At 36.5% G+C, this 288,358-nt stretch overlaps 8 protein-coding genes across 10 annotated transcripts; 2 read left to right on the top strand and 6 right to left on the bottom strand.

Annotated features, from left to right (window-relative positions):
• Positions 1–51,655: 51,655 nt before the first annotated feature.
• Positions 51,656–108,892, bottom strand: LOC140160546 (carbohydrate sulfotransferase 14-like). 2 transcript variants are annotated; one of them, XM_072183788.1, is made up of 2 exons: positions 107,992–108,892; positions 51,656–52,671 (listed from the first exon to the last, which is right to left on the bottom strand). In XM_072183788.1, the coding sequence occupies exons 1-2, from the start codon at positions 108,160–108,162 to the stop codon at positions 51,826–51,828; spliced, it is 1,017 nt and encodes a 338-aa protein (XP_072039889.1). In that variant the 5' UTR covers positions 108,163–108,892; the 3' UTR covers positions 51,656–51,825. The 2 variants fall into 2 exon arrangements, with proteins under 2 accessions (XP_072039889.1, XP_072039888.1); XM_072183787.1 differs by lacking the exon at positions 107,992–108,892 and adding an exon at positions 94,436–95,007.
• Positions 108,893–114,446: 5,554 nt separating this feature from the next.
• Positions 114,447–119,091, bottom strand: LOC140160264 (monocarboxylate transporter 12-like). The gene is made up of 3 exons (XM_072183539.1): positions 118,958–119,091; positions 117,269–118,147; positions 114,447–114,894 (listed from the first exon to the last, which is right to left on the bottom strand). Exons 1-3 carry the CDS (start codon positions 119,046–119,048, stop codon positions 114,746–114,748), a joined length of 1,119 nt encoding a protein of 372 aa, XP_072039640.1. The 5' UTR covers positions 119,049–119,091; the 3' UTR covers positions 114,447–114,745.
• Positions 119,092–127,106: 8,015 nt separating this feature from the next.
• LOC140160472 (uncharacterized) lies at positions 127,107–127,760 on the bottom strand. Its single transcript, XM_072183707.1, has one exon. The coding sequence runs from the start codon at positions 127,758–127,760 to the stop codon at positions 127,107–127,109; it is 654 nt and encodes a 217-aa protein (XP_072039808.1).
• A 178-nt stretch (positions 127,761–127,938) lies between these two features.
• On the bottom strand, positions 127,939–172,929 carry LOC140160545 (nicotinamidase-like). Of its 2 annotated transcripts, none has more exons than XM_072183786.1 (9): positions 172,524–172,929; positions 168,641–168,767; positions 164,568–164,621; positions 137,770–137,894; positions 136,134–136,248; positions 135,277–135,411; positions 134,670–134,802; positions 132,623–132,804; positions 127,939–129,745 (listed from the first exon to the last, which is right to left on the bottom strand). In XM_072183786.1, the coding sequence occupies exons 1-9, from the start codon at positions 172,652–172,654 to the stop codon at positions 129,671–129,673; spliced, it is 1,077 nt and encodes a 358-aa protein (XP_072039887.1). In that variant the 5' UTR covers positions 172,655–172,929; the 3' UTR covers positions 127,939–129,670. The 2 variants fall into 2 exon arrangements, with proteins under 2 accessions (XP_072039887.1, XP_072039885.1); XM_072183784.1 differs by lacking the exons at positions 127,939–129,745; positions 132,623–132,804; positions 134,670–134,802; ... (1 more) ...; positions 136,134–136,248; positions 137,770–137,894 and adding exons at positions 154,474–154,757; positions 156,056–156,246; positions 159,457–159,589; ... (1 more) ...; positions 161,236–161,350; positions 162,577–162,701 and having other exon boundaries at positions 172,524–172,919.
• Positions 172,930–176,533: 3,604 nt separating this feature from the next.
• On the bottom strand, positions 176,534–193,152 carry LOC140160544 (nicotinamidase-like). The gene is made up of 9 exons (XM_072183783.1): positions 192,910–193,152; positions 187,673–187,799; positions 182,286–182,339; positions 181,567–181,691; positions 180,494–180,608; positions 179,659–179,793; positions 179,430–179,571; positions 178,693–178,883; positions 176,534–176,868 (listed from the first exon to the last, which is right to left on the bottom strand). The coding sequence occupies exons 1-9, from the start codon at positions 193,032–193,034 to the stop codon at positions 176,797–176,799; spliced, it is 1,086 nt and encodes a 361-aa protein (XP_072039884.1). The 5' UTR covers positions 193,035–193,152; the 3' UTR covers positions 176,534–176,796.
• Positions 193,153–200,088: 6,936 nt separating this feature from the next.
• LOC140160543 (F-box/LRR-repeat protein 3-like) lies at positions 200,089–214,428 on the top strand. The gene is made up of 6 exons (XM_072183782.1): positions 200,089–200,236; positions 207,642–207,746; positions 209,300–209,696; positions 210,392–210,556; positions 211,902–212,241; positions 213,640–214,428. Exons 3-6 carry the CDS (start codon positions 209,481–209,483, stop codon positions 214,296–214,298), a joined length of 1,380 nt encoding a protein of 459 aa, XP_072039883.1. The 5' UTR covers positions 200,089–200,236; positions 207,642–207,746; positions 209,300–209,480; the 3' UTR covers positions 214,299–214,428.
• Positions 214,429–225,486: 11,058 nt separating this feature from the next.
• LOC140160541 (nuclear pore complex protein Nup98-Nup96-like) lies at positions 225,487–280,866 on the bottom strand. The gene is given in 37 exon segments (XM_072183781.1): positions 225,487–228,603; positions 229,065–229,247; positions 230,623–230,741; positions 231,611–231,734; positions 232,177–232,306; positions 233,075–233,230; positions 233,686–234,015; positions 234,768–234,904; positions 235,653–235,832; positions 236,841–236,956; positions 237,388–237,631; positions 238,575–238,717; positions 239,219–239,494; positions 240,030–240,179; positions 240,531–240,700; positions 241,625–241,778; positions 243,898–244,114; positions 249,678–249,785; positions 250,259–250,512; positions 251,921–252,258; positions 253,218–253,331; positions 253,899–254,023; positions 256,494–256,601; positions 256,809–256,868; positions 257,995–258,075; positions 258,731–258,839; positions 259,635–259,785; positions 259,788–259,886; positions 261,536–261,683; positions 262,441–262,551; positions 263,396–263,571; positions 264,826–265,018; positions 265,502–265,782; positions 267,551–267,670; positions 268,908–269,078; positions 269,929–270,077; positions 280,752–280,866. Coding segments are annotated over 36 exon segments (5,778 nt in total). The 5' UTR covers positions 269,975–270,077; positions 280,752–280,866; the 3' UTR covers positions 225,487–228,447.
• A 2,637-nt stretch (positions 280,867–283,503) lies between these two features.
• LOC140160471 (uncharacterized) lies at positions 283,504–284,784 on the top strand. Its single transcript, XM_072183706.1, has one exon. It carries the CDS (start codon positions 283,504–283,506, stop codon positions 284,782–284,784), a length of 1,281 nt encoding a protein of 426 aa, XP_072039807.1.
• Positions 284,785–288,358: the final 3,574 nt, after the last annotated feature.

Here is a 288,358-nt window from a genome sequence, read left to right as displayed (position 1 = left end):
CAACATGTAAATGTTTTCTCATCGTAAAACTTGCGTTTGCTGAGTATAGGCTTATCTGAACGAATCAGAAAGATTATGATGTAACAATTTGAAACAACTCATTTCTGAATATTATTTAATAAAATACGCTTTTGCAGTGAGAAAAAAAAAAGAAGAAGAAAAAAGAAAGCAACAATTGAATACACTTAAAAGAAACAAAATCGACCGCCACGGGACTCGAACCATTCGCATCAATCAATAGTCCAAAGATTACCAGTCGAAGGACTAAGCCGTTGCTCCACGCTGCCATTTCGCAATCGAAGTAACCAGTTTTGGTCTTTTATAGTAGTCAGGTATCGGGAAAAGTGTAAAGCTGTATATTGCAAATGGCAAAGTGCATCAGTTTACCATAATGACAAAATGGTCCAAAATCGACCTTTTATGGTTTTTAGGCCGCATCTCATGAAGCGTGACGTTCGTTTACATTGGCTATACCAATTGAGAATGTTTGAATACAAAAGGAATGACATTGATCGCATTTATGAAATTTGTTAGCAGTTTACCATTTTGAATTGAAATAGATATCTATACGTATATATTAATATATCAATGCATGGGCAAACTGCTCGAGTATGCGTTGTTCAATGTAGCAGTTTACCATACAGATTACCATTATGGGTTTCCACTTTACACCCTTGACTATTCGTGTTTTTAATTGCGTGAATCATTGCTAAATTATGAATTCTATTATTTTCTATGCTTCTTTTTTCTTTCTTTGTATTAAAAAGAAAGAAAAAAAGAAAGAAAGAAAGAAAGAAAGAAAGAAAGAAAGAAAGAAAGAAAGAAAAGAAAGATCAATTAATGAATCAATGAAAAAATGAGCGAAAGACATTTTAAATAAAATACTTAGTTTCAATCAATGAAAGAATGAACGAAAGACATTTTTTAAATAAATAAAAAACATGAACGTGGAAAAAGTTGAAGACCGCTTATAGGTTCAAATTGCAAGCACCTTAATCATGAAGCTCCACGTGGCCGAGTGGTTAAGGCAGAGGAGTCTTGTAAACCTGAGGGTCTGGTTCGATTCCCAGGCGGTGTCACTTTTTCTGTCTCATGTATTATTTGCGACGGTGAACCGGTGAAAATTTTTGTTTATTATAAATACATGAAGTATACATTTTTGCTTTTTTTACTATCTTTCTCTGTTTGATTACTTTATTTAATCATTTCTTTTATTTCTTTCCCAAAAGCTCCCAAATGAAAATACTTTCCGATTTAAAATGTGATCTCATAATAGTCCTACAAAACCCCCTCCGCTCTACCCCACATACATCCCACGCCCTACACCATGCACGCACACACACCCACACATTATACGTACATACACAAAATTGTGAAGCACAAATCTGCTGAAAATGGTTGTTACATCATGTCAAAAACAAGTTAATGCTATCTACTGAAGATAGTCGTAGTTTATTATTTACTTCATTACAAATCGTAACGTACATGCGGTTTTAGTATTAAATTAAAACTCAATTTTCTTTTTTCTAACGCTCATTCACCTATCTGACAAGTGCTATGAAGATGAACTTTAATATTAATTTTAAAAATAAATTAGGAACTCGAATCATGCAGCTTAGAGCCGTAATTACGAGATATGTGTTTGAAACGTTTTTTCGTTTTTGAGAGATATAGCATAAAAAGTTCCTTAAATGCGTGTAAGTTGGGGTATGGGGGTGTTTCAGTACCCACCTCTGAACCAACCAATTTCTTTTCAACAATTGTATTATGATTCCTAAGTATATGGTCTACTTCAAATCCTGTGAAATATGAAGCTCCATACAACATTCTGTTTTGAGTTATGGGACAAAAACGACATTTAGAGCAGTTTAGAGCTATAATTGCAGAAATGTGTGTATTTTAGCATGAGGGGGTGATTGCAGTGACCACTTCCTAAAAAGAAACCAATTTCTTTATCAACAATTTTGTTATGATTCCAAAGCATATGATCCACTCTCAAATCGTATGCAATGAGGAAGCTCATACGACATTCCGTTTTGAGTTAGTAGACAAAAAACGAAATTTAGATGAAATATTTTGCATTCGGCAGAGACAAAATACGAAAAAAGTCCTTGGAACGCTTGGTACGCTCTGTCGAAATTCCGTGCAGAATTTCATATGATCATGGAAATGATGTATATTTTGCCTGGGAACAAGCTATGACATCTACAACAATGATTTACCTTCCCCTCTCCCATCAATCAATGTTGGAACACATTGGGAACCCGCTGAACTTTGGTAATTCTCAACATTGCGGGAGAGGTGACAGTTCCGTTATTTACACACAAGCGTTCCAAGACTTTTTCGTTGATTGTCTCTACCGAATGCAGTGTTTTTTGTGTCATAACTCAAAAACGGAATGTTCTATGGAACTTCATATTGCACACGATTTGAAATTGGGTTGTATAAGCTTTGGAATCATAACAAAATTGTTGATAAAGCAAATTGGTTTATTTAGGAGTGGTCACTGAAACCATCCCCTATGCTAAACAACCCACGTTTCGTAATTATGGTTCTAAACTGCTCTAAAATGTCATTTTGTCCCATAACTTAAAAACAAAATGTTCTATGAGCTTCATATTGCACACGATTTGGGAGTATATAATATCCCTTTGAATCATAATAAAATTGTTGATAAAGATGTTGGATTATTTAGGGAATGGTCACTGAAAACACCCCCTATGCTAAATTACACACATTTCGTAATTATGACTAAAATCTCGTTTTTTGTCTCATAATTCAAAACACTACAAATATAGTTTTTAAAAACATATTACAATGTTTTGCAGCATGTTTTTCAAAATGTTTTTGAATTTTATTAAAACGTTCTGTACCGTTTATAGTATAACCCAACATGTAAATGTTTTCTGTAAAACTTGCGTTTGCTGAGTATAGGCTTATCCGAACGAATCAGAAAGATTATGATGAAACAATTTGAAACAACTCATTTCTGAATATTATTTATAATAAAATACGCTTTTGCAGTGAGAAAAAAAGAAGAAAGAAAAAAAAAAAGCAACAATTGAATACACTTAAAGAAACAAAATCGACCGCCACGGGACTCGAACCATTCGCATCAATCAATAGTCCAAAGATTACCAGTCGAAGAAGGACTAAGCCGTTGCTCCACGCTGCCATTTTGCAATCGAAGTAATCAGTTTTGGTCTTTTATAGTAGTCAGGTATCGGGAAAGTGTAAAGCTGTATAGTGCAAATGGCAAAGTGCATCAGTTTACCATAATGACAAAATGGTCCAAAATCGACCTTTTATGGTTTTTAGGCCGCATCTCATGAAGCGTGACGTTCGTTTACTTTGGCTTTACCAAGTGAGAATGTTTGAATACAAAGGAATGACACATTGATCGCATTTATGAAATTTGTTAGCAGTTTACCATTTTGAATTGAAATAGATATCTATACGTATATATTAATATCAATGCATGGGCAAACTGCTACTCAGTATGCACGTTGTTCAATGTAGCAGTTTACCATACAGATTACCATTATGGGTTTCCACTTTACACCCTTGACTATTCGTGTTTTAATTGCGTGAATCATTGCTAAATTATGAATTCATTATTTTCTATGCTTCTTTTTTCTTTCTTTGTATTAAAAGAAAGAAAGAAAGAAAAAAGAAAGAAAAGAAAAAAGAAAGAAAAAGAAAGAAAGAAAAGAAAGAAAAGAAAGATCAATTAATGAATCAATGAAAAAATGAGCGAAAGACATTTTAAATAAAATACTTAGTTTCAATCAATGAAAGAATGAACGAAAGACATTTTAAATAAATAAAAACATGAACGTGGAAAAAAAAAGTTGAAGTGACCGCTTATAGGTTCAAATTGCAAGCACCTTAATCATGAAGCTCACGTGGCCGAGTGGTTATAAGGCAGAGGTCTTGTAAACCTGAGGGTCTGGGTTCGATTCCCAGGCGGTGTCACTTTTCTGTCTCATGTATTATTTGCGACGGTGAACCCGGTGAAAATTTTTGTTTTATTATAAATACATGAAGTATACATTTTTTTTTTTTTTACTATCTTTCTCTGTTTGATTACTTTTATTTAATCATTTCTTTATTTCTTTTTTTTCCCAAAAGCTCCCAAATGAAATACTTTCCGATTTAAATGTGATCTCATAATAGTCCTACAAACCCCTCCGCTCTACCCCCACATACATCCCGCCCACACCATGCACACACACACCACACATTATACGTACATACACAAAATTGTGAAGCACAAATCTGCTGAAGATAGTTGTTACATCATGTCAAAAACAAGTTAATGCTATCTACTGAAGATAGTCGTAGTTTATTATTTACTTCATTACAAATCGTAACGTACATGCGGTTTTAGTATTAAATTAAAACTCAATTTTTTTTCTTTTTTCTAACGCTCATTCACCTATCTGACAAGTGCTATGAAGATGAACTTTTAATATTAATTTTAAAATAAATTAGGAACTCGGAATCATGCAGCTTAGAGCCGTAATTACGAGATATGTGTTTGAAACGATTTCTCGGTTTTGAGATATATAGCATAAAAATTTCATTAAATGCGTGTAAGTTGGGGTATGGGGGTGTTTCAGTGCCTCCCTAGAACCAACCAATTTCTTTTCAACAATTGTATTATGATTCCTAAGTATATGGTCTACTTCCAAATCCCTGTGAAATATGAGAGCTCATACAACATTCTGTTTTTGAGTTATGGGACAAAAACGACATTTTAGAGCAGTTTAGAGCTATAATTGCGAAATGTGTGTATTTTAGCATAGGGGGTGATTACAGTGAACACTCCCTAAATAAACCAATTTCTTATTCAACAATTTTATTATGATTCCAAAACGCATATGATCTCTCAAATCGTATGCAATGAAGAAAGCTCATACGACATTCCGTTTTTTGAGTTATGAGACAAAAAAACGAAATTTAGATGAAATATTTTGCATTCGGCAGAGACAATCTACGAAAAAGTCCTTGGAACGCTTGGTACACTCTGTCGAAAATTCCGTGCAGAATTTCATATGATCATGGAAATGATGTATATTTTGCCTGGGAACAAGCATGACGACATCTACAACAATGATTTACCCTTCCCCTCTCCCCATCAATCAATGTTGGAACACATTGGGAACCCGCTGAAGACTTTGGTAATTCTCAACATTGCGCGGGGGAGAGGGGGTGACAGTTTCCGTTATTTACACGCAAGCGTTCCAAGATATTTTTCGTTGATTGTCTCTACCGAATGCAAAATATTTCATCTAAATTTCGTTTTTGTGTCATAACTCAAAAACGGAATGTTGTATGAGCTTCTATATTGCACGATTTGAGAGTATATTTGGGTTATATGCTTTTTTGGAATCATAACAAAATTGTTGATAAAGAAATTGGTTTATTTAGGGAGTGGTCACTGAAAACACCCCCTATGCTAATCAACACACGTTTCGTAATTATGGCTCTAAACTGCTCTAAAATGTCATTTTGTCCCATAACAAAAACAAAAATGTTCTATGAGCTTCATATTGCACACTGATTTGGGAGTATATAATATCCTTTGAATCATAATCCAATTGTTGATAAAGATGTTGATTATTTAGGGAATGGTCACTGAAAACACCCCTATGCTAAATTACACACATTTCGTAATTATGAAACTAAAATCTGCTTTGTCTCATAATTCAAAAAACACTACAAATATAGTTTTAAAATAATATTACAATGTTTTGCAGCATGTTTTCCAAAATGTTTTTGAATTTTATTAAAACGTTCTGTACCGTTTATAGTATAACCCAACATGTAAATGTTTTCTGTAAAACTTGCGTTTGCTGAGTATAGGCTTATCCGAACGAATCAGAAAGATTATGATGTAACAATTTGAAACAACTCATTTCTGAATATTATTTATAATAAAATACGCTTTTGCAGTGAGAAAAAAAAAAGAAGAAAAAGAAAGCAACAATTGAATACACTTAAAGAAACAAAAATCGACCGCCACGGGGACTCGAACCATTCGCATCAATCAATAGTCCAAAGATTACCAGTCGAAGGACTAAGCCGTTGCTCCACGCTGCCATTTCGCAATCAAGTAACCAGTTTTGGTCTTTTTATAGTAGTCAGGTATCGGGGAAAGTGTAAAGCTGTATAGTGCAAATGGCAAAGTGCATCAGTTTACCATAATGACAAAATGGTCCAAAATCGACCTTTTATGGTTTTTAGGCCGCATCTCATGAAGCGTGACGTTCGTTTACATTAGCTATACCAATTGAGAATGTTTGAATACAAAAGGAATGACACATTGATCGCATTTTATGAAATTTGTTAGCAGTTTACCATTTTGAATTGAAATAGATATCTATACGTATATATTAATATCAATGCATGGGCAAACTGCTCAGTATGCACGTTGTTCAATGTAGCAGTTTACCATACAGATTACCATTATGGGTTTCCCCTTTACACCCTTGACTATTCGTGTTTTAATTGCGTGAATCATTGCTAAATTATGAATTCATTATTTTCTATGCTTCTTTTTTTTCTTTCTTTGTATTAAAAAGAAAGAAAGAAAGAAAGAAAGAAAGAAAGAAAGAAAGAAAGAAAGAAAGAAAGAAAGAAAGAAAGAAAGAAAAGAAAGATCAATTAATGAATCAATGAAAAAATGAGCGAAAGACATTTTAAATAAAATACTTAGTTTCAATCAATGAAAGAATGAACGAAAGACATTTTAAATAAATAAAAACATGAACGTGGAAAAAAAGTTGAAGTGACCGCTTATAGGTTCAAATTGCAAGCACCTTAATCATGAAGCTCACGTGGCCGAGTGGTTAAGGCAGAGGTCTTGTAAACCTGAGGGTCTGGGTTCGATTCCCAGGCGGTGTCACTTTTTCTGTCTCATGTATTATTTGCGACAGTGAACCCGGTGAAAATTTTTGTTTATTATAAATACATGAAGTATACATTTTGCTTTTTTTTACTATCTTTCTCTGTTTGATTACTTTATTTAATCATTTCTTTATTTCTTTCCCAAAAGCTCCCAAATGAAATACTTTCCGATTTAAATGTGATCTCATAATAGTCCTACAAACCCCTCCGCTCTACCCCACATACATCCCACGCCCTACACCATGCACGCACACACACCCACACATTATACGTACATACACAAAATTGTGAAGCACAAATCTGCTGAAGATAGTTGTTAAAAAAAAAAAAAAACAAGTTAATGCTATCTACTGAAGATAGTCGTAGTTTATTATTTACTTCATTACAAATCGTAACGTACATGCGGTTTTAGTATTAAATTAAAACTCAATTTTCTTTTTCTAACGCTCATTCACCTATCTGACAAGTGCTATGAAGATGAACTTTAATATTAATTTTAAAAATAAATTAGGGAACTCGGAATCATGCAGCTTAGAGCCGTAATTACGAGATATGTGTTTGAAACGATTTCTCGGTTTTGAGATATATAGCATAAAATTTCATTAAATGCGTGTAAGTTGGGGTATGGTGGTGTTTCAGTGCCCACTCCTTGAACCAACCAATTTCTTTTCAACAATTGTATTATGATTCCTAAGTATATGGTCTACTTCCAAATCCTGTGAAATATGAAGCTCATACAACATTCTGTTTTTTGAGTTATGGGACAAAAACGACATTTTAGAGCAGTTTAGAGCTATAATTGCGAAATGTGTGTATTTTTAGCATAGGGGTGATTGCAGTGACCACTTCCTAAAGAAACCAATTTCTTTATCAACAATTTTGTTATGATTCCAAAGCATATATGATCCACTCTCAAATCGTATGCAATGAGAAGCTCATACGACATTCCGTTTTTGAGTTATGAGACAAAAAGCAGAAATTTAGATGAAATATTTTGCATTCGGCAGAGACAATCTACGAAAAAAGTCCTTGGAACGCTTGGTACACTCTGTCGAAATTCCGTGCAGAATTTCATATGATCATGGAAATGATGTATATTTTGCCTGGGAACAAGCATGACATCTACAACAATGATTTACCCTTCCCCTCTCCCCATCAATCAATGTTGGAACACATTGGGAACCCGCTGAAGACTTTGGTAATTCTCAACATTGCGCGGGGAGAGGGGGTGACAGTTTCCCGTTATTTACACGCAAGCGTTCCAAGACTTTTTTCGTTGATTGTCTCTACCGAATGCAAAATATTTCATCTAAATTTCGTTTTGTGTCATAACTCAAAAACGGAATGTTGTATGAGCTTCATATTGCACACGATTTGAGAGTGGGTTATATGCTTTGGAATCATAACAAAATTGTTGATAAAGAAATTGGTTTATTTAGGGAGTGGTCACTGAAACCATCCCCTATGCTAAACAACACACGTTTCGTAATTATGGCTCTAAACTGCTCTAAAATGTCATTTTTGTCCCATAACTTAAAAAAAACAAAATGTTCTATGAGCTTCATATTGCACACGATTTGGGAGTATATAATATCCTTTGAATCATAATAAAATTGTTGATAAAGATGTTGGATTATTTAGGAATGGTCACTGAAAACACCCCTATGCTAAATTACACACATTTCGTAATTATGACTAAAATCTCGTTTTTGTCTCATAATTCAAAAAACACTACAAATATAGTTTTTTAAAAATATTACAATGTTTTGCAGCATGTTTTCTAAAATGTTTTTGAATTTTATTAAAACGTTCTGTACCGTTTATAGTATAACCCAACATGTAAATGTTTTCTGTAAAACTTGCGTTTGCTGAGTATAGACTTATCCAAACGAATCAGAAAGATTGTGATATCACAATTTAAAACAACTCATTTCTGAATATTATTTATAATAAAATACGCTTTTGCAGTGAGAAAAAAAGAAGAAGAAAAAGAAAGCAACAATTGAATACACTTAAAGAAACAAAATCGACCGCCACGGGGACTCGAACCATTCGCATCAATCAATAGTCCAAAGATTACCAGTCGAAGGACTAAGCCGTTGCTCCACGCTGCCATTTCGCAATCAAAGTAACCAGTTTTAGTCTTTTATAGTAGTCAGGTATCGGGGAAAGTGTAAAGCTGTATAGTGCAAATGGCAAAGTGCATCAGTTTACCATAATGACAAAATGGTCCAAAATCGACCTTTTATGGTTTTAGGCCGCATCTCATGAAGCGTGACGTTCGTTTACATTGGCTATACCAATTGAGAATGTTTGAATACAAAAGGAATGACACATTGATCGCATTTATGAAATTTGTTAGCAGTTTACCATTTTGAATTGAAATAGATATCTATACGTATATATTAATATCAATGCATGGGCAAACTGCTCAGTATGCACGTTGTTCAATGTAGCAGTTTACCATACAGATTACCATTATGGGTTTCCACTTTACACCCTTGACTATTCGTGTTTTAATTGCGTGAATCATTGCTAAATTATGAATTCATTATTTTCTATGCTTCTTTTTTCTTTTCTTTGTATTAAAAAGAAAAAGAAAGAAAGAAAGAAAGAAAGAAAGAAAGAAAGAAAGAAAGAAAGAAGAAAGAAAGAAAAGAAAGATCAATTAATGAATCAATGAAAAAATGAGCGAAAGACATTTTAAATAAAATACTTAGTTTCAATCAATGAAAGAATGAACGAAAGACATTTTAAATAAATAAAAACATGAACGTGGAAAAAAAGTTGAAGTGACCGCTTATAGGTTCAAATTGCAAGCACCTTAATCATGAAGCTCACGTGGCCGAGTGGTTAAGGCAGAGGTCTTAATAAACCTGAGGGTCTGGGTTCGATTCCCAGGCGGTGTCACTTTTTCTGTCTCATGTATTATTTGCGACAGTGAACCCGGTGAAAATTTTTGTTTATTATAAATACATGAAGTATACTTTTTTGCTTTTTTTTTACTATCTTTCTCTGTTTGATTACTTTATTTAATCATTTCTTTATTTCTTTCCCAAAAGCTCCCAAATGAAATACTTTCCGATTTAAATGTGATCTCATAATAGTCCTACAAACCCCTCCGCTCTACCCACATACATCCCACGCCCTACACCATGCACGCACACACCCCACACACATTATACGTACATACACAAAATTGTGAAGCACAAATCTGCTGAAGATAGTTGTTACATCATGTCAAAAACAAGTTAATGCTATCTACTGAAGATAGTCGTAGTTTATTATTTACTTCATTACAAATCGTAACGTACATGCGGTTTTAGTATTAAATTAAAACTCAATTTTCTTTTTTCTAACGCTCATTCACCTATCTGACAAGTGCTATGAAGATGAACTTTAATATTAATTTTAAAAATAAATTAGGGAACTCGGAATCATGCAGCTTAGAGCCGTAATTACGAGATATGTGTTTGAAACGATTTCTCGGTTTTGAGATATATAGCATAAAAATTTCATTAAATGCGTGTAAGTTGGGGTATGGGGGTGTTTCAGTGCCCACTCCCTGAACCAACCAATTTCTTTATCAACAATTGTATTATGATTCCTAAGTATATGGTCTACTTCCAAATCCTGTGAAATATGAAGCTCATACAACATTCTGTTTTTTGAGTTATGGGACAAAAACGACATTTTAGAGCAGTTTAGAGCTATAATTGCGAAATGTGTGTATTTTAGCATGGGGGTGATTGCAGTGACCACTCTCCTAAAATGAAACATTGGGAATTTCTTTATCAACAATTTTGTTATGATTCCAAAGCATATGATCCACTCTCAAATCGTATGCAATGAAAGCTCATACGACATTCCGTTTTTGAGTTATGAGACAAAAACATCTAAATTTAGATTTTTTGTCAAAGACAATCAAAAAAGTCGGAATGTTGTATGAGCTGTCGATTCGCACACGATTTGAGAGTGGGATTATATGCTTTGGAATCATAAACAAATTGTTGATAAAGTTGAAATTGGGAACCCGTTTGATTTAGGAGTGGTTCAATGAAACCATCCCTTTTTTTCTATGCTAAACAACACACGTTTCGTAATTATGGCTCTAAACTGCTCTAAAATGTCATTTTTGTCCCATAACTTAAAAACAAAATGTTCTATGAAATATTCATATATAATACACGATTTGGGAGTATATAATATCCCTTTGAATCATAATAAAATTGTTGATAAAGATGTTGGATTATTTAGGAATGGTCACTGAAAACACCCCTATGCTAAATTACACACATTTCGTAATTATGACTAAAATCTCGTTTTGTCTCATAATTCAAAAACACTACAAATATAGTTTTAAAAAATATTACAATGTTTTGCAGCATGTTTTTCAAAATGTTTTTGAATTTTATTAAAACGTTCTGTACCGTTTATAGTATAACCCAACATGTAAATGTTTTCTGTAAAAATTGCGTTTGCTGAGTATAGGCTTATCCGAACGAATCAGAAAGATTATGATGTAACAATTTGAAACAACTCATTTCTGAATATTATTTATAATAAAATACGCTTTTGCAGTGAGAAAAAAAAAAAGAAGAAAAAAAAAGCAACAATTGAATACACTTAAAGAAACAAAATCGACCGCCACGGGACTCGAACCATTCGCATCAATCAATAGTCCAAAGATTACCAGTCGAAGGACTAAGCCGTTGCTCCACGCTGCCATTTCGCAATCGAAGTAACCAGTTTTGGTCTTTTATAGTAGTCAGGTATCGGGGAAAGTGTAAAAACGCTGTATAGTGCAAATGGCAAAGTGCATCAGTTTACCATAATGACAAAATGGTCCAAAATCGACCTTTTATGGTTTTTAGGCCGCATCTCATGAAGCGTGACGTTCGTTTACATTAGCTATACCAATTGAGAATGTTTTAATACAAAATTAATGACACATTGATCGCATTTATGAAATTTGTTAGCAGTTTACCATTTTGAATTGAAATAGATATCTATACGTATATATTAATATCAATGCATGGGCAAACTGCTCAGTATGCACGTTGTTCAATGTAGCAGTTTACCATACAGATTACCATTATGGGTTTCCACTTTACACCCTTGACTATTCGTGTTTTAATTGCGTGAATCATTGCTAAATTATGAATTCATTATTTTCTATGCTTTTTTTCTTTCTTTGTATTAAAAAGAAAAAGAAAGAAAGAAAGAAAGAAAGAAAGAAAGAAAGAAAGAAAGAAAGAAAGAAAAGAAAGAAAGAAAGAAAAGAAAGATCAATTAATGAATCAATGAAAAAATGAGCGAAAGACATTTTAAATAAAATACTTAGTTTCAATCAATGAAAGAATGAACGAAAGACATTTTAAATAAATAAAAACATGAACGTGGAAAAAAAGTTGAAGTGACCGCTTATAGGTTCAAATTGCAAGCACCTTAATCATGAAGCTCACGTGGCCGAGTGGTTAAGGCAGAGGTCTTATAAACCTGAGGGTCTGGGTTCGATTCCCAGGCGGTGTCACTTTTTCTGTCTCATGTATTATTTGCGACAGTGAACCCGGTGAAAATTTTTGTTTATTATAAATACATGAAGTATACATTTTTGCTTTTTTTTTACTATCTTTCTCTGTTTGATTACTTTATTTAATCATTTCTTTATTTCTTTCCCAAAAGCTCCCAAATGAAATACTTTCCGATTTAAATGTGATCTCATAATAGTCCTACAAACCCCCTCCGCTCTACCCCACATACATCCCACGCCCTACACCATGCACGCACACACACCAACACATTATACGTACATACACAAAATTGTGAAGCACAAATCTGCTGAAGATAGTTGTTACATCATGTCAAAAACAAGTTAATGCTATCTACTGAAGATAGTCGTAGTTTATTATTTACTTCATTACAAATCGTAACGTACATGCGGTTTTAGTATTAAATTAAAACTCAATTTTCTTTTTTCTAACGCTCATTCACCTATCTGACAAGTGCTATGAAGATGAACTTTAATATTAATTTTAAAAATAAATTAGACAACTCGGAATCATGCAGCTTAGAGCCGTAATTACGAGATATGTGTTTGAAACGATTTCTCGGTTTTGAGCTATAGCATAAAAATTTCATTAAATGCGTGTAAGTTGGGGTATGGGGGTGTTTCAGTGTACTATGATTCCTGAACCAACCAATTTCTTTTTCAACAATTGTATTATGATTCCTAAGTATATGAAAAAGTCTACTTCCAAATCCTGTGAAATATGAAGCTCATACAATCATTCTGTTTTTTGAGTTATGGGACAAAAATGACATTTTCCCTCTCCCCAGAGCAATGTTTAGAGCTATAATTGCGAACTGAGTGTATTTTAGCATAGCGGGTGATTGCAGTGACCACTTCCTATTTAAGAAACCAATTTCTTTATCAACAATTTTGTTATGATTCCAAAACATATAATCCACTCTCAAGTCGTGTGCAAAAAAAAGAACATACGACATTCCGTTTTTGAGTTATGAGACAAAAACGAAATTTAGATGAAATATTTTGCATTCGGCAGAACAATCTACGAAAAAAAGTCCTTGGAACGCTTGGTACACTCTGTCGAAAATTCCGTTGCAAATTTCATATGATCATGAAATGATGTATATTTTGCCTGGGAACAAGCATGATGATTTACCCTTCCCTCTCCCCATCAATCAATGTTGGAACACATTTGAACCCGCTAATTTGGTATAACATTGCGCGGGGGAGAGGGTGACAATTCCGTTATTTGCAATCATAACAAATTGTTGATCCCCTATGCTAAACAAAACGTTTCGTAATTATGGCTCTAAACTGCTCTAATTTGTCATTTTTGTCCCATAACTTAAAAACAAAATGTTCTATGAGCTTCATATTGCACACGATTTGGGAGTATATAATATCCCTTTGAATCATAATAAAATTGTTGATAAACATGTTGGATTATTTAGGGAATGGTCACTGAAAACACCCCCTATGCTAAATTACACACATTCCGTAATTATGACTAAAATCACGTTTTTGTCTCATAAATCAAAAACACTACAAATATAGTTTCTAAAAAATATTACAATGTTTTGCAGCATGTTTTTCAAAATGTTTTTGAATTTTATTAAAACGTTCTGTACCGTTTATAGTATAACCCAACATGTAAATGTTTTCTGTAAAACTTGCGTTTGCTGAGTATAGGCTTATCCGAACGAATCAGAAAGATTATGATGTAACAATTTGAAACAACTCATTTCTGAATATTATTTATAATAAAATACGCTTTTGCAGTGAGAAAAAAAAAGGAAAAAAAAAGAAAACAACAATTTAATACACTTAAAGAAACAAAATCGACCGCCACGGGGACTCGAACCATTCGCATCAATCAATAGTCCAAAGATTACCAGTCGAAGGACTAAGCCGTTGCTCCACGCTGCCATTTCGCAATCGAAGTAACCAGTTTTGGTCTTTTATAGTAGTCAGGTATCGGGGAAAGTGTAAAGCTGTATAGTGCAAATGGCAAAGTGCATCAGTTTACCATAATGACAAAATGGTCCAAAATCGACCTTTTATGGTTTTTAGGCCGCATCTCATGAAGCGTGACGTTCGTTTACATTGGCTATACCAATTGAGAATGTTTGAATACAAAAGGAATGACACATTGATCGCATTTATGAAATTTGTTAGCAGTTTACCATTTTGAATTGAAATAGATATCTATACGTATATATTAATATCAATGCATGGGCAAACTGCTCAGTATGCACGTTGTTCAATGTAGCAGTTTACCATACAGATTACCATTATGGGTTTCCACTTTACACCCTTGACTATTCGTGTTTTAATTGCGTGAATCATTGCTAAATTATGAATTCATTATTTTCTATGCTTCTTTTTTCTTTCTTTGTATTAAAAAGAAAGAAAGAAAGAAAGAAAGAAAGAAAGAAAGAAAGAAAGAAAGAAAGAAAGAAAGAAAGAAAGAAAAGAAAGATCAATTAATGAATCAATGAAAAAATGAGCGAAAGACATTTTAAATAAAATACTTAGTTTCAATCAATGAAAGAATGAACGAAAGACATTTTAAATAAATAAAAACATGAACGTGGAAAAAAGTTGAAGTGACCGCTTATAGGTTCAAATTGCAAGCACCTTAATCATGAAGCTCACGTGGCCGAGTGGTTAAGGCAGAGGTCTTGTAAACCTGAGGGTCTGGGTTCGATTCCCAGGCGGTGTCACTTTTTCTGTCTCATGTATTATTTGCGACAGTGAACCCGGTGAAAATTTTTGTTTATTATAAATACATGAAGTATACATTTTGCTTTTTTTTACTATCTTTCTCTGTTTGATTACTTTATTTAATCATTTCTTTATTTCTTTCCCAAAAGCTCCCAAATGAAATACTTTCCGATTTAAATGTGATCTCATAATAGTCCTTCAAACCCCCTCCGCTCTACCCCACATACATCCCACGCCCTACACCATGCACGCACACACACCCACACATTATACGTACATACACAAAATTGTGAAGCACAAATCTGCTGAAGATAGTTGTTACATCATGTCAAAAACAAGTTAATGCTATCTACTGAAGATAGTCGTAGTTTATTATTTACTTCATTACAAATCGTAACGTACATGCGGTTTTAGTATTAAATTAAAACTCAATTTTCTTTTTTCTAACGCTCATTCACCTATCTGACAAGTGCTATGAAGATGAACTTTAATATTAATTTTAAAAATAAATTAGGGAACTCGGAATCATGCAGCTTAGAGCCGTAATTACGAGATATGTGTTTGAAACGATTTCTCGGTTTTGAGATATATAGCATAAAAATTTCATTAAATGCGTGTAAGTTGGGGTATGGGGGTGTTTCAGTGCCCACTCCCTGAACCAACCAATTTCTTTTTCAACAATTGTATTATGATTCCTAAGTATATGGTCTACTTCCAAATCCTGTGAAATATGAAGCTCATACAACATTCTGTTTTTGAGTTATGGGACAAAAACGACATTTTAGAGCAGTTTAGAGCTATAATTGCGAAATGTGTGTATTTTAGCATAGGGGTGATTGCAGTGACCACTTCCTAAAGAAACCAATTTCTTTATCAACAATTTTGTTATGATTCCAAAGCATATGATCCACTCTCAAATCGTATGCAATGAGAAGCTCATACGACATTCCGTTTTTGAGTTATGAGACAAAAACGAAATTTAGATGAAATATTTTGCATTCGGCAGAGACAATCTACGAAAAAAAGTCCTTGGAACGCTTGGTACACTCTGTCGAAATTCCGTGCAGAATTTCATATGATCATGGAAATGATGTATATTTTGCCTGGGAACAAGCATGACATCTACAACAATGATTTACCCTCCCCTCTCCCCATCAATCAATGTTGGAACACATTGGGAACCCGCTGAAGACTTTGGTAATTCTCAACATTGCGCGGGGGAGAGGGGGTGACAGTTTCCCGTTATTTACACGCAAGCGTTCCAAGACTTTTTTCGTTGATTGTCTCTACCGAATGCAAAATATTTCATCTAAATTTCGTTTTTGTGTCATAACTCAAAAACGGAATGTTGTATGAGCTTCATATTGCACACGATTTGAGAGTGGGTTATATGCTTTGGAATCATAACAAAATTGTTGATAAAGAAATTGGTTTATTTAGGAGTGGTCACTGAAACCATCCCTATGCTAAACAACACACGTTTCGTAATTATGGCTCTAAACTGCTCTAAAATGTCATTTTTGTCCCATAACTTAAAAACAAAAAAATGTTCTATGAGCTTCATATTGCACACGATTTGGGAGTATATAATATCCCTTTGAATCATAATAAAATTGTTGATAAAGATGTTGGATTATTTAGGAATGGTCACTGAAAACACCCCTATGCTAAATTACACACATTTCGTAATTATGACTAAAATCTCGTTTTTGTCTCATAATTCAAAAACACTACAAATATAGTTTTTAAAAAATATTACAATGTTTTGCAGCATGTTTTTCAAAATGTTTTTGAATTTTATTAAAACGTTCTGTACCGTTTATAGTATAACCCAACATGTAAATGTTTTCTGTAAAACTTGCGTTTGCTGAGTATAGGCTTATCCGAACGAATCAGAAAGATTATGATGTAACAATTTGAAACAACTCATTTCTGAATATTATTTATAATAAAATACGCTTTTGCAGTGAGAAAAAAAAAAGAAGAAAAAAAAGCAACAATTGAATACACTTAAAGAAACAAAATCGACCGCCACGGGGACTCGAACCATTCGCATCAATCAATAGTCCAAAGATTACCAGTCGAAGGACTAAGCCGTTGCTCCACGCTGCCATTTCGCAATCGAAGTAACCAGTTTTGGTCTTTTATAGTAGTCAGGTATCGGGGAAAGTGTAAAGCTGTATAGTGCAAATGGCAAAGTGCATCAGTTTACCATAATGACAAAATGGTCCAAAATCGACCTTTTATGGTTTTTAGGCCGCATCTCATGAAGCGTGACGTTCGTTTACATTGGCTATACCAATTGAGAATGTTTGAATACAAAAGGAATGACACATTGATCGCATTTATGAAATTTGTTAGCAGTTTACCATTTTGAATTGAAATAGATATCTATACGTATATATTAATATCAATGCATGGGCAAACTGCTCAGTATGCACGTTGTTCAATGTAGCAGTTTACCATACAGATTACCATTATGGGTTTCCACTTTACACCCTTGACTATTCGTGTTTTAATTGCGTGAATCATTGCTAAATTATGAATTCATTATTTTCTATAAAGCTTCTTTTTTCTTTCTTTGTATTAAAAAAAGAAAGAAAGAAAGAAAAAGAAAGAAAGAAAGAAAAGAAAGAAAGAAAGAAAGAAAGAAAGAAAAGAAAGAAAGATCAATTAATGAATCAATGAAAAAATGAGCGAAAGACATTTTAAATAAAATACTTAGTTTCAATCAATGAAAGAATGAACGAAAGACATTTTAAATAAATAAAAACATGAACGTGGAAAAAAAGTTGAAGTGACCGCTTATAGGTTCAAATTGCAAGCACCTTAATCATGAAGCTCACGTGGCCGAGTGGTTAAGGCAGAGGTCTTGTAAACCTGAGGGTCTGGGTTCGATTCCCAGGCGGTGTCACTTTTTCTGTCTCATGTATTATTTGCGACGGTGAACCCGGTGAAAATTTTTGTTTATTATAAATACATGAAGTATACATTTTGCTTTTTTTACTATCTTTCTCTGTTTGATTACTTTATTTAATCATTTCTTTATTTCTTTCCCAAAAGCTCCCAAATGAAATACTTTCCGATTTAAATGTGATCTCATAATAGTCCTACAAACCCCTCCGCTCTACCCCACATACATCCCACGCCCTACACCATGCACGCACACACACCCACACATTATACGTACATACACAAAATTGTGAAGCACAAATCTGCTGAAGATAGTTGTTACATCATGTCAAAAACAAGTTAATGCTATCTACTGAAGATAGTCGTAGTTTATTATTTACTTCATTACAAATCGTAACGTACATGCGGTTTTAGTATTAAATTAAAACTCAATTTTCTTTTTTCTAACGCTCATTCACCTATCTGACAAGTGCTATGAAGATGAACTTTAATATTAATTTTAAAAATAAATTAGGGAACTCGGAATCATGCAGCTTAGAGCCGTAATTACGAGATATGTGTTTGAAACGATTTCTCGGTTTTGAGATATATAGCATAAAAATTTCATTAAATGCGTGTAAGTTGGGGTATGGGGGTGTTTCAGTGCCCACTCCCTGAACCAACCAATTTCTTTTTCAACAATTGTATTATGATTCCTAAGTATATGGTCTACTTCCAAATCCTGTGAAATATGAAGCTCATACAACATTCTGTTTTTGAGTTATGGGACAAAAACGACATTTAGAGCAGTTTAGAGCTATAATTGCGAAATGTGTGTATTTTAGCATAGGGGTGATTGCAGTGACCACTTCCTAAAGAAACCAATTTCTTTATCAACAATTTTGTTATGATTCCAAAGCATATGATCCACTCTCAAATCGTATGCAATGAGAAGCTCATACGACATTCCGTTTTTGAGTTATGAGACAAAAACGAAATTTAGATGAAATATTTTGCATTCGGCAGAGACAATCCTTGGAACGCTTGGTACACTCTGTCGAAATTCCGTGCAGAATTTCATATGATCATGGAAATGATGTATATTTTGCCTGGGAACAAGCATGACATCTACAACAATGATTTACCCTTCCCCTCTCCCCATCAATCAATGTTGGAACACATTGGGAACCCGCTGAAGACTTTGGTAATTCTCAACATTGCGCGGGGGAGAGGGGGTGACAGTTTCCCGTTATTTACACGCAAGCGTTCCAAGACTTTTTTCGTTGATTGTCTCTACCGAATGCAAAATATTTCATCTAAATTTCGTTTTGTGTCATAACTCAAAAACGGAATGTTGTATGAGCTTCATATTGCACACGATTTGAGAGTGGGTTATATGCTTTGGAATCATAACAAAATTGTTGATAAAGAAATTGGTTTATTTAGGGAGTGGTCACTGAAACCATCCCCTATGCTAAACAACACACGTTTCGTAATTATGGCTCTAAACTGCTCTAAAATGTCATTTTTGTCCCATAACTTAAAAACAAAATGTTCTATGAGCTTCATATTGCACACGATTTGGGAGTATATAATATCCCTTTGAATCATAATAAAATTGTTGATAAAGATGTTGGATTATTTAGGAATGGTCACTGAAAACACCCCTATGCTAAATTACACACATTTCGTAATTATGACTAAAATCTCGTTTTTGTCTCATAATTCAAAAACACTACAAATATAGTTTTTAAAAATATTACAATGTTTTGCAGCATGTTTTTCAAAATGTTTTTGAATTTTATTAAAACGTTCTGTACCGTTTATAGTATAACCCAACATGTAAATGTTTTCTGTAAAACTTGCGTTTGCTGAGTATAGGCTTATCCGAACGAATCAGAAAGATTATGATGTAACAATTTGAAACAACTCATTTCTGAATATTATTTATAATAAAATACGCTTTTGCAGTGAGAAAAAAAAAAGAAGAAAAAAAAAGCAACAATTGAATACACTTAAAGAAACAAAATCGACCGCCACGGGGACTCGAACCATTCGCATCAATCAATAGTCCAAAGATTACCAGTCGAAGGACTAAGCCGTTGCTCCACGCTGCCATTTCGCAATCGAAGTAACCAGTTTTGGTCTTTTATAGTAGTCAGGTATCGGGGAAAGTGTAAAGCTGTATAGTGCAAATGGCAAAGTGCATCAGTTTACCATAATGACAAAATGGTCCAAAATCGACCTTTTATGGTTTTAGGCCGCATCTCATGAAGCGTGACGTTCGTTTACATTGGCTATACCAATTGAGAATGTTTGAATACAAAAGGAATGACACATTGATCGCATTTATGAAATTTGTTAGCAGTTTACCATTTTGAATTGAAATAGATATCTATACGTATATATTAATATCAATGCATGGGCAAACTGCTCAGTATGCACGTTGTTCAATGTAGCAGTTTACCATACAGATTACCATTATGGGTTTCCACTTTACACCCTTGACTATTCGTGTTTTAATTGCGTGAATCATTGCTAAATTATGAATTCATTATTTTCTATGCTTCTTTTTCTTTCTTTGTATTAAAAAGAAAGAAAGAAAGAAAGAAAGAAAGAAAGAAAGAAAGAAAGAAAGAAAGAAAGAAAGAAAGAAAAGAAAGATCAATTAATGAATCAATGAAAAAATGAGCGAAAGACATTTTAAATAAAATACTTAGTTTCAATCAATGAAAGAATGAACGAAAGACATTTTAAATAAATAAAAACATGAACGTGGAAAAAAAGTTGAAGTGACCGCTTATAGGTTCAAATTGCAAGCACCTTAATCATGAAGCTCACGTGGCCGAGTGGTTAAGGCAGAGGTCTTAATAAACCTGAGGGTCTGGGTTCGATTCCCAGGCGGTGTAACTTTTTATGTTTCATTTATTATTTGCGACGGTGAACCCGGTGAAAATTTTTGTTTATTATAAATACATGAAGTATACATTTTTGCTTTTTTTTTTCTATCTTTCTCTGTTTGATTACTTTATTTAATCATTTCTTTATTTCTTTCCCAAAAGCTCCCAAATGAAATACTTTCCGATTTAAATGTGATCTTATAATAGTCCTAGAAACCCCCTCCGCCCTACCCCACATACATCCCACGCCCAACACCTCGCACGCACACACACCCACATTATACACACACATACACAAAAATGTGAAGCACAAATCTGCTGAAGATAGTTGTTACATCATGTCAAAAACAAGTTAATGCTATCTACTGAAGATAGTCGTAGTTTATTATTTACTTCATTACAAATCGTAACGTACATGCGGTTTTAGTATTAAATTAAAACTCAATTTTCTTTTTTCTAACGCTCATTCACCTATCTGACAAGTGCTATGAAGATGAACTTTAATATTAATTTTAAAAATAAATTAGGGAACTCGGAATCATGCAGCTTAGAGCCGTAATTACGAGATATGTGTTTGAAACGATTTCTCGGTTTTGAGATATATAGCATAAAAATTTCATTAAATGCGTGTAAGTTGGGGTATGGGGGTGTTTCAGTGCCCACTCCCTGAACCAACCAATTTCTTTTTCAACAATTGTATTATGATTCCTAAGTATATGGTCTACTTCCAAATCCTGTGAAATATGAAGCTCATACAACATTCTGTTTTTGAGTTATGGGACAAAAACGACATTTTAGAGCAGTTTAGAGCTATAATTGCGAAATGTGTGTATTTTAGCATAGGGGGTGATTGCAGTGACCACTTCCTAAAGAAACCAATTTCTTTATCAACAATTTTGTTATGATTCCAAAGCATATGATCCACTCTCAAATCGTATGCAATGAGAAGCTCATACGACATTCCGTTTTTGAGTTATGAGACAAAAACGAAATTTAGATGAAATATTTTGCATTCGGCAGAGACAATCTACGAAAAAAGTCCTTGGAACGCTTGGTACACTCTGTCGAAATTCCGTGCAGAATTTCATATGATCATGGAAATGATGTATATTTTGCCTGGGAACAAGCATGACATCTACAACAATGATTTACCCTTCCCCTCTCCCCATCAATCAATGTTGGAACACATTGGGAACCCGCTGAAGACTTTGGTAATTCTCAACATTGCGCGGGGGAGAGGGGGTGACAGTTTCCCGTTATTTACACGCAAGCGTTCCAAGACTTTTTTTGTTGATTGTCTCGACCGAAGGCAAAATATTTCATCTAAATTTCGTTTTTGTGTCATAACTCAAAAACGGAATGTTGTATGAGCTTCATATTGCACACGATTTGAGAGTGGGTTATATGCTTTGGAATCATAACAAAATTGTTGATAAAGAAATTGGTTTATTTAGGGAGTGGTCACTGAAACCATCCCCTATGCTAAACAACACACGTTTCGTAATTATGGCTCTAAACTGCTCTAAAATGTCATTTTTGTCCCATAACTTAAAAACAAAATGTTCTATGAGCTTCATATTGCACACGATTTGGGAGTATATAATATCCCTTTGAATCATAATAAAATTGTTGATAAAGATGTTGGATTATTTAGGGAATGGTCACTGAAAACACCCCCTATGCTAAATTACACACATTTCGTAATTATGACTAAAATCTCGTTTTTGTCTCATAATTCAAAAACACTACAAATATAGTTTTTAAAAAATATTACAATGTTTTGCAGCATGTTTTTCAAAATGTTTTTGAATTTTATTAAAACGTTCTGTACCGTTTATAGTATAACCCAACATGTAAATGTTTTCTGTAAAACTTGCGTTTGCTGAGTATAGGCTTATCCGAACGAATCAGAAAGATTATGATGTAACAATTTGAAACAACTCATTTCTGAATATTATTTATAATAAAATACGCTTTTGCAGTGAGAAAAAAAAAGAAGAAGAAAAAAGAAAGCAACAATTGAATACACTTAAAGAAACAAAATCGACCGCCACGGGGACTCGAACCATTCGCATCAATCAATAGTCCAAAGATTACCAGTCGAAGGACTAAGCCGTTGCTCCACGCTGCCATTTCGCAATCGAAGTAACCAGTTTTGGTCTTTTATAGTAGTCAGGTATCGGGGAAAGTGTAAAGCTGTATAGTGCAAATGGCAAAGTGCATCAGTTTACCATAATGACAAAATGGTCCAAAATCGACCTTTTATGGTTTTTAGGCCGCATCTCATGAAGCGTGACGTTCGTTTACATTGGCTATACCAATTGAGAATGTTTGAATACAAAAGGAATGACACATTGATCGCATTTATGAAATTTGTTAGCAGTTTACCATTTTGAATTGAAATAGATATCTATACGTATATATTAATATCAATGCATGGGCAAACTGCTCAGTATGCACGTTGTTCAATGTAGCAGTTTACCATACAGATTACCATTATGGGTTTCCACTTTACACCCTTGACTATTCGTGTTTTAATTGCGTGAATCATTGCTAAATTATGAATTCATTATTTTCTATGCTTCTTTTTTCTTTCTTTGTATTAAAAAGAAAGAAAGAAAGAAAGAAAGAAAGAAAGAAAGAAAGAAAGAAAGAAAGAAAGAAAAGAAAGATCAATTAATGAATCAATGAAAAAATGAGCGAAAGACATTTTAAATAAAATACTTAGTTTCAATCAATGAAAGAATGAACGAAAGACATTTTAAATAAATAAAAACATGAACGTGGAAAAAAAGTTGAAGTGACCGCTTATAGGTTCAAATTGCAAGCACCTTAATCATGAAGCTCACGTGGCCGAGTGGTTAAGGCAGAGGTCTTGTAAACCTGAGGGTCTGGGTTCGATTCCCAGGCGGTGTCACTTTTTCTGTCTCATGTATTATTTGCGACGGTGAACCCGGTGAAAATTTTTGTTTATTATAAATACATGAAGTATACATTTTTGCTTTTTTTTTACTATCTTTCTCTGTTTGATTACTTTATTTAATCATTTCTTTATTTCTTTCCCAAAAGCTCCCAAATGAAATACTTTCCGATTTAAATGTGATCTCATAATAGTCCTACAAACCCCTCCGCTCTACCCCACATACATCCCACGCCCTACACCATGCACGCACACACACCCACACATTATACGTACATACACAAAATTGTGAAGCACAAATCTGCTGAAGATAGTTGTTACATCATGTCAAAAACAAGTTAATGCTATCTACTGAAGATAGTCGTAGTTTATTATTTACTTCATTACAAATCGTAACGTACATGCGGTTTTAGTATTAAATTAAAACTCAATTTTCTTTTTTCTAACGCTCATTCACCTATCTGACAAGTGCTATGAAGATGAACTTTAATATTAATTTTAAAAATAAATTAGGGAACTCGGAATCATGCAGCTTAGAGCCGTAATTACGAGATATGTGTTTGAAACGATTTCTCGGTTTTGAGATATATAGCATAAAAATTTCATTAAATGCGTGTAAGTTGGGGTATGGGGGTGTTTCAGTGCCCACTCCCTGAACCAACCAATTTCTTTTTCAACAATTGTATTATGATTCCTAAGTATATGGTCTACTTCCAAATCCTGTGAAATATGAAGCTCATACAACATTCTGTTTTTTGAGTTATGGGACAAAAACGACATTTTAGAGCAGTTTAGAGCTATAATTGCGAAATGTGTGTATTTTAGCATAGGGGGTGATTGCAGTGACCACTTCCTAAAGAAACCAATTTCTTTATCAACAATTTTGTTATGATTCCAAAGCATATGATCCACTCTCAAATCGTATGCAATGAGAAGCTCATACGACATTCCGTTTTTGAGTTATGAGACAAAAACGAAATTTAGATGAAATATTTTGCATTCGGCAGAGACAATCTACGAAAAAGTCCTTGGAACGCTTGGTACACTCTGTCGAAATTCCGTGCAGAATTTCATATGATCATGGAAATGATGTATATTTTGCCTGGGAACAAGCATGACATCTACAACAATGATTTACCCTTCCCCTCTCCCCATCAATCAATGTTGGAACACATTGGGAACCCGCTGAAGACTTTGGTAATTCTCAACATTGCGCGGGGGAGAGGGGGTGACAGTTTCCCGTTATTTACACGCAAGCGTTCCAAGACTTTTTTCGTTGATTGTCTCTACCGAATGCAAAATATTTCATCTAAATTTCGTTTTTGTGTCATAACTCAAAAACGGAATGTTGTATGAGCTTCATATTGCACACGATTTGAGAGTGGGTTATATGCTTTGGAATCATAACAAAATTGTTGATAAAGAAATTGGTTTACTTAGGGCGTGGTCACTGAAACCATCCCCTATGCTAAACAACACACGTTTCGTAATTATGGCTCTAAACTGCTCTAAAATGTCATTTTTGTCCCATAACTTAAAAACAAAATGTTCTATGAGCTTCATATTGCACACGATTTGGGAGTATATAATATCCCTTTGAATCATAATAAAATTGTTGATAAAGATGTTGGATTATTTAGGAATGGTCACTGAAAACACCCCTATGCTAAATTACACACATTTCGTAATTATGACTAAAATCTCGTTTTTGTCTCATAATTCAAAAACACTACAAATATAGTTTTTAAAAAATATTACAATGTTTTGCAGCATGTTTTTCAAAATGTTTTTGAATTTTATTAAAACGTTCTGTACCGTTTATAGTATAACCCAACATGTAAATGTTTTCTGTAAAACTTGCGTTTGCTGAGTATAGGCTTATCCGAACGAATCAGAAAGATTATGATGTAACAATTTGAAACAACTCATTTCTGAATATTATTTATAATAAAATACGCTTTTGCAGTGAGAAAAAAAAAGAAGAAGAAAAAAGAAAGCAACAATTGAATACACTTAAAGAAACAAAATCGACCGCCACGGGGACTCGAACCATTCGCATCAATCAATAGTCCAAAGATTACCAGTCGAAGGACTAAGCCGTTGCTCCACGCTGCCATTTCGCAATCGAAGTAACCAGTTTTGGTCTTTTATAGTAGTCAGGTATCGGGGAAAGTGTAAAGCTGTATAGTGCAAATGGCAAAGTGCATCAGTTTACCATAATGACAAAATGGTCCAAAATCGACCTTTTATGGTTTTTAGGCCGCATCTCATGAAGCGTGACGTTCGTTTACATTGGCTATACCAATTGAGAATGTTTGAATACAAAAGGAATGACACATTGATCGCATTTATGAAATTTGTTAGCAGTTTACCATTTTGAATTGAAATAGATATCTATACGTATATATTAATATCAATGCATGGGCAAACTGCTCAGTATGCACGTTGTTCAATGTAGCAGTTTACCATACAGATTACCATTATGGGTTTCCACTTTACACCCTTGACTATTCGTGTTTTAATTGCGTGAATCATTGCTAAATTATGAATTCATTATTTTCTATGCTTTTTTTCTTTCTTTGTATTAAAAAAAGAAAGAAAGAAAGAAAGAAAGAAAGAAAGAAAGAAAGAAAGAAAGAAAGAAAGAAAGAAAGAAAAGAAAGATCAATTAATGAATCAATGAAAAATGAGCGAAAGACATTTTAAATAAAATACTTAGTTTCAATCAATGAAAGAATGAACGAAAGACATTTTAAATAAATAAAAACATGAACGTGGAAAAAAAGTTGAAGTGACCGCTTATAGGTTCAAATTGCAAGCACCTTAATCATGAAGCTCACGTGGCCGAGTGGTTAAGGCAGAGGTCTTGTAAACCTGAGGGTCTGGGTTCGATTCCCAGGCGGTGTCACTTTTTCTGTCTCATGTATTATTTGCGACGGTGAACCCGGTGAAAATTTTTGTTTATTATAAATACATGAAGTATACATTTTTGCTTTTTTTTTTCTATCTTTCTCTGTTTGATTACTTTATTTAATCATTTCTTTATTTCTTTCCCTAAAGCTCCCAAATGAAATACTTTCCGATTTAAATGTGATCTCATAATAGTCCTACATACCCCTCCGCTCTACCCCACATACATCCCACGCCCTACACCATGCACGCACACACACCCACACATTATACGTACATACACAAAATTGTGAAGCACAAATCTGCTGAAGATAGTTGTTACATCATGTCAAAAACAAGTTAATGCTATCTACTGAAGATAGTCGTAGTTTATTATTTACTTCATTACAAATCGTAACGTACATGCGGTTTTAGTATTAAATTAAAACTCAATTTTCTTTTTTCTAACGCTCATTCACCTATCTGACAAGTGCTATGAAGATGAACTTTAATATTAATTTTAAAAATAAATTAGGGAACTCGGAATCATGCAGCTTAGAGCCGTAATTACGAGATATGTGTTTGAAACGATTTCTCGGTTTTGAGATATATAGCATAAAAATTTCATTAAATGCGTGTAAGTGGGGGTATGGGGTGTTGCAGTGCGCACGCCCTGAACCAACCAATTTCTTTTTCAACAATTGTATTATGATTCCTAAGTATATGGTCTACTTCCAAATCCTGTGAAATATGAAGCTCATACAACATTCTGTTTTTGAGTTATGGGACAAAAACGACATTTTAGAGCAGTTTAGAGCTATAATTGCGAAATGTGTGTATTTTAGCATAGGGGGTGATTGCAGTGACCACTTCCTAAAGAAACCAATTTCTTTATCAACAATTTTGTTATGATTCCAAAGCATATGATCCACTCTCAAATCGTATGCAATGAGAAGCTCATACGACATTCCGTTTTTGAGTTATGAGACAAAAACGAAATTTAGATGAAATATTTTGCATTCGGCAGAGACAATCTACTTGGAACGCTTGGTACACTCTGTCGAAATTCCGTGCAGAATTTCATATGATCATGGAAATGATGTATATTTTCCCTGGGAACAAGCATGACATCTACAACAATGATTTACCCTTCCCTCTCCCCATCAATCAATGTTGGAACACATTGGGAACCCGCTGAAGACTTTGGTAATTCTCAACATTGCGCGGGGGAGAGGGGGTGACAGTTTCCCGTTATTTACACGCAAGCGTTCCAAGACTTTTTTTCGTTGATTGTCTCTACCGAATGCAAAATATTTCATCTAAATTTCGTTTTTGTGTCATAACTCAAAAACGGAATGTTGTATGAGCTTCATATTGCACACGATTTGAGAGTGGGTTATATGCTTTGGAATCATAACAAAATTGTTGATAAAGAAATTGGTTTATTTAGGGAGTGGTCACTGAAACCATCCCCTATGCTAAACAACACACGTTTCGTAATTATGGCTCTAAACTGCTCTAAAATGTCATTTTTGTCCCATAACTTAAAAACAAAATGTTCTATGAGCTTCATATTGCACACGATTTGGGAGTATATAATATCCCTTTGAATCATAATAAAATTGTTGATAAAGATGTTGGATTATTTAGGAATGGTCACTGAAAACACCCCTATGCTAAATTACACACATTTCGTAATTATGACTAAAATCTCGTTTTTGTCTCATAATTCAAAAACACTACAAATATAGTTTTTAAAAAATATTACAATGTTTTGCAGCATGTTTTTCAAAATGTTTTTGAATTTTATTAAAACGTTCTGTACCGTTTATAGTATAACCCAACATGTAAATGTTTTCTGTAAAACTTGCGTTTGCTGAGTATAGGCTTATCCGAACGAATCAGAAAGATTATGATGTAACAATTTGAAACAACTCATTTCTGAATATTATTTATAATAAAATACGCTTTTGCAGTGAGAAAAAAAAGAAGAAGAAAAAAAAAAGAAGGCAACAATTGAATACACTTAAAGAAACAAAATCGACCGCCACGGGGACTCGAACCATTCGCATCAATCAATAGTCCAAAGATTACCAGTCGAAGGACTAAGCCGTTGCTCCACGCTGCCATTTCGCAATCGAAGTAACCAGTTTTGGTCTTTTATAGTAGTCAGGTATCGGGGAAAGTGTAAAGCTGTATAGTGCAAATGGCAAAGTGCATCAGTTTACCATAATGACAAAATGGTCCAAAATCGACCTTTTATGGTTTTTAGGCCGCATCTCATGAAGCGTGACGTTCGTTTACATTGGCTATACCAATTGAGAATGTTTGAATACAAAAGGAATGACACATTGATCGCATTTATGAAATTTGTTAGCAGTTTACCATTTTGAATTGAAATAGATATCTATACGTATATATTAATATCAATGCATGGGCAAACTGCTCAGTATGCACGTTGTTCAATGTAGCAGTTTACCATACAGATTACCATTATGGGTTTCCACTTTACACCCTTGACTATTCGTGTTTTAATTGCGTGAATCATTGCTAAATTATGAATTCATTATTTTCTATGCTTCTTTTTTCTTTCTTTGTATTAAAAATAACAAAGAGAAAGAATTAAAAAAAGAAAGAAAGAAAGAAAGAAAGAAAGAAAGAAAGAAAGAAAGAAGAAAGAAAGAAAGAAAAGAAAGATCAAATAAAGAAACAAAAAAAAAATGAGCGAAAGACATTTTAAATAAAATACTTAGTTTCAATCAATGAAAGAATGAACGAAAGACATTTTAAATAAATAAAAACATGAACGTGGAAAAAAAGTTGAAGTGACCGCTTATAGGTTCAAATTGCAAGCACCTTAATCATGAAGCTCACGTGGCCGAGTGGTTAAGGCAGAGGTCTTGTAAACCTGAGGGTCTGGGTTCGATTCCCAGGCGGTGTCACTTTTTCTGTCTCATGTATTATTTGCGACGGTGAACCCGGTGAAAATTTTTGTTTATTATAAATACATGAAGTATACATTTTTGCTTTTTTTTTTCTTTCTTTCTCTGTTTGATTACTTTATTTAATCATTTCTTTATTTCTTTCCCAAAAGCTCCCAAATGAAATACTTTCCGATTTAAATGTGATCTCATAATAGTCCTACAAACCCCTCCGCTCTACCCCACATACATCCCACGCCCTACACCATGCACGCACACACACCCACACATTATACGTACATACACAAAATTGTGAAGCACAAATCTGCTGAAGATAGTTGTTACATCATGTCAAAAACAAGTTAATGCTATCTACTGAAGATAGTCGTAGTTTATTATTTACTTCATTACAAATCGTAACGTACATGCGGTTTTAGTATTAAATTAAAACTCAATTTTCTTTTTTCTAACGCTCATTCACCTATCTGACAAGTGCTATGAAGATGAACTTTAATATTAATTTTAAAAATAAATTAGGGAACTCGGAATCATGCAGCTTAGAGCCGTAATTACGAGATATGTGTTTGAAACGATTTCTCGGTTTTGAGATATATAGCATAAAATTTCATTAAATGCGTGTAAGTTGGGGTATGGGGTGTTTCAGTGCCCACTCCCTGAACCAACCAATTTCTTTTTCAACAATTGTATTATGATTCCTAAGTATATGGTCTACTTCCAAATCCTGTGAAATATGAAGCTCATACAACATTCTGTTTTTGAGTTATGGGACAAAAACGACATTTTAGAGCAGTTTAGAGCTATAATTGCGAAATGTGTGTATTTTAGCATAGGGGGTGATTGCAGTGACCACTTCCTAAAGAAACCAATTTCTTTATCAACAATTTTGTTATGATTCCAAAGCATATGATCCACTCTCAAATCGTATGCAATGAGAAGCTCATACGACATTCCGTTTTTGAGTTATGAGACAAAAACGAAATTTAGATGAAATATTTTGCATTCGGCAGAGACAATCTACGAAAAAGTTGGAACGCTTGGTACACTCTGTCGAAATTCCGTGCAGAATTTCATATGATCATGGAAATGATGTATATTTTGCCTGGGAACAAGCATGACATCTACAACAATGATTTACCCTTCCCCTCTCCCCATCAATCAATGTTGGAACACATTGGGAACCCGCTGAAGACTTTGGTAATTCTCAACATTGCGCGGGGGAGAGGGGGTGACAGTTTCCCGTTATTTACACGCAAGCGTTCCAAGACTTTTTTCGTTGATTGTCTCTACCGAATGCAAAATATTTCATCTAAATTTCGTTTTGTGTCATAACTCAAAAACGGAATGTTGTATGAGCTTCATATTGCACACGATTTGAGAGTGGGTTATATGCTTTGGAATCATAACAAAATTGTTGATAAAGAAATTGGTTTATTTAGGAGTGGTCACTGAAACCATCCCCTATGCTAAACAACACACGTTTCGTAATTATGGCTCTAAACTGCTCTAAAATGTCATTTTTGTCCCATAACTTAAAAACAAAATGTTCTATGAGCTTCATATTGCACACGATTTGGGAGTATATAATATCCCTTGAATCATAATAAAATTGTTGATAAAGATGTTGGATTATTTAGGAATGGTCACTGAAAACACCCCTATGCTAAATTACACACATTTCGTAATTATGACTAAAATCTCGTTTTTGTCTCATAATTCAAAAACACTACAAATATAGTTTTTAAAAAATATTACAATGTTTTGCAGCATGTTTTTCAAAATGTTTTTGAATTTTATTAAAACGTTCTGTACCGTTTATAGTATAACCCAACATGTAAATGTTTTCTGTAAAACTTGCGTTTGCTGAGTATAGGCTTATCCGAACGAATCAGAAAGATTATGATGTAACAATTTGAAACAACTCATTTCTGAATATTATTTACAATAAAATACGCTTTTGCAGTGAGAAAAAAAAGAAGAAGAAAAAAAAGCAACAATTGAATACACTTAAAGAAACAAAATCGACCGCCACGGGGACTCGAACCATTCGCATCAATCAATAGTCCAAAGATTACCAGTCGAAGGACTAAGCCGTTGCTCCACGCTGCCATTTCGCAATCGAAGTAACCAGTTTTGGTCTTTTATAGTAGTCAGGTATCGGGGAAAGTGTAAAGCTGTATAGTGCAAATGGCAAAGTGCATCAGTTTACCATAATGACAAAATGGTCCAAAATCGACCTTTTATGGTTTTTAGGCCGCATCTCATGAAGCGTGACGTTCGTTTACATTGGCTATACCAATTGAGAATGTTTGAATACAAAAAGGAATGACACATTGATCGCATTTATGAAATTTGTTAGCAGTTTACCATTTTGAATTGAAATAGATATCTATACGTATATATTAATATCAATGCATGGGCAAACTGCTCAGTATGCACGTTGTTCAATGTAGCAGTTTACCATACAGATTACCATTATGGGTTTCCACTTTACACCCTTGACTATTCGTGTTTTAATTGCGTGAATCATTGCTAAATTATGAATTCATTATTTTCTATGCTTCTTTTTTCTTTCTTTGTATTAAAAAGAAAGAAAGAAAGAAAGAAAGAAAGAAAGAAAGAAAGAAAGAAAGAAAGAAAGAAAGAAAGAAAAGAAAGATCAATTAATGAATCAATGAAAAAATGAGCGAAAGACATTTTAAATAAAATACTTAGTTTCAATCAATGAAAGAATGAACGAAAGACATTTTAAATAAATAAAAACATGAACGTGGAAAAAAGTTGAAGTGACCGCTTATAGGTTCAAATTGCAAGCACCTTAATCATGAAGCTCACGTGGCCGAGTGGTTAAGGCAGAGGTCTTGTAAACCTGAGGGTCTGGGTTCGATTCCCAGGCGGTGTCACTTTTTCTGTCTCATGTATTATTTGCGACGGTGAACCCGGTGAAAATTTTTGTTTATTATAAATACATGAAGTATACATTTTTGCTTTTTTTACTATCTTTCTCTGTTTGATTACTTTATTTAATCATTTCTTTATTTCTTTCCCAAAAGCTCCCAAATGAAATACTTTCCGATTTAAATGTGATCTCATAATAGTCCTACTAACCCCTCCGCTCTACCCCACATACATCCCACGCCCTACACCATGCACGCACACACACCCACACATTATACGTACATACACAAAATTGTGAAGCACAAATCTGCTGAAGATAGTTGTTACATCATGTCAAAAACAAGTTAATGCTATCTACTGAAGATAGTCGTAGTTTATTATTTACTTCATTACAAATCGTAACGTACATGCGGTTTTAGTATTAAATTAAAACTCAATTTTCTTTTTTCTAACGCTCATTCACCTATCTGACAAGTGCTATGAAGATGAACTTTAATATTAATTTTAAAAATAAATTAGGGAACTCGGAATCATGCAGCTTAGAGCCGTAATTACGAGATATGTGTTTGAAACGATTTCTCGGTTTTGAGATATATAGCATAAAAATTTCATTAAATGCGTGTAAGTTGGGGTATGGGGTGTTTCAGTGCCCACTCCCTGAACCAACCAATTTCTTTTTCAACAATTGTATTATGATTCCTAAGTATATGGTCTACTTCCAAATCCTGTGAAATATGAAGCTCATACAACATTCTGTTTTTGAGTTATGGGACAAAAACGACATTTTAGAGCAGTTTAGAGCTATAATTGCGAAATGTGTGTATTTTAGCATAGGGGGTGATTGCAGTGACCACTTCCTAAAGAAACCAATTTCTTTATCAACAATTTTGTTATGATTCCAAAGCATATGATCCACTCTCAAATCGTATGCAATGAGAAGCTCATACGACATTCCGTTTTTGAGTTATGAGACAAAAACGAAATTTAGATGAAATATTTTGCATTCGGCAGAGACAATCTACGGAAAAAAGTCCTTGGAACGCTTGGTACACTCTGTCGAAATTCCGTGCAGAATTTCATATGATCATGGAAATGATGTATATTTTGCCTGGGAACAAGCATGACATCTACAACAATGATTTACCCTTCCCCTCTCCCCATCAATCAATGTTGGAACACATTGGGAACCCGCTGAAGACTTTGGTAATTCTCAACATTGCGCGGGGAGAGGGGGTGACAGTTTCCCGTTATTTACACGCAAGCGTTCCAAGACTTTTTTCGTTGATTGTCTCTACCGAATGCAAAATATTTCATCTAAATTTCGTTTTTGTGTCATAACTCAAAAACGGAATGTTGTATGAGCTTCATATTGCACACGATTTGAGAGTGGGTTATATGCTTTGGAATCATAACAAAATTGTTGATAAAGAAATTGGTTTATTTAGGGAGTGGTCACTGAAACCATCCCCTATGCTAAACAACACACGTTTCGTAATTATGGCTCTAAACTGCTCTAAAATGTCATTTTTGTCCCATAACTTAAAAACAAAATGTTCTATGAGCTTCATATTGCACACGATTTGGGAGTATATAATATCCCTTTGAATCATAATAAAATTGTTGATAAAGATGTTGGATTATTTAGGAATGGTCACTGAAAACACCCCTATGCTAAATTACACACATTTCGTAATTATGACTAAAATCTCGTTTTTGTCTCATAATTCAAAAACACTACAAATATAGTTTTTAAAAAATATTACAATGTTTTGCAGCATGTTTTTCAAAATGTTTTTGAATTTTATTAAAACGTTCTGTACCGTTTATAGTATAACCCAACATGTAAATGTTTTCTGTAAAACTTGCGTTTGCTGAGTATAGGCTTATCCGAACGAATCAGAAAGATTATGATGTAACAATTTGAAACAACTCATTTCTGAATATTATTTATAATAAAATACGCTTTTGCAGTGAGAAAAAAAAAGAAGAAAAAAAAGAAAGCAACAATTGAATACACTTAAAGAAACAAAATCGACCGCCACGGGGACTCGAACCATTCGCATCAATCAATAGTCCAAAGATTACCAGTCGAAGGACTAAGCCGTTGCTCCACGCTGCCATTTCGCAATCGAAGTAACCAGTTTTGGTCTTTTATAGTAGTCAGGTATCGGGGAAAGTGTAAAGCTGTATAGTGCAAATGGCAAAGTGCATCAGTTTACCATAATGACAAAATGGTCCAAAATCGACCTTTTATGGTTTTTAGGCCGCATCTCATGAAGCGTGACGTTCGTTTACATTGGCTATACCAATTGAGAATGTTTGAATACAAAAGGAATGACACATTGATCGCATTTATGAAATTTGTTAGCAGTTTACCATTTTGAATTGAAATAGATATCTATACGTATATATTAATATCAATGCATGGGCAAACTGCTCAGTATGCACGTTGTTCAATGTAGCAGTTTACCATACAGATTACCATTATGGGTTTCCACTTTACACCCTTGACTATTCGTGTTTTAATTGCGTGAATCATTGCTAAATTATGAATTCATTATTTTCTATGCTTCTTTTTTCTTTCTTTGTATTAAAAAGAAAGAAAGAAAGAAAGAAAGAAAGAAAGAAAGAAAGAAAGAAAGAAAGAAAGAAAGAAAGAAAGAAAAGAAAGATCAATTAATGAATCAATGAAAAAATGAGCGAAAGACATTTTAAATAAAATACTTAGTTTCAATCAATGAAAGAATGAACGAAAGACATTTTAAATAAATAAAAACATGAACGTGGAAAAAAGTTGAAGTGACCGCTTATAGGTTCAAATTGCAAGCACCTTAATCATGAAGCTCACGTGGCCGAGTGGTTAAGGCAGAGGTCTTGTAAACCTGAGGGTCTGGGTTCGATTCCCAGGCGGTGTCACTTTTTCTGTCTCATGTATTATTTGCGACGGTGAACCCGGTGAAAATTTTTGTTTATTATAAATACATGAAGTATACATTTTGCTTTTTTTTACTATCTTTCTCTGTTTGATTACTTTATTTAATCATTTCTTTATTTCTTTCCCAAAAGCTCCCAAATGAAATACTTTCCGATTTAAATGTGATCTCATAATAGTCCTACAAACCCCCTCCGCTCTACCCCACATACATCCCACGCCCTACACCATGCACGCACACACACCCACACATTATACGTACATACACAAAATTGTGAAGCACAAATCTGCTGAAGATAGTTGTTACATCATGTCAAAAACAAGTTAATGCTATCTACTGAAGATAGTCGTAGTTTATTATTTACTTCATTACAAATCGTAACGTACATGCGGTTTTAGTATTAAATTAAAACTCAATTTTCTTTTTTCTAACGCTCATTCACCTATCTGACAAGTGCTATGAAGATGAACTTTAATATTAATTTTAAAAATAAATTAGGGAACTCGGAATCATGCAGCTTAGAGCCGTAATTACGAGATATGTGTTTGAAACGATTTCTCGGTTTTGAGATATATAGCATAAAAATTTCATTAAATGCGTGTAAGTTGGGGTATGGGGTGTTTCAGTGCCCACTCCCTGAACCAACCAATTTCTTTTTCAACAATTGTATTATGATTCCTAAGTATATGGTCTACTTCCAAATCCTGTGAAATATGAAGCTCATACAACATTCTGTTTTTGAGTTATGGGACAAAAACGACATTTTAGAGCAGTTTAGAGCTATAATTGCGAAATGTGTGTATTTTAGCATAGGGGGTGATTGCAGTGACCACTTCCTAAAGAAACCAATTTCTTTATCAACAATTTTGTTATGATTCCAAAGCATATGATCCACTCTCAAATCGTATGCAATGAGAAGCTCATACGACATTCCGTTTTTGAGTTATGAGACAAAAACGAAATTTAGATGAAATATTTTGCATTCGGCAGAGACAATCTACGAAAAAAGTCCTTGGAACGCTTGGTACACTCTGTCGAAATTCCGTGCAGAATTTCATATGATCATGGAAATGATGTATATTTTGCCTGGGAACAAGCATGACATCTACAACAATGATTTACCCTTCCCCTCTCCCCATCAATCAATGTTGGAACACATTGGGAACCCGCTGAAGACTTTGGTAATTCTCAACATTGCGCGGGGGAGAGGGGGTGACAGTTTCCCGTTATTTACACGCAAGCGTTCCAAGACTTTTTTCGTTGATTGTCTCTACCGAATGCAAAATATTTCATCTAAATTTCGTTTTTGTGTCATAACTCAAAAACGGAATGTTGTATGAGCTTCATATTGCACACGATTTGAGAGTGGGTTATATGCTTTGGAATCATAACAAAATTGTTGATAAAGAAATTGGTTTATTTAGGAGTGGTCACTGAAACCATCCCCTATGCTAAACAACACACGTTTCGTAATTATGGCTCTAAACTGCTCTAAAATGTCATTTTTGTCCCATAACTTAAAAACAAAATGTTCTATGAGCTTCATATTGCACACGATTTGGGAGTATATAATATCCCTTTGAATCATAATAAAATTGTTGATAAAGATGTTGGATTATTTAGGAATGGTCACTGAAAACACCCCTATGCTAAATTACACACATTTCGTAATTATGACTAAAATCTCGTTTTTGTCTCATAATTCAAAAACACTACAAATATAGTTTTTAAAAAATATTACAATGTTTTGCAGCATGTTTTTCAAAATGTTTTTGAATTTTATTAAAACGTTCTGTACCGTTTATAGTATAACCCAACATGTAAATGTTTTCTGTAAAACTTGCGTTTGCTGAGTATAGGCTTATCCGAACGAATCAGAAAGATTATGATGTAACAATTTGAAACAACTCATTTCTGAATATTATTTATAATAAAATACGCTTTTGCAGTGAGAAAAAAAGAAGAAGAAAAAAAAAAGCAACAATTGAATACACTTAAAGAAACAAAATCGACCGCCACGGGGACTCGAACCATTCGCATCAATCAATAGTCCAAAGATTACCAGTCGAAGGACTAAGCCGTTGCTCCACGCTGCCATTTCGCAATCGAAGTAACCAGTTTTGGTCTTTTATAGTAGTCAGGTATCGGGGAAAGTGTAAAGCTGTATAGTGCAAATGGCAAAGTGCATCAGTTTACCATAATGACAAAATGGTCCAAAATCGACCTTTTATGGTTTTTAGGCCGCATCTCATGAAGCGTGACGTTCGTTTACATTGGCTATACCAATTGAGAATGTTTGAATACAAAAGGAATGACACATTGATCGCATTTATGAAATTTGTTAGCAGTTTACCATTTTGAATTGAAATAGATATCTATACGTATATATTAATATCAATGCATGGGCAAACTGCTCAGTATGCACGTTGTTCAATGTAGCAGTTTACCATACAGATTACCATTATGGGTTTCCACTTTACACCCTTGACTATTCGTGTTTTAATTGCGTGAATCATTGCTAAATTATGAATTCATTATTTTCTATGCTTCTTTTTTCTTTCTTTGTATTAAAAAGAAAGAAAGAAAGAAAGAAAGAAAGAAAGAAAGAAAGAAAGAAAGAAAGAAAGAAAGAAAAGAAAGATCAATTAATGAATCAATGAAAAAATGAGCGAAAGACATTTTAAATAAAATACTTAGTTTCAATCAATGAAAGAATGAACGAAAGACATTTTAAATAAATAAAAACATGAACGTGGAAAAAAAGTTGAAGTGACCGCTTATAGGTTCAAATTGCAAGCACCTTAATCATGAAGCTCACGTGGCCGAGTGGTTAAGGCAGAGGTCTTGTAAACCTGAGGGTCTGGGTTCGATTCCCAGGCGGTGTCACTTTTTCTGTCTCATGTATTATTTGCGACGGTGAACCCGGTGAAAATTTTTGTTTATTATAAATACATGAAGTATACATTTTGCTTTTTTTTACTATCTTTCTCTGTTTGATTACTTTATTTAATCATTTCTTTATTTCTTTCCCAAAAGCTCCCAAATGAAATACTTTCCGATTTAAATGTGATCTCATAATAGTCCTACAACCCCCCTCCGCTCTACCCCACATACATCCCACGCCCTACACCATGCACGCACACACACCCACACATTATACGTACATACACAAAATTGTGAAGCACAAATCTGCTGAAGATAGTTGTTACATCATGTCAAAAACAAGTTAATGCTATCTACTGAAGATAGTCGTAGTTTATTATTTACTTCATTACAAATCGTAACGTACATGCGGTTTTAGTATTAAATTAAAACTCAATTTTCTTTTTTCTAACGCTCATTCACCTATCTGACAAGTGCTATGAAGATGAACTTTAATATTAATTTTAAAAATAAATTAGGGAACTCGGAATCATGCAGCTTAGAGCCGTAATTACGAGATATGTGTTTGAAACGATTTCTCGGTTTTGAGATATATAGCATAAAAATTTCATTAAATGCGTGTAAGTTGGGGTATGGGGTGTTTCAGTGCCCACTCCCTGAACCAACCAATTTCTTTTTCAACAATTGTATTATGATTCCTAAGTATATGGTCTACTTCCAAATCCTGTGAAATATGAAGCTCATACAACATTCTGTTTTTGAGTTATGGGACAAAAACGACATTTTAGAGCAGTTTAGAGCTATAATTGCGAAATGTGTGTATTTTAGCATAGGGGGTGATTGCAGTGACCACTTCCTAAAGAAACCAATTTCTTTATCAACAATTTTGTTATGATTCCAAAGCATATGATCCACTCTCAAATCGTATGCAATGAGAAGCTCATACGACATTCCGTTTTTGAGTTATGAGACAAAAACGAAATTTAGATGAAATATTTTGCATTCGGCAGAGACAATCTACGAAAAAAGTCCTTGGAACGCTTGGTACACTCTGTCGAAATTCCGTGCAGAATTTCATATGATCATGGAAATGATGTATATTTTGCCTGGGAACAAGCATGACATCTACAACAATGATTTACCCTTCCCCTCTCCCCATCAATCAATGTTGGAACACATTGGGAACCCGCTGAAGACTTTGGTAATTCTCAACATTGCGCGGGGGAGAGGGGGTGACAGTTTCCCGTTATTTACACGCAAGCGTTCCAAGACTTTTTTCGTTGATTGTAGCCCAATTCACTGAACTTGATGACCTTACAGGCAAAACTTGCTGTACGCCTTAGTGTGTCAAGTTATTTTGAAGTGAAGACAGCAATACATTGAAAATACTCCAGTTAAAAAAAACCCATAAAGCTCTCCAGTAGTTCTCATGACCTAGACCCATTGCTAGATAGGTACCAAGTGAAATAATTTTGGTGTTTATTAATTTTAATGTATTATTTACAAAATGCAATACTAACTGAAGATCTAATATCTTGTACAAAATAATGATATCATATTTATAACATAACTTGCATAAGGACAATGTGATAGTTGCAATTAAAATGTGAACATTTAGCACATGATTAGATAGATGCCTTTCTATCACTATGGCTGTAGTGCACTCATAGAGCATTTGTTGGGAAATTGTTGGGCTATTGTTGACATAGATAGCATACATTTAAATACATTTGCAAACCTGAAAGGTGAGAATCTGTTCACCTGTCTTTTGTATATTTGATAGGAGAGCAAGTTGAAAACTGGGCTCAATTGGGAGTGCAAACTGCGTGTTATACCATGTGTGCATAGTTTTACATGAGCAAATGTAAGAAGAAACCAACAATTTTTAAACTACTTAGAAAACTGAGCCAATCACTGGTTCCAATAGTTTCATTTCTCGGAATAATAAACAGTGACTCTCCACAACTAATGCTGCACACACATAGCAGCAAATGAAACAAAATATTTCATGTGATTTTAAAAATACTCATCATCATTAGTTGGCTGCGGAGCAGGCGACTACAAGCTTTCTCCAATTATTGCGATCTATAATTTAGAAATACTACTACCTGTATATATAATATATAGTTAGTTAGCGCCCTCCACTGATGCTTTGCATCAAAGTGTTCTTGTATAGTACTGGATGGACCGGAGTAATGTATATGATTACAAAATGATTGAAATTCACTGCCATGAGTCAAGAAAGAGAAGATTTATTTCTTTTCAATACCAGTAGGCCATTAGCGGAACGTTGTCCTTTTTAAGGACTCTTCTTGTTATGATCAAACTTTGAGTTTACGTGAATGGACTAACCTGTTATTATCGGCAAAAACACCGATGTATCTTTCATATATAAAATCCATATTGCCGTTTCAGCTTCAATTTCTTCCTGTATATGGCTGGCAGTGGAATTCGTTTCGTTCAACCAACATGATGAATTGCCTGACCCTACATTGGGTATTGTATAATTGCGTTGCGCTGCAAGTCTGTATTCTATATATTCCGTTCGCAAATTTATTAGAATTCCCTGGATTGCTTCGACACTAAACACTACAGGCTCAACTGTTATGAGTCTGCGTGAGAGCGGCTGTGACTGCATTTTTAATGTTCGCCTTTAAAGACAAGAAAGCTCAATTGAAAAGGTATAAATGAACAAAACTACTACATTGTACCATGAGTACAGGCAATTGACTATGGCAATATCACGGTCATGTGATTGCAGCTCATTCACCAAATAGAGGTCAAGGCAGCGTTGATCTGGAAACAAAGTGAGAGGAAATCACAAGACAAGATGAACTTGAACTTGATTTAAATAAAAATCCCTTTAAAATGAACGCCCTGGGACAGGCAAGCTTCTTTTATAATAGCCATGTAAACTTTAAATTGTGTGGGATATTATCCCGGGGGAGAGGCACTTTAAAACACAAATGTTCCCCTGGAAAGACCCCCCTTCCTTTTGGGATTTCGCAGCTCCGAAAGACCCCCTATATTTGACCAAAATAGAGCTCCGAAAGACCCTTGATTTTGGTAATTTCAGCTCTAAAAAACCTCAAAATTGCTCATTCCTCATATTTCTGTTTTTTCAGGCGATTTTCAACCAGAAAGCCAAGAAAGACCCTTGGTTTTGACTGTTTGCAGCTCCAAAAGTCCCCATTTAACTGGTACGCCGTCAGCTCCCAAAGACCCCAAAATTCCGGGGAAACATATCCAGTATCATTAAATTGATCCCCAATGCGTAACTCTATTTCTTTCTTTAGTATATAATATTGTTGTATAATCAGCAGAGGGAACTAATTGGAACATTCTTCATTTATTTATTATCGTTTATATATAATATAAAATAATAGTGGTCCTAGAATTTATCCTTGGGGTACACCACATCTTGTATTATAAAATTAAAGCTTTAAAATTAATACAATTTAATATTATCATTTACAATTTGTCCAATTCGTGTAATATCATTGTAAGGACAATTTCTTGTTTCTATGAATATTTTTCACGATTGGTCACACGATTAAGATATTTCAAATAATAAATGTGTTATCCAAACGAAATTTTTTTCTCTTTTGCAATCTTTGATTTAGAATAATGCATTATATTAGCTACATTTCTTTTCAGATGTTTTTTAATATTATTATTATTATTTGCAGCATTTCTAACAACCCAAATACAATTCCACACATTTTACGTCCCGCTCTTGAAATCCGTGTGAAAATTCAAACGTGCCTGCGCTCATCATGTCCGTGGGGCAAAAGCACTCTGATGATAGTGATGTGACGAAGCAGCTAATAGGCTTGCGTGTGAAAAAATCAATTTTGACCATATGACTTAAAAATTGTGCCACAATTTCTTTTTCATTGATATTTTTCATCAACTACTCTTAGAAAGATAGTCCTTCAGCATATGAAACAAAATTTTGAAACAGAATTTTCAATTTTGAGAAATTAACCTTTGAAATTGGGTAAAGTTGTTTTTGGACCACCCTGTACACTTTAATTGACTCGTCATTATTTTACTTGGCTACAGCTTGGTGAAAGTACACACCTGGCTCACTAATGTCAAGTTACCATTTTTTGTTTAAAAAATGTTAATCAGAATGCAACAACGCATACTAGTATAAAGTCTGAAAAGTTGCATGGAATGCACACAGGTGTCTACACTTTCATACATGTAAAATTGCAATCTCTGTAAAATTTTAATCAGAAAAGAACTTGCTTAGAGTTATTTAGAAGGGTAGGTTTTCATTTAAAATGTAAATCCCTTAAATTGACTTGTCATTATTTTTACTTAGCTACAGCTTGGTGAAAGTACACACCTGGCTCACTAATGTCAAGTTAACATTTTTGTTTAAAAATGTTAATCAAATGCAGCAACGCATTATAAAGTCTGCAAAGTTGCACACAGTGTCTACAATTTCATGAAATGACAAGCTCTGTGAAACTTTCATCAGATGAGAAAATGTTTGTAGAGTTATTTAGAAGAAATCCCTTTAATTGACTTTTTACATGAAAGTACATACTTGGGCCTACATAACCTCGTGAATACGTATTTTAAAATGGTAATTGCTTACCGTATTTGATAAGTTCCGTGTAACCTCTGTTTCGTTTATATGCATATAATAAGCGGGCTATCTTTTATTTGCATATGCGAGCTCGTTTTCGGCTACATTTTGTACAGAAAGCACTAAATATCTTGTTTGTCACCCTCCAGTGTCCAGCACAAATATTGGTCCCGGTCCGGCCTGTGCTCCTTAGTGACGAAGGAGTACATGCCAGTCCTGTTTGGATTCCAGACTAGCGTTATGTACGCACGTAAGAACGCACGAACCGCGCATGACGAACATCGCAATCTCACTAGCGTTTAAAAAATTGACAGCACTTAACCTATGGGCAGATGTGAAAGTTGGAGCTCTATTTTGCAAAGTTAATCATTACTGTATACTTTTTTTTCTTTAAGTTGAAAGAGCAAACAAATAGTGTTTGAAATGTGCTTCAGGATATGAATTGAGCTAAACAAAATCTTCCAATTGTAAAATATTGGACACACTAGGAGCCAAAACTGGGCAACCATGGGGTAAAAAAGCCTGGGTGCCTGCTTAATATATGCCTTGGAAGGAATGCGTCGACGTAGAAGCGGAGGAAGGAGCAGAAAAGCAGGAGCATTTTGTCCAAGACGTCGGTCAATTCAACCAATCTTGACAAGCAGGCGAAGAGCAAATCTTTAAATTCGAAAATTATGATAACATCGTGCCTCAAAACAAGCCTATTTTCACCAACTTCACTTGTCCAACAAAGGAAAAACTGATCACTGATCACAACAGACATGAACTCTGATCAAACTCAAAGGACATGAAGGAGGGTGGATGAAGTTTATACACTTTGTGCCACTAATTTTGTTGAGCAGGACATGTGTGGACAAACCAAGACATTTTATGGCCAGATTTATTGCCCTAAATCAGTGTTGATTGGATATTGTATGAACATTATTTTATGAACAAATTAAGGAAACTGTTATTGTTATCCTTTTTTCTTCGTTGGACAAGTGAAGTTGGTGGAAAATGGTCTTGTTTTGTGGCATGATGTTAATCACAATTTGCGAATTTGCCGATATGCTCGTCGCCTGCTTGTCAAGAAATGTCTAACCTCTGACTAAGCCATTTTTCACTACTGGTGTGGCAGTTACGTCATTTAGTATTTCATTAAGCGCAGCTTCAAATCGCTAGCGTTTTCACAAAGCGTTGGGATTACACATGCAAGAAGCGCTCAAAGATGCCACATAAAATGCTCGCGCAAAACAGCTGCCTCAACGCGTTGACGTTATAATTGAAGACCGAATTAAAAAGACTAGTTTGCGTCTGACGTCAGGGCAATGGCGCGGTGCGATTGGTTCCTGACCTGCGCAGTACGGCATTTTTGGTCTGGTTGACAGGACGTCATACGCAAACTAGTCTTTTTAATGCTGTCTTCAATTATAGTGCCATATCAGAGTGCAAAATGTTTCATAATGGCCCTCAGAAATCGATGTTTCGTGCAAGAAGCCCCCATCTGCAATAGCTGTCATATGTTTTGGTTGTATATAAAATGGAATGTAGAAATTGTCAAATTGCTATGGGGCAGCTATTGCAGATAGCGGTTTCTTGCATGCATTAACTCCTCGACATTCATGAGGCAAACCAAAGTATTAAGATTATACATCTCTGAGATCAAATCTCTGACAAAAATTCAATTCCACCCCATGATCATGATGATAACTCGTATTAAAACACATGCAAATCAACACATTCCAACATCGAATCATTCAAAGTAAAGTATCATTTTATTCAAATAAATTTCAACTACTGAATATTATATGATTTGGTATGAAAAATATCACATCAAAAAATGTATTTCACGACAAAAATAATGATACATATTTTTGTCTATAGTATTAACGATAATATTATTTATCTAAGACAAACTGCTCAGATGGAATCTAACTCTTAATAAGCATACCATGTGATGTTGGCGTTAAGACACATTTATAGTGAACCGTACGTTTGTAAAGGGGTCTCCCCGTCAGTCCGAAACACCGTCAGTCCGAACCACCGCTAGTCCGAATTGTTAGGGTTAGGTTTAGGGTTAGGTTTAGGGCTAGGTTTAGGGTTAGGTTTTGGGTTAGGTTTAGAGTTAGGGTTAGCGTTATGAAAGCTTAAAATTCGGACTAGCGGTGGTTCGGACCAGAGAAGATGTCATCTTCTCTGTTCGGGCTGACGGGGTTCGGGACTGACGTGGTGTACCCTTTGTAAATGGGGGAGATCCATTAACATTACAATAATTGTATAATTTATTATCCGTATTTTCCCTCATGGAAATGCCTTTGAGTTATATTTTGACTATAGAGGGCGACGTTGCCGAACGGTTAATTTAACCAGGTGGTATAGGACCCGCAATACAAGGCATAAGAGGCTGACGAAATTACAAGGCTGACAGCCCATTCAAAATAGACGGTTTATTACAAATTGAAAATCAACATACTTACAATGGGGTACTTTTGTCGAACCCCAAGGTTTTAGAATAACTTAATACCTACACATTTAGATTATTGTTTGTGAAGATTTAATGATTACGTGTTAATCCAATGGCGATATCGCTTCCGGCCCCAATGATAACCAGTGCAAAGTGTTTTTTGCCTTGGTCGTTACTTGACGTACTTTAATCACATAATGCACCGTACCGGTTAGACAGACGGTTTATGGTTATTCGTTATTATGCCGAATTGCGACGATTAGCAAGCTATACCTCTTTACTCAAGACAAGCGGTTCAGTATATATGATAGGAAATGAGGTAGCCTACATTCTAGCGGTAGCTCTTTCCTTTATCATAAATAATGAACCGCTTGTCTTGGCTCACTGAAATTTCAGTGTAGTAATTGGATTCCTTGCCCCAATAATATACATAACTTTTGTTACCAGTGTGTTTTTAGTTTTTGAGAAAAATACAAAATTAGTCACAAATTTACCACAGGGGTGTAGCACCCCCTTAAAGGTCCGGAGATTCGGCCTAACTGGAAAAAAAATGCCCGGTAACGGAGATGAGCTCCTAGACCACCGTATTCAGCTGCTAGACCATCGAAGGACAGTTGGCATGGTTGGAGCAGCAACACCTTTTCATCGTAAGTACCAGTAAGGTCCAGTGTCACCTAATTCCAAACACACCAATCCCAGATATACTAGGCTTCGACGGTCCATAGACTTTGCAGTCTAGAACACCGTGATCAGACAATGTCAGCCATAAAAGATCCTAGCTTGTACCAGCTACAGTCTGCACGTAGAATGCTCTCCCTTCGCATGTTACTAGACCTCAGGTCAGCTATAGCAAGGAGGTTAATAGCTAGCTGGGCGCAAACCTGTCAGCAATTTCCATGCACAAGATGCTAGTTTTAAGCAGTTAATGCCTATACCTTTTACATATACAAACAATTTACTAATTCCTATAACATCCTATAGGAAACGTACTTCACTTATCGCTGTGTCTCGTTTATCCAATCTCCCAATAAAACTCGCAATAACTCACCTTTATTACTACATTCTAAACCCAATTTTTGAGCTACAAGAATTGCACAAATTGCACATAACATTTTGTTCTATCCTGTTGTCATTCAGTTATAATTATTTCAATGGCACATCACGGTTAAAAGAACAACTATTGGCTATTAAAATGCTTTTAGAAACTTGAATTGAATCCTCATTTATTAAATTCGTGAAAATACGCCCGATTTGTTAAAATCATGTTCGTGGATCATAATTGTAGTAGAGACAAGGGATCAGACGACACCGTTAACTAAACCTGTATGCCGCCCTCTGTAGCTCACTAACCACGTTGGATAAATACATCTCACTCTTTTATAAATAACTCTAGGGTTGGAAATATAAATAACTCTAGGGTTGAGAACCAGATAGCCTTAACTCACTATAACATCTCACAAAATGAGCATAAATAAATCTAGGGTTGAGACACAAAAAGCCTTTACTCACTATATGACCAGCTCTCACAAAATGAGCATAAAGTTGACAAAATATTTTCTGAGATATTCTAGATTTGACATCCTTATTTTGTACCCTTTAAAATCATACCACACATGTTAGGATGGCTCCATGCTTTGGTCAGAGTGTCTTTTGTATTAGGACTATTTAACCCTAACAACCCCGAGTACATGTACTACATTACACTACAAACAACTTCACTGTGCGTGCGTACATCTCACGGGGTGTGATGACGCAATCGCCCATTGCCATTGATATATTCGCTGGCCCGGCCAACGTAAGACCCGTGGCTAAGTGTCGGCGACCTAGTGCTTGGAGTGCGAGGGGTCTCGGGTTCGAATCCCACCCAGAGCAAACAACTTCTTTGTTTGTTTTCTTTCTTTATTCCTCCCTTTTTTACCTTCAAGTCGCCAAAAAGACATTCGGGCGTTAGGGTTAACTTTGTCATCATTAAATGGATTGTATCTTCTGTAGTGCGCTGGCGACTTAGTGCTCACTTTGTGAGAGCATGTGATTGTGAGTTGAGGCTTTCTGGCTCTACAAGAAAATTGTAGACCTATTCTGTGCTGAGGCTCACGGTTTTAATTTGTAGTTATGTGCGTTATTTTTTGTAAATAGTTCAAATGTTTTTATCTATATACTTTGAGTGTAAAATAACAATAGTTTCACAATTAATTGGCTATTAATACCGACACCGACACAAGTGTCAACATTTAAACACAGAAACATATGGTAATGTTGGTCTTCAAAAAACTTTTCTTTTGAACAATAATAATACTTTCTATATTAAACATGTATTCGATTACCTCATCAGCCTCCTGAAATAATTGTCCAAACTCATTTTAAGGGTCATAAGAAAACATAATTTTAAGCGTGGTTAAAGCACTGGTCTTATAACTGGTCACATTAACATAATTAATTCAATATTCCTTTTGATATTGCCGTGTTATTGTTTATCATTGTGACGCATGTACAGTCCAGATTACTATTAACCATGTTAACCACCCCCTTTGTATTGCGCCAACTGGTGAGTGTGACTTTATTACATCTTTTATTGTGTCAAAATATATATTAAAAAAACACGATTCGTATAATGTTATGATTCACCATTTCGGTATATCCCGAAAGTCTTTGCGACAAATCCTAACTACTTCCCACCGCCGATGTGCACATCAGTAACCAATGGTACCGAACATCGTCATTGCGCACGGAATTTCGCAGTAATAACTTAGAGTAACGATGTACGCATAGGCCGGTTGTGATGGGATTTATCGAAAAGATGAAGTAAGAGATATGACTGGGCAATACCATGCGACAATGGCAATAGACCTTTCCCCTTCTTCCAATCCCATCACGTACTATTCCAGGGTACGGGTGTGTGTAGACTTGCTTGCCAGTCCTATATACGCCGTACCTATGTATATTAAGGACTGGCTTACGCCATTTTGGATGTCAATGGGAAATACACACTTAACGATTTGCGCCGGTTAGAAACTTGAAAAAAAATCTTAAAAATTGTATCAATGTATATAAAAGTGGTACCAACGTACTTGCTAATTTAAGACTCGGTTGAAACAAAATTAAGGATCGATGCATTTTAGTGTCCAAAAAGGCAAAATTATCGTCAAAGTTCTGCCGAAATCGGCACCCTTGCGAAGGGTTCAGAATTCGAATCGGGAACGAAAATATCCAATCTTTGCGATCAAAAACACAAAATTACAACTTTAAACATACTATTGGCAAAAGACATTATTACCAAACAATATAGAATAGAAAATTTGACATCATTTTCTCAAAATATTGAAGAAATTTGCTCACTAGACATCGAACAAGTACGCAATCCAATTCCCGTTCAAACGCGTGAGAAACTGAAAGTGCATAATCCCGACTAGGTGTGTGCAGTTAGGCAGTATAGTGCACAGTACATCAACCTCGTAGCTCGTGTGCAACTGATGACGTAACATGTGGGAAGATTGGAAAAAAGGGGGAAGGACAAAATCCCTCAAATACATGGAATGTGAACGTATGAGGCAGACGGCAGAAAATCAACCTCTAAATTGATACCTATGTGCGCAAAATGTCTTATAAGTACTTGCATTAAAATATGGTAATAAACATGTAGTACAAAATATTGTTCTATACCCCTGCCGATTCATATTCTATTCAAGATTCATGTTCGATTCAGGGTCTATTTATCTGTTCCAAATCCAGTGACACGACATGCATATTTTCCTGGGTAGGATTACATATGTTGATGGAGGAGCATGAAAACTGGCATAACAGCCCTGGTATACTGATTTTTCAAATTAAAATGCTAATACCTCCAAAGGTTCCGTGAAATTACTGAGGTGTCACTAGAGCTGGAATAGATAAAAACTTGCTATTTATTGTACATCACTGAACACAGATCGCGTTGGATGGATAGCAGTAGCTACGGTTGTATACCGTTGTACGCACAATTGCTCCGATGTTCCAAATTATTCTGCTGAAAAATATTTTACTTCACATTTTACTCTCTCCATTTAGATACAGGGCACCATTTGTACACACACTGACATTACTGAGATAAACGCATCAAAAAGATAAAGTCTCCACTATTCTTTGATTCACCTCCAGTTCGGTAGTGACACCAATGCCTTTTGCCGATTGCGCTCCAAGCGTGCCGACAAACCGCCCTTGTACACGTGCGGTTACTTGACGCAGTGATTAGATACTGCGCTTACATCACTATACCGAACTTGAGGCGAACCAGTCTAGTTTGATTGGTCATAAATTAAATGAAATTTGGTGCAATTCCAAAAGTTGCATGCAGCGTCATGCAATTTTACACCGCGTAATCTGTTGGCAACTTTTGCACCAAATTATTAAAAAATTTTCATTACTTTCTCGATTATTCCAATTCGTTTGTACACATTGTAGTATCATACTGCAACTAACAAAATTACCCATACGTTCATATCAATCTAATTGCTATTATTTGCTATGATCACTCAAACGAATACCGAGTGGAGACTTTTTTTCGATGCAACAGGTATTCGTTATTTGATGTGTTTGATTTCATTTTTACTTTCTAACGACTGTTTGCAGGGGCGTAGCAAGAGCATCGGGGCCCATGGACAAGGAGCAGTACGGGCCCTTTTAACCAGGGCGGGATTTACCTTATGGGACCCTGGGCCAGGTCAAAATTTGGAGACCCGAACTCACGTGCCGAGGAAGGCATGCGCACTCAAGTTAAATTTTGGTTTACATATAGGGGGCTAACATATTTTGTTCCGATGCTACTAGGACATTTGCGCGCAAAGCACGCGAAAAATTCAATTTTAGCCCCAGATCAACATGAATTTTGTTATTTGAATATGCGCGAAGCGCACAAAATTTTACAAATTTGCCCTATTGTGGCCATAAAACATGCTGTTATTGGGATTAAACGAAAGATGCATAGGGCAATTTTTTTTGGGGGGGCCTGGACCCGGGCCCATCTGGCCCAATGGTAAATCCGGCCCTGCTCTCTATTATCAGCCCTTATTTAATGTTCGCTTTTGTGCTCGGCGCCCCTGAACCCTCGGGGCCCATGGACTTCGTCCACCCTGTCCCCCCGCTTGCTACGCCCCTGACTGTTTGTTGTCGAAAATCAATTATTGACTTCGCTTATCTGGGAGATAACCCGATTTTAGGTCAACAAGCCATCGTTAAAAGTGACTGGAAACAGAACGGAACTATATTATAACGAATAGTAGGCCTATCTAAGCGTTGCGTCCAATATTCGACGTAAAATTAAAAAACAAAACTTGTATGAACCGGCGGTGTCTTATTAGACGGTGAAAATAGAAGTACATAATTCATACACGCTTTGTAAAGTACCATAATATGAAGACAACAATTCAAGATATACAAATAAAATCACATAGAGCATTATTCACAGTTTCGGATAAAAGCGAATATTTCACAAAAATAGCGCCCTCTAGTACAAATTCCAAAACTTGAAAAATGCCCTCTTTAGATACTCTATAAAATTATGTCTTTTTGGACAACTGGTGATACACGCTATGCGAGATTGATGAGGATTCCACAATCGTGTCTTTTATAATGGCGGCAGAATGTCAAGGTGCTTGACCAAATTGACATCCTCGTTCCCCTTCACAAGTCGAGTACATGGTGTACTATAGTAGGCCTATTCCATGTGGCACTAGGACTCACATTTTGAGAATTCAAATCGCTGGAGCAATTATGTGGCCCTATGAATGAACCTGTTATCCTAAACAGACACTATTTAAACGTGACAAAAATCAATTTGAAATTTTTACTATGTGAGAAAAATAATACTGCCCTCTATAGATAAAAAGTTTTGGTTATCCAGGCTATTGGGTATTTTAGCAAAGCTGGATGTGCTTTTTTAGCAAAGCTAGTATGTGACCAGGCCCGTACGCAGGGGGGGTGCGGGGGGTGCGACCGCACCTCCCCAAATTTGCAAAAGTATACAAAAAGTCCCAAAATTTTAGAATTTGCGAGCGTAACGTGCAAAAAATCAGGTTTTTACGTTTTTGGTCAAAAAGGTCCAAATTTGGAGGAAAAGTCCACTTTTCACAAAATCGCCCCCCCCTTTGGAAAAAAAAAGTCCACTTTTTCAAAATCAGCACTCCCCCCAAAAAAATCCTGCGTACGGGCCTGAGTATGTCCATACTCAAAAATTGTGAAATTGTGGGATATCAGGTTCATGCATGGGGCCACAGAATTTATTTCACACTATAAAGGATACAAGTGTTCATGAGATGGGCCTCAAATGATGCGAGTTAAAATTTTGTTACGATCGGAGCGCAATCTGGTCGCGTATCCTCTTGCTAATGTTATGGTGATGAGGGGCTATAGAACACATTTCCTTGATATTTATGTTTCTTTGGTGGTGCGTACCCAAATGTAATAAAATCCAAAATATATTTATCTATAAGTTGTTGTAGATACTCAGGTTTGATCCTGCCTAGTTCTGTTTCAATTTTGTCTCGAGTTGTTGGATCATAATACATTTGTCTCTTTGGAAAATAAGCATCGCTATCACCACGAATTTGTTCTAGAACATATTGGGCATCATATTGTAGATGTTCGAAAGATCCTATAAAATCATAGTGAACAGCACAGGGTTGACATAACTCATGCATTGGTCTCCAATGTGGATCCATTCTGTTAACATCATCCGTGTCAACTACTAATCGAATAAATTCTTCAAAAGTTATATCATCATAATTGCCGGAATTGTTTTTCCCTTGGCGGTATCTCTTCGCTATAGTTGGACCATATCGTTTTCTATAATTTCCAATGTCCTCACCAAATTTATTGCGAAAAGCAGACAACAAACGTTCCATAGGATTTCTAACGAACATAAATTTGTAATAATTTGACAAACGGTACTGTATTTCATGGTAAGATAATTCCTTGAGAAAAACCAAATCGGCTTTGTGGTCCATTTTAATTTGCTTCTCGATATTATCCAAACTTCCTTGCATGTATTTGATGACCCGTTTCCAATTTGAGCACGCCACCTTGGGCACAAAGCAGTATAAGAATTTCCGCTCATCGTCGACAATAATTTGCGAAAAAAGTTTTTCACGCTGCTCATACGTCAGGTCACGTGGACTTTGAATGTCGTCTGCTGCGCACACAGTTCTGTAGGTTTCGTTTCGAATGGATCTTGTTATCTGTAATTTGAAGAAAAAAAAGGAGAAAAGTAGAGAAAATTAGAAACAAAATGAAAAAATCTGTACTTAGCATGCAATTTAGTGGGTTGACACCTGAAAAAAAGATAATCATAATTAATCAAGATCATGTTTTGCAAAAATTCGGCAAACTTGTTAAAATGTCATTGTCCATTGCGCAATTGACATCTAGTTATTCAACAACTGTGACATTCATATTAATTTACTTCATACCACGGTGCTTCATACCAGTATAGGCCTACCTGCTGAAAGCAAACTGATCAGTTTACCTATAAGTATAGCCTTTCAAATGCGATGTTGGAATGGATCCACTTTGGAATACCCGAATGACCTTTTCCCCCACAAGATTTCGACACTAACGTCTTCCCACAAAAGGTTGTTACTATTATCATCTCACTTTCCGAAATTTAAGATTAAATCGCACACAATGTAATATTTGTCTCTCCGTTTCTATCGAAGCCAAGAAAATTATGCACCATCAATTCAGAGACCAACCATAGACCAACCTAGGCCTTTACCATGCATCCTTATTATGATCTATGCCTATAGCATGCGCATGGTATATTTACAAGAATTATTTTGAGTTATCTCTGCACGACATCAATCAGTACGAATTTCCAGTCTTATTTAGATAGTGCATGCTGGTGGTCATCACATCCGAATACGATCCAAATAAAACAAGAACTTTGTATAACATGTTCCCTGTTGAATACTAAGTACTATAATTAGGTATATCACCCCAAAAATAAGCGCAGCAGAAACATGTTATTTGACGCTTTTAATTGAATCATCGTTATGAATGCTTCAAAAAACAAAAACAGAATTGAAATCGGATAATGCAAAGTGATGTAACGTCAACTTGAAGATACCCGGAAATCGGGTGAAAATCTGCCACAAATTGCTATAAATGGCAAAATGGTAATTTTTGGGATTTGTAATGCTTATTCGGACACTTACTTGAAAAGGTAGCATTGATTTAAGTATCACAGATTAATTGCATATCTTTCCGGACTTCGTTAAAGAAAACAAGATTAAAAAATCTCTCCTCGAATAAATGTAATAAATCCACCAAATATACAATTTTAGCCATTTTGACCAATCTGCAGACAAATAAAAGCTTAAAAAATGACTAAGTCCAGCTAATTAATATGTAAAAATAATGCCAACAGAGAACCGTACATGATATGAGGATGCGGTTTTTTTTGCACACATAAGTACCCAAAGTTCTTTCATTTGGTAACAAAAAATACACAAAAAGTCATTAATTATGCAAATTAGCTAATTAAATCTAATTATATATTTATGCCATTCTTATGTTAATTAGGCATATGTAATTTTTACTTTTTTCAATGTTTTATTTATGTTTTATTCATACAGCATGATTTTGTCAAATATGAACCTGCTGTGATGTTGAATAAAGAAACTGCAGTTAATTGCCTAAGTGCACCGAGTTTTCAATTGGTATAGGGAAGTGTTTCACTCATTGTCCAAGGAAAAAAAATACATGATAACAAACACTGGTATTTCAGACCGGTGGTACTAGGTCCTCTATTTCGAGAGACCTATATTTATTGATTTATGAACGATCTAAAAAAATTCATAAAACAGGTCTTAACTCTTAAACTAGGCAGTGTTTAATTTCGGCGGAGTTGATAGTGATTTAGGAAATGTTTCACCTACCATATATTAAAAAGACAAATTATTGTGATCAATGAAACATAACGAGGAAATCGTTTTTTGACATGTATGTTTTCAAAAATTGGCCAACTTTGATCCGCGCGCTTTTTGATTCACTGTTATGTATGCGTGCACAGTATGACATAATTATTGTGCAGCCACTGTGACATACCTACTATAATGAAGTTCACTAAAACTGTGTATAATTTTATTTTCCTAGTGAATAAGATTTTAAATTGCTCACAGAGCGGTGTGGAACGCGAATCTCAAAACTTCAAAAGTCAAATCATATTCGAAATACTGTTTCAAAGGTCAAATCGAGATTTCAATTAACGGTAGTTGTTTGTTATTATTTTAAATATTTCTAAAAATGCTTGATATTTTGTTGCTGAAAATGGAAACTTGGGGCTACCCTTGCCAAAACCTTGACTCAATTATAATATTTCGTCTTATTTGAGAATACAAATTGCCCGGACACAAAAACCTGTATGCTGCCCTCACAAATGACGTTTGGTATACAATTTTGCAAACACTGGCCACTCGGCACTCGTACTGTATAGTCAATCCGTCTAAAAAGGTGAGGGGAACATTCTATTCGGTCTGAATTGTCTAAAAGTGACTAAAAAGAACAAACAAATTTGCCAAAAGGTGAGGGGACATGCCACCTCCTTTGTTTCCCCCAGGATAGACACCCATGTCCAGTACCGAAATACACATTATAGATATTAAGTAAACAGGTCTTAGAAACATTTCCCCAATTCAACAGTAAATTTCAAAAATAGGCCTAGTGCACCATGCGAATTAAAACATGCTGAAGAAGCGCATGATCTAGTCACTTTTATATATAAAACCGAAACTGAACTTGCAACCTGGTGTCAGATTTTGGATGATCTAATCAAAGAAATAACAAGAACAAATTACACCCATAGTACACTAACTTATTAAGTGACATGATATATCTCATCGAATTTCAACAAAGAAAGAACAGTGGCATATACTCATAGTTTTTGACCTTTTTCGGTAATTCATCTGCCTTGTTAGATTTCAGCCTTAAGTTCACCCGTTGCTGTGAGAGTTACTGAGTGATAGCGATGCTATTTGACCCCTAATGACCCCTTTTTGACATGTTCCCGTCATTCTTTTTACTACTTTTAAGCCCAATTGGGCATACTGACCCCATTTGACCTTCGCCCTCGAGTGACCTCGGTTTGATTTTGTTCATGCTCCCGTGATATTAAAATGTAGCCCCTGGAACATTCTATTCGGTCTGAATTGTCTAAAAGTGACTATAAAAAAGAACAAACAAATTTGCCAAAAGGTGAGGGGACATGCCACCTCCTTTGTTTCCCCCAGGATAGACACCCATGTCCAGTACCGAAATACACATTATAGATATTAAGTAAACAGGTCTTAGAAACATTTCCCCAATTCAACAGTAAATTTCAAAAATAGGCCTAGTGCACCATGCGAATTAAAACATGCTGAAGAAGCGCATGATCTAGTCACTTTTATATATAAAACCGAAACTGAACTTGCAACCTGGTGTCAGATTTTGGATGTCTCCGAAGAGATTATGATTTCAGAAGGTCCAAGTGTAAATTACATAAACTGTAATAATTAAATCATGGTAATACGGATATAGAAGCTGTCATATATATATCCGCAGCTTTTGACAGACAAGCTAACACCATCGGAAAGCATGCCCTCTCGTAATGAACTCACCAAAAGCATCATAATTATATAAATACCCAGAAAAGTTGAGCAAACACAACGAGTTTATAAAGAAAAGGTTTAAATGTACTCGAGATGAAGATAAATAAATTTCCGATATAGGAAAGGGCGGGTCAGATGGTTACCAAAATGCACACACAAATTTTCATTGCCTATTATACCATGGAGTGAATGGATTTTTTTCGGGGGTTAGGGGATCAAACAATTTTGTGGGACCTTTAGCATGTTGAGGGGGAATCTGAAAATTAGGAAAGGGTGGAACACACACTTTGTTGTCGATTTGTTTCATTTCTCTAACCCACCCGCATAATTATTGAGCAGTCCCTAATAAATATAATGAAAGTTTACGCGATATTTTAACCTCCATGAAATGTTACTAGTTTAGCCCTCGATAACAAGACTGAGTGTTTTCAAAACAGTAACGAGTTTCGGATATTGAGCTTCCAGTACGTTTCATCAAAAGACAAATAAACTTGTCCTGATCTGAATACAATCATATCAATTGTTATCAAGACTATCATGTGATAGAAATTAACTCTCTTTTTCATATCTTTCCAATAAATTTACGTTGAAAAGCTAATCTGAAATATTGCATTTATTCGGATAAATTGAATCTTTTGCAATTATTGCTTTCCTTTAATAATAATAATAATAATAATAATATAATAATAATAATAATAACACTAATAATAATAATAATAATAATAATAATAATAATAATAATAATAATAACACTAATAATAACAATAATAATAATAATAAGTAATAATAATAATAATAAAAATAATAATAATAATAATAATAATAATAATAATAATAATAATAATAATAATAATAATAAAATAATAATAATTATACTATAACACTAACACTAATAATAATAATAATAATAATAATAATAAGCTGTATTTATCAAAGCGAATAATGTGAATCTGTTATACCGAACTTCTAAAAAGTCAGTCCATTTTCGTCCGAGTAAAAGGTTGAAAAAACGAACTTTATTAAAAATAAGACGACAAATAATTAAAATCAATAATAAAAATACCCATCCGTGATCTATACACATTTTGAGAATAGTAGTCTTTTAATTTACCATGATAATCGGAGCTGGAAAATTGGTAACGGGTATCAAAATAAATAGATTCAATTGCACTGACTTTTTAGCGCTAATACGTGAAGACGACAATAAAAGTTAACTAAGCAAAAAGTTAAAAAGAACCCCTCAAGAAATTTGTAACTTGGCGGAGATTCTTGACGACAGCTCCATCAAACAAATTGATTTCTTTCTTTGCTAATTGTTGTTTGTTTTGAGTTTTTGTAACACTTTTTCTGTTCTTTAAAATCGCTTAATTGACATTTTCTTGCTGTTTACATTTACTCAGTCACTTGATTTTTATTGTTCACACTCTGTCTCAACATGCTCAAATTGCAAATAGACCCTACTTGCAATGTTATAGTGTCGGGCAAACATTTTATTTTACACAGACGATTACCCCCAAACGCAAGTTCCTCGCAAAAGACGATGGTAAAACGACTGGTTTTTTTAAATATCAGACTCGGGCTCAGGCAGTACGAATTGCTAAACATGCAGGAAACACATTTTACGAATTTTATACCAAAAATATTAAAATTCAATAATTCCATATTATGGAAAAAAATAATTGCGACCCTAGATTTTTTCCTTTTTGGGTCGGTCGGAAATTAAAGGGCAATACATTTTTTTGCCTATTCTCAATTCAAGTAGATCATGAAAACATGTGAAAAAACATGGTAGATTTTGATCTGTTCACGCGTTGCATGCGAAATCAATCTGCCCCATGTTCGTCGCTCCAAGCATTCCAAAGTGTCCGATCTAATCAAAGAAATAACAAGAACAAATTACACCCATAGTACACTAACTTATTAAGTGACATGATATATCTCATCGAATTTCAACAAAGAAAGAACAGTGGCATATACTCATAGTTTTTGACCTTTTTCGGTAATTCATCTGCCTTGTTAGATTTCAGCCTTAAGTTCACCCGTTGCTGTGAGAGTTACTGAGTGATAGCGATGCTATTTGACCCCTAATGACCCCTTTTTGACATGTTCCCGTCATTCTTTTTACTACTTTTAAGCCCAATTGGGCATACTGACCCCATTTGACCTTCGCCCTCGAGTGACCTCGGTTTGATTTTGTTCATGCTCCCGTGATATTAAAATGTAGCCCCTGGATGACCTTTGACCTCGGATGACCTCGATTATATTTTTTACATGTTCCCCTCATATCGAAGATTCCACCTACTAAGTTTGAGCCCGATCGGACAAAAATTGAAATTTGACCCCTCCGTAATGACCTTTGACCTCGGTTGACCTCAATCTTATTTTAGGCATATATTCCTCTTGTATCAAGGATTCCACCCACCAAGTTTGAGCCCGAACGGACAAAGTTTGAAATTTGACCCCTCCGTAATGACCTTTGACCTTGGCTGATCTCGATTTTATTTCGGGCATATATTCCCCTCGTATCTAGGATCCAACCCACCAAGTTTGAGTTCGATCGGACAAAGTTTGAAATTTGACCCCCTCCGTAATGACCTTTGACCTCGGCTGACCTCGATTTTATTTCGGGCCTACATTCCCCTCCTATCAAGGATCCCACCCACCAAGTTTGAGCCCGATCGGACAAAGTTTGAAATTTTGACCTTTGACCTTGACCTCCGATGACCTCGAAAACCACACGGTCAACATGCTTTTTTGGATACCTATCCATATCCGAAATATCGGATCGATGCGTCGCAGCGCGGCGAAACGCATAGCCGGACCGGACAGACAGACAGACTTCGCTGGTTATTTTAGTATAGTAGACTAGTGCACCTGTAGCTTTGCAGCAATGCATTCTGGGTAGACATTACAGTGCATTTCAAATTGGGCAGACAGCCAAAAGCTGAATGAAACTTGTCCATAGTTGCCCATTACACATCTTTGTATCCACTTGCTGCTGCTTTTGCTATCCAGTTGGGGTATTTTGCCCCCTAGATGACCTTTGACCTCGAGGGGGCCCTTCGAAAACCACCCAGTCAACATGCTTTTCCCGTCACCTACCCATATCCGAAATTTCGGCTCGATGCGTCAAAGCGCGGCGGAACGCATAGCCGGACAGACAGATAGACAGACAGATAGACAGATACAGCCCGCTTATTATTTTATTAGTAAAGACTAGTGCACCTGCGGCTGTGAGAGCCCAGATGCTGTGAGAGCACTGGCATGATAGCGATACTGTTTGACCCCAGATGACCTTTGAACTCGGATGACCTTGGTGCAATTTTTTTCATGCTCCCCTCAGTCATACAAAGAATTCCACCTATCAAGTTTAAGCCCAATAGGGCAAAGTTTAAATTTAGCCCCTACATGACCTTTGACCTCGGTTGACCTCAATTTTGTTTTGCGCATATATTCCCCTCGTATCAAGGATTGCACCCACCAAGTATGAGCCCGATAGGACAAAGTTTGAAATTCATGACCTTTGACCTTTGACCTCGGATGACCTCCATATAATGTTTTCATGCTCCGCTCATACGAAGGTTTCGACCCACCAAGTTTGAGCCCGATCGAACAAAGTTTGAAGTTTGACCCCTCCGTAATGACCTTTGACCTTGGTTGACCTCGATTTTATTTCGCGCATTATATTCCCCTCCTGTCAAGGATCCCACCCACCAAGTTTGGGCCCGATCGGACAAAGTTTGAAATTTTGACCTTTGACCTTGACCTCCGATGACCTTCAAAACCACATGGCCAACATGCTTTTTCCAATACCTATCTATATCCGAAATTTCAGCGCGATGCGTCGAACCGCTGCGAAACGCATAGCCGGACAGACAGATAGAGAGAGACCGCTTATTATGTTGCAGCAATGCATTCTGGGTAGACATTACAGTGCATTTCAAATTGGGCAGATAGCCAAAGGCTGGATGGGCTGGATGAAACATGTCCAGAGCTGCCCAGTACACATATTTGTATCCACTTGCTGCTGCTTTTGCTATCCAGTTGGGGTATTTCCCCCCCTAGATGACCTTTGACCTCGAGGGGCCCTTCGAAAACCACCCGGTCAACATGCTTTTCCCGTTACCTATCCATATCCGAAATGTCGGCTCGATGCGTCGAAGCACGGCGAAACGCATAGCCGGACAGACAGATAGACAGACAGACAGACAGAGAGAGACCGCTTATTATCTTATTAGTATAGACTAGTGCACCTGCAGCTGTGAGAGCCCTGATGCTGTGAGAGCACTGGCTGATCTCAATTTTGTTTGCGCATATATATTCCCCTCGTATCGAGGATGCCACCCACCAAGTTTGAGCCCGATAGGACAAAGTTTGAAATCCATGACCTTTGACCTCGGATGACCTCCATATAATGTTTTTCATGCTCCCCTCATATAAAGGATTCCACCTACCAAGTTTGAGCCCGATCGGACAAAGTTTGAAATTTGACCCCTCCGTAATGACCTTTGCCCTCGGTTGACCTCGATTTTATTTCGCCCCTATATTCCCCTTGTATCGATGGTCCCACCCACCAAATTTGGGCCCGATCGGACAAAGTTTGAAAATTTGACCTTTGACCTTGACCTCCGATGACCTTCAAAACCACACGGTCAACATGCTTTTCCCAGCACCTACCCATGTCCCAAATATCGGATCGATGCGTCGCAGCACGGCGGAACGCATAGCCGGACAGACAGACAGATAGACAGACAGAGACCGCTTATTATTTTAGTATAGTAGATATAACTTTATTTTTTTCAAAACCGTTTTTTTGGCATATTTGTAATAGGCCTACTATACACAATGTGTATTACACATGTTCCAACTTACATCTATGAGCAAACTGTCAAATTCGCCCTATTTGTAGAAAAAAAAACGGGATGATTTTCTGTTGGTCCGACATATTATCATAATTTGTCATATTATGATATTTGTCGGAACGATCGCAAATCTTAGTCTCCTACGAAGCCAGAGCGTAACCAAACTGGATACGAAGGAAACTAAACTCTGAGGCCGCACTCGGCGTCCTAATCCAAAAAGTGCGAGATATATCGAGTGATAGAGGTGAAGTTTATGATGTTGTTTCTTTGCAAATTTCCAATGTTTTTCGCGTCCAAATGCATTGAGAACTTTCATAATGATTGCATATTAACTATTTTATCATTTTGGAAGAAAAAAATTAAAATTTTAAAATTTTAAAAGATCGTACATTTATAGTCTGGTTCTTCCTATACATCGTCTGCAATTTCGTTTTCATGTAGGCCCAAGTATGTCCAATATCAGTATCCGATCCATATTCTTATTCTGCCTATATGGGCCTATGATATTCGACATAACATACCAAAACATCTTCTACATATTGTTGAGGTCGATAGACATGAACAAGGAAAAAAAAGAAGGAAAAATTGCTCATTTTCATTGGCAGGTTTGTTATTTAACCATTAAGATTTTTTTGTTTTGTCATATCTTTTACATCATTGTGAAGTGACGAGGCCAAGTTTGAATTTGAAATCTGGACCTTTTGCAGACCAACCTAAATATTTTATTCTATCAGCTGAGGCTTGTGGGAAAAAGTTGGGAGCCATCTGCCATACTCTTAATTGACTTCCTGAAAAAGAAAGAAAAACTCTCGAAAAAAAGAAATATTTACATCCCGCATTGACCCGACAGGTGTGATAAATGAGCCAAATTTTACTCATAATATTATTATCTCATAAAATCAAGATTAAAATGATTATTATTCTAAAACGTTACTGATGCATGCTGGCATAATATAATGCTACACAATCTTCATCAAAAAGGTCATTATATAAATTGATCGAGGAAATAAGGAGAACTGTATTGATTTCAGCATGATTGCAGCCTTTTTGAGCCCGCGCTTTACGACTTCGACCATGCATGGTTCGACCATTTGAGGTGAATGTTTTCCACAGGTACACGACACATTCCGACCGAAGATCTCATTCCTCGTTGCTTGCGAATAGAACATGAAATTGAACTTAATCAACTAGGCCCATAATCGTTGACCTATTTTTTAATGTCATCTCCTACATTTCACATAAATGTCTTTTTAAAGTTTGCAATTATGATAAGGTAATAGTCGATTTCATTTCATGTAATTTTCGAGTTGAAATCCGACACACCTGGAATGTTTCAGGTCGAATAATTTGGTAGGGTTGAATGGTCACATACCGTACAGAACCAAAGCAATCAAGTGTCAATTACGGTGATTTCTTTGGTAATTTTGTGCACACACATTCTGTACCTCAGGCAGATATGTGTAAAAGGACTTTGCAAGTTACACAAATACTACTGAATACACTTGTTCTTAAAAGTTTATTCAGGGTTTAAACGTCGTTACAGGGCAAATTTGCACATAATAGAACTGACCCTGTTTTTGTACGTCAACCTGAACCGGTACGCTTGGGACAATTTCACAGTCACTATTCACTTGGACATCTCGATTTGAACTTCAAATTGCTGCATCGTATATGCCTATACATGATCATGATGATCGAGCCTGATTGGGGAGGGGGAGGCACAAGCAATTTTTGGCAATTTTCCCAATGAGATTTTCTACCACTACGTCATGCCTGCTTTTTCAGCACTATAGGCCTACATGTCCAAAAATTATAATTCAGCCTGCACGTTGCTTAAACCCGGGGTTCAGTATGAGAACATTTTCTTATTTATCTTGCATACAGGAAGAACTCTTATCTGACACATGAATGGCAGACAAACTACTACTTTAAAAAAAATAAGGCGATGATCGATGAGGATATTGTAATGTTTGTGCAACTTTCGTTTTTATCTCCCTGGGACTATAGAACTGGTTCCAGTTCCTCTAGGGGGTGACCGCCAAGCGGCCGGCCGCGATGCCTCGAAGCGGCCATCGGGACGAGCAGCGGCGAAGAACTGGGGGAAATTTATATAACGGTATCATCAGAGAGGGCCTGTCACGGTCCCTCGGCACTGAGCAAGTGCTACCTGAAATACTACTATTACTACATCAAACTCTTTTGCGTCTCGTTTGCATAACAATTAGACCACGATATTAATACTACAAGAGCATTACAAAATTTGAATTTAAATTAGGATATAATTGCGCTGACAGTTAGGATTATGGGGGATCTTATGTTAAAATAAGGGTAATGTGAGGTCAGTAGATAAAAGCAATGTTGGTATTGGTACACAATTAAAGGGACACCTTTACATGTGAGGCATATGGTTTAAAACTGTTCAAATATATGCATGCAGAAAGGGCAAAATCATGCCATACCATTTAAGGCTTATATATAGGTAAAGATGATTTTGATTAAATATAACTACAATTGCCCAAGAAAATTGGGCCCAAACATTTTAGGCTCCCAATAGAATCATTCATACAGCTCCAGTGACTAAATGGTCTATGAGTGAATGTACATTTCTAATATGACCAAAATTGAATTTAATATTAATTAATTTGAAATAATGAACAATAGAGTTTAAGTTTGGCGACAATGCAGGCGGTTGAGGGAAGTTGATACGTGTAAGTCAAATCATCTAGACAGTGCAGTTTACACTCTAAAATATCTTTACTTAATTTTGGCAAACGTTTGTGGCCCACATTATTTCTGCACAAATGAAACCTTTTGTCTCATAATAACCTATACGCCTCGGGTTCCAACATAATTTTATCGCACACCAAATCTGGTGCCTTTGACCTACAATTATTTCTAAATTGCTTTCAGCATTTCAATTTTGTGGCCACAAAGTTAATCTTTTATCTTAAAACATAATATCACCAGTAACACCTCCTCTTTCTATAATATTACAGCAAACATCTTTTGTTTCATGATGTTAGATTTGCGTCGAGCTTTCAAATATTACCGCAATGATATTCTTTAGCAGTTTTACTGCCGCAGGGTTTCCACACACTTAAAATGTATTTTTTGTTTCATAAAATTTTTGGCCTCGCGCCTTAGATTTCCCTGTTGACACCAATAATTAAGATCAGATCTTCTAACGTTCATATCTTGAGGAAGCCGCCGTATCTCTTCAGTTTACAGAGTGACCTGTATATCAAACTATGTCTTCCAGGGTCTGATGATCAAACGTACATGCTGATCCGTCATGACATATCATGTAGTTCTTTGAAGCTTTTGACCTGTACATTTATGACATTTTATTTGAGTGCATTGGGTACAAAATACTCTGCAACTTTGTTAATGAACTTACTTTTTGCAACTTTTCGACGATGCGTCTGGAACCACCAAACATCTTGTCTCAGCTTCACCAGACTTCATCAAGTAACTGACCCGTCGGACTTGTCATGTGACCAGTCCAACCGGTCAGTTGTCTGATGAAGTCTGGTGGTTCCAGACGCAAAGTTGCAAGATTGCAAAAGGCACAGATCCTGTGTAAAAAGTAAGTTCCAGATTTATTTCTAAAATTCTCTCTGTTACTCAGGTACAAACTACATTGTATGCTATTAAAACGAGACCAGGAGCTCCGTTTGGCTGATAGCGAGTGAAAGTACTTAAGTGAAACCAGGTCACTAGTGAGTAGTGTTTGGCCTCAAAACAGGATAACGATGGGGAAGGAAAGATACTCTTGACATCAATCATAACTTTAGTAGTTTAGTTAATAACAATAAATATGTCCACCACCACAATCTGCTGATATGCAAAATACACAATCAACTTAAATTTATTAGAGTAAATGTTTTGATAATTCTGGAAAATTGTAGGCATGATATTTATGTTCATACAATTTTACCGAACTTAATTTTATCTGTTAAATGTTATGTGTTGACACCATTTTAAATCTTCAACTGATTGGAACAAACGGAGGACCTTAATTGAATTGAGACATAATAGCCTCCCTAGAACGGGTATTAAGCTCCATTAGCCATAAACACAATAAAATTGCGCTGCACGAAGTCTTTTTGAAATTGACGCGTTTTACCCCGATTGAATACTAGCTGCCCTCCCGTTTGTGTCCGCCACACATCGAAAAGGCTATTAATGCAGAGGATGATTTAAGGAAGCCCCATCATGCACTGCAAACGTGTTATCACTAGAGTTTCAACTGCCACTTTACTTTTCAAATCCCATTGAATTCTGTGCAAAAGATGTTGTTTAAGAATTGTGCGTGTGTCATTATTACTTGGTCGATTTCAGAACAAAAGTGATGTATGCATACAGGATAATTCACACCTTCTGTAGGTAACATAAAATGTGAAATCGACTAGCATTTTGAATGCGTTTTTATTGTAAATATATCAGTCCAAATTCAAATTTAACCATGCCCGTCAATGCAATGTGCGAGCAGTGGTGTCATGTTCACTCACACAGCTGTGCTAACCGCAAGTCAATGGGAGCACAGATATTGGAACACATCTGTGATGGGAGTGATCTCGAAGAACTGTGAAGAACTGCTATGCATGGAACTTTAATGAGGAGCGAAAATGTAACTTGACAGCTTGATATGTGCACTATACACAAGCTTCAAAATAACCAGGCACCCAGGAGCCATTTACCCAATGGTCATAACATTTTGGCTCCTGGTCCACACCAAAATCATATGAACCAGGTTCTACATTTTTTAATAGGACCTGGTAGTTTACGCAGGTTTTGTATTGAATGTGTACTATTGAAATTTAAATGACTCTTAGCTCTTTAAAAATGGCTCCTGGTTCACTAGATAATCTCAGGACCATGAGCTGCTTTTTCCAAATGTGCAGCTCCTGGTCCAGATGATCTGCTTATTTTGAGGCTTGACTATACATCTCACACACGCTCGTGTGTGTCCGAGCACAGTCCTTCCACTACCGCAGAATTTTATCTTCAAGTACAAGCAAATAGACTATGAGACATGGGCATTTATCTTTCACTTCCGTATAGTCCACTCTTGGGCAGAACATAAAAACATCACAAATCAAGAGTAAATATATGTCTGAACAGGTCTGAATTAATATCCAAAAAGTTTCCACGTTCCCACAAGGAGCAACTATATTAGCCTACTGATGCACGCGGCTGTACAAACATGTATTATTGTAAAACCAATCTAGTAATGTTTTTTGTGGAGTTCGTCTACCTTTAGTCTCACTCGTCAAAACACACTCATGTAGAGGCATGCTTGAAGACGAATATCTACGGTATTTGACGACCCTCATATACTTCAAATACATTCCAAATGGCGGTTATTGAACTACGACATAAATAGATGTTGGCAAAATAATAATGATACATCCGACGGCGATTACTGTAGAGAGCACACAAGACCCCTTACATTGGATAAGCCATTACAAGTATTTTACGACTCTCAAATTTGATTTTAGATTAAAAACGCCGATTTCGACTGAGGTAATGAAGTCCTTAAAAACCCTAAATAGCGAACAATTATCTTGTATTTAAAAGGCAGTATACTGTTTATAAACGAACAAAAAATGTCAAATTCTTAAACCCACAACTTAATTTGCAATCCAATTATTCAATTACGAAAATACGCGAATTCCTTGGCAGGGGAACAAACACACGAATTCCTTGGCCAACAATGAACAAACTGTTTTTCCCTAGGATAAAAAAGAAGTAATCCGAAAAAGTTTAAGGTGAGTCCGAGGGAACATACTTTGATCAGCTCGTATTCGGCGATCCTTATAACATCGCGGATTAATATCAACATTTTGAGGATTGTTTTGGGACATTTCGCCAGAATCATCACGAATAATTCATTCAAGTCCTATACTCAAATTTTGAGACAAATAAAGCTGACACACAAGAGTAATGTTATGAGTTCTATAAAGTAGAATCCATTGATATAAGGAGTATCATTTCATCATGTGCACGATTTTTCTCGGAAGAGGAAACGACCAAAACTTTCGTTTTGATAACTGGCCTTGACCATGTTGACTCGGGAACCTCAAGACCTAAAGGAACTATGAATGCGATTATTGGCTTCCTCGAGTCATAGGTCTATGTACCCAGTAAACACAAAAACGTTTTAAAACGTTTTAAATAAGTTATATTTTGGCTTTTGGTTTAGGTAAAAACGTTTTAATAACATTAAAATGTCGGGTTATATAAAGGTCATGATAACGTTTTAAAACGTTTTGTATGAAAACACACTACAACAATATTTTCAAATGTTTAAAAAAAATGTTATTGTAAACTATTTTTGCAAACATTTTTGCCAAATATTGTGTCAATACTTAAATAACATTATGTTAAAATATTTGAACCCAGCAAACACAGAAATGTTCTTAAAATGTTTTGTTCAAAACCTTTTAATAACATTTAAATGTCGGGTTATATAAAGGTCATGAAAACGTTTTTAAAACGTTATTGAAAATATTTTGGGCAAACATTTTTCGCAAAATATTTTTCAACTCCCAAAATAACATTCTGTTTAGAATGTTTTGTATCAAGTTTTCAAGAATGTTTTTGGAATGTTATTAAAACGTTATTATACCCTTTATATAACCCGACATTTAAACGTTTTCTGTAAAACATTTTTGTTTGCTGAGCAGTAAATTATCAAAAATTTTTTAAGGTTATGAAAACGTTTTATACTCTTAATATACCCTTTATATAACCCGACATTTAAACGTTTTCTGACAACCTTTTATAACCTTTTGCGAATGATGTCGAAAACGTTTTGTGTTTGCTGGGTAGTTGGGTGTGGATTTTTTCCGATCGTGGCAAAGTCTCTTATATAGAGTGATCCTGATAGTAGGGAAAGGTGTTTTTTTTCCTCAGTGTGGGATTTTCTTTTTCAAAAACTTGCAGCTCCCCTCGCAATAACTTGGAAGTCAAAATGGTGCGTCCATATTATTATGAAAGGGAATAGCTAGCTGGAGTGAACAGTTAAATCTAAAGGGGATTGCAGAGCAGTCTACCGAGGAGCTCCGTCGACAATTCAATGGTTGCAAAATAGTATTCAGAATTGCTTGAGAAAAAAAGATCACGAACTTGAACTGTATACTGGGATTTGGTGTGGGGTCAAATGAATGAATGAATGTAATGGATCAGGTTCAGTACTGTGAGATCGCAAGTATTTTTCTCATGTAATATCAGCATTGTTAGTAGTTTTCGGTTTTTTCCAACAGACTCGAGGAAAGGAGGAGACCCTTTTTCTTTTCTTTTTTCAAATGTCAGATTCTGAGGGATAAACACCCTAGAATACCACAAAAAAGACTCGGAAAATGATCCTTGTTCTAAATTTATTTAATTTTATTATTTTGAAAAATCTATTTTAAAAAAAAATCGCCCTTCCGGTCAACATGTCAAAATAATAAATTGTCTTGATTTATACAGCGGTCATATTGACAAAACACTGACCTACATAGTGTGTAAATAACTAAATATTAACGTTAATTGTGTCAGTGTCAAATAGTATAGTAATCACATAATTTAAACGATCTTATCAAAATCAAAATACTTCCCTGCACGTTTGTTTAAATAATTCAATAGAACTAAATCCAGGAGAGTCAGGTCACAATTTAAGTGGCTCTGACCATATACCCTGGAAACTGATTTAAATAAAATAGCATTAAACACATAGGCAAAATAATTTTCCCCTGATCCTTAATCCTTTGCAAAAACTCAAAATGCATAAACTCAAGGCGTAGTTTGTAGTACCCTAGGAAAATTAATATTATCGCGTGCTAAGATTCTCGCAATCGCGTTTGTTTTTGTTTTTTTTTCCCAAAAGTTTTTCAACCTGTCAACGTCTGCAGTGTCTGTCAATTGTAAATGCGAATCGACCAAACATATTTCCACGTGCATTAAATCTATAGATTTCATATAGGGTATCCACAGGTCTCTAGACCAACCATGATATGTCATTTGTAATAAAGGTTGATACAATAAAACATAAAGTACACCAAATCAGACATTTCCATGTCTACGCAGTGTAGGGCCTACTAGAGAAAAGGTTACCTTCCAAATATCCTAGTTGTACAGGTGGTATCAAAATGATTTGGTACTTATTAGTTATGGCATGGTATACCGTAAAGATTCGCCTAATGGCGCTATACATATGGGCTCCCTTGACATAACTAAAATTTTAGGCACAAACCAGGACCGCGACACTCCGGCACTTGTTGGAAGACATCTAGTACAGCAGACAGTACATGTATAATGTGATTTTCTCATTTATAATTAGGATTACGTCATTGCCAGAGCTTGTTTATTTGTTCATTAGAATGATTGACAGCGGTGGGCAGACTTATACTCTTTGTTTTGTGAGTGGTACAAAAATGTGATTCCTTGATAAATTATAGGTCAAGGTAGGTCAATTCGGACCGTCTCTTCCTCAGATCTCTATGTAGGACTCTATGTTATCTTCTCATTATACGATCGTAGTAAGACTTGGCCGGCGACGACGCTTGCGAATTGCCTGTCTTCAACTGCTGTATAGCATGGTATAGGCAGTTTGTAGAGAGTGTCTTATCTCATTATATAAAATCTCTGCACAAACTAAAATGCGCACTAAGGGCACGGATCGTTAATTTTATTGGGAGTTTCAGAGGGAGCTCTCTATTTGTACATGAAATTTACCCCCAAGGTAAAGGAGATCCTGTGCGCCATTAGGCGAATCTTTACGGTATATTAAAAGCCTGTACGAAACTTCCAAATACATGATTGAATCCGCTTGAAATTGCCGGAATATAGGCTTATAATATAGATTGGGATATTCAGATATTGCCTTTTCATGTGTCAGTCTTGTATAAAATCACAGTGGAAACGGTTGGGTACCAATCATTTTGATACAGCTTGTATTAATCGCATCAACATGTTGTAATCCTGGCTGTACGTCTCAATGTTATACTTCGTAATGATTCAGCGGTTTTTATTTTAGTAACACTATAAAATCATCAACAAAAATTTGTCATCCAATTACAAAACCTCTTTTCTCACCTCCACAAATAAGAGTGCCATGAACCTTCCCGGGCAAAGTAAAATACAATCATGTGCAAAGAGAAATCTAAAAATATATCCAAATATATAGAAACCGATGCATTCTTCTGCAAACGACTTAAATTAAATTATGCAGGAAAATAATTAATGTAGGCCCTACATGTATAATCTCTTCTTACAAACTGCCGTAGGCAATGCTAGGCCTACCACTATTCCGCCAAGTACGGCATTACATGCATCATATAAACCCTTCAACAACTAGCATCTCAAACAAGCTCATCTATATGGCTCAGTTCCTTCACCCCAATACATTAGTGTGTGCATATAATGACCTTGGTATTTTTCGGTTTGCTGGAATCAAAGATGCATTGTCATTCACATTTGGAGAAAATGGCGTCGAGTATGATGAGGCTTTTTTTTATTGCCTTATATAACAACAACAGTGACAACAAACTTGAGAAAATTGGGCTTCATTATCTGCTAATTGGTATGATAAATCATTTTAGTACTTAACAGTGACCTACAGAGATCGAAATTGGACGAATGAACTAAACAAATAATATGCCTAGACAACATCTAAAATAAAAATATTCACCTGTGTTCTTGCCCCAGCGGCATCAATCAGTTTTCCAAAATGCCAAAGGTTAGTAAGTTTTCGTTCACCTACTGTGCTAAGGACTAAAAGTGATGAGATTTTGACCTAAACATTCCAAGGTCGCGTCGTTACATACACAATGTATTGTCAATTAAGGGCAAAATATTTAATTTGCCTAATGCCTATTTTTAATTAAAATTATTAATATTATATCAAGCCCAATGACTTAAGAAAAGTTTTCTTCTTTAGAAAATTGTTTGCAAATTTTATAAATCTAAGTTGAAGAAATTTGTAATCAAAATCTACATCTTGCTAAGTGTTATGAACTATCGCACGTTCTAAATCTTTTCATAAATCCTCTTTACTACTTGCATACTAATTTATCAAATTATTGCAAGCTAGGCCTATGTGTCAAACAAATTAACTTGGGGTAGCAAAACGATAGTACTCTACGTAATTATGCTTGTACTTTCAATGTATGCCAATGAAATGTCATCCCTTGGAATCAGCCTGCAGGCTGTCAAAACCTCAAAACATAATTTGTCAACAGAACACAGCAGAGTACTGCAGCAGCATGGGTCGTCGTGTCTTCGTTGTCTCTTGTCAAAACAAACATAATAATATGGCCTTTAGTCATAGACTGACAAGCACCAAATTCACATCGTCATTTTCGGGTATCTTAAGCATAAACTATCTGTACTTGAACTTACCCTACAAAGTTTATATTGGTCAAGTTGTTAAAACAATCTAGAAAGCTTACATAAGGTTTGGTTATTATTTTGTATGGCATAAAAACGTCTATATTTATCATATCTGCTCTAGACCTATATACATCAAACCTCCCATGATCACACGGAAGAGGAATTCCCGAGCAGATGGGTATTTCCAAAGCGTAATAAATAACATATATGGCGTGAATATGCAAAATAAAATTGAATCTACTCATAGCGAACAGTATCTTGACTATACAATAACAACATCATAAATTTAAACAGCCGTAGCTCCAGCGCCTTCTCATAATAGCCATGAATTTGAATATAGAGCAAAGCGGTGAATTATTCCAAACTAGGCGGTTACCCGTATTTCGCGGTTCTTGACGGTCGTGGTTATCATGGTTATATAAGTTAACCAGATCTGAACTGTATGCATTAACTGTATCTCGTCATTTCAACCGTTCACAATGGCACTTTAAACGGACAAAAAGTACTGCTTGAAACCGTTATGGGCGCACACCACTAAATAAACTCCCATTGAAATACGTGTAAATATACATGAAAGTAAGTTTGTTTTTCTACCCCATGTAAAACCATTTTTCATATTTTGGTAGCACCAATGTCTTAAATAAAGATTAAAATTTAATTTAAAATGGGTTTTTGACACAAGTTGAGACTAACTTTTAAGCTACGGGGACCTGAACAGCGCCACCCTTATTTTCAGCTTGCACGAATGCCTCCTTACCATGTCCGTACGCGGATTAGTTTTGGGAGCCAAACTTTTGACCAGATCAAGATGCACCATTTTGTGATATTCTGAACATTTACCAATTGCATATCTTTTAATTTAATTATAATAAACAATCATGGCTACTCATCTTGCTCCCAAGGGACACCCACTTGTTTGCACTACCGACCTATGTTTACCGGGACTATCAAGGGTTACACCAAATGCGGAAGGATTTAGTGGTGTGCTGCCTTATAGTATCTATCTGAACATGGACGCCGAGCTCTCCGTGATCTGGACATGTGGAAAGAGCATTACATCTCGCGACAAAATATACTTCTGATTCAATGAGATCAATCAGCAATTTTATTACAATTGTCAAGATACATTACGATATATTATCATATCTTTAATAGACAGACCACAGTGGACACACATAGAAAGCAGACCTTTTGCTACCCATGTCAGTGCGTAATTTGACCTACAGTAGCCACACGCTGCAACTGATGACAACTTCCTTTTGTTCCATATCAGATATCCTGGAAATCAATTGGCCATCTGGATGGCCATGTTGGCAGAAGTCATAGCTTCAACGTCAATGGCTATAACCAGGGTCTGCGCTATACTATCTCAAGTAGCAAATGCAAGCAATACCGTGATAGATTTATTATGAACGTGATGAAACTCGAGGCTTCTCTGCAAGTATCGACGACCTTGAAAATCTGGATATTTGTAACATGAAAGGTAAACCATGGAGAGTACCCAGCTCGTCATATGACTGAATCTGGGTCAAATTCAGGGATACGTTACTGAACACTTGGATTTAACCGTCAAATACTACAAAAAAGGAGTCAAGCGAATTAAATTTTGAGAAGCCTCTATACATGCTAATTATACATTGGGTATTGAAACATTTTACAACACAACTGTCATCACATGGACCTACTGCCATTATGTAAAGTTGTGACAGATGGCCATTAAACAATCTTGTGCCATCAGCATTATCATAAATCATATTATGATTACGTTACAAGATAAAATCAGGGTGATGAATAAGCAGGTTCGGGTCAACTCAAGGGTATCGCAAGTTTAATGCTGACCGGTGAACATCTATCATTCTACTATCTATCAACTATCATCCGCGAATGATGATCGACCAAAATCTAACCATGGACTGTGATCTAACCAACGCGGTGGGCGTTTCTTGTCACTTTGGAAAGATCAATCCATCTTTGGCCAAATCAAATTCTTGTCGTTAGCAATTGGATACGACCTATAAGGTTTTAAAATGCATGTTTCATATTATTCATTATTGTTAAAATTGTGGCCTGTGTGATATTCGGTAGTCGTGTGCTATACATACACGCGCGATCAAAGGCGGCAAATACCGCATTATGGATACAATAGGTCCACCCACTCCACCTGGGCGACATTCCATCAGCTCATAGCCAGGTGCTTGTATTGTATAATGTATTCAAACGATTTCGCGCTTACACGGTGCAACTGGTTCCTCCACCTGAACGACATTCCATGCATATCTACTCATAGCCAGGTGCATCATAATGTATGCAACTTGATTTAGAGATTAGACCAGGGAGATGCACAGACGGCAAGTCGTGTTCACATTGTTGGACGTACGCCCGGCGGAACTTGGTCGGCGCAAGTTGCTAGGAGTAGCGGTAGGCGCTGCCAGGAGTAGGTGCAGTGTGAACGATGGTCAGCGTAAGTTCCGCCAGGCGTACGTCCGACGATTTACTCCTGACAAAAGTCAGGAGTAGCGAGCTGGGTGTAACCTCCCGCCAGGTGTAAGTTGCAATGTAAACGCAGATTACGCCTGGCACCCGGAGTAAGTTTGACCTTCTGTTGGTCAGAACTAAGAAATTACATATCGCGTGGTTGATAAAGGTCACAGAAACACCGGAAGTGGTAGCCAATGTTTACGCCGACCAGAAGTGAATGATTGGTGGAACTAGTCGGCGTACTGCTAGGAGTAGGTTAGGTGTGGACACGCGGTAGGAGTAGGGAAAATATTTATGGAATTTTTATCAATGTTAGAGTAAGTTTACGCCGGGTGTAACTCAAAATGTGAACACGACTTTATGTGGAGTGCATGCCAGATTCCACTATTGTGGTTGTAGCACTGAAACGCGACGTTTGACATACGTCATGACGTCTGTGAAGGTCACCATGGTCACAGTCCAACCATGCGGTTTTATCGTAGCAGGAGCTTTCATTTCAAAACATTCATTTTGACACGTGTATTGACCACAAGGTCCATGTCATTTTGATGTTAACTCCAGGGTACCTTGTTGACTTAAAGAAGGCAACAATGATAAGCATCAGATCAGAAGACAAGATAACTTCTAACACTACAGCAAAGCCATCAGATCAAATACAAGCCCCCAAGGATATGTATCTATGAAACCGAACAACACAGGAAATTTCACTTTTGCAAATCACTTAAATTGGTTCAAATGCAAGTTGACAGCTAGCTCTTGTCTTTGAATCTGTTTGAGGACCATGTCCGGTGTGAACCCACAATCAACGAAAAAAGTCCTTGGAACGCTTGGCACACTCTGTCGAAATTCCGTGCAGAATTTCTTATGTTCATGGAATTGACCTATATTGTGTTTGGGAAGAAACATGACATCTACAACAATTATTTACCCTTCCCCTATCCCCATCAAGAAATGTTGGAACACATTGGGGAACCGCTGAAGACATTGGCATTTCTCAACATTGTACGGGGGAGAGGGGGTGACAGTTTTCCGTTATTTACACGCAAGCGTTCCAAGACTTTTTTCGTTGATTGTCTCTACCGAATGCAAAATATTTCATCTAAATTTCGTTTTTGTTTCATAACTCAAAAACGGAATGTCGCATGAGCTTCAAATTGCACATGATTTGAGAGTGGATTATATGCTTTGTAATCATAATAAAATTGTTGCTAAAGAATTTGGTGTATTTAGGGAGTGGTCATTTTAAACACCCCCTATGCTAAATTACTCACGTTTCTTAATCATGGCTCTAAAATGCTCTAAAATGTCGTTTTTGTCCATAACTCAAAAACAGAATGTTGTATGAGTTTCATATTGCACCAGATTTGAGAGTAGATAATATCCTTTTGAATCGTAATAAAATTTTTGATGAAAATGTTGGGTTATTTAGGGAGTGGTCACTGAAAATACCTCCTATGCTAAATTACACAAGTTTCGTAATTATGCCCTCTACTGTAAAAAAACTCAAAAACACTACAAATACATTTTTTTACAATATCACCATGTTTTGCAGCATGTTTCCAAAATATTTTCAATGTTATTAAAACTTAAAACATTTTGTACCCTTTATGATATAACCCAACATGTAAATGTTTTCTCTAAAACTTGTGTTCGCTGAGTATAGGCATATATAAATGTCTTCTGGAAAACTTGTGTATGCTGAGTATAGGCATATCCGAGCGAATCAGAACGATTATGATGTAACAATTTGAAACAACTCATTTCTGAATATTATTTATATTAAAACACGCTTTTGCCATGAGAAAAAACAAGAAAAGAAAAAAAAAACACAATTGAATATACTTTTTTTTTAAAGACCACCACTGGGACTCGAACCATTCACATCGGTCAATAGTCAAAAGGTTATCAGTCTGAGGACTAATCCGCTACGCCACGCTGCCATTTCGCAATCGAAGTAACAAGTTTTGTTCTTTTATAACTTTTATAGTAGTCAGATATCGGGGAAATTGTAAACTTGTATAGAATGCTTGCACGAAAGGTCATGAGTTCAAATCATCCTCCAGACACGGTCCATAAGATATGCTAATGCATGGAGTACAAAGAATTACTTTGATCAAAACCAGTTAAACAGGTGATTGGTATTGTACTCCGTGCATTTGTATGTCCTCTGGAGCGTGTCTTTAGGATGGTTTGAACTTTATGATCTTCCATGCAAGCACCCTATAGTAGAAACGGCAATATGTATCAGTTTACCATAATGACAAAATGGTCCAAAATCGACATTTTATGTTTTTAGGCCGCATCTCACGAAGCGTCACGTTCGTTTACATTTGCTATACCAATTGAAAATGTTTTATTGCAAAAGGAATGAAACATTCGTTTCATATATGAAATTTGTTAACAGTTAAGTTTATTACCAATTTAAATTGAAATAAATACGCATAAACAACTCATTTCTGAATATTATTTATATTAAAATACGCTTTTGCGATGAGAAAAAAACCAAGAAAAGAAAACAAGAAAACAACAATTGAATATACTTTTTAAAAAAAAAGACCACCAATGGGACTCGAACCACATCGGTCAATAGTCAAAAGGTTATCAGTCTGAGGACTAATCCGCTACGCCACGCTGCCATTTCGCAATTGAAGTATCAAGTTTTGTTCTTTTATAGTAGTCAGGTATCAAAAAGTGTAAACTTAATTGTATAGTGGAAATGGCAAAGTGTATAAGTATACCATAATGACAAAATGGTCTAAAATCGACATTTTATGTTTTGAGATGCCGCATCTCATGAAACGTCAAATTCGTTTACATTTGCTATACCAATTGAGAAAGTTTTAATGCAAAACTGATGAAACATTGCCATTTCATATATAAATTTGTTAACACTTTACCATTTTGATTGAAAAGAAATACGCTGACTATATAAAAGAACAAAACTTGTTACTTCGTTTGTGCAATGGCAGCGTGGCGTAGCGGCTTAGTCCTCAGACTGATAACCTTTTGACTATTGACCGATGTGGTTCGAGTCCCAATGGTGGTCTATATTTTTCTTTAAGTGTATTAAATTGTTGTTTCTTTATTTTATTTTTTCTTATCGCAAAAGCGTATTTTGTTATAAATAATATTCAGAAATGAGTTGTTTCAAATTGTTACATCATAATCTTTCTGATTCGCTCGGATGTGCCTATACGCAGCAAACACAAGTTTTGGAGAAAACATAAATTTTATGTTAGGTTATATCATAAAGGGTACAAAACGTTTAAATAACATTCAAAAAAACATTTTGGAAAACATGCTGCAAAACATTGTGATATTGTACGAAAAATGCATTTGTAGTGTTTTTGAGTTATGAGACAAAAACGAAAAATGACTCGGTATCATACAGAAGAGGGCCATAATTACAAAACTTGTGTCATTTAGCATAGGAGGTGTTGTCAGTGACACTCCCTAAATAACTCAACATTTTTATCAACAATTTTATTAGGATTCAAAAGGATATTATCTACTCTCTAAGCGTGTGCAATATGAAGCTCATACAACATTCTGTTTTTGAGTTATGGACAAAAACGACATTTTAGAGCAGTTTAGAGCCATAATTATGAAACGTGTGTAATTTAGCATATGGGGTGTTTTCAGTGACCACTCCTTAACTAAACCCAATTCATTATCAACAATTTTATTATGATTGCAAAGCATATAATCCCCTCTCAAGTCGTGTGCAATATGACGCTCATACAACATTCTGTTTTTGAGTTATGGACAAAAACGACATTTTAGAGCAGTTTCGAGCCATAATTATGAAACGTGTGAAATTTAGCATATGGGGTGTTTCCAATGACCACTCCCTAAATAAACCAAATTCTTTATCAACAATTTTAATATGATTGCAAAGTATATGATCCACTCTCAAATCGTGTGAAATTTGAAGCTCATACGACATTCCGTTTTTGAGTTATGAGGCAAAAACGAAATTTATATGAAATATTTTGCATTCGGTAGAGACAATCAACGAAAAAAGTCCTTGGAACGCTTGGCACACTCTGTCGAAATTCCGTGCAGAATTTCTTATGTTCATGGAATTGACCTATATTGTGTTTGGGAAGAAACATGACATCTACAACAATGATTTACCTTCCCTCTCCCCATCAAGCAATGTTGGAACACATTGGGGAACCGCTGAAGACATTGGCATTTCTCAACATTGTACGGGGGAGAGGGGGTGACAGTTTTCCGTTATTTACACGCAAGCGTTCCAAGACTTTTTTCGTTGATTGCAGCTAATGACAAAGGTCTATGTACTTTTAAAACTTAGGTACCTTGATTGAAACATGTCATTTTAAGGCCATGAATACGAAGAAAGAATATACTTACGAAAATGTCTTTTAGACGTTGTGAGTATATTTTTATAGTAGAACTTTATTTCATCAATTTTTAATGATTTGCCATAAAATGTGTATTACATAGCGAATTTCAAAAAATCAAAATTATTTGATATCAGAAGGCCATTCTTCGTATTCAGAATGCAATTCGATATGTCTGATGTGCTCTAATGTCCCACAATAAATACTGTCCAAACGTTCATACCCTTTCCCTTAATGTATGTTCAAGTCTAAAATTGGGATATGTTCGTTTGTTTTCTCCCCGCACAATTTGCAGATTTCTTCGGCACATATTGTTTGGCCCTGTCTATGACATTCTATGGTTCAACAAGTCAAGAACTGAAACATGATAATATTCACCACCTGACAACTTGTAACCAATTAGGCCTATACTTTAATGGACAACGACGTTGATCAACAAAATAGACAAGAGATTTATGACATGTATCTTATCATATAACAGCGTGGAATACAATCTGTTTTAAAATTGGTGTAACATAATATGATATATCATGTGACTCTCAAAATGACATAAGCTTAATTGACTTTGCAATATGCGCTGTTCAGCCTGATATGAAATTATTATTATTATTCGTTTTCCTTCCCATTCTGGGTAACAGGGCAGAAAAGTCAAAATTCATGCCATAATGTGTGATTTCGATCAAATTTTAATTTTGTTATTCTTTGCCAAAAAAAAAATTCTGAAGCTTTAGAAACAGTATCAAATGTATTCGGTTTTCATTTAACGTCCTGCTCATTTTTATACCAAACTAATTTCTGGTTACACAATCAGTTTTCTCGTACCAACTTTCTGTTTCTGCATACAAAATCGTTTGTTTCTCAGTAGTTAAGAACAGGTTGAAATGCGATGAGAAAACAACTTTGCGAACACCAATATGGAAACACTTCCTAACGGTTGAACTACATACTTGTAGCACACTGTCAAATACAGTATACAGTGACCATCATGATGAATACCAATCATAACATAAGAAAGCAAGCAGGAAAGAAACAAGCAGGAAAGAACACAAGCAGAAAAGAAAACAAGCAGGAAAGAAATCAAGTAGGAAAAAGCAAGTAATAAATAAATAAATAAATAAATAAATAAATAAATAAATAAATAAATAAATAAATAAATAAATAAAGAAAGAAAGAAAGAAAGAAAGAAAGAAAGAAAGAAAGAAAGAAAGAAAGAAAAAGAAAGAAAGAAAGAAAGAAAGAAAGAAAGAAAGAAAGAAAGAAAGAAATAAAGAAAGAAAGAAAGAAAGAAAGAAATACATAAATAAAGAAATACATAAATAAAGAAATACATAAATAAAGAAATACATAAATAAAGAAATACATAAATAAAGAAATACATAAATAAAGAAATACATAAATAAAGAAATACATAAATAAAGAAATAAAGAAAGAAATAAAGAAATAAATAAATAAAGAAAGAAAGAAAGAAAGAAAGAAAGAAAGAAAGAAAGAAAGAAAGAAAGAGAAAGAAAGAAAAGAAAGAAAGAAAGAAAGAAAGAAAGAAAGAAAGAAAGAAAGAAAGAAAGAAAGAAAGGCGGTTTAGTTGAAAACGCCAAACATTAATTTTGCCATAAAGGTCTTAGTTAGGTGGGCTCTGAATTTTATTTTGAATATTCACGCCATTTATGTTATTTATTACGCTTTTATGCCATACAAATAATAACCAAACGTTATGTAAGCTTCCTAGATTGTTTTAACAACTTGAACAATGTAAACTTTGGTAGGGTAAGTACAAGTACAGCTACACTTAACTTAAATACTAGTAGTTTTATGCCAAAGATTCCCGAAAATGACGATGTGAAGTTGGTGCTTGTCAGTCTATGACTAAAGGCCATATGATTATGTTTGTTTTGACAAGAGACAACGACGACACGACGACCCATGCTGTTGCAGTACTCTGCTGTGTTCTGTTGACAAATTATGTGTTTGAGGTTTTGACAGCCTGCAGGCTGATTCCAAGGGATGACATTTCATTGGCATACATTGAAAGTACAAGCATAGTACTAAGGGACGCACCAGGAAGTTTTCAACAAAAAAAAACTTCACCCACTACATGAGCAAAAAAAAACTTTCCCCACCAACACTAAAAAAACACTAAAAAAACCTTCCCCACATAACTGTGTATAATGCATGAAATTAAAAAAAAAAAACTTTCCGCCTTCGGCGGTGAAAAAAAAAACTTCGCCGCCTGCGGCGAAAAAAATTTTCTTCCCCTGACCCCAACTTCCTACCCCCCTGAGTATCAAATGGTGCGTCCCTAATATAGTTTCGTTTTGCTTTAATCATTGTACGTATGCCCCGAGTCAATTTGTTTGACATATAGGCATATCTTTCAATAATTTCATGAATTTATAGTATATACAAAAAGTAAATAAATAAATAAATAAATAAATAAATAAATAAATAAATAAATAAATAAATAAATAAATAAATAATTTTAATGACACTCAAGGTCTCTCACCAAGTTCGTCGTTTCTTTGTATCTATTTTCTTTTCTTTTTAAAGTAGCCATATAGGCCTACAAAATATATTGACAAGACCAACCAAAACAAAATTGTGGTTTTTGTATTTTCATTTACTTTGTTCCGTATCATTAGGACCACGAACCCTGTAAATTATATCAAAATTATGTAACTCTCTTTCCCTGCAGCTAATTATATGTACATGTACAAGGGTCACACATGGCCTGTGCACAGGGCAAACAGTTTGAAAGTTCGAGGGCTGTACGTTGCGATAGGTAAGTGCTAATTATAGGAATGGTCTACAGCTTTGTATATACCGTAAAACCTCTTCTACAAGCATATAGAGTGCTTTCGATGAAAGCTAAATTAATCCAGACGCCATCCATCGACAAAATTATAATATTATGGAGTTTGCAAGTATATACTATTGTAAGACCAATCTATTGTGTTGGCATATTTACGGCTGTCTCGTATAAATTTAGCTTTAACGAAAAACACTCTATATGCTTGTAGACGAGGTTTTACAGTATCGCAAGTCGCAGACTGTCCATTGGTTGCATCACACAAATCATTTGGGAAATCCTGATATCATCATGACCATAATAATGAGCTGTGTTGAGTGTTTATCGCTCATCACCTCATCACAATTATCCATTTATTACTACATAATTGTAAATCAGGTGTCTTACATCACATTATAAATCGGATTTGGCAGTCGTGTCGTAATAAAGAACTTTTATACCACCTATAGGCAAGCCACATTCATCTATTATAATGCACTTGGCTTTGAGATTGCAGGAAATAATAACCATATGGTTATGATATGGAACACGTGTTGTTTCTCATCATTTTATGTCGTTACGCATTTTGTTATTACCAAAACTCTTATATTTCCTTATTATTGCTTCATAGAAATTCGCAGTGATCTCATTTGAAAGACGGCAAGGCCTGTTATATAATATGCTACTATAAATGATATTTCTGGTAATGTATTGCAATTTATCAATATTGTATACTTCTATGTGATTTTACCCATTGCTGGGTGTGTTTAATAATAATTCCAGTATATAGAGACCTGTGGCCTAAAGTTCCAGTACAACGTTGAAGTTCAATTGCTAATGCTATCACCGTAGGCCTATTTGCTTGTAAGTTTTTATAATGTGCTGTGCCAGATACGGAAAATACATTATCTCATGTTCACGGTCATGGTCAAATAAAAAAAAATATATTTTAAGTGACACTAATAGTATTGGGGCACCCTGAAGGCCCTATACATTAATGATTTTGCATTGATATCGAACAAAAATATCAGTCTCGTAGCAAAGGGTCTAATCACAAGCCGAGGAAATAAATAAGAAATAGTACAATTTTTGCTGATGATCAGAACAACCAGGAAAAGAAAAACAAACTTTTTATATTACAATAAATGATTTTCCATGCTTGTGACATTTTGATTAAACATTCTTCTGTACACCTGTTGTATATGACCTGTACATGCCGTGCTGGTGACCTGTACACAGCATCAAACACAGAACTATGCCAACTCATGTCATATTTGCTCGAATTCTTCCCAAATTCTCACCAGTAGGCGTCCAAAAAATAATCCGTCTATTATTTCTGTACTTTTTCCAGGTTAAAAACTAGATCATAAAATCTCATCTCGTCTCTTTATTACCGTAATACATAGGAAAGTTCAAGCGACACATTAATTTTGCCCATTGACTCTGAAGACATAAGTTTTGCCATAAACGTCTTATTGCAAAGGCACTAAATGGCCAGAGAGAGGCTGGAAACGTCTTTAACTAATCTATGGACAACCATATAAGGTTTGTGAGCATCGCAATTTTGGGCATAATCCATGCGTAACATACCTCGCATTGCCATGTTCTATTTTTCTCACAGGCCGTAGATCAAAACAAAAACACTTTTAGCCTCTCTCTCTGGCAACCAGGAGCCCGACATTGCAAAAAGTTTATGGCAAAATTCATGCGGCGTTTTCAAATAGGCTCTATATAAACTTTCAAAAATAAAATAACTAGAATGAATGAATAAATGAATAAATAAATAAATAAATAAATAAATAAATAAATAAATAAATAAATAAATAAATAAATAAATAAATAAATAAATAAATAAATAAATAAATAAATAAATAAATAAATAAATAAGCCTATGCAAGAAGTCGACTAGACTATGCCATAGTCGAATTTTATTAAAAATATGTTATTATTAGTCATGATGAACCTATTTGAACTCAAAATTATACTGATGTTTATTAAAATTAAAGTATTCAATAGTAAAATGGTCATAAAGAATTAAAAATATCAGATAATTAGTGACAATAAAAGTAACTGAATGCAACATTATCTTGCATAATTATAATGGCTCACTTTAATACTGAACAATTCTGATATTGGAATCTACCAGTTTATTGATAGCGAATCCAAAAAATCCGACTATGGACTTTGAATTTTAAGCAGAACTTTACCCCGGGACTTTGCTCTCTAAAAACACACAGTCAAGCATACTTGTTTATCAGTCCATTAACCACAAGTACTAAGCATGGTATAGTACAAGACGCGCTAGATGTTTGGTGGGAGATTTTAATCTAAGTTAAAACTTTCGCGTCAACACAAAAGCGCCGCAAATACCACAGATAGTTGTGTACGGTGTAGTTAATGGTAATGGCGCGGGCCCAGAGATTTAAACAATAGCGAGATATGGGCGACCAATCACAAGGCAGATCCATTTAAAGATGCATTACATCATTGGCTAAATTGGCCTAACTCTCCATAGAGTCCCGTGTTAAAAATCTTAACCGCAAGGCAGAGGGAGTGCGGTGACTGAAAAGATCAGATACAGATGTGAAAATCTATCAGTTGCACACAAATCAATTTAAATCCGAGTTTTATGCTTAAATGTAATGGCCAGAGTATGCAAAATGGGCAAGTGGACTACGGAGAAGTCTTGACGTCGACTGACTTTTTGTTCCGTTGTGTCTATGGTCATTCAAAAGTGTAAACCACTTATTTTAGCCGCAAGCCGTTTGTGGTTTGTAACAAACACTTTGAAATGTGCAACAAAAGATCTGAACTGTGGAGCACAGCTGGTCAGCTGAAATATTTGCCCTATATTTTACGATTATTATAAGAAGTTACCGTACTTCCCGATTACTGCTGTGCTCAGGGCACCTTCACGGCATGTTATTGTCATGCAACCTAAAAGTGCAGCATTATTATAATATTCAAGTATTATCCACATATATAAAAACATGAAAAAGGATGAGGAAAAGAGAGATCAAACTGCAAAAGTGAGGATGGATGAGGAGGAAGCCGATAGCGAACGAATTGGAACATGAAAGAAGAATTAATATTAGATACGTTTTTGTCCAATACACGTCTGGGTGCAATTAGGCCTACAATTCAATGCAATTTCTTTCAAAGTGGCTGAAAGTGCTTCTCACACGCAGTTACTGCGAATAAATCCTCATGACCATTTGAAGTACTGTACACATGCACTTGCACTTGTAGGTTTCTTGTTTCTATTTGTTGATGTTTTTTAAATGCTGTACAGGCAATGACTGTAATGTGATTATTATGTGAATGTTTATCCAAGGCCTCTTTACAGTTTCAATACCAGGGATCATCGGTGTAATCGTTAAGGATCTGTGGTGTAATTTTATTACTGTAGCATTTGAATAAGCTCGCGAGTTTACAGCCCGGGGGGTACTCAAGTTTGGTTTTGGTAGGGACGTGCCGCTGAGATTTTGGAAGTAGACCCATAAATATACCAATTTTTCAAGAAATTTGGACCCATTGATATACCAAAAGTCAAAATTTTCGGCCGAATTTACCCAAAATTGTCTTAGTTTTTACAAAAAATTTTTACCTAAAATTTTGGGAAAATTTTGAAAATTTGGCTAGATTAAGGAAAAATTGGGCTGTTTTCCGAAAAAATTGAGAAAATTTTGAAAAAGGACCCATTCATATACCAAAATAGGCTTTGAAAAAGGGGTCATTGATATACCAAAAGGCTGAAAATGCTACCCATGTTTGCGGCACGTCCCCGTATGGTCATTTGTACTGAGTACCCCCCAGTAGCCTCTTCTATTTTCTATGTATGGAAAGCGGCATCAGACTATAACTGCGTCAAAACTGAAGTAGACAGCTACTAAGTGTCATCATATTCCCTTATGACAGGAAGGGTCATATCACGGCCAACCTAGCTCTGTTGTCGATATGGTTGATTACAAAGGTCTCTCCCCAGGTGGCACACTGAGCTTCTCATTCCACTAGACATGACAGAGTGAACATAGTGAACAGGCGAATGGATATCACGCCAAAGTGGTAGTGACTTTGTACACAAAGAATAGATCATGATCATTCATTTGGTAATATATACCCCGAACCAATACTTTGTTTAGACTACAGAGCAGGGATAACTTGTCGCGAATTCTCACATTGTCCCACGATCTGTATGATGCCCTTTACAGCCGAAGTGTTAAACCATGGTTGCGCTTGCACAATGTCCATGACCATGATGCCAGGTAGTGCGGAATTCAGTCACTCTTTCCGCTTCACACAATAATTAATTTCACAAAAATATGTCATGTCATTGGACATGCCGAAGTACAAACATGAGTACGTCTAATGACCAACATACACGATGCAATTTCTTAGGAGACCAAGATCGCGCCGTGTATTTTGGATTTCATAACCTTGGTGAAATTGATACCCCGAGCAACATGCAAAAAGATACAGGCTTTACTTTCAAAGATGTTGCATGCAATCCGTAAAAGTGAATGAAGAGTGCGAGAGTGTTGTTTAATGGCCAAAATACACGATGCAATTTCAATTGCAAGGTCCATTAATTTGTGGACGAGTTATGATGCCTACTGACATGCACTCTTTATTCAACTTCATTACTTTTTAAAGCCAAAATACACGATGTAATTTCTCAAATAATTGCCTGTTGCAGGCCACCTTGCAGAGCAACTTAATGCAACAGGATTGCACAATGTATTTTGGATTTGCATTGCAAGGTGAAATTGATGCGTACCCTGAGTAACATGCAATCTTATGTTTTAACAATGTAATGTGAATGAAGAGTACATGTGAAAGCATTGTTAATGTATGTCAGTAGGCATCATAACTCGCCAACAAATTAATTGACCGTGCAATTGAAATTGCATCGTGTATTTTGGCCATTAAATAACACTCTCGCACTCTAAAGCACATGACAGAATCTTGTACATGTATATGTTAGAAGTAAAGTTGAAATCTGGGGACTGGGGTCTAATATTATAATTACACCAAAGGTGCGTTCACCCTACCCCATATAGTAAAAAAATGTTACTTTTAAAACAAACTGTTATTAATTCCAGTCCATTTTGACGTTGGAAAAGCATTGGAAGATTCAATCACGAGCGATAAAACAAGAGGTAAAACAGCGTCTTCGTAGCCTAAACATTGGCATACCGAATACACAAATCAATGCTGTCATAACTTGACACAAACATGTCACTCTGTGTTCTAAATTAGGATTATTCCAAGTGATATGATACGTGTGTGTCAGGTTAAAGAGCGGTTACTTTCGGTGTTCGATAGTAGGTAATTTTTCATTTTTGTATTAACAGTACTGTTACATGAAACGCAATCACAAAGAAAGTGCACTTGTAAAATAAATAATACCAGTGGATAGTGCTCTGCACATGTAAAACAGCTTGCACATGGGGAAGAACATTGCTGTTTTCATTCCCTAAGTTGTTTGCCCCTCCCTTGTGGCGTGCCAAAGGCTCAAAATGATAGGTACTATCCACAGCAGCTGAAGGGAGTATCCCATCATGCATTGCAGTCTATCTGCTTGCTCCATAGCAAATACATACAAAACATAAACAAGAGCCGCTTAGATATATAGAGTTATGGATAGTTTCACAATACTTTAGAGATCATATTTTTTCAAATAAAAGTCTAAACTCCCTGGATATAAGCGAGTAATTGAAAGTTGAAGTGAGGGATTTTGTAATTGTGTACACTTTCTATGGCACGAACAGTTTTATTATGGTACTACAGAGCATGATGGGATACACCTATCAGCTGCTGTGGGTACTATCTATGGTAATTATATTAAGCACGGATTGTTGCACTGTGTTAAAACAGGACCAGTTAATCGTGATGAGGTTACCAGCTTCTTGACGACACTCCCTTAGCATGTAATACTCCTTTCTACTTCATTAAGATTAAAGAAAGCCTGAAATATGTTGATGTGGTTTCTCACCATTCAAGAATTAATATGCTCATATGACCATAAATGGTTGCACAAAATGAGCTAGCTAATGCGAGTTATATAAGTCAAGAAAACTCCTTTGTTTGACGCTTTCCCTTCTTCGTGTTAATATATACTTGATTGAAATAATCCTGGGATAAATTTGCTGACTAATATAGCATAAATTACAAAAGACATGTAAGGTCAATTTCTTCTGTCATATCAAATACCTATGGTCAGATGCCTTTGTCGATGTTCAAATTAATTCGTTACGGCACCTGAATTATTACCAAGATTAATAATCTTACTTCAAGCAGCTGCCATAGAAATGCTTTTTATTTTTTCAAATTCAAAATAATTTCAAATTCTCACAACATTTGTCTAGAAATTTTATCACAGTATAATATAAAATATTATTCAAAAACATCATTTCAAATGCACACATCTGCCAAAACCTCCACACCACACTTTCAATTCAGAGATTGGGTATATATTATAGCCTATTGTTTGGCCATTTTCTGGTTGAACAACAACAAATTATCACATTAGTCACACCACAGATTTAAGTAGCGTTAAACTGTACACAATGAAATCATTTAATTCTTTCCTCTTTTCTAACATCTCTTAAATCTCAGAACACCAACATGCATTTTGCAAGCTGATTTATTTAATGTGGATATTAAAGAAAATGCAAAAAATGTTGCTCAGAAACATTCTAAATCACTGCATGCATGTACACGTGGGAAGGTTGTTAACTGCAATTTTGACGCATATTATTTAGACAGGCACCTTTGACTTGAATAAAGCCCAAATTGTGGTATTGTGTTCATAACTAACAATATGCAATGGGTGGTAAATACAAGGAACGAAAACCAAACACTCAGTTGTGAACTGAAGGACAATAATTGTCAAATGAAAGTTCACGTTTGGGGCATTTATATTATTTAAGTGAATTGTCCTGATTACGCTACCTTTGGCAAGAGAATGCATTGCGATGTGCCAATTATTGAATTGAACCGACAATGTATCAAAAACGATAATAAACTTACCTGCTTGCTTATAGGGTGGGTATCGGGGTGGGGTGGGTGACGGTGAGGGAATTAGATGTGGTGTACGTCCAGAGTACGTCCGTGTAGGTGATCAATCCTGGGGTATTCTGAAAATGATGCGCGTTATTGTACTCGTTTTACAATCGATCAACCGTGCGCAATATGAAACTTCAAAATCAGATAAACTTCCACTACATGTAGGCTGCTATTGTTAATTTTGTTAATTTTATGCTTACAATATTTTCGAAACCTACTAATGTGTGACACGTGGTCATACCACAAACAATAATTTAGTATAGCTCATTTACACACCACTGATCTTTTATTGCAACATAAGATTAATATCTAAATTGAAATCTGGGTAGATATTGTCCTGTCTCTGGCCCTGTATCTAATCGTGTATTAAGTTCTAATCATATTTCTAGTAAACTTTATTTTTTGCCAAAACAATACCAGGCCCTATACATGTATCGAATACATAAAAATATCTCACTGGAATCTGACACACACATACATTGTATCATATCACTTGGACTTGGTGCTAATGTAGAACACATACTGACATGTGTGTGTCAATTAATGACGGGATTGATTTGTGTATTTGGGACAGTATCAATGTTTAGGCTACGAATATGATTCCATGACTTGTTCATGCAGTGCAACATCGTTCATGATTGAATTATCCAACTCTTTCGGGCCTAATCAAGCTTAAGTCGGCAATAATGAAACTGAGATAGGCCTTAGTCTATAGGCAAACATGAGGAGAAAAAAAACAATAAAAAAACATAAGAAAAGGGATATATCAACGGTTCGTAACTTTGTAACCAAGCATTTAATTAAGAGACCTGGGGATTCAACATCAGTATTGCGTAGGTACTACTGAGCAAGTTACTAATGGTAGTAACTCGATTTTCAAAATGTCCAACTTTGGCCCGAGTGAATCATATCGGGTCACATACTCATTGAGTTTAATTAAAAGTATCATTTGCCAAATGAGAAGACCTACAAAACTTTTACTAATCATGTTTTTTTAAGTGTGCATGCACTTTTTCGCCAAATAGGTCTATATTGGCTACACGTGGACTCCAGCTTGTGATTGCCAGCAGTATAAGAAAGGTTCAAGTTCAAGTCTTAGTTAAATCCCCATGATCAAGCTAATGAACAGCGTGAAATAGGATATCCCTACGTGTCAAATTCCATTCCATTAATTACTCTAAATTTTACCCACGGGCAATTGGTTGTAATCTGTGTAAATGATCAGAACCTCATTCGATATGCTATACTCTATGAGCCTATAATAAACTGGCTGTGTGGCAACCCCCGTGTATCAAGTACCGGTATGTTCTCCGAATTTTCTAAAAAGCGTCAAAATATTTGAAAGTGAAAGACAAATCTGGTCATGTGTCATAAGTTGGGACCCGTTTCGGTAACACATGGGAAATTTTGAAAATTAATCTTGCAGCTAAGTGACATCTAACACATCTTACTTCATAAGGCTTGTTTTCCTGACTATTTTGACACATTTTTAATGAAAATAGGACAAGAAATGAGCTGGTGCTGGCCAAAATACCATTTTCAGCAAAGGGGGTCTCAAAAATATCCAATTATATTAATTTCTTATTTTAAAGCTTTTTATTTCATTTCGGTGTCTATTTATATACATGTATATCCTAGCCATCTGCTCCCTAGCCACCACCGCAATCACCAATTTATTAATTAATTAATTCTAATTAAATTGAAACAATATGAACCAATTTTATTTATTGCTATGGAAAGAGTATAAGGCCTAGATTACTCTTTCAAATGACACCAAATTCATTTAATATTGTATAACAAGTATTATGGAAAATATGACATCATATTAAACATCGCTTAATTTAATTAATTAAGTGTTACTCCACCGCCAAATTAGGTATCCCAACTCATAGCGCAGGGTCATCTATAACATTCTTATCATGTATTGTATTTATCAAATGAAAAACTACCAAAAGGGGAAACATATCATGTACATTTATACCAATAGTGCTGCAAAATGAAGCTTCATTCAATTGCTCTATCCAAAATAGACATACTTGGCAAACTGCACCCTTATTGTGCTATAACTTTGGATTGCATCACTTGCAGAATCTGAATAATGCTAGCACCACTAAATCCTATTTTCTTTGGGTTTTCTGATCATTGGCGAATCCCTGCGAGTGCCTTGAAGATTTGAACTACTACTACTTATCAATTATGTTCATCATGAATGACTCGAACTTATTTTTCGGCAAACCACGCAGAACAAATACGTGGCAAACGTCAAAATTCCAATTTGTACAATGACGTTTCCTTTGTTTTCAACTTGTAAATCAGACATTTCTATTTGATACGTTGTTTCCCTATACCCTGGGGTTGAAGGAAACAATGAGCAGTGTTGAGGAAATTATATGAAAGTATGCGTTGAAAGGAAATGTATAAATATATGCCTACTTCTCCATGTTCTTTGCAGCACTATAGAACAAGGGTAGGCAACTTTAAATAATAGATTGTCATCACACTAAACAGGTGACTACTAGTACTAAGGCCAAGTAAAAATAAAAATATGTTTCTTGTCCAGGTTTTTACAAATTAGGAGAATGAGGGGCTTTTTATTCTCTATTTTTTATTGGAAAACGACACTAAATACCTGTATTCATGGTATTTGGCACCATATTTTGGGTATTCGACATACAGATTGATATCTGAGAAAAAGGAGGAGGCCCTTTTTATTTCATTGTTTTGAGAGGTTGGCCCCTCTAGTGATCACAAAACTCTTCTTAAATGATGTATTATGCATTAACAAAGCCGCAAAATAAGTTTCAACTCCTGAAACATCTTTTTCAACAAGTTATAACTGAAAGTTTACAAAAATAAAAAGAAATTTGAAAAATCTTCAAATAAGGAGGAGGGCGCGGACGAGAAACATGTATTTTTTTTACTCGGCCTAATCATGACTATTAATTTTAAAGAGCGAGTTTTTCTATTAAAATTCACTTCTTTGCTATGTCTTCTGCTTGTACAACATGGTGTACAAAGGGTATGTGGAATTATCTATAGAGGGCGAGAAGATGTAGGTTAGTAGACATAGACCTCTTTCGAATTGTACCATCTTCACTCACTATGCCAAAATGTCAATCTTTTGGATCACCTAATATCATTTCATGCTCCCAAATTTAGCTCAGTGCGTGTTGTATGAATTCAAGAGTCCCCCCACCCTTTTACTAAAATCTTGATTTTGTAATCGCAAAAAACATAAACATTGACAACTAGATAGGCCTACAGGCTCTACATTCATGCAGTCGCCGGAAGTTTTTTAGCGGGGAAACAAAAATACAGATTTGACTTGGCAGAGACTGACCTAAACGAACTTTGGAAATAACTCAAAGCAACGGATATAAATACTCCAGACAAAGAGAAATAAACCGTTTTAGCCAAACTTGAGATTAATTTAGAAATACACAGGTCATTAATCACAAAGTATAGTGTTTACTGTAGTAATAGTTTTCGTGAATTCATGAATTTCCATTTGCATTTGCAGTTTATATATACGGTGGTATAGAAGTCAACTGAGAATTATAAATCATTGATAACCCTTCACCTATCCCGTAGAAAGTTGAAAACATATATTATTTCCACAGACCCTTTAACATTTAGGATTTCGTACCATTGTGCAGTGCATGGAAAATGAAGGTAAATTATCTCTGAAAATCAGAGTCCACAAAGCTGAAATTCAAAGTACTTTAGAATGGTTTATTGTATGTAAGCTGCATGCTAAAGCTGCTAAATAAAGGATATAATGTGGATTTCCTCGACAACTTTCAAGTTACCGAATAATATTTTTATGCTAATATCCTACTTGTTGCCAGTCGTTGCATTGCAGGCTAAAATGGCAAGAGAAAATTGCTATAGTAGTTGTCTATATGACCGCTTGTTGTAACCATTGACATTATGGGTTTTGTTTTCATCCTGCACTTTGTAGAACCGAATGTAAAAACTGCAGAACTTTTAATGTAATGTTTAATGATAGAGAAATAGCTTTTATGTTGACTACATTTGAGACAGTATTATCCCGAATTATGGTGTTTAAACAAAGTATTGAGACTACCTGAGTCATCAAGTTGATAATATCATACCATGAAATCATTTTGGTTGGTAGGTAACAGAACGAGACTTGTTATATTTGAACAAGATGATTGAAAGGCAGATCTTATTACCTACGCACACTCACTCCATTCTATCAATTTGTTTAATTTCTTTTCTTTTTTTTTCCTGCTAAATATTATTTAAATTAAACGCACTGTTGGTTATACCAAATGCCACTGATATTAAAGAGGACGCCGTACCAGAGCAGTTCTCCTGGTGTTAACCAAGCCTGTCTGGTTATCAAATTAATCAGTTCAATGTTATTCCATCAATTAGCACAGGCCTGTCAAATTCTGAGGTAACCTTGTCACTGATTAATTTGATAACCAGGCAGGTTTGGTTCACCCCAAAAGAACTGCTCTGGCGGGGCTTCCTCTTTTAAAGCGTACGTTCTGCAAATAAATGAATAAATAAATTTAAAAAAATACTGGTTGCACTACATACATCATTTGAAGAGAAAGAGAACAAGAAAATTATTCCACTTCGTGACTGTCGACTGACTGGTGGTATAAACTTTTCTCACACAAAACTTCAGAAACTCAACACCGCGTCAAAAGCAATACAGAGAATTTTGAATTGGAAACAGGAATAAAACATTTGTACAAATCTCAAGGCCGCGGGCTAGTTCTTAAGTGACATCAAATCCTTGCAGCTTCTTGTTTATCCATAGACAGTAGACATCAGTAGGTCACCTTAGATCGACGAGGACAGAATTCTTGACTTCAGTAGACAGCTCGCTTTCTAGTGTTTATTGAAAAGAACCCTGATACTATAGAACTTTGTTATAAACAATAATTTAGCAACGAAATTTGCTCCTTTAAAAAGGTCAACTTAAAACCACCACCCGATACTAGGTTAAACCACAGATCCCTGGTTAAACCATAGGTTAAATTATCCGTGGATTCCAATTCACTTTCGCTGACCACTTGGATTTAATATTCGACAGTGAAGTAAATCCAAAGGGTGCGAACATAATCGGGTCACAAACTGGGGCCATGGGGTAACAAATGACAGAAAAAAAAGTTGCTGAATTAGGTGAACTCGTCCAATTGTGCTGTTGAAGTTAATGGATTAATGCTTTTTCCCCGGCTTTTTCTTATTTAATGGCTTAGTTTATTTAGCGGCTGCTGAAAAATTTGTTTATTCAGCTACAGAGATCCATCATCAATCATTTCAAGTAAACATGTCACATGTGTAATGCTATATAGTTTAGGAGCTGTGCAATAATTTAATATAAAATATTTTCAAACTTTACCCTCCCTATATCATGGCTCATTACTAGTATATTGTACAGCTCCAATAACGAACAACAAACATCCAAAACATTCACATTGTGGGTCGAATCATCCAGGGTCTATGGTCGAATGCTAAAAATGACCTACACCGTAAACAGTTACCATGGTTACAGTTGTAAGAACATCTGGAGCTGTATTTTCTTTTCGTACATTTAAAATTCATTGAAGCATTCCTGTTTGTTCCAAGTAACCTTTGAGCTTTAGTAGGGGTTTCAACATTAAAAAGTATAAGCTCCAATTTATAGAAATAACTGTATATTTATCGAATCAACTCCCTGGTAGTGGCTGATGTATCCAATTTCTCATGCACACACAAAATTATTAACTGCTTTCATGGCTCAAACTTTATGGCTTCAAACCAAAGATACTCAGTATCTTTTCTTTGCTCAAACTTGTATGTTTACGTAAATACATGAGCACGCTTCCATTTTCAAATAATTATGATATTTAGGCAATGCTTGTTGACTTGACATGATACTGCAAATGGTAAACTAAACTAAAACTAAAGGTCAACAATTCATATCAAAGTCCTGGTCGTGACGCCATTTATGGGTCGTTTAGTCACTGTTTTAATAGATCATCTGTGTTTAGACTTTAGACACGATAAATAAGACCCACTTGCATCATGAACTGGGATTGTTTTACATCTATTGTCTATAAATATTTGCATATCTATAAACAGAATACACGAATTGAAACCCAATATTGTATAGAGGTCTACTGCTGTGTACAATGGTATAAAATATCGATGACAAAATCCGCAACCTTGAGACATAAGTGGACGAAAATCTTCAAGCACTGACTGTTTTTACATCGTTTGTATATTGTAGTATATAATCAACTTAGTGTTGTTTATAAAATTCCATACTGTACCAGCTATACATTTATACTTGCATTTCAAAACAAGGATGCAGCGTCTCAAGGCAGGGATATTGGTGGAAGGGCTCTTGAAAAAAGTGGGCACCGACAAATTGAAAAGTTCGCCCACAGTTATTTACCTACCTCCAAATCTTTTTGGTCTGGCTCTGGTGTTGTTCCAAATGCTTGTTGTATTCCAGATATTATTTCCTGAGTATATTCCGAATGTCGATTTCTAAAACGAGATCGGCGTCGGGAATCAGTACTATTCTGAGTACAATTCCGTTTCATACAAGCTTCTTGTTCCCGATAAGTTCTGACTCTGATGCCGCTGCTAATATCAGGTTGGTAAATAAGACCAGAACCTCCAAGAAGAAATATTACGGCGCTTACGCAGCATAAAAAACAAGAGAGTATGCAACGATGTATAGCAACCATACCGGTGTTATAAAAGTCCGTACCGGCGAAGAGGACGAGGAATCTACAGTGTTCCACATTGGAATAAATAGCTAGAAATATTCACTGTCTGGGTTCAAAAAACAAATTCTAGTGGAGCGATCAAGAATAGTGATGATGCTCTCTGAGCTGTGTCCAATTTGTGTGCATCCAGCCAAAAGTGCAAACACTATGGAATAAAGTTAAGGTCACTCGTCTCACCATGGACGAAGACCTTATGAGGGCACCAGCATAGTTTACCGTGGATTACACGCCAAGTGCGCTAAGGGAGCAAGTGCGATACAGCTGTTTATGCTGTCAAAAGTCGCTCCTCACCCAAACAACATTACGGATTTTAGTAGACTAGTGTGATTCTAGAACAAAGTGCCTTTAAGCTCTCGTCACACGGTCAATCTTTGCCAACATACTTCCATAGGGAATGGCAATGATGAATTGTCTGCACCTGGTTCATAGCAGTTTGAAGACAAAATTTGACCGTGTGACTGCCACTGTTTGGTCAATCTTTACACAATTTGGGGTTACAGGAATGTCAAAATAGTTTGCAAGAAAATACAACATGTTCTATTTTTCCTTCAAATTTTACATTACCTAGGGAATCATGAGCCAATTATAGAACAAGAATGTGGGTAGATTGAGGGATTTTCACAGAAAATTTTGACATAGTCAATATAATATCAATATCACTTTATCAGTATCTTAAGAAAGAGTACAGAATTTTGTTTTGCTGCATGTTGCTCGATGTTTGTGCATAGAAACTAGCATCATCATATCTAGAGGTAAAACATTAAACACTACCTGTAACCTACTTGAGAGAAGGAGGTTCTTTGGAACATCAAAGTGAGGATTATATTAAGATAAAGATAGGCCTGCTTTCTATATAGCCAATCATTAGATGAGGCTTGCCTACCAGAACAATAAAATAAAAAGGCCTCCGCCTTAAACTCAGGCTATATGTCTATATGTTCAATTCATAGGCCTATATCACCTATAGGCCTATGGGTATTTACACTTATCTTTTGATAAAAAATAAAAAGATTCTCCTCAGGATCCACACATTTTTATTTTTAAAGTGTAGGCCTAATTTAATGATATAGCATTGTGCTAAGGGCTATGCGTAAACATCTGTATGAAAAACAATGTAAAGCCTAATACTAATACATTGTATAGGCCCTTCTACTTTAATAGTTAGATTTTTTTAACAGAAAGGAAACTGTGTATTTTAATAGCATACAGTTTCAAAGCTCGTTAAATGTTTTATTTTAACATGTTTATTTTTTTAATCTAATAGGCCTATAATATTAATTTAATTGTACAGAACAAGACATAAAGGCAAAATCAACTGTATGAGTATATAAAGATATAATACAACATGTGGACTATTAAGATTGTCCCTTTCTCTTAATACAGCAGCCCTGCTAATACCACAATATTTCAAAAACATTTGATGCAAATATTTGATAGTGTGACTGGGTTTGGTTAGGATCATCAAATATCTGTCAAAACGAAATTTGAAGCCAAGTTTGATGTAAAGATTGACCGTGTGACGAGAGCTTTACAATCCATTTTTTTTTGCTCCGTCGCCTAAATGTTTCTAGTTATCTTTCAGTTTTTCAATATGAAAAAAAAATGATATGTGCAATAGGTAAGTCAAATATTATTGTTTTGCAAATTGTTTCAAAGATTGTCTCACTCTTTCCATGAAAATTGATTTTTTACGGTATCAATGTAGATCCATCTAATATTATGTCACACAATTCAAAACCTGTAGTAGGCCTACCCTACACATTATAAATTTTCAAACTTTCTGGGAGTTTTTTGAAAAAAAAACTTTCGCCCACAAGTGAGACGAGAAAAAAAATCGCCCTCATGCACTGATGAGTAAAAACAAAAATGAATAAAATCAAAATTGCCGCCAAAGGCAGCGAAAAAAAGCTGACCCCCCCCCCCAAGAATCAAATGGTGCGTCCCTAACCACTCAATATCTAATCATATCTTTATGTTACTGAAAACAAGGGAGACAGAAAACAGGCTAAAATGGTAGACATTGCTGGGTCCATCCAGCCTTGGCGGGAATTTTTTCCATCACCCGTGTTACACGTAGACAAAAGAATGATGAAAGTTTACAACACGATACAATATAAGATCTATTTTATCCACCCAACTGGTCAGTCACAACACCACCAGTTTGGTGCGGATGGGACCCCGCGGGATGCGGACCCAGTAGGCCTAAATGGCCGAATGAATTCTGACCATCACGTGGCTTGTTTGATTTGTCTATACCATGACATTTTTGTGACATTTCTTTTCCCTTCTCATTCAAAGAGATTATGAAACACATGGCTTATGATACCTGGTTTTGACTATTATTTGTGTCCCTGGCCCTTGTGTAACCCAATCAGCTGTTTCACTACGTCCTTTCAGCATGAGGTAAGGAGGGGAATAATGAACAACAATTCAGGTGATAATATGAAATTTATAATTTTTTGCCTAAGTGTTTTACTTCCCAGCGATTTCTCATCTTTCTTGAAACAAGTTGCACTTTTGAGCACTGATCCAAAAAGAAATTCATTCAAATTTTCCGGCTTTTTTTATAATGCAAACTGCAAAACGCTTTTCCAAATCATTACGTTTTTGAGGAAAATTGGCTGTTACCATGGTTACCTCCAAATGAAATGATTAATTTCAATATCATGATTGTATTCGCATGTAGTAATATTTTTGTCACTGTCCTAAGTAGGCCTGGCCTACAGATACTATTTTCTATGATCGCCTGCCTATAATATAGTTTGATTGATATTATCAGTCACATTTTTAAAAATAATCGCGGGAAATGGGGCGTTTTTTTGTTTTGTTTTTGGGTTGTTGTTTTTGGTTTTTGTTGTTTTGTTTTGTTTTGTTTTGTTTTTTGTTTTTTTTCCTTTTGTTTTTGTGGGGTTCGGCGGCAAAATAGTTGTATTTCCCATTTTTAAGTAAATATTCGTATAGGCTTATTATACCTTTTATACAGAGTTGAGTGGGGTCGAGAGGACATTTTGTTTTTACTTATATTTTTTTTCATCTCACTATAGTGTGTCTTTTTTTTTCCAGAAAACTTCCATCTCCCTACATCAGTGTGTGCCTTAAACACACCTGCATTTCGTTTTCTGCTTCTCATTTTTTTCCTTTCAGAGCCACGCAAATAAAACATCATACTTAGGCCTACTATGCCTATATAAGGCCCTGTAGACGCGGATCGTAATTAAAGTGGCTCCCAAAACAAATGAGTGTAAATAACAAAGATAACTAAATAAATAAATACAAATATGCATTGAAGTCATTGATATTCATGTGCAAATAGCATGAGACAAACTATACTATACAAGAGGTGATCATAATACTCTATCACCCTACCAAGTTCATTGGGAAAATCGTGTAGGCATCGGAGTGGGATAATTGTATTTTAGGCAAAATATGCAAATAAGGTCATTAATATTCAGATATATGCAAAACACCCGACACAACAGAACATGAGGCTACCATACCCTGTCACCATAACAAGTTTGATATAAAATAGGATGGATTGATTATAGGTGAAGATATCGTGCGAGACGAAATCGAGCGCGATATTCGAAAGATACATTAATGTATCGATATCATGATGAGAAAAATACATCAAATTTTAACATTAGACCTATTGTGTTTTCAGAATAATAAAAAAAATACGGCTAGTCTATGTCCGAGTGGTGAATTAATCTATAGGCTGTGTGCAAAGATATATATAGGATGCAAGATTAAAAAACATAGACCTAATGAAGTTAAGCTAATAATATGAAAGTAAACTCATTAAGGTTACACGAAGAAACGTATAAAAAACGTATAAAAGACGTATAAAGTTGTTCTCTAAAACAGCGTTTTCTCAGCAATCAAATATCGCAGTGAGTCAAATGTTGGTGCATGGACGTATCTTAACATTATTTTTGTGTCTTTATACAAATTTTTAGAATCCGTTTGAAAATCCTTCGTTTAAATCATTTTTACGCACCGTGTTCACAAGATCAAAAACACGTTCCATGCAGTTTTTTCAAATATTCGCTCCGTATAAAACTACGCCGAGTGATTGTTTTCTCCTTTTTGTATTGAACTACAAATCGACCAAAGAAATAATGTTGCCATGGGGAAGAACCAAAAACAGTACCGATTAAATTTTATTAGCCCGTTTTTGGGAACAATTTTCGAGAATCTTGTACCACAAAACACTGTTATGTTACATTATCGATATCTGGATTGTGGAACATTAATTTTGACTTCTAACTGCCTACATTATTTCTCAAAAGTATGTCGATTCCTTTCCCATTTGAATTTCACTCCAAATTTAAGCTACTTTTGCAAAAATCGAGGTTTTTCGCCATCGATACCTCCGACATTTACAGCGGTGATAAGATTGTTTATCATAAGAGCCTGGTATGCACTATTCCATAATAGTCAGTTTGAGATCAATCGATTTCACAGATCACTCAGTAGCTCAATCGGTTAGCGCGCCCAGTGGGCTCACGTTCGACTATGTAATACTATAGTTTTGAGCTGGAAAACTTTGGTACGTGTTCGAGTCCCTATGTGGTCCATTCCATCTATTTTATTTTATTTTTCTCTCACTTTTTTCTTTTTTCTTGTTCGTTTCTTTCTTTCTGACTGCAGCGATTGATTGTTTTTGCCCGTTTTTTTTCATAGGGCCTATATAATTCAGGAATTTTTAGGCTATACTAGTCTAGGCGCGGCCTATGAATACCCGGTATATTTTTACAAGTTAGATTAACAAAATATTGGTTGTTGGTTTTGTTACTGTTGTTGTAGTTATTGTTGTAGGCCTATATATTGCATAATCAGGGTATAAATAGGCATACTAGGGCTATTATAGCCTATACACCAATCCGAGAAGCGTTTACTGTATTTGGCCCTCTATTGACGGCAACACAGATGTACCAGAGCAGGAGATTTAATTCGTAATTCAATACTCATGATTGTGTATTGAATATCACTGTTGTGTACAATTCCCGGGTACAATCTGTGTTGCACGTAAATAATGGATGGAACCCCCGACCTCGGGACAAGTTTTGCATCGGGGACACCGCAGTAATGGCGAAGTCGGATAGGTGTATAGAAGCATTGATTTATTTCACGACAGATATCATCCAGGATAATTTTAAAAATTGAAAATTTAGAAAATCCAAAGGAAAATTGCCGAAAACGGCTGCCCACAATCACCCCCCCATCAGCCCATATGGTCCTATCATGGTCGCCCCTTCCCTATCCCTGCAACATATAGGATGACTCACGAGCCGCGGTTTGTCCGTGTTCTGTTCAAATTGATACACTATTGTACGCGTGAGTTCATTCTTTTCTGCATGGCTGTTTCCATTATTAACTTCCGCCCCTCTGGAATCAAGCCTTGAAAATCAATTGCATTTAACCTTAAGGGTACTACACCCCTGCCCAATTTAGTGCCTATTTTTGCATTTTTCTCAAAAATTATAGCGCATTGGGGACAAGTAAGATATGTATATTATAGGGGCAAGGACTACAACCACTGCACTGGAAATTTTATTTCAGCACAGACAATAGTTGTGGAGTTACAGTCAAAAATGAGGGAAAACCAATATTTGATCAATAAATCAATAACTACTTGCTTTGTGTTGCTGAATTTTTAGTACAGTAGTTGCAGTCCTTGCCCCTATAATATACATATCTTACTTGTCACCAATGTGCTATAATTTTTGAGAAACATGCAAAAATAGGCAAAAAATTGTCCAGGGGTGTAGTACCCCCTTCATATTCAATGACACAAAACTATAGGCCTATTATACAGCACATCAAGCCACCAGGCCATATCCTATCAGTAGTTGACAAGTGAAGTTGTCAAACGCCTAGAATTAACATGATCATTTGGGGGAGAGGGCGTATTCGAAAATGATTTTGACGCCGCTGGGGCGGTGGTCGACATGACGTTTGATCTGAACGTTGAAATTCGCGTTAATTTTATTTTTCACTCTACTCGAAGTTAAACACTTCAAAGAATGTTCGTCAGTTCTGTTGGGGGCTGTAATACAGTAAGTTTAGGCCTATATCATACAACTTAATTACACTAGGGCTATGCTATATGTATAGAAGACTGGGGTAATTGTGCCCCCCCCCCTTTTTGCATTTTTACCATGTAATTCTTTAAGTGTGAACTGAAGAAGTAAAATTTCTGCATGAGTGGATAGAGAGGCAACGGGTACCTATAATATGTGACAAATATAATTTGAAAATATATAATATAATATATTTCCATAATAATTAACATAATGTAAATTAGTTTTAGGGGCCACAACTTACCCCGGGCGTTGGGGTAATCGTGGCCCCGAACAAAATAATATTGTGAATCCAATTCTTCCTGATAACAATTAATAACATGTTTTATTGTCATTGCAATAATTTCAGGCCATTTTAACTGGTTAATTATCCAGAAATAGACATTTTAAGGCATTTTGTAAAATACTTGTTAAAATTGCCGCAAAGTGAAAATGGACTTTATTTTGAAGTTGCAAAGGCATAAAATTACAATGTACACCTAATTATGATGTTCTTTTATGTTTAAAACAGTTTGGAATAATTTTTTTATTCACTCAAAAGGGAACTAATACTTTTGACCCATATTTTAATTTATACATAAGGCGCATGTATTATGCAAAAAACATTGATTTTGAATTTGTGCTCATGTTTAAATGTCGTAAACGTCCTGTGGTCATTTGACAATTTCAAGTCTATTTGTTTTTCTTATGATAGTTGCCTACTACTAAGTATTCATTTTTATTTTTGTACTGTTTTTATACATTTAATTATCCACAAATTACATTTTTGGTGAGAGTGAGTTAACATTATATGCTAATTTGTACATGCCGAAACTGCGTCCGAATCCGATTAGTAATTACACTTCTTTGTTTTGACTTAAAAACACACTCAATATGTCTTTTTTGTTTCAATAATGACACCAAGTGGCTAATTTGATCACAATATAACAGATTAAATGACCAAAATAGCTTTTTAGGGGGGGGTCAGATGCAAGTAATTTGCATATGACATGAACAGGGGCCACATTTACCCCAAGCCGGGTATTACATAATATGCAAATTTAGCTCATTAAAGCCATATTATAACATTTGCTGAGGAAGACGCCCTCACTGAATTTTTAAAATTCCTTTTTTACACGATTAAATTGTACTTTATTAAACCAATATACCCTGCAAAAATCAAGACTCTAGGTGCTGTAGTTTTGTCAAAATCCGAGATTTTGAATAAAACGCTGGAACCGGCGCTTTATTATTACGATGGAATTATTAGTCGAACGCATACACGATGTTACACACAGTACGTACACGGCGTGCAGGACGGTGATATACACAACAAAGGGTCGTACCACAACATGACCGAAGGAGTGGTACGTATTGGCGACAGGTGCGCTGGTAGTAAATCATACTGCAGTTACTGTCCGTTTTGCCTATACACAATACACAGTGCTCTCACCATTGACGCGCGACCTTTACAAATAGTGTATGTTAGAAGTATATTGCATTTGCCTAGTTAACATCACTGTGTGAAAAATAACCGGCCAATATTTAAACTATTCTCCAAACTTCTAGCAAATATATTTCTCTAACATGACCTAAAATTACAGCTAGGTTAGATGTTCAGAAATAGTCGCACTTTCGTAGAATATGAATGAGGGCAAAGCATAGCTAGCTCATAGTTAGCCAACTCCCCGTGTTAATTGAATGGAGATTTGACCGAAAATATTGAGCTATATTGGTAACGGACCGCTCCGTTCTGAAGGATGCCACAAAAAACGGTACAAGCTACATTTAAACTATTCTATGAAATTCTAGAAAATATAGTTTTGTAACATGTCCTAAATTTTTAGCTAATTTAGGTGTTTGGAAATAGTCGCACTTTTGTGTTTTAGGAAGGATATGTAAACGACAGATAACACCAAAAATTAGCTTTGCTCCAAAGCCAACCTATTTTCCATCCAATTGAAAGAAAAAATGAAAAAACCATGCCATATGCCCTCTGACACTATAGTAAAGACCGGCTGCCGGCGCAAAGCTAAGGCCTACTCTGCCTCGCCTTCAGTTTTCCGTTCCGCTAAATTGGAGTTAGCCGAGCCGGAAACGCCATCAACGGCGAAAAGGTGCCAATTATAAGAATCGTCTATGTTAAGAAATGAGTTAAATTGTAGCGGTACCTCTTTTCAGGCCTGCCTCTTTTCTTTTCATAAATAACGTACCGCGTGTCTTGAGTCACTAAAATTCCAGTGCAGTAACTGGATTCCTTGCCCCTATAATATACCAGTGTGTTTTGTTACCAGTGTGTTATTATTTTTTTTAGAAAAATGCAAAAATAGTCACAAATTTATCAAGGGGTGTAGTACCACCTTAATATATGAATTTTAAGACCGCTGTAAAATACTTTACAGGAAACAAGAGGCAAACATTATGAATCTTTGTTGCTGGTTTATTATATGACTAGGAATGATGTTAACATACTCTCATTGATGTGATGATGAGAGTGTCATCCTCATCCATCTAAAGCAGGGGTAGGCCACCTTTTTAACACACCGGGCTAGAAATAAACAATGAAAAACTGCATAGGCTGCACATTTTTATTTTCAATCAAAGTACACTATTAAAATCATTAACAATAATATTAATTTTGTAAACTATGTAAATTAATTCATATGTTTCCATGTTTAATCCCTGTCTAAAATGTATGGTTATGATATTTGAAACTTTAATGACTGCAAAAAAATTGAAGAGGAAGTCATTCCATATCTTTATCATCGTAACTAAATTTAATAGTCCTAGTTAAGTCTACCTCTAACATGTGTAATGAACTTTATTCTTAGCTTTGCAGAATTCACGGGTCATTTGATCATTATAAAAATTATTTATGTGTATTCTCATGAATCAAGTAGTCATGGAAACCTTTGAAAAAAATAATGTATGCATAAATCCCAGTTATATGAATCATTCCATGTCAACGATTTACAGATTCTATAGAAAATATTTTACATTGAAATAAGAAAAACAAAATACCGTACAGGGCTCCTTTTACCATGGACCTATGCATTTTAATAATAGTAGTGTTAATATACGATTTCAGTCAAATTTTAATTTGATTATTATTTGCCAAAAATTATGCAATATTATAAGAAAAGTTTTCTGGTCATTTTAATCCAAACTAATGAGGCAACGAATGTGACAGACTGGCATGTGTAAACATTACAATTATGGCCACAAAAAAAATCAGTTTTTAAATAGCTTTTAACTACTTTTTACTAACGTAATCGGCCTTTTTGACCCACTCCTCCTAACAAAAGGACTTTCGTTTATTACTTCATCAAACTTTTGGGTTATTCCCTTAAAGTTTATATTTTAAATTTCTACGCACCAAGATTACTATACAGTATACTTAATTCCTTGTGTTGAGATTCATCATAATATATCCGTATTAACTACGTCACATTTGTCTTTATTAATATTACACAGTCATGACAATAACAAAAATGTCAAACTTGTATACATTAGGCCCCTCAACATGTTCAACCCACATTTTCATAGATTCTGTCGAGATTGTTTATATAGTACCATGCCTGATGATCGCAATTTATTAAATCGCTTTTTCTTTAATTATTTTGAACATGGCAACACAATTTTCATGATTTTCCGACATACCGGTACTAGGGGCCCCTTGCTATTACCGTAATATTGTAAATAGGCCTACCACAAAGATCGAAATGATAAATTTGAAGATAATCACTTTGGCGTATAATTTTATTAAACTGCCTTATGGCGAATCTTACAGGGCCCATCAAGATATGGTACATACAATAGGACAAACCACTCTATCGCTTTAGTTTTGACAAAACACTGCACTTACATATAATAAAGTGAGAGTATGGTAAGTGTTACAATTTCAGCCATGAAGGCTCTCTACTTCAGCCATCTGAACCTCAAGTTGAACCCCTTATTTCATTTTCGCTTTTGCTCGGGGCCCCTGAACCCCCGGGGCCCATGGACTCCGTCCACCGCTTGCTACGCCCCTGTAGGTGAGGTCTGCTTGTTCTCTACAACTTTTTACTTTAGCAGATAGGCGAGGTCTGCTTGTTTTCTGTTGACAAGGGGCTGTCTTCAATGAACGGCTCTTTTCAGATCCACCAAACGTTATACTAAAAGGCAGGTCTCTTTTTTTCTCTGTTGTCAGGGGCAGTCTTCAGAGAATGGCTCTTTTCAAAGCCACCAAACCTTTTACTTTAGCAAACAGGCGGGGTATGCTTGTTCTCTGTTGACAAGGGGCAGTCTTCTGTGAACAGCTCTTTTCAGAGCCATCAGTAGGCAAGGGGCGCATAATTATGTCAATTTAAGGTATTTTGTCCTGAAGAGGTCAGAGCTACTCCTGACTTGTGCGACGTCGAACTCGCTATCAGACTTACTAATTGAGATGATATGTTTCTTCCGCAAGAAATTCGTATCTGCGCAGATACGACTTTCTTGTATTCAATTAACTTATAAAGAATATAGTGCAAGAAAGTTGTATCATCGCAGATACGAATTTTTGTTTGCATTTATTTATTATTATTAGTAGGCCTAGGCATTTTAAACGGTTTTGCAATGTTTGTTTTTGATACAAAAACCATTTTGATGAAGAAAAACTTACAAAATATGTAAATATACACATTCGTCAGACCGATGTTTTTTTACAAACGTAATCGAGTATTTTTACCCCCTCCCCCTAAACGAAACTAGTTTCGTTTATAGGACGTCATCGATCTTTTGGTTTGTTCCCTTAGATATTAAAGTACGGTAACGACTTTTCTTAACACAGTTTTGCCTTCATGGATAATACTTAAAGACCCATTCAGTGATCTGATCGCAAGTGTAAAAAAAATAAAAAATTGTTTATAATTTTGCTTTAAAATGAAGGACAAGTCATTCAAATTGTCATTTGTTATTTTTGAAATGAACAATTTGGCAAAAAACAAAAAAACAGCAGTATTGACTAATACATGTAGCTAATTAAAATACTGTCAGTATATAAATTATACCGGTACTGTCAGTATATAAATTACAGATTCGTGTAAAATGTCTTATTTTGTCTTAAATGCAGCTTTCGGTTAAATGCAGCTTTCGGCTGAACCACTAGCAGGCTATATAGCACATCTATGACAATGACAAAGGTACCAAAATCTGAATTTTGATTAATTTTACCATACTTGTTCAGTGCCTGTATGGGACCATGACAATCCCTTTCTGACATTACAAAATCAACCAGTTGTCTTCAAAATCTCCCTCTTGAAAGTTGCCTTGCCTGCAACCTCCCTCCCCACCCCCCCACTTTTTTTTTGTTGTTGAAAAAAGTATTGGCGACATCGGCGCTGGTAGTAAATTCTGGTTGCTTTGCCTTTTAGTTGTTCGGCTCAAAAATAAAAGGGGCTAGGGGATATATTTGACAGTAAAAGCTAACATTTTTAATATGGCAAAGAAATCTAATTGTATGGAAATGTTACAATATGGCTTTAATACCCATCATATGACAAGTTTTATCTATGATACTAGAAAATTCAGGCTATAAATATGACATTGGAACCTATACATGATCTGTTCGGAAGTCTGTTTTGTAGTGCTGTTGGCAAAATGTTTATAGAAAATGTAGGCCTACATCGTAGGCCTATTAGGCCTATTGGGTTGAATCGAAGTAAAAATTTGTAATAGGTCTACATAATCCGGGTAGGCTACATTTATAGCATATTTTAGTCATATTTGCCGGCCACCAACCGACCGACCGCGACCCATGATAAATTCAATGGAGTCCAAAACAATATGTGACCGTACACCACGAATGAGTTACAGTGTAAAATGGGCATGAAGGTCGTATTCATACTATCATAGGTACCTCAATTTGGTGCTACGTGTACCTCATTTAATGAGATACACGTAGCACCAAATTGAAATACCTATGAATATGACCTTCATGCCCATTTTACACTGTAACTCAGAATACAATTGAGGACATTTACGGCTCATTCGTGGTGTACGGTCACATATGTATGACCACATGACCCTTCATAGCTTCATGCACAGATAGGGTCAATCTCGACAAATGTGACAAAAGACGAAAACCAACCAAACTTTAGATCAAAACACAGCTGTTATGAGTTCTCTTGCGTAGACAGATATTCGGAGAAGTACGATAGTAGCTGACCTCTGACACTGGCAGCATACTACGTGGCCAATTTGTCCATGGAAAATATACAGGCCTAAATACATGTAGAGAATCAGAATCATGTACAATGCAAAACTGTGTTTAGCCATTCTTGCATTCACGTTTTCACTCACGTTAAAGTGAAGGCAAGAACTTGTGTTCAGAAAAATGTTGAAATCTCAGAAAAAAAAAAAAAAATTGAAACTGTTTATAAATTGCTTAAAAGTGAAGGATAAGTCATAATTCAAATTGTCATTTGATTTTTTGAAATGAAAAATTTGGCAAAAAAAAAAAAGAAAACAGCAGTAGCCTATATTGACGAAATTGAAGCCCCCATTCAAATACATGAAGCCCCATTCAAATACATGAAGCTAATTTATATAGGCCTACTGTCACTCAGTACCGTATATAAATTACAGATTGTAAAATGCCTTATTTTTGTACACAGCTTTCGGCTGAACCACTAGCAGGCAATGTTAGCAAGTACATCTAGTATGACAATGATAGAGGTACCAAAATCTGAATTTTGATGATTTTTTCGATCATTCGGATGAGCAAATCATTGAATGGGCCTTTAAATGCTATAAAACCAAACACTGTTTCTGCAGTGCAGTGTATAATAGCATGTCACGCATATGCCCGCATGATGTAGGCCTACATTTGCAATACAATGTACATGTAGACCCTATACAGCAAATAAGCCGATTTACAATAAATACCATGACAGGCTTTGAGAGAATAAGCTTATTTGAAAAGTCAAAGGTAGTATGCTTCACCGAGCTGCGAGCCACAAAACAAGAACATGTATCGGCAAGATGATGATTCTCTGAATATCATAAAAGCTCCTTTCTTGTGACCCGGCGCGGCCCCGGACTTGACACGTGCATGTTTTGAAAAGGTCAGCAATTTTCAAAACATGGTGTTCATCGCCATGCAATGACAACAATTAATAAAATCCTTGTGTCACCTACCTTTCCACGTATATCCTCCATTTCATACCCGTTCTCCAATTCTGGAATGTTGAAGTTAAACATTGACACATGACGATGGAACATCCCCATCATTATAAAAGTTAGAAAGGACACACATCCAAAAGCCAACAAACTTGAACTTCGAAATCGGGCCATGTGGATACCGTCCATATTATTCTATTCGTGATATTTATTTTAATACTGCATGTACTATGTCGTATAAGTACTGAAACTATATTAACTACTGCGGATGTACCAAAACACGGTTTGTCCTTCATCTCTTTTCATAAGGCATTCTAATTCCATCAATACTCTGACTGTACCTTTTGGTACCATTTTCGTGGTAGTACATGCATGACATGATTGTTTCCCTACGCTGTTTCCAAGTACACATGTTTCGCTCCATCATCGTATCCAACTGTCAAATCACTGAAGTGCTGCCTGGTACAACTTTATTGAAAACAAACGTCCCATGCAAATGCAATCGCAGCAGTTTGCGATTAGTTCATAAAACATCACACTGAACCTGTTGAATAGTCCATTCGGCATGCTATCGACGCCACGCGCGTTAAACTCGCAGGGAACTCATGATACAACATTCACCGTGATACTTTACAGAAAGTGAAATATACCAGCATCATAAAGCATGGTGTGTCTTGACCTTGATGTTAACCAAACTGCCAAAATCCAAGTAGCACTGTAACCATAGTAGTACATGAGTGTGTGATAAAGGATATGTGCTTAATTAACAGTTATTACTGTTTATAGCTCATTAATGCCTAATTAGCGCACACCGTCATCCAGTTGTAGATATCTTTCCCTAAACAAACCATGCTGAATGATGCCATGTCATTAGTGATAAGAGGAAGTGTCACTCCGTGGTTGTTTCCTAGTACTAGTAGTAGATCCTTATGACCTAGTCCCAGATGTCTCTACAGCTCCAGACAACATGCAATAATGGGTTAGCATTTATAAATAATTGCTTTAAAATTCCACCAGTAAAAAGATGATCAAGGATCAATCATATTAAATAGTACCCGAACAATAATCATCGGGATGTGGTCCAATGGACTTTGATCCAAAAATTCCGTGCTTTATTACAACTGAAGCTGAAGTACTTATGTCCGTATCCCTGCATTAAAGTTCCATGATCCAACCCAGTTTATCGGGGGGGGGGGCACTCCCATAATTGACATACGTCATGTGCCCATGAAAAGACCCCCTTATTTTTGGCAAATCCTACACCCAATGACCCCGTTTTTTTCAGTAGCCTATTGACTGAATGACCCCCTTTCTTGAACAATTAGTCCTCAAAATTGACATTTCGGCGCGCTTCGCATTGATTGTCAATGATGTGAAATTTTCTACACCGATAGACCCCTAGTTTCGTACGCTGGTGGGCACAGGTACGTCACTTTCATATTCGAGTGCCCGGGGGGGCCTTTACGGCCAACCATATTTTGTCCCTTTTGTCATTTCGGAGGTTTCATAATTAGGCTAGTGGGTCCAAATCATATATTTTCGGCAAACAGAAAAATTGTCCTAGCTACATTGTACTGATTTTCGTCTTTTTTGGACAATATGTTTTCGTCTGAGACAACGAATTGTCTGAAAATCAACATTGTAATATTTGTTGAGTAGGTTACCCTGTTTAAATATGGTTAATAAATAAAATATAAATAAATAAACGAAATGAAAAGTTAAAACAAACATGTTTTAAAAGCGTAATTTGTTTTACCTTTTATTGTAGTTTGGCCAGAATCTTGCATCATAAGCCTAAAATTAATGCTAGAATCACTTTTCTTTGTTTTATTTTGCAAATCAACACAAAAGTTAGACATTTTACACAGTTTTCACTATTTTGTGGCATTTTCAAATTTCCACGAGCAAACCCCGAATTCCGTGAATTTTTCCGTATCACGGAGAAATCGTGGCTTTACCCATACCTTTTCCTATCGTAACTTATATTTTAAGGGGCTATGCAATAATAATGGCCCTGGGGAGAGTAAAATTCTAAACTTATATTTTAAGGGGCTATGCAATAATTATGAGCCCTGGGGAGGGTAAAATTCGATCCGAAAGGGGGGGAGCAATTTTTGGCGAGCCTACTGATGGGGGAAACCATTTTTGACACCTGACACGGCTTTTGTATTAGCAACGCAAACCTATGACGAATTTTGTTGGCGTGCTCTTAACAAAGTGAGGCACGGTATCGATCGGTTATGAATAATTCGCATTAACTCTTCCTCGGCCCATGTGATTGAAGTAACCACATAAAAATGTCGTAAGTTTAGGGAATCGAACTTGCTGACACGTGTAAATGAGCAATTGTCACATCCTGATTTTTTTCAAGTTGGGTTGTATGCCGGTTGGAATTTGTGTTTATTTGTTGTCATGTTTAATTGTAACACTTTTTGTTGGTAAACTGTTCATTCTTTCTCATTAAATATAGGCCTATTCAGTTTCCTCTTGTAGCGAGCAATCGTTCCCCATTGTGTTTATTTGTTCTTGTGCAGGATGCGTATCCCCATTACCTACTTTGCTTACATTATACTGGGGAAACGATTAAGCATCAGTAATGATCTCCTTCACTTGTGTACTTGCGTAATATTTGTTTGTGTGTATTGTATACCTCGACTGCTTACATTAGACCCAGTTTTAATCACCGTTTACATGGTTTTATGAATAATTCGCATTAACTCTTCCTCGGCCCATGTGATTGAAGTAACCACATAAAAATGTCGTAAGTTTAGGGAATCGAACTTGCTGACACATGTAAATGAGCAATTGTCACATCCTGATTTTTTTCAAGTTGGGTTGTATGCCGGTTGGAATTTGTGTTTATTTGTTGTCATGTTTAATTGTAACACTTTTTGTTGGTAAACTGTTCATTCTTTCTCATTAAATATAGGCCTATTCAGTTTCCTCTTGTAGCGAGCAATCGTTCCCCATTGTGTTTATTTGTTCTTGTGCAGGATGCGTATCCCCATTACCTACTTTGCTTACATTATACTGGGGAAACGATTAAGCATCAGTAATGATCTCCTTCACTTGTGTACTTGCGTAATATTTGTTTGTGTGTATTGTATACCTCGACTGCTTACATTAGACCCAGTTTTAATCACCGTTTACATGGTTCAGTGGGAGCTGGTAACCTAATGGATAAGGCGTCCGTCTAGAGATCGGAAGGTCGTGGGTTCGATTCCGATGCCGGCACATTCCCTTGCTTTTTTTTTCAAGTTGGGTTGTATGCCGGTCGAGATTTGTGTTTATTTGATGTCATGTTTAATTGTAACACTTTGGGTTGGTAAACTGTTCATTCTTTCTAAGTTCCTTCATCTGTTAGAACGAGCGACGGGAAGATCAGTGACCACAACGGATAGAGAGTATAAGGCAGGTACGGTTTACGTTCATTTCATTTTATTTAACACGTCGGTGTATGTACACCGCAAAATAAACACATTTTATGCAGAAGACCAGTGACCAGTATAATAAATAGCAAGACAATTAGCGCAAAAGCTGTCATTCGACACATACCTTACTAAAATAACCAGTCAAATAATTGATATCATCTGTCTTTCAACTCAAAATATCCTTCTTATCGCCACTCCTTAAAGGCTCAGTAACCTTTTGGCGAGAGTTTTAATTAAAAAAGCAAATGTAATTGGAGGGCAAAACAAGCTGTGGTCCAAGGTCTGATCCTTGTGGAACACTAAACTGTAGCGGAGCAGACAAATCTTAATCTATGTGAACTATTATGCCCGTATCATAAAGTAGTCGCGTTTTTTCGAAAATAACATTTCGTTCCTTGCGACTGCTTTAGTGATGGGCATATAATGTTCTTCCGGCATCAGATGTGATTTTCGTCGCTCCTCAGCATATTCAATGGCCCACCATACATACCAAACAGTATGCTGTTGAAAGCAAGTCGATCACATCGACTACAGCACTTCCTTAATTAGACATTCACATGATGCTGTTGCGAAGCGTAAGCATGTTAAAGAGGATTATTGTCGTATACATACACTGCTTCTTTGCGAGAATCCCAAACATTGTTCAAATACATGTATTCAGTCAACCGCTGGTGTTTCAGGTCATATCGGGGTTCCAATCCTAGATTTTAAGTAATTGAAAATGACTGCAGACCTATGACAGAGATTAAAAAAGACTAGTTTGCGTCTGACGTCACTGTCAATCAAATTCCCTACGATCATTGATTGGTTAATAACGCGTAAAAAGGAAGGAACTTTTCTAGGCATTGTTGACATAGTGCCTTCGCGAAAGAAAGTTTCCTACTATATATAAAGACCTAACTTTTGAGATGGTTTGTATGTTTGAAGGGGCAAAGGTGCAAAATTAACAATAAGGGGCCCGGTTTTACCGCCGCGTTCAGCAACTCATATCACAGACGCACACCGACATCGCCCGGTTAATAATTACATCATACAACCAGAGACACTGAAATGAATACACGGGATCGATACACGTAAATATGTGCTATGCACGATTGATATTCAGACGATAAATCTTTGGATACCGGGGTGGAAAAGGATGAATATCTCCCGTAAATGATTTCGTATAAAGAAACCAGATGTGGTTCCTTGCACTCGAATATGATAGTCGTTAGTTTGCGGCTTGAGACAGTAGCTTGCGTCTTGAGCTGAAAAAGTGACCAAATTCAAGCTTTTAAATAGCGCAGCGTAGACCCTCGTGGAGGTAGTCTCGGGCCAGACTGTATGTGGCTAGCACGAACATACAGGATCGACGAGTGTCAGACCGACTGACACAAACTGGCTGTGTAGGAGACTATGGTAGAGGCAGTCTATAAGCAGATGACAATGGCGAATGTATGCTCGCTGACCGTACAGAGGTCAGTCACAGGCTAATGATGTCATTAGCCTTAGTCGGATGTCCTTCAGCCCACTATGCATTTAAAAACTATTAAACAGGTGGGAATACAATGGCCATGCGTGGCTGTGGATTCAACCTACCATGGCATTTTCTGCCATGAAGATATCGGGGCGATGTCTTCCATTATAGCTGAGTCTTGGAGAGTGCAAGAACAGATATGTAGATGTGTATGTAGATAGGGGATCGAGCGTTCAATAACTACACATGTACACTGGCCAAAAGTATTGCAATATCGCTGAAAAAAGAATTGGGCAAACTGTAAGTTGAATATTTCAATATCATGTCGAATTCATATTAGACAATAGCAATGTTCTTTGCATGAACAGTGATGAAGTAAGATCAGTTTAATCAGTGGGACAGAAGGTGTCTCGTGTGGTGACTTCATACGTATATTCCAGTGATTACAATGGATCATATACATGCGGAATATTGGAAATACGTTTGGAGGCAGAGAAGAACAAACTTGGTTGCCAAATGGTTAAATTGGTTTCTGCAAGATATCAGAAAAATGGTTACGGGAGAAGGCTGCATGGAAGTTCAAAGACGGCCAACGTCTTGCAAATGTTGGAGTACTTACGTTTAAACACGTAATAAACACACATGCTGTGTTTGGTGTGATTCAAGGCCATCCAGTGGCTTGTAGTGTGTCCACGTGACCTTTATTTCTTGAAGGACCTTTGTCTTTGTCTCATTCCTTCCACCCGACACATCCATCATCCATGAATCATTCTCCCGCTACCTTTTTCCTGGTACCTTGCAGAAACCAATTCAACCATTTGGCGGCCATTGTAAAGGCATCTGGACATTTTGTGGACTAAAGTTTTTTCGTCTATAACCATACAAACGGATTTTCGCTATTGTAAGCAATAATCAGTCAGAATTAATAGGTAAATTTTCACGGGAAAATTTTCTGGACACGTGACACCCATGGGCGCAGACATATTAGCATTATCGAATGTGACCCCGAGCACAGCGGGTGTTCTTCCAATGTATTTGAATAGGAAGAATTCCTCCTTTGTTGCAAAATAAGTTACTTGTCGCAAGTTAATAATGTTATGGTAAGAGTTTCCGTAGATAAATAATTTTTTACGTAGATAGATATTTTTGAAATTACGTTGTTATGATATTGTGAAAAAATTAAGATAACATAATATTCAATAAATTTGCAATGCACAAAATTCTATCAAAATTGCGGTCAAAAATACTATTCCAATTCAAAATTACTAAGACTTGAATAGCGAGGTCACCGCCGCGGGTCAGAGATCAGGCTCGAAGTTACACTCACATTGATACACATTGGTCACGTGTCCAGAAAATTTTCCCGTGAAAATTTACCTATTAATGTTGACTGATAATACGCGCATGATGTCAACAACTTAGCCATCTTCCAACCAATATTGTTTAGCTTGATCTTAGTTATTAGCTGCAAAGGACATTGCCATCTAGTACGTAATGTAAATTCAACAGGATATTGGGATTAACGTTTAACTTACCATGCTTACACTACAGTTTGTAGAATTCTTCTTTTTTCAATACTTTTGGCCAGTGTGTGTATTTGATTTAGGTGAGGTGGAAAGGGATCAAGATATAAAATGTACTTGGTGTCTTTGCATTACTATTCCGGTAATAAAGACCCATGAAGACAAAAAGTCTATTGACCGATTTGTCTTCATCGGCGACTAATTAGCCAAATTTAACCAACACGGGTCAAGCGGACTATCATACCACAACCAATTTAATTGTAACGTAATATCCGAATCACTTGAATACGTTATTGTTTTCAAAACTGTATTGCACTGCGCATTCACTTAAACTATCATGCAATTGTTAGGCAATGGGCATTCTACACGCTATCTGGCGGTGGTACAGACGATCGTTGACATAAACGTTCTCGAAGAGTCATTGAACATAAAATTACAGTCACGAGAATCTCTAAGGCACCCATTGTAACGAAGGCAACCATGTAGCTACCACTGATATCAAAAAGCCAACCTGTACAAACGGGAAAAAAACAAAGGAAACAAACATTCATTATAGTCCGGCTGCCAGTGGGTATGACGCTGTTTTAGCGTCCATAGTTTTCTTTTTGATGGATATTGCTTCTCAAGACCACCAACTTCAAAAATAAGTTTACTGGAACTCTGCATGTCAGCATTGAGCATTTTGAGATATGGCGGGTAAACTTCACACAGAGGTCAAATTTCAAAATTGCTTAAATTCAAACTTGCTCAAATGCTGTTGCTCAAATGCTGGATCACCATGACAAGATGAATAATTTGGGGAACTTTTCAACCCGCCATATCTAGAAATGCTCAATGCTGACAGAGTTCCAGCATGGAAGAAAGAGATGAGAAGGAACCACAACGACTTCGATCGGCCAAATTTTAATCCGCATATCTATTGACGCATGAAAAGAAAAGCTATCAATGGTACTTACTTTCATGTATGATCCATTTACCGCGATCGATGCTTGGCGAAATAATTACTGAAAAAAAACTATAACAAACCCATCCAAGAACAAACAAACGCTACCCAGAAGTAAGATTATGGAATTTCACTGATGCTCTGAACTTGAATAGTAGCTTTGTTTTGGGATCTACAGTCAAACTGTTTTCTTGATCGTGTTATGTAGAAAATGTCTTTTAAAACATCGAAAAGGTCATCAAAATCGGCCGTTTTTTTGCTGAGTTTCATCTTTAGCAAATAAGGTAAGATTTTGGTGACTTTTTTTTTGTTTTTTAGATGCAAAATATTCTTAAATAATGTACAATGTTCCGGTTGAGTCCGGTACATGAAACCTGTTTAATTTAATAGTTTATATGTGTATAATCGTAACTAGCTAACTCGTTTCAGTGCCAAAGACTGCCAACTCTGAGAAAAAAGTCATCAAAGTTCGGGAAAATTGGGCGAAATGGAAGAAAAAGATGTAGGCCATCAATGACCGATGATCACGTCACCAGAGAAAATCCTATAGAGTGCTTGCACGGAAGGTCATTAGTTCAAATCATCCTTCAGACACGCTCCAGAAGACATGCAAATACATGGAGTACAATACCAATCACCTATTTAACGCGGGGTATTGATCAAAGTAAATCCTCATGAATAACAATGTCAATTAAATGTCGGTAAAGGGAGTGTACAAAGTGAATGCGTTCGTTGTGGTTCCTTCTTATCTCTTTCTTCCATGGTTCCAGTAAACTTATTTTTAAAGTTGGTGGTCTTGAGAATCAATATCTATCAAAAACAAAACTATGGACGCTAAAACAAGCTTCTGTTGCAAAATTGAGTTTGTTAAAGTGAGCATTTAAAATTGAGTTTATTAAAGTGAGCCATTATAATTATGCAAGATAATGTTGCATTACTTTTATTGTCACTAATCATCTGATATTCTTAATTCTTTATGACCATTTTACTATTGAATACTTTAATTTTAATAAACATCAGTATAATTTTGAGTTCAACGAAATGGTTTAATCATGACTAATAATAACATATTTTTAATAAAATTCGACTATGGCATAGTCTAGGTCTTACTTGGTTCGTCGAGCAAGAATACAGCCAGCGCAAAAACAGCTTCGCACTGAAAATAATCAGTAGCATCGCCTATAGATGCTGGTGCGGACTGTTTATATTCTAGTCATTTTGTTATTGGTCAGTTTGTGGTGTTCATAACAAGTCATGATGACACTTCAGCTGAACTTATACTCCATCGCTGAGCGACGAGCAATTGGCATTTGATCAATGAGGTAGCGCGCTTTTCGCAACTCAACCAAAAGGGCACTACCTCATTGGCTACAAACCAATCGCTCGTCGCTACGTCATTCATCGAAAATTTACAATGCACTGAGCTGACAAATTCGAATAAAGTTCGATCTGTAAAACATCTAAAAACTCTCTATAATCGCCTGTCATGGTAATTCAGTATTATCCTGGGCTTCCTGGCTACACATCTGAATAATGTAGATGGAAATTGAATTCCGGCCAGTTTTTATGATCATTGCTCGACAGTGACCACGCAATGCCTTGTCGATGTCTTCCACTATTTTATTGTACTCTTTAATCAATCTTCTATTGAAATAAGGGTTGCGCGAACTTTATTGCCGAAATAATACTGATGCTGCTTAAACGCATTTTATTTCTTTAATCAAGCATGATGATTAAAGCATTTACTTCGACTTGTTTAAACAATATCCAGAGCCCCTGATTAGCCCTAAGAAAATACGAGATATGCTGTTTAAAGCAGAAAATCGTAATCAGGGCAAAAATGTGAAACAATTTTCTCCTAAACAGCGTTTTCTTAATATCGGCGATAAGAGTCCAGCTATACAAGTCGTTCAAATGGAATTCAGTCTGGATTGTTCCTTACCTGTTAACGGTCCTCCGATAGTTTTTCCAACACCAAGGAAAAAATGTGTCCATCCGATTGCAGATACCAACAATTCAGATTTCACTAATTCAGGTAGTTTTGTTACCATGGTGACTGATAGTGGATATCGAGATCCAATACAAAGACCAACAATAAATGCTGAAATCATTTGCATATGGTAAGAGTTAAAGAGTGGATCTAAAAGAAAACACCATGCACATATAAATGAAAGCAAGGCAAAGAGTCCATTGCCTGTAATGTAGCCACGGTCAATAAGAGGTCCGTGAAATAATCGACCAAATATTGCACCACACCCTCCTAAAGTTGATAAGAATGCTGCGTTGACGGGTTCGATTCCCTTATGTATTGCATGTGGAACTAGGAACACGACCCACGACGTGTAACCAATAGCGTAGAGAAAAAAGACTAGTTCATACACAGCAAATGTTGAAGTTCTTTTGAAAATCCCTACATATAAACTTTTTGATAGAGATTTACAGATTTTCAAAAATCCCGTTTCTTCCTTTGTATTTTCTAAACGATTTGGCTCCGTTTCTGGTTCTATAGCTTTAGATGATATGGATGTGGCTGTGCCGTTTTGTGATTCACATTTGGTTTGCTTTATTTCGTCTGAGAATTTTGTGTCTGGTCGCCGTATTGCAGCTCCGGCAACTATCAAATTTAAACTAAATGCAGCAAATAGTATGATTGTAGCTCGCCACCCATATTTCTCCACGGCAACCTCTGTGCAGGGAGGCAATATCATCATTCCTAGAGATCCCCCAACCACGGACAGACCATTAATAATCGCAAACTTCTCACGAAAGTACCAGGTACAGCAAGATATCATAGGTACTGCGCAGAGTCCCATGCCAACTCCTGCAATTTTAACACATAACAAAAAACATTTTCAGTCATTACAACAGCCATTCAACAGAGATACATTGTATGTCAGTAGGCATATAACTCGCCCACTAATTAGTGGACCTCAAAATTGAAATTGCCTCGTGTAGCATAATGATAAAGGTAGCATCAGGGCCGCTGATTATTCTGTCATGTAGAGTACAGCACCCCATGTAAAAATATTGTTTATTCCATAGAAAATACCGGGGTATTCTTTTATCTTTCAATACCTATATTTGCATTTTTGCCCGCGCAACATGAAGTGGCTGGAAAGATTACCGTAAAACCTCGTCTACAAGCATATAGTTTTTTTGATGAAAGCTAAATTAATGAAACAGCCGTAAACATGCCAATACAATAGATTGGTCTTACAATAATCCTTTTTTGCATATTCTTATATCGGTAATTTATTTGCTCAAACTCTATAATGTTATAATGTTGTCGATGGATGGCGCCTGGATTAATTTTGCTTTCATCAGAAGCACTATTATATGCTTGTAGACGAGGTTTTACGGTATGTCCAAGCAAAGAAGGATACTTGCATTTATTTTACGAGTTTATTAAAAGAAGACATGGGATTTAAACTTTTTTATCTCTTTATCAGAATTCCCATTTTTTATTTCTATATCCCCAGTAACGTGATAAAAATGTTGGTCTGAGATATTGAAAATTATATGAAATATCCTATTCCTAATGACGCTATTTGAAACACAGAGTGCAGAATTCGTAGTACCTAAAATTGTTGTACACAAAATAGTGGGGTTTTTTTAAAGGGTTTTTTATTACCTGATATGGTGAGCCCCATTCCAAGATAAGATACAGAAGTAGCCAGTGCTGATAACGCAAGCCCGACACCTGAGATAAACCCTCCAATCATAACTAGCTTACGATGAGAAAATATTCCAAGCAATGCAGTTGCAACAGGACCTGTAAACATATTTACAATATAAATGATAAAAATCATTTTATCACTTTTTGATGCGAAAGCTGACATGTTTCTACGAGAAACTGCTTCTCCTTTTATTTACTATTAAGAGCTCTCCAGACTTGAAAATTTGACAATTATATGAATAATGTCATTATTGTCATGATTGTACCATGGCTACCTTACGGACACTATTATGTGACATTTCTGACAAGCGTTTTCCATCTTTGTTCCATAACAACATTTTTTGTTTTTACTATAGTCCCCGAATGAAATGTATTTAATTATGTTTGTACTCACTCAGGTAGCATTGTGTGTGAATTTTACATCCAAACTAAGTGCTATTTTTTTTATTGTCATTTTAGTGTCCAAAATGAGGGTTTTTCAATATTGCCGTCCATTTCTAATCGTCACCCCATAGACTTTACATGTAAAATAAAAAGGCACATAAAAATTGAATAGCCTCTAGTTCGGATGTAAAATTCACACAAAATGTTTTTTGAGTGATTACAAAGATAATAAAATACTTTTCATTCGGGGGCTATGTGGAATTTTTTTTATTGTATTGCTTGTACAATGGCATAATAGGTCCTTTCACAATAAAATGTCCATCTGAAACAAAGGTATTTCACCAAAAAAAAAGGAGGGGGCAATATACCCGCGGGAATACCAAGCATAAAAATAGACTGCCAAATCATCAGGCAAATGTGTCCGTTAATGTTACTTTCTGACAACTGCTTAACACGTCCAATATAAAACTGGACAAGGTTGATATATCACTGATTAGGACTGGACAGTGCTTGAAAAACTTAAGAGGGACTATTTTCTCGCATGGCATCTGAAAAATGTGCTTAAAAATCATTGAAAAGGCTATGTAGCCATAAAATGTGCATATAGTTTAGAGTGACATGATTTCTATCGTTATTTTATCGTTTTGATGACATGACAAGATCCCTCAAATTCATCCGCTGGACATCTACTTTCCCACCCTACCGGCGCGTAACTCTTTTCTCCAGGTCCCCCAAAAAAGGGGGGCACTGGTCTTTACACTTTATTGGTTTAAAACAAGAAAAGTTTCAGGTCAGCATTATGTTGAAATTTTGGTCATTTGGTTTTTTTGTTGTCATTTTGTTGTGAGAGTTTAGTTCCATATACGAGACATCGTGCTTGAAACAAATAATGTTTCCATTGAAAACTGCATTGAACCACACTAAACAAAATTAGCTATTTGACAAAAACTGTGTTTGGTATCTTGTATATTGTTAAATCACTCATAATTCAGGTAAGATATGCATATTTTAACTGACTGTATTATGTCGTAAAAGACATACCGTATATCTTGTTTTCACTGTACAAATTATATTGATAAATAACATGTTTTGTCTTGTTTGTTTTTATTGGGTTTTTTTTGTTTGTTTTGTTTTGTTTTGTTTTGTTTGTTTGTTTGTTTTTTGTTTGTTTTTGTTTGTTTTGTTTGTTTGTTTTTGTTGTTGTTGCTTTTTTTTTTGTTTTTTGTGTTTTTGTTTTTTGGGGGTTTTTTTTGTCTTTCAATGTTCATTGGATCTTTATTATGAAAAATTTGTCAACAAATTAAAAAAATCACAAAAAAGGCAACAGGAGGAAACAGATTTTAAAATGATTACAAAATGGTGGGTAATTCAAAGTATATACATAATTATGATCATGTAAGATATTAAAGGTCAAATCTCCATTTACGGAAGTTGGAGCTAAGCTTACCTTTCTTTTTTGCAATTAAATATTCTATTTCCCTATTATTCTTAATACAGACCTTAAGATAAATAACATGTTCATTGTTAACATGGAATAATTGTTTGTTTGTGCAGTTTTGGTTACTGATTGACCCATGATTGGCGTACAGTTTGTAGCCACTAAGCCAAGAGGTACGTACTACGTAGATTACAGGTAGAACTCCTCAATTATATAACAATAAAAATAGATATGGAATATATTGTGATTTAGTGATGGCAGAATTCTACCCATTTGGTCAGAAGCTGACAGTGACTAACAACACCAAACCTGACGAAACCCAAAACACAGAAAATGGTTGTGCACCTTACTGAAATCGTCAAAGGAAACTTGAATTTAACTATTTTAGTCTTTTCGCTACTGGTATTTGCCTACAATTTCCATGATGTCGGAGACAGATATATAGCAAATAACCACAATTCCATGTTTTTACAAGAGACGGGAACAAATAAGAGAGTTTTGGTATTGAAGATCCGAAAAGTCAGATTAATCCAATCTGTTTCTTAAGTGTATGTCATGAATGCGGTACACAATCGTTTGTAGACTTCTCCGTAGTCCACTTGCCCATTTATATGCATACTCTTAAAACTCTGATTTAATTAATTTGTGCACAATTGATAGATTTTCACATCTGATCTTTTTAGTCACCGTACTACCTCTGTTTGTTGGCTTCCCGAGATTTTTAACTTGGGCTTTCGCGATTATTAAATTGGTAGATTCTAAAATCAGAACTGTTCAGTATTGAAGTGCCATTATAATATGTTGCATTCAATAAGCCTACGTATACTTTACCGTTACTGTCACTAAGTAATATAATTATATAGGCCTAAACCTATTCATAACCATTTACTAGTATTTTGATGTAATGAAATAATATCAGTATAATTTCGAGTTCAACTGAATGCGTTCATAATGATTAAATAACATATTTTTATTTATCAAAAATCGACTATGGCATACAGTCAGTCTACTCTGAAGTACATTAAAGTACTGACGCGGACGCACACATTGTATTTGTACCGACTTTGAAGACACGCATACCTGCAGCAGAGACGCAGCACTGCGCACTGTTTACGCACTGTTTACGCGCTGTATACGTTCGCGTTGCCACTTTGTACTTCAGAGTGGACAAACTGTAGTCTAAATCGTTTGCAACAATGAAAGAAGAATAGTCCTACCTATCAGATTTGTCAATCCAACAAATATCCCTATACATAGTCCTGTTTGTCCCGCAGAGGCATGGAGCTGTCCCATGAAATGAGGCACCAACACTCCCATTGATTTAATGATACCGGAAATGACGAAGTTGACTATAAATCTCGATGCTACGATCACCCAACCCCATCCTCCTTCCAGAAGTTGTGGCTGCTGTAAAACATATGGGGGTAAAGATTTACACCAGAGGACAGATTTGCCAGTTCATTCTCACTTTGGCCAAACATATATGCTTCATTTTCTAAGTGTTGAACTATGGCAATATGTTGCCAATACCCGGCAAACATAAAAATGTTTTAAATCGTATGTTATAAACGCGTTTTAGTATAGTCAAAACGTTAAATAAGATAACATTTAAATATCGGGTTATATGATGGTTATGAAAAGATTTTTTTAAACGTTTTATACATTATGAAAACCACTGCAACGACATTTTTAAAATGTCATCAAAATGTTATTGGCAAATATGTTAATAACATTATGTTAGAATGTTTTAAAGTTTTCAAAAATGTTTTCTGAATGTTATTAAAGGTGGGTAACCTGATTGACATTCTCATCCCCCACCTTACCTCATCAAAATGCTGATTTTGGTATCAGATGAAAGCTCATGTTTTTCTCATAAACATATTGAAATTTGGCGCCCAAATCGGTATATTTCGAAGAAATCATCAAAAAACTGCCGAAAGGCACAATTAATATGGTATACCACATTTGAGACTAATTAGGCAGTTTTTTGATGATAACTTCGGTAATACACCGAGTTGGAACTTCAATATGTTTATGAGAAAAATATTGAAATCAATATATTACATGATCATGATGATTATCATTAATAAAAACACTGTAGACTACCAATATCACGCTGTATAAATGTCGGTAATTCCATTAGGAATTAGTCACATTTACAAAAAACATTTACATGTTCTTTTTTTTTTGAGTGCTTGAAAGGGATGACATTTTATGTTATACGTAAGTTTTAAAGAATTTGATTTTCCAAATATATCAGGTCACCTTCCTTTAAAACGTTTTATACCCTTTATATAACCCGACAACGTTTTGTGTTTGCTAGATAACAAGAGATGTATTAGATCATTAACATTTCAGAAACTAATAGAATAGAGAAAAAGTACATTACTGTCCCTACATTATCATCGTTACCTTATGACTATAATAATGTAAATGAGTAACATATTGGTTAATTTTGGTGCACCAAAGTGAATGAGGTCGCATAAAAATCTTTAACAGTGTTAAATATGTTAAAGGTGTGCGATCAGATGATTGCAGCGGTCCAACCATAACACCGTGTATTTTATATTACCCAAAACTTTTTGGGTTAAATTAACTTGCTTTAATGATTTGGATTCAAGAAGCAAAAATGTGTATCCCAGTGTAACCACCAAACTATCAACTATCGTGTTTTTGTTTATACTAAACACAGATACATTGCAGGGCCTGTGACCTAAACTAAACATATTCCAGGTATACAATTTCACTCAATGTTGAGTGAAAAATATGAGATTTCATCTGATATCAAATCTGTAGGCTATATGGTGTAAGGGGGTGAAACTATCAATCCTGTCAAGCACCTGGAAATCATGTCATGGTAGTTTGAAATACAGAAAAAACCAAACGACATTATTTTCTTTGTTACAAGTCAAAACCATTTCTTAACACGGAATAAATACATTTTGTGAATTAATTAATTAGCTAAATAGAATATAAAGAAATATTTCTGATATTAATTAATTCATTCATTCATTCATTAATATTTATTTATTTATTTATTTATTTATTTATTTATTTATTTATTATATTTTATTTACGTTATACTTTCAAATGTTGTGATGTCAAATAAATAGGTTATCGGTAATACATGATACTCGTATTATCATTTTGCTGGCATTTTGCTTGTAGAAATAAAATTATATCTGCAAAACAACTTTTTATTTCATACCCTATAACGTCATTACATACCATTTCTCCATTTGCTATAGTCATATTTAAGAAATTCCACAAATAATGATCATCATCTTGTTCTGGGTTAAATCGTTAGAACAATGGCAGCTAATGTCACCGGTTTGGTTGCGAAATCAATTGTCACGTAGCCACCATGCTCCAGACAATGGTAATGGCATTACAGAACAAATACACACTATTTACATGTGTCTCAATTAATATCGGAGACATGTTGAAATATTGTTATATAAAGAACACGTTGATCTTGATAAGATGATATTGTCTGTGACTTTTGGACCCTCATCGATATCCTGCTACTGTCATTATTACAAACAAGAAAATAAACCCAATTCATTATGACAAACTGTCTACTATTTCTTATTTATTTGTTTAATTAAAGTGTTTGGTAAACATTTTCTTGTGTCATATGTAAGTGGCGAAGTGTCATATGGCACGGCGGGACGGGTTATTTATTAATTTTCTGCAACTGTAACAGCCGCAATACGTTAACCGTAACCCTAAAGGATAGGTGTATTGCGGCCCATTGTGGTTGCAGATAATGGACCATATTACACTAAACTCTTACCCTGAACTCTAATCGTATACCTTTAACCCTAATTCTAAACCCTAACTCTAAATCCTAACCCTGGTATATATGGTTGCAGAAAAAAAAAGCGGCCTGGACGCTTAATTACTTTCTGACCACCATAAAGGGACGCTGCAACCATAATGGACCGTAATACACCAAACCTTTCGAGTTAGGAATTAGGGTTAGCGCATTTTGACCCATTATGGTTGCAGAAAGAAATTACTCATTGAAAATTCCTGAAAACGGCCGGTGCCCTTGAACCAGGCGACCTCATTCCTCCAATAACTAACGTCAAAGGTTTAAATGTGTTACTCAAAAAGTGGGAAGTATACAAGGTGTTTCTAAAAGATTGATACCGGTGCTAATTTGTACACAGGTGCACCCCACGACGTTGTTTAGCCGTGGTGTTGGGGTGTGTGTGTCACGGTGTGTGTATCCGTTATGAACATGATGAATTGCGGAAATCGCTGTATTTCCTAAACAGCATATGTAAATTGATGATTTCAAAAGAATTCTATTGATAAAATCCCATAAATCGCATGTTTTTCTGCGTTTCAATTTGGATATTGTTCCTTGCAAGCAAGCAAATGAGCCCGAACTATTTCCGGTACCAATCTTTCAGAGACACCCGCGTAGCCAGCGGGGGGGGGGGGGCAGAGTGCCTCCCCTGACAAAAAAAATTAAAGAAAAAGTGCCCTCTGACAAAAAATGAAAGAGAAAATCAGGAGGGCAAATGAAAAGAAAAAGGGCAATGAGCCCCGTTTCTAGCAAAATTCAGGGCCAAAACAGTGTAAAATACAAAATTTTTCCGCGCTACGCACGCACATTGTAACAATAAAGCCCTTTTTAGCCGGATAATGGGCGAAAATAGTGTAAAATACCATTTTTTTCACGCTACGCGCGCACATCATCGCAATAAGGCCCTTTTCGGGAAGCTCGAAGACATACAGTCTCTATGTATTGTATGATGCAACTGCAATTTTTTTCGTCTGTGCCCCCAAAATTTTATTTTGCCACCCCTGACCAAGAAAGCTGGCTACGCCCCTGATGGTAGGCCTATACAGTAGTTATACAAGTTCTTTTTAACAAAATCACAAAATGAATTTACATGATTTACCACTGGTCACATTTTATGCTACTACATAAACATAAAAAGAGTGCTTTATCAGACACCGAATTCAAATTACCATCTATAATAAAGTCGTTTCAATTATATGTAGTATTTGCCGCTCCACATTATCCATGATAGATGTAACGGTTTCTCCGTTTCCTTACTTCACTTTATTAGACTTGGGTAAAAAGTTTGGAAGTCTTTCTACCAAATGATTTTAAACCAATGGAATTAATTATTTTTTTTAAGCGCAGTGATTTATAGTTTCGCTACGCACAGGCACAGCGCCTACGTTGATCCACAAGCCTCAGCACACTTTACAGGTTTCATTTCATAAACCATGTGCTCAGCCATTGATTTTCTGAGTTTAGAAAGTTTTCCTGAGTTTAGAAAGTTTACATTCTTGTCACAGTTTGTTTACAACACACCTTCCTTGTTTATTAAAAAGAAGAAGATTAAGATCAGAAAAGAGGAGGATGGAAGGAGGGAGCAAGCAGGAGGAGGAGGAGGAGAGGAGAAGTTGGGAGAATAAGTCATAATCAAACAGGATGAATCAAAACAGAGTAAGCAAAGCTCGACTTATCTTTACAAGACTTTTTATTGAACAGCATTTGTTAAGAATGACAAAAGTTTGTAAAATAAAATTTAGATATCCCCCCCCCCCCCCTGAACAAATTCATCAGGATCGTTCATAAATCACTGGTTAGCAAATGTTCTCAGTACAGATCCAAATAAGTAAAATTAGGTACTCACTAGAAATATTTCGATTCCTACATGTATCAGGAATCTTGTTCACTCTGGTTTGGTGAGTGGTGGTGTTTCTAGTTGTTATCGGCAATCTTTGTGACTGATCTTGATGACGTCACATGGGTTGCTTGCCGATTGATGATCTGATCGTAGATTCGATCAATTCTGGACGCCCCCTCGTCCTTGTTCATGGTGGTGTTGCCTCTGCTCCTAATCCAGATGGCCTCTTTGAGCCAACGGGTTGTTTTGTTTGCCTCTTGGTCGATGACTTTGGCCTCCTCCCACCCAATCACGTGATTGTTGGTTGCTGTGTGTTCAGCTATGGCTGATTTGTAGGTTTCTGTGGTTGACGCCTTCCTCTGTGCTCTGGTGAAAGTTTTTTCACTAGCTTTATCTGCTTCCGATTTATGTTCTTTTAATCTCGTAGACAAAAGGCAACCCGTTTCTCCTATGTATGTTTTTGGGCAGCTCTTACACGGAATTTCATAAACCGCCTCTGCTGTCTGGAGTGGGTCTCGCTTATCCTTTGGGTGTACAAGAGCCTTGCGGATGGTGGAATGTGGTTTTAACGATGTTGCGAAACCATGTTTCTTGAAAATTCTTGATACCCGTTCGGATAGGCCCTCTACATATGGAAGCACAACAAGGCCTTTGCTTTTGCTTTGCCGTCGCTAGGTTTTGGTTTCTTTGGCTTTGGGAGATCTTTTTCCTCGATAACTTTCTTTATTGACCACTGAGGATAGCCACATTGACTAAGTGCTTGCTCTATATGTGACTTTTCTTTCTGGCGATCGGTTTCCTCAGAAACAATTGAATCTTTCCTATCAATGAGGGTCCTCACGACACCTAATTTGTGGTGTAACGGATGATGCGATTGGAATTGCAAGTACTGGTCCGTGTGCGTTGGTTTTCTATAAATGCACAATTTGAGGGACCCGTCATCTTTCTTGGTAATTAAGGTGTCTAAGAAAGGAATACTATTGTCCGATTCTTCTTCATACGTAAATTTGATGTTATTTGTAGGATCAACTTGGTTCAAATGTGTAGTCAGATTCTCCGCTTCTCCTTTCTTGATCACTTCTAAGACATCGTCTACATATCTCTTCCAGACTCTGGGTTTGCAGTTGTCCGGAGCTGTGGCTATGGCTTCATTCTCAAACCATTCCATGAATAGGTTGACCGCTATGGGACTGCCCATTGCCATACCATTCTTTTGCTGGAAGATCTTGCCTTTTGATGTGAAGTAAGTGGTAGTAAGAATTAATTCAATTAATTCCATCAAGTCGTCGACGCTGAGGAGAGTCCTTTTTTTCAACTCATGATCTTTTTCCAACCTTTCGCGGATAATCTTCAGCGTGAGATCCACAGGAGTCTTAGTGAACAGGGATACCACGTCATGTGAGATCAAATATTCGTCATCACCGATGATGATCCCGTTCAACGGTTCAAGTCCTCAGAAAGTTGTTTCGAGTTGAGGACATGATGGACTGTGTTGCCGACAAGAGGACTAATTATGTCTGCCAGAGATCTCGAAACATTATACCCTATTGAGCCTGTGTAGTCGATAATCGGGCGTAGCGAATTGTCTTTCTTATGAATCTATAGGACTGCCGTATATGCGCGGGACAATCTCCGCTGTGGGGAACAGGAAATCTTTGTCCTTTTGAGATATTTTTTCCTCACGCAAGAGTCTGTTTAAGATGGCAACAAGCTTCTTTTTAAATTTTGGGGTGGGGTCTTCTTTAAGCTCCTCATACGTGCTAGTGTCATTGAGCAGATTTTCAAGCTTTTCATCATATTCGGTGGTATCTAATATGACAGTGGCTTTACCCTTGTCTGCACCCAAGATTTGAATGGATTTTTCTTTTTGAAGCTCTTTAATGGCGATTCTTTCGTCCTTTGTTACATTTGATTTTGGTACTTTAGTTGACTTGATTGCACCTACTACCTCCGAAAAAAATTTAGATATGCTGCACGGATTGACATTAACATGATTAATAAGACGCGCAAATGTGTTTTAGTCACCTAAGATATTGTATATATAAAAATATAATACGCTAATATATTAACCTTGCGTAATTTCTAACTACATACCGTAGAACTCCATCAACAAGCATACCGGTCTATTGCCTATACGTAAATGAGTGTTTGATTTTGTTTTGTTTTATGACGAAAGAGGCGAAAAGCAGAACAGAATCCCCTCCACAAAAACATTATTTCGAGTTTGAGCAACTATGTTACTGATATAGGCGGCTACATAATCAAGTATTATTGCAAGAGCAAGCTATTGTAATGTATTTTGTGGAGGGTGTCTGCCTTTTGTCTCTTTCGTCCAAAACAAACACTCATTTAGGGACGCACCATTCGATTCTCAGGGGGGGCATGGGAGTTTGGGTCAGGTGGATTTTTGTTTCGCCGCCGAATATGTTTGTAGATGGAATTTTACGACCTTATATACAAGAGGGAGATGAAGCCACGCATCGCACACTACATACAATCTTAAATTATTGCAAATTAAGTATGCAATGTCAACTCATATAAGGAATGATACTTGTTATATATAATTCGTCGGCTTCATTCAATAGTGGTAGTTTTTGGTCATTTTTGTGAAAATTGGCACATATGTTTTTAATGATGTTCTCTTTCATTTTGCTAAGTCTCAATAGTCAAAATTAGCTAATTAAATAATAATTTATTTATTAAATTTGGCGTATCATTAGAAAGTGAAATTTCGTGTTTTCCATAATGGAAACAAACTAAGAATTATCGGCAAAAATGAAAACATTTTATGTCATTATATGGTACACTATCGCCGACGAAAAGTAACTATTATAGGGATCGGCGACCGAGGTGACGTAAGGTTCTGCCGACAGCCTCTATTGATATATCTAAAGTTGCACTTACCATTTATTTATTTACATGCTGAACATACACACAGGCCTTTTACCGCTAGTGTAATATGCAATATGGAACATAATTATACAGATTTACGAATATCACGATGAAAAATTTGATTACCAAAAAAATTAACAAGCATTCTGCTACCATAAAAGTACAATTGCAATTATTACAATTCTAATGTATTATAACGAGTATATTATTTGCGCTATTTGAGCAATATTGGTCATATGATCAAATTATTTTCTTCAAACTCCTCTCTTGAATTTCACCCTTCTGTAACGCGATCGATCACGCTGTAATATTTAACTCCGTAACTAGTGCAAGTTTTGGATGTCGAACAAGTCCGGATACCATATCACTGACCTGCAAAAACAATGGCAAACACAAGTTGATTATCACAAACTTGGAACGTGTAAAGCTTGGTAAATTAGTTACCACAAAGTTGGAACATGTCCAATTTTGTGGCACATTTCCACAAACTTGTAACGTGTGCCACTTTGTGGTACAAGTTGATTACCACAAACCCGGGACCACAAACTGGTATCGTGTGAAGCTTTGTGATACAAATTGATTGCCACACATTTAGAACCTGTGGAGCACTTTGGCAATAGTTGATAACCACAGACTCGGAACGTGTGCAGCACTGTGGCACAAGTTGATAGTACCACAAACTTGAAACGTATGAAGCTTTGTGGCACAAGTTGATTGCTACAAATTTGGAACGTGTGCAGCTCTATGGCACAACTTGATTACCACAAACTTGGAACATGTGAAGCTCTGTGGCACAAGTTGATTACCACAAACTTGTAACGTGTGCAACTCTGTGGCACAAGTTGACTACCACAAACTTGAAAGGTATGTAGATTTGTGGCACAGGTTGATTACCACAGACTTGGAACGTATGTAGATATGTGGCACAAGTTGACTATCACAGACTTGGAACGTATGTAGATATGTGGCACAAGTTGACTATCACAGACTTGGAACGTATGTAGATATGTGGCACAAGTTGACTATCACAGACTTGGAACGTATGTAGATATGTGGCACAAGTTGACTATCACAGACTTGGAACGTATGTAGATATGTGGCACAAGTTGACTATCACAAACTTGAAAGGTATGTAGATTTGTGGCACAAGTTGACTATCACAGACTTGAAAGGTATGTAGATATGTGGCACAAGTTGACTATCACAGACTTGGAACGTATGTAGATATGTGGCACAAGTTGACTATCACAGACTTGGAACGTATGTAGATATGTGGCACAAGTTGACTATCACAGACTTGGAACGTATGTAGATATGTGGCACAAGTTGACTATCACAAACTTGAAAGGTATGTAGATTTGTGGCACAAGTTGACTATCACAGACTTGAAAGGTATGTAGATATGTGGCACAAGTTGACTATCACAGACTTGGAACGTATGTAGATATGTGGCACAAGTTGACTATCACAGACTTGGAACGTATGTAGATATGTGGCACAAGTTGACTATCACAGACTTGGAACGTATGTAGATATGTGGCACAAGTTGACTATCACAGACTTGGAACGTATGTAGATATGTGGCACAAGTTGACTATCACAGACTTGGAACGTATGTAGATATGTGGCACAAGTTGACTATCACAGACTTGGAACGTATTACGTATGTAGAATTGTGGCACAAGTTGACTGTCACAGACTTGGAACGTGTGCAGCTCTGTGGAACAGGTTGATTATCACAAACTTGAAACGTATGTAGAATTGTGGCACAAGTTGATGACATGTGCAGTTTTGTGTTGCAGAGCATGTAAATACACACTCTCCATGTTCAGAAACGTACACGAATATCCCCGTGTTCTTTTCAGGATAAATGATATTGTTAACTTGGAATGTTGCGCGACGAAAAACGTTACCTTCACAGAGGTGAACGATTATAACCAAATTAGTAATAATATTAATAAGCGTGAGATGCAATAATGATGCAAAAGAGTTTTGTTAATGACTATACCATGTATATGGTCAGAAGAATAAAATCAGTTAGAGTACAGTGTTGGATATAAGCCATTGAGGGGCTGAGCAGATCAAAAAATGACAACAAGATCCTGAAAACCATAGAGGCATAGAATGGAAGAAATTACAAAAGCTGTAAAATATGCAAGTAGATGCAGGGTGTATGTTTTAAGGTGTGTGGGGAGGGGTGTGTAGGTAAAAGAAATCTAAACCAATTGAATTATAAATGAACAAGAAAATTTTTTGTTTAAAGATATATGCGAATCCCAGCAAACACAAAACGTTTTCGACATCATTCGCAAAAGGTTATAAAAGGTTGTCAGAAAACGTTTAAATGTCGGGTTATATAAAGGGTATATAAAGGGTATAAAACGTTTTCATAACATTAAAAATAATTTTTTGGTAATCTACTGCTCAGCAAACAAAAAATGTTTTAGAGAAAACGTTTAAATGTCGGGTTATATAAAGGGTATAAAACGTTTTAATAACATTCCAAAAAACATTTTTGAAAACTTGATACAAAACATTCTAAACAGAATGTTATTTTGGGGTTGCAAAAATATTTTGCGAAAAATGTTTGCCCAAAATATTTGCAATAACGTTTTAAAAACGTTTTCATGACCTTTATATAACCCGACATTTAAATGTTATTAAAACGTTTTGAAAAAAAAACATTTAAGAACATTTCTGTGTTTGCTGAGTGCAAATATTTTAACATAATGTTATTTAAGTGTTGACAAAATATTTGGCAAAAAATTTTTTGCAAAAATAGTTTACAATAACATTTTTGAAAATATTTTTAAAATATTGTTGTAGTGTGTTTTCATACAAAACGTTTTAAAACGTTTTCATGACCTTTATATAACCCGACATTTAAATGGTTTTAAAACGTTTTTATGTAAACCAAAAGCCAAAATATAACTTATTAAAAACGTTTTTAAAACGTTTTTGTGTTTGCTGGGATGTTTGCATATTTGAGCGCAGTGTTCACTGCGTCTCTCACTTTATGAATATACCTTAAAAATTCATTAATAAGAATATTACATGCTTATAAACGAGTTGCTCGGACAAGAACAAATTTTTAGGGCAGTTGGTCAAACTTTGTCGGTTTTTTTTCCTTTTAATTTACCTATATCTGTAAATTAACAGAAAAAAATGAAAAAGTTAAACAAACTACCGTAGATTCGTTAATAGGCACATATGCTTATTAATGAATTTTTACGGTATTCATTCACTAACCTCATTACTAGAAACAACAAGACATCCAGCCGTTTCCATTTGTCTCTTCAGATCTGTGGGTCTCGAAGCACGAGCAGCATCTTCCACTAAAATGGTTCTAAATCCTAACCGACAGGCATCCATTACGGTGGCGGCGACGCAGATATCTTCACAGAGACCACATGCGTACACATCTGTTATACCTAATATACGGGAAATAATTGACACGATTCTTTGGATTATTGGTGTATTGTATTGTATTATATTGTATTGTATTAATGGCACTATTATCAGTGACTTGCCAAATCAGACAATTTAAAAAAACATCGACAACAGATTTTTCAAAAATATCTGGACATTTTGTTTATTAATGAATGAAGATCTTGTATTTGCCAAGATTATACTCTGACACGTAGACAAAGGATTTCATTGTTTAAGGTACTGGTATTTTAACCCAACCCACAAGCACATCACAACTCACAATCCCTATCCCCAAACATCTCATTTATTACTGTTACCTGAAGCACAGTACATGTAGATTTGATGTATTTTTGATAGAGTGTTTGCAAAGGAAACTGCCACAGAGTGCAAAAAGACCACAGATCGAACCATCATCATGATTCCGCATGCATTAAAAGTCATTCTGCAAAAAGCATTTACTAGAAAAAAACAGCTTGGCTCTAGGTAAGGCAGCTTATAAGGCCTTGGCACCAGTGAAGCAATTGAAGTGATGAGAATACGCAGCGAGAAACACGACAATTGAGTAGTGTGTTTACTTTGTTGACTTTGAAAAGGCTTTTGGCAGCGTAATCTGGGTGAAGTTAGACATTCTGAAGAGTATGAGAGTTGACTGGAGACAGATTGATAAGTTAACCATATATGAGACAAGTGACGGAGAGGTGAAAGTAACAGATGGAGCTTCAAATCTATGTGTGATTGGGAGAGGAGTGCGTCAAGGATGGTTGCTACCGCCCAGAGGTACACAGCTGTCCAGCTACTATACAGTACCTTCGTGTAGTCTAAAGTACATACTTGGTAATCACATGTACAATGGTACTCTAGAGTAGCCACAAAGTAGCTGGGCAGCAGTTGGAGATAACGATGACACATGCAATGGCAAGAATAGAAGAAGGTATATCTATTGGAATCGAGTTACTGAAGGATGTGCGATTCGCAGATGACGAAGCAATGGTCGCAAGTACCGAAGCATGTCTACAAAGATTGATGAACAGCTTGAATAAATAAAAATTCCTTTAAAAAAGGAATGGGGCGCCCAATGTGAGCTTGGACGTGATGGTGAATTCCATGGTGTGTAGATTTGGTATTATAATGATTTTTAAGTGATGAAGAGGACGAGATTTTCAATGTCACCATAAATGGACAAAAGATGGAACAGGTCAAGGATTTCAATTAGTCTAGTTTGTTTTGATATTTAGGGTAGGAGGAGTCGCAGAGATGAAAGTAACGATTTGCAGGTCAAATGTGGCATTCAATATAGGTCAATGTATAAAGAAAGCTCCTCTTAACAAAGGCTTAAATAAGGACACAAATAGGAGAAATGTGAAGTCAGTAATTTGGAGTGCGGCCTTTTGTATGGAGCGGAGACATGGACACTGCAGAAAGATGTAATGTGGATGTGGAGACGAATGGAAAGAGATAAATTTGGAAGTGTGAGGAAGGGTCAATGATAAGTACCGTCAGTAGCAGAAAGAAAGGAAAAGACCAAGAGGAAATGGGAATATTTGATGAACTAATTTAGTGACAGGTGGCTTTGGCCTTGCCAATCAGAAGACAGAAGATAATGGCGAAGATGGGAGCCGCGGAAATGCCTAATTAATACTCTGTGTACTGGCCATAGGGTTCAACATAAAAAGTGTTGAGATATTTTCTCAAAATATCAAGAGCTTTCTTACGAACCACTGAACTAAAACTAGGCTTGTTTGTACCCATTATAATGCATTTTCATGTTGATTCCAAATACGGTTATGAAAATTACAATTAAAATGAAACTCGTCGTGGAGAGAGTAAAGTTTAAAGTAAGTAGGAGTGACACCAACTTTTGACATACCTTGGTCTTTTAGTTGCTTTGCTAACGCAGGTCCCGATTCGTTATTATTGGGTTCTGGAGTGGAGTAAAGTGCCGAATAATTGTCCACATCTGGATTTGTGCCCTTTTTAACTATGATATGATTCTCCTCTACCTGAAAGTGTTCCACAGTAAACCTCTTATTCTTAATTCCAAGTAAACGGTAAAACTCTTATTCTTAAAGGTAAATCATAATAATATTGGGAAAAGAAAATTATTGTAGATGTCCAGTGCAGACCAGTCCTCCTTTTTACCGTGAAAAAACAAATATATAAGCATTTAAATAGTGCCTTTTCAAATTTATATCTATTTCGCTGTCACTACGATTAGGCCTATATCACACCATGTGACTATCAACAATAACGGCGTCGGTATAACTACACAGCTCCCCATCGTATACCTGTGTGGAGTGAGGCAAGCTAGAGGGAGTGTATTGCCCACGGATACAAAGGGTTCAAACACACAACCTTGTGATCATGATTCGAACACACTAACCACAAAGCCATCGCGTACTCGATAGTTTTCTAGGGATATCCACAACTAAATTAATATACACATTTATAAAATTCTTGAAAAAAAATCCACTTACTTGCAAATCTTTGTGAAGTTTTGCTCCATGTGAATGTTGTACGCAGTGTGCAGGCCACAAAGTTTGCTCAATTGGCTCCCCATCACTTCCAGCAAAAACAACTGTGTCGAGTTCTTTTACTACGTCAGCGGCAATCTGCGTAAATATGAAAAGAATAATAACTGTGAGAAAGAATGAAAATGTTGACTTGTTCGTTCTGGTTTCTATTGAAAAATGTGGTTTATTGACTGCTAAATTGAGACGTGTCTTCCAAAAAGTGAAAACAATACGTGTCGCAGAACAGGATTCAGATGAGATGTCTTTCATTTTAGACATTTCTGCACATGGAGAAATAGTGTGTCTTCCTGGATGTGTCTTGTATGGAGACATTACCGCGTGTCTTACTTGGGAGGCTTTCTCAAACCTGTATTCACAAGAGGCGACTCAGAAAATAATTTCTGCAATTTAATATTGCAACACTATTGCTAAGAATTATTTGTGCGTGTATGCTGTACGATACATTTTCTAACCACTTGGGAATGAAAATTTCTTGTGTGCCGATTCTTGTGAAATGATATGCGGTTGTCGGGACTCGGGATGCCAGTCATGCATATACGACGTCATGAGATGTATTACATTTTAGACGTTTCTTTCTTGGAGACGTATTGACATATTCTTGAGTGGAGACATGACCTTGGGTTTTACCGGGGAAGTGTCACAAAATTACCTATACAAGACGTGTCTTGCTTAGATTTGTCTACATAGTAGATACTATTGCTAAGAATGACATGATTTTTGCAATGCATGTGTAACATCATATAGGCCTAATATCATGAATAGGCCTACTGTGCCTACTGAGATCATTTCAAAACACTTACCGGACTTGAAGAATGGAAGTTTCTCATGTGCCGATTCTTATAAAATGATATGTGGTTGTCAGGATGCCAGTCTTGGGAAAAGATGACTTTGTCAAACTTTACTGTCTGTATCAACCTGCGAAATATAAATTATACTAACCGTGATGACATAATGCACACAGGTTGTTACTCATCCCCATCTTGCAGGGGTTTTAACATGTCTTACATGTACAAATGGAGAGGATTACAAATCCCTCCTTGTTGCAAATCCCTCCTTGGATTTTCTTCACAATTTCTTCAACGAATTGTGCCATTGTTTAAAGGAACATTCCAACAATCACAACATTATGCTTTATAATGTTAAAAAAAACAATTATCAAGCATAAATATCAGTGTTTTATTTAAAACAAACTCATATTGACCATAAAAACAGCCGGCTCTCAACACGTGATATTCAAAATTCCCGCATCGAAATTACCTGTGGCAATGACGTCATGGTTATTTGTGTTCAATTGTCGTCAGCCTTCATTGTGTTACTGGGACTTCATTGCCACAGGCAATTTCGGTGTACGGGAAATTTAAATACCGCGCGGTGAGAGATGTCTGTTTTTATTTGTTTTTAGGTCAATATGAGTTTGTTTTAAATAAAACTACGTGATTCGTGCTTGATAATTATCTTTCTAGCATAGGCATAATGTTGTGATTGCCGGAGTGTTACTTTAAGTACTACCAATGTAGAGCTAAAGGAATCTATCCGGTGATATCGTAAGTACCATCATTTTCCTTTTCTACGATATCGTTATGTAAGTATGCTCTCACGAAATGGAAAATTCTAGATGTACAATATACACCACAATTGATTTTAGACCATACAAACACGCGATTTTCACCGGATTGTTAATATAGACGAATCCAACGAGCCAAGTCATGGTCAGGATTTGGTCGGCCATTACTGGGTCCCCGCAGCACCTAACTGGTGTTGTGACTGCCCAATTGGGTGGATTAAAGCCGCATAAAATTCGATGTTAGATTCTTTTGTGTTGTAAACTGTCGTCATTCTTTTGTCTACGTGTAACACGGGTGATAGAATGCAGTTTGAAATACCCTCCAAGTCCACATCATTTCACACTGAGATGGAGCCGACGACGGTGACCCAGCTATGGCTGCCATTGAGGTGAAATTGGATTCGTCTATAAATGTTCGTTTGCATTTAAAGCAATAATGTGCTATTTCAATAAAGAATAGATACTTATTTGTTTTCCCTCATAGTTTTCCCTGATTATGTCATCTTTTAAAAGATCGGATAGCAACGTTTACACAATATTTTTGTGGGAAATGAGAGCACATCAGACATATCAAATAGCATTCTAAATACTTCTGATATCAAATAATGATTTTGATTTTTTTTTTATACAAATACAAATTCTATGGCAAATTATTAAAACTGGATATTTTTGACATTTAACAGGCCTCGAAGTAAACTTTATAAATCTAATGATATTATGTACTTATAGTGTATGTAGCTGGGAGGAAACGCCGTCCATCATTTGAAAATTTTGATCTTTGGTATTGAAGATATACATGTTTCTCCAAAAGACCAACATATTTCGGGTCTTTTTGGGACAAAATGTATATCTTCAATTCGGATATATCTTACTTGTTGATGACTGGCACCACCTCTTCGCCATTTTCTCCAGCTGGAGCATTCTTCAGGGCTAACGAACCAGTTATGAAGTCATTCTGCACATCAACTACCAGACAAACCGATTTTGGACTCAAAATCTGTTTACAGAATTTCGATATAGACATAATGCACAAAATGCGATTTTATTGGGGCCTGATAATTAATATCAGAGGGTTTGTGGTGTGTTCGTACAGTGTGTTTCTGATTGGTAACGGAGCTATAGTTTGATCAGCTCGTAAAAGGCGGGAAATGTTAGGCTTTTACAATTACGCCGAAAAGTAAACCAACGTTAAGCGTGTTATCCGTTGACCTTTCTGGCCTATATTTTGTGTGTTAAAGAGAGTATACAACGTATAGTACTTGAATTTATAATTCGTGGTGCTTCTGGCGAGATGTCTCAAGACGAATTTATTTATGTTGTGTATAAAATACTGTGTTTCCCAAAAAAAATCATGATACTGATTTTTGTTCACATGATGATTAACTGTTAATACATAGCCTACACAATTGTACATGATTAACTAACGTCATCCATGTGTGTAACAGCTAATCATCCGTAAATTCGATGGAGGATACTAGGTAGACCCGCATACTATGTGTTTCTTAGTTTCAACTTGGATATTTATCCCTGCAAGTAAAGCAAAGCAACCAAACTAGCTCAGGTACCAATATTTCAGCAACACATTGGCGTGCCTGAAGGAAACGCCAATAAAAATGTTGCCAATTTTGAAATGACAAAAAAAAGAATGTATGTTACATTGTCACATTGTCAAATACAAAAAAATTTTATAGTAACATATGCACGTGCTTCGTGAAATCACCTTTTTTAAATAATTTTTTTTTATTTATCCTGTCAATTAATTGATTTCCTATGACGTTGGGGTTGCCAGTTTATGCAAGCCAGATGTAGCAACAAAGACAATGGGATGATGTATCAGCTTTGGTTTTGATCTATATGCTGCCTGGGGTTTATGATGTTTTATCATTATTTATGAGACATATATTTGCTGAAACTTTTTTCTGTGATTAAAGGGACAACAAACCCTTATTAATTTATTAGATGAACGTATTTACTCGGAGGAATTTAACACGAATATCTTCAATGCTTACCGGCTTTATCCACCTCTTCCACACGTACTCAAATTGTTCTTTGTCTACTTCTTCCTGTAAGCATTAAAAGATGAGGTGGGTATAAGAGATCGTTCCTTATTGGCCAAGTTGGCTAACATCAAGACATATCAGATATTAATTCATTGCTTCTTTTAATTTTGTGTGCTTTGTTTGTTTGTCTATTTATTTGTTTGTTTATTTGTTTGTTTGGATTTTGCCTAAGTTTTCTTCTTCTACTTCCTGTCCATTTATTAGTATTTTCATTTCATTTTGGAAATCAGTTCAGTTCAGTTTAGTTTAGTTTAGTTTAGTTTAGTTTAGTTTAGTTTAGTTTAGTTTAGTTTAGTTTAGTTTAGTTTAGTTTAGTTTGGATTGTAGCTAAGCATAGTTCTGGATTACATCAGTAAATGTATGCCTTATCGTCGATTTTGGCAACTTCATTATCAACAACACATACAAACCATTTGAAAGGCTTCCGGGAAAGGCCTCAAATAATACATTCAAAGATAACCACTTATATGCCACGTTCGTCGCATGAGCAAAATAAAATTTCGACTGTAGCCTGTTGCACGTTTTAAATCAAATCTAAAATAATGTAATCGAAAACAGCATTACTTTGTTGCGTTATTATTAATACTTGCAGCTGTTGTAAGTATTTTTACATGATGAGGCAAAGCACAATAATTATTTGAAGCACTATCAAATAAAAGATACGTAAAGCGACACCTGGGTATGTTCTTTGTCGTTAATCTCATACTGCAGTTACTGTCCGTTTTCCTATACACAATACACAGTGCTCTCACCATTGACGCGTGACCTGTACAAATGATGTATGTTGGGAGAATGGACACTTGCCTAGTTAACATCACTGTGTGAAAAATAACCAGCCAATATTTTATTTATTCTCCAAAACTTCTAGCAAATATATTTCTCTAACATGACCTAAAATTACAGCTAGGTTAGATGTTTAGAAATGGTCGCACTTTTGTAAAATATGAGTGAGGGCAAGGCATAGCTAGCCAACTTGAATGAATGAGATTTGACCGAAAATATTGGTATCGGACCGCTCACTTCTGAAGGATGCCACAAAAAACGGTAAAAGCTACATTTAAATTATTCTAAATAGGTTCTAGAAAATAAAGTTTTGTAACATGTCCTAAATTTTAGCTAATTTAGATGTTTGGAGAGGTCGCACTTTTGTGTTTTAGGAAGGATATGTAAACGACAGATAACACCAAAAATATGAAGAAATTATTTCCAAACCGTGTTAAGTCAACAATCATTATGTTGCTCATTTTGAAGAATGCTGGTTAACAAAAAGCAGGTCTTTGTCTCATTTCGTGAACAAAAGTACACATACCATTGTTTCCTTTCGTTTCCTTTATAATCGGTTACCCAACTGAAGCTATAATACGCAAACTTTATTGCGATATCGCACATGAAAACAGTCACATGTGCACAGCCAGAGAAGATCCGATTTAATCAGTTGAGCTGTTTCAATGAGTGTTATCTTGGTTTAATAGCTTTTAATGGGGTTAAGTCCTGCAAAGGTCGAGATGAATTCTACTGTAGACATGACTGCATCATGTATTGGTTACAGGTCGTGAGTTCCTAGTGTCATTAGTCCAACAGCCAATATATATAATTATAAGCCCTATCCTTGCCCTATAACACTAAACTTCACCCTGACCCTAAGCCATGACCTAAGCTCTCATCCCGGCCTCTCATCCCAAACCATAAACCTAACCCTGACTCTAATCCTAACTCTGACCCTAACCCTATCCGTACCTAACCCTAACATTATCCGTAACCCTAATTCTAATCTACTTTTCAAAAATATAATATGAATGACTTTTCCTTCATTGTTTAAGCAATACATTTTAATCTTTTGACACTTTCGCTGGGATTATGTTTATTTGATTTGCGGTCAGATCAGGAAACGTTCTCCTTTGGCTCATTCAGCTCAATATACCGAGACAATCACAAATTACTCATTAATTACGGGCCAAATTAACGTTAAAACTACAATAACATATCTTTTTCGGCTCGCGTGCTTTACGAGAATTCGCCCACCATTTGAAGCTTTGGAACTTTCGCTATACGAGTATATACCGTACTTGTTTTGACATAACATCAAAGTGTAGTCAATCCAAAGTTGATTTCAAGATCCACAAAGCCAAAAACATAATTTTTTTTATAAAATAGAACCAGTCTAAAATCCTGATTAAACAGTCAAGTCAACTGTGATTAGTCCGTTGATACGAAATTGATAGGAAATCTTACTTTTTTCACGAGGAGTTGAAGTACTTTGTCAGTTTCTTTCTTTGTCCATTGTTGGTCATTCAGTGACAGCAATTGACAGCACAAGTGATGAAACTCTTCATAGTTTAAAATCCCAAAAAAAAAAAAAAAAATAGGTAGTACATGATTTTGTTTCGATGTATAATTTCAATTTATTTTGATTTTCTTTATTATTATTATTATTATTATTATTATTATTATTATTATTATTATTATTATTATTATTATTATTATTATTTTAGAAATAAAAAAACATTTTTTTGCATTAGGCATAAATTATTATCGGATGTGAATGAAATTATTGTTGTTGTTATTATTATACTCTATGAAATAATAAGTTTATACAATAAAAAAAATATCAAATTTTATATAGTTGTAGTTCATACTCAACCGCACTCAACCAACCCCATATCTCGTACACACACCCCCACCCCTATATACCCACACACACCCCACCCACCTATACCGTGTGTCATAAGTCTGTTCCTCCCCCATAAGAAAACCATTTTAACATTCTTTAAATTAAACTTACACAATTAATTTGATATTAATTTGTTACTGGTTATTGTTTTAGATTAATTAAATGTCACTTAGCAATTTATTTGAAGTTGTTGTCTCTTTATGGTCGATAACCTCCGAAGGTATGCAAACCTCGGTTATTATTGTTTTTGTATTGAAATCCGAGGTTTGCAGACCTTTGAATCCGTCAATACATACAAAATTAGTTCTAAAAATCTAGAACAACAGCCGCCATATTTTTTCTTTGCAATGCGCTTTTGGATTCATTGCAGCTAGTAGCCCAAAGGCAAATAAACAGAGGGGGTACTTCCATATTGATGCTACGCTCCATGGGAAGTCGGAATATCATGAGGCGGAACGGACTTTCGACACACGGTATACATCCACTGATGCACTAGATGGAGGAGAACACTAGGTCTGATTCATGACGCGTGACCTCTACAAGTAGTGTAGTAGTATGTTACGGCAATCTATTGAACTAATACACGGATTTTTAATCTCACTGCACAAACGTTCCATGCGCAAAGGAGGCACGTGAAGGCTACACGACCTATTATTGGTCGAAGCAGCCAAAAACAAAACAAAAAATCGATTTTCATTATTTACATCAATAACAAATAACACTTTGATGTTTTGCAAAAGTTCATTCTACAAATCATACCGGTACTTTGAAAACTTATACGTTTTACAAACGTGTTGTTGTTTCAGCCCTCTTAACAACATAACTCAAGAACTACAGGATCTACAAAAGTATATCTGTGATATTTGAATTCTTCTACACGCTCGCTATAAAAATGATGAATACGATTTTTGCCAAAGCTCACTACCATTCGCAAGATGCTGTGAACAACCTTAAAATATCCCCTGAATTAACATTTCTTGAACATTTTGCCCTTTTACGCCACTAAATGAAGGAGTCATTACACAACTATTATAGTCTAACCTGACTAGTGATTTTGTTTTTGTACTTTGCAATTAGCAAATTATTCCATTTCCAAACTTACCCGTCTCTGTCGAAAAATTGAAAGCATCGCTGCTCCTCTGAAGCAGTTTCATTCCCATTTTCAACTGCTTGTTTACTTCGTGTAGTGACGAAATCATCAAAGAAATTCTCATGTTTTGCACTGCTTGTCATTTTTTCCTTGCTCATTCTACCAGCTTTGATAGCTTACTGCAGCAAATTTTATACTGGTGTAGTTACTGATTTTACGCACTTGATGACAGTTTTTGCATATAAACTGCTCAAATAAAGAAAGTCCGCAGTCATGTAACCCGTCCTACACCAAAATCTGATCGTGTTATGAACATGTAATTGATAAAGTCGTGTGCAGAATCTTGTTAGCTCCAACTTGATACCAAATTTGCCACCAAAAACTCTAAATTCAGAGAGATTGAGACCAGTATATGAAATTTGGTGCATTTTCAAAAGTTGCAAATTAAAAATGGACCACGCGGAGCTGTTAGTGGTGAATGGCACAGCGCGACCATTGACATAGCCCGAAACAACCGCTAGGTCATATCGATCGCATCGTGCCCTAGTATTCATCAGTAAAGCACTGTAGCAATCCATGCGTTTTAAATTAACAATTGAATAAAGCGCGCACTTGGGATAGTCGACATGGGTTCATCGTGGGCAAGCAAGCTTGACCACATTGCCACGCTAAGCAATTTTGACCGCGTTATCGTTTTGATTTGCAACTTTTGAAAATGCACCAAATGCCATAAACTGGTATCAGTCTTCGTCACTTTTGAGTGTTTGGTATCAAATTTGGTATCAAATTAGAGCTAACAAGATTCTGCACACAACCGTATCAATCAAATTTTCATAACAAGATCAGGTTTTGGTGTAGGACGGGTTACATGACTGCGGACTTTCTTTATTTGAGCAGTTTATTTAAGCAAAATATTGTTAAACGTGTTTATATAGTTTGTGTTTTGACTGGTATTTGTAGTAAGCCTAACCATGTATACTACAACTGTGAAGTTCAATGTATTGAGAAATGTCACAAATCGTCAACCGTGACAGAGTAAAGGTCATCGCTAGGGATATACAATGTACATGTATTATGTTTATGAAACAAATATTGAATGTTTTAATATTGGCACACTGGAAAGAATATTTTCATGATATGAAATATGGACTGCTCCATTCAACGTGGCCTTGCCGAGTTGAATGGAACATGTCATATTTCACTGAATGAAAATATTCTTTCCATTGAACGAATAAAAACATTCAATATTTGTTTTATGTAAACTCATATAAAAAATTATTTTTCTTCTACTTAAAAGGGCATTTCGTGATCCACAGCCTCATCCCCCACTTTTCTCAAAAAAGTTGAGATTTTTATATCACTGGAAACCTCTGGCTACATAATGTTTATGTACAAACTATTTCTTGCAGATTAATTCGTTTAGCAAAGATATCGTGAAATTAGAATTTCGTTCTGGTGCACCAGAACGAAATTACAACGCATTGTCTATGGAGCAGTGTAATACACATAATCATGCATAACTCGCGAACGCAAAATCGGAATCAACTGAAATTTTGGGAATAGGTTTTTTCGTGGATATCTAATGAAAAATGACATAAATAGAGGATGCTAGGATCACAAAATACTCCTTTAAATTAAGTGACTTAATTTCATGAATCACCAGAGAAACGAAACAAATTAAAAAATATTACAAACTGTATTTATTTTAGAAGGTACGCCGACACAATTGACTAATCGGTGTGGTCATCGTTGCCATGGTAGCTGCGCGTGAGTGGAAAATGGACTATTGCACTTTCGCGGAGTGCAGTAGCAAAAACAATCAATAGTAATTGACCAATCAAATGATAAGAATCTTTGTATGAGTTCTGTAACATCGGAAATACAAACATAAATTTCATACTGCTCCAAAATAATAATGAATGTCCCTTTAAGGGTATTTGCCCATCAATTTCATTCGCCTTAAATAGTGTCTCCTTACCTAGCACTATCACAAAAAGGAAACATTGTTACATTAATATTTGACTGAAAAATAAGACAACATTTTCAAAACTTAGAACACATATGTAACACCTTTTGAACACTTGACGCGTTTTCTTATTTCCTTGTCTTTCTTTGTTTCATTTGAACACCGGTGTTCTTCTAGTTTGAACACTGATGTTCTGAAATATTTTAGAACACTTATTACACATGTGTCATGTGTTCAACTGTATCTTATGAACACGTCTCAGGTGTTCACACTAGTGTTCTCTAAATAAGTTGAATACGTGTCATGTGTTAAAAAATCGTTACATTAATGAACGCGTTCCATGTGTTCTGGCCAATTTACAGTGCATATAAAGGAGGAGCGACGCGCAGGAGCAGGAGGAGCAGGAGTAGGAGCAGAAAGAATCATAATCAAACGTAATGAATCAAAACAGTTAGCAAAGCTCGAGTTACAAATATTGTTTTATTTACAATTCATTAAAGACATTTTATTAAAGAGCATTTGTTAAGAATAATAATATATTATATTATACATAATTGTGTACAGTGGCGTAGATTTCTTTTCGACATTGAGGGGGATGGGGCTGGAAAACTTCCTTGAAGTATAGTGAATCCATCACCTTTTGGCGACAGAATAAGTTAACATTGTGACGTCATAGTTCCAATTATACTCCAACCAAATGTTGAGGTAAATAAAAATTCCTATAAAAAAGGAATGGGGCGCCCAATGTGAGCTGGACGTGATATGGTGAATTCCCGTCATGGTGTTTAGATTTGGTATTATGATTTTTTTCTAGGGAAGAGTAGAAGATGATCAAATGCAAGAGAAATACGTCATGGCATGAAGCTTTCGTGACAATTTCCGATTCAAAAACGCAGAATTATTTCACAAAAGTCTATATTAATAATGCCCGTTACACATACGCCATACTGCGTACATGGCTCATATCTGAAGCTCTTTTAAGAGTGACAACAACTTTAAATAGGAAGTGTTAATTCATGTTTTGCACTGCTTGTCATTTTTTCCTTGCTCATTCTACCAGCTTTGATAGCTTACTGCAGCAAATTTTATACTGGTGTGGTTACTGATTTTACGCACTTGATGACAGTTTTTGCATATATTTAAGCAAAATATTGTTAAACGTGTTTATATAGTTTGTGTTTTGACTGGTATTTGTAGTAAGCCTAACCATGTATACTACAACTGTGAAGTTCAATGTATTGAGAAATGTCACAAATCGTCAACCGTGACAGAGTAAAGGTCATCGCTAGGGATATACAATGTACATGTATTATGTTTATGAAACAAATATTGAATGTTTTAATATTGGCACACTGGAAAGAATATTTTCATGATATGAAATATGGACTGCTCCATTCAACGTGGCCTTGCCGAGTTGAATGGAACATGTCATATTTCACTGAATGAAAATATTCTTTCCATTGAACGAATAAAAACATTCAATATTTGTTTTATGTAAACTCATATAAAAATTATTTTTCTTCTACTTAAAAGGGCATTTCGTGATCCACAGCCTCATCCCCCCACTTTTCTCAAAAAAAGTTGAGATTTTTATATCACTGGAAACCTCTGGCTACATAATGTTTATGTACAAACTATTTCTTGCAGATTAATTCGTTTAGCAAAGATATCGTGAAATTAGAATTTCGTTCTGGTGCACCAGAACGAAATTACAACGCATTGTCTATGGAGCAGTGTAATACACATAATCATGCATAACTCGCGAACGCAAAATCGGAATCAACTGAAATTTTGGGAATAGGTTTTTTCGTGGATATCTAATGAAAAATGACATAAATAGAGGATGCTAGGATCACAAAATACTCCTTTAAATTAAGTGACTTAATTTCATGAATCACCAGAGAAACGAAACAAATTAAAAAATATTACAAACTGTATTTATTTTAGAAGGTACGCCGACACAATTGACTAATCGGTGTGGTCATCGTTGCCATGGTAGCTGCGCGTGAGTGGAAAATGGACTATTGCACTTTCGCGGAGTGCAGTAGCAAAAACAATCAATAGTAATTGACCAATCAAATGATAAGAATCTTTGTATGAGTTCTGTAACATCGGAAATACAAACATAAATTTCATACTGCTCCAAAATAATAATGAATGTCCCTTTAAGGGTATTTGCCCAGGGGCGGCGCCAGGGTATTTTGATAGGGGGGGCAAAACAATTTTGTGAAAATTTGTTATGCGGCGCGACAGCGCTGCCCGTCGCGCTTGCGCGACGCAGGGGGGTGTCTGAGGGGGGATGTGCCCCCCTCAGAATTTGGAAAATTTTCAAAATGAAAGCACAAATGATGCCATTTGATGCACCATTTTCACCCTTTTTAGGGTTATTTATTTATTTTCCAACCGCATATTTTTATGGATTTCATTCACGGACCGGGCCCGCCTTTCAGCCCGCTGGTTTTAGGCATGGACCTACTCGATTAGTTAATCCAGCACCTTTTGGCAACAAAATAAATTCATGGTATAAATGAGCACGAAGTGAAATATGGTGGAAACAGTAAATAAAGTCGCGCGAAGCGTGAAAAAATTGGCAATTTTAGGCTAAAATGGCCAAATATGAGGTTACTTTGGTCAGAAACCCACATACAGGCGTCAACATTGGGGAATGATTGTAGGCCTATATGGACCATCTACCCTATCAAAATATTGGGGGGATTTATACCCCACACCCCGGGTCGGATCTACGCCTCTGGTCGCAACGCGGTGTAGGCCTATGTTAAGTCAGTTGCATTGTTTATGATATGCCGGTTTTTTTAAAATTAATTGGCACGCTAAAATGATATGAATGGGGGGGGGTGTCTTGAGGTTGGAAATATTTCAGGAGCGTAGGAGATAGGTTGTCGCCCCCTATGATGACGCAGGGGGGTGTCTGAGGGGGGATGTGCCCCCCTCAGAATTTGGAAAATTTTCAAAATGAAAGCACAAATGATGCCATTTGATGCACCATTTTCACCCTTTTTAGGGTTATTTATTTATTTTCCAACCGCATATTTTTATGGATTTCATTCACGGACCGGGCCCGCCTTTCAGCCCGCTGGTTTTAGGCATGGACCTACTCGATTAGTTAATCCAGCACCTTTTGGCAACAAAATAAATTCATGGTATAAATGAGCACGAAGTGAAATATGGTGGAAACAGTAAATAAAGTCGCGCGAAGCGTGAAAAAATTGGCAATTTTTAGGCTAAAATGGCCAAATATGAGGTTACTTTGGTCAGAAACCCACATACAGGCGTCAACATTGGGGAATGATTGTAGGCCTATATGGACCATCTACCCTATCAAAATATTGGGGGATTTATACCCACACCCCCGGGTCGGATCTACGCCTCTGGTCGCAACGCGGTGTAGGCCTATGTTAAGGGGGTACTACACCCCTGCCCAATTTTGTGCCTATTTTTGCATTTTTCTCAAAAATTATACAGCATTGGTGACAAGTAAGATATGTATATTATAGGGGCAAGGATTACAACTGCTACACTGGAAATTTTATTTCAGCACAGACAGCAGTTGTGGAGTTACAGTCAAAAATGAGGGAAAACCAATATTTGATCAATAAATCAATAACTACTTGCCTTGAGTTGCTGAATTTTCAGTGCAGTAGTTGTAGTCCTTGCCCCTATAATATACATATCTTACTTGTCACCAATGCGCTATAATTTTTGAGAAAAACGCAAAAATAAGCAAAAAATTGGCTAGGGGTGTAGTACCCCCTTAAGTCAGTTGCATTGTTTATGATATGCCGGGTTTTTTTTTAATTAATTGGCACGCTAAAATGATATGAATGGGGGGGGGTGTCTTGAGGTTGGAAATATTTCAGGAGCGTAGGAGATAGGTTGTCGCCCCCTATGATGACTAAAAGCCGAGAAGGTCAGCTTTGCGAGCGTAGCGAGCGAAAATACAGGGTTTTTTTTATGCTTTCTTGGTCAAAATTTTAGGAAAAGGTCCAAAATAGGTCCACCTTTTCAAAATCAGCCCCTATAAATCCTGGTTGCGCCCCTGGCCGGCCGTAATGAAGCCAATTGCTTATTTATATTGGTGCATAATTTTTACACTATTTCTGAGAGAGGCGTTCTAGTATAGGTTTTGGATATACAATGTGATGAAACCCTGTAAAAGTTGTGTGATATCGGACTGAAATAAACTTATTTATAATGATCAATAGTTGCTGCATGATACAGACTTGCATGTGTTGCCGCGCCTGGAAGTGACGTAGCATGGAATTTTCCAAAGTAGTTGGGAGAAAAGGCAAGAGAAGCCATGCGACTTTTATTGGGGGAAAATTTGCCGAAAATGGACCCAAAATATAAAAACCAACAACTTTAAAACCGCGTAGGTCAGCATTCCACAAGGGGCAAGATGTCCGAAGGGGGAGTTTCCTCCTTCTAACCATGGCCAGGGAGGGGAATGGCTCCTTTTCTTCTTCTCCCTCCTCTTTCTCTTCCCTCCTTTTTCTCTCTCTTTCTTCTCTTTCTCTTTTCTTCCTTTTACCTCTTTTTGAAAATCATAGGGGGCAATTGCCCCTTGCCCCCCCCTGTGGCGCCGCCCCTGTATTTGCCCATCAATTTCATTCGCCTTAAATAGTGTCTCCTTACCTAGCACTATCACAAAAAGGAAACATTGTTACATTAATATTTGACTGAAAAATAAGACAACATTTTCAAAACTTAGAACACATATGTAACACCTTTTGAACACTTGACGCGTTTTCTTATTTCCTTGTCTTTCTTTGTTTCATTTGAACACCGGTGTTCTTCTAGTTTGAACACTGATGTTCTGAAATATTTTAGAACACTTATTACACATGTGTCATGTGTTCAACTGTATCTTATGAACACGTCTCAGGTGTTCACACTAGTGTTCTCTAAATAAGTTGAATACGTGTCATGTGTTAAAAAATCGTTACATTAATGAACGCGTTCCATGTGTTCTGGCCAATTTACAGTGCATATAAAGGAGGAGGGGAGGAGCAGGAGCAGGAGGAGCAGGAGTAGGAGCAGAAAGAATCATAATCAAACGTAATGAATCAAAACAGTTAGCAAAGCTCGAGTTACAAATATTGTTTTATTTACAATTCATTAAAGACATTTTATTAAAGAGCATTTGTTAAGAATAATAATATATTATATTATACATAATTGTGTACAGTGGCGTAGATTTCTTTTCGACATTGAGGGGGATGGGGCTGGAAAACTTCCTTGAAGTATAGTGAATCCATCACCTTTTGGCGACAGAATAAGTTAACATTGTGACGTCATAGTTCCAATTATACTCCAACCAAATGTTGAGGTAAATAAAAATTCCTTTAAAAAAGGAATGGGGGCGCCCAATGTGAGCTGGACGTGATATGGTGAATTCCGTCATGGTGTTTAGATTTGGTATTATGATTTTTTTCTAGGGAAGAGTAGAAGATGATCAAATGCAAGAGAAATACGTCATGGCATGAAGCTTTCGTGACAATTTCCGATTCAAAAACGCAGAATTATTTCACAAAAGTCTATATTAATAATGCCCTTTACACATACGCCATACTGCGTACATGGCTCATATCTGAAGCTCTTTTAAGAGTGACAACAACTTTAAATAGGAAGTGTTAATTCATGTTTTGCACTGCTTGTCATTTTTCCTTGCTCATTCTACCAGCTTTGATAGCTTACTGCATCAACTTTTATACTGGTGTGGTTACTGATTTTACGCACTTGATGACAGTTTTTGCATATATTTAAGCAAAATATTGTTAAACGTGTTTATATAGTTTGTGTTTTGACTGGTATTTGTAGTAAGCCTAACCATGTATACTACAACTGTGAAGTTCAATGTATTGAGGAATGTCACAAATCGTCAACCGTGACAGAGTAAAGGTCATCGCTAGGGATATACAATGTACATGTATTATGTTTATGAAACAAATATTGAATGTTTTAATATTGGCACACTGGAAAGAATATTTTCATGATATGAAATATGGACTGCTCCATTCAACGTGGCCTTGCCGAGTTGAATGGAACATGTCATATTTCACTGAATGAAAATATTCTTTCCATTGAACGAATAAAAATATTCAATATTTGTTTTATGTAAACTCATATAAAAATTATTTTTCTTCTACTTAAAAGGGCATTTCGTGATCCACAGCCCCATCCCACCACTTTTCTCAAAAAAAGTTGAGATTTTTATATCACTGGAAACCTCTGGCTACATAATGTTTATGTACAAACTATTTCTTGCAGATTAATTCGTTTAGCAAAGATATCGTGAAATTTGAATTTCGTTCTGGTGCACCAGAACGAAATTACAACGCATTGTCTATGGAGCAGTGTAATACACATAATCATGCATAACTCGCGAACGCAAAATCAGAATCAACTGAAATTTTGGGAATAGGTTTTTTCGTGGATATCTAATGAAAAATGACATAAATAGAGGATGCTAGGATCACAAAATACTCCTTTAAATTAAGTGACTTAATTTCATGAATCACCAGAGAAACGAAACAAATTAAAAAATATTACAAACTGTATTTATTTTAGAAGGTACGCCGACACAATTGACTAATCGGTGTGGTCATCGTTGCCATGGTAGCTGCGCGTGAGTGGAAAATGGACTATTGCACTTTCGCGGAGTGCAGTAGCAAAAACAATCAATAGTAATTGACCAATCAAATGATAAGAATCTTTGTATGAGTTCTGTAACATCGGAAATACAAACATAAATTTCATACTGCTCCAAAATAATAATGAATGTCCCTTTAAGGGTACTTGCCCATCAATTTCATTCGCCTTAAATAGTGTCTCCTTACCTAGCACTATCACAAAAAGGAAACATTGTTACATTAATATTTGACTGAAAAATAAGACAACATTTTCAAAACTTAGAACACATATGTAACACCTTTTGAACACTTGACGCGTTTTCTTATTTCCTTATGTCTTTCTTTGTTTCATTTGAACACCGGTGTTCTTCTAGTTTGAACACTGATGTTCTGAAATATTTTAGAACACTTATTACACATGTGTCATGTGTTCAACTGTATCTTATGAACACGTCTCAGGTGTTCACACTAGTGTTCTCTAAATAAGTTGAATACGTGTCATGTGTTAAAAAATCGTTACATTAATGAACGCGTTCCATGTGTTCTGGCCAATTTACAGTGCATATAAAGGAGGAGGGGAGGAGGAGGAGCAGGAGGAGCAGGAGTAGGAGCAGAAAGAATCATAATCAAACGTAATGAATCAAAACAGTTAGCAAAGCTCGAGTTACAAATATTGTTTTATTTACAATTCATTAAAGACATTTTATGAAAGAGCATTTGTTAAGAATAATAATATAATATATTATACATAATTGTGTACAGTGGCGTAGATTTCTTTTCGACATTGAGGGGATGGGGCTGGAAAACTTCCTTGAAGTATAGTGAATCCATCACCTTTTGGCGACAGAATAAGTTAACATTGTGACGTCATAGTTCCAATTATACTCCAACCAAATGTTGAGGTAAATAAAATTCCTTTAAAAAGGAATGGGGCGCCCAATGTGAGCTGGACGTGATATGGTGAATTCCCGTCATGGTGTTTAGATTTGGTATTATGATTTTTTTCTAGGGAAGAGTAGAAGATGATCAAATGCAAGAGAAATACGTCATGGCATGAAGCTTTCGTGACAATTTCCGATTCAAAAACGCAGAATTATTTCACAAAAGTCTATATTAATAATGCCCGTTACACATACGCCATACTGCGTACATGGCTCATATCTGAAGCTCTTTTAAGAGTGACAACAACTTTAAATAGGAAGTGTTAATTCATTAAATTTGATACTTTCCGCGTATAAGGGCGATAAAGACACGAACAGCCCCTTTTTGTTGCACAAAAACACCGGCCTTCCGGTGTGATACATGGAATCTATACAGTGTGGGTCAAAAACAACTTTACCCAATTTCAGAGAGTGGTTGCTCAAATTGTAGAAGAGCTATTCATAATATTGTTACATATTCTAAATGTATATATTTCCAAAAATATGTGATGAAGAAATGAAAGCAAAAGAAGCTAAATTAACAAAATGGTGCTAGTTTTACGTCCGAGGGTCAAAAATCACTTTGTCCACACGTAATTCAATGGTATGTGTCCGATGCTAAGAGTACGGCATACATATGCGTTAGGCATACATGTAATTGGTAAACACGTTTGGCTTGTCTTTGAAAAGTGATGATTGTTTTACATGCATGAAACAAATACAATCGATTTTAACCCCATTTACTTGTCATGTACTCGAACTTCACTCCTGTCATTGACCAACAATTAGCATAAAAATTACACAATTACAAAGGTTTTATCTGGCGCAATTTTTGAATTTTAAATAGGCCTTCGTGCATTTTGTGACTGTGTGGCTTATTTCTAAATAGGTTTGCAAGGTGTCAAGATAAGGCAATTCACGACACAAGAGATGACTTTTATGGCAGAGGTATACTTAATTAAGTACAGAAAGCTTTTTGGTAGTGCAGTGTCAATTTTGGATTCGTTTCCCGAACGTAAGACCCCACCGAAATCTACCATAACTCGAAATACGAACAACTTTCACAACCTCGGAAGTGTGATGAATAGATGCAAAGCACGAAGCGGACGTCCAAGAACTGTTCGTTCAGCTGCTATATTGCAGCGCTTCAAAGGGAACTTGCAGCTAACCCCAGAGTCAGTTGTCGACGCAACAATTTGCCGAACATACCACGAACGCATTAAGTTCAATAACTTAAACTTTCTTGTAGATAACATTTCGTAATGACAAAAAATCAGGTCTGAGGTTACAATTGCTTTGCGCATATTTGAAGAGAATTGCGTTTATCTTTGCAGCATGAAAGCTGCATATCATGATGAAATATCATAGCTTGAAATTTAAGTTGTTCATGTTTGAATTATTTGATTGTGTTATATAAAATTGCTGAACAAATTTGTGCGTATACTGAGTGGTTCTCATTCTATATATATCGAACTCGCCATTACAAGTGATGCGACGCGACAGCTAGTAGGCCTTCGCGTGGTCAAAGTTAATTTTGACTCTTTGATTTAAAACTAGCGTCACGTTTTTAATTTAATACATTTTGGGATAGTTTTTTCACCAAATACTCTAAAGAAGATGTTCTTTACTAATATGTGAAAACAATTTGCAGCAGACTTTTCAGTTTTGAGATATGAACCTTTTAAATTGGGTAAAGTTGTTTTTGGCCCACACTGTACAGATTTACGGGTATCACGAGATATTCAAAAATTGATCAGATTACACTAACTAGCGGGATAACCATAAATAATATTATTTAAAAGACTGTTTTAACACTGAAATTCGACTTGATTAAAACCAAATTAATAATATTTGTGCAATGTTTTTAATTCATTACATAATCTTTAAATCATCATATTCTATTGTCTTGATTGTAGAATTATACACAAAACACGTCCCCCCCTAAAATTGTATAATTTAAAGCCTTAATGTACGATTGCCGTCAAATTTTGATTTTGTTATTTATTCAAAATGTTGAAATAATATTAGTAATAACTGACGGGAAGGCTTGCTGTCCATTTTAGGTTGAAATAACAAGGTAAAGTGAAAGAAACCCCACTGGTTACTTTGGCCATTTAACACGCAGTTCTATGGGAGGACATATTTAAAAATTATGATAATATGTCGAACTTTGCTCTGTTGACCTACAAAGACAACACATTTGGCCGATTCCATTTAGGTGTTGAAAACAAATTAAGAGTTCTGCGTAAAAGTACAGAAGCTTGTTTTTGTTTTCGTAATAGTTACTTTAACTGTTATTTTCAACTACGTAGAATTGCTTTTGCTGAGATGGAATGTTTGATGTTTTTACAAGATAACTTAATGTCAAATTATTTTCTTCAAACCCTCTCTTGGTTTACAGTGGTTTACAGCATTGGGTCGCGATCGATCACGTTATAATATTTAACTCCGTAACGTGTGCAAGTTTTGGATGTCGAACAAGTCCAGATACCATATCGCTGACCTGCAAAAACAATGGCAAACACAAGTTGATTACACAAATTTGGAACCTGTAAAGTTTGGTAAATTAGTTACCACAAAGTTGGATGTCCAATTTTGTGGCACATTACCACAACGTGTGCAGCTTTGTGGCGCAAGTTGATAACCACAAACTTGTAACGTATGAAGCTTTGTGGCAAGTTAATTACCACAAAGTTACAACGTGGCCAATTTTGTGGCACAAGTTGATAACCACAAACTCAGAACATGTGCAGCTCTGTGGCACAAGGTGATAACCACAAACTTGATTTGAAGGATTTGTCATATGAGCCAGCAATTTATGTTGCAGAGCAAGCAAATACACATTTCCCGTGTTCAACATGTTCAGAAACGTGCAAGAATATCCCCGTGTTCTCTTCCGAATAAATAACGTTGTTAACTTGCGCGGGTTAACTTGGATTGCTGTGCTGCGCGACGAAAATCGTTTCCTTCACAGAGGTAAACGTGAGATTCAACAATAAACAAGAACTTCTTAATCATTTTGCTAAAGTTTTTGTTATTAATGACTATAAGGTCAGCAGAATAAGATCGATTAGCTCGAGTAGAGTGCTGTTTGATATAAACCATTCTCGGGCTGAGCATACCACAAAATGACAATAAGATTCTGAAAACCACACACGCATAAAATGGAAGCAATTATGAATTTTAAAATGCTATAAGATTGGTGCATGGGGGTGTGTTTGTGTGTATATGCAGTATACAACATCAATTGAAAACAGCACATCACGAACAAAGAGCTGTATGGTGAGCTCCTGAAACTCCCACAGAAGATCAGAGAGAGGAGGACACGTTTCGCTGGGCATGCGTACAGAAGCATAAACGATCCTGTAAGCCAAGCTGATCTATACACCTAAACATGGAAACAGAAAACCTGGTAGACTCCCTCTAATATATGGGGTGTATTGAAACAGGACAAGTTGATGCCCCGACGCACCCCACCCCAATTTGGAAAAGTGTACAAAAAGTCCCATAATTTCAGGATTTGCGAGCGTAGCGAACAAAAAAATCAAGTTTTTTACGCTTTTTGGGACCAAAAAGGTCCAAAGTTTGGGAAGAAATTCCACTTTTCACAAAATCGCCACCCACTTGGAAAAAAGTCCACTTTTTCAAAATCAGCACACACCCCCACCCCAAATGAAATCCTGCGTACAGGCCTGGTTGAACCAATTGAATTATAAAAGAAAATACCGCAGGTTTAACTGTTTGTATATAGATGTGTCATTTTGTCTCTCACTATATGAATATAATAATTCATTCACTAACCTCGTTACTTGTTACCACAAGACATCCAGCAGCTTTCATTTTTCTCTTCATCTTTAAGGTTCTGTCTTCGTCTAACATACGAGAAGCATCTTCTACTACAATGGTTCTAAATCCTAACCGACAGGCATCCAATACGGTGCATCCGACGCAGATATCTAACGCGAGACCACATATGTACAGATCTGTTATACCTGATACGGGAAACAATTGACATAATTCTTTGGATTATTGTGGTATTGTATTGTATTAAAAAAGGCACTTTTTTATAAATGACTTGCCAAAAATCTAAACATTCGACAACAAATATGTCTAAAATAACAAATGTATGTACATTGGTTGCTTTAACATGAAGGAAGATCATGTATTTGCTAAGACTATACTCTATAAACATTGAAGTGTGATACGGACACAAAGGAGTGCAGTGTTTAAAGTATACATACTGCAGTTACTGTCCGTTTTCCTATACACAATACACAGTGCTCTTTCCCATTAACGCGTGACCTCTACAAATAGCCCTACGTTAAAAGTATGGGGATATGACTAGTTAACGTCGCTGTGTGAAAAATAACCGGCCAATATTAAAAGTACTCTTCTAAAGTTCTAGAAAATATAGTTTTTAACATGTCCTAAATTTTTAGCTAATTTAGATGTTTGGAAATATTCGTACTTTGGTGTTTTAGTTAATGTTATAGGTAATAGTACATTGCCTAGTTAACGTCGCTGTGTGAAAAATAACCGGCCAATATTAAAAGTACTCTTCTAAAATTATAGACAATATAGTTTTGTAACATGTCCTAAATTTTTAGCTAATTTAGGTGTTTGGAGAGGGTCGTACTTTTGTGTTTTAGGAAGGACATGTAAACGACAGATAACACCAAAAATATGAAGAAATTATTTCCAAACCGTGTTAAGTCAACAATCATTATGTTGCTCATTTTCAAGAATGCTGGTTTACAAAAAGCACGCCATTGTCTGATTTCGTGAACAAAGCCACACATACCATTGTTTCCTTTCGTTTCCTTTATAATCGGTTACCCAACTGAAGCTATGAATACCAGCTTTATTGCGATATCGCACATGAAAACAGACACTTAATTGTAGGCTACTTGTGCACAACCAGAGAAGATCCGATTTAATCAGTTGAGCTGTTTCAATGAGTGTTATCTTGGTTTAATAGCTTTAAATGGGGTTAAGTCCTGCAAAGGTCGAGATGAATTCTACTGTAGACATGACTGCATCATGACTGGTATTTTAACTCACAAACACACACAACCCCATCTCCATAAAACTGAAACACAATACATCTAGATTATTTGATATAAGCCTATCTATTGATAGAGTTTTCGTAAAGGAAACCAACCTGCCACAGATTGCAAAGACCACAGAACCATCATCATGATTCCGCGTGCATCAAAGGTCATTCTGCGAAAAGATTTTTATTGGAGAAACCCCGTTTGGCTTTAGGCAATGGCTTGGCACCAGGGAAGCAATTGAAGTGATGAGGATACTCAGCAAGAAAGATGACAATGGAGTAATGTGTTTGCTTCGTTGATTTTAACAAAGCTTTTGATAGAGTAGCCTGGGTGAAGCTGTCAAACATTCTGAAGAGGATTGGAGTTGACCGGAGACACAGATGATTGATAAGCCAAACATATATGGGACAAGAGGCAGAGAGGTGAAAGTGCCAGATGGAGCTCCATGCGTAAAGGACTTGTCGCCGGTACGGTGTTCTTCTTAATTACAATATACATGTTTATATTGCTGCCGCCCAGAGGTACACTGCTGTCTAGCTACTTCATTGGTACTATATAGAGTACCTTTGTGTACTCTAGAGTACATACATCGGAATCACACATGCAGTAAACTGGTACAAGATTGGTACAGCACTGGTTCTCTAGCCACAGAGTAGCAGCTGGGCATCCCAGCAAACACAAAACGTTTTCGACGTCATTCGCAAAAGGTTATAAAAGGCTGTCAGAAAACGTTTAAATGTCGGGTTATATAAAGGGTATATTAAGAGTATAAAACGTTTTCATAACCTTAAAAAACATTTTTTGATAATCTACTGCTTAGCAAACAAAAATGTTTTACAGAAAACGTTTAAATGTCGGGTTATATAAAGGGTATAAAAACGTTTTAATAACATTCCAAAAACATTCTTGAACACTTCTAAACAGAATGTTATTTTGGGGGTGAAAAAATATTTTGCGAAAATGTTTGCCTAAAATATTTGCAATAACGTTTTAAAAACGTTTTCATGACCTTTATATAACCCGACATTTAAATGTTATTAAAAGGTTTTGAAAAAACATTTTAAGAACATGTGTTTGCTGGGTTCAAATATTTTAACATAATGTTATTTAAGTATTAACAAAATATTTGGCAAAAATGTTTGCAAAAATAGTTTACAATAACATTTTTTGAAAACATTAACAAAATATTGTTGTTTAAAACGTTACCATGACCTTTATATAACCCGACATTTTAATATTATTAAAACGTTTTTACCTAAACCAAAAGCTAAAATATAACTTATTTAAAACGTTTTGAAAACGTTTTTGTGTTTGCTGGGATAATATATCTCTGGGATCTGCAGCAATAGGTATCGTACGTGGAGATAATGATGACACGTGCAATGAAAAGAATAGCCATGATAGAAGAGGGTGTACCTGTTGAAATTGACTTATTGAAGGATGTGATTCGCAAATGCCCAAGCAATAGTCTGCAAAGAATGGTGGACAGCTTGAATGTAAAGAAGACCAAAGCGATGAAGAGATCAAGATTTTAAACGTCACCATAAATGGATAAAGGTGGATCCGGTCAAGCAGTTTAAATACCTATAATCAAATTAAGTAATTCTTGGCCAAACTGGAACATGCGCGTTGCGTCCATGTAGTGTACTAAGCGTGTACGCAGTGTAAGGCGCGTGTATACTTTCTTCTGTACCGCGCTATATTCGCGTGTTTATCGCGGAACCACTAGCGTTCACTGTGTTCCAGTTTGGCCAAGAATTACTTAATTTGATTATAGTTCACTGTACATGTAGTAAGTCTAGTCTGTTTACATGGGGTAGGAGGAGTCGGACAGAGAAGAGGGAACGATTTGCATGGAAAAAGGTGGCGTTCAATATAAAGGAAATTCCTCTAAACACGAATTCCTTCTAAACTAGGACACAAAGAAGAGAATTGTGAAGTCAGCAATTTTGAGTGCAGCCATATATTGAGCTGAGACGTGGACACTGCAGAAAGAGGATGAGAGAAGAATGGAAAAAGATCAATGTGGAAGTGCGTGAGGGAAGAGAGGTCAATAATAAGTACCACCAGTACCAGAAAGAAGAATGGAAGAATAGACAAGTGGCCTTGGCATTAGTAAGTAGAAATGACACCCCAACTTTGACATACCTTGTTGTTTTAGTTGTTTTACTAACGCAGGTCCAGATGTGTTATTATTGGGTTCTGGAGTGGGGTAAAGTACCGAATAACTGTCATGCTCTGGATTTGTGCCCTTACGAGCTCTGATATGATTCGCCTCTACCTGAAAATGTACCACAGTAAAACTCTCATTCTTCCATTTAAATCATAACTGGGAAAAGCAACTTGTAATCTTCACATTAGATGTAGGCATTTTATATAGCGCCTTTTCTGCTTGCTCAAAGTGAATTATATTTATTCCGCTGTCACTGCGATTACAACACACCACGTGGCTACCAACAATAACGGCACCGTTATGACTACATCCTACTCTCTAAATTCCTAAGGGTAAAAACTTAATATATTCGATTGCGACCGGAGATTGCGATGAGGGACAAACCCAAGCTTAGATTAAAAATTCTTCGTACTTCCATAATCTAATAGATTGAAATTGAACTTGAACTTGGATTTGTCCCTCATCGCAATCCAATAGATTAACATTTTAATCTTAGGTATTTAGAGAATAACAGCTCCTCATTATATCTAGGTGGAGTGGAACAAGTGACAGAGAGTGTATTACCCACGGACACAACACGTTGGCCCTAATGGGGTTCGAACACACAACCTTGTGATTCTGATTCCAACAGCCTTACCGCAAACCCACCGTGCTCAATAGTATACACATTTCTTGAAATCCACTTACTTGCAAATCTTTATGAAGTTGTGCTCCAGTTGAATGTTGTACGCAGTGCGCAGGCCACAAAGTTTGCTCAATTGGTTCTCCATTATGTCCGGCAAAAACAACCGTGTCGATTAGTTTTGCTTCCTCAGCGGCAATCTGCGTAAATATGGATAACGAGGGAATAACAACTGTGAGAAAGAGTGGAAATGTGTTTATTTGACGTGTTTCGTTCTGGTTTCTATTAATCAAAGGTGGTTCATTGATTGCTAAGACGTGTCTTCCAGCAGAACATATCTAACCAGAAAACATAACACGTGTCGCAGAACTAGACTTGCTTCAAGTGCTTGGGTGTCCTTAGTTAGTGAACGAAAACTACATGGAAGCTTTGCCGCAGCATTCACAAATTCCTGTTTCTTTCCAAAATGTTGAAGTTATTTTTTCAAAATAATTATTTACCATCATAACTTTGACATTTTAAAATTCTATTTAACATTTCACTTTCTAGGCTAGATAATGGACTCTCTTATCATACCTAGTACCCCTAGGCATACTGTGCACTGCAGTGGTAGTCTAGTGTTCCAGCAAAATGCCCAGGCATGCTTCCTCCCTAACTCATGAGCTAGCCATCACCCGCATTTCGTCCTTTATACAAAAAATCTGACCTGACTAAAAATCTGAAGGAGTCCAGCATATGAAACTACTAGTCTATATATGGGTCATGGCATCACAGACCAATGGCATAGAGAATAAAGTGAGGAGGAAGCCTTGATCAAGGCTACGCAGAAGCGGCTTCACAAGAGGTGTCTTATTGCAATGCTAAGATACTATTTTTAAAGTGCATATGCTGTAAGATGCTCAGACGATTTTCTAAACACTAGCCAGACTTGAAGAACATGAAGAATGAAAGTTTCTTGTGCGCCGATTCTTATGAAATGATATGTGGTTGTCGGGGATGCCAGTTATACAGGACGTCATGAGACATTACATTACAGTATTACATTTTATACATTTGTTTCATGGAGACGTCACTGTGGCTTAAATTTGCATATTCTTGAGCTTTAATACTCAGATCATTTCGAAACACTCACCGGACTTGAAGAATGGAAGTTTCTTATGTGCCGATTCTTATAAAATGATATGTGGTTGTCGGGATGCCAGTCTTGAGAAAAGATGACTTTGTCAAAATTTACTGTTTCTATCAACCTGCGAAATAATTATACCGACCGTGATTACAGATACAGAGTGCCCAGTATGTTACTCATCTTCATCTTCCGAAGGGGTTTTTCTAACACGTCCTATAAACGGAGAGGATTGCAAATCCCTCTTCCTCCTTGCAAATCACTCCTTGGATTTTCTTCACAATTAAAGGTCTTGTGCCATTGTTTAAGTACCACCAAGAGGCCGGTCGAGTGCAGATCCGTCGGAACACGTTTTTCAATACGGAATAAATGCAAAACTCGTCGTGACATCATCCAAGCAGCAAAGTTCATTTCCCATTGAAAAAGCGTTATCCGACGGATCTCCAGTCGACCATTCTGTCAATGTACAGCTACAAGTATCTATCCGGTGATAACGTAAGAACCAACACACGAAAAGCGATACACACAATTTATACATCAATGATTCAATGATACACATGCGCACGAGACGTGTCAGCCATCACTCGATCGGTGAACACGGTGGATAAAAATCTGAAACTTTTTTAAGTTTTAAAAATTTAAAAATTTTACTGTAATTTTACATGGTATTTTAGTACACCGATGGGCATTACAATCATGCAGAAAGTAGGAATTCGAGAAAAATTGAGGTCGTCGGTGTAGAGCAAAATCACACATCATGGCTTTAATCCATTCGGTAAGGTATGTGGTATAATCTTAATAAATTCCAACCAGAGCGACACTTGGGAAAGCCCGTAGTTTTACACTCTCTCAACTGACTGCGATTGACTTGAACAGGTATACTATATATCTGTGTACGGGACCACCACGTCTCCTCCAAAGGACGGACCACTCTCTCGTTAAGTTACATAATTCTAAATGCACTATTGGATAAATGTTACCAATAAAATTTGGATTTGTTGATTCAACCCAGAACTACATACCCTAGACTAAAGGTTTAGTTGCATAGGCGTAGATCCCGGGGGACGAAGGTTTAGAGGTTACTGTCATGTTTATTGTAGTTGTTATAATGTTGCTGTTGTTGCTGATTTTGCTGCTGTAGCTGTGGTTGGTGACGAAGACGACGATGATGATGATGATGATGATGATGATGTTGTTGTTGCAAGTCATTCTCTAGCTAAATTGTGGATGATGATGATGATGATGATGATGATGATGATGGTGATGATGATGATGATGATGATGATGATGATGATGATGATGATGATGATGATGATGATGATGACGATGATGGGTGACATAGTAACTTACCTGTTGATGACTGGCACCACCTCTTCACCGTTTTGTTTAGCTGGCGCATTCTTCAGGGCTAACGAACCACTTATAAAGTCATTCTGCACATCAACTACCAACAAAGCGCATTTTGGACTCAAAATCTGTTTACAGAATATTTCAATATAGACACAATAGAGGCGAGTTAATATCCCGCTTACTCAGGACTGAGAAAATCACAAAAACGTTAAAAACAATTTTATTTCTAAAATGCGCTCATGCGGGCACACGCATTCTATCCGAATTTGTTATTCAAAATGTTCAGTAAAATGTCTTACCAACAAACGATATTATCCATTTCAATACATTCACGAGTGCTTAATTCCAGTAATACTTTCTAATAAAAGTTCTCTTAAATTATTAATTTGTCAAATGTTTCTAAAAGTTTTGGGATATTATACAAATATTGAATGTTTATGAGTTCATTGGTAAGAATATTTCCATGAGGTGAAATACGGACTGTTCCATGCAACTCGGCAAAGCCTCGTTGAATGGAACAGTTCATATTTCACCGAATGGAAATATTTTTTCCATTGAACGAATGAAAATATTCAATATTTGTCTTATATAACTCATAAGTTCCCTTTCGTCCAATTAATTTTATAAATCACCACGAAAACAAAATAAATCAAAAATATCTAAATGTATGTTTATTTTAGAAGCAACACCCGCACGTATAATTGGCGAGTCTAGCTATACGCTCCCGCGTCTGTCAGCGTTGCTATGGTAGCTCCGCGTCACTGCAATGGAAAAATGACTATTGCACGGGCGAGGAGTGCAAAAGTCCTTTTGCGCTGCTGGCCACATCAAGGTGAAAATTGTATAACTAACGTCGTCTATTATGTAACGGCTAATCATCCTTAAATTCGATGCAGGATAGGCCCTACTTTTGGTAGACCCGCATACTTTGTGTTTCCTAGTTTCAATTTGGATATTTATCCTTGCAAGTAATGGAACCAATCTTTCAAAAACATCCTGTATTGGCGTGCCTGAAGGAAACATCGATAACAATTTTGCCATTTTTGAAAATCTGCCTTTGGTGATTCAAAAAGAAATGACAAAATGAGGACGAATGTATATGGCATTGTCAGATATTAACAAATGCACAGAAGAAACTTTTCCATCTATAAATGAACTTTAGAAAACATATCTAGTTGTGATTTGATTGCTTTATGAAATATCTCATCGTAGTGATGATGACGTTGGTCGCAACGAAGGCAATGGGATAGGCTTCTCTATCTCCTTTGGAGTTTATGATGTTTTATCATGTTTATGAGACATGTATTTTATTTGATGTGATTAAGGGACGCACCATTAGATACTCAGGGGGGGTAGGAAGTTGGGGTCGGGGGAAGAAAAATTTTTTCGCCGCCGAAGGCGGCGAAGTTGTTGTTTTTTTTGCCGCCGAAGGCGGCAATTTTTGGTTTTTTTAATTTCATGCATTTATACACAGTTAGGTGGGGAAGGTTTTTTTTTTTAGTGTTGGTGGGGAAAGTTTTGTTTTTTGCTCATGTAGTGGGGGAAGTTTTTTTTTTTTTTTTTCTTTCTACTCCCCCTGAGTATCAAATGGTGCGTCCCTATTAAGGACAACGAAGCCTTATACGCTGGCGAAGTTACGTAATAATCGGATTAACTACCATAGCAATAGGTGAAAACAATTTTTGAATATACCGCGCTGCACTGATACCGTCACGCGGTACCTCTTCATTGAACCATATCAAGCTGATTACTTGCACCTGTAAGATTAGTATCTTTGAAAAGACCAGTATTGTATTCAATCTATGATTACAGACATACACAGGTGATGAGTGTAACCTGCTTGTAGTGCAGCGCGATATGTTCAAAATTGTTTTCACCTATTGCTATGGTAATTAATCCGATTAATTACGTAACTTCGCCAGCGTATTGCTCATTATGTTGATGAACAAGTATATCCGGGCTTATTTAGCTCGAATGTTTTCAATGCTTACCGGCTTTATCCAACTCTTCCACACGTTTTTAAATTTGTCTTCGTCTACTTCTTCCTGTAAGTAATAAAAGATGCGGTGGTATAAGAGATCGTTCCTTCTTGGCCATGTTGGCTAACATCAAGACATATCAGATATTAATTCATTGTTTATTTTCATTACGTCTGTTTGTTTGTCTGTTTGTTTATTTAATTTTGCCTCACTTTTCTTCCTCTCCTTGACTCCTTCCTGTCTATTTATTAGTATTTTGATTACCATAATACCATTTCATTCAATCAGTTCAGTTCAGTTCAGTTCAGTTTAGTTTAATTCGGTTTTGTTTTGTTTTGTTTAGTTTAGTATATTATTTTTAATGTACTTGGACTTGCTTTTCGTTGAAATGCAACGTTGTGTTATCACGAACCTAAAGAATTTGGATAAATCCTGGAGAGTATTGCATCAGTAAATATATTCCTTATCGTGGATATTAAGCAACGCAACGTTCTTATCAACAATATACTACATGATAATAATGTCATAAGATAAAACCATTTGAAAGGCCTCAAGTGACATTCAAATGATAACCTTTTATATGTCATGTTCGTCGCATAAGCAAAATAAAATCTCGCATGTTGAACATTTTCAAATCTGATGGATCAAAAAGTATATATATAAAAAAAAAGATTACTTTGTTGTGTTATTATTACTACTTGCAGCTGCTGTTGGTGATATAATTATAAGCATAGTTATTATTTTTAATGAAGCACTATAAAAAATAAAATACGTAAAATGACACCAATTCCCCATTCCAGAAAAATACAGAACTAATTTTATTGGAAAAAAATATTATCCTGTTTTGCCAAGTGAATCATAGCCAAATCCTAATCCTTTAGTTAGTCCTAACTGGCAATGAAAGTAAAATTTTAATATTTGGTCAATTGTTGTAAATAAGGGCCAAAAACATGCATGTTTAAGGCGTTTTTCGACCTTTTTCGTATTCTGTGACAATCAAGCCCAGAGACTTGAACAAAAGACTAATTTCAAATTATGCATTGTAATTTTTAGAAAACACATTTTCCAATCTTTTTCACAACCAATTAGCAAAAATAACATATAATATTAAAATTATGAGGTAGCTCTTACCTTTTACTCAAGATTTTGAATGCTTAGACTTGTGCCAAGTCTTACAATTTTGTGACTACAATTATAAGAAAAATTGCACGTTTTTGGACCATTTCCAAAATTGCAAAAATATTAAAATTTAACTTTCATTGCCAGTTAGGACTAACCAAAGAATTAGGATTTAGCTATGTTTCATTTGGCAAAACAGGATAATATTATTTTTTAGTTCTGTATTTTTCTGGAATGGGGAGTAGGGATCTTCTTTTTCGTAAATCTATTGGTTACAGTCGATAGTTCAAAGGGTTATAGTCAGAAACCCCGATAACTTATTTATATAGGCCTACTATAATACTTTACCCTAACCCTAAACTTTACCCAAACCCTAATTTAAGCCCTATATAGGCCTACTATAATACTTTACCCTATAACCCTAAACTTTACCCAAACCCTAATTTAAGCCCTAAAGCTCAATTCTAACCCTAAACATCCTAAACATATACTCCGACTCTAGTCCCCACTCTGACCCTAACCCTAATGCTAATTTTAACTCTAACCCTAATGCTAACTTTAACTCTAACCCTAACCCTAATGCTAACTTTAACTCTAACCCTAACCCTAATGCTAACTTTAACTCTAACCCTAACCCTAATGCTAACTTTAACTCTAACCTAACCCTAATGCTAACTCTAACCCTAACCCTAATGCTAACTCTAACCCTAACCATAATTCTAACTCTAACCCTAACCCTAATGCTAACTCTAATCTTATCCCTAGCCCTAATCCTAACCTAAAATGTCCTAAACCCTTCCTTTAACCCTTTTTGGACTAATGACCCTCCGGGTTATTAACGCTGTTCCTAATTTATTAACATTTTTAATTTTAAATCTTCAATATGATATTCAAAAACTGCACAATCATGGTGGTATAAAAAAGAAGGAAAGCTTTCGCTGCTCAATATTTATCGTAACTTGTTAATAGAAGTTTATTTGTTTACTACCACAGGAAACGTTTCTCCTTTGGCTCATTCAGCTCAATATACCGAGACAAAATCAAGCGTGAAATTTTGTTACGGTGCAATTGAAACCAACTCTCACTTATAATTAACGTTGAAAGTACAATTACACATTTTTAGCAAAAATTCGCACCACCATTTAAACTTTGGACATTTTGTTCTATACTTGTTAAAGTATAACATCTAAAGTTGTTTTCAATATCCACAGCTGAGCTGAAAACATTTTTTTTAATAAAATAAAGGCAAATGTTTTAAAACGTTTTAGGGGTTTGTTATAATAAAAATTCCTTTAAAAAAGGAATGGAAAACTTTTACAATGTTTTAGCGTTTTACAATGTTTTATCTTTCAGTGTTGTCAAACTTGAACAAAATCAAACCAATGATTCAGGTGACAAAAAAAATGTTTTACAGCGGACGAACTTTTCAAAGTAGTCGGTCGGTCGGTATTTCTTTTTTCTGGAGGCTAAATATCGCCGAAAGCTTGACAACTCTGGCAAATATTTGATGTTTTTTTGCAGACATATTTTGAAAAATTTAGAACACAATTTTCCCTTGACACAAATCTTGGTCGGTTGACCCCGTAAAACAGCCTTTGTCGCCTTGTAACTTATTTCCTTCTTGGCCATTATCACTGATTGTTGTTGGATTCCGTTGATTAGGTTCTTTATCACTAACACCTTGGTTCTAATTTATGCAGTAGGATGTTCCTGCTGTATAAAACAAAATGTTGTCATTGCTTAAATTCTGTTCATTAAAAATCCCAAGAATATACCGAGAATATAGGCCTACCGAAAATAAATTATAGCTGTTCTTGTCCATTTAGCATTGCATCTTCACATTTTAAAACAATAGTTCGATGTAATTCTTGGCCCAGTTATTGTAAAATACTTTTAGTATACGATCAATTTTGTGAATATATTCATTGCTCTTTTTCATTTGGAAAACCGTCAATTGATAGTTTATACGTATATGAACCTGAACCCAGGTGGAATTGGTGAATAAATTTACCATAAATAATAAATTTATTTTTATTGGTTAGCGAAATTATTGGTGATCTGCATGAAAGGCATATTTATGGTGGTTTATGTTAAGGAGAATACACGAGTAACTGTTGATTCTGTTGGACTTGTATTAAGAATCGACAGTTTCAAGCTTTACACTATAACAATGGATCTGTTATTACTCTAAAATTGTGGATCATCTTGCATACAATCTGTGAATGTTGCTGTTTCTCATATTGATATAAAATTGGATCGATTGAGCCCATATTTATTGGTCGAGCTATGAGTTTTAAAATATTAAACGAGAAGTAGCCCGAGACGTAGTCGAGTCTAATATTTTAAAACACATAGCGAGACCAATAAATATTGGGCGTAAATTTTATCATTATTATGTTTTGGATCCATTATATTTTCACACACTTGGATTCATCAAAACATAATAATGAATAAACGTGGATTCGTAAACTCTTAAAATATATTAATCAACTTGTCACAACAACAAAATGAGTAAAAACTTACTCAAATTGAGAAAATGATACCCAACATTGAGCTCCTATTGATAAATAGTACCCAACATTGAGGGTATTATGAGCTCAATGTTGATAAATTGGATCGGTTGAGCCCATATTTATTGGTCGAGCTATGAGTTTTAAAATATTGGACGAGGCGTAGTCGAGTTCAATATTTTACAACTCATAGCGAGACCAATAAATATTCGGCGTAAAGCATCCAATTTTATCATTATTATGTTTTGGATCCAATATTATCACAACTTGGATCCATCAAAACATAATAATGGGTATTATTTACTCAATTTGAGTAATGTTTTACTCAATTTGAAGATTTGTGACCTTTTTACTCAACTTGAGTAAAATATTTTTAGAGTGTAAAATCCTTCATGTGATTAGACATCGCGTCAACTGTGATCGGTCCGTTGATAATAAATTGATCGGAAATCTTACTTGTTTGACGATGAGTTGAAGTACTTTGTCAGTGTCTTGGTTTGTCCATTGTTGGTCACAATCATCATTCGATGACAGCAATTGACAACACAAGTGGTGAAACTCTCCATGATTTAAAATCCCATCCCTGTAAAAAAATAGGTACATGTACTAGGCATATATGCATAAATTATAATCAGGTGTAACACTATTATTATTATTATTATTATTATTATTATTATTATTATTATTATTATTAGTGTTATTATTATTATTATTATTATTATTATTATTATTACGTGCCAGGTGCACCGGGTAGTGAATAATATAATAGGGAAGGGCAAAGATTTTTGTCAAAAGTACGGTGTCATTTTTTGGCAGGAAGAATTTTGGGGCACATCTTATTACGACCTAAAAGGTAAAGAATTTGAAACCGTTAGGAAAGCATTCAAATATGCCAAATTTCCTGGTTGCTGTGCGAGCATCACATGATTAGACAATTTTAAATTTTAGCCTTAAAAGCTTAAATTTGGGTTCCCAAAAATCTGACACTTTATGAAGGTGGGCATGGTGGAAGAATCTTTTGGGGCGACCAAAGGGGAGGGCAAGCGATTTTAACAGACCATATTTAGAACTCACCATCCCGGAGGTACACATATTTATTACAGCGGAGCACCTTGTTACTTTTTTTTAACCCCATCAGGAATGTCCGAAAGCCCGGGTGGCGGTCAAAAACGTCGGTTACACCCTGCACCGCCGGCAACTTTAATTTGAAAGTTAATTGTCACTTTAAAATGTCGCATTGTTCTTAATGTATCATGAAAATACTGGTATAGCACAGCGCTTTGATTTTTCAACAGAAATAAGTTGAAGGGATCCATTTACTCCTGATAATGAAATAATAATGTCAACAATAAAATATCGGATTCCCGGGATCGGATATCGCTTTTGATGGTCTATATACGTTTACAGGATTCATTACACACAAAAATAATTATCACATATCGACTATAAAATATATAGACCTATGTCTATTTCTACCTTGATGTCGCAAGTAACTGTCTTGAATTGTTGCTAAACACACATTTTGTACTTTTTCAAACGTTTTGCATTATAGATTGTGTCAATTATTGTTGAAACAACGTCTTTAACGTAGGCCTAACTGAAACAAAACAAAAATTAACTAAACAAAACATAAAACTTGTTTTTTGTTGTTTCCATAACAGCAAACTTCCCTGTCATGTGTTTGTGTTGAGGATATTTACACCAGTGACTTTGGTTCCGGGCTTTGGTTGAATTCTATTTCCACGGTTTAAACAAATGCATTATGCAAATATAATGAGTATGAACTTCATTATTGAGTTTAACCTTTAGACCGCAATGTTCTTGACAAAGATGACAAGGCAAAAAAGTTAATTTCTCATAAGATCTAAAACCATGATAAAAAATGCAAACAATAACATCAACAATCTTGGTAATCGTATTTTGGTTGATTTTCAAACACGTCAAGTAGGCCTATATTACGATAAAGACGATAAAAGGTTTCTTGTGCTAAATCCGTGTAGGGGTGGGGTATAAAAAATTTGCACCAAATATTCGGAAGTTTTATTGTGTAGGCTAATCTTGTCCCGGAATCTAGTCTTGGTAATTCGTATAAAAGTAATTTTGGAAGTGGGTCACTAGTTTGACGGGAGGTTCTCCCGGGGGTACTCAGTACATATGACCATACAGAGCATACGGGGATCGGGGAATGTGCCGCAAACATGGGTCGTATTTTCGGCTTTTGGTTGATCATAATTTGCTTAATTTTTTTTCGGAAAATATCCCAACTTTGCCTCACTGTAGCCAAGATTTTGACATTTATACAAAATTATGGGAAAAGTTGTAAAACTCTTATACAAAATCTAATACAAATTTTCATAATCAATGGGTCCAAATTCGTGAAAAATTGGAATGTAGATTCTTGGCGGCACCTCTCTATCCGAACCAAACATTAGTACCCGTAACAAATTGGCCTCTTACGCCAAATGGCTGAGTAAATACGCAACTATAATGAAGAGTGAAACTTGACCATGTCGAGTCATGATTTTCTTGTTATACTTTTACATTTTTGGGGCTGTGCAATAATTATGAGCCCCCCCGGTAAAATTTCCGAACAAGCCGCCAAAATCGCTAATTGGTCTCCCCCCAACAAACATTGTAATATTGGCCCAGTAATGGCTTAAACCGGTCTACTTCTGGCAATACCGGACACGGCTGACGGAATAACGCCAGTACAAATCCGATACTGGTTAATGTTTGGCTGCCGTTTTCTTATCAGGATAAGCTGTGCCGTACTTGGTCCATTATTGGGCCAATTGAAGACTACCTGAATATGGCATCGAGCCGGCATGTACATACTGGCCCAGTTGCGGCAGAAACTTGTTGGCCGGGCTTGTAGGTCCCGAGTACCGGCCCTGTATTGGCCCAATGTTGCATTAATGTGGGCGTGGTTTTGAAACCCTGACATTTGTTACTATCAAAATACAATATTTTGATCATTATCATCTTCATTTTGAAGGGCCACATGTTATTATTATTATAAAGAAGAGGCAGCGAGTTTACGCTTGTTCCGAATATTTCATTTACTGCCTTGTAAAGAATCTACGTGAGCAAGGCATAATTGTTTTCTGATGACACCATAGAATATATATTTCATTTATCAATAGCTCAGTTTTGTGAGCTTTACTTGTTATCGAACTTTAATACTTTGCACATCACGTAATACCAATTCAATTATGCTGAGTGCAAGTAAGTTTCCTTTTCAAAGGAAATATCTGGTTGAACAGGTGAAACCACTGACCAATAATGCCTGAACCGGGTAAATGAGGAATAGAAGAACACTGCACAGCTAGTCGTGGACCAAAAAAATAAAAAAATAAAAAGGACCAAAATTGGAGCATTACCGTTTACTTACGGTTTCATAATGGGAATATATTGGCAATATTATATTGGCCCAGTACAGTATTGAATAAATTGGACCTGTACTGGGCCAATTTCAACCCATTTTGGCTCAGTGCTGGCAATATCTATTGGGCCAGTCGAATGCCCGTGTGCACGACCGTACCGGACCAATACAGGCTGCCATTCTTGGTCCATTATAGCAGCTTTTATAGAGCCAGTATCGGGCCGATTGTATAATGTTTGCTGCCCCCCCCCCCCTCGGTCCGCCAAAAATCACCCCCCCACTTCTCGGCCCGCCAAAAATCTTTGCCCCCCCCCTTTGCACATGCCAAATTGTTGGGATCCCAATTTGTAAACCTTTGTCTAGATCCCGGGGGGGTTCTCAGTACAAATTACCATACGGGGACGTGCCGCAAATATGGGTAGCATTTTCAGCCTCTTGGTATATCAATGACCCCTTTTTCAAAGCCTATTTTGGTATATGAATGGGTCCTTTGTTCAAAAATTTTCTCAATTTTTCGGAAAATAGCCCAATTTTTCCTTAATCTAGCCAAAATTTTCAAAATTTTCCCAAAATTTTGGGAAAATTTGTGAAAACTACGACAATTTGGGTTAAATTCGGCCGAAAATTTTTGACTTTTGGTATATCAATGGGTCCAAATTTCTTGGAAAATTGGTATATTTATGGGTCCACTTTCAAATTCTCAGCGGCACGTCCCTACCAAAACCATACTTGAGTACCCCCCCCCCCGGGTCTAGATAGGGGGCCCATATGTTGCGAGGCGAGCAGGAAAATGTGTATCATTTCCGTACTAGTGTTTTCCTAAGCAAGGTGTCTCGTGAATGTGTGCCAAAATTGCCCCCCCCCGTTCGCCAAAAATTTCTCTCCTCCCCCCCCACAATTTTACCATCCCACCAGGGCTCATAATTATTGCACATCCCCTAAGCAAAATACACTTACCCGTCCCTGTCGAAAAATTGAAAGCATCGCTGCTCCTCTGATGCAGTTCCATTCCCATTTTCAACTGTGTGTTTACTTCGTGTAGTGACGAAATCGTCAAAGAAATTCTCTTGTTTTGCACTGCTTGTCATTGTTTCTACCAGCTGTGACGGCTTACTACAGCAATTATAATATACTGGTTTGCTTACTGATTTTACGCACTTTATAACAATTTTTGCATTAATTTTGCTTTATAACTATCAGGCAAACATTTGTTATACGTGAACGTGTTGTGTTTTGACTGGTATAATATAGGTCTATACCATGTATACCATGTAGCCTATACTGCAGCTAGCTCTGACGTTCAATGTATTGAGAAATGTCAGATAAGAGAGTAAAGGTCATTGCTGGCATTTGCGGCCTATGGATATATCATCGGATATGTACAGTACAAACATACATTACATACTGCTCCAAAATAAACATGAATGTCCCTTTAAAACAGGTTAAGTTTATGACTGTGACACGATCAAGTCAACATGAGACGGTCGATTTTCATGTTTGGGTCTGCTTTATGATATTTGGCTATTCCAGCTGAAATCCATACACCCTATGGAAGACCAGACTTGAACTTTTAAATCTTGTCCAGGGGAGTGTGAATTTCAAATGGGGGTTTCCTGATTGGGACGACTGCATTTGAAATTTACACTCTCTGTGTGGGAGATTAAGGTCGGGCATGTTTTCCATAGGGGGTGTATGGATTTCAACTGGAATAGCCTATTCTTGCCAATACATGTACATTTAGCAATCACATGACTGATCAGCTGATTGGTACATTTAAAGCTATGATGTACCTACAGTTATACATTGGATTTTAATTTTCATTATTCCTTACTCAAAATATTATTGAAATATTATTACTAATATTAGAAAGGTTTCTGTCCATTTTAAGCCGAACTAAAGGTAAAATCAAAAAAAACTCCACTGGCTGTTTTTTTGGCCGTGAGGTTGATATCTGAGGGATTTCAGTTCTGAGCCGCTCTGTCATGCCTGTTGACTTGCAAATACAACGAATTTGGCTGATTCCATTTTAGGTGTAAGTTGGAACATGTGTAAACATTACAAATAGGGCGTATACATGCAAACAATCAGGTTTGAACAAAAAAGCCAATTTCATACCAGATCGTACGTTGTGACTTTAAAGGGCATCGATGATTTCCTGTGGCTTTTTGAAGCTTTCATTTTTAAATTGATTTTAATGTTTAAAGGGACACTCCATCACTGAGGAGGTTCTTTTTCAAAGTGCCAATATTTTTTATAAATGCTACTTCATTGCTTGCCAGGCTCTTTCAAAAAGATCTTTCATAATTTCGTTAATTACTTTACAAATCATAACTTAAAATTTCATCAAGAAGTTTATTTATAAGTATTGGCAACGTACAATTTACTTTTCCAGCCAGTCGAATTTTAATACATTGATTTATTTTAAAGGGAAATTATTTTTATAGAAGCTGTACAAGCTTTCGTGATTTCGTTAATTACTTTAAAAACTCATAATTTAAAATTATCATCAAGAAGTAAAATTAGTTTATTTATAAGCATTGGCAAATTGCAATTTATTTTCCAGCCGAGTCGAATTTTAATACATTGACTTATTTTAAAGGGACATATTTTTTAGAAGCTGTACAATAATCCGGTGCAATAAGGGATGGTGCAATAATTGTATATATACCCCGGCAGTGGCGTAGCTAGGTGTTGTGGTGCCGGACAAGGATACATAATGCCCCCCCTTCTTGAAACAGTTGCGCCCGGAACGCCAGAAAAAGGGCTACATTTTAAACTTCGCACGAATGGGCTCCCGGGAATGGGCTTAAACTTGGTGCATATCACGAACAAAATTAAACCGAGTCACCTGAGGTCAAAGTTTGTATGGGGTCATGCTCGACAGTTGCGGCACCCGAAACTCTTTTTCGGGGGGCATTGGGGGGAAAAGTGAATTTCAGGGGTACAAAATCCATTTGCGCAAAAGTTTCCTCCAAAAGTGGAATTTTACGTAATTGGGGGGGGTGTGCCTCAAAAGTGGGGGAGGCAAACTGGGGAGGCAAGAAAAATATTTGCCCCTCCCCCCATCCGTAGCGCCGCCACTGATGCCCGATGCTTAAAAGTGGTAAAAGGAATCCTCGATATGACGGAAACATGTCAAAAAGTCAAAAGGGTCATCAGGGGTACAACATTATTACTATCATGCTACAGACCAGTGCTCTCACAGCTATATAGGTGCACTAGTTGTACGAACAAGAAGCCTCATATCTACACCAGGCACAAAAAGAAACTCGTCAGTTATAGTCATCCTTGCTGTTCAACAACCTAATAATTTTGGATTATTCTGAAATATACATTTTGTTAATTGGACTTTACTTTCTCAATTGACACCCTGTGCGTGAAAATCGAACAAGAATTGACCAAGATATGCGCAGTGGCGTAGCTAGGGGGTGTGGCGCCCAGAGCTAAGGATACATAATGGCGCCTCTCCCCAATTGGGAACGCATCGTTGTACTTCACACAAGCACCACGGGCCAATCAATAAGGGGTGGTGCAATAATTATGTGTACCCCCCCGGGGTGAATTATAGGGGGGCAAAGATTTTTGGCAGGCCAGAAGGGGGGGCAAGCATTTTTGGCAGGTCAAAAGGGGGTCAAGCGATTTTGGCAGGTCGAAAGGGGGGGCAAGCAATTTTGGCACAGATATTTTGGGTACCGTTTCTACATTACGCCCTAAAAGGCATAGGAAAACGTTAGGAACACATTCAAATATGCAAAATTTCCTGATCGCTGCGCTCGCATTATATGATAAGACAATTTAAGGTTTTAAATTCGGGTTCCCAAAAATTCACCTCCCAGGGGTACACATAATTATTGCACCACCCCTAAAGAACATAATATAACAGGCACAATAATTATTGAATCGTTAAAATTACAACTTTTGATTCTGGGGTTTGAGGGTTTGAAGCAGCGCTTATCTTGGTCAATATTTGCTAGATTTTCACGAACAGGGTGTCAAATGAGAACGCAAAGTCCAATTAGCAAAATGGATATCTCAGAATAATCCAAAATTATCAGGTTGTTGAACAGCAAGGATGACTATAACTGACGGAGTTTCTTTTTGTGCCTGGTGTATACCCTGCCTGGGAAATTCCATTATAGTTGTTGTCACGCAATGCTATAATTCCCACCACATCCGTTCATTCACGGATAGAGAACGACATGATGCTGTTCTAAAGGTTTGGTGCTTCTGCTGCCGTAATAGACATGACAAAGAAAGTGTTACGACCCCACTTTGGAACTAGTCCGAACCCCGGAGTTTTAGTAAGAGCTAGACCGGTGGGCTGACAGAAGTATGGTATAAGATACAAGTAGACCACGTTGGCGTTTAAATAGGCTGCTTTGAAGGTGATCTTTCAAATGATTTGTTTCTGTATCACTGAGAAGCCAAACTTGATGCAAGTGATGTGATCCGCTTTCTGCACTGGTCACCAATCTAGCAGCTGCATCCGGGTCCTTTTGAGCCTGTCTGGGTTGATTCTGTGTGATTTTTAATTCCCAAAGCAGTGCCAAATCGGTGAGTATTTATATTAAACATCTTCTAGAGGGACAATCCGTTAAAATCTTATGCCGCATACCTGAAACTGTTCTAACGGCATCTGTGGTTCTTCATTCCTTTTTTCAAAAAGTCACATCACAACAATTTAGACAGGAGTATTTTATTATCTAAATATTTGAAGGTTTCTATGAACATTAGTGAAAACGGTGTAAAAAAACTATTAACATTTATAATTTTAATGGTGAATAAATAACGTCAAATAAATAATCTTAAAATCCTTACCATATTTCATCTAAATAAACTATCGTTTGGTCTGTAGAATTTTAGAGTTTTGTTCAAGTGATATCCTATATATTTAGTCTCTATTTCTAACTGTAGGGAACTGATTTTGCTGAGATCGATGTTTTTAACAAGATATCGTCTGGCGAAAATTATTTCAAAACCTCTCTTGAATACACCCTTGTTTACGGCGATAACGTTGAAATATTTTGCACCGTAGCCAGAAGAGGAACAATGAGTACAGTAGCCACCTCTCCATCCATCTAGTTCCAAAACATTCCCTCAAATCTGTCCAAAACACCAATCCACATATTCCTAAAATTCCACTAACTTGGCCAAAGATCTCCCTAAGTCCCCCCAAATCCACAAAACACCCATTCAGCCCTCCCCCAGTAAACATTGGTAAAATTCTTGACTACGCGCGTGGCCGTAACGTGGAGTGTGCAAGTTTTGGATGACGAACAAGTCCGGATACCATATCGCTGACCTGCAAAAACAATGGCAAACACACTTGATTATCACAAATTTGGAACATGCGAAGCTTTTTGGTACAAATTGATTACAAACATTGAACTCAAACCTGGAACGTTTGTAGTTTTGATGTACAAATCGATTACCGCAAACTTGGAACTCCGCAGAACAAATCGATTACCACAAACCTGAAACGTTTGCAGTTTTGATGTACAAATCGATCACCACAAACTTGGAACTCCGCAGACGTGGTACAAATCAATTACCACAAACTTGGAACGTTTGCAGTTTTGATGTACAAATCGATTACCACAAACTTGGAACTCCGCAGAACAAATCGATTACCACAAACTTGGAACGTTTGCAGTTTTGATGTACAAATCGATCACCACAAACTTGGAACTCCGCAGAACAAATCGATTACCACAAACCTGAAACGTTTGCAGTTTTGATGTACAAATCGATCACCACAACCCTGGAACTCCGCAGACGTGGTACAAATCGATTACCACAAACTTGGAACGTTTGCAGTTTTGATGTACAAATCGATCACCACAAACTTGGAACTCCGCAGAACAAATCGATTACCACAAACATTATCACAAATTTGGAACATGCGAAGCTTTTTGGTACAAATTAATTGCAAACATTGAACTCAAACCTGGAACGTTTGCAGTTTTGATGTACAAATCGATTACCACAAACTTGGAACTCCGCAGACGTGGTACAAATCGATTACCACAAACTTGGAACGTTTGCAGTTTTGATGTACAAATCGATCACCACAAACTTGGAACTCCGCAGAACAAATCGATTACCACAAACCTGAAACGTTTGCAGTTTTGATGTACAAATCGATCACCACAAACTTGAACTCCGCAGACGTGGTACAAATCGATTACCACAAACTTGGAACGTTTGCAGTTTTGATGTACAAATCGATCACCACAAACTTGGAACTCCGCAGAACAAATCGATTACCACAAACATTATCACAAATTTGGAACATGCGAAGCTTTTGGTACAAATTAATTGCAAACATTGAACTCAAACCTGGAACGTTTGCAGTTTTGATGTACAAATCGATTACCACAAACTTGAACTCCGCAGACGTGGTACAAATCGATTACCACAAACTTGGAACGTTTGCAGTTTTGATGTACAAATCGATCACCACAAACTTGGAACTCCGCAGAACAAATCGATTACCACAAACCTGAAACGTTTGCAGTTTTGATGTACAAATCGATCACCACAAACTTGGAACTCCGCAGACGTGGTACAAATCGATTACCACAAACCTGGAACGTACAGAAGTATCATGTATTTGTTATTCATATGCACTTCTGATACCTTCTGCTACAGAAGTGACGAACATCATTTGAACCTAATACTATAATAGGCATTATTATTTCAATCTTCAACTCTTCTCCAGCGTATCTATGGCTGGTTAGTGCGTCGCACAAATATTACGAAGGTTGCTGGTTCGAATCCGTAACAACTGTTTGTACTTATATAATGTGTAAATGTTTGCATGTTTGAGCGAAGTGCTCCATCATCCTACTAACTTCCTGTGAATATTTTTAATATGTATATAACGAGGGCTTAGACCAAGAACTAGCTATGTCCACAATAATACATGTTACTCATTTCGGCAACAAATGGGGTATGTACATGGTAACTTGCGTCTAACTAACCATGCTAACTGTTATACCCCAAAGTCACTTGCATTTATTATGGAAGGCAGAATTAACCATCTATTTGTTGCCGAAATGAGTAACATGTAATTGTGGACATAGCTAGTTCTTGCTCTAAGCCCTCGATAATTTCATTCACAAACCTCATTACTTGTCACCACAAGACATCCAGCTTCTCCCATTCCCTCCGTTTTCGTCATGGTGTCTTTTTCATCTAACCCACGACAAGCATCTTCTACTAAAATGGTTCTAAATCCTAACTGACAAGCATCCAATACAGTGTAGTCGACGCAGATATCTAATGCGAGACCGCATACAAACAGATCTGTTATACCTGATATAAGACGTGATTCATTTCATTAAATTATTGTCGGATTGTTACGGGATTATATAAAAGGCACTAGTGTCGTCGGTAAAATTGGATACCGTGGATGTTCATTTAATTACTCATTAGTTGATTTTCTAACATCCATGATTTGGTTATTTTGGTATAGTCTCCTCCGCAGCCAGTTTGGTTACTGGCTGCTGTGGATTTGGTATGACCACGTACATGTATGTATTAAACTGTGACACATAGTGTTTGTTCCGAAAACACATTTAGATAAACAAAATAGATTTTGATTTGATGTATCTATTGATGTATATCATGTATATAGGAGTAGCAGCCGGGAATAGCATTTACTCTGCATTTTAATGTACGTCTTGCACCCGACATCCTTTTTCCTGATCGCCCGGAGCTATCTTTACTTAACATTTTACCTTTTGCAAGACTAGTGTTAAAAGTCCATTCTGCGCTTTGTAAGAGTGTATTAAAATATTGCCAATGTATTTATAAAATTACGTCGCTTTTATGACACCCCAACATTTGACACAGACATACCTTGGTCTTTTAGTTGTTTTATTAACCACGCAGGCCCCGATGTGTTATTATTGGGTTCTAATTCTGGAGTGGGGTTAAGTACCGAATAATTGTCCTTCTCTGGATTCATGCCTTTGTAAGCTTTGATATGATCCTTATGTACCTGAAAGTGTACCACAGTTAAACTGTTATTCTCCAGTGAATGATATAATTAGGAAAAGAATGTTATCAAATATTTATATCCACTTACTTGCAAATCTTTGTGAAGTTCTGCTCCAGATGAATTTTGAATACAATGTTTAGGCCACAAAGTTTGCCTACATGGTTCCCCATTATGTCCGGCAAAAACAACTGTGTCGAATTGTTTTGCTACTTCAGCGGTAATCTGTGTATAAAAATATTACCAAATATGAGAAAGAGTGGACATATAAGTTGGTATCTTGATTTCTATTCAATATGTGTGGTTCGTTTATTGAGATATAATGTCTAACAAAAAGACAGAGGATGATTTAAGGAAGCCCTATCATGCACTGCAAAAGTGATATCACTAGAGTTTCAACTGCCACTTTACTTTTCAAATCCCATTGAACTCTGTGCAAAAGATGTTGTTTTAGAATTGTGCGTGTGTCATTATTACTTGGTCGATTTCAGATCTAAAGTGATGTATGCATAAAGGATAATTCACACCTTCTGTAGAAAACATAAAATGTGAAATCGACCAGCTTTTTGAAGGTGTTTTTATTGTAAATACATCAGTCCAAATTCCAATTTAACGATGCACGTCTATGCAGTGGGCGGGCAGTGGTGTCATGTTCACTCACACAGCTATGCTAACCGCAAGACTTGCTGGGTAGTGCTTAAATCATCCTCTGACAAAAAGACATACACAGACTCGGTTTCAAAATATTTATATATATTTATACGTTTCTGCACGTTGAGACATGACTGTGGGGTCTTACTGGGGTAGTGTCTCAAAACAGCCGTGTCTCAAAACAGATTTGTCTCAATTGCAAGACAGTATTTTCTAAGACACAAATTTTACACTGTATAGGGCCTACTAGATAATTTTCTAACCATGAACTTACTGGACTTGCAGAATCAAGTTTTCTTGAGTGAAGATTCTCATAAAATGATATGTGGTTGTCGGGATGCCAGTCATGGGAAAAGATGACTTTGTCAAACTCTACCGTTTCTATCAACCTGCGAAACATAAGAAATATAAATTATACCAATCGTGAAAATGACAGACAAGGGTGTCCAGTTTGTTGTTTGAACTTGTCAATGATTTTTTTCCATAACACGTCTTGTAACGGAGGGGCTCTTTGGATGTTCTTCACATTTAAACGTCTTTTGCCCTTCTTTAAAGATGGGGTCCAAAACAAGAACCACTTACCGCGAAATTTGGATATCCAACAAGCTAAAACTATGAAACGACAACGACATGCCGTTTTCGTTATCGACACCCCGTCACCCAGTAGAAAATGCCCTTCACCCTTAAGGTTACTCTTGCTTTCTTGCCCTGCGGGGCCCTTCTATTAGGGTCCCACTTAGGAGTCGCCGGCATCTGGCAGGGCCGTGTGGCTTTCAAGGTTTTTTGATACAAGGCCCCAGTATCAACAAAAAACATCAAGGCCGCGGGGCCGGTAGGCCTGAAGCCGGCGACTCCCATACAACGACTAATTCCTCCAAGTGGGACCCCAATATAAGGGGCCCGCATAGCAAGAAAGCAATAGTAACCCGTAACATCGACCAACAGTAACCTGTAACATTGCACCAACAAATGGCCCTATTTATGCCGTATATTCAGTGCGATATGGACTGAATATCGAATGTGACAGTGCGATATAGACTGAATATTAGAAAGACCAGGTTGACCAAAATATAGCTAAGTAATGGAGTCTATCAAGTGATATCAACAACATTTTGCTAATAAAATCAAATTGTTGGGGTGGTAATCAGCATCGTGGTAGTTGTCGTCTATGTTGATGTTGTTGTTACTGATGTTGCTGCCCCGGGGTTGCTGCTGTAGCTGCTGCTGCTATGATGATAATGATGATGATGATGATGATAATGATGATGATGATGATGATGATGACGATGACGATGATGATGATGATGATGATGATGATGATGATGATGATGGGCCATAGCAACTTACTTGTTGATGACTGGCACCACCTCTTCACCGTTTTGTTTAGCTGGAGCATTCTTCAGGGCTAACGAACCACTTATGAAGTCATTCTGCACATCAACTACCAGAAAAGCACTTTTGGGTCTCAAAATCTGTTACAGTGTTTTAATTATTAGAGATGAATTAATTCCGTTACAGTTCTTTGTCACGACCAGAGGAAAAAATTCCTTGACCAATCTTACCAAGGAGATGGATTTAATAACATCAACGCTTTAAGAGAACTAGAAGGTTTCTGGCGAACACGTATTTTATTTAATGCAACTTTTATGTGTCTCAAAGAACAATAGAGTCGTGTTGGACATCACGCCCGTAGCTAGAGTAGGGAAAAGGAAGTGGAGGCTCCCCAATCCACCAAGGTCCAAACGGGGGTCCAAACTACTCAGCCAAAATACCCCCAGATCCCTAAAATATTGCCCTAAACAAATCACCAAAAGTAACCCAAAGATCGACATTTTTCAAAAATCTATCCACTTCCTTAATAATTCCTGGATGGACGAACTTAACTCAAATCTCATCATATCATGTAAAATTAAGATATCGTCAACGTCACCATGGTCACATATATAGCTTCTGGAGCACAAGGGCTATCTCTAACCCTATCGAGCTCCCTACCTAACCCTTGTGCTCAAAGAGAGCTAAGTGTTGACGAAATCTCAATGTTGTAAGATATCTTCTTTCATGCTTACCGGTTTTATCCAACTCTTCCACACGTCCTCAAATATTTTTTCGTCTACTTCTTTCTATAAACAATACAAAGCGAAGTGCGTAAGATATCGTATCTTAATGGCTGACATTGAGATATACATGAATATTCAGAACCTCATTCTGCACAAAGTTTCCGAGGAGTGAGGGCTACGGCCCCTACGAAACAGTTCTGTAAAACTAATGTAGTCAAGTTGCTGCTACACACAGGTTTTTAGTGGATACTGTCCGTTTTATCCATGTTACAATTAAGCGAAAATAACTTTTTCATATCATTTTCACGCGGACCGGCCTATGTATATTATTAATTATTAAGATGCCAAAATAATGCAAAATGTGTCAAAAAACCTTCTAATTTGCCATTACATGTTTACTGAATATAGTACACCGAAAATTTCATCATTTTTGAATGATGATGAAATAGCGCGAAGTTTCTTTCTTTTCTTTTATTCGCTGGATTAGCCGCGCGACAGACCGGCATAATTGGATCGAGGTTGCACTTTATTTGGAAAACATATTACAGATTCACCTCATACCTAAACACATTTTTGTCAGACATGAGACATTTATATTCAAATGTTTGTGGTAAATGTTTCTATAATTAAAATGATTCGATTTTTTGAGAAGAAGTGCAGTTTGGTGTGTCAACGAATGAAAACAGAGGTATAGTCGCAAAGGTATGTTTTTAGGAGACATTGTTTGCTGATAGGGAAGCTGTTCAGGAAACTTTTTGAGTTCGTGTTTATACACACAGTACGTGAGCCTTAAAGAACAGAATGAGAAATCAGATATCAATTTATTGGATTATATGTCTCCAATTTTAAGCATAGGCTTAACAGAGCAACTGATATCGCCAAAGAAAAGTTGAAACAGGGTCAGGCCAAAATGAAACGATGGTATGATAAACATGCCAGAGAAATAGTGTTCAAACTAGGTGATATAGTTCCGGCACTGTTTCCAATTCCAGGACACCCATTGCAACCCAGATATCATGTCCCATGTGAGGTAGAGTCAAAAGTGGGTAAAACAGATTATATTATCAAGACTTCCGTAAAATGGTAGACGCAAGAGCAGGCACTTATGCCACACAAATATGCTCAAAGAGTAGGCCTATGTTGAAAGAAGTGATAGTGGCATTTAAAAACTGTGTGTACAGCAAAACAAGCCAATAATGCAGACAAATATGCCGATGTAGTCAAACTCGCCAATGTAGACCAAAGTAAAGATGACAATTCTGATGTCACATTTTGACCAGGATAATGAGCTGGAGCACAAAGAATATACTAAGTAATGTAAAATTGAACAATTCTGATGTGCTGTATACAAACTTAGACCAAAAGTTAGGTCATCTTTCTCAAGACTAACAAAGTCAAATTGCAAATTTGATTCCCAAATTTGACAATATATTTCCTGATACGCCAAGTAGAACAAATGCTGCATTACATAATGTAGATGCTGGTGATACAAAACCAATCAAGCAGCATCCTTACAGCATTGTACAGAGTCAATTCATTGAAAATGGAACATCTAACAAATGAAATCAACAAGCTAGACATCAATGATATCATAGAATCAAGTAGTACTAGTAGTGAACGGAATTGACCGTGTATCCTAGCCTGATGGTTCATACAGATTAGTCGCAGACATGAGAGCTGCAAATGTTCATTCAAAGACAGACTCGTATCCTATTCCGAGAATTTATGAACTGGGAATGCAAAATGTGTTACCAAATTTGATCTTTTGAAAAGGTACTGGCAGGTTCCACTCACAGACTGTGCCAAAGAGATTTCTGCTTTTTTGTACATTGGTCTGTACCACTACAAAGTTATGCCATTTTGTTTGAAGAATGCCCCTGCAACTTTCCAGAGAATGGTAAATCAAATTGTGGCAGACTTAGAGGGTTGTGAAGCGTATAGATGATTTGATTGTTTACAGTCAAACTTGGGAACAACACATGGAACAAGCTGGAACAACTCCATCAATTGTTTAAGAAGCTGTCTGTAGTACAATTAGCAGTCAATCTGGTGTAAATGAGTTGTGCCATGCCACAGTCACATACATGTTGTAGGTCAAGGTCATGTGAAACCTATCAAAGCCAAAGTTGAAGCAATTGAGCAATACCCTTACACCTGTAAAAAAGAAGGCACTCATGAGATTTCTAGGTATGGTTGGCTACTACAGAAATTTATGTCCAAAGTCATGAAAGTCCTATGACTAATTTGCTGAAGAAGAATGCAAAATTCATTTTGATTTGGTTAGAGCAGTGTGAAAATGCTTTTCACAAGGTCAAGTCAATACTCATGAGCACACTCATTGCACCTGTTTTGCAGGAGTGAAGGTGGAGGTATTGTGATGCAAAAGGGTGAAGATCATCCTATATATTATTTTTCAAAGAAGTTCAACAAGCAACAGAGAAATTACTCCCATTGTTGAAAAGGAGTGTCTGGCATTGCTATTAATAATATTAGCATTGCTACATTTCAACGTGTATTTGGGTATACTACGGTATACCCTGTCCTTGTATTCACAGACCACAATCCACTAACCTTCATCAACAGGATGACGTACAAAAACTAACGAGTACAATCTGGACATCAAATATGTGACCGTACACCACGAATGAGCCGTAAATGTCCTCAATTGTATTCTGAGTTACAGTGTAAAATGGGCATGAAGGTCGTATTCATAGGTACCTCAATTTGGTGCTACGTGTACCTCATTTAATGAGATACACGTAGCACCAAATTGAAATACCTATGAATATGACCTTCATGCCCATTTTACACTGTAACTCAGAATACAATTGAGGACATTTACGGCTCATTCGTGGTGTACGGTCACATATATTATTAAGAGAAAGGACAATGTAATGGTTGATGCCTTTTCAAGAATTGCATAAAAAAAAAGGTAATCAAACAAATAAGCAAACACAAATTCCATTAAACATGTTAAAAAGGAACGTGTGTGTGACAAGGTGTCACTGTTGTCAAAGTTGATTCTATATAATTAAAATTGATGCAAAAGAATAAAACATATAAGAAAGTTTCCATTACATTCCAAATTTTCTTTTAACATGTTTAAGGGGAAGGTGTGATGTGCCCTGAATAATTTAATTTGATCGTTTATCTTTGTTTACAATTTAAAATTGGGAATCCCCATTTTCCATGTAATCACAGTAAACAAAGTCAGGATAATTTATGGATGGGGAATCCCCGAGAATGTAAGGTGGATATGACATCATATTGGATATGCCCCAGGAAATGTTGTAAATGTGAAATGTTTATGTTTACAATTGGTCTTGGGAATTGCCAGATTACGTCATATGTTGTGAATGAAGTAATGGGCTATTAATGGAATGGGGCATTTAGGTGCTTAGTATATAAGAAAATTGTAAATACAATTCTTTACAGCTATACATGTTGTTGTGGGCTAGTTAATGTGCTTACAGTCCATATACCTTCAAAGAAAGGAAATTGCGAACCAGACATATCTTATGTAGTCAATGTGCCACTATCCAGTAATAACGGAGAAGATCTAGAATACGTCAAAGTGCGTATCTCTTCCAAGAAAGGAATATATTCTTCTATCGACTTGTTTATGAAACAGCACATCTGTTAATGTGAGTGGAAACAGGGGGACTGCATGCGAGCCAAGCCTGTTTTACACCAGAAATTGTGTGAAAGGTGAAAAGAGCATCATTTTGGAGATTGTCATCTGTGCGAGGATTTAAATGCAAAGGATATTAAAGTCGTCAGTAGACTCTGCTGAAAAGTGATTTTCGCAGAACAAGTGAATCAGGATATACATCAGAACTTAGTAATCAACAACAAAAAGAAGGCTGCTGGTTAAGTAGCATTCATAATTATATGTATATATTTGATTGACTACAAAGTGCATGTATTTATGTTTATGTATCAGATCATCACAAATCATAGTTACTTTATTTTTGATTAAAGATTCAGATATTGTTAACTTTAATCAAACAGTGTGTTTTGTTGTGAATTTGGGCAAAAGGTGTTTTTGGCATTAAGTCATCAACGACTCGTACCAATGGTCTTTTCTAAATACTTCATTTATTGAGAATGTTCATGCCTGCTGAATTTAAATTGATAGGTTCTGCAACGGAATGCGGAACTCCTTCATCTCGAAAGAATAGTTTTCATATGTTTCCTCAAGTATTCTTTCCAGCACTTCATTACTACGTCTGCAGCTGTTTGTTTGGCGGCTTCTTGCATGTATTTGCGCTAGCGCTCTTTCACCGGTTTTCGAACGCTAGAAGAGTTCATCTCAGAGGATGTATTTACATTCCCATAACCCAATGGGGTTTCTGACCTTGGTATGTCTGGCTTTTGTACACATGTGGCACAATTGACCATACCTTGCATTGGGATTGTGTGCAAATATCTGGTGTTTTCATCCTTTTATTTAACATTCAAAACATTGAGACTTGTGAATAAAATTAATGCAGTGTGACATTAAGAATGTTTTCTATAAGAAAATCCAATTTAATTTGATAAGTCTCAACTATTAGCTCGTTGGCTGCCATTTTAAAATAACCATTTTGTGTGTGTGGTAATGGGGACTTTGCCTTTAAGATTAGGTTATATTGATCATATTTCCCAATCATATAGTGCATACTGCATTGTAGGAATGCCTTTAAGCCTCTTCTGAGTTCATCTGGAAATTTGCGTCTTCCATCGCCAGAACCTCCTTTTCAAGCATTTGTTGCTTTTACCCATTTCAGTGTTTTTTCTTGATACTTTTTATTCAGTTTGTAAATTTAAGTAGCTGAACCTATTTTGTGCGATCGTGTTGTTCATCATTAGGAATCCAGCTAGCCTTCCATGATGGCATGTCGTGATACTTCTTCAGGGAGTCCCCTGACGCCTAGGCAACACAATATTAGTAATGTATAAATATGGCCTCGAATGGGCCATCGTTTCATGCTTGCGCGAAATGCAGTGGGTTTATCGAAACAAATGACTGTGATCAGTCCGTTGATAATAAATTCAGGGCCGGATTTACAATAGCGCCAGATGGGCCCGGGACCAGGGCCCCAAATTGTGGGGGCCCCAAAAATTGCCCTGTGCAGTGTGCATCTTCCATTTTAGCCAAAATAGCCTACAAAAATTGCACAATTTGCGCAATGGCCATTTATATAGTAAAATCAGCTTCAATTTGGGCTAAAATAGTTTAAAATTGCAATGTTTTCGCGCGCTTCGCACGCAAATGTCCTAGTAAACTCTAAAAACTTGGCCATTTGAGTGCACATGCCTTCCCCGCGGTGCGTTTGGAGCCCCCAAATTTTGGCCTGGCCCAGGGCCCCAAAAAAGGTAAATCCGGCCCTGAATAAATTGATAGGAAATCTTACTTGTTTGACGAAGAGTTGGAGTATTTTGTCAGTGTCTTGGTTTGTCCATTGTTGGTCACAATCATCATTCGATGACAGCAATTGACAACACAAGTGGTGAAACTCTTCATGATTTAAAATCCCATCTCTAGAAGAAAAAATAGGTTTGAATTATTATTAGTAGTAGTTGTAGCAGCAATAGTAGTAGTAGTAGTAGTAGTAGTAGTAGTAGTAGTAGTAGTAGTAGTAGTAGTAGTAGTAGTAGTAGTAGCAGTAGCAGTAGTAGCAGTAGTAGTAGCAGCAGCAGCAGTAGTAGTATTATTATTAGTAGTAGTTGTAGTAGTAGTAGTAGTAGTAGTAGTAGTAGTAGTAGTAGTAGTAGTAGTAGTAGTAGTAGTAGTAGTAGTAGTAGTAGTAGCAGTAGCAGTAGTAGTAGTAGCAGTAGCAGTAGTAGTAGTAGCAGTAGCAGTAGTAGTAGGGATGTCACAGTGGCTGCACAATTATTCTGCCACACTGTGCATGCAAGCATAACAGTAAATTGAAAAGCGCATCAAAGTTGTTCAATTTTGGCAAACATCCATGTCGAAAAATTAATTTCCTCATATGTGCTATTTATCACAATTGTTTGAATTTTTAATATATGGTGTGTGAAACCTTTCTGTGACTACCATCGGGTAATCTTTTAAAATAAATATTGCTTCGTTTAAGAGCTACTACCTGTTTTTATGGATTGTTGAAGATCCCTCATAAGTCAATAAATATAGGCCTTTTGAAATAAAATAAAAAAAGACCTACCGCCATTTAGCTGAAATACTAATCTTTCTTAGCATGTAAATTATTTCCGTCGACAACGAATGGCACACTTGAGGAAAACGACTTGAAACATAACATTATCAAAGTGATTTTAAAGGGGAGTAATATTCCAAACCACAATAGCTCTTAGCCATTGTGTGTGTCCAAGGCCACACCATTTTTGTATACGCGGTATAGTGGAATGGCGGTTCCTTTTACCATTTGTCCTCCCATGTTAATCCAGATAACAAAATGTTAATTCAAAGTCTCATTGCAAATGAATTTTTATTTTTACTTTTCGGATTTGGCTTTGAACAATGGTGACACATACCATGTTTACAGAAAAAAATTAAAATTCTATTCCAGACACCGTCAAAATGTCAAACGTTGTATTTTTTGTATTATATTTAAAAGGGCATTTCGTGATCCCCTACTTTTTTCAAAAAATGTTGATGTTGTTCAATCAATCTTTATTATACAAGCAGGCAAAACAACAAAGATTGTATACAAATGCCCAGGACATGTACCAGGGTCAGCAAAGTTGACCCGGATCAGTGGCGTAGCCAAGGGGGACTAGTCTTGTCCCCCATTGCCCCCCTGTGGGATGGTGACCGCCCCGACATTTAAGACTTTTTTGTGTTTCTGACCAAATTTACATTATATTTTGCCATTTTAAAGGGGCATTTCGTGATCCACAGCCTCATCCCCCCCCCACTTTTCTCACAAACATTTTTATATCACTGGAAACCTATGGCTACATAATGTTTATGTACAAAATATTTCTTGCAGATTAATTCGTTTAGCAAAGATATCGTGAAATTTGAATTTCGTTCTGGTGCACCAGAACGAAATTACATGTATTGTCTATGGAGCAGTGTAATACACATAATCATGCATAACTCGCAAACGCAATATCGGAATCAACTTAAATTTTGGGAATATGCTTTTTTCGTGGATATGTACTGAAAAATGTCATAAAAAGAGGATGCTAGGATCACGAAATACTCCTTTAACCTTCGCGCGCATTTGTAACATTAACTGATTTTGTCACCAAAAGGTGCCCCCCTTAAAATGTGTCTTGTCCCCCTTGCCCCCTCTGAAAAAGTGCTGGCTACGACACTGACCCGGTTACAGTGCAGGGCTGCACGCAAGACAACGAATTAAAACACAAAACATAGGCCTATTCAAAACAAGGCAATATTTTATATCACTGGAAACCTCTGGCTACATATTTATGTACAAAAAAATATATTTCTTGCAGATTAATTCGTTTAGCAAAGATATCGTGAAATTTGAATTTCGTTCTGGTATAGGCCTACCAGAACGAATTTACAACACATTGTCTATGGAGCAGTGTAATACGGTACACTCGCAAACGCAAAATCGGAATCAACTGAAATTTTGGGGAAGCTTTTTTCGTGGATATCTACTGAAAAATGTCATAAAAAGAGGATGTTAGGATCACGAAATACTCCTTTAAGTAATTAACTGCAGTTTCTTTATTCAATATCATAACCATAACGATAACAGGTTCATACTTGACAAATTTATGATGAATGCAAAGACTTTCATTAAATATTGAAAAAAAAAACCAAAATTGCTCATGCCTAATTTACATAATAATATCATGAATACATAATTAGCTGTAATTAGTTAGTTTGCATAATTAATAACTTTTTGTGTATTTTTTGTTATCAAATGAAATAACTTTGTACACTTTGAAAGAAATTTGTGCAAAAAAAACCGCACACTGATATCATGTACGGTTTTCTATTGGCATCAATTTTGCAAATTAATTAGCTAAACTTAGTCATTTTTACAGCTTTAATTTGTCTGCAGATTGACCGAAATTGCTAAAATAGTATATTTGGTTAATTTATTATAATTGTTCAATGATAGATTTTTTAATTATGTTTTCTTTGACGAAGTCAGAAAAGATAGGCATTTAACCTGTGATACTTAAATTAACGCTACTTTTTCAAGCAAGCGTCCAAATAAGCCTTCAAATCTCGAAATGTGCCAATTTTGTCATTATAGCCATTTGTGGCAGGATTTCATTCCATTTATGAGCATCTTAAAATACATCACAATGCATTGACCGATTTCAATTCCGTTTTATTTTTATTTTTGATGCTTTAAGGGATGGGGTATGATTCGTATGAACGTTTGACAAGTATTTATTGTGGGACATTAGAGCACATCAGACATATCGAATTGTATTCTGAATACGAAGAATGTTCTTCTGATATCAAATGATTTTGATTTTTTGAAATTCGCAATGTAATACACATTTTATGGCAAATGATTAAAATTGGTATTTTTGATATTTAACAGTACTCGAAGTAAACTTTATAAATCTGATGATCTATACTTAAAGTGTATGTAGGTGGGATGAAAAGCCGACGATCAATTGAAAATTTTGACCTTTCGTATTGAAGATATGGATTTTTTCCCAAAACACCCAAAAAATTAGGTCTTTTGGGGAAAAATCCATATCTTCAATATGAAAGGTCAAATTTTTCAATTGACCGTCGGCTTTTACTCCCTGCTACATACACTTTAAGAATATATCATTAGATTTACAAAATTTACTTCAAGGACTGTTATATTATATCAAAATATGAAAAATATCAAATTTTAATAATTTGTCATAACATTTGTATTATATCGTGAATTTCAAAAAATGAAAATTATTTGATATCAGAAAGACATTCTCCGTATTCAGAATGCAATTCGATATGTCTGATGTGCTCTCATGTCCCACAAAATATACTGTCGAAATGCTCAAAACGCTCATTCCAGATCCCTTAATAAAGCTCATTCATGTAGAAACATTAAATAACGTGTTTCTGATGCGCTTATATTTGATTGAGGTGATATGTCTACTAGTAGTAGTAGCAGTAGCAGTAGCAATAGCAATAGCAATAGCAGTAGCAGTAACATGCAAACTATAAATAACAGCTATCTTGACTGCGGGGTATTTTGGTCGATTTCCAAACCCTGGCTTCAAACGCGTCATTTTCAGAAGAAAAATACAATATGAATTTTACAGCACAGACGATACTGGTTTCACTTTACATAGGGCCTTGGTAATCAGTATTTATTGGTACAATTTCAAATATTCGCTAGCTTTGTGCGCAATTTTGGAAACCGTTAAGTTAACGGGTCACCAGTTCGACTTTGTAATTTTGACAACTTTGGAAGTAAGAACCAGGGCACACCGACACCGCCTGGCTAATAATTATTTGGTGCAGAAGGGACACTAAAATGAATACACGGGATCGATACACGTGAATTGCTATGCACGATTTTGATATCAGACGAAAATCTTCTGATACCGGGTTAGAAAATGATGAATATCTCCCGTCATGATTTTTTTCTCAAGAAACCAGATTTGGTCTCATAAACTTGGAAATACGTGTTGAACAGATATGATAGTCGCTAGAATGCGCTTTGAAAATTGGCCGTGCGCTTTGAACTCAAAATTTGACCATTTTATATTGCGTTGGTCCTGTTATGGACTACAGCGTGCAGCGTGTAGTACAGCTGCACTCACTGTAGGCAGTATAAAAGTCGATGACCATTGACCTCAATGGGGTATACAAGCTTAATCACGCACAACCAAGATCGATTACCCGGCTATTGTGAGTAGCCTTAGTTATGTCCCTCGACTAATTATTAGTTTAAAAGAGCTTTAAAGGTTTGAACCAAATGGCTAATCGTGGCTGTGGATTTAACCTACCATGGCGATTCCTGCCATGAAGATATAGGGTCGAAGACACTGTGCAGGGGTTTAATACGGACGAGTAAAAATAGATTATTTCACTCTAAAACGATTGCTTACAGTGATCACTCTATAATGGATAATGAAACGCTCTGTAAAGAGTTATATTCACTCTTAAATTCACTCTTCACTCTGGAAAGAGTGACATTCACTCTGGAAAGAGTGACATTCACTCTGTAAAGAGTGACATTCACTCTGGAAAGAGTGACATTCACTCTGTAAAGAGTGACATTCACTCTGGAAAGAGTGATATTCACTCTGGAAAGAGTGATATTCACTCTGTAAAGAGTGATATTCACTCTGGAAAGAGTGACATTCACTTTAGAAAGAGTGACAGTCACTCTGTACAACGATGGTTATTACGCAAGCATTGTCGTATGAACCCGCCATTATATATCTTCGCGCTGAAATCAAATCAATGCAAATAACCGCAACTTTTAATTTCGGGTATTTAATAGTACTTTTAATATTTTGTTAATATTGAACAACATTGGACTAATGGGGTATCAAAATGCGCCTAAATACACCATCGTTCGTCCTATGTTAAAATGTTGTGAATACGATAATAGTTCTGAAGCTATATAATAATAGGCCTAGCGTACTAGGTATTAATACTTTTTGTGAAGTCTTTACTTTGTATTACCTGATCCGTTGAGCCATGTAAGCATTATTCCAAACTTACCCGTCCCTATCAAAATATCGAAAACATTCACGTTCCTCTGGTGCAGTTCCTATCCCGTTTGCAACTGCGTGTTCACTTCGTTTTGTGACGAAATCATCAAAGTAATTCTCTGGCTTGGTAGTCATTTCTTCCTTGCTCGTTCTACCCGCTTTGATGTCTTATTTCAGCAAAATGAATAACGCAGTTGGTGATAATTTTTATATTTGCTTAAAACTATATCAAGCAGAACATTTGTCCTTTACATGTACCTGTATTCTGTATAGTGCATGTGACGTTCAATGCAAATGAGACTAATCATTTCTATACTTTCAATTCCGTTCTGGTACATTCCAATTCACAATCGCAATAGTAGTAAATATATAAAAAGGTCATTGTTAACATATCACCATTTCGGTCTACTTCAGACTTCCGATTCTAGAAAAATACAGTACTAAATTTTTAGGATTAAAAAAATATTATCCTTCTTTGCCAAATGAAACATAGCTAAATCCTAAGCATTAGGCTATAGTTAAAAGGGCATTTCGTGATCCACAGCCTCACCCCCCCACTTTTCTCCAAAAAGTTGAGATTTTTATACCACTGGAAACTTCTGGCTACATACCAAAATTTCCTGCAGATTAATTAGTTTAGTAAAAATATCGTCAAATTTCGTTCTAGTATACCAGAACGAATTTACAACAGTGGCTTTAATATGGAGCAGTATAATATACACATAATCATGCATAACTCGCTAACGTAAAATCGGAATCAACTCAAATTTGGGGAATAAGCTTTTTTCGTGGATATCTATTGATAAATGTCATAAATAAGGATGCTAGGATCGCGAAATCCTCCTTTAATTGGCCTACTAACTGGCAATAAAATTCAAACTTAGTAGTTTTGCAATATGGTGGGGAAATGTGCCCAAAACGTGCAATTTCTCATGTTTTCTTGCAATTTGCAGCCACACAGACCTAATTCAAAAAGTCTAAACACTCAGAATCTTGAGTATAGGCAAGTAAGAGTCCATATATAATTTTAAGGGGTCAGTCACCCACCTTTGCAAAGTGTTTTGTTGAGGGCTCGGCACATCAGACACACTAAATTGCATTCTGAATACGAGGAATGTCCTGATGATATCACATAATTTTGATTTTTTTTTTAAATTCGAGATATAATACAATTTAACAGAATTTAAAAGAATCAATACAGATCAGGAAGAGGGGGCGAGGAGTAATGAACAGAGACGAGGGGATCTACAAATTGGTTTTGACAAAAGAAAAACTCTCTTGATTTGATTAATCATATTTTTATACGTATACGACATGATTCAAAAAGGAGCAACATTACGGTATACTATTAATCCCAGCAAACACAGAAGCCCTTCTTGCTTTTCTTCATAGCATTTTAAAGGGCTCGCAAAGGTTACCAGATAATTATTAACATATGTCTACTCTAGACGATATAGGTTATGAAACGTTTTCTTATTTTTTACAATAATGTTTCACAGGTTTAGAATTTGTTACATAATGTTATTATAAAGTTGGCAGAACATTTAACAAAGCAACATGTTTGATAATACCAGCAAACACAAAACGTTTTCGACATCATTCGCAAAAGGTTATAAAAGGTTGTCAGAAAACGTTTAAATGTCGGGTTATATAAAGGATACATTAATGGTATAAAACGTTTTTATAACATTAAACAACATTTTTTGATAATCTAATGCTCAGCAAACAAAAATGTTTTGCAGAAAACGTTTAAATGTCGGGTTATATAAAGGGTATAAAAACGTTTTAATAACATTCCAAAAACATTCTTGAAAACTTGACACAAAACATTCTAAACAGAATGTTATTTTGGGGTTGAAAACATATTTTGAGAATAAAGTTTGGCCAAAATATTTTCAATAACGTTTTAAAAACGTTTTCATGACCTTTATATAACCCGACATTTAAATGTTATTAAAAGGTATTGAAAAAAACATTATAAGAACATTTCTGTGTTTGCTGGATTCAAATATTTTAACATAATGTTATTTAAGTATTGACACAATATTTGGCAAAAATGTTTGCAAAAATAGTTTACAATAACATTTTTTGAAAACATTTAAAAATATTGTTACAGTGTGTTTTCATACAAAACGTTTTAAAACGTTATCATGACCTTTATATAACCCGACATTTTAATGTTATTAAAACGTTTTACCTAAACCAAAAGCCAAAATATAACTTATTTAAAACGTTTTTAAAACGTTTTTGTGTTTAAGGGATAGCTCTTGATCAGAGCCCTCGCAGTACCTTTAAAGCCATAATGGTACGATCTTATAATATGAAATTGGTAAAAAATTTCAAACCTGATTTTTTTGCATATTTGTAATGCTTACACATGTGCCAACTTGCACCTAAATGGAATCGGCCAAATTTGTTGTCTTTGTAGGTCAACAGAGCAAAGTTCGACATATTATCATAATTTAAAAATTATGATAATATGTCCTCCCATAGAACTGTGTGTTAAATGGCCAAAATAATCAGTGCGATTTCTTTCACTTTACCTTGTTATTTCAACCTAAAATGGGCAGCAACCCTTCCCGTCAGTTATTACTATATATTATTTCAACATTTTGAATAAAGAATAACAAAATCAAAATTTGACGGAAATCGTACATTAAGGCTTTAAGATACAGTGATCCCTGAGTAGGCCTAAAATAAACCCAAGCAAGTGACTAGTGAAGAAAATGTAAGGTCAATCCCTGCCTGGTTAGACCATTCTGTAAAAAAAAATAATACCACTCCTAGTATTACTACACCATCACAAGGCAGAGGATGATTTAAGGAAGCCCCATCATGCATTGTAAAAGTGTTATCACTAGAGTTTCAACTGCCACTTTACTTTTCAAATACAATTGAAATCTGTGCAAAAGGTGCTGTTTTAGAGTTGACCGTGTGTCACTCGTACGTCGTCGATTTCATATCTAAAGTGATGTAGTATGCATGAAGGATAATTCACACCTTCTGTAGATAACATAAAATGTGAAATCGACCAACCTTTTGAAGGTGTATTTATTGTAAATATATCTGTCCAAATTCAAATTTAACCATGCACGTGTGTATGCAGTGGGCGGGCAGTGGTGTCATGTTCACTCACACAGCTGTGCTAACCGCAAGACTTGCTGGGAAGTGCTTAAATCATCCTCTGATCACAAGGCAAGCTACATAAGTCACAACCAGCACCTGTCACCATAGACAGTCTATGCTGTCACCAACAAGTAGGACCATATAGACCACTATGCAGTATGTCTACCCACAGATATTGGTCTACCCCACCCACCAACCGCTCAAGTCCACTCACCGAGTGTCAGAAGCTGTCAGAGGGCATATGGATTCTTTCAGCTTCTTTCAATTGGATGGAAAATAGGTCGGCTTTGTCATGGAGTGTATCTTCCTTATTATTTTATCAATAATAACACTGTGTCTTAATGGCCCAAATAAGGTAAAATTGCATCATTTTGCCCGCGTAATGGCTCAAAACATACCTTCATTTAATCATTTACGGCTAAAATCGTCTCGTATTGAATTTTCTCAATGAAACCGACCAAAATAGACCTAGGCCTATGCCTGTTCCCAGCTGAGCCCCCCCCCCTAAATTGTTATGCTTGCGGCGCCACTGTTTATTGATTATATCATTTTCAAGCCCGGTCTCGATCTCGGTCTTAGTCTCGGACCTACCGATCTCGAAGTTGGTCTCGGTCTCGAACCAGCCGGTCTCGGTCTTGGTCCGACCGGTCTCGGACTGCCTGGTCTCGGTCTCGGATATGCCGGTCTCGACTAACACACTGGCACACAGTGTCATCGCCCCGATATTCATGTGGCAGAAATCGCCTTGGTATAGGTTGAATCCACCGCCACGCATGGCCATTTTGTTCCGACCTGTTTAATACTTTTGAGATGCATAATGGGCCGAAGGACATCTGACTAAGGCTACTGACAATAGCCCGGTGACTGACCACACTGTGTGTGAGTGAGCATGGTACGCCATGGGTCATCTGCTTTTAGACTACCTATACACTGCGCTATATAGTTCGGCACATATACAATCAGAATTATTGTCAGTTTTTGAGTTCAAGACGCAAGCTTCTTTCTCAAGACGCAAGCTAACGACTATCATATCTGTTCAATACATATATTCAAGTGCAAGGAACCACATCTGGTTTCTTTAGACGAAATCAATTACGGGAGATATTCATCATTCTAGTCCAAAGATTTTCGTCTGAATATCAAAATCGTGCATAGCACATTCACGTGTATCGATCCCGGGTATTGATTTTAGTATCTCTGCTGTACCAAGTATAATTATTAGCCAGGCGATGTCGGTGTGTGGCATTTGCTCCGGGCATTATGCTGCATGAAATTTTCAAACAAGAAGCCGTTAACAAAATCCCAACCAGCACTCTGGCCTGTGCAGTATTATTAGTAGGCCCACAGGGCGCTATGGGTTTGGGATTTTCTATTGCTATTGGAACCAAATCAACCAATGTTTTTGGCATCCTTAAACGTGAAAGGATACAAATTTAATTGATTTCATTTTTTTTATTCCCGTGTGGTTCCCACGAGGGTCGACGGTCACAGTGGGGCCAAAACTAAATCCCTGGCATCATGATCTCAAATTATTCCTCTCAACACACGGGAATAAAAAAAAGTCAATTGTCATATTTTTGTACAGTGCTTAGTTCAGGAGTTATAAGGTCGAATAAGTCAAATGTCAAAACTTCCAGAGGTCAAAATTTAAAAATGGTCCGATTTCATTGAAACTGCCGGTGTCAAATTACTGCCCTTAACATAAGAAATCTCAAACATATAAACTGAGCTCAAAAAGAAACTTTTTTCTGACACAACAGCAAAATGCACTGTCATGGGACAGCTTCCTGGACTTCCTTCACTTTCACAGCCCAACATTTGGCACCCAGGACAAAAAATCTGTGAGAATGCACACAAGATCCTTGCACAGATGATAAAACGGTGCTGCTTTCTGCTTTTCATACACTTTTTTCATGAAACAGGGCTGGGCTGTGAATGTGGTCCAGGAAACTGTCCCATGTCAGTGCATTTTGCTGTTGTGTCAGTTGGATAACTGCTTGGTTACTGACATGTGTTAAGAGTAGAGTATTGAAGTAAATCAGTGTGTAATTTTGGTTCAATTTGATGGACAGGATTTCAAGATATGACCTTGTGAAAATTTATAAGTTTCTTTTTGAGCTCAGTATATATACTTAATTCACAATTTTGGTGCAATTTATATTGTCCTGTCCCCCTTCAGAGTTGATGCAGCCAAAGTCCAATAGAAATATACATGCATAGGCCTAACCTTTGACCCATGATTTCATTCCGATTCCGAGGTTAAACATTTCTCAAACAAATTATTTTCCTATATTTAGCATGTTGAATTTGTCAAGAGGAGTTATTTGAGACAAACCGCGATTGAGTGCATTTTAAAAATTTGGCCTCTATATGCATGAGATATTGACATTTGACCTAATTACTCTATAACTCCTGAACTATGCACCCTAGTGTAATATGACAATTGACTTTTATTTTCCTAGCAATGAGAGGAACAATTTGAGATAGGACTAGGCTATATGATCAGGGAAGTGCCACTAGGGAACAAAATTTACATTTCGGGCCCCATTATGATCTTCGACCCCTCGTGGGCAGCATTATTATATATTATGGGGCATAAAAAAAGATGGAACCAATTCTAGTTTTATAATTTGTTGAGGTGTAAAGATGCCAAAAAGTATTGCTTTCAGATTCAGATTCAGATTCTGGTTGATTCATTAATTCATGTGGGCTATGGCCATGCATGGAACCCATAGCGACCTATACTATTGGCCTATATCGCTCATTCTACAAAATCCGGTGCCAATAGCCTTTTTTCCATTCTTTGGTCCACAAACACTTTGTCGAGCATTTAGGGCATCAAATATGTTGTTTTTCTGGTAGAACTCAACGAGATCTACACGGACATATATAGTTTTCCATACTTTAAATGCTTTCTTCAGCCTGATTAACCCTTGCAAAGGCTCGAAAATCGCTAAAAATGCGTTTCCACTGCTCAAGTGTCACATCTAACCTTGAATATTTTCTAATTTTTCTTTGAATAAATGCGATTTCTTTACATATTTGTTGTTTTTTAATTAGATAACGCACCATCATATTGTTTATCAACATTATTTTTTGTGATTAAAACGTCTTTGTGTAATTCTAAAATAAATTGCACTTTCCACCAAAACGCTGTGAGCTACGTTACCCCTTTTTAACACACGTTATTGGAAAGAAGTAAAACAGAGGTATCAATGTAATTTGCGGTAAGTTGAAAGGAAACACTCATAAGTTTTTAAAAATCACAGTAAAAATCGTGATGCTGTAGCATTTTTGGCATAGAAATGTTGTAAACATTGAAATTTCGACCGACCATGTTAAGATTGGTGAGCTACGTAACTACGTTACCAGAATTCTATAGTAGGCCTATGCACTTGTATTACATGTAGGCCTACTTCCTAATAATATGTGAAAGCTACCAGTGGTCGTACCCCATTTATATTAGAATTAACCGACACAACGTTCTAACCTTCGCAAATCACATTAAAAACATTAAAAACCAGTGAACTACGTTACTGTGAGCTACGTTACACACTCATTTACGCATCTTCAAAACTTCTATGAAATGGTGAAATCTGTTTTACATTTCACTCAAGTGATCTTTAGTTTGCTTTTTATGACCTTGGATTGAGTAAAACCAGCCCATTTTGTAGTCGGTAACGTAGCTCACATTACATTGAGTTTTAGTGTTTAAAAAATCATGACTTCCTGGAAGAAAAATATGCAAGTGGTGTTGGCAATTTTTTACATCTGAAAGTAGTGATATATTTATTCTTAAAAAAAAAAAAGCAGGTCTTTTTGAACAACTTTTATTTTTTCAATTTTTATAGTGGATTGGCACCGGATTTTGTAGAATGAGCGATATAGTTCAGGGCACAGCACCATTCCTTTTTAAAGGGTATTTTATTTATTTACGACTTTCGGATCATTTCAGGAGTCATTTTGCCTATACCGAATTTCTTTCGTTTCCATATCTAACGTAAAAATGGATGAAGAACTAGTAAACACACGGCACCAATTGCCTTGATGCAAATATTGCATAAACACGATAAACAAATTACCTCGGCCAAATGCAGTGATCGCGCACGTCTTTCACGGCAGGTATTACGCAAAATCTAGCTTAAGATGTGATATTTTTCCATGGAAGTCATCACCCACCAATATTGTCAAATCATTCGACATATTTTAAGGTATGTTTCAGAAGTGCAGAAGTTGCATGGGTTTAAATATGTTACTAATTGCAGGTGCCAGTGACTTGCAAAATGATTTTATAAGCTTAATAACATTAACATTGACATACTAAATGACTTGTACATCATGACATAATTTAGCTCGTTCACGTAGCGGTTTCGTTGTCCCACTGGCCTACTTACTAACGTAGATTGCCTGGCGATCGGAATGTTATCGTCAGAGCACCTCGGACTAGACATAATTATAAATAATACATGAAACTTGAAAGCCATAATGTAAATGTTTGACCTGCTCTGTCAAATTTTACTTTTGTTATTCTTTGCCAAAAATTATTGCATAATATTAATAACTCGATGATTTAGTAACAACTGTCAAGGTCAGGAGGTTTCCTGATCATTTTAAGCTAAAATAATTAATAATGTAAAATTGTAATGATTTTCTCAGCCTGGGTGTGGTATATGGATGATGCGTGATTTCTCGATAAATAAGTAATAACACAGAGAACTAAAAACATGGAGCAAAACGACAATGGACATTATGGAAGTACAATCACAAAATAACATGATTTATTAATAAACACAAATCCTTAAGTATTATTGAGAATGAGATTTCCTTTTACAAATTAAGCGTACTGCTAGCCGTCCAGCGCGTATTATTTTGCACATGGTCCAATGCATATGCTTGACGTCGTGCACGTATACGCGTGATGGTTAATTTGTAAAAGGAAATCTGAATAATACTTGAACCATGTACAGACTGCCGCTTTACTGAAAATCATGTCTCTAAACAAATGGTCAAGCGATTTTTGCACAGAAACAAATATACGTGTTAACTCAACAAGCTCCAAATCATAAGTGAAGGTGCAGCGGTAGACTGGCCCACGCGCACGCTCCTCTCACATGCCAGTCGACCCAGCAGTGGCAGCAACAGCACCGACCAATCAGTGAACGGCGACGTAAAAGTGTGACGCAAAAGTGCGTCTCACATACGGTCGCCGCATCTCTTCGTCCTCATTGCAAAAATGCGTCTACCTTCCGCTGCATAATGCATACCACAAATGCAGACGCATCCACAATAACGAGGAAGAGAAGTAATGGGACAATTAATATGCAATTAGCGTCAATTAATTAACAAAAGGAATAATTTGGGTTTCATTTATGAAAGTCTGAAAATACGCAAACAATCAGGAATGTGCGCCATGTGCAAATACAGCAAGTAAACAAGTCACATGTCGAAGGTGTCAACAAACTCTCCTGGGTCAATGTCCGTTCGTCAGGTTGATGTTGACACAAGATTGCATCACCGAAGTCATTATATTTGATGAAAGTTTCACATACAAGAAAAAGGTTAAAGCCTGAAAAAGATATGGAGACACCCATAGGCTTAGGGCATTTCAATAAGGTGAATTTATGAAAAATAAATAAGCACTTCTAAATCTACATGATGGCCTACATGTATGTAATGAAATTATTAGTTTCCCGTCATCTGCCTGCATCGCCTTTTCAATTTGACCAAAACTTTTATTTTCATAAAAAAGTCAATTATCTGAAAATTGAGATGGAAATAATCAAAATTGAAACTTGCAAAATGTCTGACATCCCCTGCTGATCATAATCAGCAGTTTTTCTTAGGGGGTAGAGGATGTGGTAAATACATGTGTAATGAAAATTTAAATTACCTCATCATGTTTCTAGTGATTTATACAAAAATTGCAAAGATTTTTTCATTTTAATATTAATAAAAACAAATTCAAGTCTTTTCTTTGTTGCAAAATGTCTGTACGGATCATCTAAGCATTTTACCTGTTTTGAGATAGTCTTTCATCAACAATATGTAATAGCCATGTAAATGAAAGTTTTGACAATAATGAAATTTTACAAAATTAATGAATAATGAAATCATGACCTCATATTTCACTGATAAAAAAAATGTGACAGGAAAGTATCAAATAATTAGCCTAAAGCCACTTCATGACTTTGCTCGAGAAGTCTAGCCAAGAATTTGCTCACCAATAGCTTCACATTCTAGGCAAGAGACCATTACATTCAAAATCTGGTCGGATTCGCTGAAGCATGACGCTGTGTAAAGCAATGGAAGTTCAGAGGTAAACACGTCCGATCACGACAGGCGATTGCATCAAAAATGTTGCTAAAATTACACTTTGCAGCAAAATTTTAGCCTGCCCAAAATAGGCAAATCGTGCTCAAAAGATACAGTTAACTCATTCATCCAAATTTCAACATTAACAGAATAAATAACCATAACCTCCATCCGAAAAAATAGCAAAATTGCGAAAAACGATAGCAAAATACTCTAGCATCAAATGCGTAACTATCGTGTGCAAATTCAAAGGTATAATTTTCGAGTAAAAGCCACTTAAATTTTATAGCCAAAATACATATGTGTGATTTGCAACACAGCTACGCCCCACACCGACACCGCCTGGCTAATAATTATTTGGTGCAGCAGAGACACTAAAATGAATACACGGGATCGATACACGTGAATTGCTATTTTGATATCAGACGAAAATCTTTGGATACCGGGTTAGAAAATGATGAATATCTCCGTAAATGAATTTTTCTCAAGAAACCAGATGTGGTCTCATACACTTGAAAATACGTGTTGAACAGATATGATGGTCGCTAGAATGCGCTTTGAAAATTGGCCGTGCGCTTTGAACTCAAAATCGGACCAAAACTCTAATTTTATATTGCGTTGGTCCTGTATGGACTACATGTACATCGTGTAGTACAGCTGCACTCACTACTTGGCAGTATAAAAGTCGATGACCATTGACCTCAATGGGGTATACAAGCTTATTCACGCACAACCAAGATCAATTACCCGGCTATTGTGAGTAGCCTTAGTCATGTCCCTCGACTAATTATTCGTCTCAAAGAGCTTCAAAGGTCTGAACCAAATGGCCAATCGTGGCTGTGGATTCAACCTACCATGGCGATTTCTGCCATGAAGATATAGGGTCGATGACACTGCGCCCTCAATTTTTTTTTGAATTTCTACCTTTTGATTGTAATGGCCATTGGTGTACATAAATGCCCTGTGAAAGACTAAGCTAAGCCTGAAGTGCGTTAATCACAGTAAAATTTTTAAACATAAGGCGGAGATCTCCGGTTTTATTCTGAGCTCACTGGTCGAGTGCTGGATAAACACATCGCCTGTGTCTGTACCATTGAATTTGAATCGGTGACATACCGTATAAACTGTGTGCATATCGATATTCGTCTTACGTCTTGTTTTGTACATCACATCAGCTGCGCTAAGCTTTTGACTTTGACTTTGAAGATATACTTCACAACGCTTCCCAAGAAGCCAAGCGCTAAGGGATGTGAGGGCGCGGGTGGTTGATTACTCGCAGCGTTGTTTGTCTTTCTTAGGTGGCTTGTTACTTGGTCTTTGAAGGTTTCTGTTACAGTAAAGTTGACTAGTTGTTCTGGTAAAGTATTCCACTCGCTGATGGTCTTGGGAATGAATTACTCCTTGTAACAACTCTTGGTGGCTTGCGGTCTGATGAATGCCTTAGTGTTATTTCTGCGAGTGTTGCAGGCGACTGGAGTGTGAAATTTTTGCGCCGGTATGGCGACCTGACCGGTGGTTATTTTCTGCATCAATGTAAGGCAGTTTGCCTGGCGACATAGCTGCAACGTGTCCCATTGTAGGTTGACCAACATTTTTGACACACTACTATATCTTTCGTAGCCTCTACAGTACAAGCAAACCTCATCGCCTTACGCTGCACTGACTCCAACTTTTGTACGAGTTCGTTTGTTGCTGGGTCCCAAACAGTACTTCAGTACTCAAGGTGTGGGCACACTAATGATTTATAAGCAGTGGCTTTATTAGCTCTGTAGTGCACGGGTGTAAGTTCCTGCAGACCACACCTAGAACTTTGTTGGCTTGTGAGATAGTGTGGTTTATTTGAGTATCCCATTTCAGGTCTTTATTTATGTGAATTCCTAAGTACGAGTGTGAGTCTGTTTCTTGAAGTATGGACTGGCCTAATTTGGAGTTGTGAGTGGATTTTTTTCTGGAGTGTGTAAACTTAAGTGTAAAGCATTTATCAGCGTTGAACCTCATGTGCCATGTGTTTTGCCAGATGTTGAGATTATCAAGGTCAGATTGTAAGCGCATGACATCTGAGTTGTCGTGGATGGGACGATACATAATGCAGTCATCGGCAAATAAACGAACCTCAGACGTGATGTTATCGGGGAGGTCGTTTATGTATGCTAAAAACAGAAGGGGGCCGAGGACGGTGCCTTGGGGGACGCCCGATCTTACATGCACCCACTGCGAATGCTCGCCATCCACAACAACTCTCTGTCTGCGCTTAGTCAGAAAATTTGAGACCCAAGTATGCGTTCTACCTGTGATGCCAAAGTTGTGAAGCTTATGAAGCAGTCTCTTGTGAGGTACCTTGTCAAACGCCTTGCTAAAGTCCATGATGATCATATCAATTGATGTTTTGATATCAAGGGCTTTAGCAAGGTCGTTGACCGTGAGTACTGGGACTCACAAGAGTGATGCTGACGAAATCCATGCTGTCTATCAGTAAGGATATGGTGTATGTTGAAATGCTGCATGATTTTACTGTGGAGAATATGTTCAAAAACTTACAGCATATAGGGGTCAATGACACAGGCCTATAATTTGAGGCTGAGGCTTGGTCCCCTTTTTGTCTCGCCTGAATGTTCAGGGAGAGACTTAGTAATCACTATGGTGTGTGTGTGTCCGTGTGTGTGTGTGTGTGGGTGTGTGGGGGTGTGTGCGTGTGTGTGTTCGGAAAAAGCTTGTGAACGCGTTATCTTGAGAACCGTAAGTGCTATGATGATGAAACTTTATAGGGGGTAGCATGACCAGAGGGTGTCGACCTGATTAGATTTTGAGCGCAAAATATGGTAATTAAGTACCTAATTTGCATAATTTATGCGTAATAAGCAAAATACCTTGTGAACAGATTATCTGGAGATCCGTTATGGGGTACAGTGACGTAACTTGGTGGGGAGTAAGCGTGGCCAGATGTTCTCGACCTGATTAGATTTTCAGCGCAAAATATGCTAATTAAGTACCTAATTTGCATAATTTATGCGTATTTGATGCGATATCAAGCAAAAAAAACCTTGTGAACAGCTTATCTGGAGATCCGTATGGGGTACAGTGACGTAACTTGGTGGGGAGTAAGCGTGGCCAGATGTTCTCGACCTGATTAGATTTTCAGCGCAAAATATGCTAATTAAGTACCTAATTTGCATAATTTATGCGTATTTGATGCGTATCAAGCAAAAAACCCTTGTGAACAGCTTATCTGGAGATCCGTATGGGGTACAGTGACGTAACTTGGTGAGGAGTAAGCGGGGCCAGAGGTTCTCGACCTGATTAGATTTTGAGCGTAAAATATGGTAATTAAGTACCTAATTTGCATAATATATGCGTAATAAGCAAAATACCTTGTGAACAGATTATCTGGAGATCCGTATGGGGTACAGTGACGTAACTTGGTGGGGAGTTGCGTGGCCAGAGGTACTCGACCTGATTAGATTTTCATGAGGTCAAAGGTCACATACAAGGTCAAAGGTCAACTGAGGTCACCAAATCTTTTAATAATTAAATTTCAACTGTGCATCACATATCCCAATAACAGCTTGATCGGTCATGTAATTAAGGAAATATGACGACTTTAAGATAGTCGCTTTCTTTGTAAAGTATAGCAAAGTAGCACTTTCAATGAGTGATAACTCGTAAAGGAAGCATCTTTCTGTTTTGATTTATTTGATGAAATAGTTCTTTGGTATTGCCAAATTTGATTTTTCAGCGCAACATACTTTTTCCAATTTCGTGAGGTCAAAGGTCACATACAATGTCAAAGGTCAACTGAGGTCACCAAATCTTTTAACAATTAATTTTCAACTGTGCATCACATATCCCAATAACAGCTTGATCGGTCATGTAATTAAGGAAATATGACGACTTTAAGATAGTCGCTTTCCATGTAAAGTATAGCAAAGTAGCACTTTCAATGAGTGATAACTCGTAAAGGAAGCATCTTTCTGTTTTGATTTATTACTTTGATGAAATAGTTCTTTGGTTTTGCCAAATTTTGGGAAGGTCATTACGGGGTCATCCGAGGTCACTCAGGGGTCATCTGAGGTCAAGTTATTAAAAACTCGTATGGGCATGAAACTTGGTGGGTACAGTCATCATTTAAAGCCAAATTTTGGAAGGTCATTTTGGGGTCACCAGGGGTCATCTGAGGTCAAATTAGTAAAACTGTCGTATGGACATGAAACTTGGTGGGTACAGTCAACATTTAAAGCCAAATTTTTGGAAGGTCATTTTGGGGTCACCAGGGGTCATCTGAGGTCAAATTAGTAAAACTGTCGTATGGACATGAAACTTGGTGGGTACAGTCAACATTTCAAGCCAAATCTTTGGAAGGTCATTTCGGGGTCATCTGAGGTCAAATTAGTAAAAACTGTTGGATGGACATGGAACTTGGTGGGTACAGTCAACATTTAAAGCCAAATATTTGGAAGGTAATTTCGGAGTCACCAGGGGTCATCTGAGGACAAATTAGTAAAAACTTCGTATGGGCATGAAACTTGATGGGTACAGTCAACATTTAAAGCAAAAGTTTTGGAAGGTCATTTCGAGGCCACCAGGGGTCATCTGAGGTCAAATTAGTAAAAACTGTCGTATGGGCATGAAACTTAGCACGAGAGGTACAGTCAACATTTAGAGCCAAAATTTTAGGTCATTTCAGGGCCACCAGGGTCATCTGAGGTCATATTAGTAAAAACTGTTGCATGGGCATGAAACTTGGTGGGTACAGTTACCATCGGCCAGATAATCGTGCCCAGCCGATAACCGCCAAATTCATTTACCTCTCTACCAACAGTTATCGCAAAAGCAGGCGGTCACAAAAGCAGGCGAGACTCGTGGTTCGAGAACCGCCTTGTTTAAATATAGGGGAGATGTTGGCTGTGAGCCAGTCAGAAGGTAATAAGCCTGTAGTCAGCGATTTTTTGAAAATATGCTCTGTCATTGCCAATAATCATGATAATAATACGATCGGCGAGATTTACACACATTGTAAGCGCCCGTGTTCCAAGATGGGTTCCAAGATGGGCTTTAGTGCTGGAGACAAAAAACGAAAAAAGCACTAGCCTGGGCAGCTTTCTGGAAACCAGTAGCAAGCAGATGACTTCATCAGTTTGACGAGCAGGTTGCTGCATCCTTATTTACCGTGTGGTACATATACACCCAAATTTATTTATTTTTTGAAAGAAAAAGTGCATGGCCAAATCAAACATTTAGGGGGTGGGCAGTTGGAAACTAATGATTCATTTCCATTTAATTAGTCTTTTAATTTTCATTTAATTGCAGATATTTTGGAGAGGAATCATAATAGGTTTAATTAAGTGACCAATTGAGTTTCCGACCACAAACCTGAGCCCGTATAATAATGGAGCCTGGATGAGGATAACAGAGGTAAACAATAAGATCAGTGACAAAAACATAAAAAACACTGATATTAAATATTTTGTTTTTAATTTGGGAAAAAAAGCATTTTAAAGAGAAATAGCTTACAAATTTATAATGTGGCCTTCTTCAGAGCAATGTTATTTTATAGACAAAATTGTTGCCCCTCCCCCTGAATCTCCCCAAATCCATTAACAATCTTACCCTTTTACCTATTTTGACCTCATACCTGTATCTCATTAATTAGGCATTCTAGAGATATGCATGCATGACCATTGATTTGTTTACTCTAGTCCGACGAGTAGGACCTTTTTTCTAAGTTACCAGACTATACTCAGTTCAGACTATGATCACTGTCTCACATGGCTTAAGTAACGAATCGCGAAAAGTCCAGTGACCACGCCACCCGACCCACAGGGGCGGTTAGTGTATTTTTGTGGTTAATCTTTCTTGAGCGATCAGAGTCGGAATATAGTCAGTATACTATGACAAAAAACATGTCCTATTTGTCGGACTAGTTAATCCTAGTCTCCTTGGGACCGAGGAAGGGCTTGCCTGATATTTTATTAACTTGATTGAAGCATTTTAACATTTTTATCCCCTTGTGTGACCTCAATAACTCAATTTTCTCAAGGGTGTCCTTGTGGCTCCCAGCAAATTCTGAATCTACACACCCCTGTTACATCAGTGTGCAACTTCACAGCCATAGGGCCTTTTTCATAGACTAGACTATAATGAAATGAGTAATTAGACCAGGGTTCGGTTTTTGCCAGTTTTTGCCTGGTTTAAACCGGCAAAAATGGCAAAAACTTATATAGTCACTCAAATATTGAAAAGTAACATAGAATGCTCATAAACAGGAACACAAAACCTTTAATGAATCATTCAACATTATTTTTGGTCTCATCAAGTCCTTGAAATGAAGTCATGAATTTGATATATATATGCCACATTTGGTTTTTAAATGCACTTGAGCAATAAAAATGCATGCCTTTAAAATATGTCACTTATAATAACAAAATCTGGCATTCATGAAAGTTCATCTGTGTTGGTATAAATCATGATTTTGATTTAAACTTTTGATCCAAACACAAGGAAATAATTCCTACCTCGGAATTTTCAGATGGTACTCCCATCTTTCATCAGCGAAGTGAGTGACTGTATCAGGTCGAGATTTTCTTTTTGATGAAAAAAACTGAACTATAAATCACTTTTTTAGTTTTTGCCATTTTTGCTGGCAAAACTGTTTTTGCCAAGCAATTAAAACCACTTTTTTTTCAACCTGTGCCAAAAACCTGCGAACCCTGAATTAGACCAATTAGACTATATGACTTTAATTAGTACACAGTATATATACAATACAATGCACATTACTAATAGAACCTTGATATAAGAGAAATAGGATGAAAGCATACCTTGATTTAAGAGCTCCAATGTTGATTATCTATCACTTGCAGTTACTTGATTTGTTTCAGAATTTTGTTTATTTTATGCCCACAGACAATAATACACGTGGGAAAGAACATAAATTTGTATAAATTGTTTTGTTATTTTTAATGCAGGCTGCAGCTCCATTTCAAAGTGAGTCATACATGTATGCATGAAACTACGATATTGGCACTTCAACTCTGACAGTTCTCATGCTCAAAAAAGAATTTCCACTTCCACACGAATCAAGCTTACACTGTCAATAATAGAAACAAAACATTGTTCAAGGATTTACTAATTGCAAGGAGCATCATCATGGACCACCCAGGCAGTGGCTCACCAGCCAAGAAAGCGATGCTTGTACATGTCACGGGACATGTCAAAGGTTCATGGGCTATGAGCAAAGAATCGCAAAAAGAGAGCAAAAAGGAGATACTTCATCGTCATATGGACACATTTACCAAACAGTTTCAACAACAGTATGGAAACAACTTGAGCTGGGCAACATTGCCAGTTCTTATACTCACCAAGGTAGGACGTATGGAGTAAACCGGAAGCTTATAAGGCCCGATGTTCAAGGCCAGTGGCGTAGCGTGGGTCATCATATTGGGGGACACCGACCATGATTGGGGGCACCGGGTCTGATTGGGGGGGCACATGCACATTTTCCCATGCACCTATGATGCTACGCCACTGTTCAAGGCTGTCACTAGGGGGATATTTTTTTTGGAAAACGTTACTATTTCAGGCACAAAATACTATGTACAGCTTCTGTATGTTCAACCAAATTTAGTGCAAAGTGCAGGTCGTTAGCATAGAGTGATGGCTGTAGCTGACCGCCGTGACCGGTGCCAACCGGCATAGATACATTCCTGCTAGGGTTCATTATTTTGAATGTGTAATGATATTTTACTCAATTAGAATGAAAGTTCATCTGTGTTGGTAGTAAACATAATTTAGTGGTTTAAACCTTTGATCACAACACACAAATTTGTGTACCTGGTCGACACTTCGACTTTCATCAGCAGACCTTTCAATTGGGTTGCCAGTCTGCTGATAAAAGTCGACTGTGTCAACTGAAAATTCAAGGTACGCAAAAATTTTTGTGTTGTGATCAAAGGTTTAAAGTAACCACTAAATTATATTATACTCAACTTTAATTTGATGTTTTTCTCTGTGGGAAATATAAAATATACCTTTCTATTACCTTTTTTTTTCCTTTCAAGATCTATGAGTACTTGCCAATTTTGGATAAAGCCCATGCGGCAAAAACATGCAGACATTGGAACCAAACATACCACTTGCCAGAACTATGGCGCAAATTTGAATTCAATATCTCCAACTGTGATACATCTTATTTCAAAGGCACACCAAAGAGCCTTGTGAAACAGGTAAGAAGAATAAAGCCAGCAATAAGGCCAAAAAAAAACAAGTTGTTTGTTTGTCCTCCACCGCCCGCTCCTCAGATTAAGGCCTGACCAATATTTTTTTTTTATTTTTTTTTTTTTTTAAAAATAAGTAAAATTCAATTTTTTTTTTTAGATTTGGTTAGAGCTAGCTAGAGCTAAATACTAAGATCTTTCATGGTTGAAAGTAAAAAAAGCCCCTCAAAAACATTTTGTGTCTTCAATATGCAAAATTATAACTTGTGTTCATGTCATAGTCTATTATTTTGAGTGATTTCAAAATACATTAGATTTGAAATCATTAAAAGACTATGACATGAACACAAATTATAGCTTTAACTTCATATTAAAGAAACAAAATGTTGTTGTTTTTAAGTCACCATGAATGATTGTAGCAATTAGCTCTAGCTATAGGTCCAGGAATACGGCAAATCCAAAAAAAAAATTAAAAAAAAAAAATCCGCCCGCCACCAAGCATGTCCTGTTTCAAAGCTGTGGAGGACAAACAAACAATTTTTTTTTTTGGCCTAATTGATTGTCTTTCCGAACAACCAAATCAGGAAAAACTCAGGAGATTATAGTGGCCCAAGAGGTAATCATTTTTTGCCATTTGGGCATACAAGTGTCATGCATACAACATAAACCATTCAACTATCAACTTAGTTCATATGTGAGCCGTCACATCAAAACATACCTCTTCGGGGCTTTTATAGTTTGAAGATATGAAGTAAAATGTCTATGAAATTATAAAGGAAATAAAAGAAAATTTGAACCTTGTCTTTTATCGCATCCTGTGATGTGTAATGCAAACATTCAGTAATGAGGTATCATTTTAAAGCTTGATTTTAACAGTTTCTGATAAGGTTGAAATCTCACTTTTGAAAAAAGCCTCCAAGAGGTATGTTTTGATGTGGCGGCTCACATATTTTATACTTTTGAAAAGAAGTCTCTATTCTAGTAGAGGTAATCATTTGAATTAGTCCACACCTTCCACACCCCCGTCTCCACATTTTCCGTCTCTAGTAGAGGTAGACATTTGAATTAGTCCACACCTTCCACACTCCCCGTCTCCACATTCTCCATCTCCACATTCTCCGTTTGAACATTCTCCATCTCCACATTCTCCCGTCTCCACATTCTCCATCTTCACACCCTCCACACTCCCCGTCTCCACATTCTCCGTCTCTAGTAAGTACTAGTCATTTGAGTTAGTCCATACCCTGATACAACTATGGTAAAGTCGAAATCTTTCTCATGGAGTTTTCAAAATTTGTTAGGAAAAACTTGTGATTGACTTTACGAATGCAAAATATTACTTTGTTTCCTTTAGGTCCTGATGGAGCATTCCCAACATTTACGCTATGTTACCATCAAAGTTGACGGGCACCGTCAGTCAGCAGAAACAGCATGCGACATTCTCTCCTCGTTGGTGAAGTGTTCCCTGAAAACCCTGGAGCTGATGTCGACGGCCAAACCCAGCTTCAAGATGCTTAACCCCGACCAGTTTGTGTCAGCACTGACGGTAGTGTTTGTCAATTCCGGCAGCCTGTCGTCTCTGGCGATTGATGAGACACCTGTAGATGATTCGTCCTTGGCTCTACTGGCCAAGGGTAACCAGGACACGCTGACCATGCTGCGTATGGATAGCTGCCCTCGTGTGTCACCAGAAGGTATTATAAGCTTAAGATTTGCATACGAATTGACCTTTCCAGTAATTCCTAACAAACTTTTTATGTTTTTACCCCTACATGTACATGTATATGTCATACATATACTGCGCCAATAAAGTATCCTTACACTTGGAAAAATAATCACAATTTCAAAACTGAACAATATCGGGGTAAATTTGTTTTTTTAATAGATGCACTATCTAATCCTGCACATTATGACACCACATTGAATCCAATGTGACCTCAAGAAGTAAAGTTACAAGCAATTGAATAGACGAAGGTCCAGTTTTGAAAGTGACGAACTGGCCTATACAAGGCGCAAAAAGATTCCAACAAGCACAACAAAGACACAACACCCTTTCTTCAATGAAGCGTTATTTAAAGCAGTTTTTATTTCAGTTTTTACTTCTCTGAACTTTTCATAACTTATATTTTATTTGCCAGTTCTTTTGCTTCCGTTTCCTTTTGTTCCTTTTGTTTTAATTTAAAGCCAAACGCATAAATTAACCATTCACCACTCTCAAACCCGATGTCTAGTCTGTGGAGTTTTGAATAGGCCAGTTTGTCACTTTTAAAACTGTACCTTCGTCCAATCAAATGCTTGTAACTTTGCTTCTTGAAGTCACATTGGATTCAATGTGGTGTCATAATGTGCAGGATTAGATAGTGCATCTATTAAAAAACAAATTTACCCCAATTTTGTTCAGTTTTGAAATTGTGATTATTTTTCCAAGTGTAAGGATACTTTATTGGCGCAGTATATATATGCACACATCTTTATTGCACAGTGCCCAGGGTAAAAAGGTAAAGCCTTTCAGAGTTCATTGTAGGTTATACTCATGGCAGGAAAAAGTGGGCAATTTTTGGTTTTTGACCAAAGAAATAAAGAAATACATAAGGGAAATATGTCAAACTGGAGGGAAATTTGGTAAAACTGAAGCGAAATTCAGCCTCTGGTTATACTCAGGCATCAGAAATGGGATAATATAACTCAATGTGCTCCATTGACGAGCCGTGAGATGAAAGGCAACTTGCTGCCTATTCCCATGATTTTACTTGCCATTTACATCATTGACAGTTCTAATCAGGCTTACCCAATATTTTGATTACAATATTGTAATACCGTAAAGGTTCGCCTAACGGCGCTATGGACTCCCTTGACATAACTGAAATTTTAGACACAAACTAAAAGTGTTCTCACATAAAAATCCACCAGCAAATAAGGGCATGTACCCATAATTCTTGTTGGGATTTTTAGAGGAGAAAGCTCTCTATTTGTACATTAAATATACCCCAAGGCAAAGGAGCCCAGGGGTACCATTAGGCGAACGTTTACGGTATATCAATTTGTTCATTTAACACACATTTTTCCAAATCTGCTTTATTTCATCATTATAGGTATCATAGTGGTAGCAGACCAGTGCAGACAGCTTCATGAGCTGTGCATCGATTATACCCACCTTACCGACGAGCTCCTTACATCACTGTCCCGTGATGAGCACGTCAAACTCAAATACCTACGCATAAACATAGTCCTCAAGGAAATGCTTGCCGCCAACTACCAGCTACACAGTATCAGTAAGGAGAGCTGGCTGGCCCTCTCACGACACTCACCGAAGCTGCACTTGCTGATGTACTTCTACGTTCTCAACGATGAAAATTTTGATCCGTTTTTCCACTGCGAAGTACCGGCGACGCATCTGTTCTTTGGCCGCTCAGTTTCTAAAGATGTGATGAATCGAGTGGGGAGGTACTGCCCAAAGTTGCAGGAGTTAGTTGTGAGCGCAAATGGACATGATCCAATTGATGAAGAACTTATCCAGATTGCTAATAAGTGCCACAACTTGGAGTCAGTCGGGTTAGGAGAATGCCAGATTTCAAGCCAGGCACTGGTGCATTTCGCAAAGATTTGCGGGAAGCGACTCAAGCAGTTATTTGTTTGCGAGGAAGTGCTCATTCCGGAAGACAATTACGATCTGGATCAGATGTCCGAAGAGGTGTCCGAGAGCATTGGGAGACCATGGTCTTTGGAGTTTATGCCATGCTGGTTTGATTAATTGATGTGTATGTGGCAGCTATTATGTGCACACCACACCAATCATTACCTACAGCACTTCATGCATGAATTTATGGCAGCCCATTTGATGTACCCTATTTGTTCTTTTAGGCGAGCAAGTCATTTTACAAGGGTGGTTTTTTTTGTTTGTTTTTTCATGATTTAAGGGTAAAAATGCTAAAAGTTAGTCATCCATTTAGTGCAGTGTACCCAGTGGCGTAGCGTGGGTCATCCGATTGGGGGGCACCGACCATTATGCCCCTGTGACGCTACGCCACTGAGTGTACCCTTTATTGGTGTTAGGGTACAGACCACATAACAACTGCCCATTGACCTACACACAAAGTAGAGGTCATGTTTCCAGTCAAAGAGGAGGTACCTTTCGTTTTGAATTTTAAATTTTATATCATCTTAATTGAAACCACAAGAATTAGTGATATAAAAAGGGCGAGGTTTTTGCTTGTTTACATCCGACTGCTAACAATATTTTGAGTTTTTACCTTGTGTGGTTATGCACAGATAGTAGTAAACAACCCTACATGATGCATTCTTGTATAGTCCAATGGGTGTTTTGCACAGGCATCATGTATTTAAACCAGTTTATCCATGCATGAGGATGATGATAACATATACATGTAGATGCATATCAAATTTGACTTGCTCATTTGAATAGTGTAGCTAGAGACAAACTTGGCTACATGTATGTGTCACTTCAATAAATGCATGCTGGATGACGACATGTTGTGTAAAAAAAAAGAAGAATATTCTCTGACAAACTTGGTAAACAGGGTATTACCTTGTAAGTGTTATAAAATGTAATTGAATATGACGGTGATAGAAATGGTTAATGTGTTATCAGAGGATGATTTAAGTACTACCCACCACCCCACTAGGTTTACTGTGTAGCAGACGAGCAGTGTGAGTAACATGACACCACTGCTTTGCTATACTGCATAGAAGTGCATAGTTAAATTTGAATTTGTACAGTTATATTTACATAAAAAAACGCTGCAAAGATGCTGGTCGATTTCACATTTTTCACTTTTGCTCTGAAACCACGTCTTTTGCACAGAGTTCAATGGGATTTGAAAAGTAAATTGGCAGTTGAAACTCTAGTGATAACACTTTCACAGTGCATGATGGGGCTTCCTTAAATCATCCTCTGATGTGTTATTATACCTACATTTTGTATAGTATTCAGTAACAGTCAATTTGAAAAAGAAAAATTGGAGTGGAATTAATAAATGTTACTGTAGTTTTTGGTGAGCATGTTATTATACTTAGTATTTGGTAACAGTAAATTGGAAGAAAAATATTGGAGCGATAATGAATTAATAGTGAACATGTTATTATAGTATTTAGTAACAGTAAATTTGGAAAAGGAAATTGGAGTGGAATTATTAAATGTTTATGTGATCCTGGATTCAAATCAACTCATATCACCATTGAGGTCACTATTAAGTCAAGTCTTAAGGGGAAATGGAAATCTAATTAGAATTTACATATTTTGACCCTGTTATGGAAACTTTGTTTGCGAATTCCAAAATTATCCACACCTTTTTCCACTGTTTTGGTTGAACATTGTTGGATGATGATCTGGAAGGACTAAAACTATTGAAATTTGGTTGGAATAAATCTTCCTCCAGGGTGTGTGGTTTTCATATGGACCAAACTCACATTCAGAGCATGAATGTATTTTGTTATGACTCTTAAACATGTAAATCAACTTTGATAATGAAGGGTTCAGGCCAAAACATTGTATATCCAATATTAATGATTCATCAAATATGAATGATTTACACCTGACCAAGATACATTCCAATTTTCTATGACCCGATAATAAAGCAACATCATATAGTGCAAGGAGCCAGCTAATCCAAAAATATGTACCGTTATTTCCAGAATAAAAGCTGTGGCTTAGACGTTATTTTTGGAGCCGCCTAAGGTCAGTGCGGCTTAATACGTTGCAAGTTAATCTCTGAATCTTTATTTCCAAGATTTTTCAGACCTGTGGCTTTATACTCCATGCGACTTTTAGTCCAGAATTGACAGTATACAATTATACAGTGTCATATACCGGCTGCTTGGAACACACAAACGCTAACTCCATTAGCTGCTTGCAGCAGAAGTGAGTTATCCTTTGTTTAACCTTAGCAGTTAACCCTTTTGTGCACCAGGCAGCTAATGCAGTTAGTCTGTGTGTTCCAAGCAGCTGATATATACTTTTATGTCAAAGCTCAGAAAGGTAAAGAATTTCCTTATTTGTGCAATTTATAGTAATTATATTTTGTATTATAATAAATATGTGTTAGTATCCACAGCAGCCAGTTTGGTTCCGCTCCCTCCACACAAACAGTCTGCCAATGATAACGAACAAGTTCTTTTTGATTGGCTAGCACTTTTCCCATGTCGTCATCCAGCACGTGCTGCTCGCGTATCTGATTATTCAGCCAGGAGATCAACCCACTGGCAATCAAGTTCCCGGATGCATCGCTTCTGATTAGGTTCTCGTAGATTTTGCATTGTCGCCCTCTTAGCTAATCAGAAACGGCATATAAGTGGTCGTTGGGAGACTATTTGTGTGGAGGGAGCATAACCAAACTGGCTGCGTAGGAGACTAAATATGTGTGTGTAATGGATAATGGGTAATGTATTCAATAACATAACAGTATTACGCAGATAATGTGGAACAAATGTTGTGTGTGATAGAAAAGTATTAAAGTTACAATGCATTACAGATTCTTAAAAGGCACACAGTATTAATAGTTGTATACATTGTAATTATCATATCTTGCATGTTTTGTAAATGTTGAATTGATATATGCATCATGCTTCCATGTTATATGTGACAGCAAGCATTTTTTATCATTTAAATAGTAATTATGGTGTATGTCATGGAAAGAAATATTTATCTACATATTGTATATTTTTTAATGTAATTTCGCAGAGTCGTAAGGCCATGTAAAACAAAAAGTCTGTCTCTGAGTGCCATCTGGCCATAACTCAGAAATGAAATTGTGCAAATTTCCTCTCATTTCATGGATGTCTCAAATGTTGATAATTCTATTTGTTTGTATCTATCTATTTGTTTCATAGTAGTCTTTGCTGTGGATAATTATATTGAGGATGCATATCCATATATGGGGACCCAAAAAAAAAACCCTAAGAAAAAGTGGCCTTAAAACAAAAAATAAAATCTCACAAAGCACTTGCCGTATTGTCTGTAATAAACGCCCGGAGGAGTTGCATTTACAGAGTATATACATTGTACAGGTATGCAGAGATGCCACTAGCTTTGTAATAAATACAAATACATACAAAAGTAATGTATGGTTACCATTTAAATATGAGTTTGAAGTGAGCACAAATTAAACAAAACTTTTTGTCAACTCAATTACTTTCTAAGAGGAAAAATAATATTTTATTTTAAAAGTGATCGAATTGTAAATAGAAATTGAAATTAAGTAAATTTATTTTGGATACTGATACATAAGAGAAACAATTTATCAAATTGTGGTTAAATTATTTTATTATATTACCCCATGGTCCTAATATGGATATGGTAAAAGGGTGGAGTAAGATTAATACATTATAAAAGAACCGTCATAGGGAATTAATTACCCCATGCCCCTAATATGGTAAAAGGGTGGAGTAAGGTGTATACATAGAACTGTCAGAGGGAATTGTAATTATAGCTATTAAGGGCTCTGGTAGCTACGTTTGGACAGTATTTTTTTGTGGGACATGTGAGCACATCAGACATAACGAATTGCATTCTGAATACGAAGAATGGCGTAATGATATCAAATAATTTTGATGTTTTGAAATTTGCGATTTAATATACATTTTATGGCAAATGATTAAAAATTGATATTTTTGATATTTAACAATCCTCAAAGTAAACTTTATAAATCTCTAAATATGTACTTAAAGTATATGTAGCTGGGATGAAAAGCCGACAATTAATTGAAAATTTTGACCTTTCATATTGAAAATATGGATTTTTTCCCCCAAAAACACAAAATAAATCCCAGCTACATACGCTTTAAGTACATATCATTAGATTTATAAAGTTTATTTCGAGGACTGTTAAGTATCAAAAAATATAAAAATCTCAAATTTTAATAATTTGTCATACAATTTATGTACACTCTGCTCACACAAAAAATACTATGCAAATGTTAATATCCGATTCCTTAACTATTAAGGGCTGGGGTATGAACGTTTGGACAGTATTTATTTTGGGACATTAGAGCACATCAGACATATCGAATTGCATTCTGAATACGAAGAATGTCATTTTGATATCAAATAATTTTAATTTTTTGAAATTAGCAATTTAATACACATTTTATGGCAAATCATTAAAAATTGATATTTTTGATATTTAACGGTACTTGAAGTAAACTTTATAAATCTGATGATTTATACTTAAAGTGTATGTAGGTGGGATGAAAAGCCGACGATCAATTGAAAATTTTGACCTTTTGTATTGAAGATATGGATTTTTTTCCCAAAACACCAAAAAAATTAGGTCTTTTGGGAAAAAATCCATATCTTCAATATAAAAGGTCAAAATTTTCAATTGACCGTCGGCTTTTTCCTCCCTGATACATACACTTTAAGAATATATCATTAGATTTATATAATTTACTTCGAGGATTGTTATATATCAAAATTTGAAAAATATCAAATTTTTATAATTTGTCATAAAATTTGTATTATATTGTGATTTTCAAAAATGAAAATTATTTGATATCAGAAAGACATGCTTCAGATTCAGAATGCAATTCGATAGGTCTGAGGTGCTCTCATGTCCCACAAAAAATACTGTCGAAACGCAATAAACGCTTTCATTTTAGATCCCTTAAGTGCACTTGTAAAATATTTGATCTTCCATGCACCATGGCATAATACAGAATTTAAGTTTACATTTTGGTTGACAATGGAGGTTTATACCTAAGGCCTAAAAAATTGTTTGATTGACGTAACCCGACCGACCCTAAAAATAGGCCCAACCCTAGACTTTTTTTCTTATTTTTTTGCAAAAAATAAAAAAAAAAAAAAAGATTAAAATTTAAAAAGAAAAGAAAAAATTTGCGATTTTCAGCTTAAAATGTGTGTATAAAAAATTTATTAAAAAAAATTGCCGACCGATCTACCCTAATTTTTTTTCATGTTACGCCAATCAAACAATTTTTTTTTAGGCCTAATACTAGTCAAATAGGTATGGGCTTTCTTTGTGGTGTCACTGTCAAGTGCTGTATTTGTGTATATTTAATGCACAATTTTAGTATAGAAATTATTGAAGATGTGAATTTGTGTACAGCTGGAAGTGATGTGCATACTAATTGACAGTATTTGAAACAAAGATCTAAATAATGTGTGAGATATAATTGTTGCGAATGCACTGAGTTAATGTCAAATTTCAATATGGAAGGAATTCAGTTTTGATGTTGCTGACTTTTTGTGGAAATATTGCACCATTATTTTGTGACTCCTGCCAGATTAAAGAACATAAATGCTGATGTATAAATGCTGAATACAAATACTACATGGTTAAGGGGGGAAAATGGGGCAAACTAAACTGCTCAAATAAAAAATGTCCGCAGTCATATAACCCGTCCTACACCAAAACCTGATCTTGTTATGACAATTTGATTGATACGGTTGTGTGCAGAATCTTGTTAGCTCCAATCTGATACCAAATTTGCTACCAAACACTCAAACGTTGACAAAGATTGATGCCAGTTTATGGCATTTGGTGCATTTTCAAAAGTTGCAAATCAAAATGAAGCACACGGTCAAAATTGCTTAGCGTGGCAATATGGTCAAGCTTGCTTGCCCACGATGGGTCCATGTCGACTATCCAAAGTGCGCGCTTTATTCAATTGTTAATTTAAAATGCATGGATTGCTGTGCTTTATGATGAACACTAGGGCACGATGCGATCGATATGACCTAGCGGTTGTTTCGGGCTATGTCAATGGTCGCGCTCTGCCATTCTCCTCTACAGTCCGTGTGGTCCGTTTTTAATTTGCAACTTTTGAAAATGCACCAAATTTCATATACTGGTATCAATCTCTGTGAATTTAGAGTTTTCGGCAGCAAATTTGGTATCAAATTGCAGCTAACATGATTCTGAACACGACCTTTTCAATCATACTGTCATAACAAGATCAGGTGTTTGTGTAGGACGGGTTACATGACTGCGGACTTTCTTTATTTGAGCGGTTTATTTTCCCTCCAAGGTACTGGCTACGGGCCTATCAGTCGCCACAAACCCGGAGGATGTAGGATGATAAGCCTATAGCCAATACCAAGGGGAAAATAGTTTGACCTATTTCCCTGGTATAAATCATGTATTTATTTTATTACACCTCTAACAAATTTATGAGCTTATGGTGCCAATTATTGTAGGAAAATGGCAGAAATTTTTAACCGGCTATTAGTCGGTTAACGATAGATCAGGTGATGGTAGCTGATTATTTTTTGTTGCGTCGTACATGATTGACCAATCAATTGGCAGCATTACCTCATGAATATGCAACATGTGTAATAATATTTAAATAGTAAGTATGGAGTATGTCATGGAAAAAAATATTTATCTACATATTGTATATTTTTAAATGTAATTTCACAGTGTCTTAAAGCCGTAATGATGTTGAATTGGTTATTGTATGTGTAACTTGATTTATGCCTTGTAAAATATTTGGTGTGTGAATTTGGATATAATATATCAAATGGAATATATATTTTGAAATTATGCCTATATCATGATTAAACTGCTTAAAAGTTTGATGTAAAAAGTGCTGGCTGTATTATAGTGATTGCATACATGAAGTGTTCTTTTACTCTCACTTTGAAATCACCTGAATCTTTGAACCAGTTGACTATTTTTATGGCCATATGTCTAGCTTTTGCCTGACAGCTTTCTTGAGAATCCCACACAGTACGGGCAAAGTTTTTCCATCCCATATAATGTATACTATGGTGACCATGACACTGCACCTCATTGGTCTGATGGCTGTCAAGAAGATTCCCACTGAAGTAGATGTGCCTTTAGCCAGTGGCGTAAGCAAGAGGGGCCTGTAAGAAGTCCCCCTGTGGATACTGGCCACCCTGATATTTACAGATTTTTAGGCCTTTTTTGACAATTTTTGTCAAATTTTGCCCCCCCACCTCCCTGAAAGCATGGATGGTGCCTAACATAACACCAGTGTACATTATGGATCATGAGCCTGGTTGTTTCTTTTTGTGCCTTAAGCACATTCGACTTGATCTCTTTGCCTTCAGCGGAAGTAAGAGCTCTTGGAAAAAGGAATGAGGGGAAATAAAATCAAAGGGAAAGAAAAATGCTTTGTATCAAGGGTAATGGATATGCTTTAGGGATTGGATCATTCCCCATTATGTTATGTCAGTATGTAATAAGAGTTGACTTGTGACGCCATATGTGACGTGTCATGTCAAAAGCAGACACTTTTGGGCAGGATCGTAAATGGAGAAATAGCCAAAAATCTGCCCCGGGTGATTTTTTAACAATTTAGGTTTGTTGCGAATTTGTGATGTTATTAATCTTAAAAATATTGTCTGATAGTTTCAGATCGGAATATAACTGGCATCTTGAATTTTTTGAGACATTTTTCAAGGTACTTCCTACTCTCAACATTGTCAATAATATTTTTTTAAAGGCCGATATCTCAATTTCCAATTTTATAATACCATAGCTTACAAACTAAATATCTTCGCTTAGGAATGTCGGATTTCATTGGGGAAAACGGCGCTGTGGAGCAAAATATCTCTTTATTTAAGATATGTAAAAACCTCGAAATTGATAACCTGCCCAAAAGTGTCTGCTTTTGACATGACACGTCACATATATGGATTGTTTTCATGGCATTTCTCAATGATCACATAAACACTGTACCTTTGTCTTTCAAACAACATGTAAAATTTACATCACACACATGATGACGTAACATCATTAGCATAAAGTCAATAGACTATGGACACTGCCAAATCACGCAAAAAGGCAGACCTTTTAAATTACAGCAAAGGCACATGTTTAAAATGTCCAAGAACAGCAAAAGTACAAGGTGCATATGGCTAGTTTTAGGCAGGAATAAACACTAGATCCTCAGTTTGTTTTTGGTAAAATATGAGTCTTGCCATTAAACTTGGGTGGAAATGGGACGTCTGGGAACTTCAACAACTTTAGGGCTTGAATGGAAGCAACATTATTCTGCAAAAATGGTGAAAATGAAAAAGCAGTTATTACAAATGACATTGATTATCTCCAAAATGAAACAGATTAAAAAAATAATGACTGGTCACATGTGAGAGCTGGTACTCAGTACGATGATAACTCGTGCAAATCAAACAATAATCTGAGCATGCGTAGGTGGGATGACCGATACAACATGCTGGAAATGCACGAAAATTGCACAATTCCATGTGAATAGGGCCTAAAATATTACAAAATGCTATGAAAATTTTAATTTTAATATTCATAAAGGTGCAGTGTTTATGTAATCATTGAGAAATGCCATGAAAACAATCCACATATGGCGTCACACGTCAACTCTTATAACATACTGACTGACCCTCGTAGCAGCTTCTTTCAGCTAGAGGTACTGTCAGGTACATGTGATATTATAGCCTTCTGTGTCATTATGTGTCAATTTCATATTCGGGCAAGGAGGACAATTTGTCTGTTGACAAATGACCTCTCAAAACTGTTCCGGTTATCCAAACACTGAAGTATCAGAAGGATGGTCCACAATAAAATGATCTGCACTGCAGGAATAGGGGATTAGAAAGCTGTGAAGTATTTCCATGTGCTTCTTTTGTCCAGTTAACCATCAACATTTAGAAGCAAAACACAGTTTAGGCCCAGAACAGGATATGTCAGAAAGTGAATATTTTGTTCTGGGACAGAATTATTTGGACTAGATCAAGGCATCAGTCTCAAAATCGGCTAAAATACTTGAAATGAGGAAACGTGCAAAATAGTGATATTAGGGGCTGTGCTGATGGGGGTAGTTTTGGGACATACGCACTTTGTACAAGAAGTTGAGAGGGTAGGAAGTCTCCAAAGAGTCCAAAAAGAAAGTAATTCACCTTGCTATCAATGTATTTGTGAAAGATATTTTTGCCAGTTTATAATATTTGGTATGATTGTAAAAATAAAAAGGGAAAAATTACTAATGTGTCAATTGTTCTTTTTAGCAGTTGAGCCATTGCAACTATTTGCAAAAGTCAAAATTTGAAGACAAGTTGAATGGTGTATTTACTGGAAAGTGATATATGTCAAGGCAATAAATAGGATTTTTCACTGGTTCTTTTTACAGCAAATAAACAAAAACAACAAAATTTTGTTCATTTCACAGTTTTGAATTAAATCATACTGGAACTTTACATCTTGCTACATGGTATCTGATACCATTCATCAGGCAACTGACCAGCTAGACTGGTCATGTGATAACGGATCTTCTTGATGGCCCAGTCCTATGTGTGACATGACCAGCCCAGCAGGGCAGTTGCTTGATTTAGTCTATGTAGCAAGTTGTAAAAGAAAGTTCCAGTAAAAAATTCAAATCAAAATTTTGTGATTTTCAGGGTTCCCGCACCTTGGAAGCCTTGAAGTTCAAGGACTTTCAAGGTCTACATGCATGATTTTCAAGGACTTACCACAACACAGAAATCATGATACAGCTCTCCATGCGACAGTAGTAAGTGACACCTCCTCTCCACTCCCAAATTTTGTCGAAATTATACTTATGGTAAAATTCCAATTTCCAGGACTTTCAAGGCCTTGAAAAGGTGTTTTCAAATTCAAGGACTGCAGGAACCCTAGATTTTGACATTTGCATGACTGAGAATATTCATTATTTTGTTCATTTGTTTCACACAAATTTTAAATTAAGCATTTTCAAGGGGAGAAGTCACTAGAGTCACAGGCATGTGGAGCATTTTCAAGGGGAGAATGAATGACAGGCATGTGAAATGCACAAATAGCGTGCTAAAAGCTTCAAGATACCTTAAGGGATCTAGAATGAGCGTTATGGCGTTTCGACAGTATTTTTGTGGGACATGAGAGCACCTCAGACGTGTCGAATTGCATTCTGAATACTGAAGCATGTCTTTCTGATATCAAATAATTTTCATTTTTGAAATTCACGATATACAAATTTTATGACAAATTATTAAAATTTGATATTTTTCAAATTTTTGATATATAACAGTCCTCGAAATAAATTTTATAAATCTAATGATATGTTCTTAGAGTGTATGTAGCTGGGAGGAAAAGCCGACGATCAATTGAAAATTTTGACCTTTTATATTGAAGATATGGATTTTTTCCCATATCTTCAATACAAAGGTCAAAATTTTCAATTGATCGTCGGCTTTTCATCCCAGCTACATACACTTTAAGTATAAATCATCAGATTTATAAAGTTTACTTCAAGTACTGTTAAATATCAAAAATATCAATTTTTAATGATTTGCCATAAAATGTGTATTACATTGCAATTTCAAAAAATCAAAATTATTTGATATCAGAAGGACATTCTTCAGTATTCAGAATGCAATTCGATATGTCTGATGTGCTCTAATGTCCTACAATAAATACTGTCCAAACGTTCATACCCCACCCTTAATGGACCCATAAAAGTAAAAAAGACCCGGAGGTCCCGTAAATAGCAAAGAGATACCTTAGGCCTAATGAACAAGAAAAGAGACCTTTGTTGGCCCGTATAGTAAAGCAAAGAAAATATACCTTATGTGTGCCGACGTAGCAACCTTGTCTTCTATCTTTTCTTTACCATTTACGGGCCCCTGTAGTCCCTTTTCTTTGCTTTTACTGCCCCATAGTAAAGCATGTTTTCTTCACTTTTTACGGGCACCCTAGGGCCCCGGGGTAACGCACCCTGTTACCCCCAATCCCCCACCCCCCTTGGTGGCACTGCAGTTGACTTCCATACACCCCCTATGGAAGACATGACCTTAATCTTCCACACATTCCAAATGAGAGTCACCCAGTCAGGTAACCCCATTTGAAATTCACACTCCCTGTGTGATAGATTGAGGTCATGTCTTCCATAGGGGGATATGGATTTCAACTGGAATAGCCCATTATGTTTCCAATTCTGTTCCAAATTTTCTTGTCTAAAAAAAAGGAAAACGGTTACACTTTATTTAGGTAGTACTTGTTTTTTGTTCCATTTACGTTTATTTTTTAACTTCTAACACATACATGATACATCATTTGTGTGGCATAAGCTTAACACATAACAACTATACAGTTTTACAAGAAATAGAGACCTGATCATTATTTATCTGTTTTAAAAGTTATTTTAAAACATTAACGCTATTAATGTTCAAAACGCTTTGTTGATCTTTGGCACATGTGAATAGTGTGCCTAATTAGGCCTACAATTTGAATTTTCTCCTTCATAATATTTGGCACATTTCCACACATCAGTATAAACTGATCTGTCTAAGAAATATGAGCCTATTTTTTTATCAAATAAACAAAACAAAGTAAATAAAGGAGAGAAATATCTCATTCATGTTTTCTTTTATACAAAAAGTTTTGCCACTTTAAATAGTTTTTGCAACGAGAAATATAAATCCATGTTATTATCAAAAATGTCCATATAAATACATCAGAAAAAGCAAACGACCGCATTTTGCTATGAAATATACAAAATCTCATTGAGACAGGTTTCATATACATGTGAAACAGTAATGCAGCATACAAATAAAGTAACCAACAGCAGAATATGCATTACACTATAACCCTTATACTTCGGTCTTCTGCTTGGTTGACATGAAATAGTTTCACTAAATCTTTAACAATTTTGAGATACCGTGATAACCACCAAAGTTAAGTTTCCAACCATATATATATGTGACCAGCTCCAACAAAACCCGGAACAAGTCGCCAGGTATGTTTTTGAGTTACAGGCCTTTAAAGATGACATTCCCATTTCCATTCAACAATTTGTTCACCACCAAAGTTAAGTTTCCAACCATATATATATGTGACCAGCTCCAACAAAACCCGGAACAAGTCACCAGGTATGTTTTTGAGTTATAGGCCTTTAAAGATGACACATTCCCATAAAAAAAAAAAAAATTGGAATTCTTAATTGGGACTGAGTGGACTTTCAAATCCTTGGAAGTTCTTATTAAAAAGAGGGTTATTTAATCAATAAATTGACAGTTGAACTATGATAATCCTTATTCAATCCTGTGTAAAGCAGGAAACTAATTAGCACATTACTCCGAAAAGCCAGTCGGTAAAAATATCAAGGTATCATTTACAAAATTATCCATATCTTGAAAAGTATTGATGCTATGTATATAATTTTGGTATCATTTTGTAGCTTATTGTCCCATGCTTACATTTTTATTCAAATCATGAAATATCAAAAATGCGAGTTGTTCCTGGTTTTGTCAGAACTGGTCACATATGTAGTGCGATCAAGCAAAATCAGTCGGAACTCGGAAATATCAAGTTTTTATTTTCTTATTAGATAGTAAAGAGCATTTACAAAGCTGCATTTTTAAGAAAACCCAACTGAAATTGAACAACCAGTTCCAAAGATATGAGCAATTAAAGAGTTTCTTGCGGGAACAAACCAAAAGATCAATGACGTCCTATAAACGAAACTAGTTTTGTTTAGGGGGGAGTGGGTAAAAATACTCGATTACGTTGTTTGTAAAAGAAAACATCGGTCTGAACAATGTGTCATTATTATTATGTCAAAATTTTCAACATTTCATTATTACGTTTCTGGCAGGGAGGGAGGGGGTCGGCCAAGAAACGAAACTAGTTACGTTTATAGAAAGTCATTGATCTTTTGGTTTGTTCCCTAAACAACAGGAAACAAAAGGAAATATTTCCTTTGTTTGGCAGTAGTATCTCAAAATCAATATTTCCAAGTTCCGACTGATTTTGCTTGATCGCGTCACATATTATATATTACCATCACCAGCAATTCCTTCCTTTAGTCATGGTTGAGGTACGACCGATATGTGTATGTATACACAAGTGACGTCATAGAATGAATTCTGGCACTTGTGAATTTACTCTATGCAGCGACATACACATCCATCAATAACATGTCCTTAGTAGTGTTTTATGGATATTGAGGTTCAAGTTGTGTTGCTTGAGCAAAGGTATTATTTATGATGCAAGAGTTCAGAGGATCTGGGACCAAGGTTGGCAACGATTTAAATCAAATGATTTTTTTTTTAATCACTGATTTCAATCAACTTTGTCAGTTTTTACCATTTTTGATAAATTTAAGTTAATTTCTATCTTAAATTGACTATTTTACTTCATTTGTAATACTTCTACACCTTTTGGATACAATTAAACAATTACATATGTCTAGCATCCCACTGGTTTCTTTTGACTTTATCATGGGGTAAAGCAGTTCTTAGATTTTTTTGATTTTTTTTTTAATAAAAAAAAAATCGCCAACCCTGTCTGGGACCACTTATTTGAGCCAACTGAAACTATTTCAATCCCACCATAAATGGCTATTCAAGCTGAAATCCATACACCCAAAACATGACCTTAATCTCCCACAAAGGGGGTGTTGATTTCAAATGGAGCCGCCCATTCAGGCAAACCCATTTGAAATACACACTTGTGGGAGATTAAAGTAATGCCTTCCACACAGGGTGTATGGATTACACCTGTTTGGGTTGATGTTTAAACACCATAACATTTGGTCACAGCAACATGTCGGAATTAACAACAACAGCATCATATACTGACCAGAACCTGGAAATGATGTGTATGTAATTGCCAATATGTATTGTACATTTCACTGTAATGTCACGTCACATATGATGGCTAGTTATTTGTCTGCTCTGCTCCTTACCAATTACAATTATGAGCCACAAAAGCCCACAATCCTATCATTGAATCAGCTCAGCTACTTTCAAACATGAATTCTCACAATGCTCGATAATCACCGCAAAATTGTCAGCGATATGAGATCAGAACTGCTTGCAATGTTGATGTCAGCCACAGCTATTTAATGTTAATTTAACACTTTCCTGATAGCGAACAGACATAGTCATAAAAAAGGTTGCAAAAACAATTCTATGCTGAAGCCGACAGTCATTATCTAAGCAGTGAGTTCGACCGTGTAACTCCTTGTCAATTGGCGTAGTTCTTGTAGACTGTAGTCTTCTGGCATGGGGAGTTTACCAATGTGTGGAGCCAGGAGACGTGACGGAATGCTGATATCAGGTAAGGAGTCACCAGGACTAAGACCCTGCTGCTGTAAAAGACCCAAAAAAACACCACAAATGTACAAATTAATCATTATTTTGAGATGAACTTGAATATTGAAGGGTGGATTTTTTTTTTTTTTTTGCCAGCGGAGAACCCATCCCAGGGCCTTCCAGAAAGCTCAAATCCTGGTCCAAATGAATGTGGAACTGATAATATGCTGTGATGATTCATCAACATGCATGCAAATGAACATATAATACATATCTTTTTCAAACGTATACCGCCCAATATGAAATACTCTTAGTATCATTTGCAGATGGGATGGACAACTAGATTGTGCATATTCTCAGTGCCAAAAGCTGCTGATAGAAAGGTTTATTGAAAATTTTGAATAACAAACTGACAGAAAATCTGGCATTTTGATTTTTCAAAAGTCAAAATGCCACCATAAATCTGGGATTTCAAAGCCTGTATGGATAAGTTTTGTAATGATAAAACATCTCTTACCTGAAGTTTGAGCACAATCTTCATCATATTGCCAGTTCTCTTGGAAATCTGTGACTGACACAACCGATCCTTTGCAGTGATGCACTGAAGATTTCCCACACGGTTACACAGTGATGCTATGTCTGGGTGCAGTTTCTCCAGCTCGTATATGGTGGTGCTGCCTTGAACCAACGACTGCACTTTCTGTAATATAAGTCGTTAAAATTGTTTCAATGTAAGTGGCGTCGACTATGTCAAGACATGTATTCATTATTCATTTTATAAATTGGATTGCAACTGCTCTACAATTTGACAAAGCTTTTGCTCAATTGTGCTACATTTTTTTAACACTCACTGTTTGTTTGCTTTTAAGCCCAAGGGCACTACCGACCAAATTATCAGCTTCTTAAGGGATGAAGTCAAAACTTGACCGGGTGGTTGACCGGCAGTTCTTTCCGGTTCCATCTGGTTTGAAACCGGATAGAACCTAGCGGAACCGGTGGTCAACTGCTGGTCAAGTTTTGATTTCATACCTAATAACTATTGTGCTTGGTTAAGAAGAGAGCTATAGATGAGTTGACTTGTAATGTCATTGGCTGGCAGTATGTGCACACATCATCACAATTTCCATTGTTTTTTGCCTGGCAGTATGCACCCACATCATATTTTGTTCAGGTGCTTTTTTTAACTCCCACCACATCACAAAAAGGCTATTGAACAGTGTAGTGGTTGTATGCATTTCACTCAAGCATATCGATATACCAGTCCCTTGCCTTTGTAGATAAACATTGAGGTTAACTCATCATGTATTGAGCCAATCAGAGACATGCTAAGAATACAGTTAGTTCAAGTTCAAGTTCAATTAGTTGAGTTAATGGGGATTAAGATTAAATTGCTGAGAAATCTAAAAAGATTTATTTTGATTGGTTCCTCATATGATTATAACTAGAATTATGCAGTTTGTAATTAAGGTGGCCACACACAAAGGTGTGTAAAGATTTGTAAATACAAATAATATGCAAATAAGCTCATTAGTATTCAGTAATATGCAAATACATGGCACAAAACTATGCAGCACATCAGGCCACAATATATACTATCACAATACCAAGTTTGAAGTTGATCGGTTATTGCGTTTAAGCCGCAGAGTGATTTACTTATAATAATATATCTTAACCAATCAAGACAGACCAAGACGAACGCACAACCAACAATACCAGAGCAACTCTAATTTCATCACAACAAGCCAGTTCACTACATCATTTTTCTCCTTAACAATTTCATCCTGGGACCAATTGCCCCAATCGACCGAAGACATCAAAATGACTGAACCCTTTAAGCAAGCTATTTTACAAGTGAACCAGACCCCAATGACAAACAGAAGTAAACATTAACGTCACACTCTCGTCAGCCCTGAGTTACACTTCCACAAGGTCTACGGGGAGAATTTCTACAAGGTACAAGATAAGAACAGCAGTAGTTGGTAATAATCACAACCAACTGTTTGCTAGTAAGATTGCATTGCCTTGGATTACATGCCTTTTTACACTTTGAATCCAGTGGTAATTTTAATTCTTACCTGTTCCATGTTAATGAAGTCTAAATACACCTGACCATTGGTGTCCCAGTCTTGTATTGTAATGCTACGATCATCTGGGGCAAGCTCTGACAACATCCCTTTGAGATATTCATAGTTTTCTGAAACAAAACAAGTCAAGGTTCATATATGTTATTGGAAGTTAAATGTATTAACTTAAGCAAAATTACAACAAATATGCCAATATATAAGACTTTTTACAGAATCTTGGGCAAAATATTATTTCTTGGACAACTTAAAGAAAAGACAATAACAGAACAATACATCGGCTGACTACTGCAACAACTCTTTTGAACCATGAATTATATTTGTTATTTTTAAACAACTAATTTATTGGATAATGTCTTCCGTTGCTTCTCAGTTTCTCCTCTTTCTTAACATTGTTTCTTGCTTCCCATCTTAATTTTATTCTTTGATGTTTCAATATTCTTTTAGTTACAAAGGACTACTCCAGTTTAAATCCATACACCCCCAATGGAAAACATGACCTTAATCATCCACACAGGGGGTGTGAACTCCATTTGAAATCCACACCCCTGTGTGGGAGATTCATTAAGCTCATGTCTTCCATAGGGGGTGTATGGATTTCAACTGGAATAGCCCATTACAGACATATTATGTAACAAATTTAAAGGAGGATGGTCAGACCTACAACCTCATCACCACTTTTTCTTCAAATTATATAGATTTTGGTATCTATTTGTCTCATTGATTCTGTGAATTGTTGGAGGTAAAAGATGTTTTATTAGGTGATGGTAAACCAGCTGTGGCTATATTGGGTCAACCCAATTTTTCAGACAGTATCATATGGGCTTTCAAGTGCACATTCTTGACTCCCATATGATCTAAAGGGGTTTGAAATACTGGCATGAAACTCCAAGAAGGTATGTGGGGGCCAAGGTCATGGTAATAGCGTGTGATCAAATAAGACCATCCTCCTTTAATACGAATACCCCCCTGACAGACTTACCATTAATGACTGCATCAGCAGCAAGATGTTGTATGATAACAGAATGACTATCATTCCAGTGACCAGCTTTCAACAGATGCCAAGCACGGTCATGATGCCGGACCTCATACAGAGCCCGTAAAGCCTAAGAAACACAAACATAGTAGAGATAGAAATGTGTTAATGAGGGTTCACTACTCCTGCACTACAAGTCAGTTTTACCTTCCCAGCATACACCCAGCCAGTACCACTTACACACCTGGGTGGGGAAAGACAATAACAGTAAACAACACTGTCTTTGTGCATAACACACAAATTGAGCCAGGTTAAAATTGTTCTTGACAAGAATATACTCTTCCCATTGTCCCTGTTTACATGCATGACAATTTAAGAATCTGATCCTGGCTGTGAAGGTCATTTTAGATGCAAGCTGATTAGGGTAATGCACAGAATACATCACTGCATCCCTGAATGGTGCTTAAATGGTTTAATGGGCACTGTAGTCAGTAGCTTTCTGCGATGTACAATTATCTTACGTGGTTATAATTCAGTGTCATTTTTTAATTGATCCAAACCACACTCCCTACCTTGGCTTCATGTATCCATGCAACGGGCATATTGAGTCTATGAATCAAGAACTGTTCCTTGGCTGCGTTCTCCTCACTGCGTAAAAGACTACACTGACGACTCAACACTTCACGTACAGCATGCTCACGCCTGCAAATGATGATGACAAAATCAAAGTGTATTAACATAGGTGGCTTAATTTAAGTTTTTATGTCTATAGAGGGTGGAACAGCATAACTTACTGACATTGCAGGTCTTGCATCTTAGTTGTTGCTAAACCTATACCTGCTTTCAGAAAAGAATAGCACTCTCTCGCACTGATCAATGTGAATGCCCTGTTAATAAGCAACATGAGCAGGGCTTTGTATTCCGATGAGCGCCAACCATGGATGAAAAAGATAACAGACCGCGTACAAGCAGTCAAAGTCGCAGAATCATCTGATAATGAGGACCGATTGTTCCATGAAATGCTACTACGCACTTACCACATATTTTTACGGTCTATTGCGTAATCACAAAGGCACGCAATGCTCTATCACAAAGGCACGCAGCCCTGGCGTGATTGTTAGACACGGCACAATCAAACTAATTGGCCAAACAGATTACCGGTCTGTTGTTATAGTTGTCAGGTGATTGAATCAGCCAATCGGAACCACACTTCAGTGTTTAATCTGTGCACGCTCTCAAAATGTAAACAAGTCCCATTCTTCTCTTCCACCAAGTGCACAGGAAACAAACAGGTCTTTATTATTGTATGAAGTCTTTACTTCCATGTTTACACAATGTAGTAAATAGTAACAAAACAAGCTCAAATTAAGGCTTTCAAAATTTTCTAACCGTCTACAATGTGTGCACAAAATGCACTAAAACTTTATATTATTAATCTTACAAGACATGTTCAAGAAAATGCCAACCTACCTTTCGTTATTGGGTATATGCAGCAGTACAAATATAGCCCAGTGCCATAGTCCTAATGCCTCTAGTTGTGACGCATAGCTGATATGTAGTCGTGTCAAGTAATACTCGGATATGTGAGAATAGCCTACAGCTTGTAAAACTTGCAAAACATGCCAACTACAAGTAATAAAAGAAATGATTTCATAAAATCAATTAATTTCCCAATGCAATATTTCTGACATATTTTGCCCCCCTCTCTCCCCTCAACATAGCAAAATAACATTTAGTTTTCATTTTTGGAAATATTCCCTTTACATTTCAAACCAAAATAATGAGGTAATGAATGGAAATAGCTGTATTATTCCAACAGCATTGTCACCATATCTTAGATTTTGTCACAATAAAGTGTATGCAATAACAACTGCAATATTATTGAAATCAAGAATTTTGAGAAATTGAGGGATTCCATTTCAGAATATTTTACAAAATGTCTTTAATTTAAAAAGAGATTATGTATTATTTAAAGCGGTACTCTGATTACCAACACTGTTTTAACAAAATAATATCAGAAGAGCTTATATATGAGCCCAGCTAGGTGTGGTCTTTTAGGAAGAATTAAAATGTCAACATACCTAAGTCTATAATCTAGCTGATAGCCAGAATGTGTAGTAGGTGCCAACACTCTCTCTAACCTATGACCCCTATTGCTGTACAACTTAAGCAGATGATAGCACATGTCCCTCACAACAAATTCACGATCTCCAACTCCATCCCCTTCTTCTGACATCATCATAGACTCCTCATCAGCGGTGTCGTCTAAGTCTCCATAGAGACCGGGATTATTCTCCATGTAAGGTGGACGTGGTGGTTTGCAGTAATTACCAACACTTGTATGACCTTTGAACCCATTTTCATATTCCTGGAGGGCATCTGAGATGGAAGCTACTGGAGTGCATAAATGCCTGTTGATTATACAAAAAGATCGTAAGTTATTTAGCTACTACAGTTATATGGACTCCACTCCCATACATGTTCAATTTGATTTATCAATATCAAAGACCCAAGATCATGTAGATACAAGAGTAGATACTAATCTATCATTGTACACACACAATGGTAGATTTTGTATCCACGCCTGCATCTAGGGTCTCCAATATTAATCAATAAAAATTGAGCGTGTGTGGGCCGCATTAAATACAACCCAGCAGAGATTCTGCCCTTGTGTGGCACCACTCAAGGTTCCAGGTTCAAGCCCAGGTTGTTCCCAGATGACTTTACATGAATTTGGTTTCCAGTCCATACTCCCTCTTGAAGGTTTCCCCAGGTATTCCTGTTTCCTGGGATTTATTCCCTGAGAATATTGATCTGTCTTGTATCCCATATTGAATGTGCTTAAGGTATTGGAAAATGTTTCCCCCACCCCCAGACTTTGCAGGCAACAGCTGAAAAGTATGGTAAAATACAGATCAACCAGTATCTTTATGCACAACACAGATAACCATATGGCATCGGACACCATGCATGATAAATCACACACAGTCAACTCACACATACATGGCTCCATGGCTCTATCTTCCATGAGCTAAACTTGCCAAAATAGAAACTATTTTCAAGAAGACTCTTTTCAAATCTAAATATGTCATATTTATCTCTCCTACTGTGGATGACGAAGCTGGTCTGCAAGTAATACATATATCACCTAATCACTACTCACCATAAATGAACAGCTAATGCTCTCTTCCAATCTAATGTTTGACATGTATTTATTGTTCCTATTGAGGATGACCAGACCAACTGGCCTGCAAGTAATGCATAAATTCTTAAATACTGTGGTGCCACAAACTGATCAGCCTGGTGAACGAAAACAAACAGCGAAAACAAACTATATCAATAACAAGAACAACATCATTAGTGGACACTGAAGCGTAGCAACCAAAATTGGGCAATTTACATGTATTTTCAGTATATTATATAATATCAAGTAATGATGACATGAGATGGCCTGTATGCTAACTGCAGAGACAATTAATATGCGAGGATTGGAAATACAACATACAAGGCAATGATACAGTGATTTAAATGGCTCGGCAAACTGACAAACAATTTGAGAGGGTGACAGGACTCGGTGGGGATTGGCCCACAGGCCACACAATTACCAGTTATACCACCCTATTCACTACCCAAGTTTGCAGTTGTTAAAGGTAATCTCAACAATAGTCCATTTGGCTTCCTTGAGAGAATTACGTCAGAGCATGCAACCGTTCGCGGACTATCATGGAACTTTCGTGTTTACACACACAATTAAAAACAGTACATCTGTACACGCGCAAAGTAACTGCAACAAAGTAATGACGTCACTCTCTCAAGGAACCCAAATGGACTATAGTCATGACTGCCTACTCTCTCACTGTATCTTAGCAGCCAATTATATATGACATAATGAAGAAAGGAAGCAGCCTACATACTGTGGCATATATATGACAACTCCTTACAATAGGGCAAGAAGTCTAAATGGAAAAAAAAGGTAATTTAAATTGATTTTGCTGACCAAATGCCTTTTTTTACATTATATGAAGAAAAAAAACCACCAGCTGCTTACCTTGATCTCAAACCAATCGCTAAGTTGCTTGGTAACCAGTTGTCGTACTTCATGACTACACCCAGCTTGAGCCAATAAGAGAGCTAATCTGTGATCACCTGACTTTTGAGCAGCTCTTGCAGCTTCACTGATTTGTTGACCACTCATTAGGGAGAAGACTGCTTCCGCATGCCCCAGATCCTGTCAAAAAATCAGGTGTTATATAGAGTAGATGTGAAATATTTTAAGTCTGTTCATACCAAATGGCAAATTTTCATAATCCTAGTACAGCTAAAAAAGTTTGTCTCTCAAACATTTTGCAAAAGAGCTGTGCTATGGGGTTTTTTGTGTGTGTGTTTTTTTAGTAAAATAAGCTGTGCTAAGTAGGATTTTTTTACTGCATTTTCAGCTTACTGTTTCCTTGTTTTTGGACTAAGGCCTAAAAAAATTGTTTGATTGGCATAACCCGACCTACCTTAAAATTAGGCCTGACCCCAACTTTTTTTCTTCCTTTTTGCAAAAAAAAAAAAAAATTAAATTAAAAAAAATTAATATAAATAAATAAATTTTTTTTAAAAAGAAAAGAAAAATGTTCTAAAGCCTTTATCAAACGGAATTTACAAAAAAAAATTTTTTTAAGTTACGCCAATCAAACAATTTTTTTAGGCCTAAATATAAATGCCTGCAAAAAAGACCCAACAAGTACAGATACATGCTAGAATGGCTTATCATACTACAATATACATGTATTGTACCTATTGGCAATATATTACTTGCCCTTCAATTGATTTCTTTAAATGGACATAAAAATTAAGATACCCAATATCAAAAACCTAATCCATGGATATTGTGCTATTACAAGAACTACACTCCTCAAAAAAATATGTTGCCACACCCGAACTTATTTCCCTGCACTGTTCCCTTTCACCCTTGGCAACGATGATGTGAACTATGTCATCTGCATTTTTAATTTGTTCCCCAATGTTGAATAGTGTGGGTGGGAAGGGAATGATGTATTACTTTTGAAGATTCAACTTCATAAGTGTATTCCCATGACCATGCTGATTTACACTGAAGCATGTGTAAAGTTCAACAAATGATGTTGGTGTTGCAACCAAATTTAAACAGGAGATACAGTAATAAAAATAAAGCCGTGCAAAACCCAGTCTACATGTACATATCTGACTTAAAGATCCATATATTACTTACCTTGAATTTTGAATTACTGACTTCCACCTGTACCCTGTTGTGTGCAGTAGCAGCCAACCAGCGAGAGAATGCTTCACGTCTGGCTTTGCGGTATGGGTAACCTTCACGGTCTAGATCTGTCAACAAATAAAAATAGTGACAAATTAAATACACCACTGTGTAAATCAACTATATTTGACTTAAGAATTAGCTTGGAATCGATCACAAGACTGTTATGTGACCTGTTCTCACGAAATGGGTGTAAAGTCTCAAGTTGGTGGTTTATAGACCTTTCAATTGTTGAGTTGCTGTTTTTTGTTTCAAGACACCAGTATAGTCAGTGGTATGTCCTTTGTGAATGGGGACATAAACAAAACCTTTAACTTCTGTACAGTACCTCCAAGGTGTTTCACCACACTTAGGTCACACCAAGATGATTTACACTTGGGCTAGTGAACAACAAGAGGGAACCCAACCTCCTTGTAAAAGATCGTTTTAAATTCATATAACTTGTATCACCTGCTAAGTGATAAATTGTTGGCCTTGACATTTGACCTTTGACACCTACCCTCTCCATCATCTTCCTCCTCGGGTAATCTGCCCCACAATGCCACCATCAGATCCCACACATTGGCGGCATGTTCCAAGGCTTCACGGTCCCTGCTCAGGCCAGCCGTACGGTCTCTAGTTGCAATCTGGGATTGATCATGCAATGCTTGGATGCCACTTTTAGCTGCGTAAGCTGGACATGGTTTCTCTGTGGAGCATATGCTGTGATAGAGTTGCACTTGTAAAGCATGCTCATGAAGATCCTGAGGGAGAGAGAGAGAGACAAAAGTGTACAAGTTATGAAAATTATCCTCCAAATACCAAGACTGTCGATTGTCGATTAAAACAAAGATCATCAATAGTCCTGATAAACATTGAGGTGAGCGCATGTAATGTATAATACGCAAACGAGATCGCACTACGCACAACTAAATGGCAAAGAAGTGACAAAGAATGAGAATAAACACTGAATTTTTGTTTTTATTACATGTATCCTCTACCGTGTGATAGTATTTTTTTGTAGTGGATACCGGCTGCACCCGCAAAATATTGGACATGTCCCATCGTCTATCACATGGTAGAGTATAGAAAAAACAAAAATTCATATAGTTTATTCTCTAAACACATGCTATGATATGTAAACACTAGCAGTAGATAAGGTTCATGCATATGTTCACAGGCCAGAGTGCCCATCTGTCTTTCAAAGCCTTTTAGACCAAATCTCAGAACACAATGTGTGTGTGTGGGGGGGTCATCACACCTGCAAAACAAGTCTTGTTTACTGTCTCAGTATATGCCACTTGAGTGGTAGTAGGCCTGGGTAAACAAAACAGCAACATTATGGTTCAAACCCAATCTTGAGAGCAAGGGTCAAATATTGTATCACTGCACCCTCTCAAGCAACAAACTCAGCTCTTAAAGATTGTATCCCAACACGTCTGTTCTGGTAGTAGCTAGTTAACTTACACTCCCATCATACTGGACACAATTGGTCATTCCAGTTGAAATCCATAAACACCTTATGACTCCATTTGAAATCTATACCCCCTGCGTGGGAGATTAAGGTCATGTCTCCCATAGGGGGTGTATGTATTTCAACTGAAATAGCAAAATACATTGGTTTGTCTGTCCATTCTATCCAGACTGAATAGATTTTGGTCAATATACTTTTCATAAACATGTGTTACATTGAAAGTTATCACTTACCAGGACTTTGTTGTCTTTTCCAACGAGATGAGGAGCTATGTTAACTTTCTCCATGGAGACACTGAATGGTTTAGCATCCAGAACAGACTTGGTAGGAGCTCTTGATGTCAGCATACTAAATGTACTAGGTTCTTGCTTGATCTCTGTCATAAATAATATGGAAAAAATATAGACATATGAAACAATGTGGTAGATGATTTTTTGACTACAATAAAATAATTTCAGCAGTTTTATATACGTTTAATTATCAGCTGCTTTTTTTATATTTCACATTAAATGAACTCATATTAAAGAAGAATTATGCGTGGAGGGGATCCTTAGAAAAGTACACATAAGTAAAATTTTCTTTATCTAGCAACAAGTACATTTTATATAAAAATTGTCCATGGTTAATTTTGTTCAGCTTATAATAGACAATTATTCGTTTTTTGATACTGCATGCATCAATAAATAACTCACGCTTGTGTAAATTCACATAAGCATACACCAGTCACACATTACACAACAGTGTAAATGCTGCATTTAACAGCGTGCATGCCATTCTATATCAATACACTGCATTTTTTCGCCGACTATAAGCCGAACAAACTTTAGTTATCACATGGTTCTACAAAGCACAAATCCTTTGATCTTTATGTACTTACCTGGTACTTTTACAGATGTCCCCACAGCTTTTCCAGAATGCACCATTGTCCAGTTTGGTCCCCATCCAACACGGAATGACCTTCCCATAACCAACGCTGCATCGGCCAAGTAATTCTGCTTACCACCAACAACAGAATGTGGTAAGGGCACAATGTGAGGCATAGGTCGTGACCCTACGACCTTTGGTGCATGATCACGTTGGCTGATACCACTGGGAATCAGCAGGGCTGGAGGAAGACCGATTGGGGAGGCCTTGGGTTTGGATGCAAATACTCCTGGAATTAAGACAAGATTATTACTAGGCTATATCATACATAATCTCTCTACCCCAGTCTTATTATAAATGTTGTATATCCTAGATTCCTCCTACCAATTTTTTCGATCAAAATATCAATGCCGAAAAACATCATATCTAACAAATTCAACTTCTATGATTTTCGCTTGCTTGCCTTTTATGAAACCAGAACATGATGCTACCCTTGGAGCTACCCTTAATACAAGTGCATGGTGAATTGCATACATGAAATTCAGCAGGTCCCATATGTAGTTTAAGTAATTCTTGGCCAAGGTGGCACACTTGCAGCTCCACGACGTATACACAAGTGCACAGCGCTATTATTTTAGTATTAACATGATTGCACGCACATGCATACAGTGTACATGCTACATGGAAGCAACAGGTATGTTCCACTATGGCCAAGAATTACATACAATAACTGTGGCATCATTTTTAAAACTTCTTTGTCATGATTTACAAGATATCTCTGATTAAAATTACATGATGTGCTAAAACCATAATGATGTACTTACCGGAAGTCACTCCTTCTCTTCTCTCCACATGTTCTTCTTTAAACATTTTTGGTACTGGGCTGGCACGTGAGCTTGTCACAGGCGACATGCCTGCTAGGAATTTGGCCGGGCTACCTAGAGGGCGAGGTTTCCATGCACTATGAGGTAAACCTATTGAAAATAAGAAACAAAATGGAGTCACAGTACCATATCAAGGGTTTAGAGACGGAACTGTTTATGTCCACTTTAAAGGTCTTATCAGTTCCAACTTCAGTAAGCAGTGTTTACGCAGAGGTCGTATGTCACGATTTTGGCCCAGTGAAAATCAGATTTGGAGTGAAAGAATGTGCAATTCTGTATCAATATGAGGAGTTTTTGAGCCAAAATTGGGCTATTTTAGGGGAAAGAGCTTTTAAAAATCTATTATAATTGCTGTACATGGCACTTAGGCCTATTCATTTGATTTGATTTTAAAACCACTTGTTTATTTTATTGTCTATAATTCAAATCCGCTGGACTTACCTCTCTCAGACATGGACTCTTCCATTTTTGGTATTGGTGATGGTCTAGCTGGGATATCAAACATGGAAGGCCTTGGCGGTGGCATCGTTGATGTGGCAGAACTGCCGTATTGCTCATATTCTTCTGGCTCTGGATCCATTGCAAAAAATGAGGCTTTCATCACTTGCATCCTGAAATTAAAACATGCACGCATAGAATTATCAGACATGGAAAATTGATCATGATATAATACACTGGAAGATCATGAAAAAATTTTAAGTTTCAACATATTTCTGTGATTTTGATGCAGAAACAGCTGAAAAACACTGACAAATAAACAAAAACACTGAAATCAGTTGAAATGTTCATGCCTGAGTTGTATTTTTCATTCTGCCCATGATCTAGTAAGGCATCAAGCAGACTTGGTCTCAAAGTTGTCATCCAGGATGGGATTGGGAAACCCCACAATATGCTGGAACTCAAGGAGGACCACCAAATTAAAGTGGAAGCTGGTGTATCAATCCTTGAAGATATGACACATCATATCACTAAGGGACATCGTGCAACCACAACAGGGGAAGAAGTTCATGAGGCAATCAACAACCTCAAGCAGGCACAGCTCCAGATGATGAAGGGACCAGTAGTTAACACATCAAGAATGCCAATGAGGTCCTGACACTCATCCTCACCACAGTCTTCAACAACATGCTGATATTTATATATGTTCCACAGCCATTTCTAACTGGATACATAAGCCCATACGGAAGAGGAAGGGAAGTAGAGATGACCCTACCAAATATCGTGTGATAACAATTCCATCAACCATCGGAAAAGTGCTTGAGGATGTCCTTGCCCCGATGAGCAAATCACTGAATGGGCCTATATATTAAGATGGTGTTATCAGCCTCAAACAAAAGAAGTGGAGTGACAGCTGAGAGGTGCATCTCACAGCATGGGGTCTGGATGTTTCAGAAACTTTCATTCACTCTTATTTTGTAAGCATTTTCCAGTCTAACACAAAACTAAGTCATATTTTTTAATTTTCTAGAATTATCCTCACAAAAGAAGTTTAAAAAGTCTTTTTTTTTTTTCAAAATTCTGCATAATGATCTTACCTGTGTGCACTCATTCCAAGAGCAGTGGCAAGGTGTTGTGATGATGGCATATGTTCCTCTTCACCATCCATACCAGCCTTCTCCATCTCATGACGTCTAAGACTCTCCTCCATCAAGCGGTTGTCTTCAATCATTCTCATCTCATCATCAGCTGCTGTTTGTAAACAGGAGTGGGGATGATAAAGGATTGTGTTACCGTAACCACTCGGGTAACTATAAGCCCACCCTCCTAGATGGCAGATTTCACTTACAAAATGGGGGTGGGCTTTATAACGGGGAGGGGCTAGTACTTGAATTTAGAAATAAGAAAAATCATCCCATTTGTATATATGCCCAATGTACCAGTAATTTCTATCATCTATGTCAATTTCTTACAATCATAAGTGTGGAATGTTAATTATCACTGGTATTTTTTAAATTTGTTCTTAAATGTTAGAGAAAGCATTGATTTCATTTAAGAACTTGGCCAAAATTTAGTACTGGGCTTATAGCCGAGTGCACCCTTATTCCCAGAATGTTTTGAAAAATAGGGGGTGGGCTTATACCTGAAGGTGGGCTTATACCCGGGTGGTTAGGATATATACAGCAGTTGGGCTTTAGCTGATTGTTGTCTCTAGCAATGGACAGTATCATTTAGTTTGTTAGCCATAAAAGCAACACCCTCATTCCTGGCAATTCATTGTACATTTTTCAGTCACAGTAACAGATGTTGCTGGGGGTAAATACCTTCTTTATTTTCTGATAACCAAACTGATCCTCCCTAAAAATAATATCAATGATAGAAAATTGTATTCTTAATTGCACAGACATAATGTCCCAAACTGTCTGAAGAGAGTCACAGCAAGTCTTCACTTTTGGAGACTGGAGAAAATCAATTGATCCCTGTGATTTAAGCCCTTCCTTAATTTTCATAATTGTGTTGGTCCACGACTAGGTTTGGGATTTTTTTTATCAATATGAATTGCTGCGGTATATGAAATGAATGCATGAGTATGCAGGTGTTATTTTGAGTTGACAAAGGGAAATGTTTAATTTTTTTTGCTTCTTCCTCCCCCAACTCAACACAAAAGTTGACAACCATGAGAGTTACCAAATCTTTCAAATGCCCCCTTTGCAATGATTTTTCATCAAATTTACCCCCCTTTTTCATGCAAAATCAAGGACAAAATTTGGCCAAAAACAACCCCTTTTTTGTGGTTTTCAATGACTAGAATTTCAAACACCCCTTATCAATGACACTAAATATTGACATAAAATTTCCGGATTTTCTTAAGTAACCCTTTTATCCAAATTTCGCGGACAGTGCAAATTAAATACCCCAATTTTGCTGATTTCACTGTCAAATTTCACGGACAGTGCAAATTAAATACCCCCTATTTTGCCAATTTCGAGGTCCTTGCTACTGGTAAAAATTAACCCCTTTTCCGCGCAATTTGGTAACTCTCATGGTTGTCAAATTTTGTGTTGAGTTGGGGGCCGGGCTTCCTTCCTCAATTTTTCGCTGTCAGTAAGTGATCTGTATCAAAATGTTCAGAGTTCCCATTTGCATTGTGATCATGTTTACATGCATAATGTAGCCATACATGCCTCATAAGAAATCCTGTTGTACATACAAACTGTTAAACAGGTGCGTATGATAGCATACACAGATGTTACGCTCGACGTACAGCAAATAATATTTACAATGCAGGATTTACCACATATAGAAGGTCACAGGCTCGTAATCAATGTTGGCACATTCTGTATTATGATAGCTCTTGTTCATTGTGTTATTTTTATACCCTATTCATTTCTTTTTTTGACCACTTTTTGACCAAAAAATTGGATGCTTAATCAAATGATTCTTGCAAACTACTAATGCAAGTTTGATTCTCGCATAGTGCAATGAAATTCTAACCCTAGGGTTTACAATTAAAGGCCCATTCAGCGATCCAGCGAAAGTGTCAAAAAATAAAAAATTGTTTAGAAATTGCCCAAAAAAGTGAAGGATAAGTCATTAAAAAATCAGGAAAACAGCAGTAATGACAAAGTTGAAGCCCCTTTTAAATGCACATAGCTAATTTCTCAGTAGAGAAATTACAGATTCATGTAAAATGTCTTTAATACAAAGCTTTTGGCTTAACCACTCACAGGCTATGTTAGCACATCTATGACACTAACAAAGGTGCCAAAATCGGGAATTTTTATGATTTTTACGATCCTCCGGATGAGCAAATCACTGGATAGGCCTTTAATCTACAAAAGAATTCTACTATGGATGCCTTCGTCCTTACCATCTCCATTCATATACGCTCCATACGCCACACCACCAAGACCAGTCCTTGGCATCTCGCCCATCTCTGCATCATCTCCCATAGGCTCCTCATCCCCTCCAGCACTCTCTCTTCTCTGCAGAGAGGGGACATGTCTGTCTTGTTGAAGAGACTGTGTCGGTGGTGGAGCTGGTTTGTCTTGTCTTGGAGGCTGCTCTTTCTTTTGCTCTGGTTTGGACTAATGAGACGGACAACATGTTTATTGGCAATTGGCATTGTATGAAACAATTTTTAACTGGATTATAAGCTGGCAAATTCAACAGACAATACAGCAGTGTCCTATGATTTTCAACATATTTTCTAAAGGATAATAATAAATGGGCAGGGTAAATCCTCTGTTTTCAATTACTTATTTACTGACATTGGGCAACTCTATACGGGAACTGGGATCCGCATTAAAACGCAATCCTGGGATGCATTCCAAAGTCATCTCCTTTTGTGTGCACCTCGGCATCACCTCATAGGTGCCCTACACGCACACAGCTCACGCTGTGAGTGCCCTATACTCTGATCAGCTCGTAATCAGCGGTACTCAACATCAAAGATTGATATAGAATATTGTACAAACATGTTGGCACACCACCTAAGCGAGTGGCGCTTTGCATTATTGCTTGACTGACGTACGCTTTCGTGAATTTACGCAGACGTAAATTATAAAAATAAGTTGGACTTTATTGATGCGCGCAGATTTTAGCCTGTTAGGAGCTGATCATAGTATAGATGAACACGCACTATACATGTAGCACACCTAAAGAAACACACTCGCTGCAAGTTCAGGTGAGACAAAAATACTCCTGTCCTAAAATTCAACCTAAGAACTTCACTCTTTCCTTCCAATCATCAACCTCTTCCTCTCACTCACACACACAAAGGGTTACCTGTGCCTTGTCTTATTTTGTTGTGTCAAACATTATTGCAAATCTAATATTTTTCTAAATCCAAATACCACTTTATCTCATCCCACAAAAAAATTGTAACTTTTCCTCATAACTAAATCAAAATTAGAGAGCACAGGCCTCCCTGTTAAATAAAACACACTTTGATGAAAACCAAGTAACACTTATCTTGTTTATTCTACACATATTATACACATAATGTACATTAATCTCTAAAATACTACTACTTTTATTAACAAGAAAATTACAGTTGCTCTTCAACTACTTTATGCTGAGTTGTTTTCAAAATGTCCTTGGAACTTGAGTACCTCTTTAAAGAGGAGGAATTGTTGACCAGGCCAATTCTGGCCATGGAGGTAACCATCATCTGTTTTTTGTGCAGTATCTATTACCCACAATTGCTACATGTTTATACTAGGATTTGGGCAGGCAACCTTGTCCTTGCTCATCAGAATGGTTTTTTACACTGGTCTGGACCTTGGTGACTTTGACAATTCAATATCATGATTATGTTTTGCCATAAAATGTTGAGTTTGTTGTAACACTTTATGAATAAATCAAGATGTATTAGTTCCACTTTATATCGTTATGAATTCGGCAGACGGCCGAATCCGGATTCGACTTTTGGTAAATTCATTTTTGGCATGTATTACTTTTGAATTAGAGAACAAGGGATCAATGCTTTACCTATAGAGGCGGCATATCGATTTTTAACGGTTATCGTCTTTGACCGTACTGTGAGTGACCGTTAGCTAACCCTGTATGCCGCCCTCTTTTGAATACTTATCATCTGATCTCCGTTAAAAAATTGACATGCTGCCCTCTATCATGTACAGCATTGATCCCTTATTCTCAAATTCAAAAGTAATGAATGCGTAAAATGAATTTACCAAAAGCCGAATCCGGATTCGGCCGTCTGCCGAATTCATAACGATATGACAAACAATAATTCCCAGAACATATGTACGATCACAAAGAGCGTGTTTCAAAAGGTTTGACAATTTTACTGTTCAAAATTACCTTTACACAATATTACAGGTATTTATGGTGGAAAGTAGAAAATTACTTAATTATATACACATAAATTACAAAAATGCTTATAAAAATGTTAATCATATTAAGGGCTGGGGTATGAGCGTTTGGACAGTATTTATTTTGGGACATTAGAGCACATCAGACATATCGAATTGCATTCTGAATACGAAGAATGTCATTCTGATATCAAATAATTTTGATTTTTGAAATTAGCATTTTGATACATTTTTATGGCAAATCATTAAAATTGATATTTTTGATATTTAACAGTACTTGAAGTAAACTTTATAAATCTGATGATTTATACTTAAAGTGTATGTAGGTGGGATGAAAAGCCGACGATCAATTGAAAATTTTGACCTTTACGTATTGAAGATATGGATTTTTTTCCCAAAACACCAAAAAAATTAGGTCTTTTTGGGAAAAAAAATCCATATCTTCAATATGAAAGGTCAAAATTTTCAATTGACCGTCGGCTTTTCCTCCCTGCTACATACACTTTAAGAATATATCATTAGATTTATAAAATTTACTTCGAGGACTGTTATATATCAAAAATTTGAAAAATATCAAATTTTTATAATTTGTCATAAAATCTGTATTATATTGTGATTTTCAAAAATGAAAATTATTTGATATCAGAAAGACATGCTTCAGTATTCAGAATGCAATCTGATAGGTCTGAGGTGCTCTCATGTCCTCAAAAAATACTGTCGAAACGCAAATAAACGCTCATTTTAGATCCCTTAATCAGCTATTTGAGCAAATCTGTTTACCTGACATGTCTGATTCACGGCAACAATTTGATAATAATTATCAATTGTGCAACCAAAGAATCAATTTATTGGTAAAGTCACATACGATATAGTGTTATTTTGACGCACTGAATTCAAAATTCAAACCTATCTGACCTATTCTCCATGAATTGATTTTGAAATGAAATGAAATAAAAATTGTTTTTAACTTTTTGAGATTTAATACAAATTGCATGAAATCCAATTAATGAATCAAAATAACACTTGCAACAAACAAATGATGTAGAGATATTAAAATATTTATATTTTGTACATAAAGTCACCTAGAGTATCTGCATCCAGAAAATTCCAAATTTACTCTCTAAACTTGACAGAATGATGATTGATCCCTTTAAAAGAAAGTCTGTTAGCTTCTATAGAAGTTATCTATGTTCTCTAAGTTGCATATCCTATCAGCGACTGCTATACCTTATTTAGGACTTTCAAAAGAAGTACCTGCATGTGCAACCATAACTGTTTCAAAATAGCCCACCAAAGTCATGCAGGTAACTCCGAGGTCATGCATTGAATTGGCTTGAACGAGGAATACTATGGGAACCAGCACCTTTTGTTAGAAGTCACACATGAGTGAAGTGGATAACCTCTATACATTCTACTATGTAAAATAAAATGAAGGGAGTATTTCCCAATTCTAGAAATAAATCAAAATTAACCCAAGAATGTCTACTTTGAAAAAAAATTGCCCCATAAATTACAGGAATCAAGATTTAATTCTTGTTCTCCAATGAAGAGAGATTACCTGTAACATGAATTTTCTGACATAGACAAAAACTACCTCAGTGGATGCAAACGCTGTGATGATACAAAATGATCTTATTCGTAATATAGTACAATATCGTTTTTATCAAAAATATGAATACTTTTACATAATTACTGTATATACATGATTATACAATGTATGATCGATTGATAAAGAACTGATAATAATTATGTCAACCCATGAACCAATCGATCAATTAAAATCCCTGAAACAGTAAGAATTCAAATGAATGAAGAAAATGTGCCATTTTATACATGGGCGTAACTAAAGTCCATTCGCTCTAAGAGTGAAGGTGTGATATGGTTTACCTTACTGATTTCACTAACCACAAGTTCCAACGGCGTACTCAAGAAGTAATACCAATGATTAGAGACATGTAGCATGGTGGTAAAAACTGTATACAGTTTAACTATTTTAGTCCAAAATATTATGCTAATTTCTCAGTTGTTGACAGTGAACTTATGTGTGTTATAAGTGTGATTTGGTTTTTATCAATATTGGGACTTATCAACTCTCAATAACCTTCAGTTAGAGCAAATGGGGTTTACATGCGTCTGCTACGTCCATTACACACCCAGTGACACAAAATATTGTCTACAAGAATAGATATGGCATAATTACTGTACATGATTGATTGATAAAGAACTGATAATAATTCTATCAAGTCATACACCAATCAATCAATACAAAATCCCTGAAACTCATTATGAACAAAACAATCTTGCCAATGATAAGAAAAGAAAGATGTTCAGAAAAAAAGTAAAAAGATTTAAAAAAAAAAAAGGAATAAATAAACCAAAAATATATTATATACATTACAACAAAACTTAAATATTTCTTTCCATTAGTCAGGTTATTCCAGTTGAAATCCATACACCCACTATGGAAGACATACCTTTAAACTCCCACATAGGGAGTGTAAATGTCAAATGGAGTCACTCATTCAGGTTACCTCCTTTGAATTTCACACTCCCCATATGGCAGGTTAGATTGAGTCTTCCTCAGGGGGTGTAAGGATTTCAACTGGAATAGTCCATTACAAATATCAAACCATTTCAAAGCAAACTCATGATTTGTGCTGATGTAAAACATCAATTGATATACCACAAACTTCCTTTGCGCGGAAATGATGACAGCTTTGACAACTTTGAAAGTGGTCCAAAATTAAGTTAGTTACTTTACTGTAAGTCATTACGCATACATGATATATCATTTTCATGCATGTTCTTCCAAGTTGTTCTATCATTATTATACAAATATTATACTACTATTGACTTTTTTTTGTTACATTATTTTACCTTGTACTTATGTTTACGGGAGAGAATTGTCCTGAGTAGTAAAACGCTACTTTTCTGAATAAATGCTCACTACATCTTAAGTTTACTTTCTGAATTTCACTATAATGCTAAGACAAAACAAATAAATTGTCTCTGATGACCATGCACACAGGTTTACATCTTTCTAGCACACAAAGTTGTTGTTTTTTTCATGTTTTTTTAGGGGAAAATCTGAAAATCAGCTGCAAAGCAACCAAAAAAGAAAGAAAAAAAAGTGAGCCATAAATGCAAGTGAAAAAGAAGAATTTGCCCATATTGCTTAGTCTCATTTGGAAACAAATGAAAACTGCATACTGCTTTGCTGTTTTTCCATCTGAGACTAATAAAACTTTTTTGCCTAATACATTAATAATGTAGTATTTTCTAAAATGCAGGGTTACCAATCTCACAATCACAAAGCCCAAATGAAGATTTCAACTTTTTTTTTCCACTTGCTTTCCAATGGGCTTGCAATTTGATTTATGTATTCATTCCATTTGAAATTCATACTCCCTCTGTGAAAGATATTTCCAAAATCTTCCACAGGGGTAGTATGATTTTAAATGGAATAACCCATCATAAAAATGTTGTCACTTTTCACCCTTCTCAACCAGAACATTTTGAAGTATCCTTAGTCATAGATGGCAATGGTTAGGAGAAATAAGTGTAACAAGTTGGTGACTATAAGCACAATTTTGGCGGGAATTTTTTTTGGCAATCCTACAACCCATGCCAGCACACACACAACCACCTGCTCTCACAAACACATCATCTTCTTGCTCTCCAAACAGGTGCATCCGTGCCACAACACACATCAAATTAGCCACACAAAATGGCCACATTCAACAAATGAGACTTATCATGTAGCATTGCCATTTTTGCTACAACATGGTTAGCTTGCTATTCAACAGAAGCCCACCTGATCTTTAGGAAGCGGTTGTCTGGCTGGTGGCTGCTGCCCTCCAGGGGCTGCTTCATCTTCTTCTTCGTCCTTGTCGGTTAACCCATACTTGCTGAAATGCTGTACCTGTAGTGGTTAATTTAAAATTGAAGGAAAAGATGTTTAAAATGCATGTTATTTACTTCCAAAAGAATTTCATGCCATGGAGAGAACTTAAATTCACAAATCCGTAATAAATCAAAGCTCCTTCCTCTACACAGCTTTTATATAATGTGCTGTATGTTGCCGAAACGTCAAAAATCCAAATTGGAACTGTCAGCAGCAGATTGCAACATTGTAAAAATATCAAAAACCTTTAACAGTGACACATACCTAAAAAATATAATCAAGGGTATGTAATACAACACTCATGACATGGTTGTCTTAATTTACATAAAATTCTGTCCTCCACAGGGAATTTCTAATACCTGTATCTCCCATCATCTCAGAACTGTCTTCCAGCATGGCTACCATTTCAATTGTTATACCATTCTGGTTGGTTTATCGCTATAGGGTCTGGTCTATTCTTGTAAAACATGAATTGTGCCATAGATACTTACCCTAAACACCCATGAACCAGTCTCAGCCCTGTATTCAAGGAATGTTGCTCCCAGTTTAGCCGTAGCTCTTTCCAGCTTCCCAGCATAGTCCATTGCCCTCAACCTGTCTGGGTCATCAATGGGTTGTCTATTTGTCTTGTCCAGTGGCCACGTCCTGTCCAGTGTGACCTCTGCCTTCTTGTTGAGTCCATCACCAATGTCTGGTTTGTTGTCATCGTCTGGGTACACGGTGATCTCCTTTCTACGAATGTGAACTGTTGGGAAGAAGCATATTTTAGTAAAATGAGAGACTAGATACAATGATGCAAATTTTAAGTTTCATGGCTGGCTCATTCTCTGTTTGTTCTCGTGAAATTTAAGCCAACTTGTAATTCCCCTGGTCAAGGAACTAACTGCTTGCTTGACTAAGTTACCTGTACAAGAACTCAGGGAGCTGGGTTTTTATGGTATATTGATAATTGATTGTGGTATAGGTTGTGCACTTCAGCTGCTTATGATTGCTGCTGAGTGGTGTGACGCTTCATCATGCCGAGCTGCACACCGCTGAGCGCCAGTGGCATGACTCTGAAAGCCAATGTTGCCGCTCTGCACCGCTCCAAAATCGTATTTTGTTCTCATACATCAGAGTGGCACCGCTCCGTGTTGACTTGAATTTAACTCCTAGGGATGCTGCCACATGGGCAAAGCGGTGGAGTGATCGGTATATCGGCTTACCGCTGGTCACTGGTGCGAAAGCAAAATCATCTTCAGAGCGGCAATCGGCAGGAAAGTATGAAACCAGCATTAACAAGTCCCTGAACATTGCTAAATGTTTATATGGCGTGTCTTGGGCCACAATGTTCAGTGAATTCCTGTAAAGTTTGCGGACACTTGTGGGTTTGAATCTATGCGTAACAGACTATAAATCATTGCACTTTTTTTTAGTTCTGTGACTGTTAAAAGAAAACTGAATTATTCTCACTAGTACAAGAGATAAAGACCAACATCTCACAAGACATATCAAAAAAAATTGTGCAAATGAAAAGCGCCCTATTTGGCAATTAGAAAATACCGTTGTGACATGATGCTAACATCAACTTAAAGGGCGCAGTCTTCGCTCTCAAATGCCATTTGTTTTGTTCAATTTGCTTGTTTCAATCTCGAGATATGTTTATTTAACAACGAAAGGGTAAAATCACAATTGTGCCACTTTTACTTGGGAAGAGAGCTGTACATGTAAATCAATAATAGCTAATGTTGATGCGTCTAATGCACTTCCCCCTTCGGGGTTTGTACATTAGACGCATCAACATCAGCGAACGTGCATTATTTTGTCTAATTTCTCTCCCAACAAATAATATGCGTTCATTAACCTATAAGTGTGCAATATTATTTTGTTTGTCTTTTAACATGTCTTGAGTGGCAAAGAGAACAGTACATGTATTTTCCATGATAAAAATTATTGACATGCACATGTATTTAATTTTACAGCAGAATGTGAAATAATTATTTATCTATGAATCCGCTTCAAGTGGAAAAAGAGAAATCATTATTCCTGTATCATGATGAAACAGTAAAAACAGTAAAAAAAATTTGTATTGCTGTATTTCTACTTCTTTCTCCATAAATGGCTTATTACAAGTTAGTATTGTCTGCAAACAATATGCTATGGAATTGCCTTACCTATTTCATCTAGATTCATTCCTGTCAGATCTGTTTCTCCTGGGAAGAATACGCTTCCATACCCTTCTCTTCCTATGGTCAAATCTTCCACTTTACAATCCCCATTTTCATCAGTTGCATCGGCAAGCTCCTCCAAGGATGGGATTATGTAATACCCAGTCCGTCTCAAAGCGACTCCGGCTGGATGCGGAGGTGGAATGTTTTCTTGGTTATCCTCTTGGCTAGAAGAACGATCAAGATCAGAGGTGGAGTCCAGCTCAGTTGAACCTCTTGATATGTGTGCGTTTTTCACATTGAGTGCTGCGATGGTGCAGTCTGGATCTTCTGGCTTGTTGTGACTGGAAAGGGTTACAGAAAGATTAAGATGAATAAAACGTGTGGAATTTGAAATCAGTCCGTTATTACAATCATGAAAATATGATCAACCAAACAGTAAGTGATCATAGCTACATTTCTCTTATCGACCCAAATGTCATGTGACACGATCCAGTTAATGGAGGCCAAAGGAGGCATTTTTGAAAATTGAGTTACTTATGCAAACATTAGGCTACCATATATTGAAACACCAAAAGTCTATTATACTTGGTTCTAAAGTTATAAAGTTTTGTGATGTCTATTTTCTTATGTATTTTATTGTTTTTTGCTCCGCATATTTGCCTTTATCTCAATTTCAAATTTGCCGCCTTTGAACTCCGTGGACCAGATTACATCACATATGTAAAAAAATTACAGGAACTGTCTTCAAAATCTAAAATCAAACCACATGCTGTTTCCACCTTCACATAATTTAGGGCACAATTACCTTTGGTTTCCCTGTTTGGCAGTCCCTTGGTTTCTGTTAGGTTTTCAAGTTATTCAAAAGAACGTCATTGCCTATAGGTGCCCCTATCAAATTGCACAGGATTGCCTGCCAAAGGGCAGGATTTAACCTTGATTGAATGACCTTGACCTTCAGAGTCTCATACTTTCTTTCTCCATCTTTTGACTTTTTTGAGAAAAATGTTAAAATGACTGTGCTATAAAAGTAATCAGCGTATACTGTATAAGCCAATTTTTTTGGCGGTTTGACAGAGGTCCGTGAATTCAACACGCCAGGAATGTGCTCGATAATGAAACCTAATTACTAAAAGAGCCTACAACCGCAACATCACCCTGCGAAAATAGCAATGAAACTCGTAACTACAAAAATATCTGTATGCGCTTAATATTGGCCTAAACAGTAATCTGCGATAACACACCCAAACAAGAAAATTCAGTCAAAATCTAATGAAAGTCAAGTTCCGATGGTAACTATTACCTGCTAGGAGAGCTGTCAGGTTTAGCAATGGTGGAGAATAACTTCTGTGCTGGGCCATTTCCAGGGGATGTAGGACTGGTCTTGGCAGGAGATGATGATCTTTGTTCTTCACTACTGAAATGATGACATAATAAAGATGTAAGCTATAAATACTTGCAAACCTTCGATTATGCAAAAATTATCCACTTTTTGTTTAAAAGCGCTTGTCAATAAGTATTTTGACCCATAATTGTTTGACAGCACAAATACAATAAACCGTAACTACAACTGATCAAAACATACAAAATCCCACAAAGAATAACACTGCTAAATATCCTGCAATACAATCTATAAATAGCATGTTTCCTAGCTATGGCCTAGTTCTTTTACTAGGGGTGTGATTTTCGGGTAATTTTGTGCCCGGGTACCCGGCGGATTTTCAAATTCAATGCATTTTGAAATCATTAATAGAGTATGACATGAATACAAATTATCAATTTTCATATTAAAAATACAAAATCATCTTGAATTTTTTTTTTTAGGTCAACCATGAATGATCCTAGCATTTAGGTCTAGGTCCAGAGACACTACAAAACCGAAAAAAACTTTGAAAAAAACATTTCGGGTACCTGGGCAGGGAATTTCCTGCCCGGGTAATAGGATTAGGATAGGGACTCACTCACACCCTTATCTTTTACTTACAGTCTTTGCATATGAGTCTGTGCAAGTGAATCTTTGGGGTAAGCTGGCAATGGTGATATTAACTCTTCCTCTTGGCTAAAGGCACGGGTTGCGCTTAATGGATGCTGACTGTCTTCAAGAGAATCCTGACAACAAGAAAAGAGAACAAAATCACAATATGAGTCAATCTGTATGAAATCCAGTGCTCTATACTGAACAAATGGTTCTTTTCATCTACACAATTGTTTGTGATATCTGACAAAGAAGACCTTTGTTTGTGTTGGCAAATTCCTACCTTTGGCAGGTCGGAGAGGAGCATGATTACTGAGTTTTTGTTTTTTTGTTTTTCCATAAATGATTACTGAGTTTGCATTCAAATATTGATATAATTAAAGCAATGGAATGGGTACTATAAAGGTGATACTAAAGCTAGATTTTTCTTGGAAGGGGGAAATGCCCTGAACCATTGTTGGCTTCTATCCAGGTTCCATCGCCAGCGTTGGTTACGGTTGTTCATATTTTAGTTTCTTCGGAAAACGATTATTTTTAGGAAAAATTCTTCGGAAAACGATTATTTTGAGTCAAATATACGATCAGCAAAGGATAATGGGATATCAAGATATCTGATGATAATCCAGATAAATTCTTGAAACCAGCTATCTCCTGGACGATCGATGTCGATGAGTGTGATACTCCACGACCTGATGTCACCAACCAATCCGAATATATTGGTGAAAAGACGAAGATCGCACCAAGACCGCCACCTTTACACACGGTCTATTTGGCCTCCATCAGAAAAGCTTGGCCCATCTTTGGACATCCCGGAGTTGTATACTCAGCCTAACACCCGCCTGAAGCCTATTCCAGATTTGATGTGTGATGTTGACTTCGATGGAGACAAAGAGATTGTCAGCGAGCAGAAAAAAAGAGCGTCAAAAGCGTCCTAAACACAATCACAAGAACCGTGCTCGTCGTTTAGGGAAAGACAAAAAGCAATATGATTTGGATCGTGAGCCCACTCCACAATGGGAAAAGTACATGGGGGATGAGGATTTCGAAGAGACGATCACACACTCTCCGTCTTGCATTGACTCTCTCCTGGAGCTGTTGGCAGCAGATGATGGGAACAAAGATCTGGAAGACTCACTCCTCCAGACATGGTTGATACAATGAAGGAAGTGGACAAAGTAATTTCCACACCAACAAAGGGCTTCACCTCTTGCCGAGATGTTTTGAACATCATGAACTCCAGAGACGCTCCATCTCTCGTCATGAACTCCCAAAACCAGACCTGGAGGATACTACCATCAGAGCGTCTTGAAATCTGAGAACCAGCAGAAACAGACACCTGAAATAGTGTCCCAGCCACCGTCCGTTCCTCGTCCCGGCACCGCTGCTGCCAAAACGACCAGAAGCTTTCAACCTACGACGTCTCAAAAAACCGAAGGCAGTACATTTTGCCGACCGGAAGTGGTGTGTCCAGTTACCTGCCTGACATCACACCATCAGGGATGATTACCGCATCAAACCACCACGCAAATAGAACCTAGATGAAAATATCACCCGAACAGGTCAAAGATACGCGCAAACACTTGTATCCAAGGAAGCCATTATTGGCCCCAAGGCCTCCAACACCAGCTACGTTTGGAGATGACAATGACAACAGCGACAACCCATTTAGCAATTTCCGCCCATTCTACCCACGAACAACCTGTGCTCGTAAGCCTTCCTCCAAATCTCCGGTTACTTCTGAAGACGACGAACAGAAAGAAAAAAATCAAGCTTTCTCTACAGTCTTATGCCATTTTGCCACAAACAACTTGTGCTAAGACTTCATCGGCCACTCATGACAGTTCTGAAGATGACGAACCTAAAGAAAGAATCATGGAGTTGTCCTTGCCAACTTATGCAGTTCTGCCCAAAACAACTTGCACCCGTAAATCCACACCAGCCGCTCCAGCTTCTTCGGAGACGACAAATTGAGTAAAAACATAATGGCGTTATGTATACCTTCATGTCCTATTCTGCTGAAAACATCCAGTGCTGGTAAGCCATCGCTGGCTGCTTCAGTCAGTCGAAAGAAAGCATCACAAGACAAACCGAAAGAGAGCATCGCGGAAATGTACATGCCATCAAAACCAAAACTGCTGCAACCAACTCGTGCTTTTGCACCTTCATCGAAAACTGCAGTGAGTCCAGAAGTGACATCTAAACCAAAATCGCGGAAACCACGACCTCCATGTGCTTGTTACCTTCCAGCGACGATGAAAAACGTACACTTGTCTTCAAAACCGCAACAACATCAACCCCTTCGCTACGGTCCATCAGCCTTACCAGTTACCGAAGAAGATGATAAAAAGAAAGATGTTATCCCGATGCCTCCGTCGGTTGTATCCATGCCTCCCAGTGCAGCGTCTACCTTTAAAACAGAAAACACTCCACTTAGTCCAGAAGACGCTCGTAGGCCTTCCTCGACCACTGCAGTATTTTCTAAAGATATGCTATCAAAGCCAAAATTGCTGCAGCCTACTTGTGCTTATAAGCTTTCATCAACAACTGCAATAATTTGTACAACCATGAAAACTTGTAATTTATGCGATATGTATAGCGACTCACCTTGTCCGATTTCTTCTTGATTACCAGCTTCTTGACACTTCTTCTCTTCACAAATATAGCAGAGTTGAGTGTGGCATCCTCTTCTTCAAATCCATCAAATAATTTGGACTGTAAATAACAACATGAATACGAATATATGAATTTTTAATCCTGTCTTGGAAATTATGCTGGCATATTTTGCCATTTGGTGATTGTTTTACCCTGTTAAAGAAGTTTGTGAACTCTGAATTATTGAAATTCTTAAGCTTAATCATTAATCATTAATGATGTCTCTAATGTATTTCTAATTCTCAATAGGTTTTAACAAATACTAACCTTGTTGCCTACAGACTGGATAGGTCTGGGGCGCAATTTGGGTGACGGTCTGGCTGATACCTGTATTGATATAAATTGGTACATTTGCTTTTACATTGATATGGGCAGTATAAAGGATGTCTTTATAACAATTAAATACAACCAATTTGAACTAATGATATGATGATCAACTAGTGAGTACCTACCCTTGAACAAACTTATCAATATGCACATAACAAATATCACTTTGTTCCTGCTGTTCAAAGTCTGGCTGCCCAAGAATTCATTAATTCCATAAATTGAGTACCAGTTTTGAGAATTTTATGACAACAAACATGCCTGGATTTTTAATCAGGGACTGCCTTTTGAGGAGACAAAGAGCAATCACTCTCTACTGCTCTCCTTAAATCTGATTCTGGATAGCGATTTTTAGCTGTCCTTGGTTGACCATTCTCTCCTTATATTCTTAGTGTAAATGCTCTAAACAGTTCTCCTTGAAAGCTCCAGAATAAAGCTCTCCTGCAAATTCCAAAAGACAGTCTCCGAAAAATGATGCAAATTTCAATGATACTCCCTCTTTGACATTTCGATTAATTTATTTAGTCATATTCTAGGTTTAAAAAACCTGTAAATGGGCCTGACCAAGCGGCGGATGACATGATCGAGCCGGCAACTCGTGAAACCGCCCGGCCGTATGGCATTTTCCATATACTCGGTTAGTTTTGTGGGGTTCATTATCGAACCCCAACGGTTTTAGCTTGTATTTATATTATTTATCAACATAGGCCTATTTGTTTGTGATATTTCAAGCGCTTTAAAATTTCAAAATAATCCCATTCAATTACACAGTTGACGATGAAAATTTACTGAATTTAGGGAATGCACGTCATACACCACCTGGGCCTGACTGACCCAGATTTTGGGTTTCATATGAAATTAAAAACAGCTATTTTTGACAAGTAAATTGATTTTTACTGAAATTGCAAAATGATTTTAAAAAATGTTTGCAAAAAGCAAAAAAAATTATCAGATTTTAATCAGATTTTTCAAGGTTTTGGTGATTCTCATTTTCTTTTTATCATTTAGCCTCCTCTATGAATTTTTTTTAAATCCTGACCAATCCCGACTTAGCAAGTCTGTCCGCCTGTAGAACAGGGTTTTTTTTCCTTTCATTGCCTGAAGGCCTTTTATTGGTGCGATTTCTTACCTTATAATGTGGTGGCGTGCTTAGTGCTTTTTGTGCTGCAGCACTGATGGGTTTTAACGTTTCATCTGTCTTGTCAGAATTCTGTCAAAAATAAAAATTATACAAATTAAATATTATGGAAGGTTATAACAATTTTGCATTTCGCAAAAATTCTTACAAGAAGTTTTCTTTTCAAAATATTATTTTTCTCTCCTAAAGATTATGTGAACTAAACAGAGCATTCACATAAGCAACCTGACTGAAAAACTAAAATTTAGTTGGAATCTTAAATCTTTCTCAAGGGGTGTGTGGTTTATGAATGGAATTGAACATTGCAATTAAAGAGGAAGTACCGCAAAGTAGTTCTGGGGTGAACCAAACCTGCTTGGTTATCAAATTAAACCAGTGACAAGGTTATCACTGAATTTGAGAGTTGCTAATTGATGTTTTAATGTTATTGCATCAATCAGCACCTATCAAATTCAGAGATAATCTTGTCACTGATTAATTTGATAACCAGGCAGGTTTGGTTCATCCCAGAAGAACTGCTCTGGCAGGGATTCCTCTTTAAGGGAAATCATGGTACAATGGTTACAATGATGACATCAACCTAATCCCACAAAGTGTATCAGGGTTGCAACAATTCACCATAAGTTATGACTCATTACACATGCAAAAGAGGGCAGTTTGTCAGCTACTTGCAGCATGTACGCTGTAACTAGACTTCTTTGAGTTGGAACTACTTGTATCAACTTACTGTGATGTTATTCCTAAAGAGAGGATTGTCTCCATAGGGTGAGTTTAACAGCACCAGCATCTGCTGCTGTAGCTGCTGATTACCTCCTGCACCTCCTCCTACACCAGCACTGAAAAGAAAAATACACAATATCAAGTTGAAATGAAATAGATGCAACCAGGGCCCTGACACTCAGTTCAGAAGTGTGTTACTGCGTGGAAGCAGCCATTGACCCTGTAATCGCGTATCCTGAACTACCGGCGCCAGAGGCACACACTTGTATGCGCCCTATACGCGTTATTGATCGCATCGGACGCTTGTGCTGGCGACGCGTTCATTAGCACCCCAGCACCCATTAGCACCCCATGGCAGCACCCATACGTGTGTCAATTTGTGGTTCGCTGGATCTTTTTTTCAGGCTCTGTAGCGTGCAAATTTAGCTGGTGCGATTTTACAGTCTACCGTGTGATGCAACTCTCTGCATACAGGTCACATCACATGCACAAAAATGTTTATCAATATAAAAAATTATTCCGTAGTGCTATCATACAGAATGTCCAGCAGCACAGGTATAGCGCTGTGATCAATATCGCTAAGCCCGTTTACACTGAAGTGTGCACCCCTATGTGTGCGGGCATTCAAAGCGAGGACTTGTGATACACACATGTGTAAATGGGGTTTGTAATGGCATTCAAAGTGAGGACATTTTTATGAACAACACATTCAAAGTGAGGTCACCTCACCTTGTCTGTAAACGATCATACAAAGTGAGATAATAGCCTATACCCCCCCCCCCATATCCCCTATAGGAAGAGTGTCGGATTTTGACCTCACTTTGTCAAAATATCCTCACTTTGAATGTGGGAAAGAATATCTTGTCCTCGCTTTGAATGGCTCGGCAAAACACCCATAGCGTTCTACTTACCTGCCTAGGCCAGTGTTTGTTCCAGCAAGACCCAGACCGCTACTTGTACCGCCAAGACCGGTTCCAAAGCCTCCTCCGAATCCACCTAACGTACTAGGTTGGTTTGTTGTTCCAAACAAGCCTCCTCCAGTGGTGCCTGTTCCTAATCCGTACCCAGTCCAGTGCCAAGACCAGTGCCAAGACCGGTGCCAAACCCTGTGGCTGGTTTAGCACCAAAGAGTCCACCTGTGCCAGTACTGGTGCCAAATCCACCTGTAAAGCAAAATACAATATATTATTAACAAGGCAGGTATTGAAGTGGGTAAGGCAACACAAAAAAAAAACATATTCCACAAAACCCAAATTTTCCATTTCTGAGATTTTTTTTTAATTTGCTGTATGCATGTAAAAATTAGCCATTGAATTTGATGGAAAGTGTTGTTACATGTAAAATCAGCTGTTTGGGGCAAACCGTAAACTTATTTTCACTGAAAAAAGTATAATGACAAAAGAGGGAATAAATTCAATTTATTTGCAGATTTTAGCTATTTTTAGAATCATTTGCTGAAAACAACAACAAACAAATGCTGGTGTTTGTTTCGTTGCCTAACCAATCTTATTTCCTGACAATTGACCCGGCCCTTTGGCAGGTAGCCAAATGCTTGTATGCAGTATTCAGCATTAGAGGATGATTAAAGCACTTCCCAACATCCACTGGGTAAATCATGCAGCCAAAGACAATGAACACCATGCATAGTATATGTTCATGTGTGATTTTTTTTTTCATTGTCAGCTTATTTTACAACCTCAAATGACCTTTGACCTCAGTGTTTGACCTTAAACACCATTACATGAACGTTCCCATTGTGCAGTTATGGTCCAAGTTTGATATAAAATTGGATTGACTAAGCCCATATTTATTAGTCGAGCTATGGGTTTTAAAATATCGGACTCAGATACGTTCAGTCCAGTATTTTAAAACTCATAGCTCAACCAATAAATATTGGGAGTAAAGCATCCAATTTCATCATTCTTGTATTTTGGATCCAATATTTTCAGTCTTGGATTTATCAAAGACCAGATTTTCATTTTCAGCCTAATTTGCAAGTTGACTTTAAATGACCTTTGACCTCAGTATATTACCATGGATACCACCAATACAAGAAGGTGCCGTTTGGTTGCAATAAAATTTAAACTGTGCACATGAGACCAAATTTTAACCCAGTCTTACATAATTGCCATTTACAACTTGATCTCATAGGACCTTTGACCTCTCTGTATGACCTTGAACACCACCAATACATGATGGTTCCCATAGTGTAGCTATGACCCAAGTTTGGTTGCAACCGGTTGTGTACCATGCATACAAGACCAAATTTTAATTCAAAGCCATGCATAATTTTTGACGGACTGACACACAACCCCTACACACCCCTACACACCCCCAACACACTGACTGATGCACAGACACACAACACAACTTTAAAATGCATGAGGTACTTTAGTTTAGTCCCCATGGGTAACAATCAAATAATGGCAGCTTTCAAATACAGGCCTTGTCTTTTGAGGCGAGTGAGAGTGATCACTCGCCATCACTCGCCTAAAATGAAGCTGAGGAGAGCTTTTTATCACTCGCCTACATTTGGTGAAATATTAATACAAGTAATTAAAATCACTCGCCTACAGCTCACCTGGCAATTTTTGAGGAGAGTGATTTGTCACTCGCCATCAATTTTCAAAAGACAAGGCCTGCAAATAATGTTACATACTCATGGTGCTATTTGCACATGTAACCTCTTCAGTCCATAGCCAGCTTGTACTGGTTTTGGATACCCAAAAGTAAGTAAAATTCTTTGGTAAACTTGCCCTACTGAAAAAATGTTAGTATAACAAAACAACATACATGCAATACCAACCCTTACCGAATCCGGTGCCTGTGGTACCTCCAAGAGTCAGGCCCGGTTTCTGTCCTCCGAATAATCCACCACCAGCAGCTCCTCCAAGCCCACCTCCAGTCTGGGTGGGGGTTCCAAAACCTGTAGGTTTATTGCCAAAGAGGCCACCTCCCTGCTGGAAATAGACAAAAGAAAAATAAGAGTAATATTATTACATGTCAGATTAATTTACAATAAAAAATGTTCTTCCCCTTTTCCTTTTTTAAAGGAAATGTCATGTACTAACAGAATCATATGCCGTAACAAATATTTACATGTTATTTGTGTTTGAAACAAATTATCTATCCAAATCAGGGTTTAAATTTAATATATTATATTTATCTAAATATTCTTGGCATTTTGTATTTGAAATCATCAATATGTAGAGATTCTCATTTCTGTGCCAGGAAGCAATTACATCTCAAGCCTTGAGTCCTGATTTGGTCACCAAGTGCGCTTTTCATAATTTTATGTGTTCTGTCCTTGTGTTCTCTTGTACTTTGGTTTAACATAGGTGTAATGTAATGTAATGGAAGAAGGTGTTGTCCACCTCTGGCCTCCTTTGGCCTTTTGGACCGCTCCGCCATGCCTAATTAGTGACATGTTAATCAATGAAATGTATGTAATGTTATGTATGTATTACTTTGGCATGGAAATAAAATATATATCTATCGATCGATACTGTGTGACTGCACACCAGTGTTAGCTACTGTAGCTATAAAATAACAGGATAAAATGGACCATTTTGGTTACAATTTCTTTTAATTTTGACCCATAAATTTGTGCGCGCTTTGCGCACATTTGTTACAGTAAACTCATTTTGATATCAGGTTTGGCTTCGCCTTCTGCAAAAACCAAAGACAGAGATAGACAGTGTGGATTGGGTAAGGTACCTGGGTTTGTCCAAATCCAGTAGTGGTGCCAAATCCTGTTGTAGTCCCAAAGCCTCCTGTGGAAGTCTGGCCAAACAAACTAGATTGAGTTGTAGGCTGTCCAAACAAACTCTGCAATATAACAAGAGTTGACAATTGAATTCATTTTCTCTGAACTACATTACCTCTCGTCAGTAAAAGTAAGTACATGTGTGTGGTGGGTCGGGTGGGATAGGTGTGGGGTGTCTTGTTGTGCGTAGAATCGCATGGTAAGCTTACAGAATAAACAACTGGTCTTTCAATAAAATATTAATTTTAAGTGAAAAATAATGATTTTTGAACATGTCTGTAAAATCATCATTAAAAAACAAACAAATTGCAACCTGATTTTCCAGGATTTAGGGTCGGTCGCTGAGGACAACACAACAATATTTTTTTGGCCTAGTGTACAGATTTACTATGTGATTGCATGATGGCATAGGTATTATAATATGATATTGCCGATGTGTTTGTAAACACAGTCAAACAAGGACACGCACAGGATATCTTTGTACAACAAGGAAACATGGATGTCCACTGTTGGATAAAATATATATAAATTGCCATAAGAAAGCATGATAACTAATGTCCGCAGTTGCCGCTATAGGGTAGTTCACACTTGTAAAAACTTAACCACGTCCACTGTAAATCGAAAAACTAAAACCTGTTTGTTCACGGTTGGATACGGCACTTGGATAGTCAACTTTGCACACTTACATAATTAAAACTACATGTTTTTCATGTCCTCATTTGCCGGTGGTTCCTCGTTGAGGAATGCATAACTTGTATCTTTTCACTCAAGATCAAATGTGACTTGTTCGGAAATGAAAATTAGAGGCAAACTAAAACTACCACAAGTACACAAAGGTGAATAATATCACACCCTTCGTCACAAGCTGTATTGTTCCTAAGATTTGTACATTGTTCTAAACCTTACCTTTTGATTGTTATTTGCTCCAAAGCCTGTGGTGCCTGTGTTGCCAAACAATGTTGAGCCTCCAGTGCTAGTGCTGGTGCCAAAACCAGTAGGTTTACTTCCAAACAAACTACCTGCTGGCTGCTGGGTTTGGCCCCCAAATAAACCACCAGAGGTTGGTGTAGCTCCAAATCCACCTGAAAAATACGAAAGAATGTTTGATAGCAACATTGTCTTCAAAACTATTTGTTGAAGCCATATTGTAACATTTCCATAAAAAATAGATTATACTAGTATTTCTTTTCCATAACATGTTAGCTTTTAGTGGCAGATGCATCCACTTTTAATTTTGAGCCGAACTGTTGAGTACATTGTGTACGTGTTCGACTAATATAATAACACAATGGTTCCTGCACTTTATTCAAAATCTCATATTTTAACAAAACTACAGCACCTGAAGCCTTGATTTTTGCAGGATATGTTAGCAGTACAATCATGTAAAAAAAGAATTTTTTTAAATATCGAGGGTATCCTCCTCAGCAAATGTTACAATATGGATTTAAGTACTACTTTTAAATTCTACTGTTGTACATGTTTACACAACAACAAAAAGACTTTTGTCAGATCCTAGATCATCCCATTTGTTTTCTTTTCTACATAATCATGAGCATGCCCCTCCAACAAGCTTGGAACAGACAGTATGCTGCTTCATAATAAGAACAATTTATCTCAATTCCAACACGTAATAGTGTTAAATGCAACACAAAATTGTGCGAAATGCGACACAAATGATCCAACCAGACCAAACTCAGCAATAATGAAATCGAGAAAAAGGCAAAAATAAGGAACAAAAAACAATAAAAAACATAAGAAAATGCACATATAAAAAGTTAATGAGCATGCGACCAAGTATGCCAAGGTCTAAAGGACTTCAACATCAGTCAGTGCCGGTACTCACTAATGGAAATAATTAAATTTTCAATATTTCCAACTTCTGAATGGATCAGACTGTGTCGCATACTATTTCAAAAGTTGCAGATTGCTCTATTGTTATTTGTACACAAAGCTGTCTTGAACAAGAGACCTAGCGCCATGCTTTCTATTAATTAGAACATTAAAATGCAACTTTTGATTTTGTTCCTTCCTTAGGTTTTCAATCACAATTTCTTTCATTCGACTAATTTCAACAACTTAAATCCTAAATCAGATTGGTACGGAATTGGCTGCTGGTTTCTAATTTTGATATATTTGTATTGCTTTAGAATTCTTTTGTTGTTTGTATTTGAATTTTTAAGACAAAATGGATACTACCGTCCATAGTGCTGAGTACAAGTGGAAGCAGCTTTAATTTCGTATCTCCCTCATAAAATTGCTCACTTCTAAAAAGGCCACCCCACCACCACCACCACCACCACCACCACCAAGAGATTTGAGATGTTTTCATATCTTACCAATCTTACCAGTGCTTGTTCCACCAAAAACAGGTTTGTTTTGCTGGCCAAACACAAAGGTTGATGCTTGTGATGTCTGCTGACCAAACATTCCCCCTGGTTTGTTGTCAGTCGTTGTCAGGTTGGATCCGCCAAGGAGGCTGCCTGAAGTGGGACCTTTACGATTGGCGAGGTAGTCCTCCGTTCGTAATTCCTGTGATGAGAACAACAACACAGTGGTTAGAAAAATTAAAATGTTATATTGGATCAAATTGCTCCCCCCCCCCCTCCCCGGAAAGAATTTGAGCGTATACTCCTGGAATATGTTTACACTGAGAACTTATATTCTTTAAGATTGCATTTAAATGTAATAGTAAAGTGAATGTTGTGTGCTGAGAATATTGTTTCGTCTCCTTTATATATACGTTTTGTTAAAATGTTGTCGCTTTAGGGGGAAAATAGGTAATTAGGCAATCTCCTTGCTGGGAAATTTGGTCATTTGGAGGGAAATTTTGCTTTTCTGGATAAAGAAATACATAAGAAATGGTGGAGAATCCTGCAAAATTTGAAGGAAATTATCTCTCTTGCCAGGAAATAAACATATTTTCCAGGCCTATAGTGGTCTTCAGGTGCAAACCTCATCGAGGAACCTGCATGAGCAAAGACCAATAGTTTTCCAAATGCATTATTTACTTACCTCGAAACTTTTGCCTTCATATTCCTTCATAGCGGTGATGACCATGTGTCTTGTATTGACTGTTGTAGACACATTATTTTTCACCATTGTATCTGATCCTGATGCTGGTTGGAATTTGACGGTAGTTCCTACCACCGCCTGCTGGCCACCGAATAATGACCCTCCAGCAGCTGTGCCCCCAAAGAGTCCGCCAGCAGAGCTGGTAGCTGGCTGGCCGAATGCGGTGCTTGCAGTACTGGTTTGACCAAAAATACTACCCGAAGCACTGCCCCCAAATGCTGCTGAAAAAACGCAAACACAAATAAAACATGAAGATCGTATCAAACTAGCCTTGGCAGCGATTGAGAGACATCAGAAAATCAAACACACAAATTGATGTGTACTACCAGTGATTTGACTCTCAGATCACTCTTGCCAAAATTTCCTTGCAACTGGCAATCAGATTGTGAAAATAGTTCTTTTCGCACAATTCTAAGAAAAATGAAGACTCGCATTTTTATTGACATTTATTTTCACAACTACACTAGTGGTTTAATCCGACTGGCAACCAATCATATCTGACTGCTTCCTTTTATAGGCTACAGATACTGCTGTAGAGGGTGTGATGAGTTGGTCAAAGATATAGTATTCACTACACAGAATTATGAGATTCAGAGCACAAACTTATTTTGTTTTTTCTAACATTTGTCCACTAGAAACACAATCTTACCCATTCAGTCAAAACAATGTCAATTTACACATTTGTGTTAGTAATTTGGAGAATAAAGAGATTAGTTGGGTACACTCGTAGTAGAAAAACAGGCAACTATAATCTATAATATGGCAGAATTAAAAGGACTAGTTTACATGTGACATCATCTGTCAATCAGATTTGGGCATGGTTTGTTTACTAGTGTCGTTGTGATTATGAGTCTCTGAATGCATGCCTTATGGTTAATTTTGCACCTTCAAATATACAATCTGTGTACAAAAAATAGGTATAATTAATATCAAACAGTCTTTCCCGAAGGCACCATATCAATAATGCCTAAAAAAGTTGTAAACGTACCATAATTTTTCGCCATTTTCTGCTATTCCTTTCCTCTGATCGAGACCAGACGAGTCAACCTTCCTTTTACCTACTACTAACCAATCAAGGTTCGCGGGGAGATTAATTAACAGTGATGCCAGATGCAAACTAGTCTTTTTAATTCTGTCTTTGATTATATCAACCATTTATTCGCAATTTGATACACATTTTATGGCAAATCATTAAAATTGATATTTTTGATATTTAACAGTACTTGAAGTAAACTTTATAAATCTGATGATTTATACTTAAAGTGTATGTAGGTGGGATGAAAAGTCGACGATCAATTGAAAATGTTGACCTTTAGATTGAAGATATGGATTTTTTTCCCAAAACACCAAAAAAAATTAGGTCTTTTTGGGAAAAAATCCATATCTTCAATATGAAAGGTCAAAATTTTCAATTGACCGCCGGCTTTTCCTCCCTGCTACATACACTTTAAGAATATATCATTAGATTTATATAATTTACTTCGAGGACTGTTATATATCAAAAATTTGAAAAATATCAAATTTTTATAATTTGTCATAAAATTTGTATTATATTGTGATTTTAAAAATGAACATTATTTGATATCAGAAAGACATGCTTCAGCATTCAGAATGCAATTCGATAGGTCTGAGGTGCTCTCATGTCCCACAAAAATACTGTCGAAACACAATAAACGCTCATTTTAGATCCCTTAATTGGTTGACTGAAGAATGGTACTTCTCTTTATCCACTATTGGAGCAAAGTGACATTTTTTTTCTTAACATATCAAGCTATCTACACGTACATCGGCCCGTGTTTGAAATTCATGCTCCCTATCTAACATACATAATATAGCACGATGTTCTTTCAAATAAATAAAAAGAAGTTACTACCTACGTGTCCCATGTGAAAGTTGAGTGCATTTGATTGAAGAAAAATTGATGAGTGGGTAGCAAGCAATATAATCTAGAAATACCTGTTTTATTTTGGCCAAACATTGAACCAGTACCTGATCCAAATGCATTACTAGTTGCTGCTGGTGTTGAGAAGAGACTGCCCCCAGTGTTGGTGCCACCAAAGAGTCCTCCTCCTGCTGCGCTTGTGGTATTTGTTCCTCCAAAACCAAATCCTAGTGGTGCAAAGAAAAAGAACGTGGTATCATATGCAAACAAAATCTTTCTTGAAGACTTACTCTATGTTATCATTTCAAGTCAAATACTGTTTAACCCCCTGAACACTACCTGCCGATCTAACATCATGCGCGTATTTTGGGGGGGGCTTTGGGGGCGCAAGCCCCCCGGGGTCAAAGTAGGGGGCGGCAAAAACGAAGGGGCGGCGGAAGAAGAAGGGGCAGCAAAAACAGAGGCGGCAAAAACGAAGGGGGCGGCAAAACGAATTAGCAAAGAAAAAGGGCGCAAAAAAATGAAAAAGCATAAAAAATTTTGAAAAAAGGTTGCTTTTATGGCGCTTAGCGCCTAAAATCCTTTTTTTTTTTTTGCTCTTCACTTTTTCAAACGACCGTGAAAAAAAAAATTGGGTCAACCTTTTCGGCTGTTAAGGAAGGGCGCAAAATTGTTTCTTCTTCAGCCCCGGGTTGGGGCGCCACGGCACGCCACTGAACATTGCCTCTGATTGGTCAATTACATGATATCTTCAGTTTAATCACCAATCAGAATAATTTGCCCATTTTTTTGTGTGGTGAAATTATTAATAACAATGTTGCTGATTGGGCCAATAGGCAGGTAGTTCTCATGGGGTTAAGGCTGGTACGTTTTTTTAGTCCTCTTCCCGTTCCAGATAAATTCAAATCATGCTGTCTATTACAATGCAGACTTACATGCCAAAATCTCAGTCATTTTAGGCACAACATTTCACATTAATAATTGGATTAATCTGTGTCAAAAGGCTTGACAACTTACAAATTTTATTTTGACATAACATATTTTAAAAGTTGCAAACTTGCATGATATGCACAATTCCATAAATGGGCCAGAAAAAGATCACTGTCAACTTATGACTAAATTCTTTTTTTTTTCTAACAAAGAAAGCCTTCCATTTGATTTTTATGAATTGTTTGTTTCCATAAATATACACACCCCTAACCACACACCCCTATGTGTATCCATCTGCAAACAATGATGTGAAAGACACCTCTGATTGGTCAATTACATGATATCTTCATTTTAATCACCAATCAAAATGGAGCTTTGCAAATAATTCACCCCAATTTTTTGGCGTGGTGAAATTATTCTAACAATGTTGCTGATTGGGTCAATTGATAATGAAAACTTCTTTTTGGCCAATCGGCAGACAGTTCTCATGGGGTTACACAAATTTAGCAACACTTCAGTGAATTGTATGTATACCTGTTGATGATGTAGCTGTCTGACCAAATGTACTGGTGCCTCCTCCAAATAGTCCCCCTGTAGAACTGGTATTAGTTCCTCCAAATAATGATGATCCGGGGGTCTGGGCTCCAAATGCACCAGGGGTGCCAAAACCAGTGGACGCTGGGGTTTTACTTCCAAATGCTGATCCTGCAGTGTGAAGAAAAGTGTACAAACTCATGACTAATGATGAAGGCAAAAAAATGCATTATTCACCCTTTGCAATGATCCGCCATCTTGCTACCCAAACCAGGTTTTCCCTGCAAACGCATGCACAAAATGTGTATTTTTGTTTCTCATGCTTTTCTAACAAAGTGCCAGAAGGCTTTTGCAAAGCATATGTGGTAATTAAACACATGCGTTTGACAGGCGTATGCACACACTTCTTGGGTAGAACCTTGATTTGAGTTGACCATGGCGATTTTGTTCGAGATAGGCCGAGCGACCTAGGCTATTGCACATGCCCATGTACGTGGTACGATTAAAAGGTTCGCTTCATTGCCACTACGAATTAAGCGTTTCCACATATCTCTGAAATTACTCATTTTTACGATCTGCGCATGCGCATTATTGTGTTTAACGTTTGAACTCAAGGAAACTCGATTGTTTGTCAGTTTTCGCTTTCAATACCCTGACTGGAAGTTCAATCCCCTGACAAGAGATTACCCTGTTGTTTAAACACATATATTCAACTGCAAGCCAAACAATGGATTTTAACATATATACCAAAAATAAAAGGATATTTTCTATAATTTGAGATTATAATCAGTAACACATTGACATATCAATATCATCATATTATGACTCTTTTGATTTTAAAATGGAAGCACAGGGAAATATATCTCTAGAGGTGAATTTTATTTTATAAATTCAGTTTATTTGTAATCTAGTGCTTGATGGTGTGATTTACATTTCCACATGTACAAATTGAATTATTGACTTATTGGTGACGATGTGTGTAGTAAACTAACCCCTAAACAAGGGTTCTATGATTGCTTACCTGCTCCAAAAGTGGAACCAAAAGGTTTGTTGGTTGATCCAAACATGATTCCTTTCCAATATGATCTCTTCACCTGCTGCTACCACGGTAGTTGAAAATTTCCAAATCAAATGGAAACAAGATCAATCTTGTATCCCAGAAATTTACACCTGTTTAAAAAATTTTTAATGAAAAGATTACTTCTAGATCTATGTGGATAGTTCTGACCCATTTGGATTGAAACTTGGTGAAAAATGGGTATCAAATGAATTATCAACTGTACAACACAGATCATGATGGGTATATCGTTAAAAAAAGTTGCTCAAATGACACATCAGCAAATTGTTAGCATGGTTAAGGGATCTAAAATGAGCGTTAATTGCGTTTCGACAGTATTTTTTGTGGGACATGCGAGCACCTCGGACCTGTCGATTGCATTCTGAATACTGAAGCATGTCTTTCTGATATCAAATAATTTTCATTTTTGAAAATCACAATATAATAAAATTTTATGACAAATTATAAAAATTTGATATTTTTCAAATTTTGATATATAACAGTCCTCGGTAAATTATATAAATCTAATGATATATTCTTAAAGTGTATGTAGGGGAAAAAGTTTACGGTCAATTGAAAATTTGACCTTTCATATTGAAGATATGGATTTTTTCCCAAAAGACCTAATTTTTTTTTTTTGGTGTTTTGGGAAAAAAATCCATATCTTCAATAATGAAAGGTCAAAATTTTCAATTGATCGTCGGGCTTTTCATCCCACCTACATACACTTTAAGTATAAATCATCAGATTTATAAAGTTTACTTCAAGTACTGTTAAATATCAAAAATATCAATTTTTAATGATTTGCCATAAAATGTGTATTAAATTGCTAATTTCAAAAAATCAAAATTATTTGATATCAGAATGACATTCTTCGTATTCAGAATGCAATTCGATATGTCTGATGTGCTCTGATGTCCCAAAATAAATACTGTCCAAACGCTCATACCCCAGCCCTTAATCTCTTCAAAATTAGCTAACTTTGCTCTCAAGATACAGATAGGCCAAAGTCATCAAAATTAATTTAGGTATTTATAAACCATTAAACTTCAAACAGAATTGTTTACACATTAATTAAGGCAGGCATTTTTGGTCGGGTTTTCGGGTACCCGACCCGACCGAGATTTCGCTACCCGGGTAAGAGAGTCAGCATTGGGATTACCAGCCCGAAAAATGTGTCGGGTACCCGGGTACAAAAATACCTGAAAATGCTTGCCTAGCATTAATCACCTTTGAAAATTTGGTGACCATTTAATAGTGACTGAAGTCAGACTGAAGTAATATCGTTCCACACTAGTGATGTGGTCGACATGCCTTATGTCAACGTCGGCACGTATGCCGACATGTCGACATCAAAAAATCATGTCGACAAATTTTTTTTTTTTTTTTTTTTTTTTTCAAAAATATTTTTGGTCAGAAAAAGCAAGTTATAGGCCCAAACTGACTTGTTATTCAAGGTTGGAAACCAGAGAAATACTGCTACTAAAAATTTTTTTAAATGCCAATTTTTTTTTTACAAAGTTGGATGAACTTGTACATTTTGATTACCTTTGCTTCTATTGAACAGTCAGGGACACATTGAATTAGTATGCATTGCTAGCTGTTCAATAGAAACAAAAGTAATTCAAATGTACAACTTTTTCAACTTTGTAAAAAAAATTGGCATTTTTTTTTTTTTTGAGTAGCAGTATTTCTCTGGTTTCCAACCTTGAATAACAAGTCAGTTTGGGCCTATAACTTGATTTTCTGGCCAAAAAATATTTTTTTGAAAATTAAAAAAAAAAAAAAATTTTGTTTTTTTTTTAGAATTTTTTTTTATGTCGACACTGTCGACGTCGGTATACGAATTATATCGACATGTCGACAATAAAAAACGGTGCCGACCACATCACTATTCCACACTCTATTAATATTATTGTGTCGTCATGGACAGTTTCACTCGAGCACTCTAGCTTTGAATTTGCACACAATAGTTACTCATTTAATGCTAGAGTATAATATCGGTCGGACAGCTATGACGGATGTTATTTATTCTGTTAGTATTAATGTTGAAATTTGGAGAAAATTTATTTAGATATGAGTCAACTGTTTCTTTTGAGTAAAATTTGCTCAAATTTTGTTTGTGCAATTTTAGCAACATTTTTAATGCTCGCCGGCCATGATCGGCTGTCCAAAATAGGCAAATCTTGCTCAAAAGATACAGAACTTGACTAATCGAAATTAACTTTCATCCAAATCAATGAAATTTCACCATTAACAAAATAAATAACCTCCGGTGCAAAAAATTGCACCACTTGGACCGAAAAACCATACCAAATAGCTCGAGATACTCTTATACAGGTTTACATTTTACTATATCTTGCTGTATTTCAGCTAGAGCGCCAAAGGAAGAAAACCTGGGTTTTTTCTGAGAATACAAACAGCAAACACGTAATCATTTCATGACTTCAGTGACGCGACCTTGATCATTGATGGCTATCATTCTGTACAACATGTCAAGTGAAGTGAGAGAGAATTGAATAGATGCATGTTCGTCACAACAGAAATTAGCATCTCATGAATGCGCAACAAATCTTTAGAAATAAGAAAACCAACTTATAGACAGGACTGTCTCGTGTCTGATACCAAAGCACTCTAGGCTAGCATCAAATGCGTACGTAGACACAGAACATGAGAACAGAGAAGCTCAGAAGGCCAGTCAGCGCCAGTGCAGTGGTAATCGTAGTGACGGAGTATATCCTGTCTGGACACATCACACTTCATGTGTGATGTGTCCTGCTATTCGCCAAACTCCGATATGCAGTACTTCGAGGACGGCCCGTCACTTTTAGCTTCCTGAGAACACCTGTACTTAACTTACGAAACCACAAACTCACTAACTTCAACTTGCACTATATTCATAACATAAAACATATATTAATTATTACCGATACACCACTTGCTCGTTTTTACAGAAAAGCGAAGCAGCATGGCATCGCAGTGCACCAGGACGTGCCGTGTGCAAAATTTCTAACGGGCGCCATAACCCGTTTTGTGATTGGTTCATTGGTTGTATATTAACCATTTATCGCAATCGTGAAGCCAATCAATGAACGCGACGGCCTTCATGGGTAATGTAGATCTGACCACGAAAAGCGAAGTACGTCTAACCTGATTGGTTAAAAAAATACTTGGACCAGTCAGCGTGCTCAGTTCTTAATTAACAGCCACATGCTTGCTCGAGAACTCTAGCTTCGAATTTGCACACGATAGTTACGCATTCGATGTACTTTACTATGGTTTTTCGGTCGGACAGCGGTTCAATTTTTTACACCGGAGGTTATTTATTCTGTTAATGTTGAAATTTGAATGAAAGTTATTTTGATGAGTCAACTGTATCTTTTGAGCAAGATTTGCGATTTTGGACAGTCTAAAATTTTGCTGAAGTGTAATTTTAGCAACATTTTTGATGCAATCGCCTGTCGTGATCGGCTGTGTTTACTTCTGACCTTCCATTGCTTTACACGGTGTCATGCTTCTGCGAATCCGACTAGATTTTGAATGCAAAGGTCTCTAGCCTAGAATGTGAAGCTATCGGTGAGCAAATTCTTGGCTAGAGTTCTCGAGCAACCACGTGCAGGTGATTTCCATGTGGTGTTTCAGCGATGGAGTATAAATTCAGCTTGACAACTTATCTTGCAGGTGCAAGGACAATACCCGGAGACAATCACTGACACTACAACAATTAATCTAATAGGTGGCTCAAAATAAGCTAAGGTGTCATAAAAGTGTAACACACAATTATTTTTCCAGCTCTTTTCTTTTGGTCTCCAACCAGGTTTAAATTATAGTATGCACATATATCGCTCATAATACACTAAAAAGAAAGATAAGTTATAGACCATTTACTTCACAAATTTAATTTTCTAGTTCCCTTACATGACGTTATATTTGACAGACACAATTTTGATGATTTTCTGCAATCAAATAAAAATTTATAAAGTATTACATAAGGTATTTTGTGGTTATTTAGGTGTAGGACCTACAGCAACTGATTGTGGAAAAAAATGTGTCCAAATATTACAATAAGGAGGATAAATTGTTATAAATAAAATATGTGTGTCTGTCAAGCCATAACATACGCAAGATGTCTGTCAAATGTAACATACAGAATAATAATTTGGCAAAAACAGTAGTTCAAGATGGGAAATTGAATAAAGATCACATGCAGTTTATAAATCACATGTTTTAAAACACTTTTATAAACTCTAAACTATCATCATAATGTGAACATCAAGTGATTTTTAATTTTTTAAACGTATTATGTATGTTACTTTTGACAGACACATACAAATCTTATGTATGTTACTTATGCATAAATGTTTGACAGACAACACTTAACAATGGATTGTGTCATCAAAAAAGCTTCTCCTCACAAAGTGATAGTGCCACAAATCTAGGTGGAGCTAAATGCTATGTCATGTAGCATAATTAGCTGTATCACCCTAGTTTAGCAGGAATTACAGCACCGTCTTGCGTATGTTACTATTTGACAGACATTTCAAGAACAATTTTAAAATTGTTATATGTTCAAAAAAGATGGCAGCCAGTTACAAATTGATTATAATATGGAGAAATGAAGTTATTTACAATAGATTTACCCTTTAGTTTATGCTTCAAGTCTTTGTTTATAAAAAACTGAGGGACTTCAAAATCAATCAAAAGTTTGACAGACAATAGTAACATACGCAAGGCAAACTTTTAACCTTTTTTTGATCTGTTAACTTATAATTCATAATGCCTCTTTCTGTTTTTTTGATTGGTTTACTGCACCATTTTGGGAAACAGGTCACATGAATTTCTATAAGGATCCATAAAAAAATTAAAAGCTGTTGAAAAAAGGCGTCTCTTGGCATGTTATAAATAAAAGTGTAAAAATAGGCATTTTTACAGCTATTTTTTTTTTTTTAATTATTTAGAGTGAAAGGATTTTACTTAAATTGTGTATGCTATGTCTTTACTACCTAAACTTGCCACTAAACTAGCAAATATTCCATTTCTATAATTATTATTTTAAAAAAAAGATGTCAAAATATATGGCTATAATATGACACCTTAGCATATTTTGAGCCAGATGGCTTGTTTAAATGACATGCATCGGGTGGATTTTACGATTGAGGTAAGATTTTTGGCCTGCCCCGGCGTGAATATTTAGGTATGCTAGGTGAATTCAAATTTGCCATCAAACTGCATCATTTTATATCAAATCAAAGCCCTTGAGTAAAAAAAAGCCAAAACTGAAAACCATTTTTTCATAGCACTTTCCGTAGCAAAGTTACATCTTGTCAAAGATTGACTTTCATCAAAAACTTTCAGCTAGCAAAATTCCCCAAAAACGGCATTTCGGGGGTGTTTCTAGATCTTAGTCTCATTATGATAGCAGCTTTTTTTAATGGAACTCAGTGTGGTAAATAAGCAAAAATGACCACGGGCCATTTGGGCCCTTGTTCTTGAATCTTTAGGGGCCCTCACAAACTTTTGCGGGCCCGAATAAATTGAGAGTGGAAAATAAACACATTTTTTGAAAAAATCAGCATTTAAAATGAATCTCCATTATGAATTAATAGTGTAGTATGGACGATGTCTTGGAAGATTTTTTGTATTTTCAGTCCTGTTTTTCAGTAAGCTTAAATTTATTTATTTATTTACTTATTTTTTTCATGGGCCAGTCGGGCCCTCATGGCACATGGGCCCGCCTTATTTACACCACGCTGATGGAACTGCTATCCAAATCCCTCTAAAATTCCATGTGCGAGTGACTTATTACCATAAAAAATCATATATTTGGGTCAAGTGAAGTATAGAAAACATATTTATGTACGTTTCCTTCTTCGGCCAGTTGTTTTTAATTTCTATGTAAATATGCATTGACATTGTCGGCGAATTTGGCTGACTAGCAAATGTGTTAACTAAAGTTTGCCTGGGTTACCTAGAATATTCTCATTTTTCTTCATCAAAAATGCTAGCGATGACCAGTTTTTTGCTGACAATTTGATAACAAGATACTTTCATACGTGATAGGGTAAAAACGATAGCTGTACAGTCGTCTAAAATATACATTTTGATATAGGCCTAAAATTATCTGCACAAAATCTTTGCTTTGGTCCATACATTGCCAAAGGCTTGGGATGTTTACGTATAGTGACGGAGTTGTGAGTACCTCGGGCTATAGCCAAAATAACAAATTCTCGATCATGAGAGGATGTACCTTCTGTGTCAGCGTACTTTTCATAGAACAACACGATCGCGCGACCTGCATGACCGAACCTTGACCTTGCCTAGCAACGACCGTGTGATTGGTCAATTCTCAAAAGCTGTATTTGCGCCGTAAGCGCCGGTCTTTGCGTAGTACATACATGTACGCTCGACGTAAATAACTGTGCGTACCCAAGTTGGCTCTCATGATCGAGAATTTAATATTTTGGCTATAGTAGTATTATTCATAATCATTATAATTATTATATCCCTCATTAATATATTCTCGTTCATTAATTGGTTAAACGAGTATCATGTGACCAAAAATAGTTTTACTATTTTGCAAACTTGTTAAGGGGGTACTACACCCATTGCATTTTTTTTTTTGGTTTTTTGCATTTTGTGAAGAAATGAGAAAAAAAAAAATTGACAAAGTGGTATGCAAAATGAAGGGGCAAATCTTCTCGTTATATTGGTGGCATCGGTATGAATGTAGCTTACATGCTTTTGAAGATAGAAGCCAAAAGGAGGTACATCACTCATGCTTTAAATTCACTTCATTTTGGAAAGCTTGCTATCAACGGATTTCGTTAAAATTTTGGATACGTGTTGCCAACGCATTAGAGAAATAATGTTGATATGTAAAATGGGAATAAGTGGTTCCTGATGGCTTCATGAACTTGGTGATTTTCAGAGCTCCACATCTATCAAAAAACGAACTGGTTAAAATGCTTCTATTTTCAATGTTGAGCTATATTTTGTATTTGTAACTAGCGACATTATTTCACTGAAACTTACTTAAGCCATATGTAACAGGTTACCACAACCATACTACAGCAATGTTGAAAAAATTGCATTTCTCGTCAATGCGATATACCCACCATATTCAATAAGACTCGTAAGCTTAGATTTGCTAATTTTGGTAACTATTTTGTCGTTATTTTCTAATCCATTTCAACTAGGAACTCCAAAATTGATACAGTGATATAATATTTTAAGTGGATTCATATTTTTGTGTCTTACCTATCATTGTCGCTATCCAAGGCAAAAAAAGCAAATATATTCCATAGAATTCTGCACTCGCCACGGTATCCGAATTTTGACACGCTTAATTTTGACATCACCCGTGCGTTATAATTACTTTTTATATATAACGAGCTGTCTCCGGGCTGGTTATAACCAGTTGCCGTGTTTTATGCATGTATATATTTAGGTATTTTTAAGCTATTCTGGCGTATGGGGCAATCCCAATACGGAGCCATGGAGTATGAAAAAAAAATTGGACAAGCCAAGACGGGCCGGGGAAAGGAATTTGGGAAAATTGGGCAGATCGACGGGGGGAAAGCGATATTTGGTGCACATACCGTATATTAAATGGGACACGACTGATTCTTGAATAACACGCACTTTTGGAAGTCACGCCACGGGTAGGCCTATGCCTACAGTATTACGCAGTAAAAATCATGAAAAATTTCCTGCATGTTATCCGCACGCCACGTAGGCCCTACGCCGATTTAGACATTCCCATCTATACAATTTTAAAGGCCTATCCAGTAATCCCAGCAAAGTGTGAAAAATTAAAATTAATTATAATGTCTAAAAGTGAAGGATACCCCGGTAAGTCATTTAAATTGTCATTTGGTATTTTTGAAATGTAATATTTGGCACATAGGATCCTATCAGCAGTAGGCCAATTGATGTAGGTGGCCTATCATAGGCTTAGCTAGTAATCAGATTCGTAAAATGTCTGATGATTTTTTTTTCTCGGGATGAGATTTTGTCTTTAGTACTCGTGTTTGGCTAATAAACCACTAATACTATAACAACAAACAGGGACAACAAAGGCGATTATGGCCGGGAAGGAAGGGGAATGCAAGAGGTAAGAAATTTCAGTTTGTAGGCCTACACCATTTGGAAATCCCCAGTGAGCCCCTTATCATGCTTATTGAATATTTTAGTAGTGTTATGACCCCGGCTAACTTTTTATTTTTCCGTGTTATGTACGCCTAATTATTAAATTGCGGAATTGTAGGCCTATACTGCTTTACACCGATGATTCAGTTTCTATTATCGCAACTCGCCATCTGGGGCGGCGAATTGCTTTCCCCATGCCAACAAATCTTTGCCCTCCCCACTTTGACATGCCAACCCCTCTATCGACATACCAAAACATTATCCCCCTACACCTACATGGCAGCCGGTATTCAGTTTTAGGCGCAGGCCGAGAAGGGGCAAGCCGCAAGTTTTGGCACGTAGGCGAGTATATTATTGCAAAAGCCAAGTATTAATATACCCGGGGTATAATAGGTCTACTATTATTTAATATGTTCACGTTCTCTACTTACTTTATTAGGGCCTACCATTTAAAATGTCTAAAATTGCGGAATTGTTAAAATGTCTTAAATTGCGGAATTGAGCAAATTTATCATACGTCCAGTGCCGTAGAGGCTCATACATAAGGGGGGCAATGGGGGAAGCTACCCCACCCCTGTGGGAAGTCCGCCTCTTGGATGCGGTCGCCTGAAGAAGAATTTTATTAGGGCTTTTTGTACTTTTGAGCCTATTTTGTTTCGTCACAAATTCCCCCTTGAATGAGGGTTTCCCTTTCACTCCTTTGCCCCCCCTTAAAATTCCTAGCTACGCCCATGACGGCCCCCCCATGACGCCACTTCACGGGAGGGGAAGAGGCACAACATACATTTCTTGATTTTATCAGGATTTTACCAAGAGAAGGTGCTAGGCATACATGCTCATGTTTGAATCTGGCAACACGAGAACTTTGAACTTCTGCGGTAGTCTTGTAGCCGTCCGCCCTGTTCAGTTTTATACACGCATTTGAATAGGAATTGTTTTATGACTTACTTAATGTTTATGGAGCACATTTTCTTCATTAGTTTGTCAAGTTGATGTCAAATGTTCTATTCTATATTATTTGGCAATAGTTTTTTTTTGCCTACAGTATGTCCAAACATGGTCCAATGTTGTAATTTGTTGTTTTTGATCGCAAAGGTCGGATATTTTTATTCCCGATTTAACTGTGCACCCGCCGAGGGCTTCGCAAGGGTGCAGAATTCTGCGAAAAGTTTGACGGTAATTTTGCCTTTTTTGACACTAAAACGCATTCGATCCTTAATTTTATTTCAACAAAATTTTGATTTGATTAGGTAGCATAATGAGGCGGCTACAAACTTTTTTACCAAATCTTAAAGAATTATTCTCAAATGTCTGACCTGTGTATTTCCTATTGGTATTAATACAAATTGACGTGTCAGCCCTAGTAGGCAGGTCGTATTTTGGACCGGTAGCGAGTCTAATACGTACTGTATGTGAATATCGATGAATGTTAGAAACGGCAGAACCCGGTTGTGAAGAAGACTACGTGGCTCGTATAAGCGTCCTTACCAACCATCCAACTTTAAGACAAATGGGTGAAAAGGACACTCTTTCACGATGTTTTTCATATTTTTTTATTTCACATGATTCGTGCATATATCGCCTAGCTATATATGAAAAAATTTTTTTTTAGACCAATCAAACCAATATATGGGTGTAGTACGCCCTTAACAAGCCGATTGATGAGGGAACGGGGTACTATTCAAAGGACTATCTCCCGGGGAAATAGTTTTACTATCTCCCTCTGAGCGCGTCCCGGAGCGCTGATGACCTCATAACCACGCCGCAGTTACTAGTGGTCAATGCAACTCGCCACATACGCTGGATATCAGTACCGCTCCAGGGTATTAATGTGTAGCAATTCGTTTTGTCTTGCGAAGCACACAATTAAGCAGCACAGACATGACAGAAGTGCAGCTAAAATACGGCGGTTTAATGGCATAATCTGAGTTACATCAGGATCAGTACGTATCTTAATATTGATGGTGAAATAACAAGGAATATGTTAACATGGTTACTCGTTTCACGGCGGTATTGTAGAGGTTGTCACACATTTTCACGGTAAGCTTTAGCCACTCAACTGTGTGCGTGCATTGTGCATTCAATCAAAACAAAGCAAGGCCGGCGTAGCCTTGACTAGGCCTAGCCTACATTTATGCCTAGGCCTATTATGCCTTGTGTTTAATGAACAAAGAATATATTAATGAAGGATATAAAACAAATATTTACTGCTCTAAATTTGGGATCTGGTGGAATCTATTGGTCCCCTCGGTGAACTGGAGACCGTGAGCCTACTATTTTCCCTCGACCTGGGCTGGCGGTCTCGGGAAAATAGTAGGCTCACGGTCTCCAGTTCACCGAGGGGACCAATAGATTCCACCAGATCCCGAATTTAGAGCAGTAAATATTTGTATACTAGAAATCCAACAAAGTCATGAAGTAATCAACGCTAGGCTAAAAATAGAATAACAAATAACTGCAACTTTTCAAACCTCTATTTAGTGTGTATGATTGATTTGTCAACAAACACTGACTTGATTGTTGTGGCGCGATGCAAGTAGAAAATACGAGTAACTTATATCACGCTATCTTTGGGTAATTATAAAACAACATACACGCAATCAAACTAATTTTATACAAGAAAATATGACTATAATTACCATCCTGACGTAATAATTGGGAGATCCCCTTCCTTTCCGCATAAATCTGGTACGAACAGGCGCAAACTAGATATGAATACACACACATGCGTAGCACATAGGAATCAAAGCAATTACAATTTACACAGGGCTCGAGGATATCCACGCAAAAATCACATTGACTGAAAAATAACCGACTGGAAATAATAGACTACAGACCAGCCCTGTGTATATTTCAAACATAGTTGGCCGGCTGTGAATGAAGACTATATTGCAACCCATTTAATATCATTCTGTTTCAGAAAACGTTCTAGAAACGTGTGGAGAGCGTTTGCGCATGCGTAGACCAATGTAGTTTGCGTATGCTTAGCAGTAAGCTGCTGAGTTTCGAATTTGGACATTAATGTGTTCAAATTTATCAATTAATTTCTAGATTTACAAGTCGTAACTTGATTGACTAGATAGAACAAAGTCTATAGACTGCCTGTATAACTATGGGCAAGTCAGACGCCAAAGATTTGGGTAGAAATAAGCCCCATTCTGGTAGCGGCATCACGACGCCAAAAGTGTCTGAACCCGCAAACCCGCCGAATTCGGAAAGGTCGTCACACTCGCAGAATAGTACACCAATGGCTAAGACCGTGGGTGACAAGGATGACCGCGGACCGGGGCACAAAGAGCTAATGGCCCTACCAAACCTGCCAAAGTGCAGCAAGACAAAAACTTCGTTCAGGGTCTAAGTACCAGGATGGAGAAGTGTGAGAATTTAATGTTGACTCAAGCTCAACAAACCAAAGAGTTCCAAAATATGATGCTGAATCAACTCCAAGAGTTCAAAACGAACTCACAGATCTATTGGAATGAATATGAGGAAGATTATGAATATGGATATGATCATGATGAGCCTCAGAGTGAAAATATAATACCAGACCCCCCTCTACACGAGGACATGAGTTTGAGTAATGAATCAGTGCCACTGCCCAACAATAATATAAACAATAGCAAAGATGGCTCTGCACTCGCAGCATCAGCTTTACCGTCAACATCAGCAGTGATTGATAACACATCCACGGCAACTCAGCCTAGCATGATTAAGCCTGTTGATAAAGCTTCAGATTTGGGCTTTGCTGCACGGTTTGCAGTCATTGATACTTTGGGTGACTCTATTCAAGATTCTATTGCTAGTGGCATAGATTATTTGAGTGGCAACCCCTGATACTGCAGAGTTAAGCAACACATATGACAAGTACAAGTGTCCAAGCAACTGTACTAACCTTGTAGTTCCTCTTGTCAATTCGAAATATGGAACAATGTACCGTCACACACTCGGTCCTGGGACCTTAAACTACAAAAACTTCAAAAACCACTTGTGACAGGCATAATTGCCTTAGCTAGGGGCTTAGTGCCACTGATAGTGCAGACCTAGAACACCAAGATGCGCTTAGCTTTGCTAACGAGTGCAAATTTTGAGTTAAACTGTCTCAGGAAAGAGTCAATTAAACCAAGCCTGAACAGTAAATACCACCATTTGTGTAAGCCAGATGTGAAAGTTACCCAAACTTGTTCGGGATAATCTCTCCCAGCAAGTAAAAGAAATAGCAGAAGTGCAGAAAACTGCAATGGGTGTTACAATTAATGCGCCCAAGAGGCAATTTTAGACAGCATCCATATAGCCGTCCATACACGAGACCGCAATTCACTCAGGGCTACCGATCAGGCCTAGGCCTACAGAACAATTTTTTAGGCAGAGGCTTCAGACCCGCTTCAAATCTCGCACCCCATACATGTACAATCGCAAGCACGCCAGCGGGGTCGAGGCCGGGACGGGCCGGGATATCAGACCCCATTTCAGAATCTGACGACGAACCAGAAGCTACAGCCAACACAGTCGGCTGCAGCAGCGCCACTAGGCCACCCACTCTAGAACCAGAGGTGTGCAAGCTTAAAGGCTCTGAGGTAGGTGAGTACATAAATAGTACATATGAAATAGAACTTTCAAAGATACCTGTTTGTACTGGGGGTCGTTTACAGCTATTTGTGCATAATTGGCGAGAACTGACCTCTGACCCAGTGATCCTTGAAGCAATATCCTGCTATAAATTGGCATTTTCTGATGCTTTGCCAGTACAAATGAATGTCCCATATCCATACAGATTATCAGAACATGAAGTTGAATCACTGGACCAAGAAATAACAAAATTGCAATCAAAAGGGGTTATTGAAGAAACCATGCCGGAAGAAGGTGAATTTGTTTCCAATATATTTGCCAGGCCGAAAAAAGATGGCGGCTTGAGACTAATTTTGGACTTGTCCAAGTTGAATGAATATATTGAATATATCCACTTTAAAATGGATACCTTTGAGGATGCACTCAAAATTAGTGACAGAAGGATGTTTTATGGCATCCATAGACCTGAAGGATGCTTATTATTCAATTCCTATTGCTGATGAGCATAGAAAATTTTTGAAATTCATATGGAATGGATGTAGATGGCAATTTAAGGCTTTTACCAAATGGCCTGGCAAGTGGTCCAAGAATGTTTACCAAGATAATGAAGCCTCCATTTGCAAAACTTCGCACTTTAGGGCATACAATTACTGGATATATAGATGATTCATTACTACTGGCAGATTCAAGGATAATGCATTTGAGGCAGTGAAAAGTGCGGTTCAAATTCTGGAGTCACTGGGCTTTATAATCCACCCAACCAAATCTGTGTTTGAGCCTCGCCAAGAGATAGTATACTTGGGGTTTTGCATTGACTCTAAATCCATGAGAGTAGAATTGACACAACACAGAAAACAAGAACTAAAACAAAGGTGCCAGGAATTGCTGCATATGCACAAATCTCACATTAGGCAGGTTGCCAAAGTTATTGGGAAGTTAGTAGCTGCTTTTCCAGGTGTTGATTATGGACCATTGCACTATAGAGAATTAGAAAAGGAAAAGTCTATGGCACTGAAGATCAGTAAAGGAAATTTTGACTCCAAAATGATATTATCTGATAAAGCAAGGGCTGAATTAGTTTGGTGGATTCAGAATATAGATACAGCATACAGGTGCATCAACCATGGTGTCCCGATTATCAGGCTACAAAGTGATGCCTCAGGCCTTGGCTGGGGTGGCACTGATGGTACTACTCACATTGGTGGTAGATGGGGCCCAGAAGAAACTGTAAAAGCCGCTAACAATGAAATAAATTACTTAGAGCTGTTAGCAGCTTTTTTAACCATGAAAGCTTTTTGCAAGAATATGCAACATGTCCATGTACAAATTCAACTGGACAATACTACTGCAGTCGCATATATCGCTCATATGGGCGGTACCAAATCTGAAGACTGTAATGCACTAGCAAAGGTTGTTTGGGCATGGTGCCAGGAAAGACAAATTTGGCTATCAGTAGCACACTTGCCAGGGATTCATAATGTTATAGCAGACAGGAAATCACGCCATTTTGATGATCAAACAGAGTGGATGCTAGACAAAGGCATTTTTCAAAGGCTATGTGCACTCCTTGGGAAACCAGAAATAGATCTATTTGCATCAAGGCTAAATGCACAGGTACACAGATATGTATCTTGGAAACCAGACCCCACAGCCGAATCAGCTGATGCCTTTGCAGTCAACTGGGGGAAAATGCAGTTTTATGCATTCCCCCCTTTCTGTTTGATTAGTAAATGCCTGCAGAAAATTGTGCAAGAAAGAGCAACTGGTATCATGATTGTCCCCAAGTGGCCTACTCAGGTTTGGTTTCCAAAGCTTATGTCAATGCTAGTTGAAGAACCCATAATATTACCTAGAACCAAAAACCTGCTTGTACAACCTGTATCAAATGTTTGTCATCCTTTACATAACAAATTGGTTCTTCTTGCCTGTAGGTTGTCAGGAGATGCTATGAAGATCAAGGACTTTCAAAAGAAACTACGGACATTATCGCCGCTTCATGGAGAAAGTCCACTGAGAAACAATATAAAGTATACATTGACAAATGGATGGTCTTTTGTGACCGGAGGAAAATTGATCCTATGCAAGCAGATGTCATACAAGTGCTAAATTTCCTCACAGAACTAGTGCAGTTACACATGAGCTACAGTTCCATAAACACTGCCAAGGCGGCATTATCTACATTTTATTTCTGCCTGGAGGGCTTACAGTTGGGAGCCATCCATTAGTATCTAGATTTGGTAAAGGTGTTTTCAATTTGAACCCGCCCATGCCAAGATATAATGCGGTTTGGGATGTGAAAGTCGTCCTAAACTATTTAAGAACTCTTTCGCCAATTTGTAATTTGAGATTACGAGACCTGTCGCTGAAGTTAACAATGTTATTAGCCCTTCTCTCAGCCCAGAGAACACAAACACTGCATTTATTACGAATTGACCAGATGACACTTCTCCCCACCAAAGTTATCTTCAATGTAAATGCTTTGCTTAAACAGAGTAGGCCTGGAAACACAGGTCTAAAAATAGAACTGGATGCATATCCAATAGATCCTCGATTGTGTATTGTAACATATTTGAACCACTACTTGAAGGCAACTGCGTCACTACGCGGAAGTGAAATGCAGCTGCTCATTAGCTTCCGAAAACCACATGAACGTGTCTCAAAAGACACAATAGCAAGATGGATCAAAACTGTGATGCACAAATCGGGTATAAATGTTGAGGTGTTCAAAGCACACTCTACACGTGCAGCTTCAACTTCTGCAGCAAGTAATCGGAATGTCCCTATCTCACACATTCTCAGTACAGCAGGATGGTCAAATGAAAAGACTTTCCAAAGGCACTACATGAAGCCAGTTGTTGATAATCAGGGACAATTTGGTACATCACTGCTTAACAAGTGAACTGATTTGATGAAACAAAGGACTTGGTCAACATCACGTGTATTATTGTTACATTGTACATGTTTAATTATGTGTATATGTTTAGTTATAAAAAGAAAAATTTAAATGTTTGAAGCTAATTAGCTAAAAATCCACAAAGGATTAATTTTCCTGGAAAATGTTCATTAAGTCAGTGTGCATGTTTATTGTTTGCACCACAAACCAAAAGTTGAAGTTTTTAGCTTGAAATATGTTGTGCTGTGCACAAGCATATTCAAATTTGGTAAAATGTTTACAGGCATTTTTTGGAACTGTTCAATGTTTAGTAGAGAATGTAGCTGTTGATATAGTCAAAATAGTTGGAATATGATGTTATGCATTAAAATATTGATATTGAATTTTGAAAATGTTGAATTTGATATTGAGTTGCATATTTGTTTCTAAGAAATATTTTGGGTAAGGTTTTTTGTTGAGATATGAAACCAGAGTTGCTTTAAAGTCTCCACACGTTTCTAGAACGTTTTCTGAAACAGAATAGGAAGATTAAGCGAGAACTTACCTGTTCGAAGTTTGATCACTATTCTGTGAAGAAAGGTAGTGAGAGATAAAGTGCCATCCACTACCCATCCCTTGAACAAGAATTTATCATGATTGTGATTATTTACAATATGACACATGTATGATTATGGAGTTACACTACCAGATAACTCTGGCTCCATATCTGTTAAAGATTGATCTACGCATGCGCAAACGCTCTCCACACGTTATCTCTCACTACCTTTCTTCACAGAATAGTGATCAAACTTCGAACAGGTAAGTTCTCGTTTAATCTTCCTATTAAACATGATCAAAGTTTTGTCTTTGGATTTAAAATATTATGAGATTGGGCCTCCTTCTTTTAGTTCACTGGTTCAAAGAAGTATTTTAGATAATTCTAGGCTATTGCACCAATCTGCCAAATCTTCATCTTTCTTTAATTCGATGTTTGTTTCCCTCCCACGTCTTTGGAATGGAATTCCCTCTGAATTGCATCATAACAATCTTGTTGTAAATCTGAATGTAATTCTTTTTTATACTTGAATATGCTTAAATGATCTTGTGGTATTAATTGTTTTGGCTTATGTATTTTCAAATGCCTGTATTTTATGTAGGGTACCTGCAGGTAATATAGGACCATTAAGGACGTTTAGCTTATTTGCATAAAAACTAAAGAAGATATGCCCACAAGAGATTGTTATGATGAACAACCTGTCCTTTAAGATTAATACATCAGGCAATACCTTGTTTTTATGTTTGTTTGGACGCTATGACGTCAAAATGACGTCATCGTCAAGTGTCCATATTACCTGCATGTGCAGGTAATATGGGACACTGTGTTATCTCTATGGTGAAAATCAAAAAGTTCAGAAAATCACTCTTTTGTTCTAAAAACATTTTTGTTACATGATTTTGAATGTTAAATGCAAATTTCTACAAGAAAATTCAATTTTCTAAATAGTTTTGCTTTTCGCATTGACAATGCACACAATTTCCTATGTGTCCCATATTACCTGCACCCATTCAGTTGAAAATCAGAGAAAATAATCATTTATAAAAGGAAAGTGCCACATGTCAGTGGAATTTTACCTGCTGATAAGCTTAACCCATCACCTAAAGATCATAAAAAATGACAAATGCCCCCTCAGTACCATAGTTTTTGGAAACACAATCATAAAATGTGACGTCATTGATTTTATATCAGGCCAAAAAAACGACATAATTTTTTGGGCAATTTCACTCTTTTTGGCATTGATTTCCAAGAGTTTGATACACAGACTCCAAAACTGCATTTCTAGAAGCACAATTGATGTCTCTATTAACACTTAACAAATCAACTTAAAGTGTTTACCTTCTCTAAGCTACTTTTTGTTAAAATGAAAACAGGTGTCCCATATTACCTGCTGTCCCATATTACCTGCACCTACCCTATAAGCTTTTTTTTTATATTTATATAGTTTTCCCCAAGATTTTATAATGGTTTTGTTTTAGGCCTACTAAATGTCAGAGATGTAGACTTGAGTCGTGTGACTTGGACTTGAGTCTGACTCGAGTCACTATTTTTGGGACTTGTGACTTGACTTGCAACTTTTGCAAAATGACTTGACTTAGGCCCTACTTGTGACTTAGACAAAATGACTTGGACTTGGACTTGGACTTGACAAAAATGACTTGTCACCAACACAAGTCTGAGGTTGGGAAAGGGAAAACATTATATATTCATATTAGAATAATTTTTTTCTACAAATATGAAACACAAAACTTGGCAAAAACAAATTGAATTTAATTAACTTGTTCTTGAACTACCAATGTGATGCATCAGACTTCGTTAGTAGCGACCTACTCAGACTCCGAAACTCAATTTGATTTCCACCATATTGAATACCCATCAACAAATCACACCATGACCAACTGGTGAATAGACTTGTAGTGACTTGTGCGTGACTTGACTTGTGATTTGATGACTTGTGACTTGACTTGACTTGCAACTTTTTCAAAATGACTTGACTTACTTGGGACTTGGACAAAAGGACTTGTGACTTGGACTTGACTTGGAAAAAATGACTTGTTGACATCTTTGCTAAATGTTAATAGTTTTTTTGTACTTTCAAGTTTAATCTTTTTATTCATGTGCAGGATGAGTGGGCACTTCTGTGTTTGGGCTTTTAGTAGGTATGTCATAGTGGCTGCACAATAATTCTGCCACACTGTGCATGCAAGCATAACAGTGAATTGAAAAGCGCGCGCTTCAAAGTTGACCAATTT

This window comes from Amphiura filiformis, chromosome 9 (genome assembly GCF_039555335.1).
Source record: "Amphiura filiformis chromosome 9, Afil_fr2py, whole genome shotgun sequence".
NCBI lineage: Eukaryota > Metazoa > Echinodermata > Ophiuroidea > Amphilepidida > Amphiuridae > Amphiura > Amphiura filiformis.
This window is presented reverse-complemented; position numbering and strand designations above follow the sequence as displayed.

Excerpts from the sequence above, each read along its gene's own strand:
- LOC140160546 (XM_072183787.1), bottom strand. The coding sequence starts at position 94,729 with ATGGTTGCTATACATCGTTGCATACTCTCTTGTTTTTTATGCTGCGTA. Across the intron at positions 52,672-94,435 it reads CAGACCAAAAAGATTTGGAG|ATAACAAGATCCATTCGAAA; the intron begins GTAGGTAAATAA and ends TTCAAATTACAG.
- LOC140160264 (XM_072183539.1), bottom strand. The coding sequence starts at position 119,048 with ATGATTGGAGGGTTTATCTCAGGTGTCGGGCTTGCGTTATCAGCACTG. Across the intron at positions 118,148-118,957 it reads AATGGGGCTCACCATATCAG|GAGTTGGCATGGGACTCTGC; the intron begins GTAATAAAAAAC and ends TTAAAATTGCAG. Across the intron at positions 114,895-117,268 it reads TATCGGAGGACCGTTAACAG|GTTGGCTTTTTGATATCAGT; the intron begins GTAAGGAACAAT and ends CCGTTTGTACAG.
- LOC140160472 (XM_072183707.1), bottom strand. The coding sequence starts at position 127,760 with ATGGAATTAATTGAATTAATTCTTACTACCACTTACTTCACATCAAAA.
- LOC140160545 (XM_072183784.1), bottom strand. The coding sequence starts at position 172,654 with ATGACAAGCAGTGCAAAACAAGAGAATTTCTTTGACGATTTCGTCACT. Across the intron at positions 160,304-161,235 it reads ACTTCCATTCTTCAAGTCCG|ATTGCCGCTGAGGAAGCAAA; the intron begins GTGAGTGTTTCG and ends ATATTTACGCAG. Across the intron at positions 159,590-160,168 it reads AACTTCATAAAGATTTGCAA|GTAGAGGCGAATCATATCAG; the intron begins GTAAGTGGATTT and ends GTACATTTTCAG.
- LOC140160544 (XM_072183783.1), bottom strand. The coding sequence starts at position 193,034 with ATGACTACCAAGCCAGAGAATTACTTTGATGATTTCGTCACAAAACGA. Across the intron at positions 180,609-181,566 it reads GTGGTGCCAGTCATCAACAA|GTTGATAGAAACGGTAGAGT; the intron begins GTAAGTTGCTAT and ends TATGTTTCGCAG. Across the intron at positions 179,572-179,658 it reads AACTTCACAAAGATTTGCAA|GTACATAAGGATCATATCAA; the intron begins GTAAGTGGATAT and ends GTACACTTTCAG.
- LOC140160543 (XM_072183782.1), top strand. The coding sequence starts at position 209,481 with ATGGACCACCCAGGCAGTGGCTCACCAGCCAAGAAAGCGATGCTTGTA. Across the intron at positions 209,697-210,391 it reads CAGTTCTTATACTCACCAAG|ATCTATGAGTACTTGCCAAT; the intron begins GTAGGACGTATG and ends TTTCCTTTCAAG. Across the intron at positions 212,242-213,639 it reads CCCTCGTGTGTCACCAGAAG|GTATCATAGTGGTAGCAGAC; the intron begins GTATTATAAGCT and ends TCATCATTATAG.
- LOC140160471 (XM_072183706.1), top strand. The coding sequence starts at position 283,504 with ATGAGAGTAGAATTGACACAACACAGAAAACAAGAACTAAAACAAAGG.